General features: G+C 36.3%; 6 protein-coding genes and 1 long non-coding RNA gene across 16 annotated transcripts; 5 read left to right on the top strand and 2 right to left on the bottom strand.

Moving 5' to 3' along the window:
* Window positions 1–33,903: 33,903 nt before the first annotated feature.
* LOC126976326 (bromodomain-containing protein 7-like) lies at window positions 33,904–62,374 on the bottom strand. 4 transcript variants are annotated; one of them, XM_050824609.1, is made up of 13 exons: window positions 62,229–62,374; window positions 62,038–62,144; window positions 61,784–61,900; window positions 60,086–60,292; window positions 56,579–56,779; window positions 54,491–54,644; window positions 51,786–51,923; window positions 49,070–49,210; window positions 47,993–48,141; window positions 46,380–46,564; window positions 37,830–38,008; window positions 35,344–35,461; window positions 34,423–34,986 (listed from the first exon to the last, which is right to left on the bottom strand). In XM_050824609.1, exons 1-12 carry the CDS (start codon window positions 62,254–62,256, stop codon window positions 35,358–35,360), a joined length of 1,710 nt encoding a protein of 569 aa, XP_050680566.1. In that variant the 5' UTR covers window positions 62,257–62,374; the 3' UTR covers window positions 34,423–34,986; window positions 35,344–35,357. The 4 variants fall into 4 exon arrangements, with proteins under 4 accessions (XP_050680569.1, XP_050680568.1, XP_050680565.1 ...); XM_050824611.1 differs by having other exon boundaries at window positions 33,908–35,461; window positions 61,784–61,894; XM_050824608.1 differs by having other exon boundaries at window positions 34,113–35,461.
* A 2,434-nt stretch (window positions 62,375–64,808) lies between these two features.
* Window positions 64,809–70,616, top strand: LOC126976328 (uncharacterized). 4 transcript variants are annotated; one of them, XM_050824618.1, is made up of 7 exons: window positions 64,809–65,769; window positions 66,086–66,279; window positions 67,736–67,868; window positions 68,027–68,149; window positions 68,277–68,408; window positions 68,499–68,562; window positions 68,602–70,616. In XM_050824618.1, the coding sequence occupies exons 1-7, from the start codon at window positions 65,221–65,223 to the stop codon at window positions 68,655–68,657; spliced, it is 1,251 nt and encodes a 416-aa protein (XP_050680575.1). In that variant the 5' UTR covers window positions 64,809–65,220; the 3' UTR covers window positions 68,658–70,616. The 4 variants fall into 4 exon arrangements, with proteins under 4 accessions (XP_050680575.1, XP_050680574.1, XP_050680573.1 ...); XM_050824617.1 differs by having other exon boundaries at window positions 64,809–65,745; window positions 68,499–70,616; XM_050824616.1 differs by having other exon boundaries at window positions 68,499–70,616.
* A 7,379-nt stretch (window positions 70,617–77,995) lies between these two features.
* LOC126976332 (uncharacterized) lies at window positions 77,996–82,299 on the top strand. The gene is made up of 4 exons (XM_050824625.1): window positions 77,996–78,021; window positions 78,370–79,858; window positions 79,946–80,046; window positions 81,513–82,299. Exons 2-4 carry the CDS (start codon window positions 79,642–79,644, stop codon window positions 81,951–81,953), a joined length of 759 nt encoding a protein of 252 aa, XP_050680582.1. The 5' UTR covers window positions 77,996–78,021; window positions 78,370–79,641; the 3' UTR covers window positions 81,954–82,299.
* Window positions 82,300–98,451: 16,152 nt separating this feature from the next.
* LOC126976320 (uncharacterized) lies at window positions 98,452–227,706 on the top strand. Of its 3 annotated transcripts, XM_050824602.1 has the most exons (21): window positions 98,452–98,598; window positions 128,407–128,457; window positions 178,612–178,717; window positions 180,974–181,117; window positions 183,815–183,929; window positions 184,026–184,150; window positions 184,356–185,407; window positions 185,488–185,702; window positions 185,831–186,004; window positions 186,176–186,333; window positions 187,247–187,405; window positions 190,584–190,865; window positions 191,146–191,276; window positions 192,065–192,209; window positions 216,103–216,245; window positions 216,955–217,072; window positions 218,270–218,389; window positions 218,478–218,646; window positions 223,466–223,631; window positions 224,706–224,761; window positions 225,586–227,706. In XM_050824602.1, exons 3-20 carry the CDS (start codon window positions 178,631–178,633, stop codon window positions 224,710–224,712), a joined length of 3,510 nt encoding a protein of 1,169 aa, XP_050680559.1. In that variant the 5' UTR covers window positions 98,452–98,598; window positions 128,407–128,457; window positions 178,612–178,630; the 3' UTR covers window positions 224,713–224,761; window positions 225,586–227,706. The 3 variants fall into 3 exon arrangements, with proteins under 3 accessions (XP_050680559.1, XP_050680558.1, XP_050680557.1); XM_050824601.1 differs by lacking the exon at window positions 224,706–224,761 and having other exon boundaries at window positions 190,620–190,865; XM_050824600.1 differs by lacking the exon at window positions 224,706–224,761.
* Window positions 227,707–230,355: 2,649 nt separating this feature from the next.
* Window positions 230,356–234,980, top strand: LOC126976338 (uncharacterized). The gene is made up of 3 exons (XR_007731885.1): window positions 230,356–230,553; window positions 230,667–230,998; window positions 234,855–234,980. It is a non-coding gene; the product is annotated as an uncharacterized LOC126976338 (long non-coding RNA).
* A 4,102-nt stretch (window positions 234,981–239,082) lies between these two features.
* On the top strand, window positions 239,083–259,307 carry LOC126976323 (mutS protein homolog 5-like). Of its 2 annotated transcripts, XM_050824605.1 has the most exons (17): window positions 239,083–239,237; window positions 240,066–240,117; window positions 241,529–241,597; window positions 242,387–242,591; window positions 244,309–244,537; window positions 245,260–245,430; window positions 246,252–246,390; window positions 247,503–247,565; window positions 247,648–247,752; window positions 248,222–248,318; window positions 249,642–249,832; window positions 250,038–250,083; window positions 250,419–250,557; window positions 252,420–252,640; window positions 256,159–256,304; window positions 258,484–258,639; window positions 259,160–259,307. In XM_050824605.1, exons 1-17 carry the CDS (start codon window positions 239,128–239,130, stop codon window positions 259,253–259,255), a joined length of 2,235 nt encoding a protein of 744 aa, XP_050680562.1. In that variant the 5' UTR covers window positions 239,083–239,127; the 3' UTR covers window positions 259,256–259,307. The 2 variants fall into 2 exon arrangements, with proteins under 2 accessions (XP_050680562.1, XP_050680563.1); XM_050824606.1 differs by lacking the exons at window positions 250,419–250,557; window positions 252,420–252,640; window positions 256,159–256,304; window positions 258,484–258,639; window positions 259,160–259,307 and having other exon boundaries at window positions 250,038–250,235.
* LOC126976329 (ubiquitin-like modifier-activating enzyme 5) lies at window positions 259,232–267,834 on the bottom strand. The gene is made up of 9 exons (XM_050824621.1): window positions 267,578–267,834; window positions 267,191–267,326; window positions 266,332–266,528; window positions 265,913–266,099; window positions 265,579–265,690; window positions 265,064–265,161; window positions 264,366–264,492; window positions 262,560–262,630; window positions 259,232–260,947 (listed from the first exon to the last, which is right to left on the bottom strand). The coding sequence occupies exons 1-9, from the start codon at window positions 267,712–267,714 to the stop codon at window positions 260,837–260,839; spliced, it is 1,176 nt and encodes a 391-aa protein (XP_050680578.1). The 5' UTR covers window positions 267,715–267,834; the 3' UTR covers window positions 259,232–260,836.
* Window positions 267,835–271,388: the final 3,554 nt, after the last annotated feature.

The following is a 271,388-nucleotide window of genomic DNA, read 5'->3' as shown; positions in this document are numbered from 1 at the left end:
AAGCGCATCATATCTTTTAAAGATATTGACCTAGTTGTTCAATAAAGCCAAGAGAAAATAAATGATAATCACTAGGCGGAAAAAATTCGCAACGAAAAAAACGCACCCAAAACACAATATATAAGTTGATAAGATGATTTTTTTCTTTACATCTAAGCATAATTCTATTTTAATTGTAATATACTTGGAAATTATTGGAAATATCGGGTAAAAATTAACGATAGTGTCAATCTTTAGCAACAAAAACTAGTTTAAATCTGTAATATCTTCGACAATATTCATTTAAATTACATGCTGTAAAGGACCATATTGATTTATATTAAATCCACAATGTACTTAAGGTGCATAATTGGTTACGGATTGATGTTGTATTGCTTAAAATAGCTTCCTAAATAAGCCATTATTTCTAGTAAAAAGTAAAGAATGATAAATGATTATAGTGGTTTATCCCTAAGATGTAAACATATACCACCGCGGACGTTTTTGTAGACCTTTTAAAGGTGTACAATGATGTTTCACATTATTTTCATCTATCCCGTAAAAATGTGTTTATCAACGAAATCACATTAGAAACCACAAAAATTATCAGTGTTCTCTTCAATATTATGCATGTATTAAACATATGAAGCATTCTCTTTAATAACTCTTATCTATTAAAATAAACCGTGTAGGTAAGTGGTTTAAAAAAACGAAACATATACAGGGACAGACAGCGGGAAGTGACTATTTTTATACTAATTAGCGATACTAAGTTGGTTCAATGGTTGTGTTTCGTTTTTCGTACTTAGACCAAGAGCCGATATTTAAAAAGTTGTTTGTTATTGTTAATGACCTGAGATAGAGGACGTATGCAGGTCTGTATACAATATCAATTAATACAAATGTCTAATACCTAACTTGTAACGTAGCATTATAGATCGTAGAAATAGTAATCGTGCATAATAACTGTAATAAGCGTATGCCGAAAGATTCGTTCTGACAAGAACATTTTATTTTATATAACGTAATATAAGCTTTGTTAAGAAATATTTCATAATGCTGTACAACAACTCATAGAATCATACAGATCACCAGTAGTCATCACAGTGAAGTTTCAAGCATCGTACTTTCTCTCGACGATCGCAGACATACTCACGTGATCAGTCATATGCTCTGCGTTACACAAACCGCACAGCAAGGCCGAGCGGACTCGACTGACGAATGACGCGTCGGGAGTCGGGACTCGGGCGTCGATCGCTATTCATGCAATTTTTATCAATGAGCAATAGCGTAGGTGCGGAATGCTCATTGACATCGTATGATCGAGGTTCGACGCGAGTTTACACAAACTGCGATAGCATTAGTTTTAGAGCGTGATAGAACACATAATATTATTCTCAAATCTTATTGAATTAAACGTTTTACTATTGGTTAAAATGTAAGCTCTAGTATTGGTGTGTATTTTCTGAACTTGTAAATATTTTTTAAGTAACGATTGTAATTGGGTAACTAGTTTTAAGGATTTTGTATATATATCGTGTAACTTTTTAATAAATCATATCTTCCATATATATTCCACATATTCCTCACAGTCAAGCAGTTGTTTTATTTAATCGCCAAACGCTCAGTCTCTAAAGGTCTAACTCACGTCATCGCGGCATTCAAGCTCGTATGTAAGTACATATTTAAATAGTTCCTACTATTTGAAGGAAAAATGAACTATGTTGACTATGTCGTGGTCTTCCAACACTACATACATCTGCAACAAATATGGTTTGACAACTAAAGACTATTTTACGTTTAATACCTATTTATAATACAGACAAAACACGTCAGTCGTCTTCAGAAGAGGTAAGAGTCACGCGATAGAAAGAGAAGCAAATTCAAGGTGAAAAAAAATGTGGGTTATTTTTGTGTGGTTATTATTGCACCTTATTTTATGACCACAAGAGTCCCTATTTCTTTAAATGATTTTGCGGAGTGAGCCTCTCTGTACTTAATTGTTAACTAGTCATAGACGAAATGAACAATCGTCGTATTATTGGAATGAAAGAACTACATTGTTATGTAGATACGGAAACAGATTTAGATGGGGATCATTTATCAGAAGCGAAGCATTGGTTCTTCAGTTACTGCTATTGATTTAAACTTTGAAATTACCGGCTTACAACGAGCTGAACTAATTGAACAATCCTTGGAAATGAGTCAACCGCTGTCATAAAAATAGTAGCACTAAAATGCAGCAAATGTTATGACACAATTGGACTGTTCTTTTTTTAACGGGTAATAACTATAACATTTGAGCACCCTTTCACCAAAAATCTTATTGTTGCTATATTTACATGACCTGAGCCATACCTTATTAGTATCTACCTATTAAAAAACTAATTTGAAAATTGAAAAAATTGACAAAGATGCTTACAAAATCTCGTGGCATTGTTTAGTAGATTTAAAGAGCTTTCAGCAAACAGGAAACTTATCATTAAACAAATAAAATAAAAGATCGACACATAAAAAAAAAACGAAAGCATGCTGTTCCCATGTTGCAGTTGTTGCAGGGTTATTTTTCTAACTCCGATCGTCTCTTTGCTTTAGTTGTGGAAGATGTGTTTATAAAAATAAACTGCTTTTATTACCAGTACTGTTATCAGTTTTCTTTACTATATTGTTATATAAAATGAAGAAGATATTTAGGGATTTACATATTTATTCTATATACCATTACTTTGTAGCGTTATAACTTACATGTTTTAATAATCGCGTAGCTAGTCTGCTAATCTGATCACTTCGCGGAACTGGTTTCCCGCGGGGAGAGACGCGCGGCGCACGGGGTTTTCTTCGATTGAAGACCGTCGCTCGCGGTCCGCCCAGAGACAAAGGCATCGTCGTGCGAGGCACACGAGACATCGACTCATACGCCGCGGCTAGACCCTAAACTGTTTCGCGTCTCGCTGTACGAGCGCTTTGTGAGTTTGTTTAAACCCCGTGTATCGGGTAAGTGTTGATCATTCCTTGCAATTTATAATCTTTATATTGTATAGGTAAATTATGCAAGCTTGTCGGCCATGGCGCTAAATAACGTTTGTGTTCTTTGTTCTCCACGGACCACGTGTCACTCATGCACGGATCATTTCGCATAATCATTTATCAATCTTAATTTCATTCTGTAACGTTTATTCTTAGTATATTGTTTTGCTTATTAATTAATTTTCTATTTTTAATTAGTTAAATTTTATTAAAGTAGTTTCTTCATTTATTTTTACATATAAGTTGATTGCCTAGAACCTTATGCTTATTGCTATTTAATAATAATTGTAATTAGATTACTTCATTTTAATGCTTTCTTTTAATTATAAATGTAAACTCCGTCTGATTGTAACTTATGCATCCGCCATCTTGTGCAGTGCTTTTTGCTGGCTTGACCGCGTGATTGCAATCAGAGGAGAAGAAGCGGAATAACTTTTATAACACGCTGGATGTAAATTCCAGGGTCCGAGGTTGCACCTACAACCTGTCCTTGCTGCATGTATAGCAGGCCGGTCTTACTTCCTGTACGGAGTCTCCGTGGTTGTACCTCCTATCGGCACCTACACGACTGCAAGGCCGACGCGTGTCTCCGTCTACTTCATTTGGGGCCTGCAGCCATCGGCTACAAGCCAGGGCAGTACTCGCCCACTACAGATTTTGGGTGGCAAATTATTTGACGGGCCTTTTATCCACGACCTTGAACTTCCACTACTGAAGAATAAATTCTTTGTGCTGACCCGTGGCTTTAATTTTCTCTTCTATTACCACGAAACCCACAACGCCACAACTTTATATTTAGGATATCAAATACGGGAGTTCTATCGCTTACTAGCCTCGGCAGTCTTTCCCTGTCTAGTGTTGCCACTGTCAATTATCGATTAATAACATAATAAATATATATGTATGCACTAGCTGACCTGACAGACGTTGTTCTGTACACAATAAATAAAATACTGTTTTTAATATGTCAATAATATTTCATAATTCAAGAATTATTTCGTAAAATATGCCTGTTGTTAAACTTAATGAAATTGTTTCACTGCAGAACTGTCAAACCGTGCGTCAATAAATTCTCTGATAGAAAATAGGTCAATACAAAACAAATATTGGAAACAAAATTAATGATGGGTCCCAAATCAAAAGAAAAACTATCATATCTCTCAAGTTGGACTAAACATGCACTTTATGAAGTAATCCCCATTAAAACCCTTTCATTAGTTTAGGAGTTGAGACACTTGATTTATATAACATTACTAGTTGAACCAGCAAACGTTGTATTGGCATATAAAGTAATAAAAAAAAAATATTAAAATTTTTGGGGTACAAACAAAATTAACCATAAACCAACTTCAAAAACACTACTCCAAAACAATAGATATAATATGCATGCACCAAAAATTATAAAAATAATTGCATATTTTTATACAATCTCATTAATTAATCTAATAATTCTAGTAACGATTATTGTTATCTTTGGAATTGGTGTCCTCCCGCCGCAGCCCCGCTCTCGCCTCCTCATGTCGCACGTACGACTCATTCACATCTCACCTTGCATAGAATAATAACGCTCAGAACGATAGTTTCATTCATAGTTCCTGTTAATATAGAAGTAACATTATAATTAATGTGTGCGTGAGCGTCACGTTCTTACATTCACCAATATAATACACAGACAGCCAAATAATGTTGCAAGTGAATAGGCAAATGCCTTAGGATTTCCCTAAATCAGTAAATTGTAAGAAATACTAGGTTATATGTAAATAAGAAAGAAGAAATAAAATATAAATTAAGAATTTAATAAAAACAGGACGTATTTAAATAGTGTTGGAACAATTTTTTAAGTGCAAGTAAAGGAGTTCTTTAGAATCGTTGTTTTTTGAAACTCGAAGAAACGAAAAAACGAGACGTTAGAGGCGCCTTTCCCAGCTATATCCGAGGTTCTCGAGGGTTCAGGGAACGAATGAAGGATAATTTTTGAAATCCAAGATGGCCGCCGAGCAAAATTACGATTTTAACAATATGGATATCGTATCCGAGGTTCTCGAGGGTGCAGAGAATGAATTTAGGATCATTTTTTAATCATAATTTTAAATATCATAATTTTACACGGCGGCCATCTTGGATTTCAAAAATGATCCCAAATTCGTTCTCTGCACCCTCGAGACCCTTGGATACGATACCCATATTGTTAAAATCATAATTTTGCAGCGCGGCCATCTTGGATTTCAAAAATGATCCCAAATTCGTTCTCTGCGCCCTCGAGAACCTCGGATACGATATCCATATTGTTGAAATCATAATTTTGCACGGCGGCCATCTTGGATTAAAAAAACAAAATGGCGCGTAACCGAAAATCGTGACGTTTTGCTATAAAATTTCTCTCATACGTCGATAAAGAAGTTTCACCGACGTTTTGAGAACCTCCTCCTTTTTTGAAGTCGGTTAAAAAGAGTGGCCGTTAATGTTCTCACGAGCTCAACTTTTTCCAATCATATGGTAAATTCAGTTATTCAAAAGAAATATTTATAGTGACTATTCAAAGCGCTTAGTTTAACCCTAATTGAATTAAGATTATTTGACTTTGACTTTGAATACTTATAACATCATGTGGCGTCGTACATTATAGCCTCCAACCAATATCTACCAATACACACAAAAAGCTATCCCAGCGAAGGAACTCGGGGTATATAGTACTTTCATATCTGGCAACATATCTTTTTAATGGCGCCTGTTTTATTTACAAAATATTTTACTGTTTTGATGAACGAATTAGCTTAAATTAAAAGTTGTGGAATAGTATTTAGGTGTGAAATGTGATATTCTTATCATAATTTTTATTATAAGACGCTTTATGACACCCTTTCACTGCACAGTAAGTCATTTTTCAATTAAATTTCGCACACTGATTGTTCCTGACATTGGCAGAATGACACTGACGCGGCGGGAAACGTATGTGGTCATACACGACCACATTGAAACTGCTTCATTTCGCTTGGTCCTACTCACGTTCTAAGCGTTATTATTCTATGCCAATAACTATGTACGTAGTTACAAACATACATTAGCTGACACCGATTAAGTGTAGTTCTACTAAATTTTGCAATGCAGCAATGAACGTAAGCGCATTACAATTTGATTACAGACAGTTCAGAGTTCAGCCACAGATCGCACCCTTACTGTAAGTCGTTAAGGAGTTCCATTGATCATTGTATTTGACTACGATAATTACTTGACCACAACGACGTGACGGTAGGTGACTCAAATATCCGGATAGCATATAAAAGATAAGGCCTAGTATCGTTACTCTTTTCATGGATCCCATAATCAGAACCTAACCAAACTCTCACCAAAGTACCTTTGAAGTATATCCTTTCCGATAAAAAAAGAATTATCGAAATCGGTTGGCGCGATATTGAGTTATTCGTAAAATATTTGTCGCGCACATAGTTACTTAGAGCAAATTTAAGATTTTTATGGTTTTCTCAGATCTGGACCAAATTGCAATGGGATACGAGAAACACCAGCTTCCAAATAAAAAAAGGATCATCAAAACCGTCATTGTGAACCTCCTCCTTTTAAGAAGTCGGTTAAAAATAGATGATAACCGATTTTCAGACCTACGAAATATATCGTACATAAAATTTATCGTTCTACAATAATCATTATATTCGATTGCCAAATTGCAACTCTATTGCGTATTTATGAATGGAATAGAATAGTATTAAATTCGCGATACAAAAATAGGTGTTGATAGTAGTCACATCAATTCATAATATTTATTTAACATGGGGAGATGAGATAGGAAGCATAAAACAATATTTTGGTACCAGGCCATCATAGTTAAAGAAGAGATTGTCTTAAGTTGGCGCGAGTATACCTTAATATATTCTGACTCCAATCGCACGACGTATTACTACATAGACACCTGAGGGCCTACCATCAACTTTTAATAAGCGATGCGAATCCGATGCAGTTCAGTTTAGGTACCTAAACTGAATCACTAAAATTCGTACCATGAAGTGCCTTTTACTGAATGGCGTTTGGATCGCTTTTTAATTCGTTCTTGCGAATAGGCTATAGCCCGGGCCCTTACTGCCTCGTCTTTAGTATTTTCATTTTTGGTATTTATTTTCAGTATTTTGTTTTACGAAAAAGACCAATAAAGTATTCTCATCTCATCTTTAATCAATAAAAATTTTCTTTTCTATGTTTTCACTATTTTTTAAAAGTTATTAACAAATCGATTCACTTTCCTCCAAGGAAGTAGCAACTTTTTTCGAATCGGTCACTTTGACAAATTAGCTATCCAGTTTCGGTTGAATAACACCTCTTGGTACGAAAGAATGAACGAACTAAATCAGTTTGCGATTCAGTTGATATCATTTTTGACATTCAATTGACATCATTGCGATTTAATCAGTTGATTTGACGTCAACCTAAATTAGATATCTCTAATCACGTCGTGGTACGAAATAGCAATGCAGTTCATTTTAGGTTGTCAATTGAATCGCAATAAGAGTTCATTGTAGGCCCGCAGGAGAACATATTATTAAATATATATTAGTGGTGGTAGGAATGTCTTTCGTAGCGGTTGAAATCATGTGTCATCCTAACAACACGTACCAGGAATTCATTTGCAATTTAGAGGTTCATGCACCATGCAGGTTTCACTTCTGACATGTGTATTTTGTACGCACGCAATGTTTTTTTGTTTAAGTAGTAAACAGATAATAATTATAAACAAAGGAGAAATAAACAATAACATTTTTTTAATGTCTTACTTGATACGTAATACAAAGCAATTTAATTTTTAAAAACCATACCAACTTACCCGTTGCTACGCAGGTTTTTTTTAAACGGACAAATGGGCGTACGGGACCCCTAATGTTAATTGATCACCGCCGTTCACATTCTCTTAGAACACCAAAGGAATCACAGGAGCGTTGCCGGGCTTTTAGAAAGGTACCGGCTAATTTTAAAGATATTCATGTAAGGGAAGAAAGTTCTTTGAAAAAGGCACTGTAAGGGAACGCCTGACATCCTGAAACTCGTGCGAAAGTGGAATTCGGCGGCAGGGATCAGGGTCAAGCAATTGTTCGTAAAACTCCCAGCGACGCCAAGTGATCTAGCCGTTCACAGAGCACTGAATCCTCGACAATTCGAGCAGCTATGCGTTGCACGCGGTCTATAGGTTCTAGCTGATGCCTGATACTGGGGTGTGTCTGACCAGAGATGACAGCAATACGGGCAGTAGGTATGTGGTGTTCCTGCGCTTTTGGAGAGCGCTAGAATATAGGTCAGCTTGAAGTATTACCCTGATCTATTAATGACCCCCAGCTTCTTTGAAGCCAATTTGGCTTCCTTGACACCTTCCAGATGACCTGACGCGGTCCTCAAAATCTACTCGCAGCCAAAGAGTAGGTACACCCTACCCTCGAAATTGCCGAAACGTTGACAGCAGATATGGAGAATATCAACGAACACATACCCATATTATTATTCACGCCGGTTTTTTGTGCGAGTGAGGAACTTAATCCGAACGAATCTGGCCCAATCGTACTGTCGTCATAAGACGACAGCATTACTCTGCCACATCAAAATCCCTTGTAGAGTTTTAGAGACTGAGCGTTTGGAGATTAAATAAAACAACTGCTTGACTGTGAGGAATATGTGGAAGATGATGATTTATTTCAGTTACATGATATATATACAAAATCCTTAAAACTAGTTAACCAATTACAATTGTTACACACCAATACTAAAGCTTACATTTTGACCAATAGTTAAACGTTTCATTCAATAAGAATTGAGAATAATATTGTGTTCTATCTCGCTCTAAAACGAATGGTATCGCAGTAAACCGGCCAGCGAGCGCGCGCTTGTGTAAACTCGCGTCGAACCTCGATCATCCGATGTCAATGAGCATTTAGCACATACTCTGTCACTCATTGATTAAAATTGCATGAATGACGCCCCGACGCTTCAGTCGAGTACGCTCGGCCTTGCTGTGCGGTTGTGTAACGCGGAGCATATGACTGATTACGTGAGTATATCTGCGGTCGTCGAGAGAACGTGACGATGCTTGTACTTCGATGAGGTGACTACTGGTGATCTGTATGATTATATGACTTGATGTACAGCATTATGAAATGGTTCTTATCAGAGCTAATATTACGGTTTATAAAATAAAATGTTCTTTTCAGAACGAATCTTTCAGCAAACGCTTATTACAGTTAATATGCACGATTAATATTTCTACGATCTATAATGCTACGAAGGTATTACGTTACAAGTTAGATATTAGACATTTGTATTAATTGATATTATTGGTTGTAGGTACAGCTACAGGAGTCCCCATCAAGTGAAACGCACCGGCAACTTGATGTGTCGGCCTGTCCTTGACATTTTGATAGGCTGGGACGTCAAGTTGTTCGTAGGGTCTGGTAACTTGTTAACTTGGTAACTTGTACAGGTAAAGGTAATGCATATAATGTATTGTTTTCTTCGGTTTCATTTAATAAATATGCAGGTTTTCAACGGTAGATCGATATGTTTGTTTGTCGACCTGGTAACTGAATGGTATAAACTTTACCGCTTCGTTTGATTGTAGATGATATCTGCAATTGTCTCGGCTGTAATATTGTCGCTAGGGATTGCCTCAGGTCAACCAGTAAGTCTGTCGATCATTGTTATCACATAACGATGTCCTTGAGCAGAGGTAGGTAGAGGTCCAACAATATCTATGTGTATATGCTGAAAACGATCGCTTGCGTCAAAACATTGAATTTTGCTGACTGTGTGTTTGCTGGTTGTATTTTACTTTTCTGACAATTTATACAAGTTTTACTCCACTTCCCGATGTCGATATTCATTGAAGGCCAAAAGAATTTTTGAGATATTAATTTACGTGATGTTCGTATTCCTTGGTGAGTAATATTATGTACACTATTAAAAATTTGTTTGCGGAATTCCGTAGGTATGTAAGGACGTACGTGACTTGTCGACGTTTCGCAATATAATTCCAAGTTCGTGTTAGGTACATTTATTTTCTTGAAGGTTAAGTTTGGTTGTTGAATGAGTTGTGTTATGCTGCTGTCTCGCTCTTGTGCGTTTGCAATCTCGCTGTAGTCGATCGTAGGTGATACTGTTATTGTTTCTATGCGGCTTAATGCGTCGGCAATAACATTGTTTTTTCCACTGATGTGTCGAATATCGGTTGTGAATTCACTGATGAATTGGCGCGTTCGGCGTGGCGTTTCGTTTGCAGTGTGTGTTTTATTCATAGCGAATGTGAGGGGTTTGTGGTCTGTGAATATAATTAATTCACGTCCTTCAAATATATTACGGTAATGTTTCACTGACTTATAGACGACTGAGAGTTCTCTGTCATACGCTGAGTATTTCTTCTCCGCCTCTGAGAATTTCTTTGAGAAGTAACCGAGTGGTTGCCAATTATTTTCGATGTATGTAGGACGGCACCGACTGCATTGTCAGACGCAGCGCAGAATATTGCGATAAGGTAGCTTTGGATATACTATTCTTGCACTCTTCGAATGCTTGTGATGCTTCGTCGGTCCATTCAATTATTGTTTTATCACTTTTCTTGACATGGTGTAGGTAAGCGTTTAGCGGAGCTTGTATTGATGCAACATTCGGTATGTGGTCACGATAGAAATTTAACATGCCTAGAAATCGTCTTAAACCTTCTATAGTTATCGGTTTTGAATATTCGGTAATGGCTTTAATCTTCTCTTCTGGTGGCTGTATACCGTTTTTTGATACGATGTGTCCAATAAATTTTACTTGAGTTTGGCCTAAGTTACACTTCGCGGGGTTCATAGTGATACCGATTTCTTCCAATCTTCTAAGAACTGTCCTTAGGTGATCAAGATGCTCAGTCGCGTTTGCTGAGGCTATGAGAAAATCGTCGATGAATGGGAAAACGTAGCCCAATCCACGGAGCACTTCATGGATAAATCGCTGAAATGTTTGTCCCGCATTCTTCAGACCAGGACACATGCGAGGAAATTCGAATAAACCCATTGGTGTGATGATAGCTGTTTTCTCTATGTGTTCCCTGGTCTTCAATTGTTGGTAAGCGCGGATGAGGTCGATTGTGGAGAATATTGTTTTGCCAGACAGATGATGGGTGAAGTCCTTGACTCTCGGCACTGGATAACGATCGGGTTTACGGGATACTCGTATATCGCCATTCTTCTTAGGTACTATATGGAGTGGTGAAGACCGTGAACTTTTACTCGGTCTGAAGAGTCCTTGTTGCATCATGTTTTCAAATTCTTTCTTCACTATTTCATAACGATGAGGTGGAATTGGAAGAGCACGGCAATGTAATGGAGGTCCTTGTGTTTCAATATAATGTTCCACGTTAATTTTAGGCGATAATTGCATCGAAGTTAATCTCGTGGTACCGGGGAATTCGGCGAGTATCGCGTGGTACGGGGCCTGTATATCGATACCTCGTACTTTGGGTAAGGTCGTCGACATTACTGGCGCGTTGATTTTAAGATTTGTGACGGCATCAATTAATCTTCGATTTTTGAAATCTACGATGAGTTGATGGTGGTTGAGAAAATCGGCACCTAATATTGGTTTCGTGACGTCAGCTACAATGAACTTCCACTTGTATAGTCGACGGAAGTTGAGATCGAGTTCTAATGTTTTTTCACCATAAGTTGTTGTGTTCTTTGCAGCGTACAATTTAAATGGTAGAGGCGTTGCTTTTAGGCCTAGTTTTCTTGGTAGGACGGATATATTAGCATCGGTATCTACTAAGAATGACATCTGTTTTTTCTTGTCTGTGACAAAAAGGCGGTAGAATGTGTGAAGGACGCCGGGTTCCGCCGCAGCTAACGTTCGTTCTAGTTTCCCGATGGCTCTTTCTTGAAGTTGCAGGGCGTATATTGTTTGTCTCTCGGTATGTTAAATAGGATGTCGGAGATTTGTTCGATGTCAGCCTTTTCTAATTTGACGAGCACCATCTGTGTCAGCTGGGCTTGACTCCTCTTGAGGTCATCGGTGGCGGCTTCAAAGCTATGATACCACAATCGCGGATTTTCCCGCTAAAATGGTGGTATGCACATCGACAGTGAAATGCTGGAGATTTATGTCGCGGTGGGCGCTGGGAGTGGCTGAGCCTGGTTTGTGTCTTCCATTTCTTTGTCGGGTAGATATTCCTCGAGCAGAGATTCAATGAACAGAGATTCGTCGTTTCGGAGAGCTGGTGAAGCTGATCTTCGATGTGTAGCCGGGCAGAGGTTCGGTGTTCTTCTGTTCAGGCTTCCTTCCGTCGGCGTTCTTGTTCGGGCTTCCTTCCGTCGGTGTTCTTGTTCGGGTTCCTTCCATCGGTGTTCTTGTTCGGGCTTCCTTCCGTCGCTGTTCTTGTTCGGGGTCACCACTTTGGAGACTGAGCGTTTGGAGATTAAATAAAACAACTGCTTGACTGTGAGGAATATGTGGAAGATGATGATTTTTTTTTTGAGAGGAGAAAATACTGTTATGTATTTACGCCCCGGAACGGGGCGTAATATGTCGGACTCGCGTAAGCGGACACCCCATACCGACTAAAACCTCCTCTATGCTGTTAGCCCTGGCTTTTACAGCGAAGTAGGACGTGGGCCGTGGAGGCCGCAAAGACTACGCAACAACAGTCGCGGGGCGTCTCCTAAGGAGACTCGAACCTCGGACCGGCTGTGTGCTTGTGGTAAGGAGAGAGAATGAAGATGAAGATGAGAAGTACACACTCGCCAGCGAGTGTGGTGATGTTTTGTGTAATGTATGTAAGTGTGTATGTATGTGTTTATGATTGTATGTATGTATTTTTGTATGTATGTAAGTAATGTAAGTGTTTGTGTGCATGTATGTTTGTGTGTTTGTGTCTGTTTGTGGAGTGAGTTTGTGGTGTATGTCAGTCCGTCAGTCAATCCGTGTGTGAGTGAGTGTAGTGAAACGATTACAGGACGAGGACTAACGTCTCGTCGGGTATCAAAACAATGTGTGGTGTATCTAGGGTGCGGGCCGCTGGCCATCGTCAGAGTGGCGAGTGCCGAGTGGCGGTTGACCGTGCCTACGCCTGCGAAGGCGGTGTGTGCGTGTCTGTGTCGGTGTTTGTGTGGGTGTCGCGTTCGCGATGGTGATGTCGTCATCCGGATCTACCGTGACGTGCCTGGGACGTCTTATTGAGTTGAAACTATGGTGAAGGGGGGTGTACCCACATGCCTTCCTAACCAAGATGTAGGGATGGTTAGGCGCCTTGTCAAAGAAGCATCGCGAGATCTCTTTAAAGTGTTGAGCTATCGTCGGAAGCTCTAGGTCGCGGTGAAGGTCTACGTTTCGGATGAACCACGGGGCTCCGGTTGCCATGCGCGTGAATGTATTTTGAACTACTTGCAAACGACGTAAGAAGCTCGGTCGGGTGTGCGCGAAAACGACGCTTGCGTATGACAGTATGGGCCGTACGATGGTTTTGTACACCGCCACTTTGTGTTAGAGCGGAAGTTTGCTTCGCCCGCACACAAGTGGATAAAGGTGACTGAGGACAAATCGGGCTCTATTGCATACCGTATCAATATATTTCTTGAAGTTCATATTGCTGTTGAACGTGACTCCTAAGTATTTGTAATCCTTCACCCACTGTATGGGTGTTGCCTAGTTCATCGACGGCGGCTTGAAGCACTTTAATGTTCTTGCTCAAGGTTGAGCGGTTGGAGCCAAAGTAGAGTGCCGTGTCGTCAGCGTACTGAGCGAGCTGGACACTCGGAAACTTGGGAATCTCGCTCGTGAAGAGCGAGAAAACAGTGGGAGATAGGACTGATCCCTGTGGCACGCCAGGCCTGATGGGTCTGAGTGAGGATAGGGTGCCCTCTACTCGATATCGGAAGGATCGATCAGTAAGGTAGGCTCGTATGACGCGCACGAGCCTGTCTGGCACTCCCAGTTGATACAGCTTGAATACTAAGCCGTTGTGCCATACCTTGTCGAAGGCCTTCGCGACATCGAAAAACACGGCTGCCGTGGTAGCGTGAAATTGACGACGTATGAGAATGTACTCGGTGAGTCGGTGAGCCTGCTGGGGACACGAGTGAACGGTTCTGAATCCGAACTGTATGTTGGGTATCAGATTAAGCTCCGCGATGTAATGATTAAGACGCGCGAGAATAAATCTTCCGTAAAGTTTCCCACTTGAGTTAATTAAGCTAATAGGCCTATAGCTACTCGGATTAGCTTTAGGTTTATTGGGTTTTGGGATACCGATAACAATGGAATCCTTCCATTGTTCGGGGAACGCGCTATTAGACAACAGAATATTAAAAATGTTAACCAATAAAGGAATAAGAGTCGAGGGTAGGATTTTAAGAACCTTTATTGTTTATAGTGTCGGGCCCCGGGGCCTTCTTGGAGTGAAGCTCCTTAATAATTAGCTTCATCTCTTCGTAAGAGGTGGGTTTTATTACATCGCCTGAAGGGCTCAGAGCGGAGCGACGTTCAACTTCACGATCGACTTCGTCAAGGTGTGTCGGGTCGGCTGCTGCATTTGGAGAGCACTGATTCCCGAGACTATCGGCTAGGCATTCAGCCTTCTCATCGTCATCGAGCGCCGGCTGCACTCCCGGTCTAGGAAGATGATGATTTATTTCAGTTACATGATATATATACAAAATCCTTAAAACTAGTTAACCAATTACAATTGTTACTTAAAAAATATTTACAAGTTTAGAAAATACACACCAATACTAAAGCTTACATTTTGACCAATAGTTAAACATTTCATTCAATAAGAATTGAGAATAATATTATGTGTTCTATCTCGCTCTAAAACGAATGTTATCGCAGTAAACCGGCCAGCGAGCGCGCGCTTGTATAAACTCGCGTCGAACCTCGATCATCCGATGTCAATGAGCATTTAGCACCTACTCTGTCGCTCATTGATTAAAATTGCATGAATAACGCCCCGACGCTTCAGTCGAGTACGCTCGGCCTTGCTGTGCGGTTGTGTAACGCGGAGCATATGACTGATCACGTGAGTATATCTGCGGTCGTCGAGAGAACGTGACGATGCTTGTACTTCGATGAGGTGACTACTGGTGATCTGTATGATTGGTTCTTATCAGAGCTAATATTACGGTTTATAAAATAAAAGTGGTAATTACAATAATACATTTATAATATTGTTTATTATAGATAAGTCATACAGTAGATAAAGTTAATTTAATCAAAACAAATCTTATAACAATATTTACAATACTACGACTACATAAAATTAAAACTATCATTACGTGGAAGCGTACCAAGAATACTGGCAGCATTACCGCGTTGGATAGCAAGGCTGATCCGTTGACCGAAATAGCTGCCAGCGCTTGGGTTTCCAGTAGCCTTATTGAGGCGCGAAGATAGTATTTTGAACATTCTCCGCGCCTCTGGGCCCCACGGGCCAAGTGTCTCGACACCAAACGGCACAAAGATGTATGACTCACTGAGACCAACATATTTGCGACGCTTGCTGTCTTCGGCAGTCGAAGCAGCAGCCCCAGCACCAACTGACGTAACTTGGACATGAGAAGGAGCCAGAGTGTCGACGCAAGTAGCGTCCCACACCAGCGCCCTTCCCCGTGCCCAAGCCACCAGCGTCATTCCATCAGGACGCTTGCCATCGCGGCGGGTAATACCATTTGGCTCTAAAACAGCTGGTATATTAAGAGCGGCAAATGCCCTGCGGATGACTTCATTAATGCTGGCGTGACGACTGATACGGCCTGCCGATTTTAGGCAGGATAACCCGTGGCGTCCAAGAGCATCTACCTGAACGCCACATCTACATTGATGTGGTTCATTCAGTTTTATACCTAGCCGGAGTGATACGCATATTGACAATGTCATATTGTCAAGTAGCGTTCCAATCGGCGCAGAAGGCAAGGCTTGTAACCAAAATCCCGACTCATTTTCTGTCACAGCCAAAAGACGAGCACGCTCTGTTATGTCAGTAGATGAGATCAAAAGATCATCAAAGGCTGACTTACAAAGAAGTGCGTCCCATGCTTTTTGACACTTTAAATCGTCTGGAAAATTTTGAATTTTTGCAATATTTAGCCAAGCATTGTTAGCTTCGTTCAAATACACAATCTCTGAGTTACCTGGTACATGATTTACAATTCTAGTAACCAAAGGCTGCGCACTATGAACTGAAGATAGAAATGCTGGTAAGGCAACGCCCGAAACTTTGCGAGTACCCAAACCACCAAACCGTATCGGTAAAGAGGCTTGAGACCATGCACGATCTGTAAACGCGCAATTCAAAACGGTTTCTAAAATATTTTTAAGTGAAATATCAATCACATCAAGCAAATTTGGAAATTTCCATAACGGGCTAGACCTTAAGAGGTACGTAAATTTTGGAACAAATAAACAAGACCGAATAATAGTTAAGGCCATATGAGAATTAATTTTCAATAATCTGTCCGAAACGTTATTAAATTTTTTAATGTGATCGTTTAAGATCGTTGGAATTGAAACAGGAAATAATGGATCTCCAAGAAGGTGAAGTGAATTCTTATCCAAAACTTTAATATTGGGGGCCAGAACATTAAATTTATTGGTAATATCAACCCGGTCTGAAATTTGGAAATTTTCGCCGATAAAAAGCTCGCATTTTGAAAAATTTAACTCAAGGCCGATTGAGCTAAAACTTTCTATTACAACTTTCAAATCATCTAAAACAGAGTCCACTTCACCACTCAAAGTACCATCATCCAAGTACCAAACATTAAATTTTGATTTTAGTTTCGTTATGGCGGAATGAATGGCAAGGCTAAATATTGCTGGACCAAGAGGTCAAAAATAAAATGTTCTTTTCAGAACGATACTTTCGGCATACGCTTATTACAGTTGCCCTGTTGCTGCTGTTTGCCCTGTGCTGCCCCGGGGCGTAAAAAGAATAGGGTAGTCCCAGGTCCAAGGGTGTCGTAAGAGGCGACTATGGGCTTTTTGAAAGTGGGAGAGTCACGCTGCTGTCTCATGACGTCAGCACAATCGGGCCAGACTCGTCCGGGTAACTTACCACACTCGCACAGAATACCGGCGTGAAGTAGCGGCCTAGTGCCGCTATGTTTCGCATAGGATAGTGTCGAGGACCGGAGGCCATTCCCCCCCGTCCTCCCCCCCCCCCCAACAAAATATGAGAGCATTGGTATTTAAAAAGAAATTACCCCAGGAGGGTACCGGCTCTTGTAGAGCCAGAGAATCCCTCCCCGAGCATTCGCGCTCGGGCTGCCCTTCGTATTCTGGGGAGGGCACAGTACCGTGTATGTCACAGGACAAACAGGGCAGCAACACCACGGCACCCCGCTCCACGCTTAATGTGGACTTTTGTAACATCCGGGGAATTCACTCCAACTTAAACGCCGTCCACCACCACCTTGAGACGTCGCAGCCGGCCTTGTGTTTCCTTACGGAGACGCAGATATCTCGTCCTAGCGATACGTCTTATTTAACGTACCCCGGGTACAAAATTGAGCATAATTGCATGCCTCATGCCGGGGTATGTGTGTACGTTAGGGAGGATATCTGCTGTCGCCGTCTCGGCAATTTTGAGGGTATGAGGGCCTGTCTACTCTCTGGCTCCGCGTAGATTTAGAGGACCGCGTCCGCATCTATGCGTGTGTCTACAGGTCCCATAGTGGTAACGCAGAAACGGATCACCTCATGGGCTGCGTTCAAGCGGCATTTGATGACGTGCTTGCTCAGATCCCCTCCGCTGAAATCGTAGTCTTGGGTGATTTCAACGGGCATAATGCCGAATGGCTTGGATCACGTACCACAGACTACGCAGGGCGATCTGTGCATAATTTTGCATTGGCGTATGGTCTGTCCCAATTGGTTGAGTCGCCGACGCGGCTCCCGGATGTGGATAGCCACATGCCGTCCTTATTAGATCTTCTGCTGACTACACATCCCGATGGTTACCAGGTCTCTGTCGACGCCCCTCTCGGAACGTCCGACCATTGCCTGGTCAGGAGTGTAGTGCCTATCCGACGCCAACGTCGCAGACCACCAGCGACCCGCCGCGTTTGGCACTACAAGTCAGCAGATTGGGATAGGATGCGTTCCTTTTTTGCATCCTACCCTTGGGGCAGGGTTTGTTTCCCTTCGGATGATCCTAGTGCCTGCGCTGTTGCAGTAGCCGATGTGATACTGCAGGGCATGGATATTTTTATACCAAGCTCTGTAGTACCGATCGGTGGCAGATCACAGCCCTGGTTCGATGCGTCAGTTAAAGCAGCATCTGACTGCAAAAAACAGGCGTATCGAACTTGGGTTGCGGCGCTGGGCTCAAAGGATCCGAACTGCAAAGTTCTGAAAAGGAAATATAACCGTGCCTCCAGATTTTTTAAGCGGCAAATCGCCCGTGCGAAATCGAAGCACGTCGTCAAAATTGGCGAGCAGCTTTCCAGTTACCCGACCGGAACACGCAAGTTCTGGTCGTTGTCGAAAGCTGCTGTTGGTAACTTCAACCAGCCGTCCATGCCGCCGTTGCACATGAGGAATGACACCCTGGCCCATACGGCAAAAGAGAAAGCCGATCTCCTGTGCACTCTTTTTGCCTCCAACTCGACTCTTGACGACAACGGAAAACACCGCCGACCATCCCGCGGTGTCAGAGCTCCATGCCTGAAGTACAGTTCCGACAGAAAACTGTTAGGCGAGCTCTGTTTTCGTTGGACGTCAGGAAGTCGAGCGGGCCGGATGGCATTTCTCCAATCGTGCTTAGAACGTGTGCCCCTGAGTTGACACCGGTGCTAACGCGTTTATTCCGGCACTCTTATTCAAAAGGCGTAGTCCCTGATTCATGGAAGTCAGCCCTTGTCCATCCGATCCCAAAAAAAGGAGACAGTTCGGATCCGGCAAACTACAGGCCTATTGCGATTACCTCCCTACTCTCCAAAATCATGGAGAGCATAATTAACCGCCAGCTCTTGGTATACCTTGAGGGTCACCAGTTGATCAACGACCGGCAGTACGGCTTTCGCAATGGTCGGTCGACTGGCGATCTTCTGGTATACCTAACACATAGATGGGCGGCGGCTATTGAAAGCAAGGGGGAAGGCCTGGCAGTTGGTCTGGATATAGCGAAGGCCTTTGATCGTGTATGGCACAAGGCGCTCCTCGCAAAACTTCCATCATTTGGGCTTCCCGAGAGCTTATGCAAGTGGACCTCCAGCTTCCTCACTGGGCGCAGCATACAGGTCGTTATTGACGGTTATTGCTCGAATCCCAAGCCCGTGAACGCTGGAGTTCCCCAAGGCTGTGTGCTATCTCCCACGCTGTTTCTTCTGCATATCAATGATATGTTGGACGCCGCCAACATGCATTGCTATGCAGACGACAGCACTGGTGATGCCGTATACACGGGCCATGCAGGTCTCTCTCGGGAAAACGTCGACCAGTGCCGGGAGAAACTTGTGTCTTCTATCGAGTCCTCTCTCGAGAAGGTCGCGGAATGGGGTCAGTTGAACCTTGTCCAATTTAACCCCCAGAAGACTCAAGTTTGCGCGTTTACCACTAAAAAAACCCCATTTGCCGTATCACCGCTCTTCGAGAACACTTCCCTTAAAGCCTCGCCTAGTATCGGAATACTGGGTCTCGAAATCTCGAGCAATTGCCAATTCCGTGGCCATCTGGAGGGCAAAGCCAAACTGGCTTCAAAGAAACTGGGCGTCATAAATAGAGCACGGCAATACTTCAAGCCGGCCCACATTCTAGCGCTCTACAAAGCGCAGGTCCGGCCTCACATGGAGTATTGCTGTCATCTCTGGTCTGGCGCACCCCAGTATCAGCTCGATCCATTTGTCCTCCTATTCCATAAAAAAAAAACAGTTAATATGCACGATTAATATTTCTACGATCTATAATGCTACGAAGGTATTACGTTACAAGTTAGATATCAGACATTTGTATTAATTGATATTTAATTTTCATAGGCGCCGTCTTGGATTTCGATTTTGACCAAATATTCGTTATTGTTGACCCCGAAAATCATGAAAATGACACCCATGAAGAGAAGTTGGTAAAATTCATAGGCGCCATCTTGAATTTCGACTTTGACCCGATATTCGTTATTTTTGTCCCCGAAAACCATGAAAACGACACCCATGAAGAAAAGTTGGTAAAATTCAAAGGCGCCATCTTGAATTTCGATTTTGACCCGATTTTTTTTTTTATTATTAATATTTGGGAGACTTCCAGCTAGCGTGCAATTATAACTTATGTAATAATTAAAACTAATGAAGGCTACTTAAAAGTTTAAACATTTATGTACAACTATTGATATTATTTAATTTTACGCTTTAAAACTATATTAATACAATTATTTAAATCGGAAGAACTTGTTAGTTAAAGTTATTTTTAATTTAGTACTAGATATAGAAAATAAGTCTAGATCTACGTCATTTGACAAGTCGTTATAACTTCTGCAGGATCTAGTAATGATGCTATTTGCACGATAGTTACACCTCGCCATGGGAGTATGTAAAAGGCTAGGGTTACGAATTGGAAAGGCATGCGCTACTAGTCCAAGCATGCTAAGTAACTCTGGACAGTCGATCTTACTGTTCGCTATATTGCATAAATACGCCAAATCTGCTGTACGACGCCTCTGCTGAAGCGGTAGCAAATGAAATTTTTTACACCTATCAAAGTAGGTATGTGAAAACGATACGGCTCAGTGTTGAAGGAATTTCACAAACTTTTTTTGTATTCTTTCAATACGGTTAATGCAGACGTTATATTGGGGATTCTATACTTGTGAACCGTATTCGAGGTGGCTCCGTACATATGCACAGTTCAGAATTTTAATGGCTTTAAGAGAACTGAACTTCGATGACGTTCTGAGTATGAAACCTAACGCCTTCGATGCTTTTTCTTATATTAGAATCCACATGTTCATAAAAAAGTAATTTTGAGTCGAAGATAATACCTAAGTCTCTGATGCTCTGAACCCTGCTTAGGTATAAGTTTTTTAATAGGTAATTGTGGATGATAGGGGAATTTTTAGCAGACAAGGCATTTGGAAATATCAGCATAAAGTAGGATTCTAGAGAATTTGAAACACTGAGATATGTCATTAATAAAGATAACGAAAAGAAGAGGCCCTAAGAGAGATCCCTGAGGAACACCTGATGGGGTTGACATTGGAGCAGAGGTAAAATCATTGAGAACAACCGTTTGCCATCTGTTATGTACATACGACGAAAACCACCTGAACAAGTTCCCACGAATACCAGCTCGGCTTAGTTTTTGAAGTAAGAGGTGGTGGTCAATTTTGTCAAAAAATTTGCTGTAGTCAGTATAAATAACGTCAACCTGCGCTGGCTCCGACATGTGTTTTGATAAAAACTCACTACGCACTAGCAGGTTGGACGTGGTAGACCTACCCTTTAGAAAACCGTGTTGTTCATCGCAGAAAGTATGTTTAAGCGAGTAATATAATTGGTCACAAACAATTTTTTCTAAAATTTTTGCAAAGACGCATAGCTTAGAAATAGGTCTGTAGTTTTCTATTTTGTCTTTGGAATTTTTGTGGATTGGGGTAATGAGCGTTGCTTTCCATTGAGTAGGTACTACCCTCTCTTTCAATGATCGCTAATACAGCATGGTTAAAGGTAACTTAAGACTGTCAGCACATTTGTAAATTAAAATAGGGGGCACGATGTCTGGGCCAGCTGATTTCGTTAAATCCACAGATTTAAGATGCTTAAGCACATCTTTTTCTGTTATTTCAATAGATGCGACGTCGCATGTTGTATCAGTTAGCTCTGGATCATAATATGTGATTGAATGATGGGATGGTTCTGTAAAGTTGGACTGAAAATATTGTGCGAACATATCACATATTACATCACCTTCTCCGGATGATTGGTTACCCAGCTTGAGAATGGACGGGTATGAGTTCGATTGTCTCTTAAGTTTAATATATGACCAAACAGATTTAGGGTTCTTGTTAATGTTCGTTTCGATATTGGATATAAATTTGGAGTTAATGTATTTCTTTTTTTAGAAGCTTAAACCGTTCGTAAGTATATTGAAAGAGTTTAAATCAGCTAGATTATGATATCTTTTGAATTTCGAGCGATATTTGTTTCTTTCGTTTAAGAGTTTGATCAGAGAATTCTGATACCATGGCATCCGCCATGGTATCAGAATTTGCGATTGGGATTAATAATTTTACATCTTATGTATTTACTACGAAGATAAGATTAGAAGTGGGAGAGTCACGCTGCCGTCTTATGACGTCAGCACAATCGGGCCAGACTCGTCCTTGTTAATTACCACACTCGCACGTTAGTGTCACAATGCCGAATGGCTTGGATCACGGACCTCAGACTACGCAGGGCGATCTGTGCATAATTTTGCATTGGCGTATGGTCTGTCCCAATTGGTTGAGTCGCCAACGCGGCTCCCGGATGTGGATAGCCACATGCCGTCCTTATTAGATCTTCTGCTGACTACACATCCCGATTGTTACCAGGTCTTTGTCGACACCCCTCTCGGAACGTCCGACCATTGCCTGGTCAGGAGTGTAGTGCCTATCCGACGCCAACGTCGCAGACCACCAGCGACCCGCCACGTTTGGCACTACAAGTCAGCAGATTGGGATAGGATGCGTTCCTTTTTTGCATCCGTTCCTACCCTTGAGGCAAGGTTTGTTTCCCTTCGGATGATCCTAGTGCCTGCGCCGTTGGAGTAGCCGATGTGATACTGCAGTGCATATTTTTATACCAAGCTCTGTAGTACCGATCGGTGGCAGATCACAGCCCTGGTTCGATCAGTTAAAGCAGCATCTGACTGCAAAAAACAGGCGTATCGAACTTGGGTTGCTGCTCTTGGTAACTTCAACCAGCCGTCCATGTCGCCGTTGCACATGAGGAATGACACCCTGGCCCATACGGCAAAAGAGAAAGCCGAGCTCCTGTGCGCTCTTTTCGCCTCCAACTCGACTCTTGACGACAACGGAAAAACACCACCGACCATCCCGCGGTGTCAGAGCTCTATGCCTGCCTCTATGCTTGTGCAAGTGGACCTCCAGCTTCCTCACTGGGCGCAGCATACAGGTCATTGTCGACGGACATTGCTCGAACCCGAAGCCCGTGAATGCTGGAGTGCCCCAAGGCTGTGTGCTATCTCCTAAGCTGTTTCTTCTGCATATCAATGATATGTTGGACACCTCCAACATGCATTGCTATGCAGATGACAGCACTGGTGATGCCGTATACACGGGCCATGCAGGTCTCTCTCGGGAAATCGTCGACCAGTGCCGGGAGAAACTTGTGTCTTCTATCGAGTCCTCTCTCGAGAAGGTCGCGGAATGGGGTAAATTGAACCTTGTCCAATTTAACCCCCAGAAGACTCACGTTTGCGCGTTTACCACTAAGAAAACCCTATTTGTCGTATCACCGCTCTTCGAGAACACTTCTCTTAAAGCCGCGCCTAGTATCGGAATACTGGGTCTCGAAATCTCGAGCGATTGCCAATTCCGTGGCCATCTGGAGGGCAAAGCCAAATTGGCTTCGAAGAAGCTGGGCGTCATCAATAGAGCACGGCAATACTTCAAGCCGGCCCACATTCTAGCGCTCTACAAAGCGCAGGTCCGGCCACACATGGAGTATTGCTGTCATCTCTGGACTGGTGCACCCCAGTATCTGCTCGATCCATTTGACCGCGTGCAACGTAGAGCAGCTCGAATTGTCGGGGACTCAGTGCTCTGTGAACGGCTGGATCTCTTGGCGTTGCGTAGAGACGTATCTTCATTGTGTGTCTTCTACCGCATTTATCACGGGGAGTATTCCGAAGAGCTGTTTAACCTGATTCTAGGATCTAGGATAGGACCAAATCTAGGATTCTGTTATTGATGTTAGAGATAAAATTATATTGTGCCAAGTTACATAGAGAGAAATTGTCCAGTAATTCAAATTGATGCACCTTGTATGTTCGATGGTTCAAGAGAACACCCGTCGTCAGCCTGATTCCATACAATATTCGGCAAATTAAAATCTCCAGCAATAAGAAATTTATCCGTTGGATGGCTTAAAACTAAATCAGCCAGTTTATTAGAAAAGTTTGCTATTTGTAAAGAAAGAGTGTTACCTAAGTTTTGATTACAGAGGTAAACTGTACAAATGTGTAGCTTAAAAGTACCTATCTGTCTGATCCGAGTAAGCGAGAGCGTAACCCTCAAATCCTCTGCTGAGGAGCACCAGTGAGGGTGATCCTGTGCTGCAAGCTCACGCCGTACAGCGATAAGCACTCCACCTCCGAGGGCTTGCGCTCGAGCCTCGTAGTCGCTATCTTGTCGCCACACAAGGTACCGGTCGTCGAATATCTCGCTGCTACTAATCCCTTCAATTAGCCATGTCTTAGTGAGGCATATAACATCGTAGTTACTTTGACAAATGTTTCTGTAGAATTCTACAGTTTTTGTTCGAAGACCACGCACATTTTTATAAAATATATTTAACGAGCCCATCACGGAATGAAAATCTGTAATATATAAAGTCTTAAATAACTATAATAGTCGATTAAGCGAAACTGCAGGGCATATAAAAGTATATAATATAATATCGGCATGGTCAGCAGTTAAGATCTAACGTATATTTACGTGCAGTAATTAGCAATCTTGTAATATTTCTTGAATTAGTAGTGGCAGGAATGTGCAGTAAATATTTGATAAATATTTGTAAGTAATAATAGTGTGGGCGTTGCTTTGCAGTGTAAGAATTTATCTGGGAGTCAAAATAATAACCTAAATAGAGGTTACTTATAGCGCGTGCGAGAACAAAGAGATTTAGATTTAACGTATAAATATACAGTAAGAGTAATTGTAGCTAGATAGCGCAGTAAATAAATACTAAGGAAATAGCAGCGTAACCTTTGCAATTGAAGCAAACAAGTGTCAATCAGCTCTTCAAAGCGTAAGCAAACTGGTTTGGTGTAACTACGTGCGTATAGCAACAGATGTTCTAATTTACGATCAGGCGTTGTCAACCCGCGTAAGCCATATTTACTATCGATAATTGTGTGTTCATGTAAAAAAGCAAGCAAATGTAAAAATCATACAAGCACAAGTAATATAGTTTCGAGTTGTAAACACGTATAAGTTATTACTTACTGTATTAAAATTTGAGTTCATGTAAATAAAAGCTATGTTAACAAAAGATTTACCATATGAAACTATTAGAATTAGAATAAGAGAAGCACTATTTACAAATTTGATATTTTTTTTAGATCCTCCTCCTATTTGATGTGTATGATCGGTGAAGTTGAGTTTTTTCTTGTAAATATCTTGCACCCCTTCACCCAAGTAAAAGCAAAATTTTTTTCTTTTGCCAATTGTTTGGTTTTGTTGAGGAGCACTTTGTTATTAAGTGTAAGGTGATCATTGATATATATACGATTTGTTCCTCTCAAGTCTAGATCCAGAGGTGTAATATTCCTGATTTTCGCAGCAGCGACAAAATCGTCTTTTAAATACCTATTCTGCAGTGACACAATTATAGGCTTATTTACTTTGTCGTTTCGCATGGGGACTCGAGCGATATAATTAATCTGATCTTTTTTCACCTTGTAATTAATTGTTTCACTAATTTTGTCGATAAGGGAATACAAGTTTTCGTTTTTAGTCATAGGAATACCTTTGATTTCTATGTTGTTATGTCTTGCCCTCTGTTCCTGTTCTCTTAATGTTTGTTCAAGACGGTCGAATTTCTGCTGAAGCAGCGTGACGTCTTCCTTTGTTTTTTTGAGACGCTGGACTTCACGATCGACATCTGTGATTTTGTTTGTTAGAGATTCCACTGATAGGTGTAAAAAATCCATGGAATTTTTTAAATCAGAGACGTCGGTCTTGATCGCTTTAAGGTCCGCAATGTCCGTTTGAATACATTTAATACTTTTAATAAGTTCCTGTAATGTGGCCGTTTCCTCTGTCAGGAGTTTAATTTCAGAGGCGAGGGAAGCCATTTCTACTAGACTAGGTGATGATTGCGGTCGCGGACAGGGTAACGACACCGACTTACATGCAGGACATTTCCAGGTATTTCTTCTCTCTCCAAGCTTACGGTAACCCGTTTCTGTAATTCCTGCGCATGGAAAGTCTAGGTGACCTTGACAATTGGAGCACTGCACACCATCTCTAAATTCGATGTAAACGTACAACGTATACATTTGAACATTTTAAACCACAAAATTAGTTATTGAAGGTAAACACAAAACGCGTGAAGTCGCGGGACACTGAGAGTAACGAGCGTACTAAAGCGTATATTCGTTATTGTTGACTCCGAAAACCATGCAAATGACACCCATGAAAAGAAGTTGGTAAAATTCATAGGCGCCATCTTGGATTTCGATTTTGACCCGATATTCGTTATTGTTGTCCCCAAAAACCATGAAAATGACACCCATGAAGAGAAGTTGGTAAAATTCATAGGCGCCATCTTGTATTTCGATTTTGACCCGATATTCGTTATTGTTGACCCCGAAAACCATGAAAATTACACCCATGAAGAGAAGTTGGTAAATTTCATTGGCGCCACCGCCTTGGATGTCGATTTAATATAGACCTTATATTTAGAGATGAACTTATAAATAACAAACCCCCTTTTTCATAGTGGTCCGCTAACTTTAAACAGCCGCTATGGAGTGTTTTTTCTCATTCTGTCTTAGGTCATTAGAAGAAGACAGAGTGAGAATTAGCAATGCTTTAAGTTAGCAGACTATTATGAATATGGGGGTAATTCTTCAAAAAATACAGAAGTATAATTTTTTGAAAATCTGACTGCGTACAAAATATGTAAAGTATCAAAGACAGTATTGTAGAGCTTATAAAAAATATTCATGTTTGTACAGCGATCTTTCCGAGTACAAGCTGCTGCTTACAACCGACACAGTGTCTACCCACGACGGCGGCCGAGCGCGGACCACAGAGTACATTATATAATATAGGTATATTCAAATTCAAATATTTTTATTCAAAATAGGATGTGACATCACTTATTGAAAGTCAAAAACTACCACCCATTCCAAAATGAATGCCTCAGACCTGAGAAGAATGGGCGCAACAAACTCAGCGGGCTTTTTTTTTCATCGAATAAATATGTTTACAAAGTAATATTGTACAATGCTATACTACTATGCGAATGAAGCCCTATCATTGAACAGGAAAAATCTATGCATACTCACTAGGATGCTAACCGGGCACTGTCGCCTAAACAAGCACCTCAGTGTGGTCGGCATCAGAAGCGACAAGGCTTGCAGGTTCTGCCTTGAGGATGATGAAACACCTATTCATCTACTCTGCGACTGCGGCCCACTAATGCATAAGCGTAACACAATCTTTGGCCACTACTTCGTACCACCAGATAGTGTTTGCAACACTCGCGTCAAGGAACTACTGCGGTTCGTAAAGGCGGTAGGGCTTGACGATGAGCTTTAGTATGAGTGGCGAACACAATAGTCCAATTCTGGACGCGGTGTTACTAGGAACCTTTTAGGACCAGGAAATAGCCACCCTCTTCAAATAATAATAATAATAATATTGTACAATTAAACTTATTATTTAATAGCCTGAGGGCGGTCACTCCAATCTCAATCTGTGGTATCATTAAGAAAGTCATTTATGTTATAGTAACCTTTACCACACAAACGTTTTTTAACAATTCTTTTGAATAACGTTATACTTTTGTTTTGAACATTTTCTGGGATCTTGTTGTAAAAGCATATACATCGCCCCACAAAAGACTTACTTACTTACTCGACTTAGCCGAGTAGTAGGCATCATAAGTTTATGTCTGTTCCTGGTGTTAACATTGTGTGACGTGTTTGCACAGATCCCCTCCGCTGAAATCGTAGTCTTGGGTGATTTCAACGGGCACAATGCCGAATGGCTTGGATCACGTACCACAGACTACGTAGGGCGATCTGTGCATAGTTTTGCATTGGCGTATGGTCTGTCCCAATTGGTTGAGTCGCCAACGCGGCTCCCGGATGTGGATAGCCACATACCGTCATTATTGGATCTTCTACTGACTACACATCCCGATAGTTACCAGGTCTCTGTCAACGCCCCTCTCGGAACGTCCGACCATTGCCTGGTCAGGAGTGTAGTGCCCATCAGACGCCAACGTCACAGACCACCAGCGACCCGGCACTACAAGTCAGGAGATTGGGATAGGATGCGTTTCTTTTTTGCATCCTACCCTTGGGGCAAGGTTTGTTTCCCTTCGGATGATCCTAGTGCCTGCGCCGTTGCAGTAGCCGATGTGATACTGCAGTGCATGGATATTTTTATACCAAGCCCTGTAGTACCGATCGGTGGCAGATCACAGCCCTGGTTCGATGCGTCAGTTAAAGCAGCATCTGACTGCAAAAAACAGGCGTATCGAACTTGGGTTGCGGCGCTGGGCACAAAGGGTCCGAACTGCAAAGTTCTTAAGAGGAAATATAACTGTGCCTCCAGATTTTTCAAGCGGCAAATCGCCCGTGCGAAGTCTAAGCACGTCGTCAAAATCGGCGAGCAGTTTCCAATTACCCGACCGGAACACGCAAGTTCTGGTCGTTGTCGAAAGCTGCTCTTGGTAACTTCAGCCAGCCGTCTATGCCGCCGTTCCACATGAGGAATGACACCGTGGCCCATACGGCAAAAGAGAAAGCCGATCTCTTGTGCGCTCTTTTCGCCTCCAACTCGACTCTTGACGACAACGGAAAAACACCGCCGACCATCAGTACAGTTCAGATAGAAAACTGTTAGACGAGCTCTGTTTTCGTTGGACGTCAGGAAGTGAAGTTCCATAGACGGTCGGCAGGTGATCTTCTGGTGTACCTAACACATAGATGGGCGGCGGCTATTGAAAGCAAGGGGGAAGGCCTGGCAGTTAGTCTGAATATAGCGAAGGCCTTTGATCGTATATGGCACAAGGCGCTCCTCTCAAAACTTCCATCATTTGGGCTTCCCGAGAGCTTATGCAAGTGGACCTCCAGCTTACTCACTGGGCACAGCATACAGGTCGCTCTCGACGGTATTTGCTCGAATCTTAAGCTCGTGAACGCTGGAATGCCCCAATCTATTTGTGGCAATTTTTAGTTTTGTCAGATTTAGTTTCATTTCATCACAAACTCTACCGAAAAATATCTTATTTTTGTCGGATTCGTAAACGCGTCCTTAAATCCAAACAACTTAAATCCTTTAGTGATGAAATACAAATATGCTTATTTGGTTTGTAAATTTCGTCATATCTCTATCTTGCTACCAACTGGCGCCAATTCTCTTTCATTATCTCGTGTACAGGAAAGCTGAAGAATATTAGCTTTTACATATTTGCGACGTTAATAAGTATCAAATATCACTGGGTAACGATACTTCCGTTTACGTTCTTATAAGCCGCTCACATTCCACAAAATACAATATTGCTAATCATAGCTCACTAGGCCTTAAAAAAAATTTAACATAAAATTTAAATAAAAGAATCCGCCTAAGTAGTATCGTTAATTTGCTCTTAAGAATTGCAGAGTTCCGTTACTTTGTCATGGATCCCACAATCGGAACCCAACCAAAATCTCACCAAACTATTTTTAATGTATATTCTTTGCAATAAAAAAAAATTTATCGAAATCAGTTGGCGCAATATTGAGTAATTCTCAAGTCGCGTACATTCTTATAGCAAATTTAAGACTTTCATGGTTTTCTCATGGTTGCCATTATCAGATCTGAATCAAATTGCAATGGAATCACACGAGAAGCACCAGCTTTAAAAAAATTATCAATTATCAAAATCGGTTCACCCAGTCGAAAGTTCTGAGGTAACAAAAAAACATACCGACGAATTAAGACCCACCTCCTTTTTTGAAGTCGGTTAAAAAGAGTTTAGAGACTGAGCGTTTGGATATATGATTTATTTGAAAGTTACATGATGTATATACAAAATCCTTAAAACTAGTTACCCAATTACAATCGTTACTTAAAAAATGACATGGTGTAGGTAAGCGTTTAGCGGAGCTTGTATTGATGCAGTATTCGGTATGTGGTCACGATAGAAATTTAACATGCCTAGAAATCGTCTTAAACCTTCTATAGTTTTCGGTTTTGAATATTCGGTAATGGCTTTAATCTTCTCTTCTGGTGGCTGTATACCGTTTTTTGATACGATGTATCCAATTAATTTTACTTGTGTTTGGCCTAAGTTACACTTCGCGGGGTTGATAGTGATACCGTTTTCTTCCAATCTTCTAAGAACTGTTCTTAGGTGATCGCGATGCTCAGTCTCGTTTGCTGAGGCTATGAGCAAATCGTCGATGAATGGGATAACGTAGTCTAATCCACGGAGCACTTCGTGAATAAATCGCTGAAATGTTTGTCCCGCATTCTTCAGACCAGGACACATAGGAGGAAATTCGAATAAACCCATTGGTGTGATGATAGCTGTTTTCTCTATGCCCTGTTCCCTGGTCTTCAAGTGTTGGTAAGCGCGGTTGAGGTCGATTGTGGAGAATATTGTTTTGCCAGACAGATGATGGGTGAAGTCCTTGACTCTCGGCACTGGATAACGATCGGGTTTGGTTATGCTGTTCAATCGTCTATAATCACCGCATACCCGTATATCTCCATTCTTCTTAGGTACTATATGGAGTGGTGAAGACCATGGACTCTTACTCGGTCTGCAGAGTCCTTGTTGCATCATATTTTTCAAATTCTTTCTTCACTATTTCATAACGATGAGGTGGAATGGGACGAGCACGGCAATGTAATGGAGGTCCTTGTGTTTCAATATAATGTTCCACGTTAATTTTTGGCGATAATTGCATCGATGTTAATCTCGTGGTACAGGGAATTCGGCGAGTATCGCGTGGTACGGGGCCTGTATATCGATACTTCGTATTGTGGGTGAGGTCGTTGACATTATTGGCGCGTTAATTTTAAGATTTGTGACGGCGTCAATTAATCTTCGATTTTTTAAGTCTACGATAAGTTGATTGTGGTTGAGAAAATCGGCACCTTATATTGGTTTCGTGACGTCAGTTACAATAAACTTCCACTTCCACTCGACCATACGGTCGACGCAGGTTGAGATCGAGTTCTAATGTTTTCTCACCATAAGTTGAAATTGTTGTGTTGTTTGCAGCGTAAAATTTAAATGGTAGAGGCGTTGCTTTCAGGCCTATTTTTCTTGGTAGGACGGATATATTAGCACCGGTATCTACTAAGAATGACATCTATGTTTTCTTGTCTGTGACAAAAAGGCGGTATGAAGTGTGAAGGACGCCGGGTTCCGCCGCAGCTAACGTCCGTTCTAGTTTCCCGATGGCTCTTTCTTAAAGCTGCAGGGCGTAGTACAACGTCGTGCTTCACTACCAAATCGGAGATGGTAATAGCAGTAAAGTGTTGGTGAGCTATTGAGTGTGCGGGAACGGTGTTGTGACGAAGTTCTATTGCGAGATGACGAGCGAAATCGGTGGCGATGATAGTGTTGAGATGGCCTTGACTTGAGTTCGGCGACTTCTAGTGATAGTTTTCGTATCTCGTTAATAAGGAATTGTGTGTGATCTACCTGATTTGACGTCGATGATTCTGGACCTGGTGCTGGTGGCTGGCTGGAGACGGCTGGAGGCAGGCTGGAGACGGCTGGTGGCTGGCTGGAGACGGCTGCTACCTCCTGGATTTGCTCCATCATCGTGTCAGCAAGCAACGCTAGTTCCTCCAGCGTGGACTTCGCGCTGAATGACTCGCTGACGGCGAGCACGGAGCAGACGTGGGCTGGCAGCAGCTTACTCCACATCATGCGGAGGGTGGAGTCGGTAACATTGTCCCTTGCAAGGTTACGCATGCGTCGCAGTAGCTGTGAAGGCTTCTGGTCTCCAAGCTCCATCTCGGCGAGTAGCTTCTGGAACTTGCGGCTGTCGGATTCTTCATACGAGACGTTCCTTGATTGCTGAATATTGTTTGTCTCTCGGTATGTTAAATAGGATGTCGGAGATTTGATCGATGTCAGCCTTTTCTAATTGGACGAGCACCATCTGTGTCAGCTGGGCTTGACTGCTCTTGAGATCATCGGTGGCGGCTTCAAAGCTGTGATACCACAGTCGCGGATTTTCCCGCCAAAATGGTGGTATGCGCATCGACAGTGAAATTCTGGAGATTTCTGTCGCGGTGGGCGCTGGGAGTGGCTGAGCCTGGTTTGTGTCTTCTATTTCTTCGTCGGGTTGATATTCCTCGAGCAGAGATTCGTCGAAAAGGAATTCGTCGTTTCGGCGAGCTGGTGAAGCTGTTCTTCGATGTGTAGCCTGGCAGAGGTTCGGTGTATTCTGTTCTGGCTTCCTTCCGTCGGCGTTCTAGTTCGGGTTCCTTCCGTCGGTGTTCTTGTTCGGGTTCCTTCCGTCGGTGTTCTTGTTCGGGTTCCTTCCGTCGGTGTTCTTGTTCGGGTTCCTTCCGTCGGCGTTCTAGTTCGGGTTCCTTCCGTCGGTGTTCTTGTTCGGGTTCCTTCCGTCGGTGTTCTTGTTCGGGTTCCTTCCGTCGGTGTTCTAGTTCGGGTTCCTTCCGTCGGTGTTCTTGTTCGGGTTCCTTCCGTCGGTGTTCTTGTTCGGGGTCACTACTTTAGAGACTGAGCGTTTGGCAATTAAATAAAAGAACTGCTTGACTGTGAGGAATATGTGGAAGACATATGATTTATTTGTAAGTTACATGATATATATACAAAATCCTTAAAACTAGTTACCCAATTACAATCGTTACTTAAAAAATATTTACAAAATCCTTAAAACTAGTTACCCAATTACAATCGTTACTTAAAAAATATTTACAAGTTCAGAAAATACACACCAATACTAAAGCTTACATTTTAACCAATAGTAAAACGTTTCATTCAATAAGAATTGAGAATAATATTATGTGTTCTATCTCGCTCTAAAACTAATGCTATCGCAGTTTGTGTAAACTCGCGTCGAACCTCGATCATACGATGTCAATGAGCATTCCGCACCTACTCTGTTGCTCATTGATTAGAATTGCATGAATAGCGATCGACGCCCGAGTCCCGACGCGTCATTCGAGGACGCTCGGCCTTGCTGTGCGGTTGTGTAACGCGGAGCATATGACTGATCACGTGAGTATATCTGCGGTCGTCGAGAGAAAGTACGATGCTTGAAACTCCACTGAGATGACTACTCGTGATCTGTATGATTCTATGAGTTGATGTACAGCATTATGAAATGGTTCTTATCAGAGCTAATATTACGTTATATAAAATAAAATGTTCTGTTCAGAACGAATCTTTCGGCATACGCTTATTACAGTTATTATGCACGATTACTATTTCTACGATCTATAAAGCTACGTTACAAGTTAGATATTAGACATTTGTATTTATTGATATTATTGGTTGTAGGTGTATTGTTTTCATTTCTGACTGTGTCCTTTCATCTGTCTCATTCTGACAAGCGGATCTTGTCTGGGTCATTTTCTGCGGAATTGTCAATAATTGTACCATATTTAATGGAAAATTATTAATTTTATTAAATTACTTACGCTTTTTTCATATCCATCTTATATAAATAAAATTACCTTACCGATGATAAGTCACACCATCTTTTTTAGAGTCGTTAATGAATTATTTAAGCACTTTTTATAGCACGCTTAGGCTTGTTGATTGACACACGACTAAGGAGAAAAGTGTGCTTACATTGTCTTTAAGCACACTTATGCCGTTCCACTGTCAGACTGCGAATGATATGTCCATATGTATAGAACGTCATTGACGGTAATAAATAAGTGTAAACAAGTATTGATAAAATATAATAGTGAAATATTCGCTAACAAAGACTTATTTTTTCGTTATTTGAATGTTCACCACTTAAGTAAGCCATCACTCATGAGTGACCAGTGTATTTGTGACTTGCGTTTGCCTTTCGAAGGAATCAAACATCAATGAAATGGATACTTACTAGTTTATGTACATGTGTAAATTGTGTTTTTAAGTTCGATAAGTAATTGTTATTGCTTTTTACGGTTAATTAGACATTTATTTTGTCTTTGACGTTTGCGTATAGGAGTTTTTTTTGAAGGTAAAACAAGATGCACAATATTGAATTTAAAGTTCAGTTCAGTTATACCAAAATAACAAGTGTTCGTAAGAATGAACATAGTGAATTTTTATTTCGTCGCAAATAAACAAATCAAATGTGAAGCCGATAATCCAGAGGTCAATGTACGGTGTCTGTACAGTACTGTTCACCGTTAGTACATTTATTTAAATATTTATTTTGTTTGAATGTTTCGCTTTTTTGCGATAGTTCTGTGGAAGTAGTATTACTTATATTTTTATTTATTTCATAGGTATGCAGTCCATACTGTATATATAAGATATATATCGATTAATAAAACGCATTATTTTCTTCAATTTTATATTTACAATTCTTAAACACTGTATACCTACTTAAATCTATATACACTAGAATCATTAGAACGTGATTCGTTTTATACAAAATTAATTACTTTTAAAGGAGAATAATAATAAAAACCTTACTTTATCTATCTTTAATCATAATAGAGCAGGTAATATTATGTTCTATGGACAGAGTAGAGAGAACAATTTCGTTGATTTAAAATAAAGCGCTTTTACGCTAACGTGGTCACAGAACTGTGTTATACCTATACACTAGGTACGTTGCATCGACCGTCTCGAGATTTTTTTTCTTAAATGTGCCCTACTGTTTGGTCGAGAGATGCGTTTCCGGCCTTTAAGGTGGAAGTATGCTATATTATTTTAGGTCCTTAAGTCGTATCGGTTCAGGAAAACTGCAGCCGGTAATTGATTCCACAATTCGGGTGGTGGAATCCGGCTGCTGATAGCAACCCTAATAACTCCTTTGAGTCTACTCTACGTGATACATGCGATAGAAGATGCAGAGGGATGAATTATTGGCTTAAATCTGAAAGAAAAATATCTTGTTAAGTGGGAGACTATCATTGTATTGTACAATATTTTATGCTCTCGCCAGAGATAATAAGTTTTTTCTCCTTTATAATTCGGAACCAGAATTCTCCACTAAACCAAACATTAAATTATGAATTTAAAATTCTGACACAAGGAGTTGACCGCATCGAGTAGTAATCCATAATATTATGAGCAGTTCACCAAGATCTTGCTATGATTTATTTAATATACGGGGACGGAATTCTGTGTCCCTTACAGGTTATTTTGCAAAAATTATAAGCATAAATTAAAAGAGAACATTAATGAATATAACAAAACGCTTGCGTTTTGTTATGTATGGTGAAGGAGTCACCGGTCGACAGCCGATCACTTGTCGTATCGTCTTGAGTCGTGGCTGGAGCGTGACTCTAGGTCGGAGGTGTCTCGCTCGTGCATCTCTATCTCGAAGTCGTCCACGGCCATGGGGGTGTCTGGAGCAAACAGTTAATATTATAGAGTTTATAATACAATTTTGTACATTCTTCCCGTGAAGATATGTCTGTAGGCGATTTCATGGGACTACTGTGTTTTATTTGATTTTGATTTATGAGGCGGTCTTTTAATCGGTATTGGTCCTTGAACCAAGTCTGAAATATGGAACCTTGCCCCATGATACTTCAGAGGCCACAATATGCCCTCAATTAAACGAGTTTTTAAAACATCCTTTAAAAATGGTTGAAACAAAGCATATCGGCACTCGAATGTATGTTCACACATCAACGCCTGCTGGACGCGATGTAGTGCATCGTAAATATTTTTAATAAAGTGACGAGACGAGCAAGATGTTCACATGACGACAAGTGACCCGAACATTACAATGTAGTGGCGTTTAGGATTCTCGAAAGACACTAAATATTTGAGAATTGTACTATTGTACTTTGAAACTTAATTTAAAAGATTTAAACAGTCGTTTACAAAGCGCACAATATGCGAGTGACGGCTGAGACGTTATTTTTTTTAATGAAGGAGGTAGGGTCCTCATAGCAGTCCACAAAAAACATGCCCCCGTTAGGAAATTGAAGTGGGTACTAATGAGATCCTATGGATTGCGATTAAATTTGGCCAGGGTAACTCAAAAGTGGAATTATGTATTTGTACTTTATGCCTTCCTCCCCCCGTTAAGTATGATTCTTTAGAAAATTTAATGAATAATGTAACAAATGTATACAACACAAAATGTCAAAAGAATCTATAGTTCTTTAAGTATGTGATTTCAATAGGCCGTACCTTCACTGGTGTCTCTGTACAGACCTAAACTTATGCTCTCTGATCCCTAGCTCTCCTACGGATAAAACAGACGCCTTGCTAATCGATTCTCTGTATTTCACCGAACTCCACCAAATGTGTACAATTCCAAACTTAAATGGCAGGTTCTTAGATCTAGTTATTTCAAACTCAGCTCAGGGGTTCCACAGGGCTCCCATTTAGGGCCCCTTTTTTCTTGGTCTTTGTGAACGATCTAGCGACTAAATTAAAATCCAAATTTCAAATGTCTGCAGACGACTTAAAAATTAATCGTTAAATTAAATCTACAGAAGATACGATCATATTAAAAAGTGATCTTGATACGAACTGCGATTGGTGTGTTAGTAATAGGATGGTTTTAAATTCCTCAAAATGTTTTTACTTAAACTTTTCTCGAAAACGAAATTCTTCACTACTTATTTACTTCATAAATGTGTGTACACTAACAGAAGTTTGTAGATGCGAGATTTAGGCGTCATGGTTGACACAAGATTTTAAAGAGCACATTGACTGCATTTCCAAAAAGGCATTTCGTCTTTCAGGTTTTGTGATAAGACAAACTAAATTTTTCAAAGACCTTGATGTGTCAAAGATACTTTTTAACAGCTACGTACGTAGTCTTTTAGAGTATTGCAGTTCGGTGTAGAACCTTTCTTATAAAGTTCATATTAAGAGGATACAACAGGTACAGTCGAAATTTTTATATCATCTTTCATATTCAAGTAATCTTTGTCGTCGGTTAGACTGCTACTCTAGACTTGTGCATTTTGGCATGACGTCTCTTAGCAAAGTTTCAGACCTTGTCTTTTTACACAAACTGATCCATGGCCACATAGACAGTCCTCTATTATTAAGTAAAATATACTTGGCTGTTCCACGGCATTGCAGCCGTATTATTAATAGGAAAACGTTCAGTCTACCCTCAACACGCACAAATTATGGTCAACATTCTAGTTTATATCGCATTTGTTCTCTGTATAATGAAGTCTGTCAGAAGGTAGATATATTCAATCCGTCAGTCCCTAAGTTCAGAAGACTTTTGCTAGAAAAAGCGGATTATTGGCTTGGGGACTGTGGGGTTGAATTGTGTTAATCTATAGCTTAAGTTATTGTTTTTACTTTTATACAAAATCTAGAATACATTTAAAAGCATGCTCTGTTCACTTCCAGAAAGACGCACTCGCCCCTACATGTTAACGTATTTTTCTGTTTTATACAATGTTAAGAGTGTATCCCGTTTAGTGAACCTAAAAAAAAAACGGACGAGACGAGCAGGACGTTCAGCTGATGGTAATTGATACGCCCTACCCATTACAATGCAGTGCCGCTCAGGATTCTTGAAAAATCAAAAAATTCTGAGCAGGCCTACAGTTGCGTTTGTCACCTTGAGACATAAGATGTTTAGTGTCATTTGCCCAGTAATTTTACTAGCAACGGCGCCCTTCAGACCGAAACACAGTAATGCTGCACCAACTTACGTAATGCTGACACATTACTGCTTCACGGCAGAAATAGGCGACATTGTGGTACACATTGTCTGGTCGAGTGGCTCACCCAGGTGGTCGAGCGTGACGCCCATGGCGCGGCGCAGCGCGGGCAGCGGCGCCACGTGTCGCGGCGGCACCCGCTGCAGCATGGCGCGCAGGCAGTTGGCGGCCAGGCGCGCCGACTCGCGCTCCGCCCCGCCCGCGCGCGGCGCCAGCGACAGGTGCCACGGCGGGGTGGCCGACAGCCTGCCACAGGGACAGGCAGGGGTTTATGGAATAGGATGATAACCAAGCGCAAAAAAAATACTGGGAGAGTTTCTTGCGCCATTTCTTCTCTCTCAGAGGTGACGTTAAAAATAATTCCAAATGAATCAATTTTCAGAAAATAAATGCCTTTATGCTTTTACGGGTCACATGATGTTGAGTGATCACCGCCGCACACATACTAATGCAACACCAGAGAAATCTTCCGCCAATTCCTCTGTGTTCAACTTAATCAAAAAAGAGCAAAATAGAATTCGAAAAAAATTTGGTAATCCGCTTGATGAAATCGAGTTCAAGTTGCTGAGATTTAGGTGTGAGATACTTATAAATTCTTGCTATAAAAGTGACACCGACAGAGTAGAAGCTAGTGTAAAGTCAAACACTAAATATTTCTGGACATACCTTAAGCAACGACGTAATAATAAGTGTGAATTTCCTGCATCTAAGGTTTACAATAATGAAACTTATACGGATGCTGTATATATGGGATCAATTTGTGAATCATTCCACCAGTGTATATAGCATGTCTATTTCAGATGTTTCATCCTTTTCTGACCAGATATCAGACAGCATGCATAATTTTAATAAAGTTTCTGTTGTGGATAATTTAACTTTCTCTGTCAAAGATGCTAAAAAAAATGATGCTAAATATTGACATAAATAAAGGTGTCGGAGCAGATCAAGTTCCACCAGTCTTTATCAAAAACTGTGCTAAGAGTCCAGCGTTTCCCCCTACTATCATATTTAATAGATCGCTATTTTTGGGGGTTTTCCCTACGATATGGAAAAGTTAGTCTTATCGTACCTGTTTTTAAAGATGGTGATAGAAGGGATGTCACAAAATATCAACCGATTTCTAAGCTGCCTATACTGGCAAAAATATTTAAGTAACTTGTTTGCCCTCATATTAACTGGCATATGGAGTCTATTTTAACCATGAGGTAGCATGGCTTCTATAAAAAAAGATCCACTTCGTCGAATCTAGTCACTTATGTTGAATATTCATCATCTCAAGTTGATAGAAACATACAAGTAGATGGACTATACACGGACTTCTCTAAAGCGTCCGACCTAGTCGACCACAATATTCTTATTGAGAAGCTAAAGTATTATGGTTTCGTCGAAAATTTTGTTAACTGATTTGCCTCTTACCTAAGAGACAGACATTTTTTTTGATATGACAGTAGTTTTGTGTGGTTTAGAATCTTCTATCTCGTATACAACGCGCTATGGAGTGCCCCAGGGATCCATTTTTGGTCCAATGCTTTTTAACTTATTTATCAATGACATAGTAAATTGTTTTGTCAGTTCAGAAGTTTTGCTTTACGCCGATGACCTGATAATCGACCAATTTGTGCGATCAACTCTTTAAATGACTCCTACTTGTTGCAGGATGATCTAATTGTTTAAGTCGCTGGTGTATTGCTAATAAAAATGGTAATGAATCATAATAAATGCTACTGTATTTCGTTTCATAGAAAAGTTTGTCCGACTCAATAATTCGTGTATAGTATAAATGGCCGTAATGTTCAAAATGTAAATTATTTTAGAGACCTAGGTATCTAGGTTATAGATCATAATCTAAGCTTTATTGCTCATATTGATGATATATGTAAGAAAGCAACAAAGCTCACTGGGTTCATTAAGCGTAGCTCCAAAGGCTTTCAGAATTCGATCACTAAATTATTATTGTTTAACGCTCTTACCAGGAGTAAGTATCCTTGAGTATGCTTCAGTTGCCTGGAATCCTCACTACAATACACATTCTATGAGAATTGAACGAATCCATAAGCGCTTCCTTCACCATGTAAGTTTTGGCGATAAGTTATGTAATATTAATTGTAGCTACTATTCTAGACTCCGACACTATAACTTATTAACTCTGTCGGATCGTAGAAAACTATTAGACGTGTGTTTTTTACATAGACTTTTCAATGAAGCCTTAGATGCGTCTGACTTACTTTATAAAATATCTGTAAGAATTCCACAGCCGTATAGTCATGTAAAAAACTATATGCCTTTTAAAGCTGGCGTCTCAAAAACAAACCTAGGGCTCTCAGCACCTATCAATAGGATATTAACTTTATTTAATAGTATAAATAAAGTTCTCGACATGGATATAGTAGGTGATAGTTTTCCTAAATTAAAAAAGAAGCTAACGGACCACTTTCTATCACAATACAGTGACGAAATAGTTTAGTATCTTTTTAGTATTGTATATTATTTTATTCGTATTTGCGTTTTTGAAAATTTTATTATTAGGTTTTTTTTTATTTATTTTTTAAGTAAGCTCTAATTGTGTATTGATGTGCCTCCGGAAAACATACAGCATTGTATATGAAGAAGCAGTGTATACTTGCCATCTAATTACGGTCTATGTTCTCTGTGGAGTATGTTATCTAAGCTCTCATGTGTCAAAATGTCATCGAATGTCAATCCAGCTAGGACACGAGTAACCGTTGTCACTTTGAATATCATAGCGTTGTGTACTTTCGCCGCGTACGGTCGTAATCCATAAATATTATAATAATCCGTTAATATTTTTGAAAAATCATTTTACAAAGTGTTAGCATAACTTATATTGCATTAATACATATCTATATTACTGTATTTGTGCGTGTTCTTATACCGGAAATCTACCGTAATGAATCACGCGCCTAGCGAGGTCGATGAAGCCATCGAGGCAAACCGACCCATCGTTTCTAATTCACTGACGATCGAGAGGGGACAAGGGAAGGAGGACTCCTCGTGCTCCAGCAGTTCGTAAAGTGCGTCGGACGAAGAGGAACCTCCACGCAAGAGATCAAAACTAAATGCTCAGGTAACCGTCGATCCCCGGATCGACGCGTTATACGAACAGGTCAGTTTCCTTACAAATTTAATTATGCATCAACAATGTCAATCAACATCAAATACAAATATCAATGCGAAACCCACAGACGTGATTGAGCAACCTGAACATCATAATGATAATTTTTTGACCAATCCTTGCACGATTACACCAAAGTCATTAGATTTAGGTATTTGTAAAACTGATTTTGATGAGAAAAAAGTTCTTAAACCTGCCGATGAACAACGTTTAAAGCAGTTAGTAAAATTACAACATTTTAATTCATCTACGAGGGGAGGTCAAAAAGTTCGCGGAATGACTGGGAAAAAAGATGAAATGATACATTATGTTATTTTTCCTTTTCAATATATTCCCCCTTAACACGAATACATTTTTGGGATCTGGCATATAACTTATTAATACCGTCGAAAAAATAGGTTTTGTCTTGGGCGTCAAAATACGCCGAAATCGCCGACTTGACTTCATCATCGTCTCTAAATTTTTTTCCACGCAGCTCTTTCTTCATCTTTGGGAATAAATAAAAATCGCTAGGGGCCAGGTCTGGACTGTAGGGTGGATGGCGTAGTTGTTCAAAACCGCATCGATGAATGGCAGCCGTCGCAACATGACTCGTGTGAACGGGCGCGTTGTCGTGCAAAAGGAGTACACCTTTTGTCAGTTTTCCTCTTCTTTTTTCTTTAATAGCTTCTTTTAATCGGTCCAATAGGGAAGCGTAGTACTCTCCCGTTATAGAAACACCACGTTCTTTATAATCGATCAAAAGAATACCTTCAGTATCCCAAAAAATAGTCGCCATGATCTTTCCGGCCGATTGCGACACTTTAAATTTTTTTGGGGGTGGTGTGCCTTTTTTGTGCCACTGCATCGACTCCTGCTTTGACTCAGGCTCATAGTGGTGAACCCAAGTTTCATCACCGGTTACAATTCGGGCCATAATTTCTTCCCTAACTTCTCCACAGCGGTCCAAATACTCGCGGGAACAGTTGACGCGCTCACGTTTTTGCAGCGGCGTGAGCATTCTCGGGACCCACCTTGAACACACTTTACTCATGCCAAGATGTTGATGAAGAATATTTAAAATTGTGGTTTCTGATACTCCAACTGATGCTGCAAGTTGTTTCTTCTTCAACCTTCCGTCTTCCAATACAAGTTTTTCAACTTTTTCAATGATTTCCGGCGTAGTGGCCTCAATGGGCCGTCCAGGTCGAGGATCATCTTCAATTGACTCCCTTCCTTGCTTGAAAAGGCCGTGCCATTTGTAAATCATGGTTTTACCAGGAGCAGAGTCTCCGTAAACAGCTAACATCTCTTGCAAAATAGTTTGAGGCGTTTTTCCTTGTTTGGTGAGGAACTTTACGACGGCGCGATGTTCAATTTTCTCCATAGTGGCTAGTTTGTTCCCGATTTACTTGTTCACTCGTTTGTAACTCGAAAGCTAATGACCCAATTAGGCTAGAAATTGGCATATATAGTAATTATGAGTTACTCAAGTAGCGGCTACCTGGAGGAGCGACCTCACCCCCGCCAACCCCGCCATTCCGCGAACTTTTTGACCGCCCCTCGTACCTGGCAACACATTCGGTATAAAAAAGCACTGACAGACATGCTTGCGTTCACAGGTTTTTGTAACTTAAAAATCAATGACGAAATATGCTGCTTAAATAAGGGGAAAGATTTCCTGGCTTCAACTGAGGAAATAATGGCTGCAATTACCAATGCCTTATTATACCAAAGACAATTACTACAGTCAGGTTTACAAGAAATTGTTAATTGGTCGCATATTAATCCTACAGAATTAACTTCTAATAACCTTTTTAATAAAATAAGCGACATGTTCGGTAATTCGTCGCCATCTTATAAATTATCTGAACAAACACTACAAATCGTGTGCGGGAAACGAGCGGAGTGCATAGAAACTAGGCGCAAAAGATTAATAAGCGAAATTTCTGATAAAAGCATTCAATCTGCTCTCGTTAACATACCTCCTAGCGAGGAATTTCTATTTGAAAAAACAAAATTAATGTCGCTTGTACAATCCCTTGGAGGACCTCATTATTGGTTATCACCCCCACAAACCAAGAATCACTTCCATACACATCCAGATCCAGAACACAGGAAAAAAATTATTTTCAAAGCACCCACAAAAAATCTAAACAAACCTATAAAGGAAAGACTGACGCTTACAAACAACAGGGAAACCCGTCCTTTCGAAATAAAAACAAGAAAAAATGACTATCCGACACAATTCGGCTAAAATCGCTCAAAAATCGTTGGCAGGCGCTTGGCGTGAACAAATTTATAATATCTGCAACAACTGGGTTTCGAATACCGTTTTACAAGAAACCTCCTCTAATAATGCCAACAAGACTCATTGTGAATCGATTTGCAACCAAATCGTCACCGGCAATGACTCAAATAGTGCAAGACCTCTTGGATCAAAGAATACTGCAGCCTGTTACAAAAGAAACGCCCAGTTTTATCTCCAAGCTATATTTCTGCGGAAGAAAAGCGACGGGTCGATGGGACCCATTTTCGATCTACGAGAATTAAACAAATTCGAAAGGATAAAGCATTTTCGCCTTATCTCTCACAGTTCAGTGCCAGATTTTCTCCAACCGGGAGACTGGATGATAAAATTAGACATTTCTCAGGCATACTTCCATGTGGCTGCAGCAAAATCTCATTACCCTTTCCTTCGAATCAGTTACCTAGGTCAGCTGTACGAGATGACATGTCTGCCTTTTGGCCTGGCCTCAGCACCACATCTTTTCTCTTCCATAACATGCTGGGTCGGGGAGACCCTGCGTGCGAAGGGATGTCGAGTACTAGTATACCTCGACGATTACCTTCTGGTCAACCAAGACCAGTCCAAGTTATGTCTTCAGGCCTCGGCGGCCGTGAGGCACTTGGAATACCTGGGCTGGAGCCTAAATTATCAAAAATCGATCTTTACTCCGACTCAAGACTTAGAATATCTGGGTATCCGCTGGCAAACCGCGAGGAACAGAATGTCATTGCCAGAAAAGAGGATACAGAGTCTCAAAGAAACCATAGATCGATCGTTATTAAGAAGCCAGATCACGCTTCGCGACCTACAAAGTTTACTTGGACAGCTAAACTTCGCCAGCTTTGTCATACCCCGAGGCAGGTTACACTGTCGGAAAGTACAAATATTTCTTCGGCATTTCAACAAGAGGCAACAACGACAGAAACAACTAATTCCCGACGAGGTGTATCAAGAGATGAGGTAGTGGCTCGGCGCCACACGTCACACTTCGGTAATACACAAAAAGCCTGCCACTCATTTCCTAGCGACGGACGCTTCGGATTTGGGTTGGGGTGCTCATCTAAATGGTCGTCTAATGTTGGGGACGTGGTCTCCTCGGCAACGAAGATGGCACAGCAACAAAAAAGAGCTGTATGCAGTAATAGCAGCGATCAGAACAAACGCTGCAGCGCTAAGCAAATCCCACGTACTCATCCAATCGGACAATCGAACTTTAATAGCATATATTCGAAAAGAGGGCGGAACAAGATCGTTGACTCTATTAAGTTTGACCTACCAACTTCTAACCCTTACAGACCAATTCAAAATAACTCTATCGGCTTTTTATCTACCAGGGAGGTACAACACAATTGCAGACAGACTGTCACGAGGGAAAGAACTTGCGGAATGGCATCTCTTACCGCAAGCAACTGTAGAAGTATTTCGGAAATGGGTTCGTATGGAAATTGATCTGTTTGCTTCCCAACGAAGTGCTGAAGTAAGAAACTACGTATCAATAGATTGCAGAGATCGATCAGCAAGCTATATAGATGCCTTCAGCAGACCATGGCAACACCAACTGGCGTGGGTATTCCCCCCGCCGAGCCTATTACCCAGAGTTCTGACACACCTAAACAGCGCGACGGGTACTTATTTAATTGTGGCACCGGAGTGGCCTCAAGTTTTCTGGTTGCAAGATCTGAAGTCCAGAGCGTTGGGTCACCCACACGAGATTCAGAACTTATCGGAAACAATGATCGATATGACAACATCACAGCCACCTCCACAAGTACATCTATTAACCTTGAAAGTTTGGAAAATTGGGGGTGGGGTTCCCAAATAAAAGAGTGGTCTACACAAGAGAAAGAGCTGCTGAGAAAAAGCTGGCGAAAGTCTACTTTAACAACATATCTACCTGCAATTAAGAGATGGTTGAAATGGTGTAACAGTACTCAAGTAAATCCAAAAGCACCTAACCCCGCTGACATTGCTAAATTCTTAATCAATCTTTTCCTTGAGGAAAACTTATCTTATAGCACTATTCTCGTTCATAAGTCGGCTGTATTAACTTTCTGTGGACCTTATGTAGAACAACAAACATTTACAAACTTCATCTTAAAACATGTTCTTAAAGCAATTGGGGTAGCTAAACCAAAACCAAAACCAAAACTATCTTGATAACGGACAAAACATCTATTTAATACCAGCATTTGGGTCAAAGACTGACAAACATGACTGCCGCCAATCTGCTTGGAAGCTGACTGAACACCCTGACAAGAACATCTGCCCAGTTAGTTTAGTTAGGCGTTTAATAGAGAAAACCAAACAAAGAAGGTCTGATATTACAGACTTAGACAACCTCTTCATTACAATTTGTAATAAGGTAAAAAGTGCTTCCCGCACTGTAATAGGCAATTGGGTTCGCACAGTTCTTAAAGACAGTGGCATTGATGCTTCCCCAGGGAGTTGTAGGTCAGCTGTAGCTTCTCTGGGGTGGCTAGATAATCAACCCTTAGATAATATATTAGAACGGGGTAACTGGAAATCATCCAGTACATTTTTTAATTATTACTGTAAAGTAATTAAAGTATCTTAAAATGATCATAATTCTTTTTTCAATACATTCACATCAGTATGAATTTTTGATTTAAATAAGTATTAATAATTAAGTGATTTGTAGTAATTAAAAATAAAAAGTTTTAACAATTATATATGACATTAAATTTTATTATTCACATTTAACTATTCATCATAGCGTTGTGTTTATATACATATATATACACCTACATATTTCACCAGCAGATAACAAACACGTCTTCATATACAATGCTGTATGTTTTCCCTCTCGGCACATTATATCGGTTTTATTTTTTGTGTAAATCCGTTATATTATTTGTTCATTGTACTAGAAGCAGCTAGTTGACTGTTACAGCTTGTTGGATCTTATTATATCTTGTCCCTCTACTTTTTCGTTTTTTCTGCTTCTGACTAGTATCTCTTTTGCAATCTCTAAGTGGGTCTACAATTTAACAATAATATGTAAGTACGTCATATTGTTTAGTTTAATAATGAGTAATTGTAACCCGTTGATTGTCCTTAAATAAATAAATAATCAATAAGTCAGCTCAGATAATATTACTTAAATTATTAACGTGTGGTAGTGAAGAATTGTAACTTGAAAATTCCAGCCATCCGGAACATAGCGAGGATTAAAACCAAGTGTTGTGTGAGGTTACCTGTCCCTCTGGTCGCGGTGCAGCTTCTCGATGAGGTCCCGCGTGTGTCGCAGCGCGGCGCTGATGCCGAAGTCCTTCTGCGCGAACTGCAACTCCTCCTGCATTTCGCTCAGGAACTCTACGTCGATTCCCAGCGACGACAGCGTGCGCAGCTCCTCCACGTCAATCTTCACCTTCATAAGTTCCTGATACACGTGGTGACAATATGATCAAAGTGTGTAACAACGACGCCAATTTAGGGTATTCGAACTGAAACTGTACCTACCCCACAACTACAATTGAGATTTAAGATTGCGTACACTACACCGAATTCAAATTCAAATATTTTTATTCAAAATAGGATTTAAAATCACTTATTGAACGTCAAAAACTACCACCCATTCAAAAGACTGCCTCAGACCTGAGAAGAATGGGCGCAAGAAACTCAGCGGATTTTTTTTTTAAATATAAAATATGGATTACAATGTAATATCGTACAATAAACATTTATAATTAAAGAGCCTGAGGGTGTTCGCTTTATTCGCAGTCCGTGGTGTCATTAAGAAAATCGTTTATGCTATAATAACCTTTCCCACACAAACGTTTTTTAACAATTCTTTTAAATTTTGTAACACATTTGTTTTGTACATTTTCTGGGATCATATTGTAGAAGCATATACATCGCCCAACAGACTTCCTAACTCGACCCAAGTAGAGTAGTAGGCATAACAAGTTTATGTTTGTTCCTCGTGTTAACATTATGAATGTCACAGTTTCTAGAAAATTCCTCAATGTGCTTATGAACATACAGAACATTATCAAAAATGTATTGACAAGCAACAGTCAAAATGTTTATATATAATTTATAATTTGAATAGTGAAAATTGTGCCGCATTATTATTCTATAGTTAAAATACAACTATCTTACATTATTATTGTATAACAACCTTTTAATAATTTTTCATTAATGAATAAAGTTTTTTAAAAGGTCTCCTTAAAATGATTTTTTTATTCATTTTTTCCGCAAACTATCTTAAGTTAATACCCTAAGCCTTAGGGTCTAAGGACTGTTGAGACGTTCCCTTTTTTCAGAGCGAATCTTAGCCATATATCTTACATAAACTTAAAAGGCCTCGACGCGGACGTACGACAATAAGCACAGTAACTCTCACGTCTAGTGTTGATATTATAGACGTAATCCTTCAGTTACCTAGATATGGTCGGAGATAGAAGTGAAATATTTGTGTGAGTGAAAGCACATTAGCCGCCAAATGTTTACGGAAATCGCATCTATATGTCTAATTGAAATTAATCATATTAATTGATTTGTTTTTCACGACCAATAAAGCTTAAATAAGAGAACTGAATTGATTTGTGATTTGGATGATGATTGGTCTGCGAGCAATTAATTGGTTGCGACTGAGTCGAGTGGATTGACTCCGGTAGGACGGTGATGTAGTTAAAGGTAACGTAAATCTTCTTTTAAGTGTATCTTGAATAAATTTTTCTCCCCCAAATATATACCCGTGTATAAAATACCAAATGGTTTGAACCGATTCCAATATAAGTACGCAAAGCATATAATATGTATCACATGTAGTTAAAATATATTAGATAATATGATGTATAGTTACGTTATCGTCGGAGCCCGGCAGTTCGGTCGCCTGCCGACGGTCGACGGGAGGCGTGGCGGGGAACATGGCCTCCATGTCGTAGATGGCGCTCCACGGAGAGTCCGCGGCGAACCGCAGCAGCTCCTCGTTGCCTCGCCCCGTCTCCCGCGCTACCCGCACACACACACACACACACACTGTTACTTGCGGTTGGTACACACGGGCTTAGGGCGTTTGTCCATCTCCACCGTAACCGAGAACTTGATTATTTCTTGCCTTATTCGAGATCGCGTGACGGCGATTGTATGTCCACCGTGACGATCTTATAAAATATGGAAATACCCTACAAAACACGTACTGCAAGGCATACCACCAACTAAAATGTTGGTTGAAACGTTGAGGTTTCAGAAGGTACTATCCCACCGCAACGAAGATATCAACTAACTGTACGGTGGAGTATATCGTAATGATTATTGAGGTGATCGGCATTACCACCACAATCTCAATGAGAGTCCTAACGGTCGCGCCAATACTGCTGTCTTCAGCGGACTGGACAGCTCGGGTGACGATTGTGCAAAATGCAAACGGTCAAAATAAATGCATTATGCACTTCAGCACTGTTATCCTGTTCTTGGTGGTGTTTCGGTGACGGTGAAGAAAAGGATTTACGCAAGTTGCATAAGTCACACAAATTTAAAAACCGAAACATCAATTTCTTAGTTAGTCGTAATATTAAGGATTATTGTTATATATATATGATACATAGGATGATTGTAATAACGTCTGTTTCAATATATAAAAACAAAAAACAAAATATCACTAAGCAACCCCATGCATTACAATATATTACGAGTATGTTGCAATATTTACGGATTTTAGAAAAGCTTTCGACCTCATTAAACACGAATTAATGTTGCAGAGTATTTTAGCTATTGGCTATCAAGGTTTATTATACAGGTAGTGCGAATCCTTACTTTGAAGATAGAACTCAACTTATTAAAATACAAATCAATATATCGAGAGGTCAGTCGATACCGATAGGGGTACCACTAGTATTACACTTCGGTCCACTACATTTATCATATTTACAGTACTCACGCAGAGTGTGGTAGAGCAGGTGTGACTCGGCGGGCGTGAGCGTGGCGAACGTGGAGTCATATGAGGGTGCATACGAGCTGAACGCTCCGTAGTGAAGCGGCTTAACACACCGCGCTACGTTGCGCCGGTCCTCGCGCGTCGCTACACCGCGGACAGACAAACACATATTCATTATATACGTAAATATGTGACAGATCGATCGGTCGTCCTACTTACACAAGTTTTTACGTAAAGTGGATATTCACTCAGTCCATGGCTGTAACAATATGATAAAAGTCATCACACATGATAAGTGTCAAACCCTGGAACAAACATACTTGCACTTATATATTATGCGCGTCTATTTTGCAGCACAGTCCCGGACACTGATACACCTGATTACACATAATAAGCACTAGTAGCATGGAATGTATACACACATTTAAACAGTTTTGTGATTTACATAAAATTTATTTTTTAGCCTACTCAAATAAGTCGAAACTGTTGAGTAATTTCGCTGCATAACTTGGCCATAGATTGTTCATTGTATTTATTTGAAATATTTTCTAAACAAAATTTTCCGAAGTGGTGGTGAACATAGTAGTTGTTTACTTCTGATAATCATAAGTATAATTTTCGACTTGAAATAAATTTGGAAACTATATTGGAAGGAACAAATTGTTGGACTTTTTGTGCAATACCTTCGATACTAAATCGACGTTTGTGACGTCATTAACACTAAACACGTGTCGATTTGTTTAAAGACAAAAATATTGGCGGAATAAACACTAAAGAAAACTCAAATCATTTGGACAATTATGGATTTCCGCAAAGTAACGCCTACTTCAATAAATTTTCTAAAAGAGGGTTCTCAACCAGGACTTCACTAAATACGAGACAGGCAATTGCCATTTCCCGCCGAGGCATATATAGCGATTTTATTAAAATAATGCAGGAAAATATAACACACTTTTTAATAAAAAGAAGATAAATTCCCATAATTTTTCAAGTTTATGGCGTTATTAACATGAACTGCACATTTCAGCATGGAATAAATTGCCCATAATGTTTTTGGCTTATTGATGGCTTTTTAGTTTTAGAAATATTATTAAAATACGCCAAAAATACTGTTTCAGAGTAAATCTTAACTTTTTTCTCGTTTATCCAACTCAAAAAATTTTCATGTATTTTTCTTTTGACTTCTCTGGAAGCAGGTTTTTCATTGCAAATTTGGCTTCTGATCTTAAATCTTGTGGAGTAAAATCAATCTCCATTTCACCCTCTGAACTGTTGTAACTCATTTTAATTATTATTAAATTTATGTTTATGAAGTAGGTAAGTATATAACAAATCAAGACAAATTTTCAGCTTTGCCGCCAATTTTTTTTTATCCTCTGTGCCGACAGGCAAACGCAAAGAGACTAAAGTATGCCAAGAATAACAAAAGAGATCCGATCAAAGAGTATTTAATAACCCCAGCACGCCGTTTCATACAACAGACGTCGCTTCATTGTGTGTCTTCTACCGCATTTATCACGGGGAGTGTTCCGAAGAGCTGTTTAACCTGATTCCTGCCGCCGAATTCCACCTTCGCACGACACGCCACAAGTTAGGATATCATACTCACCATCTGGATGTGTGGCGGGGTGTTTCCGGGACGATACGACATGGGTACCTTCAAAAAAAAGTCCGTACACCTTCCTTAAAGGCCGGCAACGTTCCTGTGATTCCTCTGGTGTTGCAAGTGATTGTGGGCGGCGGTGATCACTTAACAACAGGTGACCCGTACGCTCGTTTGTCCTCCTATTCCATAAAAAAAAAACATTGCAGGAGCGTTGTAATGTTCCAAATTCAATACGATACTTCGCGTATTCTTTCTTCGAAAATAATGACAATATTTCCGTGCACGTTTGAGAAAATAATAATTATTGCTTTACAACATTTACACTCAGTTACGCGGCAGCTCGCGTATGCATCGGATGTGCAAATGTTGCGCTCGCTACGGTTGCGTGATTTTTTACGTTAAATATAGTGTTAGTTAGTTAATTTTTGTGTGTCGTGTACAAGAATGAAGAGTATTTTAACATGCTCATGTGTCTAGGGCGCAATAATTGTAACTATGCCGTAGTTCGTAGGGATTATGAATAAAGTTAAGCACTTGGTATTGCCGCTCGGTTTGGAGTTGCCGTCTCGCACTCAAGCCGCTCAATATTTAACCTTTGGGGACAAGTGAAAGAATAAGTGTTCCGAAAAATTTGTGACACTGAGGTCGAAATAAGAGGATCGTTACAATATTCGATTTGATTAAGACTGACACGACGGTGTTACAACAACGTCGTGAAACATTGTACTAAATGTATCGGAGTCAGCGGCGGTCACGTCAAGCAGAACCTGCGGTTGAGAGACGCTGAGCAAGAGGATATAGTAATAAATTAAGTATTTAATAATACAAAATTTTCGTGTTTGGCGCCCCCGCCCGCAAGCCGCGCGCCCTTCGCACATACCATGAATGAAATAGGTGTGTGGGTGGGGAAAAATGAAAATGGCTGCAGGCAGAGGTGTCAAAACTTTTATAATTGGGTACGTTATTTCTCTTTTTTTTTTAAGTGATTATTTCCAGAAAATCGATATTTATATGTACTCATTACTTAATACCAACATACGCATTAAGATATAGTACATGATTATTTAACAACCTGTATAAAAAGGTATAAGATATAATAATAATCTAAATTACTGTGCAGTGAGCCGGTGCCCTGAGACAGCTTCCCGACGTATTGTCCCAGCGTGACGGGCTTATCCTCCCCGTGCTGGTCCGCGGTGCTGGTCACCAGGCATAGGGTCGTTTTGCCGTCAGCGTCCATTCGCGGAAACGCTGTAAAAACATACGAAGTTATGAGTTAAAGGCATTATTATTACTTTACAATACGATGGCTGCATGGATGGTCCATACGTCATCTCGTAAACGAATGCTGCTTGTGGTGTCAGGTCGACCTGTTATAGTTAAAATGCAGTGTATTTGATAGACACAATTACTAATAATGAAGGTAGTCACGACCACCATGTTCACGATGCATCCTTGCTAAACACACACAATGAACTTAAGCTCTAAAGGCTGATGCATCCAATATACGAAAATTTGTATTTATTCAGTTTATTCTTTACTACTTTTTATAAAATATTTGGTATTAAATACGCTTTTAACTAACCCAATTCATATGTTGGACGCAGCACCTTACAAACTAATTTGTTTTGTATATTACAGCCATTGTAAAATAGAGTATTTTACAATGTAAAATAGGGTAAAACAACCAGTAGTCAGCCTTTTAGTAACGACTAAAAGTTGATAATATTAAGCGCTCTGAATAAAAACATCCACTATTCTTCCGAAAGATTGTTTATTCAATATACTAAGACTTTTTTAAGTAATGGAAAAAAGGTTATTTTCGAAAGGACACCATTAACATTTTCAGGTTGAGTTATCCATTCGTACAATGTATTTTTCCATTTTGCCTTCAAAGGGTTACAGGTGTACTCTTACATCAGCAGGCTGATGAAATGTGTCACATTTTGTGAAAGTTCATATTGGATAATACCATAGTCATATTACCAAAAACGAGAACTAGTTTTTTTTTATGTTTTGTTCTTCAAACCTTTTACAATATAATATTTAAATATATCGGATTTCATCCAACCAGTTGCTGACTTTCTTGTCAACCATCCAGCTGGTATAGTGGCAGACATACATACATCTTTTGGTAGTCTTACATGTTGTATTTGCGTAGTTTAAAAGGAGGCAGAAGGTTTACAAGGTTTTCCAGAAGCCGATATAAATACAAGGACAGTAACAGCTTCTTTATCCTTTACAATTTTGGAGACGTTTTTTTATCCTCGGGATACAAATTTCCATTCTTTGAACATACGTAAATTTGATTTTTTCACCATAAAATATTTGGTCTGGGTTAGTTAAATATCACTTGCATTCATTTCTTCTAAATGGCTTATTAGTTCAGCAAACCACTTCCGAAAACTTTTGTTGGTTACAGCGGCTCGATTCTTAGATATATTTTCGGGTGAATTCGGGATTTCGTCGTAAAAATTATTAGTACCATTATTTCCCCAGCCTATTATTTACAAATGGGTTTATGTCCTTCAGAAATAAATATTGTGGACGGGATTAAGGATATCATCACATTTAAAAGCGAAACCACATTTTGCTAACAATGCGCCAGTCGTTCAAGGCAGTTTCTTCTTTATTAGACATTACCAATTCTGGTCCCATTTTATGGGGTATTTCTGGAACCCTTAATTGAAATCGATTTTGTAGCGTCCCTCACGGAACACTAAAAAGTTCACTGGCTTCTCTAATCTTCATCCCATCTTTAATCGCCATCATAGCTTGTGTTAATTGCTCTTCTTTGTATTGGTGGATTGGTGTTTTTGACATGATGGAATTATAAAACAGATGCTTTTCATGCTAAAATGTTGGTGCGTAAATTTAATCCTAATTTAAAAGGCTTTAAGGTGCTATTTTGTGCAACAGGACTACCGGCTGACTACTGGTTTTGTAGACCCATTGGTCAGCCCCTGACGTGTTTGATATTTGTACGCGGCTGACTACTGGTAAAATACAATTTTCGTCTTATAAGAGATAAGTCTAAAGTAATGAGCATACTTGGGACTATTCGCTCCGTTGATTTCAAGTTCATATAAGAAAATCACGAGAAAACCAGTAGTCAGCCGTCCATGACTGAGTATTTGATGTACCCCAAAAATTCTAAACCTAGTCAGCCACCTAAATTACAACGTATTAAACAAATAAAATGCGTTTTAAAGTTAATAAAATACAAAATAAACATTATATCGTAACTCAGTATAACGATTTACCACAAATTACAGCTAATACATACAAAAATTAACTGGAACCTCGAACACGATTCCTTAAGAAAAAAATTGTAACAGCGACGCGTCTAGTCATGTCTTTGACAACAGTGCAAATCAAGGAGTGTAGCTTGTCAACCTGACGTGCTATTGGTTTCAAAGTGTGCGTGTTAGGCAGTAAGGAGACGAGGATTCGATTAAAAATTATTTTAAATGTGTAAATAAATTTCAACACTATTTATATGGAAATAATGTCTCAAAAGGCTGACTACTGGTGCCGGGCTGATTACTGCTTTACCCTACTCTATTTTACAATGGTTTGATTGAAAAGAGTGGCCGTTGATTTTCTTGAATGTTTTTCCCACGAGCTCTACTTTTCCGAACATATGGTAGATTCAGTAATTTAAAAGAAATATTTATAGTGACAATTCAAAAGCGCTTAGTTTAAGCCTAATTGAATGAAGTTTATTTAACTTTGATAAAATTAAAAATAATAGTATTTTTTGAGATTAAATAATACAAAACTTTAGTTAATTTGGCAAATAATGTAACAAACGGTACCTTTTTTAGCAAGTCGTCTCCGGTGCTGCTCCCTCGCTGCTTCCATCTGTATCTTCACACTGTCCCCGGAGTCCTGTCGCTCCGCCCCGTCCGATACAACCTCCGCTTCCGAACCTCCGCTTTTGATAGGGCTGCTTCGCTTAAGTACTTTGTGCTGCCAAATTTGAACTTGTGTTTACAAATACGAATAATCTATTACAAATTAGCGCCAGTAATGGAATGATTTATTGTAGTTTTATCAAATTATTGTTCAATAAGCTTTATTAAAATCACATCTTAGGCTGCAATCCCAATATATAGAAATTAGAAATATCATTTTGAACAACAGATCTTCCCAATCAAAGTAATAATTCGCACAGAAAGTCTAGCCTATCCTACACAGATGTCAGTTAGTGTACAATATATTTATAAGCAAATATTATTATTAGACTTTTTATATATTACAGTAAAATTTTAACTTAATGTAGGATAGGCTTTAAAAAAAACAAAGCTTGTATATGTGGCTAAATTCACTTAACTAATAATTTGCACTGATTGAATAACTGACCGACATCCACGATATATGGTTACAAATAAAATACTAATCACCACATACTATTTACGTCATAATCGTCTCTTTGTACCTATATTGCTATATAGCTACACCTTGTAAAATTCATATTTTTTTAGATATTATAGGCATTTATTATAAGATTTGAAATAACAAAGGTTTAATATAATAGATAGATATTGTACTTCTGGGTTTCAGTGTTTTACTTGTAATATGCATAATTTAGTAACAAGCTATTGCCATGTTAGACTGAATTGAGCCACAGACAGGCCGATGCAGAGTAGACCAGCTCGACCGCAACACAGAGACCGGCGCATGCAAAAGTTCGCACTATAATTAAGACGTATTCACACACATGACACAACCGAGTAGATCTTGTAAGCGCATCTCATCTAGTACTAAGTGCATACACTACGTAATATAATTATATTGCAAACCTTTCGACCATACGTCCGTAACGGCTGCAGTGAAACATTGGCTGTATCAACAATCAACATATACAGTACATACAATGACCTACACACACTAACAACTGTCTTATATAATCATAGCCACTCATCATTTACGTATTGCACTATTCTTTGTTAAGACTCAAACTATAACAAAATAATAACCTTGTAACACTTCTGAAGATCAAGAATATCAGTTTGCCTTCAAATACCAACATTTACGTGTTTTTCACGACATATTTAAGACACATTATCATAAATTACAATAATATTACCCTATCAGAACAATTCTAAACAGAACTCTAGACATCTTTCATGATTCCTTTAAATGTTTCACTGTCTAAAATTGATAAATACAATCAAATTTAAGTTTATTAGTCTAGACTCAAGAGCAATAATTAATCAACCATGCATCCATATTAACAATCAATATTATATTATTATCAATGCTGTGTGTGTAATTGTTACACATACCAGAACAATACAGAAAAACTGCAACGATAGCAATGTAAAGTACATGTTAATTATTATAAAATACTATTTAATACGATGAGCTGCAACAAGAATGACCTAAAAAAATATAATATGTCTTTTGATACTATTCTATTATTCAGATATTCTGTTACTATGCATGTAGCTAGCCTTAGAGACGGTTTACACGGAGTCGACTTTAGTCGTGCGGTAAGTCACCCGTTGCATCGCTTATAAAAATCGAATCGCCACCCCATTTACACCGGTTGCCAAAAACAGCATGCGACTTGTTCATTTTCAAATAAAACGATGAATAGAGCGGGTGTTTTACGTAACGTAGCGGTACAACACAACGCAAAACACACCTCAAGCGGCGAGCGATCTCCTACAGCTGACCATTTACACGTCCGATTTTAGTCACCGTCGGCATGTGGCTCAAAACTGTACGGCATAAGCTTAAGTCGGATGGCACCCGGATGGGTCTTCCGATTTCAGTCATTTGACAGACGGCACGGCTAGGCCGCACGGCGAAAATCGACCCGTGTAAACCCCTTATTAAGGCATCACCTTCAAATCCACATGTAATCCAACTAAACACCAACACTTTACAATACTCACCACATCCATCTTCCCGATATCGAAGCCAAGCTCTCTGATTGGTATCTCATACATATACGTTAGCATGTCTCCGAGTGGCCTCAGCTTCTGTGGTGTGAGCTGCTTCAGGCCGGAGTGCAGGAGCCGCCGAGCCGCCTTGTGGTACACTGTGCCTGGCTTGTTGTACTTCATTGCATTGTTACACATCAACTTGAAGTCACTCTGAAAACACCAATACAACTGGTATCAAAATTTGATATCACAAAGTGCCTTAATAATAAATACAGAACAAAATTTTAATGAAGTGAAAACTTATTTAGCATGATTGTGGTTTTAAAGTCAATGAAACGAAAAAGCGACATAAAAAGTGACAAACACATAAATTCATAAGATTTAACGTAAGAATATGAGATAGGAAGCATTTTACAGTGTTTTGGTACCAGGCGATCATAGTTGAAGAAGAGATTGTGGGCAAACGGGCAAGAGGCTCACGGGATGGGGAGAGGTGAGGCAACCGCCCATGGACATCCGCAACAACAGGTGTGCCAAGAAATGCGTTGCCGGCCTTTAAGGTGGGAGTATGCTTTTTTCTTGAAGGTCCCTAAGTCGTATCTGTTCGGGAAGACCGCTGCCGGTAGTTGATTCAACAAAGTGGCTGTGCGAGGCAAGAAATTTCGAACTAAACGCGCGGTTGTGGAATGCCAGACGTCTACGTGATGCGGACGGTACTTTGCACGTAATGTCCGATGGTGGAATTCGGCCGCTGGAATCAACCCGAACAGCTCCTCTGAGTACTCCCCGTGATAAATGCGGTAGAAGATGCAGAGAGAACCCACATCTCTACGCAATGCTAGAGAATCAAGCCGATCGGAGATGACTTGATCGTCGATGATTCGAGCCGCTCTTCGTTGTATGCGGTCAAATGGAAGAAGCTGGTACTGGGGAGCACCCGCCCAGAGGTGGGAACAGTACTCCATGTGAGGCCGAATTTGAGCCTTAATAAAGTTGCAGGCGGTGGCTTTTAGTGAAGTACTGTCTCGCCTTACTGAGTACACCAAGCTTTTTAGAGGCCAGTTTGGCCTTCTCTTTCAAGTGACCACGGAACTGAATGTCGCTCGATATATCGACGCCAAGTATGCCAATACAGGCTGTGGCAGTTAGAGGAGTGATCTCGAATCGAGGGGATACGACAAAGGGAGACTTTTTAGTGGTGATCGCACAAACTTGTGTCTTCTTGGGGTTGAATTGGACTAAATTATGTCGGCCCCATTCCGAGACTTTGCAAAGCATAGTCTCGATTTCAGACACAAGTTTGTTCCGGTTCTCGTCGACGCTATCCCGGGACATGTTGGCACGGCCTGTGTAGGAAGCATACCCTGTGCTGTCGTCTGCATAGCAATGAATATTTGCAGCATATCATTGACATGCAGAAGAAACAGCGCAGGGGATAGCACGCAGCCTTGCGAGACACCAGCGTTTATGGGTTTTAAGTCGGAGCATGCACCGTTGATAACAACCTTGATGCTCCGATCAGCCAAAAAGCTAGTGACCCATTTGCACAACTTCTCGGGAAGCCCATAGGATTGCAGTTTCGTTATAAGCGCTTTATGCCACACCCGATCGAAGGCCTTCGCTATGTCCAAACTCACCGTCAACGCCTCTCCCTTCGACTCAACCGCTTGCGCCCATTTATGGGTGAGGTATGCAAGAAGATCACCAGCTGAGCGACCCTGACGGAAACCGTACTGGCAGTCGCTGATCAGCTGGTGCCCCTCTAGGTATCCCAAGAGCTGGCGGTTGATGATCGACTCCATTACTTTGGAGAAAATGGAGGTAATGGCAATGGGGCGGTAGTTGGACGGATCTGAGCGTACACCTTTCTTAGGGATCGGGTGCACTAAAGCCGCCTTCCATAATTTCGGGACTACGCCTGATGAGTAGGAGAGCCGGAAAAGACGGGTAAGGACCGGCTCCAGTTCCGGAGCACATGTCCGCAGCACTATCGGGGAATGTCATCGGGCCCGCTCGATTTGTGAATGTCCAAGGTGAGAAGCGCCTTATGTATGGAACGAGTATACCTTAATATATTCTGACGTGTATTACTTACTACATAGACACTCTTCCCGAAATCTTACAATCGTCTCATTATCTGAATTTTGAATTATGAAGCCAAAATTTTTTAAGGTTTCACTTCTACCACGTGTGAATTACCACAAAATGGTGTGTAGTGTTATTTCTGTTTGTTTATAATCATAAAAGACATACTTGAAATGTTTCTAAAGTTCTCAAAGGCTAATGTGTTTTCACCATTAACTTATTATATATTAATAGCGTAATAGACGAACGCTGTGTGAGAGTGAGATAACTATACTTACACAAAAACATAAGTTTATAAAATATACGGAATAGATGGACCGTAAACCGTTTTTAAACAATTTAGTGTCCATTAGTCTCCTGCCGAATTGGACCGCATATTAATTTTAGTGTTTGTATCGTAATTGTTCTGTATTTTATTAATTAAAAAATATAATGGTGTCGTGTTCTGTGTTAGATTGTGTTGTTATATACAGCAACGACCAAATAAAGAACATTTTACAGGTAAATACTATTCTCTACTGCTTTCGTGGTGCTTATTTTCGTTGAACATATTTACTAAAATATTTTCTATAAAATTTAATATATACAGTAAATACTCTATTTTCCAAAGATTATATTAATTAAAAAAAATGAAAAAAAGATATTGTTTCGTGAATACGACGCCGTTTATCAATATTTGTCATAGGGATTGACCAAAAGCAAAATACTACACACTTCACTAACACATCTGTAAAACTAAGTACACAATATGAACATTATAAATTTAGTTTATACTTTTCACAGCCAATTTCTATACTAATCCAAAATTCGAATTCCAATATTGTTATTATAATTCATTTTCATAAACAAAAAATCTGTTTTTCGCATTTCATTCACAGTTTTATGGATCATTTTGGTGATCTATTTTTTATATCTATCTTTGGGAGCACAGATGTGCGGTCTCTCTGTCACCTTCATATATCATGAGTACAGCACTCAATGAGTTGTTCAGGTAAATTCCACTCTGCAACCACACATTTTCCGAGATACATATTGCCTAGCACACCCACTTAGTCCAATAATTTACCAGCGGCAGTTTTCCCTAACCAATATGCCATTCAGACCTTTAAGCTTAGATCATACTCCCAGCTTAAAGGCTGGCAACACATCTCTTGACCTTTGGTGAACAAAAACAACTGCCCATAGACATCAGTCTATGGGCGGTTGTTTCACCACTTCCCATCCCGTGAGCCTCTTGCCACATATTTACAAAAAATACACTTTAATGTCTTATGTGCTAAAGAAATAACAGAGTACTAAATGGTAGTCTCATGCCGTTACCATATGGCAACAGCAGCAGACAGGAGGATAATTAATAAGTCTCATGCATAAAGATTTAGTTTCTTCAATACCTGTTATCTCTACAAAATATTGTTATTTAAAATTACATACAATAAAACAGTTGAGGGATTTGTAGCCATTCTCATCAATCTTCTGTTTGATAGTTGAGAAGTCCATTGGTCTCTTGATGATGTTTGAGTAGTTAGGAGCAAAGTTATCATTTACAGGCCAGGCGAAAAACTGGTGGTGATCTCTTTTTTCAAGGTTACGTAGGAGTTGCTCTAAGAGGCGAGAGAGTGGACGTCGTTTTTGACTTGCCTGTAACAACATTTTCAATTCAAGTATTTATATTTATTTTGAGGCAAATAACTGAATAAAATCAGTTGTATTTACTCTATTGTCTGAAAAATGGGTTATAATAGTACTAATTATAGCCAAGACCAAGCAGTCTTAACAATAAGCAATAATAAAAACTAGAGATCTACGATTAATTGTTGGAGTGACATCTAAGGTCGTACTTTGGTTATGTACCAGTTTTACCAGTTTAGATTATGGGTTCCAGAACAGTGCCTATTTCTGCCATGAAATAGTAATGTTTAAGCATGTGTTTCAGTCTGACGGGTGCCATAGCTAGTAAAATTACTGGGCAAATGAGACTTAATATCTTATATGTCAAAAGGTGACGAGCACAATTGTGATGCCTCTCAGAATTTTTTTGGGTTTTTCAAGAATCCGGAGTGGCACTGCATTATAATGGACGAGGCTTGTTCTTACTGTCATTAAAAAAACCAAGTCTGGCAACTCAGTTCTTCTACCATAATAAGCTGTGAGATTCATGTAATACCAAGTCAGTCAATATCCCTACTTAACTCATCAAGTCCCTACTTAAGGGTCCTTCTGTCTAAGTTTAATCAATACCAATTAATTATATGGTATTACAAAGTTATTTATGCAGTTGATCTATCTAGAAAACTGGGCCAAGATTGCAAAATATCATGGTTTTTCTTTGATTTATACACTAAACACTAATTGTAATGTATATTAGAAGCTTCTATGTGAGAAGTGCCTTAGTTTTGATGATCAGTCAGACAGTGAATGAGTCAGTGAGTGACAAAATTAAGAAACTTTGACTAGTTATAATTGTCACTACAGGATCAAATTGAATGAAATTCCAAATATACTGTGTTTATACAATGCCTGCTTGGTTACTGAAAATTCAGCCTTCAAGTTTTATCCACAACAAAGTTATAGGGAAAATTTATTGAAGTAGGCGTTACTTTGAGGTAATCCATAATTATACAAATGATTTAAGTTTTCTTTAGTGTTAATTCCGCCAATATTTGTTTTTAAACAATTTCGACACGTGTTTCGCCGCTACACGAGGCATCCTCAGGATGTGTTGTCTCGTCAAAATCTGGCACGAGACTGATACGACTGAACTGTAGAGGCGAAACATGTGTCGAAATTTTTTTAAAACAAATATTGGCGGAATTAACACTAAAGAAAACTTAAATCATTTGTATAAAGTTATAGTGGTCGAAAATGGCCTGAACAGCTTCAAGAAAAGGATGGCACTGCAGTGCCCCAGGATGCTATAATATCCAATTGTTATAATATAATGATATACTTATACCCCCAGCTTTATACTTGCCATTTGTACATCATGAATAATAAATTCAGGTAAGCTAGCTGAGGTAGTGAAACTGGCTGAGGGATGTTAGGCACTCTTAAGAAAATAGCCACTCTGGTTGCTTTTTGTGAGTGGTTGGAAATTTGAGTGACAAAATGACATCTTAAGCTAGTACACACCTTAAGAACACATGTCCGAGGTTCTCTGTGTGCTGAGGAATTTGGTTCTGGACTCAGCATGCGAATTTTCTTACCACCACTATCATCATCACTTTCATCATCATCTGACAACTTAATCTAAAAACAGTTAAAGCATCAATTTCAGTTAACTAGGACCAGCAATAAGAACAAAACAATTTTGTTCTTATCGGTGATCATACGTGAACTGGGAGATTATGAGAGAGAATTTTAGGTATTGCTAAGAGCTAAAATACCATGTCAATTTCCCGGCGTCTTCGTTTTCTTTTTTTAGGTTTCTCTTCCACTTCCTTATGATCATCCGTCGCTGAATTCTCGACATCACTTAAATAGAGCTCTTCCTCTAATAAAATCGAAATAAAGTTTTAAATTCAATAATCATATTAAACAATCGATGCCAAGATACTTCTTAAGAAAAAACACTTACTGCAACTTAGTTTTTCAACATCATCCATTTTAATTTTTTTAAATAATTAAAAGTAAACTCAAAGATTTATGCCAATGTTTGTTATTTTATTTAAATTATGTGTATCTAAATTCAGTTTTTATTTATGTGAAATGCGAGTTATTTAGAATTTATATTTTTTTTTTTTTATGGCCTGGTAACGAGACCTTTAAGCCTTGTCTTTTTTCCGTCACTTTCGCTTTGAGGCGCTTCACGACTGTTCACTAACTTTTAAGCGGCGGTGGGCGGGAAGAAAGATCATAATCATTGACTTCACTCAACTCACTTGCAAGCACTAATCTGTCAATTAAAAAGCTTTGACAATCGAAAATCAGGTGTTTCATGTCTGCGTTGCTACATCCACATTGCAATAATGCCAATTCTTGCTAGGTGTGACGATGCAGTATTATGGCCAAAACGCAATCTATTAATGGTGGTGATGTAATCACGACTGGCTTCAGGAAGTTTGTTGTACCAAGCAGTGGCGGATTAACGCATAGGCCCGTGAGGCCCGGGCCTAGGGAGGTACGATTTGGGGGGCGGCAAAATTTTCAGAACGTTAATACTTAAGTATTAGAGCCGAAGAATTATACCAAAAATTTATTTTTAAATTGGCTCTGTTTTTTTTTTAATTTATTTAAAAAAGATCCATGGACTATAACATAATTCTTTTTTTTATTGACTTTTCAATTTGAGGGTGCATTATTAATATTTTCATGGAATCAACTATAGTCTAATAAGTGTAAGACTAATCTCATCAAATATACAAAAGTGAAAAGTTATTTAGTAATTAGAAAAGAAGCTTATCAATTTGATTATTTCCTTTTAATAACCTTTTTCGATAAATTACATATAAAGCATTTAAAATTACTTATTAGTTTTTAATTTCCCGCTTTTTCTTTGAAAATCGAAGAATTTCAAAACAAAAATAGGGATATTATAGTTTTCATCTCGACTTTCAAAAATATTGTTCTCATCGGATCTTCACATTTTAGAGGTCCTAGGAAGCTTTTCTGGGTAGTGTCAGCATGACATCCCGCCGTTTGTATGTGTGTGTAAACAAATTTTTTATCGTACGTATCTCAAGAATGAATCAACCGATTGATACCCGCGACACGGCGTTCGAAAGACTTAGATCTGATTAGTTTTTGTTGAGTCAATCGATCGAACGGTTTCAAAGATATTCAAAAAATAAAAATTAAAAAACAAATATATTTTTCCGTTTTCTTGAAATAACTTTACAATTTCGCAACCAATCGATTTCAAACTTTACATATGTTTAAATGTTAAAAATTGCACCACAATTTAAAGTTCTTCGGTTAAGGCCCAAGTTTTTGAGCTCGAAGAGCTCAAAATTTACAATTATAATCCGAGCACAACGAGTTCGGAAAATAAAAATGTTGAGCTCCAAGAGCTTAAAAAACAGGAAAGTCGTCCTAGTGAGCTTGAAGAGCCCAATAACTTTGAGGGATATTTTCGAGCGCTTTATTTCAAAATAAAGTAATGCAACAAATTTCTAAAGAAGTGCAATCTGCTAAGTATTTTGGTGTGATTGTGGATTCTAGGCGTGACATTGCACATGTTGATCAGCTTACGATTATTATTGGATATGTACGTGATAACGGTAAAATTGTAGAGATTTTTTGAATTTTTACCAAATACGGCCAGTATAAGGCTAACGAGATTGAAGATGGTTTATTAAAATCTCTTGAGAACGGTGGTATAGACATAATGAACTGTCGTGGTCAATGTTATGATAACGCAAGCATTATGTCAACATTCAGGAGTGCAGTCAAGAATCAAAACGATTAACCATTATCAGAATATGTTCCTTGTTCTGTCCATTCCATCTGTAACCGAAGCAGCAGTCACCTTTTTTGAGGGACAAACAATACTCTGAATATGAAAAATTCACGCAGATGAGTCACGGGTGAATGAAACAATACCTTCATCTGCGGGCCTACCATGAACTCTTATTGCGATTCAATTGACAACCTAAAATGAAATGCTTTGCTATTTCGTACCACGACGTGATTAGAGCTATCTAATTTAGGTTGACGTCAAATCAACTGATTAAATCTCAATGATGTCAATTTAATGTCAAAAATGATATCAACTGAATCGCAAATTGATTTAGTTCGTTCATTCATTCGTACCATAAGGTAATATTTCAAGCTAAACTGGATAGCTTATGTGTCAAAGTGAGCGATTCGAAAAAAGTTCCTATTTCCTTAAAGAAAAGTGAATCGTGTTGTTAATAACTTTTAAAAATAGTGAAAACATACAGAAAAGGAAAATTTTATTGATGAAAGATGAGGTGAGAATACTTTATCAGACTTTTTTGTAAAACAAAATACTGAAAATAAATACCAAAAATGAAAGTACTAAAGACGAGGCAGTAAGGGCCGGCCTATAGCCTGTTCGCAAAAGAACGAATTAAAAAAAATGTACTCTGTGGTCCTGTCAAGTGTCAACTCAAACATCAATGGATGTGCGTTCTTATCTCGTTATTTTTACGAAAACACCTAAGCAAACATTTAATTTCTAATTCAAAGAACTATATTTATTTATATTAATATTATTTAACAAGTACAAAAAAAGTCTCAATGGTTCATAATTTGACGCTATAAAGCGCAATTTTAAGTGATCTTTCAATATAAAATAAAAATATTTTTATCCGCAAATATTAAAATCTCTTCATTCAATCTAAAAAATTTAACTAAAAAAATGAAAAATAAACAATAGGTTTAAAAAAAACTAAAAAACACGCTTTTTATAGAAAACCGAACTAAAAAATAGAAAATAAATTTAAATTAAGAATAGTGTTTAACATTTCAATAAATATAATAGTGTGAATAAAAAAAAAATATTTAAAAAAAAGCGTGGGCTGTATGGTGTCAATAGTTATAATTATTTTATTGACATATATGAGTAGAGTGATTTAAAAAAATATGTAACCTTGATAACAAGCCTAATGATAAATAAAGATATTTTTGAAAGTAAGAAGAAGGTTCTCAGTAACCAGTCCATTGCTCGTGGGAACATCATGGAAAGAAAAAACATACAAAAATATAATAAAACACAGAGAAAAAGGACATTAGAGAAAAGAAGACAACAGTCAATAAAACGAACATCAAAACTATCAAGCGAGGAATTAGAAGAGAGAAAGAAGAAAAGAACACTTTATATGAGAAATTACAGAGCAGAACAGTCAGAGGAAGCCAGAGCAGCTCGTTTGCAGCAAGTGCGTGATTCCATGGCTGCGATCCGAGCCTCAGAATCAGATCAAGCTAGAGAGGTCCGCTTGCAGCAAATGCGTAATTCCATTGCTGAGATCCGAGCCTCTGAATCAGACCAAGCTAGAGAGGTCCGCTGGCAGCAAATGAGTTCGAAGAAATATATGGCACCATCTAAAGCTTCTTCACATTTGAGTTTGAAGAAAAATATGGCACCATCTAAAGCTTATTGGAATAATTTGGATCCCCGCTCTATTCCAGAGGTGATTGCGGAGTTATTTAAATTGGTAATGTATCATTCTGTAAAGTGTAAACTGAATTAGACTATCTTACAAACAAGTGTTTATATAGTATGGTGAAGTATTATTAATATGCAAATAATATTTCTCTCTAGTATATATAAGTATAGTAATAAAAACGGAAGTTTGTGATAATGTAATGGAGGGAATTGAAGAATACAAAGTCACTGAGCAACCTGAAGATGCTGTTGTTAGAGTAGGAGAAAAGATAAATGTAATTTTATTTTACTTTAATATTTTGCTATGGTTATAAACATAATTGACAGTGTTGGATTAATAAACATTTTGTCAATTTTTTTCCCAGAAAAAAGAGTATCAGCAGTTGCCCAATAAAGAAGTAATAATAAATAAGGAAATAAAAGAAGAAGTTACTGAGCTCTCTGAAGACTACATTGCTAAAATAAAAGATGAGGTAGATGTCAAGGAAGAAGTGCTTCATAAAGAGTACTTTACACAATATACTAATAATTGTAATGCTGCAAACGATTTTGTAGACAGGTTAGTTATATTTGTTGTATTATTATTGCCATTTTCATTTTAAGGCGCTATGGAATGAGCTAGGGCATTGGAATTGAGAACGAGCGTAGTTTAGCTCGTTTGATTGTGTATTATTATTTTCTTGATTAATGGCATAGGAAAATATAAAAAAGGTTTTTTTTTAAAGTTAGAAATGAGCCACTCTGTACAATGGGGTCGAAACAGTGGCTAGGCCTTAAATACTCAGTGGCTTGGGGTAGTACACAGTGGATAATTTAATAGGATCATTAGGAATAAAACTATTTTATACAAAATCGATCAGTCTATTTGTTACATTAGTCAAATCTTAGATGCTTATGCATATACAATCACTAGGACTTATGAGATCAGGTAATCATTTACCAAAACTACTTAATAAATTAAAGGTAAAACAATTGACAACTTAGTTGACACTAACAAAAAAACATTCTTTAAACAAAGAAACAAAACAGATTCATTCTAGAACAAAATAAACTACCTAACAAAATAAGGTGAACACAAATTATTGACCTGAATGTGAAAACTTAACTGCATAATATAGGTATAGCTATGGCAAAACCCCTTAGGTAAGTGAGACAGTTTACTTACTACATAAAACTTTAATGCACATTCAACTGGGACAAGTCCGTTGGGATATAGTAGTAAGACTGTTGTCGTGTGCTGCTACCACCTAAAGTAGGTTTTGGCAATATGTAATTAATGTCATGTTCTTTGACACTTGATAGATCCGGAACCATGGTCATATTAAATTTATTGTGAGCTTTCTTCCTAAGAAAGCTGATGAAGTATTCCAGGTTCTCATTTCTTTTTTTCTAGGACTTTGCCAGTATAATATTTTTTTTGCCTTTTGGTTGCAAACTCGACCAGCACAAATTCACCCTCCATTGAAGGCCGAAGTAAAGGTTCTTTGAGATCATTTTCAGTTAAACCAACTGTTTCTTTTTCATCTGTTGTCATCTGATTCTTGATATTGAACATTCACTTCTGGGTTTTCTTCGTCTGAGTCACTTATTAGCAACTTCTTCACTATTTTCTTTTCCACCACCACTTACAGTTGTCTAATCAATGTAGGTGTGATCCTAACGTCAATGAATCAATTTGCACTTTATTACCTCTATGCAAAGTTCAAATTCAATCATATCTATCAAAAGAGTGTGCTTGTGTGAAAACCCATGTTTCTCACATGGTCAATTGTATGTTGCCTGTTCCCGTGTGGGAAAGCCATTTGATTTGTTTGTCTATGCGCCAGGTAATCATGTGTGTGTATATTTTTTTTTATATATATTTAAATAGAATAAATATAACAATGGTGCTGCTTGTAAGTTAATTTGTCTTCCTAAAGACAAAGATATCAATTTTGTATGTGTTGCGCTTCTTCTGAATATATGTTTTTGAATTCATTGAAATAGTGTTGTTTCATGTGTCTATTTTATTTTAGTTTAATAAAAAATGAAAAACTAAACAGTAAATGGATGAACAACACTGTAGGGTTGGACTCAACTCCAGACAGATTATGCTCAAAACAAATTGATTCTCACTCAAATCCAAATCAATTTGCTAACTGTCCAGTGGTAAGTTATTTTATTTTACTATTGAAATTGTATGAGTATTTTTTTTATTCTGAAAAAAATTAAGTAATTCAATTAGCTGTATTGTGTAAATTAACTTTGAATTGCAATATTATTAGTAAAGTTGGTTTATGCCACATAATCCTCAATTTTTTTCCCAGAATGAAGAAGATCGGCACACAGTTGTAAAAGGAATAATAACTGAAATTTTTAGTGATGAAGAGGAGGAAATAAATCATGAATGCCCACAAGATGTTATAGTAAAAAAAGAAGGGAAGATAAATGTAAGAATGCGATAAAATATTTTTGTAAAATCATTGTTGAATTTTATTGCTTCATAATGATAGTAAACTTAATGTTTTATTCATTGAATAATTTGTAATATAACACATATATTAAAATAATTCACAGGAAGGAGACTGTCATTTGTTAGAAAAAGTAATAAAAACGGAAGTTTGTGATAATGTAATGGAGGGAAATGAAGAATACAAAGTCACTGAGCAACCTGAAGATGCTATTGTTAGAGTAGGAGAAAAGATAAATGTAATTTTATTTTACTATAATATTTTGCTATGGTTATAAACATAATTGACAGTGTTGGATTAATAAACATTTTGTAAATTTTTTTCCCAGCAAAAAGAGTATCAGCAGTTGCCCAATAAAGAAGTAATAATAAAGAAGGAAATAAAAGAAGAAGTTACTGAGCTCTCTGAAGACTACATTGCTAAAATAAAAGATGAGGTAGATGTCAAGGAAGAAGTGCTTCATAAAGAGTACTTATATGGAATATAGGTATAGCTATGACAAAACCCTTGCGAAGTACTCATATTCGAGATGGAATTATTGTAGCTGCATCATAGTTTAATAAGCAATCATCCAATGATAAAATAAACTCAAGTCACTTAGGATACGGTGGAAACAAAGTACCTATCTATGTTGCAGAGCACTTATCGCCCTTTTACAAGTCACTTCATGCTAAAACTCGTGCAATAGCCAAAGAAAAGGGTATTTGTGTGGGTCAGAAATGGAAAAATATATACTCGCAAAGACGAACACTCTTCACCAATTCTCATGAAAAACAATGAATCACTTAACAAATTATGAAACTGCAAGTGACGTGATCTTCAAAATATTACAGATTAATAGCAAAAAAAAAATTCAATATTTACTACCAAATTTTTCGAGGTATGAAAACGAAATTAGAAAACATAAGGTTCGAGTCTCTTGCAAGTAAATACGATATTATTGTGGGAACAGAAACATGGCTTGATAATTCGATATACGACGGTGAACTTATTAATGAACAGTATTTTATACCCAGAAGAGATAGAGAATCCACCGACTCCCAAAAAAAGGTGGGAGGTGGTGTGATCGTGGCAGTTGCTAAATCTATTAATAGTACGCGTATCGAGAGTCCTACCGAGGACTTATGGCTTTCTATTAAGTGTACATCTAATGGTAATACTTAAGACATTCTTCTATGTGCTGTTTATGTCCCCACTCCAGTGTGTAGCGTTGTCCCGGAAATCATTTTGGAAAATATAAGTACGGTTGTGCAATCACACTCAAATGAAGTACTAGTAGTTGGGGATTTTAGTTAAGGATTCATAGATTGGAAATTAGATGACAATAAGTTATTACAACCTTTTAACTACAACAATAAATTAGGCTTTTCAATGGTAGATTTTATGTCTCAAAACAACTTTCATCAATATAATAATGTTCGGAATAGTAATAACCGCATTTTAGATCTCGTTCTTGGTCGAGAATGTATTGTTAAAGTCACGGAAGCAAGTGCCCCCTTATCAAAATTTGATACTCATCATCCAGCAATCATAATCAACGTAGAATTAAACACATGTAAATATACCATACATACCTTAAATGTAGAACCTTTGTTAATCACGACTTTTATAAAGCGGATTATGATGTAATAAATAAACTGAGCGAACTCGATTGGGAACAGACACTTCTAACCAGTGAAGGATGAATGAAGAATAAATGGTATTCTAACGTTGCAACACCGATTTCGTATATTCTATTTTTTATCTATAACTATGAAATTACATTTGTTACTGAAATGTACTTACTTTGACCACAGCTGAGTTCTTTTACTTCGGGGCCGGCAACTGTCAATTATGGCTTGATAATGTTATCATAACTCCTCGTTTACCCCAAGGTATTATACATGTATTTGACAAGTTTCATGCAAATTACAAATACAAGTTGTATACAATGTTTTCAAAATACAAATGCATAAAACTTGTCGTAGACAATATTTGTATGAAACTTGTCTGATGAAATTGTTTGTCACCTATTAGTTGTCTACATGTATACGAGTATAATCTCATGTTTTATACTTGATGTAGGTCTGTAGCCAAACTTGTTTAAGACATGTCAGTGCAGAAGATAATTAATTTGACAACACAATTGGCTACTGGTACCACGGAACAGAAAAAACTAGCGGAAGTGGCATGGGGGCGTTACCCTGTCGCCACTATTGTGTACAAATGTACAACTTGAGGGTCAAGTGAGACCAGTCGTTTAAGGTCAAGTGAAGCATAATTATCCCTTTAAAAAAATACAAATATGTCTTATTGTGCCATTTTTGACTGTAGAAATCATAGCCGCAATAAATATATGTCTAACAAAGGGATTTCCTATCATCGGTAATCATAATTTTCCGATTCACTTTCAATTAATATTTTTTATGAGTTGTGAAAAATATACAATTAAAAATGAACCATAATATTATGACGTATGATTCATTTACCTTTACGTTTAATCGATGTAACTTATGTTAGAGTAATTAATGTAAACAAATAAAAAAATCTTGCTACGCAACAAGTGCATGTACATATCGATATAATTTTATCGAAATAAATTTTAGTTTTATAAATTGTATTCAAGGTTTGCTCTTTTCCATGCATCATGCGATAAGGGTGTAAGTAAGCATTATTGTTGTGGTAATTGTGTACAAGAGAGACTACGATGAAGTCGAATTAATAGTTTTAATTGTCTCTTAGGCACAGCTAATAATTATTTAACAAATATGTGTAAGATTCCAGTTAAACTAAATAAGTGTTAATTATTAAATATCGACAATTTTTTTTTTTAAATCAACTTTAATATTTGGCATATATTGATATTACAACGATAAGGTTGAGTCGAGGTGGAGTAGAAGAAAACCTCATCACATTTCTTTTAAATTAAAATAAGGGACGAGACGAGGAGGACGTTCAGCTGATGGTAATTGATATGCCCTGTCCATTACAATGCAGTGCCGCTTATGATTGTTGAAAACCCCAAAAAATCTAAGCAGCACTACAACTGCGCTCGTCACCATAAGATGTCAAGTCTCATTTGCCCAGTAATTGTTCAGAACGAAACACAGTAATGTTTACACATTACTCCTTCACGGCAGAAATAGGCGCCGTTGTGGTACCCACAATCTAGCCGGCATCCGGTGCAATGGAGCCTAATTATAGAATTAACTAATTAGAAACATAGATCGAAAACTATGAATACTGGGAATGTTTGCCATCATTGTAGCTTATGTACATCATATTATAAAATATCATAAGACTAAAACTCTTTTTATTAATCATTCGTTACTGCTTGTTTTGGAAATTTTCTTTCCGCACGAAGCATGGATTATAAAATCACATGTTCTACTGGCCCCTTGGGTTTAAAAAACCTATGTTTTATGCGTGTTTAGCTTCCCATGTAAATATAATATTGATTAATGATTATGTAACTTTCCTAGACTTTTCGTGTATGCTGTCTTGATTTTATTTGAATTGAGCTAAATATTGTCCTTCCATTTAAATAAAACTATACCTAAGAAAAAATATTGGCCTGTTATTATTTTAGCTTACGACGTACTTTATCGGTATAATATTTTATCAACCCTGATTGATCATTGCTAGTTTTCACTAACCTATCGATATGTTTATTCACTTTTGTACACGACTAGGTATTTTGGCAAAAGTCAAATCTATGGTTATAGAGTTCCTATTACTTCAAGTTTTTATATGTTATTTTTCTCAATTTAAGAAAAGTTCTGAGGTTGTCACAATCACTTTAAGAATATGAGATTAATAATTAAGTGTGTGTATTACATATTTAATAGATTAATGTGTGAGTTTGGCGACATCGGTTTCCATAGTAAAATGACATGATGTCACTTCTACAGTCAGACAATAGAAAGTGAAGGTACTGCGAAACTTTGTTTCATGAGTGCAGTATCTATACTTGTACATCATACAGAATGAAGGAAATTCAATAAAACCATCCAAGTACTGGTCGCGATCATTTTTGAGGAGACGACAGCAAGAAGGGGTCTATCGTTCCTTATTGAATGATTTAAGAATAGAAGATAATAATGCTTCACTTGACATCAAACGACTGGTCTCACTTGAGCCTCGAGTTGTACATTTGTACACAATAGTGGCGACAGAGTAACGCCCCCATGCCACTTCAACTAGTTTTTTCTGTTCTGTGGTACCAGTAGTCAATTGTGTTGTCAAATTAATTAACTTCTGCACTGACATGTCTTAAACAAGTTTAGCTACAGACCTACATCAAGTATAAAACATGAGATTATACTCTTATACATGTAGACAACTAATAGGTGACAAACAATTTCATCAGACAAGTTTCATACAAATATTGTCTACGACAAGTTTTATGCATTTGTATTTTGAAAACATTGCATATAACTTGTATTTGTAATTTGCATGAAACTTGTCAAATACGTGTATAATACCTTGGTGTAAACGAGGAGTTATGATAACATTATCAAGCCATAATTGACAGTTGCCGGCCCCGAAGTAAAAGTACTCTGTGGTCAGAGTAAGTAAATTTCAGTAACAAATATCATTTTAATAGTTAGATAAAAAATAGAATGAACGAAATCGGTGTTGCAACGTTAGAATACCATTTATTCCTCATTCATCCCTGTTAAACGGCAACATCGGTTTTTCTACGCGACAAGGCCTAGTCTTCGATGAGAGTTTTGTCACTCGTAGTGTGCATGTTAGGGTAAACAAGAAATTAACCGATGTCGACGACTTTTGTCTCCTTCGTCGCGACATATGTCGCGTTGCGCATCTTAGCCCGGCTGACTTCTTTTTTTTTCTCAGAGACTTTGGCTAGTTCAATTTCTTTTTTCTCCGGAGTAACGGTAGCAATCATGCTTCTTCCTAATTTTCTAGGTTTTCGAATCGATTTTCTGGGTCCAGCCTTAATTTGATCTCTGAATTCAAATGGAGTCAGAAATTTCACATTTCTATTTATAGATTGAAGTGGACTGATATTGCTTTCAGTTGGCTGTTGCGTTGGAAGTGAAAAATGCAGAAGGACTGTCGATAATTGCGAGGTCTCAGAGTAATAATCTCTCCATTAATGTGTGTTTAGCAAGTGTACGCGTCATAACTTTAATAAATTTAAAAGCAAATTATATTTTAATATAACAATATCAGAACGAATGTGTTTGGCAAGCCGTGCGTGTTCTAACCTATACGCTGTTGTGTTTACGAAGTCGAGAGAGAGTATATATATATACACATTCTGTTGTGTTTACAAAGTCCCGCGCATCTATGACGTGTATGAAAGATGTGTGTGTATGTATATGTACAATTTTTTTGCTTTTTTTATTTCAATAGAGAATCAACTAAAGCATCGACTACTGAGGTACAAAGGCACAAAGATGTAGAGAATATCGTGAGAGAAAGAAATTATAAAATACAATGGTACAAAATATAACTGCAGAGAGATCAAATGAATGTAGTGAGACTGATCAAGTACCAGCTAAAAACCCTAAAACTAATGCAGAAAGAAGAAAAAAACATCATGAAGCAAAGAAATTAAAGAAAAAAGAAAGTAAAAAAATACAATTAAACAAAAAAATAAAGAATATTACGAAAGGAAAAAAAAATTCAGGCTTTAAACACTTTAAATCATCATTGAGATGCGTAAGTTAAGATTTTTTTAACTTTATAAGGTATATTTTTTGGAGTAAAATATGATGTATTTTTAAACAATATTTTTTGATTGGTTAATTTTAGATCACGTGATAATTGCAGTGCAAAAAAAAAATGTAAACATCCAGAAGAAATACGTAATAACGCAGAAGAAACGCAGCAAAATAATTCATTTCACGTTCCATATCAACAGTTTAGAAACTGCCAGCACAAGGAATTTATTACCAAGATGTCAACATTCCTCCAGATGGAAATTGTTTCTTTTTTTCTATAAAAAAATTATGAATCTCTCAATGTCGCCTTTACGCATAAGGCAACAACTACTTGCTTCGCCCTTCGTTAACTCATGCATCAATCCAAATGGTGCAAGGTCAATTCTCACCAGTGGAACAGAGTATGCAGAAATGGATTGTATAAAAATATTTGCTAAAGTGTATAATCAGAATGTTTGTGTACATAATTACTATGTTAACACTAGAACTAACATAGAAGAAAGACAATTCCTTCATTTCAGAGTCAATGACTTGCAAAGTTTCATACATTTACATCTTCGAGTCGTACATTTCACACCATTAATTCATGTTGAAGAAATGAATATTAATAATAGAGCAGAAAATCAAAGTACTGAGAAAATATCTTCCCAAATATCCTCCGATGATGAACTTAGTGGAGATGATAACGATGAATATGATGCTGATATTGCTACTTTCAACGTAGGAATGAACGTCATTAATGATACAGTTCCAAAATATACAAAATATTATGAAGAAATCCATAGTCATCTGCAATTTTATAATATATTTAAAAAAAAAAGTATTTTGGTTATTCTTGCGCTGTTTGCGATAGACTTTGGTGGAAAAATGACTTGAAAAGTACTACTGGTGTACATGATGATATTCTAAAGTTGATATTGCTGGTAATATAATTAGTTTATACAAGATTTAATATATTTTAACAATGTGCAACATTGCTTAATTGACTATTATTACGTAATACGTTTTCTGCACCTTCAAAAAGCTCGGATACGATTCCCATATTGTTGAAATCATAATTGTGCAACGCCGCCATCGTGGATTTAAAAAATTACCCCAAATTCTTTCTCTGCGCCCTCGAGAACCTTGGATACGATACCCATATTGTTGAACTCATAATTTTGCGCGGCAGCCATCTTGGATTTCAAAAATGATCTCAAATTCGTTCTCTGCACCCTCGGATACGATACCCATATAACATACAAGATACACGTAATATAACATTTCTCTTTTACGTCGATAAACAAGTTTCACTTCAAAAATGCATAAAAAATATCACAGTATTTCGTACTCTTGCGCAACCGTAAGTTTTAAAAAATATTACGCGGTCCTTCCGGAGTGGGGGGTCGTTGACCCGCGTTGCTCGGTTCGTGTCTCAGCCGTGCCCGTGTCTATGCGTACCTATCGAATCTTATAGATATAATTATGTTCGAGCGATTTTTGCCTTAAGTGTTGGGAATACCTCGCCTTAAAGTTTCAGACCAATTTTTATGATTTTGTATGAATTTTATCTTTATAATGATTTCTTATCCGACTATCTTTATAATGCAACATACTTATTAATCTTAAGTAGAAATAAGAGCATCAAGGTAAACAGATTGTTAATTTTAAGTGGCATTCCTCACTTCTGGGGATTAAAAATATAAATTTATTTTGTACCAAAATTTTTGGATGATTCGGGACTCAATCCCACGCCTTTCGGGTTACCTACCGCTCTTACCGTCAGTCAGTTGACTGAACCGTCCGAGTAACGCATCGATCGTAAATCTTGGTATGTCTTCTTTAACTCTCAGGTTCTGGCTTCATGTACGTAAAATAATTAAATTATTGTCATTGAGTTGCGCTGTCAAAATACAACTGAACTAAAACTCTGCCTATAAGACTTGGCAGAGTTTTGATTCAGACAATTTTTTAGCATGATTATGTGTTTAGTTGTTTCTTGTACGTCAATATATTAAATGCATACATTAATTATAATATGTTACGAGGGCGGCACTGAAAATTTAGGGAATCAAGGTAGTGACACTACATTACTATTTAAAAATGTAATTATTGCTTTTATTCGTTTTATTAGTATTTTTTATTTTATTAGTATTCTCTGCGAAATTTGACACATTTTTCCATACGATGGAACCAATCATTGAAGCAACCATTCCATTCGGAAGTTGGGGTCTCCAAAATGGCCGTTTTGTAGGCGTCCACAGCTACTTCAGGTGATGACAATCTCTGCCCACGCAATTAATTCTTTATTTTAGGGAAAGTATAGAAATCATTAGGGCTTAGGTCGGGGCTGTACGGCGGATGGTCTAATAATTCTATGTTTTCTAGCTCTAAAAACTCTTTTCTCCTGTGCGCGGTGTGAGAACTCGCATTGTCGACGTGTGGCAAACAAATGCTAGCATACCATTCTGCATTAACCGTTCTTTGTCCCTCAAGAGGAATAGTCGCAATATGGCTGGTTTTGGAGACAAACGTGGCCATCATTTTTTTTAACACTCCGTAAACGAACAATTTTTGTTGGCTTTAACTCCTTTTCGAACACCCAAACTCGTGACTGGTTTTTTGTTTCGGGTTCGTACGCATATATCCAGGATTCTTTCGAGGACTAACCAAGTTTGACAAGACCTTGTGACAAGACCGAGAATCTTTTTTTAAATAAATAAATGGTATTTGATTTTTAAAACCAAGGAGTTTTCAATTAAAAAGATTTTAATAAGACAGGATCAGTGGTAATATTCCATTCCTGATACTTTTAGTCTTAGCCTATGTAAAATAGCATGCACGCGAGAATTCTCCTCAAAATAGACCACGCAAAAACGATACCAAGTGCGCAAAACCGATGATATTGAGAAAAGTTTGTAAGGTTTTAAATAAACTATAAAAACAGTTAAAAATTTTAGTCTCGTGCCAGATTTTGGCGAGACAACACGTCCTGAGGATGCCTCGTGTAGAGGCGAAACACGTGTCGAATTGTTTACAGACAAATATTGGCGGAATTAATACTAAAGAAAATTCAAATCATTTGTATAAGACAATAATTTTATACAGTGTTTTGGTACCAGGCCATCATAGCTGAAGAAGAGATTATCTTATGTATTACGGGAGTAGGTATAGCTCAATTCTGACGTCATTCGCACGAAGTATTATTACATAGACACCAGAAGAACATAAATATGGTAGAGGTGCTAGTAATGTACGTAAATAATCATCCCTACTCTGTGGTACTTAATATTTTTCATTGCGGTTGAAATCATGTGTCATCTTAGTAACAATGTACCAGGACTTCATATGCAGTTTAGAGGTTCATGCATAATGCACATCTTAAAATTATTATACAAGTGCTAACCCGTTGTTAAGCTGTTGCATAGCTTCTATCGTGGGCCTTGAGCGTGGAGACCGAATCCAGAAATTCCGTAACAAAAATAACCTAACACCGCTGTGCCGATCGGAGTGCCCCCCACTCCGGTGATACTTTTTAGTTTTGCCATCTATCCATGAATAGCAGAACTTTTGATGACTTTTTTGAAATATCACGCTTGTGTCTTTAGTTCAGCAACTCGCCTTTAGGTGGCATTGGTTGTATCGGCGTTACTGCGCATGCGTAATCCCCCTCTTCACCCCGCAATCGTGGTAGCCCACATGCTCATATTTTTCTTTGGTTGGACAATGTTCCTGTATAATTTGTGTACAAAGTGTTTTAAATATGAATAGACAAAGTGCATTTATTAATGAAGAAAGTCCGAAAAAATAGTGAAAGAAAATGAGTGAGTACTCTATATACGAGTACATACATTTTATTATTATTATCACAAATGCAGTATTATTTTTTGTTCTGTTAATTTATATATAATAATGCTATAAAGATAACCAAAATTTTTGATACTAAAATGAGCGATATTAAAATTAGCTCTCTTTTATACACACACACACACGTTTAGTTTAAATTCTCAATTTAGATTCTCAATTTGTGTATATATATGTGTAAATTCATTCTTCATTATGTATGTAACAGAAACCATTACACCAAGCACGTGTACTATTTAGTACCTTTGTTTTTTATGTAAAGGTAATTAATTACCTTTACATAAAACACACATTAATCCGGCGCAGAGAAAGTATATACGATATTATAGGCATTTAGTAAGTATTGCATAATATGTAGATGAACTTGAATTGTTTTGTTATTCGGTAGATTTCTCGTGGCAGGTATCGTCATGCTCGCTTAAATGCCTCTGCTTGTGGCGGCGACGTGGGGCGGGTCGTTCCCTTCCCTAAAATATGGTCGAGGGAGGCGATGGCTGGTCCATGCGTCATGCTCGTGAACGGGTGCTACTCGTGGGGGCTGGATGATCTTGTTACCGGGAGGTCTGCTTGATGTGTTTTTTTATTATTATTATTTCCTTTAAAGTTAAAGTTATTATATATTTTATTTTATGAAAATATAAAACTACGATAAATAAATTTATCAATTTCTTTTCACTTTTTTAGATCACTTAGTGTATCCAAAAAATAATCCGAGCAAAGCTCGGTTGCCCAGCTAGTTTTTTGAATGAATAATTGTATTGGTGTGTAATTACACTATAAATACCAAATTATTTATACCTAGATATTTTCTTTTTATAGAGAAGAAAAGCATAAAGAGCCAAAAAAAGAGCTTAAAAAAAAAGAAATTGTGAATATCAAAGGGCATTTTATCAGCGTCAAAAAGATTTGAAGAAAAAAAAATAAAAAAAGCACCAAAAACAAATGCTGAACGTCAAATCGTACGTGGATATGTAATTTGATTTAATAATATTTAAAAACAAATTGTAATATATGCCTCAGTATTATTTGACTTTACGATTTCCTCATTTTTTTCACACGAAAAGACGAAAATTGTGCAGTAATGAAGAGAATGTCGTGCAAGGTAGGGCTGTAACGCTACAGGAAATGGTGCTGTTGGGAAATTGGTACATCTAGAATTTGATGAAAGTAACACATTAATTAGAGTTTGGCTGGAATTTCTGTGGTTCAGATAAAGTGGGTAGAAAATGGGCAATCGGAAATAGGCAATCTCGCTGTTCCCATTGAATTACAAACAGCAAATATTTCATATTAACATCGGATGGAAAATGTATAGCCAAACGCAAACATTTTCCATTAACTTCAGCTCTTGCTCTAACTATACATAAGTCGCAAGGTGGAACTTTTGACGAAATATTATATGAGTATAGAAAGCACATTCTCAGGAACTCGTTTATGTTGCGCTCTCTCGGGTGACTACTATTGATAAATTGTATATCACGACAAAAAACTATTATTATACATTCAAGTTTTATCATAATCGAAAGCAAGCTGCGTCGACTGCATCTTTGTTGCAAGAATTCAAAAGACTGTCTTTAAAATATAGTGTTAAGACGATAGCTCAAAGTGTATTAGATTTCATTAGCTATAGAAATGGCATTTCAATAATGACTTTCAACTGCCAAAGTCTAAATAGTCACAAATACGATTTACAAAGCCCTATCCACACACTTGACAAACAATGGCAAACAGCAAACACGGACGTGTGGATGGGTGTTTGTGGTTGTTTGCCTGTTTGTGTTTGTGATGGGCAGTGTTCGGCATCGGTGTCGGTTTTTCTTGCCAGATTAAAGGATGTTTGGCAAACAGTTTGCGACGTATCCACATGTTTGGCAGCGTTCAGTAATGCGCGCGAGCTTGCGGGAGGCGGACGTATTTTCTTGCTACACTTTTTCGTTGGCGCGCAAAGCGTAAAAAATGTCTGATTGGTCAGCAACTACGATTCTGACATTTTTGGAGGCTTATCAAAATGAGCCATGTCTCTGGAATCCCAAAGATGCCGATCACAAAGCCTCTCGCCTCAGCATTATAATGAATAAAAGTGTCAAGGAATTGAAGACCAAAAAAGAAATACTGATGGCTACGTTCCGCAGACATTTGAAGAAAAAAAAAGATTCTATTCGGTCCGGTGCAGGTAAGTTTAAATAATCAATAAATATTTGTCTAAACACCCCTGCAATGTTCCTTGCGAATAAATTTTATTTTAATTTTATTTTTTCAGGATCCGATGATGTTTATACACCGGTCTGGTTTGCTTATGACCTGATGGAGTCATTTTTAAGACCGGTATATACCTGCTCAAATAACGTAAATTCAGAGGAAGTAAGTAAAACGACTTTTTTTCATTATGGTTTATTCATTCTTAATGAAATTTAAACTATCATTTATATAAAGATTTAATCAGATAAAGTTTTGATTATCTATTTGCAAGAATGGTAGCACTCTAGAAGACGTGACGTCGATTTAGAAGCTGATATTTTTTTCTGTATAGAGCTCGACATGTAGAACGATTTACTAAAATATTACATTGCGAAGCCTCATAATTTTCGAGAAAAAAAAATCCTAAAGTTACGAAAAAAATACGATTGGCTTAAGTGTTGTTTGACAGGCGGAAGGGGCTATAAGTGGTTAAATCTGGTAGAGGGTGGGGCCCCGATTATAATGTTACCACTCTTATTAGAAGGTAATGGATATTTTATCAGAAATTTCCAAAAAATGTTTCTAACCTCAAATCAGATAAAAAGCGTAATAAGTCTTCTGTCTGAGCCGCAAGAATATAGCTATACAGTCTGTATAAAAAAGGTGCAGTAAAACTTAAAAAGGTTAATTTAATATTTGAATGACCTTTTGGCACCTTTTTGTTACATCCTGTGACCTTACTTATCCTTTTTATATTACTTACTACTTACTTAATGCTACTACTACTTACTTATCCTAGTACTTACTAATTACCTATCCTTTCTATGTTGAGGGATAATTTTTAAATAATGCAGAATGCTAAGTAAATCTATTACAAAAATATAACGTAAATTCTTCCCTTATCTGTTTGGCATGCATAGGTGATCTACGGGGTACATTTGGCATGTTCTGAATTGCATTATATTCCTCTTCGTATTTTCGCCAAGATCCACGTGTTATTATTTCACCATTTCTGTCAATCGTATCAAACGTTCCTGGGGGGGTATATCTCTCTGGAGAGTTTTTTCGAAGGAAGTTATGTAGTAGTACACAGGTCATTGTTATTTCTGATACAGTAATGGGGTCTAAATAAATTGGACGACGGTAAATACGAAACTAGATAGACATTGATTGAATATTCTTTTTGGTGAACCGATGTTATGCTGTCCTGGGTAGGGTTTCATAACATGCATGCTCAATGCAAAAGCACCATCTCCTATGAAAACGTATGGAACGTTAACGTCCGATCCAGGAAGTGGGCATGGTATAGGAAAATCAATTTCATTTTTACATATATTTTTCCACAGTAATGAATTATTAAAGACGCCACCATCGCTAATCCTCCCTTGGCATCCTATGTAAACAAATATAAATTTGTAGTGGGCATCAACTAATGCCAATAGAACGATGCTGAACGTTTTCTTATAATTTAAATATTCAGTTCCGCTATGAGGTGGACTTTCTATATTAATATGCTTGCCATCTATGGAACCAAGACAGTGTGGAAATTTTCTTCTAAACCCTCTTTCTATATTCATCCAAGCATCAGCCGTTGATGGCATCTGAAAACAATCAAAATGAAGTAAATAAAAATTAATTATTTATTTCAGAGAGCATTGCCAGAAGAAAATGAAACTGCAGCTATAGAGGACGTAGAAGTTGTTGAAAATAGAGATTTAGAACAGCCTCTCCCTACACCAAAACCAGTGCGCCGTCGTCCAGCTACCGACACAGCGGAACGGCAAATGTCGTCTGCATTTGGACAGTTGACCAATATTTTAAGCAAAAGACAGAGGGAATATCCACCACCACCACCAAAAGAAGACGACGACTGCGAACTTTATGGAAAATTACTAGCGAAAAAACTGCGTGAACTTTCACCGGATGAGAGGAAACTATTTATGTATAATATAGACACATTGTTTATAAATAGAATTAAAGACAGGCTATTTAAGCGACAAACCCCATCTCCCCAATCAGCCCCTTATCAGGCATATTCTGTGCCATTACCAAAAACTTCACCAATTCCAATACGACCATCAACTTCCTAAACATCATATTCCGAACCTTTGCCAAATAATTCACCATCGGCTCCATATCGACCGTCATCTTCCGAAACCTCGTATTCTGAACCTTTGCCAAATACTTTAGTTTTAGGTTCAAACCAGCTATCAACCGCCCAAACGTCACAGTATTTACCATTGGTAATCAATTCACCCCAACCATTCACTTCTCAAAATCACGTTTATTTCAACCAATCGGGCTCATCAAATTCTACTCCTACCATTCAAATAATATCCAATGAGTTGATTTCCCAAAGAACAGAAACAAACCGTGTAAATGAAGCTTTAATTAAAGCTTATGAAGACTTTGATCGTGAAAATTGAGATAGTTTAATCGGCTTAATTTTTCATGAATTCATTTTTCATTTCAAATTATTGATAATAAAAATAAAAATTTATAAAAAACAACTCACCTTTATTTCATTTCTTAGAACATCATTAATTGCTTTGCAGACTTCAGGTATATTTTTTAATATTGCTTGGGGAGACACTTTGAATAAATAGTGTAAACTTTTATAACTGTCACCACTTGCGATAAACCTTAGTGTTATTGCTAGACGATATTTCGCTGGTATAGCTTCCCTGAAGTCCGTATCTTGTTTCGAAATCGAATAAAAATTTTTAAGTAAAATTAAATAACACGGCAAATTAAAGCCCAAATAATAGGTCTAAGCAGTACCTTGTACGATTTCTATGTATTTTAATCATCCACCATCGTCTTTGCTTTCTTCTTTTTTTCTTTTTTCTCTCTCTTGCTTTAATTTAAAATACAAATATGTCAATCCGAAAGTAATAGCTGCCACAAGCTCGTCGTCCGTCATGTTTGCCTATTCGCAATGTTATGAACGTTCGCCAAGCATGTGGATGGCTGTTTGTGTTGGGTGATTGTGGTTGGTGTTTGGGACTTTGTTTGCTGTTTGCGGTGTTTGTGACAAACAGCCAGCGTGTGGATCCGGCGTAAGATTTTGTTAGGAGACAAACAAATGTGTTGTTTCTTACCGAAACTTGCATGACGCCTGATAATCCGATTGAAATACCTAATTTCAATTGTATTGTTCAATTCAAACGAGATACTGTTCCGAAAGGTGGAGTAGCTATTTGCCAAAATAATAATAATTTTACTAATGTTATGACTCCGAATATTGAAATAAATACGAGTATTGCACACGTTAGCGATGTTAATGTTAGGAGCTAATTTGTTGGAGATATTTGTGTTTATGCAAACTTAGAAATAGCCTACACATAGTCATGGTAGCAATTTACATTTCTCCGAATCCAAAATTGGACGTGGAAGAGCATTCTATGCATCGCACTTTACTGGATTACACTGAAGAAGGGTCGAAATTATTTGGTACAAATGGTAATAAATTTCCACTTATTTTGGCTGGCGATTTCAACATCAACTTCGCTGATAAAAAATCAGAGCGGTTGACAACTTTTCTTTAGAAAATATAGAATTTGAAAATGAATAATGATCCACAAGAATCCACAACAAAATATGGGACCACCATTGACGCAGTATTTTCCAGATATTTAGAAGATATCAAGTCTGAAATTTATGTTTCTTATTTCAGCTACCATAAACCTATAGTTTCAATGATAAATATTCGTGAATAACTTACATGTATTGTAACACAATAAAAATATTTTGAACAATATTAACTTCTCATTTATTTAATAAAAAAAAAATTGTTTTCTTGTCGGTCACCATGCTCAAAAAGTGTAACTTGAATTAATATCAAAGAACAAAAAACAAAGGAAAAAAAATACTGCATAAATAAATTAAATAAATAATTACAATTGCATAAGTTGATAAAAAATGCTATGCAATAGCTTTACCGCGGCAGTCCCCGAGTGCCACACGTCTTTTTTTGTTTAATATACAATTAACACGTTTTGGTTGGATCACCCTTTACTATGATCACAATAATTGTTAAGGACGTAATTCAGCGTTAGATAAAGCTTGCGGTGCTCACTTCAGGGTTACTGCATCCTTCCGTGTGGCCAGCTAATTAAATGTTGCCAGGATAGCCCGCCGACTAATGGAATATCGCGCCCAATAAATCTCTAACTTTGCTGCATAACCATAGAATAAACTAAAGCACAGACATGGTATTTACTAAAATTTAATTAATAAATTTATAAACAATTTAATTGTAAATTTTAAAATAAATAAAAATGAACAAATAAAAAGAAAGAGAAAAACGTTGCAATATTTAAATATTATTTTATTATAATAATTGTAGCAAGTAAACAAATATTGTAAAAATGCATGAATATGAGAAGTAAGAAATATAAGAAATGGCTTACTTAATTTTATTATTTTTTTTAATGAAAGCTCGTCCAGTACTTTTTAATGTACATTGAATGAGACTGAACTACCACGCTCTGCTGTGCTAACGCTCTTTCACGTTTAAAGTTTACTTGAGTCGACTAACAGCCGTTCCAAATATTCACTCTCTCTCTTACTTCAGATAAAAATCGTAACTATCGTCGACTTTTCTGTCCCAATAAACTTATCGATGGTAACTCACCTTATCCGTACACGCTGTTTGTCAATGGGACGACGTAGAGCTTACCAGCAATAGAAATTGCAATTCACGGGTCCCAATATAAGGCGATAAGAATGACTTATCGGGTATATTGGGACAGCTTCAGATTATTGACAGCTAATTACTGATAGTAGAAGGTAGTAATTTATCTCTATCTGTAGATAGTATATTGGGAACGGCCTTAAGGCAGCGCGATCAACCAGAGAAAAAAATACCAGATTGATAGAATATTACACATTAGTAAATGTTAAGTATTTTGTTGAAATGATACCTAACCTACGAAACGGGCAAGACTCGATTATGGCAGCACTCGCACGGATAATGGGTAGATTTAAGTATACGCACAGGTTAGTGCCTAGAACCAGTGCCTATAATAAGAACGTTATTTATTTCCACAAAATTGATTCAGTTAAAATTAATTTGTAGCTTCTCGACTTTAGTTGAACAACATGAACCACACCCGGCCCCGCGGAAACAATTGGCACTCTGATAGAAAAGCCATTACGACTTGTTATACATTACCTACCTAGTCCTAATATATTTTCATTGAGCTTATATGCCTACATAAATATATAATAAATATGTTTGTGCTCCTGGCACTCTTACGCACATTACGTAGGTACTTACAGAATTCGAAAAATTCATAACGATTAAAATACCTCTCTAACAAATGTTCTTGGTTAGATATTTGTGAGATGTGTTGAGCGAGGGCAGTTCATTTTATTTGCTTTCATCGAACATGAAATATCGATGTTATTTCTAATAACACGAACTGGATTCGTTTAATGAGATAAATAACAACGGCACAGCCAACTCCGATGAAGATTGTAAGTACTTGTAAATACGAGAAATAATAGTTTATTGTACATTTAACAAACACGAACTACATTCCGTGCCTTGTGTGTTATTAGTACCTTCGTACAACTGATTTTTTTTAAATACTTAAAGATATCTAAGAACTAGAAAGATATAATATCACGTCACATTCATATCACGTCAAAGTCTGGTTAAGGTTCACCAAGTTTCTTGTCTCTGAGTAGATACTCAGGTAGAGAGAAAGCAGTAGTGATCTTAAGATTAAAAGACCTGACAAAAAGACATAAACTTAACATCTTATGTATCAAGGTGACGAGTCAGTTGTAATGCCGCTCAGCATTTTTGGACAGGGTGTATCAATTACTAACAGCTGAACGTCCTGCTCGTCTCGTCCCTTATTATCATTAAAAAGCAATCGTTTTTTTTAATGGAATAGGAGGACAAACGAGCGTACGGGTCACCCGTTGTTAAGTGATCACCGCTGCCCACAATCTCTTGCAGAACACCAGAGGAATCACAGGAGCGTTGCCGGCCTTTAAGGAAGGTATACGCGCTTTTTTTGAAGGTACCCATGTCGTATCGTCCCGGAAACACCGCACAAGGAAGTTCATTCCACAGCTTAGTAGTACGTGGAAGAAAGCTCCTTGTAAACCGCACTATGGAGGACCGCCACACATCCAGATGGTGGGGATGATATCCTAGCATGTGGCGTGTCGTGCGAAGGTGGTATTCGGCGGCAGGAAAAAGGTTGAACAGCTCTCGGAACACTCCCCGTGATAAATGCGGTAGAAGACACACAATGAAGCGACGTCTACGCAACGCCAAGTGATCCAGCCGTTCACAGAGCACTGGGTCCCCGACAATTCGAGCTGCTCTGCGTTGCACGTGGTCAAATGGATCGAGCTGATACTGGGGTGCACCAGACCAGAAATGACATCAATACTCCATGTGTGGCCGGACCTGCGCTTTGTACAGCGCTAGAATGTGGGCCGGCTTGAAGTATTGCCGTGCTTTATTAATGACGCCCAGTATCTTTGAAGCCAATTTGTCTTTGCCCTCCAGATAGCCACGAAATTGGCAATCGCTCGAGATTTCGAGACCCAGTATTCCGATACTAGGCGAGGCTTTTAGGGAAGTGTTGTCGAACAGCGGTGATACGACAAATGGGGTTTTTAAGTGGTAAACGCGCAAACTTGAGTCTTCTGGGGGTTAAATTGGACAAGGTTCAATTTACCCCATTCCGCGACCTTCTCAAGAGAGGACTCGATAGAAGACACAAGTTTCTCCCGGCACTGGTCGACGATTTCCCGAGAGAGACCTGCATGGCCCGTGTATACGGCATCACCAGTGCTGTCGTCTGCATAGCAATGAATGTTGGAGGTGTCCAACATATCATTGATATGCAGAAGAAACAGCGTAGGAGATAGCAAACAGCCTTGGGGCACTCCAGCATTCACGGGCTTCGGGTGCGAGCAATGTCCGTCGACAACGACCTGTATGCTGCGCCCAGTGAGGAAGCTGGAGGTCCACTTGCACAAGCTCTCGGGAAGCCCAAATGATGGAAGTTTGGAGAGGAGCGCCTTGTGCCTTACACGATCAAAGGACTTCGCTATATCCAGGCTAACTGCCAGGCCTTCCCCCTTGCTTTCAATAGCCGCAGCCCATCTATGTGTTAGGTATACCAGAAGATCGCCTGCCGACCGACCATGGCGAAAGCCGTATTGTCGGTCGTTGATCAACTGGTGACCCTCTAGGTATACCAAGAGCTGACGGCTAATTATGCTCTTCATGATTTTGGAGAGGAGTGAGGTAATAGCAATAGGCCTGTAGTTTGCCGGATCCGAACTGTCTCCTTTTGTTTAGATCGGATGGACAAGGGCTGACTTCCATGAGTCAGGGACTACGCCTTTGGAATAAGAGTGCCGGAATAAACGCGTTAGCACCGGCGTGAACTCAGGGGCACACGTTCTAAGCACGATTGGAGAAATGCCATCCGGCCCGCTCGACTTCCTGAAGTCCAACGAAAACAGAGCTCGCCTAACAGTTTTCTGTCTGAACTGTACTTCAGGCATAGAGCTCTGTCACCGCGGGACGGTCGGCGGTGTTTTTCCGTTGTCGTTAAGAGTCGAGTTGGAGGCGAAAAGAGCGCACAAGAGCCTCTCATCGGCCTTCTCTTTTGCCGTATGGGCCAGGGTGTCATTCCTCATGTGCAACGGCGGCATGGACGGCTGGCTGAAGTTACCAAGAGCAGCTTTTGACAACGACCAGAACTTGCGTGTTCCGGTCGGGTAACTGGAAAGCTGCTCGCTGATTTTGACGACGTGTTTTGAATTTGTACGGGCGATTTGCCGCTTAAAAAATCTGGAGGCACAGTTATATTTCCTCTTAAGAACTTTGCAGTTCGGATCCTTTGTGCCCAGTGCCGCAACCCAAGTTCGATACGCCTGTTTTTTGCAGTCAGATGCTGCTTTAACTGACGCATCGAACCAGGGCTGTGATCTGCCACCGATCGGTACTACAGAGCTTGGTATAAAAATACCCATGCCCTGCAGTATCACATCGGCTACTGCAACGGCGCAGGCACTAGGATCATCCGAAGGGAAACAAACCCTGCCCCAAGGGTAGGATGCAAAAAAGGAACGCATCCTATCCCAATCTGCTGACTTGTAGTGCCAAACGCGGCGAGACGCTGGTGGTCTGCGACGTGGGCGTCGGATAGGCACTACACTCCTGACCAGGCAATGGTCGGACGTTCCGAGAGGAGCGTCAACAAAGACCTGGTAACCATCGGGATGTGTAGCCAGCAGAAGATCTAATAAGGACGGCATGTGGCTATCCACATCCGCGAGCCGCGTTGGCGACTCGACCAACTGGGACAGACCATACGCCAATGTAAAATGTGATCCAAGCCATTCGGCATTGTGCCCGTTGAAACCACCCAAGACTACGATTTCAGCGGAGGGGATCTGTGCAAGCACGTCGTCAATTGCCGCTTGAACGCAGCCCATGAGATGATCGGTTTCTGCGTTACCACTATGGGACCTGTAGACACACGCATAGATGCGGACGCGGTCCTCTAAATCTATGCGGAGCCAGAGAGTAGACAGGTCCCTACCCTCAAAATTGCCGAAACGGCGACAGCAAATATCCTACCTAACGTACACACATACCCCGGCATGAGGCCAAAAATTGTGCTCAATTTTGTACCCGGGGTACGTTAAATATGACGTATCGCTAGGTCGAGATATCTGCGTCTCCGTAAGGAAACACAAGGCCGGCTTCGCCGTCTCAAGGTGGTGGTGGACGGCGTTTAAGTTGGAGTGAATTCCCCTGATATTGCAAAAGTCCACGTTGAGTGTGGAGCGGGGTGCCGTGGTGCTGCTGCCTCGTTTGTCCTTGTACATGCGAAAGACCGAACGAATAATATTATTTATTTTGTGTCCGACAGAAAGGATATACCAAAATCTTAATGTACCATGTTTATTATATATTATTATTTACTTTATTAAGACCAACAAACAGTAACACAATAACAATTTACCATAGCTTATAATTATAAATATAAACCTTAATTAATTGTGAAACCAACTACATTAGCCACAGATAAAATATACAAGAGATATAAAATCGTACTTCTTTTAAACAACAATCAAATATTTGTGTTTGGTAACTGTTAAGTAGGAAAGTATTGTGAAGCTTATGATTGTTGTGTTATATTACATTTGATGTACGTTACATGATATTATATGTGCATCAGTTATTCGCTTCAGTTCAGTTCATTAGTTATTTAATTTTTATAATTACTATACAAAAATATAAGTATAAAAAATATAAAAGATGATCTACTATTTTTCTAAAGGTGGAAACACGATCAGTGAAAATATCTATGTCTATTATGTACTCATTATAATTTTTAAATTGTCTAATTAACGGTGCACGAAATCCAGCATTTGTGCGGATCTATTATTTGCAAATAAGCATTTCTTTTTTGCGGCACGCATATGTGGGCGAACCGGCGCTAAGTAGCGTATTTTATAAAATTATAAATGATGTCAATATAATCAAAACGATTGTGACAAATGTCTTCTAGATCTTAGATCCAATATTTTTTACCAGTTTATCATAAGAGATGAGACAGTTATGGCATTTATACTGCACATATTTTTAAAACTTTTTCTGTTTATGTTCTGCGCTATGAATATACTTTCATAAAAAGGATTCCATAATAATTATCGAGTCTGCGTATACAAGCTGAGACCTTACTAACGTTTTATATAGATAAAGATAAGTACGTGGGTTTTTAATTCCTTACTCGATCTAATGGGGAAACCATACATCTTAAAAGCTTTGTTACAAACAATATTAATATGATTATTTAGGGTCAATTTACAGTTCAGATGTAGATGCAGATCTTTAACAATGTCTACTTTCTTCAGAACAGAAGCATTGAGTTTGTAACAAAAGCTTAACATGATGATTTTTCTGGTGAAGACATTAATACGGTGACATTTGTTTATGTTCAAGTTTATTTAATTCAAAATAGGTAGTAAGATGATCAAGATCTTCTTGTAAATGTTGGTGATATTCAAAGCTATCAATAATTTTGTATATTTTCAGGTCGTCAGCATATAATAGAAATTTAATGTACTTTTTTGTGTAAAACACGTGTGAATATAAATGATATGAATAGGATGAGTGGGTCCAGAATTGAGCCCCGGGGTACACCAGAGGTAACAATAATAAATTTAAACTCATAGCCTTGTAACACCTTTTGCATTATGTTACTAATGTAAATCATGAACTAACTTATTGAATTATTGTATGTTGAAACGGATAAATTGAGTTGTATTCTAGTTTCTCGAAAGCTTAGACAAAGTAGAAAAAATTCAAAAAGGGCTATAATTTTCTACGACTTTTACAGCGACGTTGACAATATAGCCTGCAGTATTTTGTGACATTCGGTTTTAATATCTATTAATATCATTCATTTTCTTAAATAAATTTTCCTTAGTTATTCCTGGTAACATTCTTCAACTACCCTTTTGGGCGATTAGCTGAAACAAACAGACAGAATGATAAAACTGTAATAAAATATAGGTATATTTTGAAATGATATGCTGTGAACTGTTTGTGCTGTAAACATTTTAATTTATAACTGTAGGAAGATGTACCCATAGAAATATAGGCTCTTAGGAAAATAGTACCTAACTAAGATTTGAGGAATATTTCACTTTAAATTTTACAAGATGAAATGACTTAAAATTTAAAACAGTTTGTTTCACTTCGATAGTTCTGTATTCAGAGACTGGGTGTGGCCTTATATGAGGTGCGCGGGCGCAGAAAATATTACGGAATGTGTCCGGAAATAAAACTTGACGTAATATTCGTGATATCTATGAGTATAATCTGTATTTTGTGCAAAGCTGTTTCACCTACTTGCTAGCAACTCAGTTCAACTAGTGTAGCAAAATTGGGTTCAATCAAGAGTCGTCAGCTACACTGCATTATAGTGATCAGGAAATATCTGAAAACTGTAAACTCCCATGATGTCGGACCCTCATAATACCTGTTTAAGGGAGAGAGTTCAATAAATACTTTCTTAGGGTGAGATTTATAGAACGTACTTAGACGTTGCTCAGACATTACCTAAGTAAAACTTAGCGAAGTGTAAATTCTTTGTCCGAGGTAGCTGCCAGCTCTTCAGTCTCCTGTGACGTTGACTAACCTTATTGCTATTTCCTTAAAATGCATTATAGCGCTAGGACCCCACGGACCAAGGGTCTCGACATCGAATGGGACAAAGTCTTATTCGGAGGCCCTCTATTTGCATGTAAAAAAATTGGCATTTGTAAAATATATTAGAACTACTGTAATTGACGGCTGAAGAAAAAGGTGAGGTAATTTTTGTCTAAATATGGTAAAAAAAAAGAGAAGGAAAGTATTATCAATGGACCGCTTATATCAGAAAGAGACCAATTTCGTTGTGAATTCTGTTTGATAATCACCATCCTCTATATCCTTCTGGTTCGAATTAGGCACATTCTTCGAAAAAATAACAAGAGAGTTTGGGATACGATTGATAGTTCAATTCCATAAGAGATTGTATCTCTAACAAAACTATACAGATATAGAAAGTAAAAGCTTCGGAAATCACGTTCAGTGACGTCATGCACGAGGTGAAAACACCAACTTCCCTGAGCAGGGTTCCGAGTGGTGACCAGTACTGGTGGAGAGTGGGACAGGATGTAGTTTCTCGTTATCTCCGCGTGTTTAGTATTCCACTGTCAAGGTTGCGACGTGGATGGACTGATTAAACACATGGAACTTTGCCGACGAGCCGCTGTTTAAACGACATTTGTAAGCAGCTGAGAAATTTGAGTGTGTAAGTTCTAAGTATGGTAAATAATAGAAAATACTTTGAATATCTAAATATAGCATGTCTATGGCTCCTGTTGAGATGAAGCAGATTCCAATGCTTTCTTTATTAATACCTTTGCATTTATCAGTGGGAGGCTCCTTTGCACCGGATGCCGGCTAGATTATGGGTACCACAACGGCGCCTATTTCTGTCATGAAGCAATAATGTGTAAGCATTACTGTGTTTCGATCTGAAGGGCGCCGTAGATAGTGAAATTACTGGGCAAATGAGATTGGCATCTTGTGTCAAGGTGACGAGCGCAGTTGTAGTGCCGCTCAGAATTTTTGGGTTTTTCAATAACCTTAGCGGCACTGCGTTGTATTGAGCAGGGCGTATCAATTACCATCAGCTGAACGTCCTGCTGGTCTTGTCCCTAATTTTCATAAAAAAATACATGCATAAATGTTTGCGCATTTAGAACTAAGATTTAAATTAAATATTATTATTTTATCACTATTACTATATTATACAAAATGCTTACATTACCTTTTTTTTATGGACGGGTCGACCTGGTTTTAGGTGATCACCGTCGCCCACATTCTCTTGCAACACCAGAGGAATTACAAGAGCGTTGCAGGCCTTTAAGGAAGGTGTACGCGCTTTTTTTGAAGGCATCCATGTCGTATCGTCCCGGAAACACCGCACAAGGAAGACCTTATCTATAGACATAATAAATATACTTAACATTTGCCGCGTTTTACTGCCGCAAAGAAGTAGTGTGCAGGCGTTATACGGCATACGGGTCACCTAGTGTAAGTGATCACCCCCGCCCACAATCTCACTTCATCAGAGCAATTACAGTAGCGTTGCTGGCCTTGTAGAATAGTGTACGGGTGTATTAAGTAGTCCTGTAAACACCGCACAAGGAAGCTCATTCCACAGCTTGGCTGTACGTGGAAGAAAGTTCCGCGAAAACCACACTGCAGGACCAGCACACATCCAGATGGTGGGGATGATATCCTAATTTGTGGTGTATCGTGCGAAAGTGGAATTCGGCGGCAGGAATTACGCCAAACTGCGGTAGAAGACACACAATGAAGCGACTTCTCCACGAAACTCTAAGTAATCCCGCCGTTCACAGACTCATCAAGAATCCTGAGCGACACTGCATTCTAATAAACAGAGCATATCACTGACCATTCGGTGAATGACTTCCTCGACTAGTAACATTTTCTTAAAAAATCTTTGTGTCAACCGAAAGTAGGCACCCTTGACATAATGTGTCAAAAAAAGTGTTGTTTATATTGTAACGTCTCACAACTCACAAGGCGCTCCACTTTTACCACGAGGTTATTGGTGTAAAGGATATTTAAATCACGATACAAAAATATCGCGAACTTGTTGTTATATGCACCCACTAACTCATTACCCATTATGCATTATGAAGACCTGATCTTATGTTATGTTAGGTTCAACTTCAATATATTTTCTTTAAAATATCAAAAGGCATTTATTTTCTCAAAATTGATGCCTTTAGAATTCTTTTTGATGTCATTTCTAATATACTAGATACTACTACCGCTTCGGAAACAAATGGCACTCTGAGAGAGTAGAAGCGGCGCAAGAAACTCTCCCCAGCTTTCTTTTTCTGCGCTCTTTTTAATAAAAATATACAATATTGTACTGTCATTGCTATTGCTATAAAATAATCATAATCTAGTCCCAGGCTGTCTGGTCACTTAGATATTCAGCTGTGGAGGTAATAGGATTTACAAACCCTGCTAATTAAGCTTTGAAGTACTGTATAACGCTACACGTTCAGTAGAAGTAATGTAACATTGTAAGTAACATGAGTGAATTTGAACTCTATTTTACACTAGACATAATTATAGATTCAGCAAGAGTGGCAGATGACTTTAGGGCCTTGGTGGTGGAAACTGGAATATCAGCAAAAAATCTTTTAAAAGCATCCGCAACATCTTGGTCTGAATTCAAGATTTTATCATTTATTATTAAACTAAAATTTAAGTTGCGAGGATTGTTTCTTCCAGTCTCACTGTTTATTACTTGCCATATTGATTTTATTTTATCTGAACTATTTTTAATTTTATTACTTATATACATTGATTTTGCTAAGGTACATAAGCGTTTAAATATCTTTGAATATTTTTTTACATAGTTAGCAATATACAATTTTTCCTCACAAAGTGAGCATAATTATAATATATATATATATATATAATACTAGCTGACCCGACAGACGTTGTTCTGTACATAATAAACTGTTTTTATGAATTCGTCAATAATATTTAGAAACATCAAGAATTATTTCCTAAAATATGGTTGCTGTTGTTAAAACGAAATTTTATCACATCAGAACTGCCAAACCGTGCGTCAAAAACTTCTCTTATAGAAAATATGTCCATACAAAACAAATATTGCAAATAAAAATGATTATGGGTCCCAAATCGAAATCAAAACTATCCTATCTCTCAAGTTGGACCAAACTGCACTCCATGAAGTAATCCCAATTAAAATCCGTTCATTAATTTAGGAGTCCATCGCGGACAAACAACGTTTCACGTAATTTATATATATTAAGAAGATATTATAAGATAAGATATATGTTTCAACTTACTCGTGCAACTCATGACGCTTAGCTATATTTGTTGCATTACTTTATATAGATTGTTATTAAAATAAATTGTAAAACGATAAAGCCTTAAATGTTTAAAATGGTGGCAGCGAGTTTCTTGCCACTTCTTCTCGTTGAGCTCAACTTTTTCAAAGTGGTCATTATAACTTTTGACTCGCCTCTCGGGTTACTTTCCAACGCTCTACCAACTAAGCCAACCGTCCGCATCCCGCATAACCCTAAAATCTCATGTTTGTCTAAATCATATGTTTCTGTTCAACTCTCAAGTTGGCTCCATCTACAGGATCTACTTTACAGTTGTTTACGTGCTAAACCCCAATAATTGCATATTAGGAAATTGAATTGAGATGTCGCTCTTTCAAATCTAAACAATTTATGAGAGCCTGTTGTTTTATAAAAATATAGCTGACCCAGCAAACGTTGTGTTGTGTATGTATTTTTAATGCTGACTCATAACCAAACAAATTTCAAAAAAATAAAAAAAAAATCGTGTGCACCACCCTTAACATTTAGGGGGATGAAAAATAGATGTTGTCCGATTCTCAGACCTACGCAAAATGCACTGAAAATTTCATGAGAAACGGTCAAGCCGTTTCGGAGGAGTTCGGTCCCGCACACCGTGACACGAGAATTTTATATATTAGATATAATAATTTGAGATAACTGTGTATCAGATAAGACCTCGCTTCTTTTTGTAGTTAATACATTCAAATTCATATATTTTATTTAAAATTGGATTTAAAATCCTTTTATTTCTATTTATTGATCAAATAGCCTGTGGGTGGTCGCTCTATTCGGAATCAGTGGTATCTTTAAGAAAGTCATTTAAGTTAATTATATAATAACCTTACCACACGAAAACTTTATCGAAGAATTATTTTAAATTTCGTACCACATTTTGTTGGAAATTATCTGAAAATATGTTGTGAAAGCATTTATTAGATATATAGATCGCTCAACAAAAGACTTACTAACTCAATTTAACCGTGTATAGAGCATAACAAGTTTGTTTGTTCCCTCTATTAATTATTCCTGTAAGTAAACATTTTGGAACTTCTTCGTCTTGAACCTCTATATTTCTTCACATTTAATGATCGAACCATTGGGGACTATTAGAGTGTTGCTCTAATATATTTTGTATTGGATGTTTCTCTTATGTTTCCCGTCGGAATTTTATTGATTATAATTAAATCGTTTATATTCCTACCGACCCCTTACAGTTCTTCTCATCGTAGCCGCTCAATCTGAATAAAGTAAAACCAACATCACTTTATTTATGTAGGTCTAGGACCCTAAGATAGGAATGTCAAAAGTTTTATTTTTACACTAGCTGACCCGGCAAACGTTGTTTTGCCATATAAAGTATAATTCACGCGATAGTTTTATAAGTAACAAAATATTGCCTATATTATAGCCTGTACATCATTTTGTTCTATTGTCAATAGGTTTTGCAGCGCACGCAAAAATAGGTTTTTGATTTTACACCTTGTGTTACAAAATAGCAATTTTATTACGGATCCCGAATTTTGAAAAAAAACATAGCCTATAGCCTTCCTCGATAAATGGACTACCCAACACTGAAAGAATCATTCAAATCGGACCAGTAGTACCAGAGATTAGCGCGTTCAAACAAACAAACAAACAAACACTGCAGCTTTATAATATTAGTATAGATTTACCATCACATAAATATAATTATGTGTATCCCTAGCACCTAAGACTTGTTTAATGTTAATGTATCACATGTAATTCTGTTGGTAGTTCATAACTAAATAAATAAATCACTCCTGAAAAGGTTGAGTTTAAATGACAAGAAGTGGCAAGAAACTCATTGCCAATCTTTTAAATCAACAGTTTCATCGGTTTATAAATCATTTCAATTACAATATACTTAATATTAAAAGTGATGCAACAAAGTCTCAAACGTCAAATAATCAATGCCTTACACTAGTAAGTCAAATAGAGAGCGTATACCTACCGCGTCGTAAATGTAAATTACAAAGTAAAAAAAAGAGTTATTGAGTACAGTATATGCATCAATCTACAGACAACGTAACTAAATAAAGGTATCATGTGAGCATTTTATTAGCTACTAGTTGACCCGACAGACGTTGTTCTGTATATAATAAATAAAATAATGTTTTTATATGAATTTGTCAATAATATATCATAACATGAAAAATTACTTCGTAAGATATGCACCCTGCTATCGTAATGAAATTGTTTCACTGCAGAACCGTGCGTCAATAAATTCTCTCATAGAAATTATGTATGGACACATCAAAGGAAAAACAAATTTGTTGTTTTTATTTAATTTAGCACCATTTTCCTATTTATTCACTTTTTAAACCTTCTCTGGACTTCCACAAATAATTCAAGACCTAAATTTGCCAAATCGGTCCACCCGTTCTCGAGTTTTAGCGAGACTAACGAACAGCAATTCATTTATATATATATAGATTATAAAAAATATTACTTTAACTTTAATTAGGTCTATACCAGAAATTCTGCTTCATGTTCCTATGAACATGAAGCAGAATTTCTGGTAACAGGATCATCCAGCCACTACCACACGATTAGTGAACAATAATATTACAAGTAGTGTTACATTGTTTTGTAAATTTGATAATCACTTAAGTACTTATTTCTATAATCCTTCACTATCCAAATGATTTGAGTGTTCTTTAGAAACGTGTCGAATTGTTTAAAGACAAATATTGGCGGAATTAACACTAAAGAAAACTCAAATCATTTGGATAATAATTATGGATTTCCGCAAAGAAATTTTCATAATCCTTCACTACATTTCTATATTCCCCATGATCGAATATCACCAACAATATTTCGCCACGTTGAGTCGCCATCACACACTACGCCTTTTTTGTTGCTTCTATTAAGAACTGGCCTCAACGTTTATTTTTTAATTTTAATTTTATTTATTTGAAGAAAAAAACACACCTATGATAGTACATACAGAAATATCTCACTAAGATTTAAAGTTTCTAATGTGAGAAGGACTTTCTTTAATGTTGTAAAATGATTGGTACACTAGAGACACTAGTGAATAAACAATATTACCAATACGGCCCGAGCAAGTTAGCTAAGTATCATAGCAGGTGACACCCTGTCACGGTGCCGGAGGTCGCGCTCGTCCACTTTCCCTTCCATTGAAAGCTCGATAACATCATGCCGTCTTCATTGATAGCATGTAGGTACAAGTCAAAGATTAGTCGTATAATTAAACAGAACTGCATGTGATCTATAGAACGTATACTTACATCAATATACACAAATCTGTTGGCTCCATCTGTATGTCCCCTATAATATGATATACATAACTGGAGAACGGTCTGACTGATGTAAATGAAAATTTGTATATTATATTTAATTATATATTTGTGATACTCTAAGTGTAGGTACTTTTTTGATTCAAAATCTTTACTTATTACAAAGGAGTGTGATATTATGAATTAGACGCGGAAAGTCAGGAGCAGATGCTAATAATTAGTAGTAATATTACAAATTTGTATGTGAGTTTGTTTGATAGATGGTTATAGACGTTAACTGCACAATTAATGATGACAAGTTGCACATATTTTGTACCTACGCTGTCAGGGGTACAAGAAAGTTTTGTACTTTCCTGAGTTACTTAGGGTTACGAATTAAATCCCGACGCACTTAATGATTAATAAGTTATTAATCTTATATTTTTAATGGAGCTATTCTTGTATATAATATTTTTGTATCGTACATAAATTGTAAAATCATATAATTATTCCTTACTCCAAAGTTTCGTTACTCTCGTAAATATTTCTAAAATAGGAAATATTCACACATCGCAACACTAACAAGTTATCTATGGGATGTAAAGTATCTCACTACGATTAAGATAGTTAATAAATTACAACGCATTAAAGATTTGATATGAGATATTTAATAAAATGTAGTAAGTGTGTCTGTCAGCGGTAATGAAGATGTTGCACCATCTGTGGCAGCTTCCATATAATTATAATCTTTGCTTGTGGACGCAAGCGCAGTACTCCAAGCATCGACTTCAGCGGCCACGGTGCGCTGAGCATTGCGCTATTTGCGAATCGACTGCGCAAGCGCATCGCGGTCGCGCATAACGGGTCAGCACTCGATCGCGAGAACACGTCCCTGTCGCGCTACGCTGCCGGCCGCGTGTGTTTGTGTCTCATAGTTGCGTGTGTTGTGAAGTTGAATATAAAGTGATCACTCTCGGAGCCACAGGTAAATATTTACACGAGTTTCTCCTCTATTTACATGTAACTCACACGCATTTATTTATATTTCGTTTTAATGCATATGAAATCTTTATATCTTACGATCTAAACTCTCACTTAGTTATAAGCAAGTTGAAAACTTAATTAGCCATGTTAATTTTAATGTAGTAGAGCAGTTTTCAAGCTAACTTGGTCAATATTTTCTAATAATATAATAAATTATACTAATGTGTTTTTGAATGTTAAAATCTCAGCGTAAAAGTACTTAAATAAATAGTTTTTGATGGGAAAGTAGGTATTACTATTCGTAATTATTGCTGACTTAATATATTTCAACATCGCCAGTTTTGGTAAAGTTACTATAGCTGTGCTTGTTCAGTTTGAGATCTGTCATTAGCAGTAAAGTAATACGTAAAAAAGGGAATTAAAAATATTAGTGACAAGTTTATTTACTACTTCGAAATGAGTAAAACAATATAAAGAAAAGTTTAGCAAAACCGGTGAAGGTTTTCATATACAGAAGCTATCCGAATGATTGAGGTAGTGCTTGCAATATTCATCATCACAATATAAGGTATCAAATTAGATCAACAGCTTTTGTAGATAATTCATCTGATGGTGTAAAGGTGCATGGATGGTGGTAATTAATTACTATCGTTATCATGTCTTTATCTTTCATAAATAATTGTAGGATATTCTCAGGTTAATATGAGAACAATAATATTACTGTTAAATATAATTACATATTAAGTTTTGAGAGTAAACTATATCGTGACCTTTGTATACAATTTATTTGCAATTACCCTCATTTAGAAATGACGTCGATGTCAACGACCGTACTGCCGCTCATAATGGGCTATTAACTGCGGAAAAATTCGTTTACTCGCTTCAACTATTATAAAATTAAAGTGAATTGTTTTGGATGGAAGAAATACTATATAGGTAAGTTCCTACCAGCTCTACTAACTCTTTATCAGATGTAAAATAAATATCGATCGCACAACTCTTAGGTCGCTTTCTATATGTAGTTATATATATTAGTAGTAACGTACTTAAAGACCAATATAAAAAATTTCATACATATTATGGCTATTTTATAACATATTCAAGTGTGGATAAGATATGTCGCTAATAGCTAACACACTGTTGGATTGCACGTTGCTTATGATAACTGTGATATAAGATAATGATTATAATTATTTTTTGATCTGTTTGGAAAATTTGTTTCGACTTATTTCTGACACAGTATAACATATTTAGAAGAGAATATCTCATGGCATAGCTCACGGAGTAACTCGTTATTGTTAGCAACATGAATTAGAGTTGATTGTAACAATAAAACTAATGATTTCGTGAAAAAACTTGATTTCATTGCACGTAATCGGAAACTAGGCGGAAGCTATTTTATCATGCCAATTTTAAAAAATAGTTATCCATATCAGGTGCCGATGTGTCAGCAAAAACAATATTTCGAATAAAATTGAAACTGAAGGCTCTATAATACATGTGATACCTAATACCAACATAAATATCTGGTATTGTTGTAACCATCGCCCGCGCCATAACACCTGTACCAACACATCATATTTGATGTGGGCCTACAAATATTTATTTTCTAGTATAATTAGGTGACAGTTTAATACCAATATTCGGTTTTGTATATTAAATACCTCCATCTTCATAATTGGAATCCCGATTATTATTTTATTGGTTATTGTAATTATTAAGAAGGTTCATTACGATTTAAATGTCAGGCTTGTTTGTTTCGAAATTAACAAGAAAGCTAATTGAGATACAAAATAGAGTTGAATATATATATTGGTAACACGACGGTGATTACATTCTTAATTCCAATGTATTATATATTTGTAACCGATAAAAAAAAATTATACATATCATCTACAACATTTTGAAGTTGTAATGATGAATAAATACACTAGGTTGAAAATTGTTGTAGTGAGTAGTTTTCCAAAAGTAAAACGTTCTTTTACCGAGATATTTTTTATTTTACACCTTTGAATTTCAAATACGGGTAACTAAGTACGGCAATATGAAAATAGTTTATTTATGACGAAAGATTTATCATGAATTCATGACTGTAATAGCTCTTACACGGCTAGGCTATATTGTTTCTTAAGAAGCTACAATTTCCTGATTGATTTAATTTTTAATTTATGAAAATCCTGATTTTTTATGGATGAGTAGGAGAAACGAACGTAATTGTAGAGTAGATTTTGATCACAGGAGCGTTGCCGGATTGTTTTAGTCATGGAAGAAAGGAAGCTCTATCCACAGTTTAGTTGTACGTGGCAGAAAGTAATATATTATATGCTTTTACAACAAGATTCCAGAAAATGTTCAATACAAAAGTATGGCGATATTCAAAATAATTATTAAAAAAAACGTTTGTGTGGTAAAAGTTACTATAATAATATATATTATGACGTTCGTAATGATTCCACAGATTGGGCATTCCCAATCCCGCGCTGTTGCGCGACCGCCCTCAGGCTATTAAATAATAAGTTAATATTAAATATTAATAGTTTATTATTATTTATTATTATTATAAATATTAATATTACTTTGTAAACATATAGTTTGATGAAAAAAAAGCTCGCTGAGTTTGTTGCGCCCATTTTTCTCAGGGGCCGTTCATAAAATACGTCACACTAAAATCAGCTTTTTTTTACCCCCTCCCCCCTATTGTCACGCTGTGTCACACTCTCTGTAACCCCCCTAGAGATATTTCGTCACAAAAATTAAGACCCCCTCCCCCCTCTGCTGAGTATGATAAATTCTAAATTTTGAAAATTATACATATTTATTTAGTTATGATAATAAAATTTTAATAAATTATTATTATTATTTTAAATTGATAACGAACATATAAATAATAAATAATATTTATATTAATCAGAAGTCCAAAAATTTTCTAAAGGGGCCGTAATATCTACAATCGGTATTGCACCATCTACTTCTTCATCTTCAAAACTACCGTCCACTTCATCGTCATCTAACCACTCTGCATCTTCCGTACCATCGTTTTCATCTCCTATTATTCATAACAGCTCTCGAGCTCGCCGAGCTGCGATACGAGTTGGTTGTTCGCGTCTTCGCGCCTACTTCAACCTTTTTTTTTTGTTTTGGATGTAAATTTTTTAAATGCTGTAGTAAGGTTTTATTAGGTGTGTGATATAGGCCACATTCTTAACATGTTCTACTCGCCAATTCGTCATGGACTGACGGCCAAAACTGATCGCAACTCCGCTAGAGTCGCGCCACAGAGCTAGCGCTCATGTCAAAAAATAATAAACGGCGAACGTCACGTTGCCGTATACCCCCCGTCCCCCCCATGTCACATCTTGTCACACTCTGCCGGACCCCCCCCCCTTGTTTGCGAACGTATTTTATGAACGGCACCTCAGGTCTGAGGCATTATTGTTGGAATGGGTGGTTAGTTTTTGACTTTATAAGTGATGTCACAACCTATTTTGAATAAAAATATTTGTGTATTATACGAGTTTGTGGTGTCTCGTGTGAAGGTGGAAATCGGCGGCGGGAATCAGGTATAACATTCGGAACGGTCTCCGTCATAAATCATAATCATTATTTCTTATTCTTCTTCTTCTTATTCGACTTCAATAGTTGGACCGCTGGTAGCGGCTGTGACGGGCGCTGTCTGTTGTCTCCACTCTCCACTACTGGATCTGAACTAGCTCTTTGATATTATGAAACAGTAACAGACACTGCTCGCTCTACATCTATATTGTTATAATTTCCGTCTCTCATCTTACGCTTATCTAAAATGCGTGCCTTCTGATGTTGATACAGAAGAAGTCAGCAAAATGTGAACTTTCATTTGTCATTGGAATTTGATACTGATGGACAATTTTACATTTTATGTAAGTAAGTATATTTAAAGTGATAACCCTCACTTTGAGGATTAATACATAAAAAAAATTGTTTTCAAATTAAAATTGTATGATTGTATGATTTAATTAAAGAACACATAATAAATGGGGTTTAAAAGGATAGTGTTCCAAATTGTGATTGCTTTTCTGCTTTCAATCATCCGTACACATAAACCCCCTTATTCATAATGGTCCGCCAACTTTAAACAGCCGCTTAGGAGTGTTTTTTCTCATTCTGACTTAGGTCAATAGAAGAAGACAGAGTGAGAATTAGCAATGCTTTAAGTTAGCAGACTATTATGAATAAGGGGGTAAATGTATTGCTAATTTTCCTAATATTCAGCATCTAACGACATCTGTTTCTCACAAATGACTTGTTGGTTTTCGTAAACTAATAAATCACTAATCTTTTCAATAAAAACTATCTCAGTTTCTAATAATTATTATACAAATTTTGTTTTACAAACCATCATTTATTTGAACTTATATTCCAACTTGAGTATAATGTTATTAGGTTTCTAACTAAATTAAATAACTAAAATACATTCAAGAACAAAAACTCGCAAATTCTCCAAGAATAAATATTTCACAGCAAGGTATGCAATGTGCGAGGTATGCGCAAATTGGTTGCAAAATGAACTCAAATATTTGATTAGCCAAGGGATATGTGTTTACTCGGACATGGAATTTTTTACTCCGAATATTCCTGCTTGGATATGCAAACGAGATTGCATGGGAAACTACTCCTCTCAATATTCTTATTTTACTCGCTTACTTAAAATACACTTATTTCTTACCTGTAGTTAATGTACTTTATAGTTTTTAGCATCTTGGAATATAAAAAAAGGGTCTCGCATTTCGATTTAGACCTCAGCTAGTTACTCATTATCATGGTTAAACTTTTTCTGCATGTGGTAGCTTTGCTTTTTGCTTACATTGGATTACACCAGTGGAAGGCTCCTTTGCACAGGAAGCCTGCTAGATTATGGGTACCACAACGGTGCCTATTTCTGCCGTGAAGCAGTAATGTGAAAACATTACTGTGTTTCACTTGCCACTCAGAATTTCAGGGCTTTTCAAGAATTCTGAGCGGCACTACATTGTAATGGGTAGGGCGTATCAATTACCATCAGCTGAACGTCCTGCTCGTCCCGTCCCTTATTTTCATATAAAAAAAACATTTAAAGTACGTGTTACATATTATGGCTCAAACTGAAGAAAGATTCTTCAGCTGACCATTCGATTGAGTGCTACGTACGTACTTTCTTGTAGGTACGTGATGTAGCAAAACTACAGCTAAGATATCAGATATGGGCTTTATCTAAGGCATAAAGTATAAACAAAGCTACATAGCTAGGGTATCTGGCCTCTAATAAAACTCTGGAATTCCAAAACACAAAAAAGGTTACACAAGACTTATAAATAGCTAAATGCAGTAAAACATACTAAGGTATACGTATTGTTCGTATTAATTAGGTCACGCCGCCGTTTGTGACACAGACTGCTGTGTTTTTGTGAAGTTCACACGTTCCGATATCTGTTGCGTCAACCTGTGAGTCGTACGCAATCCGTGTGTATGTGCGACCGTGTACCTGTGCTGTGCGTTTTGTGGGAATAGCCTTTGAATCTAAAGCACTTACAAACTAAAGCAGAATGCGAATTTCAATTATCTAAAGAATTGTGTTTGCTCCAGTAAATAGTGGAGAGAAGTAGGATATGGACTTAACCCCAACTTAATGCTTTCATTATAGATTTTTACAAATATTTCTTAAAATAAGAGGCAGTTATCGCAAGATACGTGATCACCGCTGCCTTGAAACACCAGAGTTGATAGGCTGTACGACAGGTTCAATCACATGGCTTCATCTCGATATCTGTTACGTTATGGTGGCTAGTAAGATACATGAGTACCAATACTTTGTTATTTGGTATGAAGATATCAATTCAAATGAGACGGGTCATAACAGATGAGTTTCAACTGAGTCTTGATGCGTTCCAGACCAGACGCGGCGTACGCACGCAGGTACTATCGATCTCAAGCGGGACATACAGCCATACACAGTGTGTGCGTCACTTTGTAAACTAACTGTGTGTGCAGTGTAAGCTCAAGACAGCAATGCCAAATCACTAGGTTTTGCCGCAAAAAAGTTGAAGTTCGAAGGTTTCCGGAGTAATTAAAGGCACATAAAACACTCAACTTTTAAAGACCAGGGAGTTGATACTCTTAATTAAAATCATAAATGTAAGATCATAAAATTCAGTCAACAAAGGTGAAGTAACCAACCCAAGGGTTACAGTTGGTATGCTGTCGTAACTTAGAAAAGTCGATATAGATTTACAAAGCTTGCGATAAAATTAAACGAACTTATAAGGGAAGAATTTTAACATCGCACAGCATTGTTTCGCTTACTAATTAGGGCGTGAAGGAAGATACACCAGGTGTCCCCACACGGTCGCCCTGCCTCGTGCTAAACACAGACGACATATCGACAATATACAGTGACGAAACAAACCGTGACTCAAAGTAAAATATTCTTTGATTGCGGCAAATGGAATTAACTTTCGCTTATAGGTTTGGGGCTATAGACCACGGCTTACAATTCCGTAACCGCGACTTAGATTTGTCAAGCAGCTTAGTATATGAGACGATCTTCAACCGACTTAAAAAATAGGAGAGTTTTCAGTTCGATTATATCTATAGACCAGAACCTTTGAAAATGATAAAAAGTGAAAAAATAATAATAGTAGGATGCAACCCATTGGAAAGGGAAGGGAATATAAAAGGAAAAATAAATTACGGGCGATCTGAAGTCGGGAAGTGACACATAAATTATAATTTGTGTCGTACTATCACTAAATCGATATATAAATATACAATTCCGACGGGACAGTAAACTTTCATTTATGTGTTTTCTTCTCAAAAAGCCCTGCCTGCTGTTAAGAAAAGACTATAATCGAGCATCACCGGCACACTGATAATATAATTAGTCTGTGTACCACTATAGAGTAACATGATCATACAAAACGATTGTCAAAATATTTTATATGAAACAAAGTGATTTTTGATGTATTGGTATCTGGTGATCATCTACTATCAAAGCGACACTCGACTGCCTCTCGATAGCAAATTTAAAAAAGAATAAACAAAGCAACGCCATTGAGTAAGACGGCCATGTTTACTGCACACCACGAGGTCAGCATAAACAGTATCTTCAGAATCACAATGGCTTGTAAGCTGTTAGTGGCGGGCGGCTCTCCTTAGAGCTGCGATATCCTCTCTCCGACGAACAATACCTGACCGCTATGTTCCCACCACTTAATGTCGGAGTAATTAGTGGACTACAATGAAATGAATATGGCCAAAAATGTTGAATAGTTAACAACAACATAAAAACTAATAAAAATATGGTAAACAGTAAGTAATACTTTAATGTAAAGACAAATATTATTAACCAAACGAATTGCTTTATTTCTCGACGATCCTGGGCTATCATTCTGAGTGTCTGCAAAAAGCAGTATCAATTCCGCATCGCGTTAAGTCATAAATGTTTTTACATTGTTAATTGCTCATTCGGCATTTATAGCTGAAACGAATTTTCAAATCGCCGTAACGGGTTGCGAGGTTGAATCGAGTTATCGAAACGACAATAGAATGTAATAATATCGCACGCAGTGTGTGTCCTAACTGTTAGCGGCCAATAGCGGGATCGGCCGCGGCCGTAAAGCTTTTGACCGCTGCGCTGGGTGCATACTATATCATCGCGTGCGTTCGTTGCGTAACATCACACGCCTATGTACGCTTTCAGACATACGCTGTAGCGCTTATTGCATCTTTAATTACTTTTAAATCACCTCTTTCACTTTTATGGTACCTATCTATCTAAAGCAAAAGACTTCCAGGTTTCATCATCCCACCTTCCTAGCTACTAATGCGGCAATCTAATAGATATTTTACAATCGCAACACAACTGCTACTACAATTTTGAACATATTTATGGGGTATCTCTGATTTTGTCAAGCGTTAAATTTTAATATAATATTCTATGTTGGATGCATCTTGTGCCTAAAGTGAGATTTTAGTACAATCGATTTCGTGATTAGACTATTTTTTTTTGATGAAATTAAAATTTAACATTTACTTACATTAACATTGTGATAATCTAAATGTTTTTAAACGTTTAATTTATTATTAAATTTTAATTTTTCATGTGAGTGACAATACATCTTAATGGGAATTAAGTTTATCCAAACTAAAAAATAGTTAGGGTTTGGAAATTTGATGCATTTCACTCGAGCTGGATATTAATTATTCACTTTAGGAATACTTATTACTAAAGTACAACCAATATCTGATTTATGTGTATTCGGCGAAAAGGCTAAAAAGTTTGAATCTTCGACTACTTAGTTAACGTCAAATGTTTATCCTGTATATTAAATTATGTTTCGAACAGTTGTTTCCGCTGAAAATAATACATTCAAACTACATATAATCGCTCACACCGCACACCCACGTATTGCCCACGGACGTAAGCGGCGAGCGGGAGCGAGTAACGCTTTGGACCACACGTTCTGATATCTCCTCAATTAACAAAGTTTTCGTAATATGTCTGCTGACGCCGCGGCGATGTGCACATTACTAATAATCAACTCCACTTGTACAGCTATTGTACAATACGAATAAAATATCACTTTAATACGACTATTGCCTGCTTTATATTTATAATATTTTTAACGCCTACAGTTACTATTTAGGAAATTGATAAAAATAGATCAGGAAGAGCATTATCAGAAAAAAAATATTAGGCTTGTATTAATTACTAACCGTAATCAGTATTGACCCAAGTGGTCTCAATCCCCGGGTCTTCTGTCCACCATCTCTCGGGCCAGCGCCCACGTGTTATCACTTCCGCGATAGCTCCGATCCTAATCTGATAGCAGCCTTCACATTATCTCGCCTCTAACAGATTTAGCGTGGACGATTGTGGAATAATAAATAGCCATTACTGGCCATTACTATTTGTTAAGATAACGAGAACGACTAACGGTTACGTAGCTTTAAAAAAATCAATTCGTTGTTTATCATTGATAATGAATATTTTTAAATTAGAATGCCGTTCAATATTGGGTTCGGCGCCAGATTGTAATAGCAAAGAATATGTAATAGTACCAGTAGTGGCCCTAGTATGGGCCGGTGTATCAGCTCTCAAACCTCTGGGTAGGTCTTGTCTTCTCATTTTCTATTATAAAATAGTATGCGACGAAGGACCAACACGTACGATCAAATAAAATGTAAAATGTTCAGGTTAGTGAAAACGTAAACACTTTTCTTCTGAAATCCAGACGAATTGTCTACACGCTCGGATCAAACAAATATTTCTACATGTAACTGAATGCTTGAGTCTTAGAATATTTACATTAATATTTGTAGAGTCGTTGAATTTGTGTGGGAGCACCGCCTGAATCAATCTACCTTCATCTAAAGCCGTTCCTCGAATGTGTACTGCTGTTGAATGAAATTTAAGTCATGTAACTTACAGTAATGTTGATAGAGTAGATAATGGGACTTGGAACTAATATTAATGTTATGGCCTTTTATACTATTATTAAACTAAATGACTTAAAAATTCAGCTTAATGTCGATCATGCAAATTAACTAAATTATCGAAAATTTTTTAAATTCACTGATCTTGGTTAAATTTTGTAAGGCCTGCTCCATATAAGCACTCCTAGGATATGCTCTGTGTTGTCCAAATTTAAATTACAATTACTTTAAAAAAAAGTGTGTGTCTCGGGACGCCCTTCAGAAGTGACTTAAACTAATCCAAGTTGAACTATTTAATATTGAAATTGATTAACTTGGGAAAAGCTTAGGTCATTGCTTAAATTTTATTTAAATTAATATGATAATGTATAACCTTTCCCAGGTTATTTATTAATGAAATCTTTTATTGATTATAAAATATATTTTATTCTTAGTTACAATTCCTCAATTAGAATAAAAAAAATATCTTCAAAAATTAACATTAGTCAGTGTGTGACAGGAGGAGCCTGCCTACCGCTGCGTATGCGTGAGTGAAAGAGAAGCCAGACGGAATGGCGCTGTAATGCGTTACGTTACGAAGCGGTTTACCATAAGAAGTTACCACTTCAATGTTTTCTGAATCTTTTGAGTGATTTTGTATTCATTATGAATCTAACTGGAAAATTATTCTCACTCGCCCTTTTATATCTGAAAGTTATTTGTTAAATCTTTAAGAGCAATTGTCACCCAATGATTCAGGAGGCTCTACATCTCGTCTGATATTTCCGTTAAAAGTAATTTGATTTATCCAATCTTTATAAATCATATCTCCTCATTTGTACTTTTAACCAGCAGATTAACTAACCACACCTGTTGTTTCCGCAAAACAGCAGCGCCCTCGTAGCTGTTGTGTTCTGATTTGAAGGGTGTACGTGCCAGAGTGGTTACAGCGACATGATTGAATACAGGTTCTAATGAAAAGGCTCAGCGTGTCCGCATCGCATTACGCACCTAGATTCACATAAAAATATATTCTTTCCCTTGGGTGCCTTTGACTAACTATTGGGGTGCACTGGTTAGCTTAGTTTCGTCAATAAAACATTGCACCTCGATCTAACACAGCAATGTTACATAACTTAAGCACGGTATTATAAATATATTATGCGTTATAATAATTTGTTTGTTATCAGCACTGGTTGCGGGTACTCGGGGCGAAATGTGATCGGTCACCGCAAACCTCGCCGGGCGTTACGTAACACCGAATACTGCGTTACATCAATATTCATTACTTTCTATTTATACATACCGGTTGACAGGCCGCCGGCCGCGGGACTCACTTACGACGCGCTGCAATTATCGTTTACTTTCAATGAGGTTTTCGATGTTTATGTAACATGACCTTTATCGTCAATAACAGGTTTGACAATTTGTGTCCTAAAAGAAACGTACTTGCCGCCAAGGGTTTTTGTATAGAATTGAATGCATACTATGTACGGAGGTGTACGATCTATAAGATATGAATTTGATGTTGTGATTTGAATCATAACTGTTGATAAGGGAGAAAATATTGAACATGTTCGATATTTTTGGTAATAATGACTCTTGATGACGACGGAAAGACACCGCCGACCGTACCGCGGTGTCAGAGCAATATGTCTGAAGTACAGTTCAGACAGAAAACAGCTGTTCCATGAACTCTGTTTTCCTTGGACGTAAAGAAGTCAAGCAGGCCGGATGGCATTTCTCCAATCGTGCTCAGAACGTGTGCCTCTGAGTAGACGCTGGTACTAACGCATTTATTCCAGCACTCATATTTAAAAGGCGTAGTCCCGGACTAATAGAAGTAGCCTATGTTCTTCCGATCAAAATCACCAGCATCTTCACTAGGCACAGCATACAGGTCGTAGTCAACGGTTATTGCTTGTAGTACCGTGAACGCTGGAGTTCCCCAAGGCTGTGTGCTATGTCCTACACAGTCTTAGATTTCTCCAGAACATGCGATTCCATTAATTTCGATCTTCTTAGATAAATTACGATATTACGGCTTAGAAGAAAGAATTTGGCGGTAGTTTTCGAGCTACTTAGATAGACCCATTAATTCGTTGAAATTACAAACCAAGAGAGAATTGTAATCACTTCGCAGCCTTATCCAATTCAAAAAGGGGCCCGTCAGGTGTCTATCTTAGAACCCTTATTATTTACTCTGTACTCAGCGGACGTGGTTCAACATATTAAATATTGTAAATTTCATATTTATGCTGATGACTTACAAATTTACCTGTATTTCAAGCCGCATGATTTCGAATTACCTCAAACCTTAATCGTATCTTTCACTGGTCAAAATCCAATGGATTGCTATTAAATTTAAAAAAAAATAGCAATTAGAGAGGGTCACCGAGGCCCGAAATCTTGGCTTGTTCATAGACGAAAACTTACGCTTCGAAAAATATATACTTCAGATAGTTTGTAGTTGCTTTTAAAGACTAACGGCCGTTCCCAATATACTATCTACAGATAGAGATAAATTACTACCTTCTACTGTCAGTAATTAGCTGTCAATAAACTGAAGCTGTCGCAATATACCCGATATGTCATTCTTATCGCCTTATATTGGGACGCGTGAATTGCAATTTCTATACAAACTTCTATCGCTGGTAAGCTATACGTCCTCCCATTGACAGACAGCGTGGACGGATAAGGTGAGTTAACGTCGATAAGTTTATTGGGACAGAAAAGTCAACGATACTTACGATTTTTATCTCAAGTAGGCCACAACCGGAGATAGACTGAATATTGGGAACGGTCGTAAAAGTACTAAAACTAAACGACTACATAACTAAAAAACTACTAGTGCGGGATATTCGTAAATGCGTGTGTTTTCCATTATGAGTTTTGTTGAAAACAGGATAAGATAAATATTTAGATATTATAATTATTTTTTCACCTATTACCCACTTACATTTTTGGGGAATGATTTATATTTTTTATATGTACAAATTGTTTATGGGCAATATACATCCCATCAGTTACACAAATACTTGAACAATATCGACTAATATTATAATCATTACTATCGGGGCTATTGTTCACACAATTGCCTTCAAACAATCTAGTCCATGTTCGTCATTAATATCAAATGTATCATAATGTAGATGTTCAATCAGACGATGTGTTGCAAAAACGCACACAATGGTTCCCGATGATCGCACCGTGATCTGCCGCGGCCGGGTGCCAAGTGGATCACCTACTTTCCACCAGCTACCTACTGGTTGCGCACAACGGAACATCGCTGATACAAGCCAGTGATTAAAAGGAAACGCGCCCGTTACCTCAGTAAGTTGTAGCAACTGCCTGGTGTACAGTTTACACAATGATTACAACTTCAAATAGAAATTATGTTGGCGAGCGAACGGTGCTTGTCTGTAGAAACTATATCGCCTTTATCATAGTTAGGAAAAAGATTCTGACCTCTACAAGACGTATTGTTTTGTCATTCCTAAGTAGTCGTACCGTATGTACTCTATATTTATTAAAAAAAACATTGCCGACACGTCATTTTTACGTGTTTATCTTTCTTGTTATGTTTGTAGGTTTGATTCATCGTTTTGAATGTGGTAGGTATAGATTATATCGTAAGCAACCTGCACCTACTGGCTGTTCAGGATAATATGGTGTCGATGGCCATACATTTAGTACATAGTTTAAAAAGATTTTCTCTCTTTGTTTTATCGTATGAAGTCATATTGTTTTCAAATTGTTTTTATAAAAGTATGTTGCACAATAATTTTTCGGTTATCTTTAACAGACTCAAATGAACTTGAAATTTTGAGTTAGTGTAGTGAAAACTGAAAAGCTAGTGTAATATAGTGCAGTGAAAATTGAAACTCACCTGTACTAAATATAAAGAACACAACAACATACCCAACGTCTTTCCCTCAATAGAGACAGTTAGAATAAGTGCTAATGGACACTTTTTTAGTTTGACTCGTCTCAGTAAATTATGATAAAATTAAATTGCTTATTAGCCTGAGGCTAGATTATAATCAAAATGATAAAACTTAGGTTTTTATATTTATAAAAAGGTATTTATAAATAGAAAAAAAAATCTGTAACAGAAATTTTCTTCGAAGATCAAACAAATATATGTATAAGTAGCGAATGTACCTGTGGTTGAAACAACTTCAATAAAACTTGTTCTACTTTTTGTTATTACATACAAGATTGAAGTAGTCCCAGATGATATAAAAATGATATCAGATAGGATCACGTAAAGACGTTTATCGGTAGTGGCAGTGCGGCCGACAGAGTCCGCAGACAGATGATGATGATATGATTACCTTAGAACTACGAGTACATAGACGGAAACAAACCGAGGGAATAGACAAAATCCTTGTTCTTGTGAAATTGACATTGACATGACATTCCCGCCAATTTTGTCGTTGTCACAAATATTTAAATAGTTTGGTTAATTCACAAGCGCACACTTCATAATCTCATTTTTAATCATAATAAAATTGACTATTTGTAAAAGTGTACATAAGTACGTATATAATATGCAATTATTCACATGTGTCTAAGTTCAAATATTCCCTGAAGAACTTAAGTATGTAGTACTTTGAATTGAAAATTTGGATAGAAAATTTATTGAAGTAGGCGTTACTTTACGGAAATTCATAATTATACAAATGATTTGAGCTTGCTTTAGTGTTAATTCCGCCAATATTTATCTTTAAACATTCGACGTGTCGAGCGGCACGAGGCTCTGTGTGTTGTGTCTCGTGCCCGATTTTGGCGAGACAACACGTCCTGAGGATGCCTCGTGTAGAGGCGAAACAGGTGTCGAATTGTTTAAAGACAAATATTGGCGGAATTAATAATAAAGAAAACTCAAATCATTTGGATAATTTGAATAGAGTTAGGAGGATCCATTTGACAGTAACCGTGTCATGATAAACAACATATATCTAAAATTGCAAAGTCCTTCATCACTAACTAACTGTCTCGTCTAAAAGCGACGAACGCAAATGTAACGCCGCTTACAATTTGAGTATTTCAATAATCCTGAGTGGCGCTGTATTGTAATGGGCAAGGCGTATCACTGAACGACTGAATGTCTCGATCGTGTCGTAATTTTTTTCTCATAATAACATAATATTAACATACTGTTACTTTCAAGAACTTTAGTGAGTTCGTTCTGTAAGGTATAAAGTGCATTTTTCGTAATTTTTATATACTATTAAACTGCGATTGCAATTAAATAAAATGATATCTAAGATCTCGCAAATTATTGTAATAAAATGTCTATAGAACTATTGTCTACTTCGAGTTACGAACCAATCAATGCTTATTCTGCATATTGAATGTTTAGTTTCTCAATTTCCTAATTCTCTAATATCGAGTTTCATACAAACATTAAATGGGTTGTGTATGCAGTCTATGTATATATATGTTTATTTATTTGTTTTATTTTTTATTAAATCATACAATATATTGTCCAACTGAGATTTGATATTTATAAGCAAAACAAAATTCATAAATTCTTAGATAACGTATCTGATATAAAACTAAATATAGCAGAGAGCGAAAAGTCTTATTAATAATCGCAATGTACTTACTTACTTACTTATGTAGTTACTTACTCCTAGTTTAAAACGAATTCTCACTCCTAGTTTAAAACGAATTCTCCCTATCATGTAAGTCTGTAGTGAAAAGATAAGATAAATACAAACGGCCTTACAAATAAAATTGGCATAAAGTTATAACTAATCATAAACCAAGAATATGTAAAATGTTTACAAATAGACATTTTGCTTACGAATGGTTTGTTCCCACGTATAACGTTTCCCGCGTTTATTTGCAAGGAAGCTTGTCATTCGGAAAACTTCAGAATTATGATTGTAATGACAATGTTGTCAACTATATACTGTATATAATTTAATTGTTAACATTTTGCACTTTCTTTGTTTATCGTCAGTTATAACTTTATACCAAGTTTATTTCTAATGCCGAAAAAGTTTTAAATTTGGAATAACTTTACTTCACGTTTATAATGACACAGATTACGTTTATTATAATTGAAGACTATTACTATAATAGTCTTCAAATGGCGACCACGTACCGGAAAACGTAGTGTTGATCTGGTCAAGATCGCCGGAATAGATTGGATGGCCGATCATGGCGTTTCTTTGGGGGAGGCCTTTATCCAGCAGTGGACGCCTTCCTGCTGAAATGTTGACGACGATGATGAGTGTGTGGATATGATTATGATGATAATTAAAAAGATGGCTGGATGGATGAATATGATTTTTTTTTCACGACAACATATTAATATCTTCTTTTTTATAAAGTAAATTTCCAATCTAAAAGTTGGAATTTAAACTTAAACCTATAGATATAATATATACGGAGGAAAGCATGATAAAATTTAACTAAATTGCCCCGATTTGTGAAGTAAGAAGTTTTAAAATCTTCGAAGTAATTCTAAATATGCAAGTGTTGTATGTAGCGAGTTAATAGAGCAAGACGCAGCATCCATCTGTCTCGGCTGGCTGAGCACACCGGCCACTGTGCGGCCCGCTGCCGCCCGCTCTCCATCACGATCGCTATCTCTATTCTCTTCACTCCCGGATTAGCCAACCAGCTAACGCAAGGATGGCGCGATCATCAGGATACTTTAAAGAGGATTGTTACTCCAAATATCATATAAATCATTTAGAATATTGGATATACCTAGTCTTGCCATAAATACTGAAACAAAGAAAAAAAAATCTATTGCAAATAACATTTCTTACCCTTACAGTATGTTAGTTTAATACATAAATATAAAATAATTTAAAATATAAAAAGCTTATTCGAAGTGGTCTTCTTTGGCTGCGATACAGTCCTTTAAACTTTGAGGCCAGTTATCAATAGAAGCAAGGAAAATTCTTTACTGCCATTCGTACGGATTGTTTTAGGGGCTAAAAATTATCATGCAGTTTAGAGAAAGCCGTACTCTCTAAAACTTACTATAAATCATAACCCAGCGGATTATGCTCGGGACTAGACGATGGCCGGTATTCAGCTCTGATGAAGTCAGAAACGTTCGTTTCCAACCAAGACTGCGTAGACCGAGCTTTATGACCCGGCGCCGAGTCTTGCTGGAAGGGCCATTCTTGGTTATTGAACATGGTGTTGTTAAAGGGCTGCACTACCTTCTCAAGAATGGTATCTTGATACACTTGTGCCGATGTTTTGATGCCTTTTTCACCAAAGTATGGCTCAGTCCCTCCTTCATATTAAATCCCCACCAAACCATCACTGAAGTCGGATAGTGCCCACGTTGCACTCTGTCGACTAATTGGGAAGCTTCTATAGAGCTCTGAGCATAAATGCGGTCGTTTTGTTTGTTAAAATGTTGCTCTTTTGTAAAAAAATCTCATCCGTAAACAAAGTTTCTCTGTGACCTCCCTTTGCGTACCGCTTCAGTTGTTGTTTCGATTTTACCACCCTATTCTAAGTTATCAGTTAAGAAATGACCAGCATGTCTCTTATAGGCTCCAAGTCCTAAGTCATCTTTTAAAATACGCGACATGGTTCTAGGTGCTATCTTCATCTCCCAAGATAAAATCTTTGGCTTTCGGATAGGATTTCTTCGAATTCTTTCCCTTACTGATTTGACACCCTTTTTCGTACGAACACTACGTGGACGGCCAGATCTTTTTCTGTCACAAACAGAGGAGGTCTCAATGTACCTTATATTAGCCCGGTACACAAACATTTTACTAATACCAAGCGTATGGAGAGTTTTAAAAATTGCATTGCACTTACTTTGTGTAATTCAATCACAGCGATTCGGTTCTCTTTATCACCCCACTCCATTTAAATATTCTCTAAATCAATGAACAATGTAATATTTTGTTAGTCTAATCCAGCCGGCCACCCTAAGTATACTGCGCATCGTACCAATTCTCGCTGATATATAATTTTTCCGTAACGCGCCAAAAGAAGTATAACATCAAATATAAATGTTCACTATAAACATATACATTTAATGATCCATACATACATATACGAGTATATAAGAAACTTTCATATACATTAGAGAAACATTAATATTTACGACTTCTCACTTAACGTGGCAGGAAAGTATATTTGTGGTATAGAAATCTTACCGCCGTGTTTTAATGTTGTATCTGCAGCTGCTGGTATATCTAATAGCTTGGACATTTCGCTTCATTCAAACGGCATCTTATAATGATTGTTAATAATAGCGTCTCCACAGACTCCGATGAGCTAGTTACTTTCAGGACAAATAAATCATGTCATGTTGTTTGCATTTCAAATGGTATAAAAGATTTAACAGAAGAACGGTCCATTCGTACCAATCTAAGTAGGAAAACGTTCATTTTACGTTGTTCCTTTCTTTTAAAATACTATGTTACTTAAGAAGAGTTCTTAGTTTTTGGCCATTCTTTCATCATAAAGATGCCAATCGACAGTAGGGGTGTATTTTTTTTTGCATTTAAGTCGGTTCGATTCCCAGACGAGGCAAGTAATTTTTAGTAAATCTTTGAATGCAGAAGTACTAACTTTTAAAAATTCGATATTTAAGGTACTTTCCCTTCATGTCCCATAACTTTGGGACAACCTGTATATCTTGTCTGCTTGTCTCCGCAGCTACTTTGCTTAAATCTAGGCATGGCAAAATTACGTTTTTTTTATGGAAGTAGAGGGCAAACGAACACACGCCTAACCTGATGGTCATTTTTTTAACACCAGAGAAATCACAAAAACTTTGCCCACCTTATAAAACGTTGAATAAACTTATATGTAAATTATAAAACCGAAAATGTAGGTACGTCGCGGATGAGGATCGAACCGACTCTGTGGTCGAAGGATCGAAATGTTTGGAGTTTTTCTTTAGTGTTAATTCCGCCAATATTTGTCTTTAAAACAATTCGACACGTGTTTCGCCCCTATACGAGGCATCCTCAGGACATATTGACTCGCCAAAATCTGGCACGAGACACGTCTCGAATTGTTTAATAGACAAATATTCGCGGAAATAACACTAAAGAAAACCTCAAAATATTTGGATAATTATGGATTTCCGCAAAATAACGCCTACTTCAATAATTTTTTAATTTTAAAGGAGATAATATTTAGATGTAGGAGATAAGGTAATAAGGGCGTTGTTTGTTGATGTGAAGAATTTTTTTCATTAAACACATTTTTAACTACCACATTCAATGAGCTATGTTAGAGCATAGAAAATTACCAGTTACACTTGATTAGCGCAAAATCGATGCGACCACTATGTCTAGTGTAGAACGTTCGATCACAAAGACTATGCAATCTGTACATTAAAATAAAATTGTTTCAAAACAAATAAAATGATTGTAGAACTTCGATCGTCTTGAGCTTGAATCAATACACGAAGCGTTTTATGTGATTGTAAATTATTTAAGTCTTGATATATCGAAAGGATCTTTGTTTCACCAGTGGAATGCTCCTTTGCACAGGATGCCAGCTAGATTATGGGTACCACAACGGCGCCGTAGTTGTGAAATTACTGGGCAAATGAGCTGAGGGCAAATTACCATCAGTTGAACTACTACTCGTCTTGTCCCATGTCTGGTTTAAATTAAATAGATTTCAGAATCTGTTTGCGACTACAGAAGGCATATATCTCCCCGGCTGGGAATCTACAGGATTGCGTCCATTGATTCAATTTTTTTATCACAGTACTTGTTCACAAGAAGAAATAGACAGTCTCAAATAACAGTAAAAAATTCAACCAATATTTAAACTGTCAGTGCTTTTATATTATGTATGCATACGCAGTTCTCATCTCCTCATCAGAAAACAATAATAGTTCCAATATGAGAGACAGGGAAGCGACATATTGAATGCACCAGGTACTGTCACACTTCCGACACGTGTAAACATAGTTTTTACCCGATCTGTCTGTCGATGAATGATGACAAACCACAGATCCCACGGTATCTAAAAACTAAAGCGGCTGAAAGTGAAACTGTATGCTAATACACTTATGTCAGATACCCGAGCCGGCACATGTCGAGACCGCTTTCGTTTTCCTATATGACTAATATACGGAAAAATAGTTTTAATTTATTCGGTAATTAGTGTATTTTAATCGCTTACGTGATAAGATGATTATTTAAGGAGAAAATTTATAAATAAGCCACATTCTTATATAATTACTGCTTATGTAAAATATTTGATTTGCGATAGCCTAACTGATATTTGAAGAGATTATTCTCTGCACGGTGTTTCTTTTTGTTTCAAAATTAAATATTTTATGATGAAAAAGCTCATGGTTGCTCAGAGGGCAATGGAGAGGGCTGTTCGGAGTTTCCCTGCGAGATCGAATCAGAAATGAAGAGATGCGTAGGAGAACCAAAGTCACCGACAAAGCCCAAATGATTGCGAAACTGAAGTGGCAGTCGGTAGGGCACATAGTTCGACGGACAGATGGCCGTTTGGGCAGAAAAGTTCGAATAGCGCAGGAAAAATAGGAAGACGCAGTGTTGGTAAGCTCCTCACAAGATGGACTGACGATCTGGTCAATGTCGCCGGAATACGTTGGATGAGGGCAGCGCTGGACCGACCATCATGGAAATCTTTGGGGGAGGCCTTTGTCCAGCAGTAGACGTCTTCCGGCTGATGATGATGATGATTCTCTTCAAGGTTCAATATTTTTAAGGTTTATAATCAGCTGTGTTACGTGGCTGTCCAATAAACGTCCATACATTACAGCTGGGATTATAATTATTATGGTCACTATTTTGGGCAGAATATAGATGAAAAATATAGTACTCGACATCCTACTGGTATCCAGGCATGTACGTAGATTAAGTAAATAGGTGTGTTATTGATTTAAGCTGAGCACAGTTCACACTCACAGTACTTGACTTGTGTTAACATAAACGTCCCGAGCTCAAAATAAAATACAGTCGCATTTGTTATGGCACAAGTTCGTTTTCCAAGTTCTGTGTTCCAACCACGTCAGTTACAAAACATTTCGCCATTCGTTGTTGAACGTTGCAAGCTGCCATTACGATATGAGCCGCGGCCGCACCGCAAATTACTAACACTAATAACGAGAACTCGCTATGGTGGACTCAAGCTTGCCGATAATAATATACAAACCTCCCCATTTGATACAATTGCGAGTTTCAATTCCTTTCGATCGCACATTAATACAATTTAAAGTTATTGGTTAACGACGAGAACCCTGACACTAATCTCGGCTGTCCGTCTGTTTGTCTGTTAGCGGGCTGTGTCTCATAAACCGAAATAGTTATATACCTAGTTGATTGATATTGTTGCTAATATCGCCAAGATCGCGAGTTTAAAAAGGGTCGCATTGTAAATAAAAAAATATACTTTAGATACTTTTAAAAAGTACGCATTGTTCTATTTTATACTGTGGTTAATGTAGGCACGCTGCGTGTCTTCGATTTCAGGTACAGAATCTCTGTAAAGTTGTAATCAAGACAAAAGTTTTATTACAAACGAAATTTATGTAACTTAACTCAGTGTGATATAACGCGAACTTAACTTTTGTACTGGGCTATCTTAGCTTAAGCTCAGAATACTTAGCTCACACTCAGCTAAGTTTTACGCAAGCAAAGTCTGAGCAAAGTCTAAGTACGATCCATAAGATCTCAAAGTCAGACTTAATTTCATCTAAGGTCGCGGAACATCAACAATCCCGACACCGTCTTTTCCTAAGCCAAGCCACCAGTCGTAAACATTAGTCATAAAGCAAGTTGTGAGTGTGAAAGTGATCCCGGAGTTGAGAAAGTGAGTTATAAGCAATATGGCGGCCGCTCCCATCGCGGTCTCGATGTGTTACTGATATAATATATTATATACCGACATAAGATCTGATATGATGTTCTCAGCGGAACCTTAGTGACGCAACACAAGTTGGGCGGTGTCATGTAATTACAAGCCCTGTGGACAAGTGTAGGTGCGACTTGATATCTTATAATCAAAATATCCTTTGTACACTCATAAACATAAACTCGTGTTGGTGTTAGCTTTGATTCTCAAAACTGAATGTATTTCTTGTGCATGAAGAGGCTTTGACGTAAAATAATATTTAGGATAATTTTTATAAACATATCGAAGGAATAAGACGATATATAACAAATATATATGTAATAACCGTATAAATATTGAAGGCTTAGCTTTTCTATTAAATTTATCAGATAAATAGAACAAATCTAAACATTAGAGTGAAGTGGTTATCGTGCGCCGTATTCAATCTTTATACTTCGTTCTTCGTTGAGACTTGTGTCCGACCGTGAAAGCTCGCCGACAGTATTAGTAGGCGCAATCGAAACTTGTACGAGTCGTTAAGAAATCGTGATCAAATAATATCGAAATGTTTGATCATAAACAGAGCGGAGGTCGCCGGAGTCAAGGTTCCGTGACGGCCTTTTCCGATCGATGAGCCGCCAGAGGTTGAGCAACAGACACCTACACTGCCTTCCTACTTCCTCTCTTACCACTTCCAGCTGCCATCTAGGATATACTGTTTCAAATAAATTTAAAATTAAGTTATTAATTTTACATAATATATTCTAATACGACTTAAACAACGAATACTCTTTAAATCCGGCGGGTGTTGCAGAGTCTGGGTTGACCAACACGATAATATATAAAAACCACAATTAAATCTTTTTAGTGTATTGTAGGTTTAAAGATATTTATTTTCTCATTTAAAATATAACGTCGCTTACTTGAACATTATAAGATGTAATCATTTATTTGCCGTTCTATACGTAATAAGTTAAATAATGTTGCAGTTCATATATATTATCTACTTTGAATAGTCTTCTTCACATAATACATATTATACGCTTATGTACACTTATTTTCGTAATTTCAAAATCGTTGACGTTAAGTTTCGATCCTTACCAAAATTCTTTTTAACCGACTTCAAAAAGGGGGAGGTTATCAATTCGATCGGTATTTTTTTTTATGTATGTACACCGATTACTCCGAGATTTATGATCCAATTTACGTTATTCTTCTTTTGTTTGATGCTAAATAGATGTCATTTAGACCCATAAAATTTTTACATAGTTTGGCCCAGTAGTTATTATTTTATGAAAAATTTTTATGAATATCTTTGTTTACGTGGATGATGTTAATATAGTTTGTGTACTGCTTTTTTAGTAGTTTTCATTTAGTTTGATTATATTATATTATTATTATAAACCCGTTTGCCGATAAGTGGGTCTTAGTCTACCTGTCATTCATACCTAACAAACGTTCTTCACGATATGTCAGTGTATCGCAAGAACGTGAACTAGGGGATCTATATTGTTTTAGGCACGTGGAAACTTTCGTAGGTACTGTTTAATATATGACAATAAATAACAACAAAATATTATAGTTTACCTGATTAATGACTATAAAAAGAAAAATTTAAAAAAAACCTACGTTTAAAAAAACCGACTTCAAAAGCTCAACAGTATAAAATAACTTAATAGAGATTTAATTTAATACATCTCTTATGCGAATCTTTTTACTTTAATATGAATAAAATACTATACAAATAAAAGTTATTTTAGTTTGTTGTACTAATAGTTTAAGTTAGTATATATGTAGTTTGATTTCTTTTTATATTCTAAACTCAACCAAACGTCAAAATACCTACTCATCTCCCATCAATTGACGTTCGATATTGTTACGAGACTACGCATCATATGATTTCCCTAAATCGAAACGTAACTGTTGTTGTCACTACTGTCGTATTACAAACTGATTCAAAAAGCTTGAAATAATGTAATCTGATGTTTAAATGTTTTAATCGACTCAATCTTTTTAAGAGATGAAGGTAAACTGTTATAAAGTTGTACGCCCTTATAAACAAACATACGCTTACCATAATTTGTTAGTATTGTTTGGTATCGTGTTCAATTAATTCGAAATAAATAGATATTATTGAATGTTGCGAAGTAATTGGCGATTTATCGAAAAGAGTACGTGCTAATAACGGGTAATAACAATAACTGTGACAGATCACGAACCGTCAGGTGACCTTGACGTTGACAATCGTTCGCGACGCGCGGCCGCCGCGGGAGCTATTCATGTTGAGCTATTGACTATAATTCCAGTTCAGTTCATGAAAAGGTCGCCTGGCCAGCCACGCTTGCCGGCGGCCTTTGAACTGGTTGTATCATCGGTTGCATGACATGGATCATTTTGTTATACATCACCGATCACCGGACTCCAGAGCAACTTGAATTACAACTTATATATACTCGATGCTACTGATATACGTAAATTCGATAATGGTTACTTAAACAGCAGTGAAACATTTGTCTGAAGTTCCAAGCATGGGTGGCGATGACAACTTACAATAATTATCAAGTGGCCCGCATTCATGTTGTAAAGAAGTAAAAAGATGATCCATCCTACCTACGACAATACCGTGCTGCACAGGATTCTTGAATACCCAAAACTATCGACGCCGCGATGATAAGTCTGAATAGCACAATAATTTTATTAGCTACAGCAAACAATACAGAAATCTATAGACTGAAATACAAATAGTGCTTGGAGGCACAAACAGCCAATAAATCAATTATTGGCTGCAGCTTTCCTAACCGATACAATTTACGCATCTTATAGCGTACTCCCAAGTCCCAAGTCTAAACTTAAGGCTGTTAACGCATCTCTTAATCCCTGGTGTTGCAGAAGTTTACTGGCCTCTTGCCCGTTTGCCCCCTATTATATGAAACGAGCCGCTGAGGTATCTTGTCGGCATCCTATATCCTCCTACCGTCAGTGTAGTAATCTTGCCAGTTCAGGTCGGCCGTTTGTTTCTAGTACCGACTATACTTCTTGGCTAATTTATAAACATATCGTTTTTGCTTACGATTACCTATATGTGAAAAGCGTGTTGATGTATTTGGCAGAACACGTACATAGTCAGTGATATAGGACCTACCCGTCCATGACCGAATCCAAATTGGCTGCAACGAGCAGTGTAAGGCCGACTACACGTAAATGACTTACGAAGAAATATTATAAATTGAAAGTGGCTACAAGATTTACAAATGTTACTATTATTGCGGGTCTCCTAATAATCGAGTGTACATATAATTTTACATTCTTTGTTATCTTCATCATTTAAAATTTTTGTAGTACTTAGGGCTTTTGATAACGTTAATATGATTGGAGTCATATGATGTTTTATAAATGATCTACATCCACAATAAGCCAAATATATGTGACCCATCGTTGATTACATTTCATTCAAGTACAAAAATTCGTATATTTTTTAATTTCCCGCCATAATGAGTCTTCTAGATCTCTTTACGGATCAATAGTTGTAGAATGTTCAGATCAGTTACAGTAATATTAAAAGTATTTCAGAAGGCTACGTGCTAAATGGATGTACAAAGTATCTGATACGGCTATCAGAGTTTAATTTAAGTTAGCATTAGCAAAAAGCGAAACAATCTGCTAAATTATCCTTAATTCGTAAAAACTTGTGCAGATCGAGGCCAAGCCAATGGACATTCACAGCATCGCCATATCGGTCTCACGCCGCGCCTAAATAACTCAACTGAATCGCCATAATGTTCTGATAAATTAATTCTAAATAGAGGCCCGATGTCAAACATTTGAATCGTTGCCATGTTAATTGAGATACCGAATGTTAACTGGGTTATGTTACAACTTGCGCAACGTTCGCTTGTATGAACCTAATGATCATATTAATTACTTAAATGCTAATGGACAAACAAGGTGCGACACAAGTTGGAATCACTGTAAGAATTGATTGAATTATTTTTATTTATTATTATATATAAAATACGAATAAAATTCATAAAAACAGATAAACGTAAATAATAATAAAAGCAATATAAAAAAAACACGGCGATTATTTAAGGATTTAATGTAGAGAAAATTCTCATTTATATAATTGAATGTAAGCAACTCTATGATCTTCATATTCATGAGATCCACAGGACTACAATAATGTAAAGCCATTGTAAAGCCCAGGTAGAATATATTTGTTTAGTAGACTATAATGTGAATTTGGTTTTATATTATAAATAAAAGTAATAAAAGTAAGACTATTACTAGAAGCATCTATGAAACGAATAGCCCTGATAGATTGTATGATTAATTTCCAAGTACAGTTTGAACCAGCTGCATGGACCTTGATAAGCACCACGTCAAAGCCGTCACTCTGTTGGCCGGTGCACCGGATCATGTGACCTATCCTGCAGCATCATGGAGTGTCAATCTGATCACGAGGTTCATTAACAGCTCGTCTCGGGCCGCAGATCTCTCCAGATTTACAAATTAAAATGCCTCTCGTAGCTATTTGATGTGTATCAACATTTATTTATTACTCCTGTTTCCGTTTACTTTAAGCCAATTACTATAATTGAGTTCTGGTCATGTCTCTGTTACATTGCAATTAGAAAATAAATCCACGCTGTGCACTTAACATTAATATACTTACTATCGCGGACTTCTCTGTGTCATCATCTACCTCTAACCATGTAGGGATACGCTTTGCAAACCCCTATTTGGTGGAATTTAATTGTTTTTTCTAATGATCCTCAAATGAATTAATTATTTGACACAGTATCATAATTTGCTCGACTCTCGAAGGACGTGTATACGTGATTTTTGCTACATAAAACCGTTCTTACACTCATGCTGAAGATAATTTTTTTTTTAAATATTTATAATGGTATTGAATTTCAAAATTAGTATTTAGTTTATTCAATTAGTTTTGGAAGGATTCTCGAAAATTCAAAAAATTCTGAGCGGCACTACAACGATTCGTCTCCTTGAGACATATTCAAATTCAAATATTTTTATTCAAAATAGGATTTAAAATCACTTATTGAACGTCAAAAACTACCAAGATACAAGATGTAAAGTCTCATTTGCCCAGTAATTTTACTAGCTACGGCGCCCTTCAGACCAAAACATTATAATACTTACACATGACTGTTTCACGGCAGAAATAGGCGCCGTTGTGGTATCCATAGCCGGTATCCTGTGGAAAGGAGCCACTGGTGAAATACACTATTACAGACTTTGAGCGTTAACTTGGAACAAAATATATTGCTTGATAGAATCGTATTTACCTGTCTAAATACCTAATACAGATGTCATAATAATTGAGCTCGCTTGAGCGGTTACGATAATCATTTAGTTATTAGCGATCATGGACGTAGCGACTAACGACGACGTACCGGGGAACCGACGAACCGAGCCCGTCGACCGACGCTCAGGCGATTTCACAATTAGTTTTAAACACGAGACCCGTTTATTATGTAATATGAGAAAGATTGATTGGCTTTGTGCACTTAACAAGCAATTTGAAATGTTTTACTATCAATAATTAGCTGTATACACAAAAATAAGAGCTGGAATTGTTAGTGAAGTGGAATTGTTGTTGGTTTACGATGTGGAGGGATGTTTAATACAAGTATCAAATAGAAGATGATTCTTTAAGGCTCGTTAATACCAGAGATAACTTATCGACAAATATAAGTCCAGCAATTTTATGTCAAAGCAATTGAGTCTTGAAGGCATTCATTCACTCTGTATGACAAAAGTGGAAACCTATGAATAAACGCCAAATATTCCTGTTCCGATTCTAGTTTGCGAATGCACCAGATACAAAATGTTCAAATCAAATCAAAATCACTTTATTCATGTAGTTCAAGGAATTACTATGAATGTCAAAATTTTTCATTTCTTTTAACATTTCCACCACCATTTCAACCACCACTTCGAAAAAGGTTGAGGCGTAATGAGAAGAAGTGGCAAGAAACTATTGCCACACTCTTATATCAACATTCACAGCTTCATCGTTTTAACAATTAGTTATATGTAAAGCTATGCGAGCATCATCATCAGCCGGAAGACGTACACGTCTAGACAAGGCCTACCCCAAAAATCTACACGATGTGCGCTGCGCTCATCCGACGTATTCCGGCGATCTTGACCAGATCGTCCAACCGGATCCATCTTACTAACACTTCGTCTTCCGATACGTGGTCGCCATTCGACGACTTTATGCGAGCATATTATAAGCGATATAAAAATATTTATAAAACTATAAATATGGAAAATTATACTGAATTTAAATAAATAGGTAAGGCGTGGCACAGGAAATAACAATATGAAAAATATAAAAACATAATAATAATATGATAACATACTATTTGTAACCATTTTGACAAACATTGATTATTGATATACACATTGTTTTTGTATTGTGGACATGAATCATGATTTACAGGTTATGTTATCAGCAGTCACTGACCGATCAGCTGACGTGCCTCGTTTTCACTTTAGATCGCATGTAGGGTTGCCACAATGCGAATATTGCCGTCAACTTTATGTATTAAATTTGGCCTTTATACTATATATTTATTGGCGTTTTGTACACATATAAGGACATATCATTCTTTCTTAAAGTGCTTTAAGACAATGTAACCACACTTTTCTCTTTAGTTGTGTGTCGACTGTGATTGTGCGAATCAAATCTGTACTAAATGAATGTATTACATTGCTGAATATTGATCAAAAATATTTTAAACAACTGGAGTAAATGCGGCAATGTATAGATAGTGCGGCAGTGTAATTTTTAGCATGTTCCATATTTCGGTTGACATATACGACGTCACTTCTATATAGACAAGTAGCTGACCCGACAGACGTTGTCGGATAATCCTGCCCGGCTGACCTCTACTCGACGAGGAGTATTCCTACCAAATTTCAAGTCTCTACGCCTTATGGTTCCAGAGATATCGTGATGAGTGACTATGTACGTGGAAATCTCTTATATATATACATATACATATAGAAGATTGTATAATTTGTCATTCAATTGAAATAAAGGTACATTTTCTAGAACTCAATCAATAATGAATGAAATACATTTCTAACTATAAGAGATATATTTATTACGATTGATATAATTTATAAGATGATGCTCAATTAGATATAACGTTTAATACGTTAGAATCCGTTAAATTATTTATATACATATTAAATAACTTTAACTACCTACTAATGGTCTTTGATAGCGTTTTAAAAATCTTGCTTCGCCGGTATAATTTAAGAGCATTAAGAAGATAGGCGGCCAGATGTGTTCCTGCGCAGGAATGTTGTTAATTTATACGATATTTATTCAATATTTGCTTTCTAGTCGAGATGAAAGTTTTAATTATTATTTTAGCTGTTTATTAAATGTAATATGTATATATCTAAGCACTCGGCTGTGTGGTGTATATGCTTTATTTAATGTAAGGTAGAGCTACCAGGTAAACAGCATTGTGTAAGTTTCAGTTTTAGATTTTTAAATTGTTCTTATTGAAAGTGGACCTAGTCACATTCATAAGTATGAAATTTGTGATGACTCCGGACTCAAGGAGTGGAACCACGGAATAGTTGGAATCCTACTACGACTTTTACTCTTCTAATCCTTTGTCGCTTTTAGTGTTTTGGTATTTTGCTGAAAATTTCATTCTCACAATTGGACGCAGTTCCTGAAAAACGTTCCAAGCCACAAACATCACATTTTAAGGAATTATTAGATTGTTTGCCCTCAACGCGTATTTTCTTTTCAGTTTTAGATGTTTTATACTTAGATTAAGAATTGATCTCCGCTACGCTCCAACTAGATACCGCAATACCTAAGAACAATAGCTTTTTCATTACGGCAACTATTAGATGCTTGTGTGCGTGGCATCTTGACAGTCAAAGCGTCTTTCAAATTTTGTAACATACGCTTCGTGTTATTTTATATTGAAATTAATAAAATACAAAATACTTACTGATGATATGTGATCCCAGTGTCTTTCTTATTTCCTGTAGTATTATTTTTACAAAGTTTTACTTCGCGACCAGCGATTTTAGTTTCAATTATTAGCAAAGTTTAACAGAACATGTGGCAAGTCACACATTGTTCGAGACTGCCTCGAGTACGCCCCACTTAGGCGTAGTATTCGTTGCCGCAGTTTGCGACTACGCCTGAGGTATCTAGTTGGAGCGCAGTGGAGAGAAAACCTTAATGTTATTTCTTAACTTATCAAATCGTTTGCCCTCAACGAGTTTTTTCTTTTGCTTCGATGGATTAATGGCAATATCAAATATGTAATTATTATTAACCAACAAAAATTTATTACTATCTATTAGCGAGATACACACAGAGAAAATGTTGGTTGTTCTTGTATGATGCATCTATAAGTTTAATATTTATTTTATTCAAATTAAAAATAATTTCTTGTTAATCAAACTTAAGAAAAAATAACTGTTTGAATTAGTGTTATCAAACACCAGTCTATTATTTAATATAAAATATCTTCTTTTACAGGTCCGGTGTTGAAACACATCGTCATTAGATATCACACACGCTTCACACAAGGTATGTATTCGTTGAGTTTAAATAATTATAGTATTCTCACACTTTTATACAAACTATTTTGTCCCGAAACTACTTGTAGTACGGGTACGGGTCCCTGTATTACGGGTGCAAGTTAAGTATATACATACTTGAACATACATAATTAAAAAAAAAAATCATAAAATATATTATGCATTTGTACCTACTGGGAATCAAACCCAAGACCTATTGATACATTGACACACTGTAACACAAATTATCTTGTCATTTAACACATAGATCAGTGTTTATCAGATGGAAGCTTTAAATATTTTTTTTTAAAGCAAGCTTATATTCAATATTTTTCAAAGTAACTGGATAGTAATGTTTTTAGTTGTCTACCTTTATTATAGAATCCATTAAGTAAATGTTATGAGTGTGTATTAACTATTAATACCGCTAAGAACTATAAGGCTACATGCAGAATGCACTCAAAGCCCAACCACATGGCGTGGAATCAGGGATTATATAATCTGAATCTCGGAAACGGCTTCAACGATTTTAATGAAATTTAGTATACAGGTAGTTTCGGGGGCGAGAAATCGACCTAATTAAGTTTCAATTTTAAAAAATGTATTTTTATCCGTGTTTCAATGAGAAATAGCTACAATAACATTAGAATACAAAGGTAAATTTCGCCACTATATACAAGACTATAATAGCTCAGATGGGACATTGGGTGATCCGGAAAGCAGAAGAACCCGGTTCAAATCCAGATGTCCTTTTAGTTTTTTTTGGTCAAATTTTGTACCTTCTTAAAAATCCGTGCAAGGCTCGCTCGTCCAGGTACTATATATATTATATATATAATCGGCCCGTGCAGAACCGTCGAGCTGTCAAAATGTCATTTAAATGTCTTGTTTATTTAAGAATGAAAGATCAATAAGAATTATAATAAAAAAATTGAAGAAAATGGTTTTGCTGTCAATTTAGTTGACATGGTGATAATATTGCATTATATTTCATAAAAATTGGGACTAACTTAAGTACTAAGTGAAAACAGACTAATAATTTCGAGTTAATTTAAGTTAACAATTTTAATGACTATATAATTGTATTTATACCAACCAAATGTTGAACTGTCAAGTATTTGTGTAAAAAATAGTTATGAAAGTTACAGTCACTAACATCAGGCAGTTTCGATTAAAAATAATTACACACCGAACTCGCTAAAAATGCGAAAGCTCGCAAAAACACATGGCAAAAAAAGGCAAGTTTCAGCCTGATTACGCTGAGAGAGTACGTAAGCCACACATTCTTCAGATCAGTTCATATCTTACATAATCACTACATATAAAATCTGTGAAAAGTTTTTGATTATAGTTACGATGTTAATTTCCTCGCGGTAGTCACATTGGTTTCGTGGGAGCGTGCTTCTGCAATTATTGTGTAATGTATTGTTACATGTGTACAGGCTGTCTTATTGAAACAATTAGATTGTACGGAAAAACGCAGATACTGAAGTTAAATAACGTGGCTCGTATAAGAGTTGTATAAGGCAGATTTAACGAGGCAGCCTTCACTTTATATGGCGTTAAATGTTATATCACACTCATCTATGAGCTTTAACTCTATTTTAAATTAAACTATTTATTTAAATCCATCACGCGGAACCCCCTTTTTCAAATTCTTCATTCAATAGTTATATTACGTTGAAACTTTCGATTTCTGGCTTAGTTAGAGAACTAACATGATAGAAGAGCAAAAAATTTAATTTAAAATTATCTAATATTTAATTAATTCATTCAAATTTTAATATTTATCTTTTTTGTTTACTAGTGTGTGGAAATTTAAATAAATTATTCCTTAACAAACCTATTGGTTTAATAATCATACTTTTATTTTATATTACTTGTGAAGGATACAATTATAGTTTCATTTATTTTTTTTATTGCTATACATTTAAGTAATTCAAACTTAGAATATCTAGACAAAATACTGTTGTTTATGAAAATTTATTGAATTATTTTGCGGAAATTAAAAATAATTTCTTGAGTTTAATTCCGCTAAGATCTGACCTTTTTATATTTTATTTTTTTCCTTCGAATTGGTTCAAGACCACGAAGTTACGAGCAGTTTGTGTTCTATCAGTTTTTACTTAACCTATATATAATATTCTGAGCAGATTAAATTGAATAAATATACAATTTGAATTTGCAGTGTTCAAGATTAATGTGTCATTAATTGTAATCAAACCATTCCATACATGAGTAATATAAAGACAGGAAAACATATTTCAACGAATTGCTCTGAAGTGGGAAGTAGCCTCACACAGTCACAAGCATTTCTGGCCTGCCGTGCCCTTAGGGTCGGGCATCTCGTGCCCGTGGAAACATTCCTCAGCGTGTCGCAATCGACATGAAATTAAATAAAACCTCGGCCCAGCGGCCATTTATCAAACGCCATAATACCTTTCACACCGTTACACGCTTCTCGAAAATCGATCTTTAAAATAATACTTAAAGTTTGATTTACACTGCCGTTTATAATAAGGAACTTGGTTCGATATTAAAAGCCTATAATTTGAAGCGTTACTGCTTCATCTTCGGACAGGTACCGCATTAGTTATTATATTAAAAACATATATTAAGTTTTGGTCTTTGTGAGATCGTCGCACGGTAGCTAACGACAGATGTTATTTAAGATCAGTGTGTATTTATTACATTACTTTAAATTTTTCTAAGTAAACCGAATTACATTCATGACGATTTTAATATATCGTTACCTCGATTACGTAATGATTTGAAATACCTTTTCTAAATAGATAGCTACATGGTTTTCTACATTTTTTCTTATAAAAATAAGGGACGAGACGAGCAGGATGTTCAGCTGATGGTTATTGATACGTCCTAACCATTACAATGCAGTGCCGCTCAGGATTCTTGAAAAACCCTATAGTTCTGAGCGGCACTACAATTGCGCTCGTCACTTTGAGACACGATGTTAAGTCGCATTTGCCCTGTAATTTCACTATCTACAGCGCCCTTCAGACTGAAATAAAGTAATGCTTACACATTACTGCTTCACCATAAAAATTGGCGCCGTAGTGGTGCAAAGGAGCCTCCCACTGGTTATGTACATGTTTTATTTTCGGGTTTAGAAGTAAACGTATTCGCTGCTTGTATTCAGATATATATACCGCGGATGTTACACAGAACCTTTACCGGGACATTTAAATTAAATGTGTAACAATATATTATAACACAATGTTTTTCCCCTTTTTAACCTACTTCAAAAAGGAGGAGGTTATCAATTCAATCGGATGCGGGGCTCGGACCCTCGCGATGCGATTATAAGTTGACATAAATAAAAAAATAATAATTTTCATTTAAAATTTTAGGAGGAAGATGCTCTTGTACCCCATACAGCCTCTTTCGGTTTAATCCTTGTCTTCATAAGATTATCAAGTTAACTACCTAAGTAAAAAGTATGTATATATAGGTTGAAGTATCGCGATACCTCAGGGGAATGCTCAGCTTATGTCAAGAGTAATACAGATGTAAGCATAACATAGATGAACTTGTAGGACGATAAATACATCCAGTTTAAATCAACATAATTAATCTCCTTGGGAACATCTCGAATTCCTTAGAAAAATACCCACGCGAAATAAATACAAAAATCGAACGTCTAGTCTAGATAAAATATTGATCGTAAATAGTGATATAGTTGTGAATGCTTGCGCGCAGGTGTCGCGGGTAAAGTGGGGGTGGGGGGATAGGGGGAGCCACATTCGTGTATTTTTTGCATGTAAGTGCGTATCTCGTGTTATCACATTGATCTGGCTGCGACTGATTGGCCTGGACTCACTGACCGGGACGTTTATGACACGGTACAAGTGTCAAGAGATAGCGAGTTGTAGTCCTTCCGAAAAAGGAAAAAAAAAATTGCACTTGTAGAGACTGCTGATAGAAGTAAAAACTTAGAACTTGTAGTATTTAAATTAGAAATTTTTAAATGCTTTAAAACAATAAAATTATAGATATCAATTTATTTTTAAATAAATTCGTATATTAATCAAACGTTATTTCAACAAGCACAGTATACATTGAACTTTTCACTACACAACACTAATATTGCACAATATGGCAGCTATATAGCTACAGATATACAGCTATAAGCATTTCGGTAACTCACGAGATTTTACCCATCCAAGATGTCTAACTATATATATTTATATTTTGAATTATTTATTTATTACGTGTGCCAGTCATGACGCGAACCTTATTTTCCCCTATCAAAAAGTGCCCAACGCTGCTAAAGAACTTTTCACTTCAACAATAAGTAACCAAGATTACCCGTACGAGCTTCATTATGCACAATGTCCATGAAGAATATCCTCAATGGGTCAGGTTTTCTACCATCTTTTTTTTATGAAGATTTGGCCATAACATGGGCTCGAGAAAGTAGTATAGGAAGTGAGGCATGTTTTACATGAACTTATATTAATATTCCTGAGTAATGAATGAGTGTTATTCCCAGAATGGTGAGGATAGGTATAAAATCCAAGCGGCATCTAGGCATGATAGATTGATGATGCGTCGTAAAAATCGTATCGTAATAAGCTATTAAATTCTTACAACTTTCGTGAGTCATTATTAAATTATTTATTAATACGGCGATAACGTCCCACCTCTTACATGGAACCCACGTTATGGTCCGAAACTAGTCGGTACCGACACCGAAAAAAACGTGAGTAAAGCCAAGCCGTATTAATAAATAAATAACGTAATAAGCTAATTGATATATTGTATTGCAACTGATGCAATTAGATTTGTATGTAATATTCATTTAAAAAACAAGCCCGCTGACTTTTTTACCCCCGTTTTATATCAGGTCAACTCAAAAATTACAATAATCGTAACTAGAATTAGATTAATTAATTAGATTGTATAAAAATACGCAATTATTTTTATACTTTTTAGTGCACATTATATCTATTGTTTTGGAATAGTGTTTTTGAAGTCGGTTGTTTTTTTGGTATTTTTTTTTATTTTATGATTTTTAGTGAATTTGAAGTACACTTACTAACAATTTGTCTAAATATGTGTAGATATACTAAATTTTTCAATGCAGCAATGAACGTAAGTGCTTTGCAATTTGATTACAGACAGAAATTATGCCACAGATCGCACCCTTACTGTAAGTCGTTAAGGAGTCCCATTGATCATCATATTCGACTACGACAATTACTTGACCATAACTATGTTATGGTATATGACTTAAATATCCGGATAGCATAAAAAATATTCGGCCGAGTATAGTTAATTTGCTCCTGAGAATTTAAGAGTTCCGTTACTTTGTCATGGATTCCGTAATCAGAACCTAACCAAACTCTCACCAAACTATCTTTGAAGTATATCCTTTACAATAAAAAAATAATCATCGAATTCGGTTGGTGCGATATTGAGTTATTCGTAAATTTATCATCCACTTAGCTATACGTATGTAAAGCAAATTTAAGATTTTTATGGTTTTCTCATGGATGCCATTGTCAGATCTGGACCAAGTTACAATGGGACCACACGGGAAGCACCAGCTTTCAAATAAAAAGAGAATTATGAAATTCGGTTGACCCAGTCGAAAGATTTGAGGTAACAAACATAAAAATAAAAAACATACCGACGAATTAAGAACCTCCTCCATTTTTGAAGTCGGTTAATAAAGTAATGATCGCTGTCGCTTGTGAGTTGTGGCCGGTGGCCGCAGTGTGTGTAGCGCGGGTTGCAGAGCCGGCGGGGCTGCGCACGCGCTGCTATCTCCAGCTCGGATCGTCGTTAATTGATCAGGCACGCCCTGGCCGCTCCATGGCCGCTGACCGCTCACAACCTTCACTGAACATTAGGTACTGATCGACACAATTTTTCTTTGACACGGTTTTCTAAATATCAATGTAATGATGTGTTGCGGTTTGTAGGATGTGGATGAAGGTCGTATCGCATTACACTACGCCTTATGCCTTTTTATGATGTGCTATAACCCTTATCATATTGTCAATGTAATGAGCGCCACACTCACCTCGATATACACAAATTATTCAAAGTTAAAAATATTTCGAGTAAATAGGTAATCGACCAGCACCTTACTATGGAGAGACCGTTGATAATTAATGCTTCCGGCATTAGTTATCAAAGAACCGAAAGGATGGATAATAATAATTATTTGACTTTAATGATAATTTACTTTATTTTGAAGTAAGCGGACGGCCTTATGCATAAGGCGCACTTCTACGTCATAACCATAACAGTTACCGGTTCATTTATATAAATAATACGTGTATCTTAACCAAAATACTTCCACCTAATATTTGTCTTGAGATACAGATTTGAACGAGTTCAGATTTGTTCTGACAGTTTGAATGCAAGAATGAGTCTTTTTAAATATAGATATACATAATAGACATATAAATCTCCACCGAAAGAGGTTGCTTTGACACGTGATGCCCAAAATATGACGTCATTTGAATACTTGACGCACAAAATATATTCTTCCACCGAAAAATATTTTTAATAGTTATTTTTTAAGTAATGGCTCTACCACAAAGAACGCCCTGAGTAAGGTCATAATACTTGTCACAGCGTTGTATCTTACTTACGGCCGTTTTAATAACGTATCTCTAGTTGCACATTGCTGTCACTGTTTAGATCTTATCTATCCATAGTTATGTCCAATATAGTTAAAGTCCAATGCTTTATGTCGACAGGTTATTGAAATGTAAGCGTAAAAGAATAGATTTGTCTATATCTAGTAAGTTAAACTAAGGATAGATAGATTATTGAAAACGGCCGTTAATGAAGACCAGTACGGTCGTCAGTCTAATTTGCTGACAAGTGTAACACGAGACGTTCAGTATTGTCGGTAACTGTGGCTCACTGCTCACAGTAACTAGAGATAATCAGTTCAGTTAACTATACCAATGAGCGCCTACCATTACAATAATGTACACTATGTTGACTTCCTAATTGAAGCGAAGTTTTATTCCGACCTTTTGGCCGCTGGCTGCCCGGGCTCTCCATCCGTCCTAAGCGTCAGATTATAGCGTTACACGAGAGCGTCAGATTTCGTACCGTTATTAAGTAAAAATTGTACCTCGTTCTTTGTACCTCGAATCGTACGATTGCCTTCTATTTTTGTAAGGTTTGTAATGCCTATCATGATTCTGTTACTTGCACTTACCGAATTAAAATCAAACGCATTGTACACCACTATGTTCCGACCTTTTTATATTTATAAAGATTATAAATTATACCTGGGCTGAGATTAGTGATCACTTTGTTAAGTTGATTGAAGCACAGGAATGGAGTAGTCGAGAAATATCGTGGATGTCCCATTGGCGATAGCTTGGGTCAAAGTTGTCGGGTATGCTCAACTAGAGAATAAGAAGCCATAAATATTGTAACAACTTTAAAAATCTATCTTTTTTGGATTCAAATTTGGAACGCGTTTATCATGTTAGAAACTTCGATAATTTCCCGCCATTTCATATTTTTTCGAACTATCATCATATGTAACAGTCATATAAAGTCGCCTTGAGTTATTTGTACACACTTATACTTAATTGAGGCAGCTATTTATTAAACTAAGGCCAAGGAGACGAGACAAATAATGTAAACAAACGGACCGTCATAAATACAGCTGGTTCAGACTCTTCCGATGAATCATCTTTGCCTTATACAGACGACAGCGATTAGAATAGGGAATCCATAATTTGTATCACATTTATTCAAACAAAAATGTTTCGAACCGCTGAAACTTTGTTTACATTCTTTATCTCCTCTTGTTGGCATTACTATATTTGAATATAAAACGAAATATGTATTTATTATTACTATTTTAATGTTAAAAATCTCTATTAAAAATGTCGCCTTGTTGAAGTTTTAATTGTAATGATTTCTGGTGATCTCCCGGTGAGTCTGTCGGGCCGGCACATCACAGACATCAATTGTGCAACGTTTCAATATAATATGTACTGTGCTGTGGGCATCACACATGCCCGAGCGTGCGTTTCGAGCACCAACAATGCACAATAGGCGAGTAACGCCGCGGGCTGACTCTCTACAATAATACTACGCATTAGTTATCAAGCAACAAACATAACTAAGTGTTGCTAGCCGTTAGATACTTCTATAGGTATTGTAGAAAAACACTGCATATACTCTTAGATAATTTATACGTCTACATAGTCTCTTGCTGTTAGACAATCAAAAAGCTTACGGTACACAAAATAATAAAACGGCCTCCAATTCTAAATGAATAGGAACAAAGGTCTTGACAGCTTTCCGACAACACATTTAAGTATTTCTTAATAATTTGAGTTTAAATGTGCACAGTTTTGCTGACGATTAAGTTCACGAAATTGTTTGTGACATTGAAGTGTGAGTTGCTTTACGTGCTCTCACACATATCGCAAATAACTTCTATGTGCACATTCCTGGAATTTTTACATCTATCAACATATACAAAATACATACCATAAACAGGGAAGTGTTATAGGAAATTATAGGGGTTTATTAGGATTAGGTCATTATTGAATACAATTTACAACAAGCTTTATTAACTAACACCAAAACTATAACGTAAATGGTCATACTAACCGATAAACAAAGAAATGTTGCCACTTATATTGCTGAAAAAGATCTAAGTCTAGGCTGATGAAGTAGCCTAGCTAGTATTAACTTCATCCAAGAGCCGGAAGATGTCCGCTGCTAAAAAAAGATCTTCACAACGATCGGTCTCATCCAACCTATCACGGCGTACGTATCCTCCCGTGGGCGGTCGTAACAGACGACTAACGGATACAAAGAACGGATGATGGACAACAGCACCTTTTCGAGTGAGCAAAACTTCCCAAAAAAAACATGACTGACAGCTAAAATTATATATAAGCTTAATGACGCTTAATGAAGTATTTAATATGAACTTAAACGGTTGATTGGAGGGAAAGTGTCTGCTAATAATTATAATAAATATGCGATTGAAAAAGTTTTATTAATTAAAGATAATGAATGACTTACCACTAAAGTACAGCTTAAATAATGCAGATCTATTATAGTTTAACAGAGGATAGTTAACGAGGCCGAGTATGCCTCTAATTATTGGACTTTCTGATTGCAAAATAGAGAAGTAAAGATATTGGAATAGGCATATTGTTACAGAGTCCATTAGATTCGCGTGAACAATGCCTAGATGTTAGATAGGCAGCATTGTGTTGCGAGGGTCCGGCCGCTGGCGACCGCCATGGGACCTCACGCGTTCGCTATTCATACCATGCTTGGTCGTGATTAAAAAAATAAGAATAAATCTATCATGAACTCCCCGATTTCTGAAATATGTTTGTTATTCAGTTTCGTTATTAATCTTTTGAATGTCGTTGTCTTCCGAATCGGGGAGGCAGATTCGAAACTCGCCGCATATCAATGTGTCCGAAATCATATTATGTAGATACGTTTATTTGACGCTCATACTTTGAAAGAGAATATTGTGTTTCACACACCTGTGATGAGGTTCAAATCTTGTATGTGTAGTAGCCCAGCTGGTACTGGGCTCAAGTCAAAGTGTATACTATTATATGTTATACTAGCTGACCCGGAAAACGTTGTTTTGCCATATAAATTATTTTTAGATTTAGAACGTTTCTTGGACATTGCAACACTACTTTATTTTTATAAATATAATATATTTTATTTTTTGCTAAAATAAACGAAGCCATAAGTTACTCCTTATTACATCAGCTACCTGCCAATAAAAGTTCCGTCAAAATCGGTCCAGCCAAAAATGGTAAAAAATGTAGTTTTGGTGTACCGTATATATATTTATATACATGTTGTACAAAACGGTTATTTCAATATTACAAACAGACACTCCAATATTATTTATATGTATAGATTAAAGAAAGTATTGTTACATTTGCGAGTGTGTTTGTCCGCATAAAAATCTTTTATTTAATTTCAATTTCCAGTGGGCGCGGTTCAGATATCCCGTAGCAAGTTGTTTTTTTAGTATAATAACTTCCCCTTAATAGAAACATTTAGAAACATGTTAATGGCCACATTCTTAGTTTAATCTATGTAGTAGTTTTAGTTGAAGTAGAATTACAAATTGTTATTAGCCTAATTTAAGGCTAGAATGTAATGCAAGTGGGGCAACATTATAATAACTGTAATATTACGTTCCCTAGAGGATAAAAATAATAATTATTTTCTACTTTCATAAAACAGGCTTCCTAAGCATTAATGAAAAATTATTAAATTAAATTTATGCTTTTTTAATTTCTTAATATTCTTCTCAATCGTTCACTCTTGTCAGAGTGGTCGTGGTTGCCAAGATGACACAACATTAGACGCCGTTGGTCTCCACAGTTATGGGTCTCACTGCCTCCCTCCTCCACTTTTGACGGTTTGCAGCATTGCGGGAGCACTCCACAACAGGGGTCACTGTTTTGATAAGGTCCGTCCATTGCGTGGGTGAGCGTTCTCTCGCTCTTTTCCCCTCCACCTTGCCCTGCACTATTAACCGCTCAATCGATCCTTCATTTCTGGAGATGTGACCAAAGAACTTCAGAATTCGTAGTTGCAAAGTCGACGATAGCCTTTCTTTTATCTTCAGTTCTTTTAAGATGGAATTGAAAGCCGTCCAAGGGATCTTCAGGAGTCGTCTCCAACACCACATAAATTAATTAATATTATTATAGTGTTATTCACTAAGAAGTAGAGAGACGCATTATATATAAATAACGATTTATAAATGGTTCTGCGTAGTTTCAAATAACTAAGTATGACTAATAAATAGCAAATGAAGGATTGTTTTTATTTACCTACTAGGTATGAATCTTTAAATATCACTATAAATTCCACGTATTATTATAGTGTATTAATTAGATATATCTTTTGTAGTTTTATTGTAGCTACATGATAATGGCATTCCCTGCAGCGCTGCTATTAAATAAGTGCCGAAGCTTTGTTGATTAAGAAGGAAATGTCTCGTCATTGTGCTTTATACGATAGAGATAATAGCCGAGCCGTACGCGTCGATACAGAGGATGCACTATTTATAATTGATGGTACTCTTTAAGACCACTTTCTAGATAATCTAGACCATTTTTAATCTACCCATGCCCCATCTGCGCCATCTCAATGCCCCCTAATTTTCTTTGGGTCTTCTACTGCCCCCCCGAAAGTCTCAAACGCCCTCAAGGGGGCGTTATCGCCACGTTGAGAACCTATGATCTAGACCAAACCATTCTTGATTAGATAATGTATATATGTGAGTGTTGTATGTTTGTTGTTGATGTTAGGTAGGCTCACCTTAAAAAAAAATATTTATTTTCTATTTTATATCATGTGGTTTGATGATGCAACGATATCAATCGGTAGATTCAATAAGAAAAAAATTTTTTTTGACGTTCAGAAGTGTCATTTCCGTGACCTACGTGAATAAACTGATTTTGATTTGATTTGATTTGATGATATTATTAGATAGAAATATATCATTTTTTACTGTATTACTAGAAGAAGGGCCTATGCACGATTAAAATTGATATTTTCTACCAAGAAACCAGATAAAAGTTAAAATTAAGTTTTATAAACTTATGTAGGTAGTTTACTAAAACTAAAATATTTTTTATTAAAATTTTTGTATATTTATCACTCTGTTTCCGCTTATCTCCCAAATGCCTGGACTGATTTTGACGGAGATACCAAAAGAGGTTTTAGTCATTTGAGAATATTACTGGCACATTTATGAATTGTTGTGTTGCAATAAAAGTTTATTCTAAATTCTAATAGATAGTCGGACTTTACCAAAAATCGCTGTTATTTGCGTATCGTGGCGGGATTCTTGATAGATCGTATTAAATCAAAATCATTTTTGAGTCTTTTTTTAAGTCTTGATACCATTATTTAGTGGTCTCTAAAATGGCTGATAGAACAATAACAGCGAGCAAAATTATAGCGCTATTTAAGGAAGGGTGTAGTCAATATTGTGTGTCCCAGAGACTAAATGTGAGTCGTTCGACTGTCCAGAGGACTTGGCAACGATATCAAGAGACTGGTTCCATCAGTAGGACGTAAGGGTCTGGAAGAAAACCATGCACAGAAGCTCGAGATTACCGCTTTCTGGTGAACCAGGCATTGATAAATCGCAAATCTTCTTATAATAATAATATAAAAAATATTGTCACACTTGTTACACAAATTATCTTGCCCCAAGTTAAGCATATATAGCCTGTGTTATGGGTTACAAGACAGCGATATATTTAATACAATATACTTACTTAAACATACACAAATTCATATAAGCATACATAAATACATTTAAACATCCATGACTCGGAAACAAACATCCATATTCATCATATAAATGCTTGCACCTACCGGGATTCGAACCCGGGACCTCTAGCTCTTCTCTTATGTCGACCTCAAAGGACTCTACAGACAGTGAGAGGTGTGCAAACCAGCTTATGGACTGTCAGGAGGAGGAGACTTCTCGCTGCCAATACGTGCAGTCGCCGTCCAGCCCGTGTCCCTAAATTACCACAGAGGCCACAAGGCTTAAATTAAATTTAACGTAAACAGTAACGCTGAATTTAAAATAGACTGCAGAATGTGTTGCACATCGTACCCCTTGGCATAGTAAAAGTTAAAGTTAAAAAGTGAAATATTAATCAATATCGAATATTTATTTGAGAGGAAAAAGAAAAGAAGTGTAGTACATCACGGAAACTTATTAATAATTGAAGAACATAACTAAATTAAGAAAAAAGCAAATCGTAAGTAAGTCTAAAAAAGTGGGAGATAAAAGATATACCTACCTAAAAGTAAAATATAACCTAAAATTATTAATCAATATCTTCCCCCTTATTCATAATGGTCCGCTAACTTTAAACAGCCGCTTAGGAGTGTTTTTTTTATTCTGACTTAGGTCAATAGAAGAAGACAGAGTGAGAATTAGCAATGATTTAAGTTAGCAGACTATTATGAATAAGGGGGCTAGTGTTCAATCAATAATCTGTATCTATGCCTAATTACTGTCTGCTAGAAGATAATAGGTATAATATATATATGTAGAAGATTGGCCAGCTGCTAATAATTGCGGATTCACAATTCATTATTTTTTCAAGAAGGTATCGAATCTTTTTTAAAGACCTACTAAATCAGTAGTATCAAAAAACGATAATAATCTTGTTGAATCTTACTTTGAATTACTGATTTATTTTTTAATAAACTATTATTATTTATTTCTTTTGACTCCCATATCCTATCGATAATTTTTGTATAAACATCATATAAACTTAAGTTTACAATTAATATAACCTTGTACTTGTACGATGCTTCCTTAATTTTTAAATTATCTGGATCCATTCTCGCCATCCTCCTTTGTGACAGGTCGCGTTTTAGCTATTTAACACTAACCAGCGAAGTTTAGACGGTTACATTTAACAGTTAGAGTTATGACGCCATCTTAAAAATTGTCAAAAGGTGCATCACAGTTTATGCTTAACCGGTACATTAATGTTAAGTTTTTTGTTGGTGCAACCCAGCCTAAATGATACTTTTTTTTAAGTGACAGTTAAAACAAAGCGGTACTTGCATGTTGCGTGACCTATCTAATAAAAATACGAATATCTCTGCCGCTGGAAAGACGGTAATTATTGTCGATTTCGTCAGCGGCATCGTCGTCGTAATGACAGTAACACGTCGGAATGCACGCCTCAACAGACCGCTCATTGATTACGAAACATTTTCGTATGAATGTTCTCATAAATTTTCGGAAAACATTTTGTGTTTATCATTATTTTGCAGTTTTGTACCATTTTAAGTTATAATGAGGGTTACGTAATTATATTGGGTCAGCGATTTACGTGAGCATCGCTTGAAGTTAACGACATAATATAAGACAGTATTATGTTATACAGATAATATTATTGAAGTGGCAGCTTCTTTGGGCGTGCTGAACACTTTATTTTGTGGGCATTGAATGAAAGTGAGCCGTCACGCTCGCCTAATTAACACTCGTTCTCGTACAGTCGGCTCTAGTCGACTAAAGGAGCACGATTAAAGTAAAAAAAATACAGAACGTTGTATTTCCTATTTTTAGCCCCACTTTAATGAATTTTTCTCTTCCGAAGTATGATCATAATAACACACCGCTTATTACTATTTAATAACATTATTAATGATAATGAACAATCAAATCAATCACTAAACCAGTACAGTCAAACAGTCAAAAAGAAATGGTTAAAACAGTCACTAACTCGACGATCAGGTAAACAGAAATAGTTCAAATGTTGTGAGTTATCTTGTGTGTAAATTCCGGTAAGATTAATGTTTAAAAATTACCCCTGATTCAGTAAGTTTTCTTCACTCAGAAATGACTTAGAATCTAAGCCATTCTGAGCCATTCTAGATGTATAAATGATCTAAGCCTAAGATCATTTATATATGCTACACTATGATTACATTACCACAGTATCAAATGTGCCTATGAATCTACATTACATTAGGGCAACTGTCAAAATGTTAATTTCTTTAACCTAAGTTATATAAAAGCTTCAATTCTATGTAATACACGTTCATAATGTATCGAAAGTTACGTAATGTATATATACTGTATTTTTTATATTTAATACGTTTGTTTCAAAGTAAATACACAAGATCTATGTATCTATCTTGCTTCGCCGTAGTCAGGAAAGTAAAATATTTAATGTAAGCTTTATTTTCTTAGTAAAGTGCTCAAAGTTCTGCTTCTACTGCTTACACAAGATATAGATGCAATCTGCGTGTTGAATTATAGGAAAAAGTGTGAAAATATTAGCTGTTCGTCGTGATAGAACCGTAAGCTAGTTATTTCCTTGTAATGCTGTCGCATTATTGTAAATAGCGCACGTAGGACACGCGCTCAGGAGTCAGATCGGACTTGGTTCTCACAAGATGGCCGCGATGGTCGGTGTCAACATCACTGGACTCGGGAGTCTCCCGTTGTTAACTGCCCACTCGGCAGGTTTTTACAGTCAATGGTACAATGAGATTATATCTTTTAAAGTAGCTTGAAAACCGTAAAAAACATGACTTAATATATTGAGTACAAGTAAACTTCTTTCAGCAACTAATTATGCGTATGAATGTTCTCATAAATTTTAATTGTATCTAATTGTGTAAATATTGTTTGGTGCTTTTATATTTTGATAACTGGCATTTATTATCTATAGAAATAGTATTATAACACGGTCATAATTAGACGATACAGCCCTATGGTTAGTGACCCTACCTAGTCGGGTAGAAGTCCCATTATATTATGATCAATATAATGTGTGGATGTTTGTTTCTGAGTCGTGGATGTTTAAGTTTATGGCGACAGATATAGCTGTATGGTTAGTGACCCTGACTACTAAGCTTAGAGGTCTCAGGTAAGAATCCCGGTAGGTGCAATCATTTATATGATGAATATAGATGTTTGTTTCCGAGTCATGGATGTTTATATGTATTTATGTATGTTTAAGTAAGTATATTGTAATAAATATATTGTTGTCTTGTACCCATAGTACAGGCTATGCCTAGTTTGGGGCAAGATAATTTAAGTAAGAGAGTGTCAATATTATTATTATTATTATAAGTATGTATATCGCGTTCAATATATTATTATTATCTTAGTCTAATACAGCTTTAATATAGTTTGGGTCAAGATGTGTAGTTTGTATAAAACTGTTAATTTGATGTGTGTTAAAACTACCCTGATACTTAAATGACCAAGGAAACATGCCGTTGGTCAACACCTAATGTACAAATAATTTAAGTTTTCTTTAGTGTTAATTCCGCCAATATTTGTTTTAAAACAATTCGACACGTGTTTCGCCTCTTCACGAGGCATCCTTAGGACGTCTTGTCTCGCCAAAATCTGGCACGACACTCTTTTGGATAATTATGGATTTCCGCAAAGTAACGCCTTCTTCAATAAATATTTCCACAATGCTGTTTACCTGGTAGCCTTACCTTACATAAAATATATAATATACAGCCGAGAGCTTAGATATATACATATTACATATAATAAACAGCTAAAATAATAATTAAAACTTTCATTTCGACTAGAAAGCAAATATTGAATAAATATCGTATAAATTAACAACATTCCTGCGCAGGAACACATCTGGCCGCCTATCTTCTTAATGCTATTAAATTAAAATTAAAGTATAATTATGTATTGTATAATTATGGATTTCCGCAAAGTAACGCCTACTTCAATAAATTTTCAACACCTAACGCTCGATATTACAATAAAGAAAGCAAAACTTTGTCTCCTTAGGTAATTGTTTACAATTAGAATAACTTATTCAGATAATATATTCAAGTAGGCTAAGCTAGCTAAATAATCTAATGAAACAGTTACTATTTTGTTCGGTAGATGACGAACAAACAAGTAACTCAGCGGCGACTTGTAATTTCAAGAAATAATTTGTTATAATTTTAGAATATCTTCATACAATGGATAAGTCAGTAAGGTGCTTCATCCAATAAACCATAGTTCTTATTTAATGTTTAAAGAAGCTTAAATATCAAATATTTTTTGGAAAAAGTAAAATTAATAATCGTATATTGCCAGGGCAAGCATCAACCAAGCAGTCTTAATGTAATTAATAAATTTTAATTATTAATAAATCAGATAAAATAAAAAATATAGTTATTTTACTAATTAATTATTAATTAATTAATTAGTTAAAGTGTATGTTTTAAGATGCCTTGTAAACATGACTCGTGATTACTGTTTTAAAATGAGTAATATTAATAACATAAATAAATCACAAAAATTTAAGTTACTTTGTGAATAGAACATAACTGAATGGTCATATTGCCAACGAAAAAGTCTCAACCGCCATCGCGGGTAGCAGGTCATAATGAAAGTGAGGTGTCAATGTCACTATCTGATTATCTGATCAGCCACAATGGCTGCTGCGGCCGGTTCAGGTCGGAGCGAGCGACCGCACCTGCGGAGAAAGTGATGAGTCGCGTGTCGTCACCTGACGGCCAAGTGACAGCCGCGCGTGACCTTACACCTCTTTACGGCTTACATCTCCGCAGGGCTGACAAGTGTACTCGAATAATTATATATGATTTAGAAAGTATCAAGTAGGTTTGAGCTGTTAAACTATAATTTTGATTCGGTTGGATGTTGGTGCTAGAATTAAAACTTTATTATTCAAATATAATATTTTGTTCAATCAAAATAAAATAAATAAACATACATCTTTAACTTTAATTAGCTTAATCGCCTTTTTGTTACTTTTTTTTAATAATACAACCATAATCGCCTGTTGTACCAACAGAGCTGTTCATTAGTTTTATTTTTTAATTTTGCTTAGTTTTGAATTGCTTGCTGGTGTGTCTGTAATAAATAAATCACTCAAATAAATTCGATTGAGAATAACAGATATTATGTTAAGGAAAATAAACCGTAAAATTATTATTAAAAATATCCATTTCCTTCCATTTTCTGTTTGATGAAATAAAAATTATTTAAGTCAACAATTGTCAACCCTATGTCTGTCTACACTCGCCGATGCGACTTGTTCTGACTATCTCATCCATCGGAAACTTGTTGGAAAGCGGAGTTTGAATAAAAAAAAATAGTATTGCAAATGCCTCCCCCAAATATCTCCACCCCGATCGGTCCTGGGCTTCCATCATCCAACCATTCTGACGATCTTCAGACCAGATCATGGGTCCATCTTGTGGTACCAACACTGCCTTTTCCATATAATGGAATGCGATAAGAAAAAAAAGCAAATAATTTATACATAATATACTTTTCTTATTCATATTATTATAGGTTATCTGAAAATAACCATTTCAATGCTGATCACAACATATTAGTTGTCCGCGAGTAGAAAATATCTGACATTTAAATAATGAGCAATGATTTATCCGATACTGAAACGAAAGCGCAGAGTATTTTCACGGTTACGGATCTGATTCGGATCGGACAAAGTACGAACGTGCTCTTAGAAATAGTTCTATGACTACACCGGACCGTATTTTCACGGGTACGGATCGGATTCGGATCGGACGTAGTGCGAAAAAAACTCTAACTCTACTTACATTCTGTTCTGCAAAAACGATTCACTCGCGATTGAAACGTGTCCATTACGGATCAAGTACCTCTCTGGTGACAATGTTTACACAAACAGTGAATTGAAACTCACATATTGCTCCTACGTCCTACTCAGCTATAAAGTCCTTGGAATTATGATACTTGTCACTTGTGTACGGTTGTTACCTACCTGTGTGCATCTCATTTGTTGATTTAATGTAGTTGTAAGTTTCTTGTTTGTTTTTCTCACAGGTGCTAACTCTTTAGTGTTCGCTTCCACTGGTAGGACTTCGACTGTCCGTGCGTACGTTCTCGTATCTGTTAGCGGGCTCAAAAACCTTGACAGTTTTACAACTGAAATTTTAGTAGTGTATAATTGAGGATGATCTAAACAATTTGTTATATTTTTAAAGTGATAACCCTCACTTCTAGGATTAATACACAAATAAAAAAATCTATTTAAACAAATTTGCTTAGATTTACAAGAGCGACATCTCAAGTTAATTTTCTAATATGCAAATATTGGGGTTGAGCAGGTTATCAACTGTAAAGTAGATCCTGTAGATGAAGCCACAACCTAAGCGTTGAACAAAGCATACAAGATTTTATAACGATACGGCACTCGAACGGGTAGCTCAGTTGGTGAGAGCACCGGCACGGAACGCCGGAGGTCGTGGGTTCCAGTCCCGCATCGTTCATAAAATTTTGTTTTTCAAATATTTTCGCGTCTCTCTGAGACCCCATACCCTCTACTACTAACGTATGTTTAATTTCTTTAATATTTGATAGTTAAAATTTGGTTCGATATCTACCTAATTAGAAATTAATTCTATTAAGTACCTAGATTTTAGAACAATATAATACCTAAATTGCTTACGTAGATTAGTTTTTGACGCTTTTGCGCACTTGTGTTTGTAATGCAAACATATTCTGACTATTTACAAATACTTTTATATGTTTTTTTTTAATATTGTTTTTGAAGTGAAACTTCTTTAGGCGCATGAGGGTAAATTTTTACGAATGAAACGAAATAGAGCGTTACGAAAATGTGGGACGATTTTGTTCAAGGGAGAGAGCGATTGACACCGATTGAGGAAGAGTACTTCTTACTCTCGGACTTCCCCTATTAGCCTTGTATCGTTTAGGGCGCGGCCACTATAAAGTAGAACATCTTCCCTACTAGCTTTCTAGCGTGCAGGTTGATTTCATTTTAGTATGCATACTATAGCATCAGCTGTTATATCAATAACAATAATAAAGAACAGATTAAGTTCCAATTTTCCATGAACAAGAAGTAAAAACATAATAAAAGCTACATATTATTACGCTACAGATATACCCCCTTAGTCATAATGGTCCGCTAACTTTAAACAGCCGCTTAGTAGTGTTTTTTCTCATTCTGACTTAGGTCAATAGAAGAAGACAGAGTGAGAATTAGCAATGCTTTAAGTTAGCAGACTATTATGAATAAGGGGGATAGTATGTTTGCTGTGTATTGCGTCCTAACGAACGACGTCGTGGGCAGCAGCTAGTAAGCAATAAAAACTGAACGTCTCAAGGCTTCGTAAATGTCAACTAGAATCAACAAACTCTGCGTTATAATATGTGTATATTGCTGGGCACATAACTCACAAGGTTAACGCGAGATAAGGGCATTAAAGGTTAGTTGGGCAGCCTTCGTGCATTATTTATACCTGGAGATGTGGTAATTACAAATTTAATCAAAAATAATATATTATAAATATATGCTATTAAACAGAAGTCATTCAACTGTTGTAATTTATGAGGTAAGTATACGATCCAATACAGAAATTAGAGTACATACATTTATATTATTACTAGCTGTACCAGCAAACGTTGTATTGCCATATAAAGTAATAAAAAAATCAATAATTAAAATTTTTGGGGTATAAAAATGGATGACAACCGATTCTCTGCAGCGATATTACTGAAGAACAAACATTGGACTCAACGCACCCATCGTCAGGCTTTGTAGATTATACAACGAAGTAAATTAAAAAAAATTCAGAAATCGATATTTTCAACGATAATTCAAAAAAGTTTGTAAAAATCCTCGCACATCAAGCTAACCTGTGAATTTTTTTTTTCCAAGTAGTATGTACCTATATCCTCTTCATTATAAAACCATATAAATTATATCCTTACTTTATATACATTTTTGTACTTAGACATTTTTGACTGTATAAATCACACTGTTCACTGTTACCATTGAATGATGTGTTCATCTTTAATTGTTACATATATCAGAATAATTGTACCTAGCATAAGTTTATATAAATGTGTAATATATGTAATGTTGATGATCCAAATAAATAAAAAATAAAAAGATTCTCAGACCTACCAAATATATCGTACTACAATAATTATTATATTCGATTGCCATCTTGTAACCCTATTGCGGATCTGTAGCTGGAACAGAATAATATAAAAATCGCGATACAAAAATAGTTGTAGATCGTAGAAGGGCGAAAATGTGAAGTTGTATGTATTTTTCAATGCTGAATCATAATAAAAAATATATATATTTAGGGGTATGAAAAATAGATGCTGGCTGATTCTCAGACCTACAAGATATGAACACAAAATTTCATACAAATCGGTTCAGCCGTTTCGGTGAAGTTTGGTAACAAACACCGGGACACGAGAATTTTATATATAAGATTTACTAGCCTCACAAGTTGCCTACACAATTCTGTAATAACATAAATTCAGCTGAACTCAATATTTTGTTGGCGCCATCGGTTGACTCTGACACGAATTCCCTTTAGGTATCTTCAGGATACATTAATCCTCTCCTTTTTATCATCATTTTGGTAAAAACATAAAGTCTTAGTACGTTGAAATGTTAGAATTATATAGCTCTATTCCAAAAAACACATATTCAGGGTTCAGAGGCATAAAAATAATAATAATCAGAAAATAACAGCTTCAATAAATAAATAAAATATCCTATTTAATAAAAATAAAAAATCATTTAAAACTCATTAGAATTCAATCTTTTTAGTTTCTTCTCTTCTACTATTTTTAGACGGTCACTTTTAAGACCTTTAACAAAAGGAACCGTGTTATCTACGGCGGCTGTCAACAGGTCGACTTGGTAGGCACCTACTGAAAATCAGTGTTGGAATTGGGGTGATCCTTATTTCAATTCCAAAAATTTCATGATATCCTATTTTTAATTTGTTAATCTTATTATGTTTGTGTTGTCATGAATAAATGCATAATTCACTTTACTTACTTTACTTTATTCGTAATAATCTAGTGCACTAAGCAGTTATATAAACAGTGCGGCGTTGCGGCGTATCAGACGGTGACCAGGCGCGGGCGGTCAAAGTATCAATGTTCATATTTACTCATATCATAACTCGAAGATATCTCAATGCTCGTGTCCGCGCAAATGGCGTGACATTTCTTTGATATGCCGACTGCTAGTCCTGGAAGCTTAGGCCGCGTACACACCCACTGATAAACGACAAATTGCATTTCTTAACAGATCAACAAACTACGTTTAAGAGTGGGGGAAAGTAAGTAATCAACTGAACATATTTATAATGTTAACCAATAATAATGTGATTAATTTTATTGGTACATTGATATTAAATATACATATTATCTAGGTAACGGATGGTTCGCTTGGGGCAACACCCGTTGGGTTAAAGCTTTGGAGACGTAGTAATGGAAGTCATTACAAAAAACAACAAATTTTTCACAGATTATTACATATCAAAGTTTTGTCGAGGAACAATGATGCGATAAATATTTTTTTTGTATTTAACGCGCAAACTTGAATCGTCTGGTGGTTAAATTAAACAAAGTTCAGTTTAAAATATACCGCAACCTGCACAAGAGTGGTCTTTAGCAAATACCAGTTCAAATACGTTTTTCCGACAGACACCGACATAGCTGGTGTTTACGGCATCTCCCATACTATTTATTGCGCGCACAAAATTGTATGTTTCACTGATATGTAGGAGAAATAGTGCAGAAGATGGCGCACTAACTTGGAGAGCTCCAGCGATGACGGGCTTGGGTTCGAATAATAATCGCCTGCAACTTGGCCCACTGAGGAAAATAAGAATGAGGCTGATAAGTCCCTTAAAAGAACTCGCGAGATGCCGAAAGAAGTCTTGAGCTTTCGAAAGTAGTACGTATATTGTGCCATACTCCATTTAATGCCCTTGCTTTATCCAAACCAAACAGGCAGGCCCTTGCTATAGACGACCACCATCCTTCCGTGTGATCACCAGATTGGTCGTATCTGTGGCTGAAATCTCGGTCCTTAAATTACTGGTGATCCTCTAGATATGCCAACGCCTTTTGGGAGCAGGGTTGTTTTACTAATACCACATCCATAGGCCCGTGTCAGGGTCACAAGAAATAGTTTGTGTAGTTTGGCTTACGATACACACATTCACAGTGTGTTCGCAGCTTTAAGTGTTTTACGCATATTAAAAGGTGCTATCTTTTTGCGCAGCTTTACAATTTTATTTTTATCTAGATTGGTATCAGTTGTGCAATTTGTAAGTGTTGCAATGTTTTTGCGAGAGTCATCTTCATTCTGTATCTGCAAATCGCTCGCCGTGCCTCTGTCCATAATGGTTTGCTTTTACGACCATCAGCGCGCCGATTCGGTAGTTATTTTGCTTTTTTATTGGCTTTATTTTATTTTTCCTGTTCCAAGCTCGGGGATGAGTTGTTATTATGTTTGTTTGTATGTTCAAGAATATATAATTAGCTTTTTAACATAAAAACTTCTTATCACACCTACAAATCCTATAAAGATATGGGTGGTATGTAAAGTTTATTATTACTTATTATAGACATATGTATATTTAGACAAGTATAGTACGAAGAATAAATTGTCAATCTGTTCTTTTAAAGACAGTTTTTAAGAGAACAGTTTCGTTCTCGAGGTTTCGAGGTTCCTGCAAAATTGTTTTCTACGTGACAGTTTAATTTTTCTGTTATATATTTGGACTGACTACGTATCAAATGGTATTTCGTAAGAACTTTTGCTAAAATTGCACTTTTGACAGAAAAATGCTAATGACTAGTGTGTATGCGAGATTATCAATTGAGAGGAAGTGACTAAGTTTAGTGCAGCGTGTTAAACAGAGAGAAAGAGTTGATGTGCAACATTTATAAATGGCAGTTATTGACAGACTGGTAAACGTTCTATGAAAATCACGAGATGTGTCTATGCGGTAGGAGTGTCTGTTTTTTTGCCACTAACGTTGAACGATCGGAGCGTAGCTTTGATCCTCGTGAGAAGAAATTCAACATGTATATTTCTTGCCTTTATATATATTTCCTTATTTGTGTAAAATCCGTCGGACGCATGTGCATGGTTTTTTTAAATGCTTCTTATAGCGTCATAGATTTAAATAACGTATTCAATTTATGGCCACTGCTTGTAATTGAAGATTTAGAGCGGAAAATAAATATTACCCTCCGTTGTGGATAACAGATCGTTGACATTTATTGATTCAATCCGTATCAAATGTCAATGTCTGTTTTTGATTCATTGCTTTCAAGCTAATCAATTGAGGTAAAGAACCCATAGAAATCTTAATGAGCTTTCTTCTGCCTCAAACTTCTATGGCGTAACTAATGACGGCTGTTATATTTGTGCTAATACATATCATCCAAGTGTATGTTTATCATTTGTCGATTTAAATATATACTAAATCTTAAAAAAAGTAACAGCTATGTTGACTGGATTGCGTTTACTTAAGTAAACGCAATCCAGGCTAAATAAAATTATTCATATATATTATAAAATATTAATTCGAAAAAAAACACTATTAAAATATATCAAGTACTTCACGCTTTAAAATATTAATAAGTAAGCTTTCTTTTCCTGGTGGTGAATATTCTTTTACCACAGGGAAATAATACGCATTTATCATGGGGAGTGTTCCGAAGAGCTTTTTCACCTGATTCCTGCTGCCGAATTCCACCTTCCCAAGACACGCCCCAAATTAGGATATCATCCCCACCATCTGGATGAGTGACGGTTCTCCACAGTGCGGTTTACAAGGAGCTTTCTTCCATGTCCTACAAAGCCGTGGAATGAGCTTCCTTGTGCTGTTTCCGGGACCATACGACACGGGTACCGCAAAAAAAGCGCGTATACCTTTCTTAAACGCCGGCAACGCTCCTGTGATTCTCTGGTGTTAGAAGAGAATGTGGGCGGCGGTGATCACTTAACACCAAGTGTCCCGTACGCTCGTTAGTCCTACTCTTTCATAAAAAAATGCATGTAATCTTGCCTGTAGTCCTGAGTCTTACAATAGGTACTAGTACACCTACCTACTGTCTGTCCAATTGCCCGGTCAATAAAAAAGAAAGTGAAAGTTGTGAACGGTTTACAACTGCTTCCGAAGCGCGGTCTATAATTTATGTATATCTATGTGATAAATCTTACATAATTGTTATTCTAAATAAGATTAAAGTTCTGTTATGTTATTAATTATAACTGAATTCTTAATTATCATAATATTTGAAGTGACGCCGGTTGCTTTTGAAATTGAAATGTGTTATATAACATCGAGTTAGAAAGTTATCTCGCATTATGATTCTAAAATTACAATAATTATAAATGTGTGTGTGATTTTGGAGGTGTAATATATATTGAATGTTAATTAATGCTTAAAGTATTATATTATGTCATAAAAGTTTTTTATTAATTTAAGGAGTGAAGAGTTAGCAAGACGTTGATGGTAAGAAATACACCTTGTTATGCTCAAAAAAATGATTTATAAATGGATGGAAATTTAAATCTTGATATAAAAGAGTGACAATGAGTTTCTTGCTAATTCTTCTCATTAGCTAACCCTTTACGAAGTAGCGGTACATTCAATAAGAAAAATATTTTTTTGACATTCATAAGTGTGCCCTACATGAATAAAGTGATTTTGATTTGATTTACGATGCTCTTGAAACAGAATCACTTGCTTTGCTTGCACATAACTGCTTCAAGAAGGCGCCGCTACCTTCTTGCCGACACCTTTGCAAACAAGTCCCTCTGATATTTCTCGATTACAATAAAAAAGAACCTAAATTAGTTTATTAAAAGGACTTTCTTTTTCCGAATATTTTATCCTGATTTTGAGTTATATATAGCCCCATAATTTGTAATATTACATTGGCAGTTAATTAGTCGTCTTTGCCAGTGATTTCGTGAATGACGTATATGAATTTACAAAAGTAATCTTATACATTATATAATATCTTTGTGACTATATAAGAATGTACTCCAGACAGCGACACATAATATTTGTAATAAATATTTAAGTACGGCTACTGAATTGTATCAAATATTATCTTTTCGAAGGACGCGGTACCTGTGGGTGACCATAGAGCAGTGACCACTCCCTCGTAACCTAGTTGTGAGCCGGTTCGAGTTTCGTAACTCAACCACTGTTTCTTAAATTTTTGCTAGTACTGGTGTCATATCTTGTATCGATGGTTTTACGTTTAATTAGGTGCATTTACTTGTAATATATACACAAAAAAAGTTTTGCCATAAGTATAAAAACAAATCAATTTGATGTGTATTGTTATATATTTATAATTAAAACTGCTTTATTCACCCCACCTTTCAGAAACCAGGCCCAATTTTTATAAATATTCTTATACGACAACTAATTACTTACCGTTACTAAACGTACAAAGATATATATTAGATATACTATTTAATATTATGGTATAAGTACTCCTGAAAAGTTGTGGATGAAAAATTCATTTAAATTTCGGGTAAAGACATTGGAGAAGCTGGCAAAATATAAATTGAAGTGTTATTAGTCCAGTCAATTTAGACATTCGAAGTTACATAAAGTCCCAACAATCTGAAAATCAGTGAAATTGTTCAAAACATAATTATAAACAATGTTCAAAAGTTCCCCATAATTCCCGTGTATGGATTTTTTTTTATTCAAGGTCAAAGTTCAAAAAAATTAATTTTTCGCGTTTTTCAGCAAAACGGTAAGTTTTATCATAAAAGTACGTATGACGAAAATTGTAGATCATAAAATTATCTATAAAAAATGTGTGGATACTTTTTTTCTTAGGAGCCAGCGTTTCTGAGATATAACGATTTAATAAGTTATAAAAGTTGTTATCGTCATAATATGCACACGTTTCCACGCGACCAGGTAGTGTACTTAGCGCGTTTTTTTATAACTTTTTGAATCGTTATATCTCAGAAACGGTGGCTCGTAAGAAAAAAAGTATTGATACATTTTTATAGATAATTTTATGATCTACAATTTTTGTATGAGGTACTTTTATGATAAAACTTACCGTTTTGCTGAAAATCGCGAAAAACTATTTTTTTTTTACCTTTGACCTTGAATAAATTTTGTTCCATACACGGGAATGCTGGAGAACTTTTAAACATTGTTTATAATTATGTTTTGAACAATTTCACTGATTTTCAGCTTGTTGGGACTTTATGTAACTTCACTCTCATTTTTTGGTCTAAATTGACCGGACTATGTCATTTGCATCCGCGTCAGAACATCCATAAGATTGTGAGAATTATTATTTAGCGGATATCAAACCTAACACCTTACTCGCAAACCAGACTGTAGGTTATATCAATCAGAGAGTCGGTCAAATTTAGTTAATTATATTTTATAGACTTGTAATATAGTCACACCCTGGTCTATGTTACGATTTGCTCACGAGATAACGATCGCACGAAACTTAGTACAGTCAGATATAAAATATTACAAATATAAATATATTTATTTACCATAGGGAGTGATAATAACATAACATAATGCAACAACACTTGGTAATCGTCACAAAGCCACATCAGTGTAAAGTGTACAGGGGCTTTGACATGGGGAGAAGAACTAAAACTCCCAGCCCATCATTGACCTTCATACTTAATTATTTTGGTGAAACTGATAGAAGAAATACTTGTCTGTTTATTTTTAACATCTTAATTCGTGATTGTAGCATAATACTTATGGAATAATACAGTAATGGTAATTTTATATATAGTTTCTATATTTTAATGTTGTACTGAAACACAGGTTAGATGCAAAACCGAGACGAAAGTTTAGTTAGTAAAAGAAAAGTAAGTGACAATCGTAGATCCTGTGATGTACAACGCTTATTACTTGTTTGGCAAGAAACATTTTATGTTCTAATTATTTTATTATGTTTTCTTTGTGCAGTTTATTTTATAAAATGTTAAAAAAATGAGTAATAGTGATAACGGGTTAATAAAATTGTATTTATAACAAAAATATAATGTGTTCTTATTAATATGACTAATATAAATATATCATTTATTCTACACTTACTCTGGTCATAGAGGTGAACACTTTGTCTACTGGGAAGATTTATCGCCCTCTTTTATTTAGGCAAGTTATATAAACGCACAATTTTGACCATCTTGCTGTTAGATTGCATAATAATGGATTTCCGCCAAATAAACACCTCATTCGATAAATTTTGTCTGAGATGTTTTTTCTTTTTATTAGATGTTTAATGTAGATAATGTAAATGTTAGCATAAATATTTTTAAAATATATTTCACGATCGTCATTTTTTTAGTAATTTTAAGTTTGTGCATTTTTTATGGAACTTATAATTTGCAAAAAAAAACTGATTGATTCCCTAAATAAATAAGATTTAGTGAAATTTTGTATTTATGTTGTTGAGTGTACCGTACTGGCTGTGTTTGTATCCGCTTGTTGAGGTGTTGTGGGAAAATACTTGAGCACAGATTGTAGTGCGTGCGCGGCCTTGCGTTCTTCTGTTGAGTGAGGACTAGCAGGTGGTAACTGGTCAGTGAGCAAATGGTACTTATCTTTACGGCTCTATTATAGCTCGATAAAGATAAAATTAAGAGAGTGTATTTATTACGTGATACGATTTTAATTTACCGACACCTAGATATTAATTTAGCATGAGACACCGTCAATACATAACAGCAGATAAAGATTGTAAGTAAGTAAGTGAGTAAGTAAGTATATCTTTATTTAGAACAAACACTACAAATACACGTGAACATTTACAAAATATAATAATAAATAATATGAAAAAACTTATCTAAAAAAATACTATAATATCCCTAACCTAATTAAAACTAACATACATTAAAAACTAAAGTAAGGTTTATTCTATATCAACATAATAAGGTGGTGTTTGCAGTGTTTTGTCCCAAAAAGGTTTGCTACTCAGCATATTACCCAACACTGATTTTCAGTAGCTACCTTCAATAAGGTGGCCGTCGCAATTACAGCCACAAGTGCTTCCATTATTAAATACAATTATTATGTAATAAATAAATGATAGTACTCAAAACATAAGGTAAAAAATAATATTATAGTAGACGGCTAGGTCGTAACAGTTAGTAATTAGATATATATTGATTATGTAATATATAAAATTCTCGTGTCCCGGTGTTTGCGACCAAATTCCTCCGAAACAGCTGCACCAATTTGTTTGAAATTTTGTGTGCATACCGGTTTTTTATTGTAACTAAGACCTCAGCATCCTACCATATATTTAAAAAATGCAAATAGTGGGACAGTCCTTTTTACTGTCGCTAAGTATCTAAAATGATGTCTCGACATCTAGTCGTTAAAAGTATGCAAGGCTTGTCAAAATTCATACTGTAAGATATTGCTGTAATCAATTACATATTTACATAGTATGTACTCATAGTTAAATTATAAAAAGTATTATTAAAGTAAAATAAATCACTTTAAGTAGCAAAATCGTGGCGTGGCATGAGAGCACAAAAACACGTGCAACTGATTGCGTCTAGGTCATAAAAAAAAAAAAAAAATCTATAGTTGTTAATAAGATATATACAAAAATTACTTATAATATACTTATTAAAGCAATTTACAATTAAGCCTTATATATGTAGGTATCAGAAAACTTATTTCTACAACCCTATCTACGTGTTGAGGGATAAAACTTTATTATGCTTAAAAAACTAATACATATGGTTTGTGGGGGAAAATCCAGGAAACTGGGAAAACCTGGCTATTTACTATCACTTAACCTAACTTAAGACTAACGACTAGATCTTAAAACTAACATAAAACTAAGGTAAATAAATACATAGATATGTATACATAGATATATAATATTATATAAATATAAGAGGGGTTTGGGGGGGGGGGGGTCTTGGGGAAGGAAAGGAGGGAGTGTGGGGTAGGGGGGGGGATCTCTAGGTCAGAAGAGACATGCCCAAGTATAAGTATCGCGATGTAATACAGAGAACCCGTTATGTTGAAGACGCTCTCTTTATACCGCACCCCGTTGATTGCGTTATCTAGTGTGACGTTGACTCACTATCTATGGTTATGTAGAGATCTAAACACAAAATAGTTTCAATTTCTTATTCTGCGGCCACATTGTTGCAATAAGGTGAAGAATTGTATACTCGCGATAAACACGTCTGGAGATGTTAAAGAATTGTTTTGGATGAACTTTGTTTTGCGTTCCCAAATAATTATAACTTGTTACGTTCGTACATAATATTATCCAACATATGGAATACTGACCTCTAGTGATTGTTATTTATATCAATTCTTTAAAATCAGATGACTTTATATTCAACCAGCTCGCAGATGCTAAGAGCCATACATTTTACTGAATTAATACATATAAAAGTACATCTCTTTACCAGTATTATTTAGTGAGAATTCGTAATTCCGTGACTTTCATTTTTGCACCAATCAATTTCAAAGGCTTCTATCTCCAGCTGAACATAGCCTTAAGCAAGAATTGTTGTAATTATCGTAAACTGTATTATGGAGGGTCGGAGCCCAACCCCCGTTCCTCCGTCAGAAAATGTCAGCGTACTAAAAGAAAGGGCCCTCAACGCTCATGATTCCTCTGATGTTACAAGAGAATGTGGGCGGCGGTGATCACTTAACACCAGGAGACCCGTACGCTCGTCTCTTCCATAAAAAAAACTACCCGAAAAAGTGCTGCCGCGGCATCTGATGTGATTGATATTTCTTCATGAATAATTTATTTTCTAAAAACATCATCTTTGGGCTCGTAAATATATATCAATGTGCACCCAGGGGAGGTCCCGCCGTTAATTTTAAATTGTACAACTGGATTGATTGTGGTTTGGATTGTTTCAGGTAAATACAGTGCGGCCACACCTGTCGCCGCCCGGTGATATAAACAATAGGGATACAATCTGTGTGACGATCAGGCTGTTATTAATATTAAGTTCGGTGCTGATTTTATATTATTTATGTTTGAAGTAGCTCGACGGGTGGCGCCCTGGTCATAACGGAAATACTGACTCCTTAGCCCTTACACCTTTTTTATGACAATAAGGGACGAGATGACCAGGACGTTCAGCTGATGGTAATTGATACGCCCTGCCCATTACAATGCAGTGCCGCTCAGAATTTATGAAAAAAATAATTCAAAAATTCTGAGTGCTTTTTTTTTATGGAATAGGACAAACGAGCGTACGGGTCACCTGGTGTTAAGTGATCACCGCCGCCCACATTCTCTTGCAACACCAGAGGAATCACAAGAGCGTTGCCGGCCTTTAAGGAAGGTGTACGCGCTTTTTTTGAAGGTACCCATGTCGTATCGTCCGGGAAACACCGCACAAGGAAGCTCATTCCACAGCTTTGTAGTACGAGCGAGAAAGCTTCTTGAAGACCGCACTGTGGAGATTCGCCACACATCCAGATGGTGGGGATGATATCCTAAGTTGTGGCGTGTCGTGCGAAGGTGAAATTCGGCGGTAGGAATCAGGTTAAACAGCTCTTCGGAACACTCCCCGTGATAAATGCGGTAGAAGACACACAATGAAGCGACGCCTCTACGCAACGCCAAGTGATCCAGCCGTTCACAGAGCACTGAGTCCCCCACAATTCGAGCTGCTCTACGTTGCACGCGGCGCAAATGGATCGAGCAGATACTGGGGTGCACCAGACCAGAGATGACAGCAATACTCCATGTGTGGCCGGACCTGCGCTTTGTAGAGCGCTAGAATGTGGGCCGGCCTGAAGTATTGCCGTGCTCTATTGATGACGCCCAGCTTCTTCGAAGCCAATTTGGCTTTGCCCTCCAGATGGCCACGGAATTGGCAATCGCTCGAGATTTCGAGATCCAGTATTCCGATACTAGGCGCGGCTTTAAGAGAAGTGTTGTCGAAGAGCGGTGATACGACAAATGGGGTTTTTTTAGTGGTAAACGCGCAAACTTGAGTCTTCTGGGGGTTAAATTGGACAAGGTTCAATTTACCCCATTCCGCGACCTTCTCGAGAGAGGACTCGATAGAAGACACAAGTTTCTCCCGGCACTGGTCGACGATTTCCCGAGAGAGACCTGCATGGCCCGTGTATACGGCATCACCAGTCACACTACAATGGCGCTTGTCGCCTTGAGACATGAGATGTTAAATTTCATTTGTCCAGTAATAACACTCGCTATGGCGGCGGCGCCCTTCAGACCGAAACACAATAATGCTTACACATACTGCTTCACGGCAGAAAAAGGCGCTGTTGTAGTTCCCATAATCTAGCCGGCAGCCTTTGCAATAAAGCTTCTCACTGGTAAAAACCCTAGGTCGCCTTAACTCCAACCTAAACTAACTAAATTTATCGATGAGCGATGACAATTTTTAATTAATATGATAAAATTATTCCATTTTTCAATTTGCAAAATAAGATTTTTGTTAATTTATATAATTTTTTCTACTGTCGTCGGCAGGAATTGATGTTCATTTTAAATTTCAACCATTATCTTTTCAACCAAAGCGTGGTTTTTAGTTTCTTAAACTATTTTTATTATTATTTATCTTTAACTCTTGTCCGAGTCTAAGTAAAACGATATATTCTTATAAAGCTACTAGATAGAAATGATTAAAAGCAAGTTCTAGTGCGGTATAATTGCTGTGTTGTTTGAGTGGAGGATGTGAAATCTAAACGTCTTTCACAAACTCCACAGATGGAAACTTGTCAATTGAGAATATACTTATAAGAAAATGTACACGTTTCATATATATACTTTTGTGTGTAATTATACCTAAGACAAGTAACAATCGTTTCTTACTGGTACAGTGTTATTATTGGCGAATAAGATTTTAAAGTTCAACCGTTCTAATAACTAGATGACAGTAAACGTAGTTAATATAATACTTGAATTTTCGTGAAGAACTAAACAACTCCAAATTTAGATAATGCATAAGTATAAGAACCTGAACGACCGAGTCCTGCTCGGATTTTTAAGAAGGTACACAACTTGAACATAAAAAAAAAACCTAATAGGACATCTGGATTCGAACCGGGGTCTTCTGCTTCCCGGATCATCCAATGTCCCATCTGAGCTATTATAGTCTTGTATATAGTGGCGAATCTCGTGGGTTCGAGCCCCGCATCGCTCATAAAATGTTGTTTTCAAATTTGATTTGTGTTTAATACACATGTTATTACGAGCCTCAATAAATACGTTATCTGTATACATCATGACACCATTCGGCCACTTCATCCTCGACATCACCGCGTCCATACTCCATACCTATCATCACATTGTTTGTTCACAGTTTCTATTTGTCAAACACAAACTTTTGACCATTGATATGTTTGACCTTCGTTTATTTAGTGTAAACAATCTCGAGACAAGATGGTTTGACTGGGTTTGTTTAACGTATTATAATAAGCCGTTTTGAATCGTCAATTATCCATAGAAATATTATTTAAACTCTATATATCTGTGGAATAAGAGGGTAAGCTATAGCGAGACACCAGATAGGAAAAAATCATTGTTTATACTTCCTTGCAACAGTCGGAGAGGAATTGAATTAAAATGAGCTACGCCAATACTTTGGATATTATTTCTTAAATCAACAAATCATAAGGGGAAATAGGTTTGATTTGACAGATTGCTTTGTAATTTGTAAGGGCAGATCCAGCTTTCAAGAAAGGGGACTGACTTTCTTTTAAGACATTTAACCTAGCTTACTTATTGTAATCTAAATATTCGCTAAAGCCTTTTCTTCTCTTGAAACGACATGTTCAATTAATGACTTAATTTAAATATAATATTACATTTTTTGTATTCATTTATAATTTGGTATTTTAAATATATTAAGTTTACTATTGACAATTAATTATCAATTATTATTGTTAAGAAGTATGTTACTACGATCCATGAAAATAAGTAAATTTCTCTGTGGATCTCTGTTAGAGTTGCATTGACACTACTTACGGCCGTTTTCAATAACGTATCTCTAGTTACGGATATATTGCTATCACCGTTTAGTGACAAGATCTTATCTATCCATAGTTATGTCCAATATAGTTATACGGCCGTTTTCAATAACTTATCTATCCTTAGTTTAACTTACTAGAGGTAGACAAATCTATCCTTTTACGCTTGCTTACATTTCAATAACCTATCGATATAAAGAATTGGACAGATAAGATCTTTCCATTAAACGGTGACAGCAATGTATCCGTAACTAGAAATACGTTATTGAAAACGGCCGATAGTCCAATGCTATCTGTCGATAGGTTATTGAAATGTAGGTAAGCGTAAGTTAAACTAATGATAAAAAGGTTATTGAAAACGGCCGTTACTGTGTTCAGTTTGTCGATATAGCCCGCTCCTCCAGCGCGCGTGTGTACAATGTACACACTCAATAGAAATGCGACTTTTAAGAACAGCCTGCGCGTTTGTGATAACGTTGTTATCGGTTTGTGTGTCAGAAGGGCACGGCCCGCCCGCTAATGGGACTGGTTCTACTTCAAATATTTATTTATTGAACAAAATCAGTTTAACGTGAATCGGCATTTATACCTACAACGTATTTTTATTTTCTTAATAAAAATAACTGTATGTAGGCCCGTTTGATCTCGTATATAAAAACGAGTTCCCAAAAGCCTTTTCCTTTTGGCATCATCATAAAGGCATTTATTTTCTCAAAATTGATTCCTTTATATTATATAAAGATATTACTACCGCTTAGCGCTATGAGAGAGAAGAAGCGGCGCAAGAATCTCTCCCAGCATTCTTTTTTGCTCACTTTTTAATAAAATATACAATATTGTACTGTCATTACTATTGCTATAAAATAATCATAATCTAGTCCCAGGCTGTCGGTTGACTTATATATTCAGCTGTGGAGTAGTAGGATTTAGTTAGAGCCCTTTTTTTTATAAAACGTTTAAATTTATTTATATATAATGCCTGAACAGTGGCTGGGATTTTATTATTAAAGTGAATACATTTACCCTTAAAACTAATAATATGTATCTTATGAAGCATATAATTTTAGTTACAAGCAATCCCTTATTTCTAGTATTATAATAATGAAAATCACTATTAAGAGCAAAAAGGTGACGATTTTTGTGAACGTATATTAACTTTTCATAAATGTACTGACATAACATCTGCCCAATTCGACTACACTGGTAGTTATTTGAACCTCACTCAAACACCAGGTATGACGAAGAGTGCGATTTTATTGCTTAACAAAATCGCATAAAGAAAATGAATATTGTATACCAACTCTCAGAATAACAACTAAAACTCATACCGCAGGTTTGCACGAAGCACAAATAATGTTAAAGCGTTATTATTCAAAACATTCTGCCAGTCTTTTTACTCGAGCGGCTTGTGGGTGTCATATTCGCGCGGGGCTTATAGCGTTCTACGTGTCACATATAATAATGCGTTTAGGAGGCTGTTAGGGCTACCATGGCGTTGTAGAGCTTCTGGAATATTTTCATGTTGCATCTGTGGATGGTTGACATGCCATAATGCGCAAAAAAGCTGTCTCCATGTTGCAGCGCCTCCGTGGAAGCAGTAACAACAGCCTAAAGATGATTGCTTCCAGAGCTGACTGTTCCTTCCAGAAACACTGGATACAGTTAGGTCTAGGTTTATAAATATAATTTACTAATAATACTAACATAGTTCATAAGAAATATTGTTAATAATACACTTACTAATATATATGGAGATCTCTCTGAATTAAATAATTAAATAAAAAATACCAGATACACGAAATGCTGTATTAACAAGACAGTTAACAGAATGCATTTCCGCCGAGTTCTTTACGTGTGCAAACTTTACCGAGAACATCAACAAAACACAAGTTTGTAGTGCAGTGTGTCACTCACAGTTTCCCTCTAATATTTACACAATAATGTAGTGGGATTCCACTAATGAAAGTTCGCGCACTGATTACTGTACTTGATAATATCTAGCAGCCTCGAAACACGTGGACCATGATAACGTTATAATTCAAATAGATTACACATTATAATAATAAATTAGATACACAAATAAAATTTGAACTAGAATTTTGACTAGAAGTGAGAGTTATCACTTTAAAAACATTACAAATGGAATAAATTACATTAAAAAAATGATGAACAACAATTTAAAACATTTCTACTTTCGCAAGAGCCGCATTAGCTTTATATTATCGAAGTAAACATGTTTAAGATAGACCAGGGCCAATATAAAAATATCATAATAATATGTTTTTAAAATTAAAGTTAATATTTTTTTATTATCGCTCATAAAATGCTCGCATAATATCTTTATTTATTTATTTACGTTGTCTATGGATGGTTGCATCTACTGTATTCAATAGCTTTTGTTTTTACTTAATTATTTACTTTTTTTTTTACTTACTCGTGCAAGGCGTTGTGTACTTGACGTTTGAGTATTTTTGTAGCATCACTTTACATAATATATTGTAATTGAATTATAAAACATTGAAGCTGTTAACTGCTATAAAAGATGACAATGAGTTTCTTGCCACTCCTTCACATTTTATCTCAACCTTTTCCGAAGTGATCGGACACTTAACTTGACCTATATCATCAATTTGATCGTGTGTATTTTCATATATAAATCATCGTAAGCTTCGTCGCGAGTCAATGTGCCAAATATTATATTATGTAATACAATGAAACTACGTAAGCCAGGGCTTGATGTACTGTTACTTAGATGTTCACCAAGACTTACAATAATATCATCATTTATGGCCTCTGATAATCTTTTTATGATCATCCTCTTTACACGTACATTACATACACTAATCTTTTATATATACAACCAAGGTTTGAACACGAACCTTCTACGACATTGTTTTCAGATTGATGGGCTGGGATAAGTTACCACAATATAACCCATAAAAATGTTTTCCCTCATATTATACTAATAAACACTATTTCACGTTCTTGTGAGACACTGAAATATCGTGAAGAACGTTTGTTAGCTATGAATTAGAGGTAGCCTAAAACCCAACTTATCGGGGCATGGATAAGACTTCAAATGAAATGAAAATGAAAACTCCTAAAAAACCTGTACACAAACTAAAATTATATCATCCACGTAAACAAAAATATTCATAAAAAAACTACGTTTATAAAACCGACTTCAACAACTGAAAAGTATCAAATAACTAAAAATTTAATTTAATACACCTTTACCTTTAATATTAATAAAATGCTATTATTTATATGTGCTACCTATTGATAGGTTTTAAGTCGGTCTTTATTTTAAATTATATAACTTAATCGACATTTCAAATTCAAATTTTTCAATTGAAATATATCGAAAGTCAAAACCTTTTTTTTATAAAATTTCTATAGAATCAAATTTATAATTTTAATAGCCTGTCCGGCGGTCACTCCATTCTCAATATCAGGTATCATTAAGAAAGTCAATTATATAATAACCTTAGTAACAATAGTAACCTTTATCATATAAACGTCTTGTAATATTTCGTAATATATTACTTTTGGACATTTTCTGGGATCGTGTTGCAAAACCATATATCGCCCCACTTACTAATTCGACTTAACCAAGTAGTAGGCATAACAAGTTTATATTTTTTGTTTCTGGTGTTAACATTATGATTATGACAGTTCTCTAGAAAATTCGCTAATATGCCTATGTACACACATAACATAATCAAGAATATATTGAGCGGCAACAGGTGAAATGAAACATGACATAAAACATTTTTTCTAAATGATTCGATAATCCTTCTAATATTATATAATGAATAATTTAACAATGGCACTGCGATACGTATTGGAATACTGGGTCTCGAAATCTCAGGCGATTGGCAATTTCCTGGTCAATCTGGAAGGCAAACCCAAATTGACTTCGAATAAGCTAGGCTTCATTAATAGAGCACGGCAATACTTCAAGCCGGCCCATATTGTAGCTCTCTAAAAAGCGCAGGTTTGGCAACATAAGGGGTATTGCTGTCATCTCTGATCTGACGCACCCCTGTATTAGCTAGATCCATTTGACCGCATGGAACGCAAAGCAGCTTGAATTATCGGGGACCCAGTGCCCCAGTGAGTATTCCGAAGAGCTGTTTGACCTAATCCCGGCCACCGAATTTGATCTTGGGTCGATACGTCTCAAATACACCAAACATACATCTGGATATCTAGTGTTCTTCCACAATGTGGTTTTCAAGGAACTTTCAGGTACTTACAGTCAAATTGTTGAATGAGCTTTCTTGGACGGTGCTTCTAGGACAATAAGACATTGATACCTTCAAAAAAGCGAGCACATCTTCCTAAAAGTCCGTTCCTGTCATTTCTCTGGTGTTGCAGCGGTGATCATTTACATCAGGTCATCCATTTGCTCGTTTTTCCTCATATTTCAAAAGATTTTGCTTATAACATTGTGTAGTCCTCATATAAGATCTCTGTTATTCAGTTTATCACAGCGCGGATCGCTCCACGCCCGTCCGGTAGCTCTCGTAACAGTACTCTCCCGTGGTAATCAGCTAATCACTCGGAGAATCACTTGCCGCTCGTCTCATGGGACTTTCCCACCTTAACAACGACAATGCCGCGACACAATTGGGGCCTTTCTTTGAACATTTAGTTTAAAGACGAGCAATTATGCTGCAAATATAATAACGCGATTACCTCTGAACTCAATGTTCTTTGACCAGGCGTTCACAGGCTTGGTCGCTTTGTCTGTTGGTGTCGTTCCTTCGATTAAAAGATAACATTATAATGACAGTTGCTAGAAGAATATATACAATTTGACCACGGCCACTCATTGGCATTTGCAAATAAGTTAGAAATGCATAAACAAGATTTATATACCAGATAACCATTACTGATATCAACAGATGTCACCATTCATTAGCTGATGCTGTGATGCTGTCGTGAATCAATTATTTGTTGTAAATTGAATCACTAGGTACCACAGCACCGAACAATAAGACACTCTGATATCTGAGAGAGAAGAAACGGCACAAGAAACTCTTATAAACACTCTTTTTCAAAATAATACCATGAATGTAATGTTGTGTACAAGTAATTGCTGATGATAGACATAATCTGCTCCCCAGGCCACCTCATCGTAAAGATAATCTTCTTTTTTTATAAGACTTTTAAATTTATTTCTTCATGAATCATTAGTACTGACTTCTTTATAAAAGTTATTTAAAATGATTAGGATTAATATCGTATTTGTGAAAACTAAGCAGCTTTTACATTACCGCTTATAGTACCGATATAGTATGTATCCTTAAAACTTTTCTGTATGCCTATATAAGATACAATTCCGCCATACATTATTTTGTTATATATCTCAAAGTATTTGGACAGCGTTTTCATTGAAGGCTCCCAAACGGCTCAATTTCTGTGACTCCTCCAACAAATATCGTTAATATATACAAAAATATATGCAAAACCCTAACAAATTATATACTAAAACCTCCCTCGAGAACTACCCTATCTATTGGTGAAAACAGCATGAAAATCGGTGCAGTAGTTTTTGAGTTTATCGCGAATAGAAAGACGTACAGGTGCGGCGGAGGACTTAGTTATATAATATATAACTACACCTTGTGACGTACTCAACTATTGCGTAATACAATTATTATTAACTAAAATTATAAATATCATTTATATGTCAATATTATTAGTAAATAGATGGTTCCTTACTGCAAATTTATTGTTATTAGAGGTATACATTACATACGATTTCTTGTTATTTGGTTCAGTTCTCGCGGCAGACTACGGCATAGGCATGCCGCATAGCATGCTACATTGCTACTGCTTGTGACGGCGTCGTAGAGCGAGTCAGCGATGGCAGGTCCACGCATTGTGTTCTGGATGCTAGATGCTAATGACATTATCCACTCTGTTTTGTTATTAAGTTTAATGCTTTATTTTTTCTATTAATTCAACTATTTATATGTTTATATAAAGGTGTGTGAATTAATACAACCACTGAACTCAAATACGTATCTCAACTCAAGAGGTATCTCTTGTGGTTTTTTATGATCTTTTTATATTTTTATTTTTTCACTAAGTAGAAATGTTTGACTATTTTCTTGCATCAGTTTGCATGGATTGTATTCAAAATATAATAATAATGATAATATAGCCATTATTCAGATCTTAACTAACATAGATAACTAACAATACTCTAAAGCAAACATAAAACATTAGAAACAAAATAACTTATTCTAGTATTTGTATTTTTTTTTATTTTTTGTGGATCTGTTTGCCAATCGGCAAAGGCCGTTTGGCATGACTCCTCCAACCGTTTCCATTCGTGTCTTTCTTGAGCCACTCTGTTCCAAGTTACTCCTGCCACTTCCCTGATATCGTCCTCCCATCTTTTCTGGGGTCTACCTCTTTCCTTTTCCTTTCCCTGGGATACCATCTTGTCACTTTCTTGCTCCTTATTTGAGTCTTCTAATTTTGGATTTGACATCGATGTCTTTTGTTTTACTTCTGATGACGCGGTTTTTTAGTCTGTCTGATCTTTTCACGTTCAGAATACTTCTCTCCATAGCATATTGGTAAGTTGCGAGTTTGGTAAACATTTCACGAGTTTAAGTCCATGATTGGCAGCCATACATCGTATTCAAAATATAAAGTTTTTAATATTGATTTAATAGTGGCAATAAGCTTTTCGCCACTTCTTCTCATTAAAGCTTTTCCGAAATTGTGATATAAGGTTAAATATTCAACTTTGACATTCATAAGTGCTATTATTTTTATCTAAGTGTATTAAAATAAATTATTCCAACGTTAGTTGAATCACAATTACTGCAAATATCAAATCGAACCGAATCTTGTATTTTATATCTATAAGTCGTTTAGATTTTCGTTTTCCATATCTAAAATTATACATATTAAGTTGATTTACACTCTATTGGCAGTCAACTACACTAACTTAGACATTATTTAATCAGACATTATTTATATTAATATTAGAGGAATGTTTGAAGGCTATATTATAAGGCTAACTTTTTTGTAAGATTATACATATAACAATGTGAATATAATATGTGAGGCCGTATCCAAATATAACGAACGAAAGAAAAGTGATGGATGAAAGCAAAATAGTGTATAGTTCACCAATGGGAGGCTCCTTTACACAGGATGCCGGCTAGATAATGGGTACCACAACGGCGCCTATATCTGCCGTGAAGCAGTAATGTATAAACATTACTGTGTTTCGGTCTGAAGGGTGCCGTAGCTAGTGAAATTGCTGGGCAAATGAGACTTAACATCTTATGTCTCAAGGTGACGAGCGCAATTATATTGCCGCTCAGAATTTATGGGGTTTTTCAAGAATCCTGAGCGGCATTTTGTTGTAATGAATAGGGCGTATCAATCAACAACTGAACGTCTTGTTCGTCTTGTCTCTTATTTTCATAAAAAAGTGTGTGCGAACGGTTCATCGAACGTAAGTCAAGGATAATTGGTACAGGTGATGAAAATAATGGTCAGCATAGAATAAGTTTAAGGTTTAAGTCTTTTGAAATGAACCTGAAAGGACTTGTATACAATAGCTTCAACAGAATCGTATACTTGTTTCTGTAAACGAAACAAGATAGGTTTCGAAACAATTGATCATATGACACAGGTTACGGTGAGAAATACAGTTTACAGTTTAATTTAATAGTAATAAATATAATTGTTTTAATCTTCAAGTACCAAAATGCGTTATTCATGCTATTATAGTTAATCTGTGACATTACTTATTACAAGTTCTATTATTGCTATATTTTACAGCTAGTCTTAACAAAAATAAAACCTCTAAGTGACCAATCGTCATCCAAGTAGGTAGTGGAAAATATTCGTAGTTTTCTTTTATATCGGATGACGCGTTATGGAACGAATCAGTAATTAGACGAGCAAGAAGTGCTATTAACAATCCGATCCGATATTGATGAAGATCATTGTCCAATAAGCAACATTACCTATAAATGTATAGACGGAGCGGATTTATATTTCCAAATCAAATCAATCAAATTCACTTTATTCATGTAGATCAAAGAAATGACACTCATGAATGTCATAAGTTTTCTTTTCTTTTTAGATTTACCGCCACTTCGAATAAGTTTAGTGCTATAGCTTTAATGAGAAGAAGTATCAAGAAGCTCATTGCCACTCTTTTAAATCAACATTTACAGCTACATCTCTTTACAAATAATTTCAATTACAATATATATAAAGTGAAAAATATATAAAGTGATGCAACAAAAAAATACTCAAACGTCAAATCCTCAATGCCTTACACGAGTAAGTAAAAAAAGTTAATGTAAAATAATTTATGTAAAAGCTAGAGTCAAGGACTACCTCTGTCAAAGGATAAGTTTGGCTTTACAAAGAGGTAACGTTGCCAGCTTCATGGGCACCTTACCTGCCGATAGCGATCTTAATGATATTTTCTATTTGTAATTAATTAGTTTTGTTAGATTATTTAAGTTTTATTTTATTATTATTTATATAAATAGCGTTATTAATTATTAAGTCATATGTAAATAATTTGAAATATAACGGTTACCTTTCTATGTTTGCTTATCTTTTGAGACTGCAGTAAAATTCAATATACTAACAATCAGATATTATATTATGTAATAACCAAACTGAAAATGTATTTGAATTTAAATTTCCCTTAGCGATAAAACTAGAGTTATTGATTAGAGTAGATAGAGCATCAATCCACACATACCATTTCAAAAAGAATATAATAACTTTAATTTTAAAAACAGGAAGCAGAGTTTCTGGCTCATGAGCCAAGAACCGCCATGCATATTATGTTGCGAAGGAATACGTGGAAAATTATGTTATCTTTACTGTGTCAAGTTAATTTGTAAAGGTTAAATTGTCGAACGACTGTTTGGCTTTTACATGACACAAAATTTAATAATAACAAGATTTGACTTACAAATATGTTGGTCGTTAAAAAATATTAAATTAATAAGCTTGTAGTGAATTGTTTGAGACGATTAATCCCCAATAAGTTTTTTAATAATTAGAAATATTTGGCAGGAAAGTATGCAACTCTATCTATATGTTGTTAGATTCATGACAACACCATAATGGGGCCACAGGCGAGAGCGGGAGAGATTACGGAAGCGTTGAACGAATAATTTTCCGCGTCCATGGACTCGGGTAACTGTGAACGATTTGCAATGTGGCCACTGCTGCAGCGATTTATAAATTATTGTTTATATATTAAAATATGTTTTAACACTTCTATAGATCCCGTATAATAATACTGTGATGATGTTTTGGGTCAATATGAATCAGAATTGAACAAATTGAAAAAAAAAAAGAATAAAATGCGTGCATTATATTAAAAGACTGCAAATTAATACGTAAGTAGACTCATTATTACCAACACTATTTTAAGCGTAGTTGGTGAGAAATATTCGCTGACTCGCCAAGGAGATTATTTTTCAGAGCATAGCATTTCAAATGCACATCAATGCAAATCACATACAAAAAACTTTACTGTAATTAAGATATTTTAATACACCATATTCAACATATTTCGGAGTATATAGATATCAAGAATACAAGCTTATTACCGCAGTTTTGGTGGCCCCGCTATTAATGAGGAGAGTTCGCGGCAGGCGTCGACTAAGACACACCACACAGGCCTCCGCCCGATACCGGCGGTATCGAGCTGTTCCGCTTTGTCGAACATCGGACCAGAGCTATCGAGCACTAAACACTATTGTTCTTGTTATAAACCTATCTTAACGGACTTAATCCCGGCTTGCTTGCTGACAGACTGTTAGTAACTTAGTAACGTAACACCGCTCTGTATCCGAGGAGAAAAGTGACGAGAACAGAACGCGGTTTGAAGTCGGAGCTGCAGGTGTCCTTATCCCACTGACGATTGTGTCGGCCACGAGACACGCGACAGTTTGTGGTTTTAGAAATCTTAAATCTAAAAAGGTCTCAAGCTAACGCTTCGTCTTAGGCTCTTAATGGATGTAGAAGAATAATTTCTTTGTGAAACTTGTGAAAAACGGCAAAATGTGTGATTGGTTGCGTGTTTGAAGTACCGAGTCACCTAGCGAGCGTTCTTGTATTTGTGACAACCAGTTAAATATAATACCACATGAAAAGATAACTATATACCTATGCCGCACTGAATTCAAAGACTTTTGTAGATGTACATAAAAGTATTTGTATGTATCTGTACTTGTACGCCACATCAATGTAGATGTGGCGTTCAGGTAGATGCACTTTGGCGTCACGGGTTATCCTGCCTAAAATCGGCAAGCCGGATCAGTCGTCACGCCAGCATTAATGAAGTCATTCGCAGGGCATTTGGCGCTCTTAATATACCAGCTGTTTTAGAGCCAAATGGTATTACCGGCCGCTATGGCAAGCGTCCTGATGGAATGACGCTGGTAGCTTGGGCACGGGGAAGGACGCTGGTGTGGGACGCGACTTCCGTCGACACTCTGGCTCCTTCTCATGTCCAAGTTACGTCAGTTTGTGCTGGGGCTGCTGCTTCGACTGCCGAAGACAACAAGCGTCGCAAATATGTTGGTCTCTGTGATTCATACGTCTTTGTACCATTTGGTGTCGACACACTTGGCCCGTGGGGCCCAGAGGCGCGGAGAATGTACAAAATACTATCTCCGCGCCTCAATGAGGCTACTGGAAACCCAAGCGCTGGCAGCTATCTCGGTCAACGGATCAGCCTAGCTATCCAACGCAGAAATGCTGCCAGTATTCTTGGTACGCTTCCACGTAATGGTAGTTTTAATTTTATGTTGTCATAGTATTGTAAATATAGTTATAAGATATGTTTTGTTTGAATAATAAATATTTCATGTAAATACTTTTATTCAAAATCGTATTGAAAAATCACCTTTTGAATGTCATATTATATCACCAATTCGGTAGAGAAATGCCTCACACCGGAGGAAACGAAAGAAACTCAAGCTTACTTTTAATTAATTAAATTATTGTACAAGTCGGTCGATGTATTCTGTATACTTTCTAGAATCAGATTATTATTATTTAGATTTCTTTAATACGATATCTATATTTTTTTATGGAAGAGAAGAGGACAAACGAGCGTATGGGTCACGTGGTGTTAAGTGATCACCGCCGCCCAAATTCTCTTGTAAAACCAGAGGAATCACAGGAGCATTGCCGGCCTTCAAGGAAGTCGTACGCGCTTTTTTTAAAGGTACCCATGTTTTATCGCCCCGAAAACACCGCAAATGGAAGCTCCCCGTAATAAATGCTTCCTAAGCAGCGCCAAGTGATCTATCCGTGACCTATATTATAAATTTTAGATGGAGTCGTAGTGTCTACAAGCGTCAATTCGAATCCTGCATCAGCCGTAAAATGTTAGTACCAACAAAGTACGTTTTTTTTTACTCAATAACTGATATAGACTCTGAAATTTAAAGTCCTAACATTAAATGACCTGCTAAGTGTCAATCTGACTTACATCGAATACACCTTAACAACATCTGGAAAGAGTTTTAAATTAAAAATTTCAAATTAGTGTCAAACATACGTAGCATTAGAGCACAAACAAATAATACTATATATAGATCCTGAATTAATTCGATAACCATAACAAGTATTTTGATGTATAATAGGAATCTTTTAGAACGACTATGTGAGAAATGTACTGCAGCAACTATGAATGATGTAGTCTGACCATGTTCGTACATAAGGAAAGGCTTATAATATTTAAATACTGCACTGGCATTAGCAATGTATGCACATAAATAAGTAATAACGGAATTTGCATCGTATAGAAATACAAAGACTTTACTTAGAGCAGCGTGCAGAAAGCACAGTAACCTAGTCTGACACAGGTATGCACCGTATATACATGTGATTGAAGTGAAACTGCCCGTTATTATATCCGCAGCAGTGGACGACTACCAACTATCAATACTAATTACAATTGATAATGAAACGTTCCATGTTACAAATAACAGTTAAAGTATGGAAGAAATTGGTATAACATGAGATTTGTTACAACTTCTTTATAGTAATAAGGTTAAACGAAGTAGTTCTCCTTCCCCATTTCCTTCTAATGTGGAGTCGATGTGACGAGTTATGTCTATTGTATTAGTGTTGTGTCTTCATCTCTTTAGTTTTCCTTCAACCATTATTTCGTCCATTCTTTTAATTTGGTGGATTTTTTTCTATATGTGATGAACTTTGTTTATTTGTTTCAGCCTCATTTTTTATGACTATATGGAACGAGCCAATTGCAAGTCAGTGCCGCTCATGATTATATATTATTGTTGAGACATGAGATGTTAAATCTCATTTGCCCAGTAATTTCACTAGCTACCGCGTCCTTCAAACCCAAACACAGTAATGTTTACACATCTACTTCACGGCAAAGATAGGAGCCGTATCTTCACATTTATATTATCATCGCATCGAATTAATTAGGATTCGAAAACCGTTACGGAGATCTTGATGTCAATTTGTAGGAATATAAACGTATTACTAAATGGCCAAATGAGAGGAATAAAAGTGTTTAAATAACCTCATTTACCATTAAATACAATATTTAAAGCAATAAAATCAAATGAATATTGTGTTCAAATCACATATTTACAATACTAACAATTGAATACATCTAACATTAAATGAGCTCCTATAATTAATTATATGACACTAATTTCCGAGGGACGAAGGTCATTAATACTTAAAAGAGTTTCCATCGATTGTTCTGTGATAATAATTACCTAATAATATATACACTACAGAAAGTTATTATTAAACTTTATTGTTAATGTTTACTTGTATTGATTTCAACTTGAAAAATTAATTCTGCCTAAGCCAAAGAGATGGGCAAATTACTTTTAATTACAAGTTCGTTCTATGACAAGTGGAAATTACTTGAAAAACCTAGACATATTTTCTACCGTTAACATGATCCATTTAAACGGTTACAAGATAACTCCATTTATTGGACTATTAAGTATAGGACTCAAAAATCGTGTTGATGATAAAAATTGGATCTATAATTTTTCAAATTCAAATATTTTTTATTCAAAATATGTAATGATATCATTTTATTGTTAGTCAAAAACTACCACTCATTCGAAAAAGAATGCCTCAGACCTGAAAAGAACGGGCGCAAGAAATTCAGCGGTCTTCTTGTTTTTCATAAAAATATGAATATTATGTAATATCGTACAATAAAATTTATTGTAATAGCCTGAGGTCGGTCGCTCCATTCCCAATCTGTGGTATCGTTAAGAAACTCACTTCTGTTATTTTTACCTTAATTAACCTTTACCACACTAACGTTTTTTACCATTCTTTTGAATTTTGTAATACATTTGTTTTGAACATTTTCTGGGATCATGTTGTAAAAGCATTAACATTAAACCCACAAAAGACTTACTAACTTGACTTAGCCGAGTAGTAGGCATTTTTTTATATCCGTTCCTGGTGTTAACATTATGGTTTCGACAGTTTCTAGCAAATTTACTTATGTGCCTATATACATACTTAACATTATCAAGTATATATAATATATTTATCGATCAACTCCAGTATTGAGAAATATTCTGGACTGGCTGTTTATATATATATTATGATGGAAGATGGACAGTTCACAGTCTGCATAGCAACACCTTCATATGAAAACTAGTCTATTTAAATACCAGTAATAATTGATGTACTACGTAGGTGGCCAACTCGTCCCAGACTACTTATAACTCGGGAATCCTGCTCACGAACGGGGCTGGGTCTGTGAGTGGGTGGTGGGTTGTTCTCAGTGGGTTTAACGTGTTGTAAACTATCACCAGATGACACCGAGCTCGCCGGATCTGACACATTAGCATCTGATGATTAAGTGTATCTCTATGTTTCACTTGCAATACTATTATTACATTTGAGTCGCCCGCGCCGCTCAGAACCGATATTATTCTCTTTTCTTTCGCGCCATTACAATTATATTTTTATGTCAATGAGGGACAAGACGAACAGGACGTTCAGCTGATGGTAAATGATGCCCATTACAATTCAGTGCTGCTCAGGATTCTTGAAATCCCAAACATTCTGAGCGGCACTATAATTGCGCTAGTCACCTTGAGACAAGATGTTAAGCCACATTTGCCCAGTAATTCCACTAGCTACACATTACTGTTTCACGGCAGAAAAAGGCGCCGTTGTGGTACCAGTAATCTCACTAGAATTCTCGTTAGTCACTCATAGTCTAGTCTAAACTTAGGTCGACCTGTGATTCGACAAATGAGGAAATGCCGCGGATGTTCATAGTAGTTTGGTGCTCCTCTAATAGAGTTATTTATAATATGCGACCAAGAGACTCGCTTCGGGAAACTTTCAAGTTAATAAACATCCTAACCCTTCCCTCATCATATATGTATATTAATATAATTTATGTCCGAAAATATATTACCGAATTCAAGAAAAAATGTGATTTGAATTCATTCAATTCAATAAGAAAGAATAAACTGTACGTGCCGTTTAATAAGTTAGCTAGAATTAAGGACACCATCATATTCAATTTTACAATACAACACCAGAAAGTATATTTAGTACTCATCATCAGCCGGAAGACGTCCACTGCTGGACAAAGGCCTCCCCAAAGATTTCCACGACGATCAGTCCTGCGCTGCCCTCAACGTATTCTCACGATCTTGACCAGACCGTCGGTCCATCTTGTGGGGAGCCTACCAATACTGCGTCCTCCGGTATCATTATTATTATATTTAGTACTCAATCAGCACAAATTCAAGAAATATAATGATTATTCTTTGACAAAGAAGGTAAAGTAGGTTATATAGAGGATAATGATGCCATAGACAAGAACTATTCTTGTCTGGTTCTGGGCAGGCCACCTAAAATTTTATAAGGTTATATTAAATAGGCTGAGCAATTGTGTTATCTTATTAAAGATGGGCTGGTAGTTTCTTATCAGTTCTTCTCCCCATGTCAAAGCCCCATTACGAACAGATATTAAAGTAAGTAATTAATTATAAATAAACAAACTAAACAGAATACAAAAATAATAGTTAATAAATACAAAGCTTACTGTAAATAACTAACAATTAATATACATCAAAGTACCGTTCATCCATTCCTCTCACTAAATTGTTCTTCCAATATGATATGTTATGGTCACTCCCATTGGTAAATAAATATATTTATATTCTATTCCTACCAATATAGTACCGTTTAGATTTATAAATGTAATCTCAGTAGCGGGGTAAATTACTTAAAATATCAAAATGTCAAAATTCATGTTTATTATTTTTGTTACCCATAAAACTACCTACATGGTTAACTCTAAATTTAGATCAAACATTTCAACGTTGTAGAGAAGTCTACAACAAAACAATTATTGACTGTACGTTGTAGTATATATATATATATATATATACAGTTCGTAAAGAAATGGAGTCGCGATTGTTATTAGCGTGCGGCGTGCACGCGTCGACCTTGAACCGGCGACCCTCGCGGCAGTTCAACGGTACTCTGTGCTCTCGGCCTACTGATTACTAAACAGTATCGTCAGTATCGTGGTTCGTGACGACAACATAGTCTTCTGTCACAGCTTCCTCCAGAGGTTATGACTTTTTTATTAAACAATACGTTATGTTGTATTATATTATAAACGCTATAGCGGGACTCGAAGGATCGGAAATTAGGTAAAATAAATATAACCAGTGAGGCTCTTTTGCACAGGATACCGGTTAGATTATGGCGCCTATTTCTGCTGTGAAGCAGTAATGTGTACACATTATTATGTTTCAGTCTGAAGGGCGCCGCAGCTGGTGAAATTACTGGGCAAATGAGAGTTGAGACTTAACATCAAAGTGACGAGCGCAGTTTTAGTGACGCTCAGAATTTTTGGGTTTTTTGAAGAATCCTATCAATAATAATATAATGATCAAAAATATATGAAAGTGACAGCCACGCGACTTACATCACATTGTCTATGACATGACATGTAATTCCTGTGTTGTAACAGACTTTACATCAGGTGAACCACTGTTTGTCCTTCGCTTCCATTACAATAGATCGCACAAATTTATCTTAAACATTGTTTTTTTTAATTAAATGGCTTTAATGATGAAAAGGATAATAAAGATGTTGATAATACACTGTACAATAAATCAAATTAAAAGAAATTAAAATCACTTTTGGACACTTATGAATGTCAAGTTTCTTTTCTTTTGACATTTACCGCCACTTTGCTAAAAGTTGAGCTTTAATGATAAGAAGTGGAAAGAAACTCTTTGCTCTTGGACAAAATAGATGTCCCGAAACCTCAACGGACAAAGTTTAAAAACAGATATTTTAAAGTTTCTCGTCAATATTTTAAATAAAATATATCAAAATAATAAAAAAAAGATTTCCAAAAAGATTATTCCAAAGAAAAACATTAAATAAAATGTTGTTTAAAAATATTTAAAAAAAACTACCTATTGCACTTCCGTTAAATATTTTTGGTACGGTTTTAGTCTCACATTTTTTTCGCAGTTTGATCGCACAGCAAAAATCCCTATCTACTCCAAGCCTGCCTGGCTTATATATTCTAAATATATTTTTAAGGAACTTCGTTCCAAAAACAGAAGAAGTCCACTGACTTTCATGCGTCCGTTCTTATTTATTTATTTAATATGGAAGCTTGAGGCAAAATTTGTCCAATGTGTGGTTTTTGACGTTCAATAAGTGATTTCATATACTATTCTGAATAAAAATATTAGAATTTAGCACTACAAGTGACGTTTATTTCCAGATGAGGAGTGCGGAGTAGCATGGGGCAGGCCGGCAGCCAGCCGGGCGCCGAGCTCGTCCGTCGTGTGCACACCCTCCCGCACGAGCCGCCGCGGCACGCGCCCAAGGTACACGATATGGCGGAATATTATATTATATTTATGATAAAGTGTCTGGCACAGCAATTCAATAATGAAAAGCATTACCTTTGAATTTGGAGCGAATGAGTGAAGAAAAAATGACTTATAAAATATATAAGGTAGTAATCGTAGTAGTAAGTCGTAAAACGTCGATTTGGACGAATTGAATTGACTTGAATTGGGGACGTTTTGAGAAACGGAAGGTCCGAAGCACCCGCAACCCGCGAGAATTTATGAAAAGAGTTATGAATGTAGAGGAAGTGCTCGAGGTTTGTAAGTATAGAAGCAAGTGGCGTTTAATTGTCTCTACTACTACTACCTCGACGGGAAACAGGCGTGAGTATGTGTGTGTATGTGTTTGTGTGTGTATTAATTCGGAACCTTCGTATATTGTGAATGTTCAGTTTGATTCATAAACTGCTAGCGTAATAGACAAACACTCCTCATTACGGCGAGACTAAATTTAAAATGTTCTTGTGTGATAGTTTTACAGATGTGTTAGTGAGTTAGTGAAGTGTGTTAGTATAGTATTTTGCTTTTGCTCAATCCCTATGACAAATATTAATAAACGGAGTCATATTCACGTATACAATATTTTATTATCTAACATATTTTTTCTTAAATGATTATAATCTTAAGAAAATAGAGTGCTTACTACGTATATTATAAAATGTAATATTTAGTATTTTAGTGTATATTATGTTCTACGAATATAAACATTCAAGGAAGTAGTATTGAAGAGTCAGTGAAATGTTTCTTTTGTTGGATTTTTGCAACACGACACCAATATATTTTTTAATTAATATCCGTTAAAATACAGATCAATAACTATAAAAACACTAAAATAAAACGCGTTGCAATTTGAAATGAGACCAATGGACACTAAATTGTTACAAAACGGTGCATGCACTTTATCTATTCCGTCTCTTTCTCACAGGTAGGTTTTTATATAAGGATAGTTATCTCACTTTCACACAGGGTTCGTCTATTACGGTAGTAGGTATACTAAGTTTATGGTTTGACTTATTCTGCGCCAGTCTGTGAAAAATATTCTTATGATATTCATATTTGTATTATAAAGGCAACAGAATTGCAATGATTTAAGATTTGGAGCTCATAGATACGCTTAATTTTATAATGAAGTCATTATTTAACCAATAATAATTTGAAAATGAACAGGGTAGTAAAATCAATACTTATAAAGGAAAGAAAAGGAAGGTTGTTTTATGGAGGAGGAGTACAAACGAGTATACGGGTCACCTGATGGTATGTGATCACCTGCAGCCCATATTCTATTGTAACATCAGAAAAGAAAGATTCTGAGCAGCATAACGCACTACGATTGCGTTTATCACTTGACACATACGGAGTTAGATCGCAACAACCCATTAATATCCTCAGTTATGATGATCTCCGAGGCCACGCCCACATATAACAAATATCCGCGAAAAAAGCTCTGTGTCTGACGTTATGGACAAGGCCTAAGCCAAAACATAAATAATGCTGAGTCACACTAATTATTATGAAAATTCGGTAATCTGTCGCACTCTATGCAGCTATAATAAGCAATTCAACAGTACTGAACTATTTAATAACAGTAAAGGCTGCTTTAAAAGGAGTGTTAGTAAAAATCTAAAGGAAGGTTAAATTTAGAGTTAATTCACAAACACACACACACACACACACACACACACACACACACACACACACACACACACGCACGCACTCTCACCAAACCACACACGCACAAATATCAAGTCTTATTATAAATATTGTAAATCCGTTATTAGATGTAAGTTCTACAAAATAGTATTATTATAACCTAATTTAAGTTCTGTGGATTTTGTGATGTTTTAAATAAATAATTAAATAAATGCTTGTACCTTGCCCTTTGTTCACTAAGATCCATTGATGGATCTTTTTCCACTTTTATGTCCACTTTGATCCATTAAACACGACTGTTGAACATAGTGGATTTTTATGCATAAATCAGTGTCAAATATCATGGCATCCAATGCAATAGATGAATGGCTGGGAGGCACCTGTCCGTCATCCTTCTATATAATGTAGTCAAATGCAGTAAGATTTTTTATGACAACAATTTTTGCCTTCATGAGATGGCAAAGCTAATCGCGTTTTGGATTTGAATACAACTTTAATGTCTATATTTTTACCTAATGAACTATTAATCCTCGTCGGCCAGTTTGATTGTTAATCCTAGAAACCCTTGCCTTGATGTTCCAGGTGCTTCCATCACTGCCCGAGTCGCCACGACTGCGCACTACCGACAACGGCGCCATCTTGCTCTCGGGAGGAACGCTCAGCGGCAGAAGACCCACCTCTGTAGGCCCCGGGCCTGACGTGACGAGAACCCCACATGGTCATGTAGTAAGTTAATATCATGTTATTTAAAATACTATTCAAGAAGTAAATGTAAGGGCCGTGAAGTTAGGATTATTCGTTAAGAGCTGCAAGTTAAAATCAGCTAAATTAGCGGCGAATCACTACTGTAATGGGCGAGAGTCGTCACCTACCATAAAGTTAGTCCAAATCCATCCGTCAGATGACTTAAGGTCCGTTAGGTGGGTTTTGGGTGCGATATGATGTTTGTTAAACAGAGCGGCGGTAAAACCGGTGGAATCTATATGCTATATATCTTGATTCCAAATTACAATGGGAAAGTCCAATTCAATTGGGACTGATTAGATTTTTGGGTCTTTCAATAACCTTTTCAACATACTTTCTCGTAAAGTCTTATTAAAAAGCCTTATTACATCGTTCTTAGCGCCATCAACTATAACTAGTGGATAATAGAATTATCCTTACAAAGTTAAGTTAGTGCCTATCGGTAAATTATGTGAGAGCAAACAGACAATTTTCAATTTAACCGGGTAATACAGTATTTTTTATTTGTAACAACAAGGAGGTTTTATGCGGCCTAAAATAAATTTACATTTTTGGAATAAATAAATGTATCCCTAATAAAGCCAAAAAAACATTTATTGTTATCAAATTATTTATAATTCACACTAATTTGTTATAAAATATATGCATAAATCTAATATATCATTAAAATTATAATTTTGAAGAAGCTGTATGGGTCTTGTATGTAATTAGTCACCTTACATTTGTCGCGTGCAAAAAAAAACGTGCGCGCCATTTCCCTACTCATATTATTTTATTTCTATTACATTTTCTGCCATGTGGTTAATATTTGTAAAAATATCAAGTTTTTGTACAAAAGGTGAACAATTGGTAGATCTAAACCCGCCAGAAATACTAAATGCAGCACAAACTGTGAAATTGCCACCAAAAACAATCAAATGTCGTTTTGAAAATTGTACATTCAGCATCGTTTTAATAGACACTCTGCTGATTTACGCCTATTTTCGCCCTCGCCTGTGGCTTGGACTGCCACCAACCACCTCGTGTATAATGAGCAACTTAGCTCACTTGTATCATAATATACTATTATTGCACTGCATTGGAAAGGGAGTAAGGGTCGTACTTACCATCAGGTGAACGTCTTACTTGTCTCACCCTTTTTCTCATAAAGAAGTTGTTTTGAAGAATTCGATCGCATGAAACCGTAAATAAATTAGATTATCACGAATGAATCCTGAGGCTTGATGAATGATACAAAGACTTACTTAATGTGTTTGAGATGAACAAATATCTTAAAGTGCTGCACTGGTAACACACAGCTTCCGCGGTTATGTTTACTGAGATGGCATTACCCTGCGTGCCATTACTCACAAAATATTAGCTTGGGACACTGTAAACAGTTCGTTGTATATTCGTGTTTGACGGATGATCTTCTAGAAATATGGTGTTATGCTAATCATTTAAGCAGAAATATTTAATCTTCTGTCTATATTTTTTGGAATGAAATTTATAACCCCCTCCTACCGTTTGATAGTTATCCGATATGATTCTATTAACATCTTCAAAGTTGAAAAAAGGCACAAGTTTTTTTTGTCCACAATACTAATATTAATACCTGTATAGTATAATTATAATAATGCGATAATAGGATGTAAAATAACTTCATCCTAAAAGTGGGGGGTTGCAATTGGACCATAAATCTGAATGTATTGCCACTGTAAACTGCTAAAAAATATTGTGATGCACATTAATTTTTTTTCAATAAAAATGTAATGCAGTCCGTTTATGAATCTTTGCATTTAATTATATATATGAATAGTCCATATAATTATAAAAAAAAAAACAAAAAGCAGAAATCTATTCCGCCGCAACAGCTGACAGCTTTAGAAACGTTGTACAACCAGGCCGGTCTCACTCCCCGTAGGTATCGAAATCGTTAGTACGTGCGGCGGCCTCTACACAGTAGGCCAACCAGTAGGGACTCACGTAAGTCTTCTTCACAGATCCGACCGATATTTAAAAAAAACATAAATAAAGCGAAGCATAAATGCCATAATGCAATAAAGGTCTTTGCGATCAAAGTTTAATTTTTTTGGTGACCTGACGCTGAAACAATCTAATTTAAAATGATTATTATAATGAAAGTGCAACAAATGTATTAAGATTATTGATTTAAAATTACGATTACACACCTAACTATTTATATTATAAAAAAGGTAAAGAAGTCAATCCTAATGTCGTCAGAAGAGGAGTCACGCGATAGAAAGAGAGGCAACTTCTAGGTGAATAAAAATGTAGGTTAGTAGCGCTGTAAGATCCGAATTACACCTTATTGTATGACCGCAAGAGTCCCTATTTCTTTAATTAATTTTGTGGAGTGAGACTTCTGCATTTTTACTATGATATATTCTTTGGTACAAGTTATATCGACCCTTATTATGTATTGCATTGCAATGCTCGCTAAAAAGTTTACAATAAACTTTGAATTTTTTTTTCTTCAACTACAGAACTTCCTTGCTAAATGACCAGTAGCTATGATTCTGTAATAGGGAACTCTACGGATACCTTCCGTATTAGGAGGTTGTCTGGTTTACACCCGGCATACACAGATACGTTAACTGAAAATTAATAATATAAAATGATAATATTGTTCCTCATCATAGATTATATCTGTGTTACCTTATGAATTTATTTTTCCAGCATTCCAACGTGCTAAGATCTCGTTCTGCTGGTAGTACTGGAGAGCTAGAGTTCCGGTCCAGAGAGAGAGATCCTTTGCATCGTTCTCATACCAACTTCGAGATTAGACTAAATGGTATGCATTAAAACATTTAATAATAGTTAGTCATGCTACATATCTAGTTTCATAGTAAAGATCAACGCAAAAATAAAAATATATTTTTATTGATAGGAAACATAAATAAGCGGTTTGGATCAGAACCTGACTTGCGAATAGAAGAAGAACAACAGAAATCTAAATGTAACGGCAAAAATTTCCGCAAGAAATACAGAGCACCGCAACCACCTGCAACAGATGTAAGTATTTTTTCCACTGAAATAATAAAATACAATAATGTTAGATTCATTGAAGTTCGCTACAATGACCATCTTCCGTCTTCCGCATCATGGTCTCTTGTGTTTTGCACTCCTTTGTAGATTATTTGTGGTGTGGTGCTGCGCATATCCTCATTTCTTCGATTCCGTAAATACTGTTAATTTAACTAAACTGTTCACATTTTAGTACCGTGATGGTTCGTCACCAGAATCCATTGATGCAAATACAAGGTTAGAGCCCCAGAAAAAACTAAGGCTCTTTCGAACTCGAAATGAAACGAAGAAGTTAAATCCACCAAAACTAGAAACTAAAGCACGGTATAGAAGCACTTATACCGACTTTAAATCTCTAGATTTCACTGACCAATCATATGAGAGGCGTTATACGTCCCAATGCAAAGAAGATGACACTAAAATGTCTAATACTAATGATATGGTCCAAACAACAACATCACTTAAACGAGAGGAGCAACTACTTATAGGAAGAACGGAATATAGAAATAGAATTGATCGAATGAGTGGATGCAAAGCTAAAACATCTAAACCAAATGATAATAATGAAGCTTGGAAAACACCTCTCCTTGATAGAAATTTTAGACACTCTGAGAGATTTAGAAAAGATTTAGTAGATATACCTTGTTTAAGAAGAGAAAAAACTTTTGACAATACTTTAAACGTGAGTGATAGAAGTGAATCACCTAAACATATAAATAAAAGTAAACCAAAAGTTAAAGGAGAGCATTTAATATCAAATAAGCTGTCTACAATTGAGGATACTAACAAGCCTTTGAGAAAATCTCTTCCTTCGTTACTACATAAAGGTAACGAAGAAAAGGATGAATTTCAAGCTGAGCTCAAAAAGGCAACGAGTAGGATAAGAAACGAATTAGGTCATAGAAATAAGTTTAATAACAAAACTAGTCAGAACGATAGTGTAAAAGGCGATAAAATCAACCCAACGAAACCTGCAAAAAAAGTCATAGAAACTAGTCTCAAAACAAATAATAAACAAAATTCTGTACTGCCAACTAATGTAAGACGGCCCTTAAACCGTCCGACTGAAATCAAATCTAAAGTCACACAGCAAAGTAAGCAACCGAAAGATGATGGGAAACAAAAAAACAATCATAAAGAAAATGTTAAAACTTTGCCGGAGAGAGGACAAGCATCGGGAAAAGAATCAACACCGGAACATTCTCCCATCCGAAGAAAAGAGCCTCTAGCAAATCTAAAAGAAAAGTAAGTGATAATAGACACAAAGATATACCTAACAATCATATGCAGTAATTGTTTTATTTTCTCCTTACGTTATTTTTCAGACAAAAAACACCATCAAAACAATTCTATTTTGGCATGATAGAAAACAAACAAAAAGTACCACAGGATCATTTAAAAGATTTTCCGGGTCTTGGCAGTCCTATTATTGAAGAGTTCACGAATTTCCACCTTATCGAAAAGAAACTATTAGGATACCATGAAGAAGATGAAATAAATAAATTCAACGAGATGTTAAAAGAGACTTGTAAAAGAAACTGTGAGTATTTATTGAGACTTTTATTCTTAACAATAATAATTTATATATTTACTGTTTGGCTTTACATCAGCAAAATAAATAAAATTATAATGTTTTGATAATTTATTAACTTTCTTGAACTGTTTTAGTATCATCAGAATCTGCCTTATCATCGGAAGGATCTGAAGGGGAGGGTTCTGACGGATCGTTGGGTATAGCCCTGCGGCTACGACCTACACTACCCAAGAAAAAAGTGAATCCTTCAAAATTTTCTCCATCTGAGGCATGGAAACAATTAGCCAGCCTGGACGCGCGTCTTGCTCGTAAGTTTTTATTAATAATATGCGCTGCTCCAGTAGGTATTGGTGGTTTTTAGTTGCGTACTAATGTGTGCATCCCATAAACCGGGAGCATAGTAATGCTTTTTTAGTAGACGTAGTCGTTACTTTGGTTTGTCCTTGATAATTTATCAGTTTTCTTGTTCAATTCCTCAGAAATACAGCCTCTTGCCGTAGAAATAAAATTGTCTGGTGATATATCGTCGGAATCATCTCCGCGCTCCGAACAGTCTGCAGTCAAGTCTGGCGACTCCGGTATATCTGGAGATCACGGACACAGCGATCACCGGATTGACTCACCGGCGCGACAACATGTAAATTAAATCTAAATTACTATATATAATCTGAACAGTCTACACATACAATTTTTTTGTGTAAATTTGAAGTCTCACTGATACAAATTCAGTGATTTTAGAAATTTATGTTTATACTTCAATGGCTTAACTTGATTTTAGTTTGGGTATTGTAATAACATTTGATTGCGCCAATGATATGCTATATATAGATAAAAGATGTTGGTCTTTCTGCACCTTATTTTTTTAATTCATAAATGGCTTGAATGATCTTGATGAAAATTGGTGTGTAGTAAAAACTAGTGACTGTTGACAGACTATATAAAATGATTCAGGCACACCTGTTTGTTTAAGTAATTTAAATAAAATTATTTCTATTGTAGCATGCAGTAAGTGTTATCATCCAATCCGTCATGTCCAAATAACAAATTCCAAAACAATGCGATGGTGTAAATTTTCATACTAAGGGACATAATAGATACATATTATAAAAAGACATATTGCGCATAACAGAATAAGATTGATTTACGTGCTTTTTTTGATAGCAAAATGTCTTTGCGCTTTAAAAATGATTTCATTTACTCAATGTTGTTTGACATACCTACCTATTGCTGATACATGAGAACAATGTGAACTAATCCTATTAATATTATAAATGTGAAAGTTTGTATGTCTGGGTGTATGTTTGAACTACTTTAACGCAAAAACTACTGATTGGATTTTGATGAAACTTTACAATAATATAGCTTACACAGCAGAATAACACATAGGACATTTATTATTTATAAAACTATCGCGTGAATTATACTTTATATGGCAAAACAACGTTTGCCGGGTCAGCTAGTAAGTAATATTTTCCGAGGAATACCAGTATCTATTTCATTTATGCCATAATATGTCACTTACCAAAATGATTTACGCCTCTTTCTACCAGGTACCCCCTAATGCAGCCACATGGACTCCTCAACAAGACCTCGGCGACAGTGGTTCCGAGGGTAATCGAGCTGCAGTAACGTCTGACCACCCCACTTTAGCCACCTTTACACCAGGGCAACCGTTCAGCCTTTCATTACCAAGAGACCAGCAAGATAAAGTGAGACAAATTGAAGTTTATGGTGCGCGGGACGTTAGGATATTATGTCTGACATGAAACTGTAAATTTCATTATGTATTGTAATCAGTTTAAGGGTACAGTAGTTCCGTGAAAGAGTAATCTAGAAAAACTTATGTGTGCGATATGCCAATTCTTCTCATATATAAAATTGTCTTAATTTTTACTATTTAAGATTAATTTATAAGTTTTAAATTATTTGATAAAATTAGTTTCATTTCAGACTTATTGTTATCATAATATTAGTATTTGTCAAGTAGTGACTAACCCCACTAATCTCCTAACCTCCCGTGTACCGGCTGAAGAGGAATAACGGTAAATTGTCCTCTCACTTGGCAAACTAATTCTGCAGCGATACCTACATGCTTAACTAACAATAATGCTTCGCTTTTCATCAATTTGCGAATAGAAATTATATTTTTCACTTACCTTTACATTACATCCAGTGTGTTTTACTGTATAGCTATATTCTTGCGAATAATATTATTGTAATTCCTCTGGAGTGACATAATTGACAGAGCCATTTGCTTTAAGGACGCGTTTACGAATCCGACAAAAATAAGATATTTTTCGGTAGAGTTTGTGATGAAATTAAACTAAGTCTAACAAAACTAAAAATTGCTACTAATAGATTACTTCTTTATCTCTAATTAGCGGGAAATGTTTGCTTTGAAATTTTGATATTTTATGTCGTAAAAACGATTATCCGTTACCTCTTCACACAAAATTGACGAAATGGGGCTTCATTCAGGATCAGTTTTCTGCTACCAGTTACACAATTTTGGCTCTTAAAAATTATGTAAGGAAAGCAGATATAATATTTTCAAAAACACGGGAAATAAATTAATCAATATCTAATAAATAATCTCAGAAAAAAATAAAAAATAATCGTCTAAAATTCATATATATTTCTGATAAGCATGATCTTTAAAGTGTGGTATTAAGGGTTATTTTATTTTGTCACTCCGTACGCATTGCACAGAAAGATCTATCGAAATAACCTCAGTCCGCGCTCGGCCGCCGTCGTGGGTAGACAGTGTGTCGGTTGTAAGCAGCAGCTCGTACTCGGAAAGATCGCTGTACGAACATGAATATTTTTTATAAGCTATACAATACTGTCTTTGATACTTTACATATTTTGTATGCAGTCAGATTGTCAATAAATTATGTGTATTTTTTGAAGAATTAGTGATTTATAAGTTCATCTCTAAATATAAGGTCTAATCGAAATCAAAGATGGCGCTTATAAAATTGGCAACTTTTCTTCATGGTTTTCGGGGTCAACAATAACGAATATCGGGTCAAAATCGAAATCCAAGATGGCGCCTATGAATTTTACCAACTTCTCTTCATGGGTGTCATTTTCATGGTTATCGGGGTTAACAATAACGAATATCGGGTCAAAATCGAAATCCAAGATGGCGCCTATGAAATTTACCAACTTCTCTTCATGGGTGTCATTTCCATGGTTTTCGGGGTCAATAATAACGAATATCGAGTCAAAATCGAAATCCAAGATGGCGCCGATGAAATTTACCAACTTCTCTTCATGGGTGTCATTTTCATGGTTTTTGGGGACAACAATAACGAATATCGGGTCAAAATCGAAATCCAAGATGGCGCCGATGAAATTTACCAACTTCTCTTCATGGGTGTCATTTTCATGGTTTTCGGGGTCAACAATAACGAATATCGGGTCAAAATCGAAATCCAAGATGTCGCCGATGAAATTTACCAACTTCTCTTCATGGGTGTCATTTTCATGGTTTTCGGGGTCAACAATAACGAATATCGGGTCAAAATCGAAATCCAAGATGGCGCCGATGAAATTTACCAACTTCTCTTCATGGGTGTCATTTTCATGGTTTTTGGGGACAACAATAACGAATATCGGGTCAAAATCGAAATCCAAGATGGCGCCGATGAAATTTACCAACTTCTCTTCATGGGTGTCATTTTCATGGTTTTCGGGGTCAACAATAACGAATATCGGGTCAAAATCTTAATCCAACATGGCGCCGATGAAATTTACCAACATCTCTTCATGGGTGTCATTTTCATGGTTTTCGGGGTCAACAATAACGAATATCGGGTCAAAATCGAAATCCAAGATGGCGCCTGTGAAATTTACCAACTTCTTATCATGGGTGTCATTTTCATGGATTTTGGGGTCAACAATAACGAATAGCGGGCCTAAATCGAAATCCATGATGGCGCCTATGAAATCTACAAAATTTTCTTCATGGGTGTCATTTATATCGTCAAAATTAGAATTCATTCATAAACTTAAATTATCTTATAAAAGGCCTGTCTAACAATATTCCACATGCTAAATTAATTCTTCATTCCCTAAATATAGAAATATTAACGTTTCGACTTTTCACTCACAATATGTACAAAACACATTCCGTTACCAATCTAATTAAAAAATCTCAAAATTTGATTTTGAAAGACCTATCTTATTGTTCTCTGCACCCTCGATAACCTCGGATACGATACCCATATTGTTGAAATCATAATTTTTCGCGGCGGCCATCTAGGATTAAAAAAAACTGCGTTTACTGCACACGACGTTATGCGACAGAATTGCCATCTAAAATTCTAATATTTAACTACTAAACGAATACATCAACCAATTATCAAAAATACAAAGGTATTAAAAAAATAAAATTCAAACTTGCTAAAGTATCAAATTCATTTGATTCCCGCAATTAACTTTAAGTACGTGTATGTGTTTGAGCGGTGTCAGTGTAGTAGTGCGATTCGATACCTCTCTGTTTTGAGAACGCGTCCTTAAAGTCACTGCATGGTATAGGACATACGCACTTATAGATCATAAACGTGGTCTTCATGATGTTGGAAAATGGAGTTGGTGTGCGCGAGATCCGTGTATAATTCAATCTCATAATTATTTCACATACAATTCTCAAGAAACATCACTTCAAGAACTCCACGTATTATTTTTGAGACGGTCTAGTCAGATAAATTCTAACTTTTTTCGTATTTTCTTCAAACTTTTACGTTGATAGAATTCCTGAATTTTCTCAACTTACTTTCTTTGCTTTTTTATTGATTTCTGTAATTGTATATTTATGCTTGGAGTCAGTTTATACTATTCCTCGTCAGTCTATTCGAATAGAACAAGCCCAACCCCACAAAGTTTAAAAGCATGTTGTGCTTCTACGATTGCTTCCAGGGCAAGCAGTTGCAGCAGGGGTTCAATAGTCTCCAGAAGCTGAAGAAGTCTGTGTCGGGCGCGCTGGGGGCAGCCTTAGGATCGAGAAGGTTTGATCTGGAACACGACCCGATGTTACACGAACCAGAGCAAAACTGGTTCTTGACCAAGTCGGCTCCCAACTCCTTGAGCAATCCAATGTTGTTCCAGCAATTAAGAGCTAAAAATGATGGAGATATCAAAGAGGAGACGAAAGAAACAGAAAAGGTACTATTTAGTTGAAGGAACAAACTTACATATAAATTTACCTATTGTGTTTTATTTATTCAATTTACTGTGATGTATATTGAAAATATATACAAAATATACCAAGTACAGATTTTATCCAATAATAAGTATTTATACCAAAATAATATTGCTACATCACTTGATTTTGGGGTATTTACATAAGTACCGGGTAAGTTGGTTAAGTTCCGAGTACCTATCTGGCCCGGTGTGAATGATGTTGCCAACAACATAATCGTAAAATAACTCCATATGGTTGTAGGATACCCTGAGTCCATGGCGAAACCATTCATCGGGTCTGTCGTGGGGGGGCCACGTGATGTACCTGCCCCCCGCGCCGCCTGGTCTGGAGCAGCCGCTCTCCATCCTCACTCCGCTGGACCGGCCTGTCAGGTACTCCTTATCTATGGCGAAGGTTTAATTGTTTACAAAAAATGTCGCTTTTCCCTCAAAGTGATTATTATAATTACAACATGAGTAACAGTGAAGTGCTTCTTACAAACTCGAGGAGGTTCTATAAAATACATAGTTTTATATTAAAGCCTCAGTCTGTATTAATTAAATCTCCTTTTTGTCTTCAATTCTTACAACGAAAATACTTTGTATCGGCTTGTTGTCGTTCGCCCGTCCAGGGTGGCCGAATATACGAACACTTACTTTTAGGTATGGTTCATGGTTTTCGCTTGTTAAATAGATCCAGAGGATTATATATTAGAATAAAGCATTAAAAAGCTCTCTATTAGCGTCCCAGGTTTAACCCATATCAAAACCCTACAAGATCCAGTCCAATCCTTTAATAGAAAGACCGCTCGTAATACAATAGGGTCAAATAAGGAAAACTTACGCATCATAAACTGGACCATTAAGGGGCACTGCAGATTTAATAAACACCTTTCGTTCCTGGACCTCAAGGAGTCTAGAGTGTATAAATATTGTAACATTGCAGATTAAATCTAGATAAACATTTTATGCGATTGTGGTTGTTTGATCCGTAAACGTGACATTTGTTTGAAAATACCAGTAATTGAACCATTTAAGATTGGTCACCTCACGGGGGAATTACTGAATCTTAGCAATGATTAATAATAATAGTGGCTATCACAATAAACCATACCATTGTGTATCGCTCAATACCTTTAAGCTTTCTGTGTTCCTATTAAACCTCGTATTGATGTCGTCAGGAGTAAGTCAAGCGGGTGTCTGGAGGTGGCAGCGCGCGCGGCACGAGCGGCAGCCCTAGCGGGAGAGATGCGCGAGCGAGAACGATCAGCGTCGCCCGAGGGCCGCGTCGCCAGGGCTGTGCCCGCTAGGGTTGAACCTGTCACTGTAAGTTGCATAACATTTATTTATATATTATTGGGATACAGATAATCCCGATTGAAAACTTGATAATTCACGTGTTGATTTAATGAAGCGAGATTACATTTTATAGTACAAAGGAATTTCCATTAGGTGGTCATGCAAATATATATATATATATATATATATGTTTTTTTTATTAACAGCAAGCTACTTAATTGTAAAAATCCAAATATTATCAAAACATTATTACTAAATTCAAATGTTTATATGTATATAGCTATGACTACAATGTTTATTATTTCTCAAGCACATAATATATTAAATCGAAGACATACCTACTATACATTTCTTACATACTATACATTTTTTTGTAAAGTTAATATTTGGATTGGCTTTATGGGCTTAAAACCTTTGCTTGTTCAATTAATAGATTGATTTCTTTTAACTGTTCTGTTGATATTAGCTTGGTAGTAGTTTTTCCCCACAGGTACGTAGATTTCCGCACGCTCGTTTGTCCTCCTTTTTCCATAAAAAAAAGGTATTGGCTGGCGCCGATATTTGCTCAGTCATATAAACTTACCCGAAAAGATAAGAAGTTCCCACGCGAGACCTACCATTGAATAAGATATAATCCTTCCGGTATGTTTTTATATGCACGAGATGAATGTGAACATAAAATATAATTTGTTAACGCCGAACGCACCAAGGACGCGACCATTTGTTCATGTTGCGTTGTGACAATGAGTTATATTAATGTTTTTGTTGCAACACTCGTTGTGAATAATACTTACAACATGCTAATATTAAAAGCAAAAACAAAAGTCTTAAAACAATCAATATTAACGTAACTTATTTTGCCGCGATTTTAACAGCAGGGTTAAAATTATATTATACTTATATTTAATTTATTATGAAGTTGTAATTTTTTTAATATATTTAATTTATAATATAGTTATAGTTGTAATGAGCCGATGCATCTCAAGCGAATGAGATAGTGATAAAATATTTAAGATACCTAGGTATTGTATAAATAAGCGAAATTCTTTTGAAACTTAACTTACAAATAAAACTTTTTTCAACTTTAAAAAAGTCAACATGTCTATCAACTAAGGTTGTGACGAACCAATCACAAGTTTTTGGCACTTCGTTTTCATTTCAAGACTACTGCTTGATTATTGTCAAAACAATAACTTTTTTAATATCATCCCTAAGCAGTGAATACCATATTCTATGAATAGTTCAATATATTTTAGTATTAGTTTTTTTTTATTGAAAACTGTTAATAATAATGATATTGACACACTTTTACACAAATTATCTTGCCCCAAATTAAGCATATAGCCTGTGTTTAGGGTTCAAGACAACGATATATTCAATACAATATACTTACTGAAACATACATAAATATTTAAATAAAACACTTTTAAAGGATTCAAACGCGTGTAATTGTAACGGTTTTACATTAGATTTTTGCGTAAAAGTTACATTTTTATTTTAGTTAACCCGACGTTTCAAAGAAAATACTTTACATAAATACATATAAACACCCATGACTCGGAAACAAACATCAATATTCATCATATAAATGCTTGCACCTACCGGGATTCGAACGCGGGAATTCGAATTTATAGATCGTTATAAAATTTTATTTCTTTATTTTAGACAAAATATAACGTATAAGTTGTAAAACAAAAAAACACTCTTCCAATGATTAAAAATAGACATAGCTGATTTTGAACTATCAAATACCTTAAATTAAATTTGTAACCAAATTTATGAACGATGCGGGTCTCCAATCCGCGACCTCTCGGGTTCCCTGCGAGCACTCTTCCAACTTAGCCAACTAAGTGACGAATGGTTCGTAAATTTTAGTAAGTCTTGTTCAAATTTCAGTAGCGTACCTAATACACCTTATGGAGACGCATCGGAGTCAACTGCCCATAATAGTGATGTTGGCTTTTAGAATATTTATAAACTTTGCTTTAGAGAAGAAGTTACTAGTCTAGCAAAGAGTTTACCTGGTGGTAAATGTTAAATCCTGTCCAACTTATTATTTTCTACAATTCAACAAACATATTTTTCGACAAAGAATAAAATTGTTTGTTGATTGTTGAGTTTCAAGTAATGTTCGAAGTTAAGTCGCTAGATTGCAAATTACAATCAAATTAATAACCCTCCTCACATCGAACTTGTCAGTACAGAAAACACAGAATTCCAAACAAACAGAGAAGTCACGATTTTGTAATGTACTGACATTACAAAATTAAGTATTCCATGTACGTTGGACTCAATATGAATGATAATTACTGAGACCCACTTATAAATTAAGTTATTTTTAAAACAAAAACAAAAAATTACAACCCGGCTTCTAGGAAGACCACGCTATTACAACTTTTTAATATTCAACTTAATTTATTCAAATGTGATCAGTTTTGTTCTGTGTTAATTCCTCTAACATGTCCTTAACCAATTCGACACGTGTTTCGTCTCTACTCGAGGCATCCTCAGGAGATGTTTACTCGCTAAATTCTGGCACGAGACTTAATTTTACACTTACACTGGGTCTGATATTAAATGCGTTTTTACAATTGTTGGGATTTTTTTAAACATTATTAATATGTGGCTGGAATTCCGCAAAATGTATAAATAAGTGTAGTTCAAAAGAAAGCGAAATAATAATTAAAATTTGGCTGGTCATATTTAGCTCTTTGTGTATCAGTACCTGAACCCGGCAGATGAGGTCTTTCCGGCTAGGCAAATACATTCTCCGCGTTCTAATATAACACAATACCAATGTTTGTAGTGACCGGTCAATCGATAAAGAAGTTGGTACGCTGCATCACCACCTAGGCAATTGCTATAATATATTATGTAATAATAAAGAAAAGACATAACCCACAAAATATTCATTTCCATGCCAATTTTCAATTTGACAGCACTTACCACAGACTAAAATGTCCCGGAACAGTATAGAGCAAGCAATGATTGATATTGTATTCACAGCGCGCATCACTAGGGTGTCAGTAGCCGTGCGGTGCTCCACATGTAAATATCTGATTATGAGATTCAGGGATGCATACAGATGAACGTGTTGAGATCTTAGGAGAAGATTATATTTCAAAAGCATCCATTATAACAACATAAACGATGAACTACGCAAGAAATAACAATTGTATCGAGAATTTATGATGTTACTCCGTCAATCATAAAAAAAATTCATAACTAAGTTTGTACTTCAATTAATATATCTGGACCACCAAGCCTTGCACGAATTTTTAAGAATATTCAAAACTTAAAGAACAAAAAAAACTTGTAGGACACCTGGATTTGAACCGGGGTCTTCTGCTTTTCGGATCACCCGATGTCTCATATGAGCTACTATAGTATATATAGTGGCGAAATTTACCTTTGTATTAATATTGTATTACTGTTTCTCATAAAACACGGATAAAAATACACTTTTGAAAATTGAAACTAGATCGATTTCTCGCCCCCGAAACTACCTGTATACTAAATTTCATTAAAATCGTTGGAGCCGTTTCCGAGATTTAGATTATATATATATTTATATACAAGAATTGCTTGTTTAAAGTTATAATACATATTTATACAATTGAATGTCAGATATTTAATGAGTTTAATAACATAGGTACTAACTTGACATTCTTCTGATGATTACAAAAAACGTGGTAAAAAACGAAGTATCACTGCTAATGCAGATTGGTTTTAGTGTAAATTTTTAATGACAATGTTAAGGATTTAATAACAATGAACATCTCAGTATTATATAATGCATAACATATTAATTTTATTTTTTGTGATTTTAAGTCTAAATTTTTATTGAGTACAGCTTTTGTTTATTAAAACAATGTTATTAACCAAATGTCATCTTCTAAATTACCATGGTTTTACAATTTGTAAAACACTACATTATCAGTATTTTTTATAACATATTTAGAGGACAATTTTACGAAAATGGTAAGATAGTATATATAATATGTCTAAATGTCTGCGAGTGTATAATAATAATAATATATAATATTGTCAAACTTGTTACACAAATTATCTTGCCCCAAGTTAAGCATATATAGCCTGTGTTATGGGTTACAAGACAATGATATATTTAATACAATATACTAACTCAAAACAAATCTTATAACTATATTTAAAATACTATCTTCGCGCCTCAATAAGGCTACTGGAAACCCAAGCGCTGGCAGCTATTTCGGTCAACGGATCAGCCTAGCTATACAACGCGGTAATGCTGCCAGTATTCTTGGTAAGCTTCCACGTAATGATAGTTTTAATTTTAGGTAGTCGCAGTATTGTAAATATACTTACTTAAACATACATAAATTTATATAAACATACATAAATACATTTAAACATCCATGATTCGGAAACAAACATCCATATTCATCATATAAATGCATGCACCTACCGGGATTCGAATCCGGGACCTCTAGCTTAGTAGGTAGGATCGCTAACCACTCGGCTATACTGGTAGTCATAAGTCGTATGGACGAGTTAATTGTTTTAATTTTAAAGAACAATATTTGAAAATTAAAACAATGTTAATTAAAATGTAAACAAACGTAAAGAAATGAGTCGTGAGAATATATCGGTTCATTTGTGTATGGGTTTGTTTACATGGCACACAGCGATGGTAAGTGCAAGTTACTAGTAAGTTACAAGTTTATATTATAATTATTAAATGTCTCAGGCCTGTTAGAGCTTGCTTGGTGACGAGGATGCTTTACAAGCTGTATTGCAATACTGTTTGTATGTGTACTATGTGTACTGTCAGTAATCACTAAATAATTTTGTTTAAATTTTTCCAATTATAGAAATTCTAGTTCACGTAATATTATCAAATTAAAAATAAATAATAAAAAACAATAAGAGACGAGGCGAGCACGACGTTCAGCTGAAGGTAATTGATACGATTCTTGAACGACCCAAAAATTCTGAGCGGCACTACAATTGCGCTCGTCAGCTTAATAACAATATGTTAAGTCTTACTTGCCCAGTAATTTCACTAGCTATGGCGCCATATAATAAAAATTCAAATGGATAATATACGTATTAAAGGCAACCTAAATATAGATTGTAACCAACTCTTCTCCAAGATCTAGTAAGTAGCGATCAAAACGTATTGTGGATCGCATTTCTCAAAGGCTTAGCCTGTTTATTGCTGTTTACCTGATCATCCTTCCATCTCTTATCTTGTGGGCACAGCGGTTACAGCGTCGACCGCGGTGGCTACACGGTGTGTTGACTGCGAGCTCGTAACGCGCATTCGTAGCGTCCACACCGGCGCGTGCGCACCACTCCGTTGTATTTTGTGTTTGTGTCAATTGCAATAGTTTCGAAGGCTTCACTGCCGGTATGTTGCTCTTTATTTAATTGTTGTTTCTTTTAAGTCTTCTAGTTTCTTGCAATAATCAAAGTATTCATAATGGATAAGTATTAATTATGTTTTTGTTAAATATTTACATATTTTTGACAAAAAATATTCAAGATTACTTAAATATTCCATTGAAATTTACAAATGAAATCTTATGTAAATATTTTTTTTTTTAAATATACGCTGTTTTAACAATTTTCATTATCAGACAAAGTTTGAATATTCTTTTTAGAATTTATAGTGTTACCTTTTAAATAACTACTACAATTTATTATTATTAACTACAAAAATGACAAATTTAATATATTTTAGCTAAATACTTAACATATTATGATTGATCATTATTTCAAATAATTTTAATGGATTCTGCAGGTTTAAAATCACTTTTTCGCTACTACTTCTGTTTTTTTGCTTTATATTATTATATTGTTTTGTTCTACAAATAAACATTTAATTAAATCGTCTGTATTATATCGATATATGAGAATACAGAAACCGGTAACAACCTGCATCATATTTACCTGAGCAGGTATCAAAAGATCACTCATTCTTATAACACTTTGAATTACAACTTTTTGTTTAAGCATCATAAATTACGTGTCGACATCGATATTAATCGAATATTTTTAGTTCAGTTTTACCTTAGTTTTAAATATAGTAGTATTACTTAGTAACACGAATATCTCGTAAATAAGTTCTGCAAAAAGGACGAACAGACTATTAAGTTATATTGTTAAAAAAAAGTAAATTAATCAAAATTAATTTTTTCCTTCTTCTTCAATTATTCGAAATAATTATTTTTCATACAGCTTTTTTTCGTAATCGAATTCGTAACACATAATGCACCAGAGTGTTGGGTTTGAATTGTTAAGCCAATTTCTCAAACCTATCCTAATACCATTTACCCTCAAAGGATGATAAGTATAAGGTTAAAAATAATTTCAATTGACAATAGTTAGGTCATTTATAATACTTGTTCATTTTGCTCCTCGAAAAAGAATCTTTTTGCTCTGAGCAAGAAGCGCTTTTGACCCATTTATTTTACATACTGAGGGTTACGTACAGCTCTTATGTATAATATTGACACACTTTTTACACAAATTATCTTGCCCCAAGTTAGGCATATATAGCCTGTGTTATGGGTTACAAGACAATGATATATTTAATACAATATACTTACTTAAACATACATTAAGTCATATAGACATACATAAATACATTTAAACATCCATGACTCGGAAACAAACATCCATATTCATCATATAAATGCTTGCACCTAAAGGGATTCGAACCCGGGACCTCTAGCTTAGTAGGTAGGATCGCTAACTGCTCGGCTATACAGGTCGCCAAAAATGTATGCATGCAGCAAATTCAATATAACAAATTCAAATATTTTTATTCAAAAGAGGATTTGAAATAACTCATTGATTTATGCCTCCAACGTAAAAAGAATAGACTCAATGCGCTAGCAGACTTTAGATAATTTAAGTTGTATCCGCTACTTCGTACGATCAAATATGTACCATGCCTTTGTTTGTCTATTAATAAAGCCACTGTTTTGGTTTGATTTCATTTAACCTGTTGTAGACTGGATTTGATAATGATCAGCGTAAAACCGCAACCAAGTGTACCTCTTTAATCTCAAATAACACTTTACTGTATATCAAAAAAGTAGTCCCTTTTCGAGTTAAGTGCACGAAAATCTTGTCTTAGGCTAATCTAATCTTATTCTTAATATTATACTTTTTTTCTGTGATTATTTTTACATTATCGCTTAGCTTTTTATTAATTATTTTATATTGTAGTGTCTCTTAGATATGGCTTTATGTTGGCCAACTTGAATGTAGTAGTAATTATTGATTTATGTTAGTTATAATAATAATTGTAAAACGAAAACACTAGAATATATGCATGTCTGTCAAGATATAATATGTGCTTACTCTTAAATTTATAACAACCTCACCTGTAAATGTTTCTAGCAAATAAAGAACTTTTACTTTGAAAAGCAACTCACACTTAAAACTACGGCTGTAACAGAAACAGTTTATCCTTCTGCATTAATATGGTGATTACGTAACATAAGCTCACGAAAACTATGCACGTTTTAAAATTAAATGGGACATTAATAGGAATTAGATAAATTCAAGGTATCCTATCCGGTATGCTGCAAACTTTGCAGATCTCTGTTCCAATTTAATTCTGACTTTCAATTAAATACCGCTATATAGTTTTGGGTAACTACTCTGCTAAAAGTAGTAATTTTTCAAAATTACTGTAACAGTTTGTACCCGAAAAGTTTTTTGACTTTAGTTAGTAGAAAAAACGTCGCTTAATTCATTATTTTATCTTTAAAAAATTACTATACATATATTATAAAAAACAGGCTTACATAACCTGGATCGATGAAAACTTCGACGACATTGGGACTCGAAACCTTGAATGAGTGCCGACGTAACCCAAAAGAAAAGATTCGAAATTAATGTAAATTCAGCCATTTACGTAATTCTAAATAAGCAATAATCATACAAACCTAATCTACTATAAAAATCTACTGCCATGTTGGCAGTAGAAAACAGAACTCAGAATATTAAAATGATTATGTAAGTTTATTAATTGTTTGTTATTTGACGGTTACACAGATAAACATACACACACCTTAGGCATTTGAGACATAGGGTAATTTTATACTGAATTTTTTTAAAGTTCTCGAGGATGCGCGATTACAAATTTAATGCGGACGTAGGGGAAAATAAAGTCATCATATAGGGTATCAAATATGCAATAATATGTATAGTACATAAAAAATTTCATCATAATAGTTAAAGCTGTTCTTGAGTAAGAGAAGAATAGTCAGATAAAAATTTCAATAATCGTGGAATTAGTATCAGTCAGAATAAATCACATATTTATATCAAAAATGTATGTTATGCAGAGCCTATTTATAAAATAGTATGCATTGTAATCCCTTCTCAAAGCCTTCTCTCCGGTGCGGTGTTATAGAATTGCGGAAACTGCTCAAATGCGCTGTGATGTGAGACCGCGTCATACATAATAGTTATGTAAAACGCACAGACAAGTCACATAATTAATGATATATAAACGTTTATTAGCCGTGAAGATTTCTGATAATTATTTAAATCTGCTTATGAAATCGCCATTATTGTAAGATTAATTGTTAAATACATACACCTGTAGGTACTGTTACCGCATTAGTCTAGGTAAGCATGCACTAATTGTTGCATGCACGAAGAGTAACTGTCATAGGTAGTAGGACAATGGGGCTAGGTTGTCACCTGGTGGTAAGATATTACCACACAGACATGGGTCAAAAAGATGACTAAAAGAGGAGCAATCCTCTTCCTTTGACGCTTTTATTTTATTTTTTATTATGATTTATAATAGATTGCCGATTTTAGTTAAAAGCAATACCGACTATTGATGTACTGTAAACGTCAACTAATGATGAGGTGAGTGGCTAAACGTTAGGCTCGATGCACTGGCATTTATAACGACGTCACAGTAGTTACAAAAAGAAGGGCACGCTTGGTTTTCATACAGACGGAGGGATTTGTGTTATCTACTTGGATCTATGTCTGTGTATTACCACCACCTAGCTCTCTTAAAGCTCTAGAGAAATCAAAAGATGACGCGTAAATAGTTGAGCGTAACGCGTAGATAATATTAACAACTGATGTATAGGTATTTTATTATAAAAAAATATCATATCATAATGCTAAGGCGGCTGTCATTACATCCAATTAATTAAAAAACACATTTTAAAAGTACAGATAATTCCGATCCACAAATTATTTCACGTTGTTAGTTTGAAGCTAATTCTACTACTAATTTACCAGTGGGAGGCTTCTTTGCACAGGATGCCGGCTAGATTATGGATACTACAACGGCGCCTATTTCTGCCATGAAGCAGTAATGTGTAAACATTACTGTGTTTCAGTATGAAGGGCGCCGTAGCTAGTGAAATTACTGGGCAAATGAGACTTAACATCTTATGTGTCAAGGTGACGAGCACAATTGTAGTGCAGCTCAGAATTTTTGAGTTTTTCAAGAAGCCCAAGCGGCACTGCATTGTAATGGGCAGGGCGTATCAATTACCATCAGCTGAACGTCCTGCTCGTCTCGTCCCTTATTTTCATAAGGAAAAAAATTCCCGATAAAATTGTATGATTGTACCTACACGTAATATAAGTATATCATGTTTAATAATGAAACAGTATGAAAGCATGTGGATAAGTACTTGATATCGGCGCGCATGTTTTCTTCGTTTCCGAACCGTTATCTTGTCGATGAATATATTTGATAAAAATTCCAACTGACAAACTAACATTTTCATTTCGACTCTGATATAAAAGTAATTTAATATCTCTAATATGGCTTCTATGCATCAAAGTGGCGAAGTGCCAGTCGATTTTTTACATTTGATAAATTTAATGAACTTGTGTCGAGTTGACATCATCGACATACTTATCAGTAGTACCAACTGGCAAAAAAGTTTGAAGTGAAAATTTTAGAAGCACCGGGCAATTTTTTTTAATAGTTTCACCTGATACCTGCCGCCGAATTCCACCTTCGCAAGACACGCCACAAGTTAGGATATCATCCCCACCATCTGGATATGTGGCGGTCCTGCACAGTGCGGTTTTCAAGGAGCTTTCTTCCACGTACTATAAAGCTGTGGAATGAACTTTTTTGTGCGGTGTTTCCGGGGCGATACGACATGTGAACCTTCAAAAAAAGCGCGTACACATTCCTTAAAGGCCGGCTACCCTCCTGTGATTCCTCTGGTGTTGCAAGAGAATCACTCAACACCAGGTGACCCGTACGCTCGTTTGTCCTCCGTTTCCATAAAAAAATATTTGTTAGTATTGAATAAGACTGAACTGACAAGCCTGGCTATGTAACGCTCGTTGGCCCAATTCGATCAATGGAGCAGTCGGAGAATAATTTATTAGAGTAATTTTTATATGATTATTATAATAATAGTAGTGTTAGCTTGTGTCGTTTTAATTACCATACGTTGTTTCGATCTCGAGTTCCGTACTCGAAGAGTAACCAACGGGAATCTTATTACTAGGACTCTGTTATTTGTCCGTCTGTCTGTCAGCGGCCTGTACCTCTATCGCTATAGTTAGACAGCTGAAATATTGACACAATAAAAACCAAGAAAGAATTTAATAAGAACATATTGTTATAAGTTATGTGATGAGACGGTTCATTTGTGAGTGCGATTTACTCACGAGCGGCTTTAACTTTCATACATTTAACAGTAAATGGTCCAACATAACGACAACGTGTAATTGTCTCCAAATCAGTGGTTTCTGTGCCCCAGATGCCGGCTAGATTATGGGTACCACAACGGCGCCTATTTCTATGGTGAAGCAGTAATGTGTAAACATTATGGTGTTTCGGTCTGAAGGGCGCCGTAGCTAGTGAAATTACTGGGCAAATGAGCTTTATCATCAACTGTCTCAAGGTGACGAACACAATTGTAGGGTCGCTCATTGCATCGTTCTGGGCAGGACGTGCCTATCAATTACCATCGGCTTAACGTCGTGCTCGTCTCGTCCCTTATTGTCATAAAAAAAATTACATAAAATTATTTTTATATAGTTTTATGCTCTATGAGAAGATTTTTATGACTCGAAAAATTAAGTTATCCGCTACATTGTTCTACATACATCTAAAATAAGTGAGCTTACTTAATTGAATTTTATGAATGATACTTAGTGACTTGTATCATCTACGGATCACCATGGCATGTTTACTTTTGACAAGATCTCAGTACGTACCTATATATATATAATATAAAATATATGTATGTGTGTCGTATGTCTTGAGCAGATGACATCATAAGGCACGTCGCAACTTGCAAGGTCACACCGCCACCGTGTTATGGTACACGATTATTATGTTGTACAAATGTCGCTTAACTACCTGATGTTTGTTGAAAACTAGTCATGTCCGCTGTCTTCGAATATTACGATTATATAATATTGATTTTTGATAAGAAAATATTTCACTCTGTGTGTAATTAAGTATGATTGACCTGTCACGCTAGTAGACCATGAAAGCGCGATCGATTAGAGTAATAATTTATACACAATTATAATAATAAAATAAATACTGAAGTATTGTTAGAATATGCTATAAGTATTGTTATTTGAATTATGAATATAGAACAAAAAACCGAAATGAAAGGTTATTCAAGGCGTGGATAATGAGATTCAAATATTTTTATTCAAAATAGTATTTATTGAACGCCAAAAACTACCACCCATTCGAAAAAGTATGCCTCAGATCTGAGAACAACGGACGCAAGAAACTCGGCGATTTTTTTTAAATACAAAAATACATAAAAAAGGTATTTATTTTCTCAAAATTGATTCCTTTAGAATTATTTTTGTTGTCATTTCTAACGCTGCTACCGCTTAACGGCGCTCTGGGACAGAAGAAGCTTACAATACAACATCGTATAATAAAATTTACCATTAAATATCCTGAGGGCAGTCGATCTGTTCCCAATCTTTGGCATCATTAAGAAAATCATTCACTAAATACAACTGTTTTCATAGTCTGCTATTTAACTATTTGCTCTTGTTATAAGAGTAACTTGGGCTGTTCATATTTTGGAAACAGAATGGGGTAAACGTGCCTAAACTTAAATTAAAACTGTGAAATAAATCCATTGTCACGTAAATTATATCATCGAAGGCAAATGGTCGTCGAACAATCGTAACACTAATGTTAATCTTTAACAAATATAATATCTAGATTGCACATTAATTGTTCATAGGCAGAGATTCAATGGCTTGTAACAAAGCTACCACATTCCACGCACCCACCGTACCATTGATGACAACTGGTATTAACAATTATGGTATCAAGATATTGTGAACTCTAATTAACGACAGTAAAGGCTAAGGCTGCAAGATTGCTCAGTAGCAAAAGGCCATTAAAATAAACATTGATTATATCTGCATTGAATTCTGGTAAAGAGAGAGAGATTTATATCATCATCATCAGCCGGAAGACGTCCACTTCTGGATATCTTTATTATCAAAAGAAGAGAAAGAAGTTCTGTCAATGCGGCGCTGCATTCAAAGAATTTCTTGGCTTGACTTCTTGGCTGGGTATATCACGGAACGTCTTGCTTATCACGTCACTTCTTAAAATAAAAAATAAAAAACTGTCAGTCGTCAGACTGTACGTCAGAAGTAAAACCTTTTTGGCTTCACTTGTGAAGATTATTTTTATAAATACCTTATAATAGTTATAAAATATTATTTGTTTTGCTGTGAAACATATAATTCAACGATTATTATTTATCGAACAAATTAAAATTACGTAGATTTTACAAAATTTGAACAATTCTAATTTCAATATACCTAATTATAATCATTTTTTTTATCAATAATTACGATTCTCACATTATATCTAATGAAATCCAATTCAAAATTAAACTCGGATATTTTTATGTAGAAGAAGATTTTAAAATCTATAATTGAACTTCAAGATACTACCACCGAGGCGACGCTTTAAACTTAAGGCGAAGAGTAAGCAGAAAACACGCAAACATGGTGTTTTTAGACAAGTTTTGTGGTGAAAGTATAGCATTTCGAGCTATGAACACTACTTAATCCTGTTACACATATCCTTAAGTCTTACTTGTAGGTTGCCAATGCTCGCTGTTGGTTATAGTGCTGAGCCTTTTTGAACTACCACTTTTAAGTTAAACAAGTTTTTTGGCATGGCGTGACGCATTTTTTTGGTACTTCTCCCAGAAAAGTTATTCTTATAGCTTGTACTTTTTTGTGTAGGTTAATTTATTCAGATTAGTAGTGAATAACGAGGATTGTAGGCATATAAACTGGTTTCCACGCAAGAATTTTGAAAATATTGACTTTGTTACATAGATGGCGGGCCGGAAGCCGTGAACTCATATCGCTCAAGGTCGCTGGCATTTAGTGTCGCCTTAACTATCATCCTTATTATCCAAGTGTGCCGCGTGGCTATAGTGCGGTTTTCAAGGAACTTTTTGCCACTGATGGAATTTACCTCTTCGAGTAGCCTTCTAGGACCATATGGCATATATCTTCAAGGATTCGATACCTTCCTCAAATCCGGAAACGCTCCTGTGATTCCACTGTTGTTGCAAAGAATGTGGGCTTCACCTTCACTGTCTTTATCGAGCAGCAGTCCCAATTACTATTTACAAACCGATAAAGACGCTGTCACCCAGGCTCAGCTCTTGAAATATAATAAAATTAGATACTCTATATCGCCAAGTAGCGTAGCTCAGTCGCTGTATCTGATTAGTCGTTCCATCATTCATACATACATAATTAGTTCAAAAATTATTGTATTACATATTATGTTTTGGTAAGGCATTGACCAGCGAGAAGTAAATAGTGCTGTACTGGTTTTCTAATTGTCTTTCGGCTGATTTTCCTAATGTCTCTCGATTGAAAAAGGCACAGACAACGGGTTCATAAAAATCTATTGAAGTAAGCGTTACTTTGCGGAAATCCATAATCATCAAAATAATTTGAGTTTATCTTTAGTGGTAATTCTGCCAATATATGTGTTGTCTCGCCAAAATCTTTGATCAAGGTTTTGGCGAGTAAACACGTCGTGAGGATGCCTCGTGTAGAGGCGAAACACGTGTCGAATTGTTTTAAGACATATATTGGCGGAATTAATACTAAAGAAAAACTCAAATCATTTTGATAGCTCATAAAAAGTTTTTCCACCGAAATGAGATCCTTTACTATTACATTATTATTTTGTATTGAAGTATTTTTTATGGAGTATTCGTTAATGTCAGTTAAGTTCATAAAATTATTGTATACTTATAATTTTCGTAATAATTAACTGACTTGTGTGTTTTGTATATTCAATAATAATTATGGTAATTGTATGGAATGTAAATTCATATTACCAAAAGCCTAAAGTTAAAATAAAAACGTATTCATAAGTACAGTCGTTGACACAATTACGAAAACGAGTTTAAATAAATATTCATATTTTGTTTGTATTGAATACAGATGAGTTTATGTAATGAGATGTTTAAATGTTAGTATTATGTAAATAGCCATTAGTATAAGAGAAAAGGTACTTGAAACCGTTGGCGAGCGTGAAACTGATAAGATTTGACAGGCGTGTGATTTTGTTTCCGTTAAACAGTATGGACAGAGAATTTCAATAGTTTATGGCATGCGATGAACGTGAGGAATTCGCGGTTTAAATATTTAAAATAATAATAACATGTGAATGAAAATCGAATGTTAGTCAGAATTTCGTATGAAAGTTGCTAAAATATGTTATCAAATATGACGACAAAAATAGAATCTTCATTTAACGCTGCACACTTTTGTTGAATGTTAGCAAACAAAATTACCTAAGAATATTTTAATGAGAGTAAAATTTTATGACAAAAGATAGTTTGAATAATATTATGGTTAGTAATGATAATAAATATGTTGTTTCTAAAGTCTTTATAGTTTAACTCAGTCTAGTTAAATATAAACGCATAGTACAGGCATCAAGTTCAACTAACTGTTACAGTTATTAAAACATTACACGGTGAATAACTTTAATTGTTTCTAATTGACATTGTTACGTAACTGTACTGGCTGTCGCCTGTGTTTTGTGTTACGCTGCGAGGATACTCACAAGAGACGGATGAATGTAGTAATGAATGTAAACAGATTATTTACTAACAATTTTTTTACTTTTAAGTTTTGTTTTACTAATATCTAAGATACAGCAACATATATCCGCTTAAACAAATGTATAACAGACGACACTTCCCTTTAGTGCTTTAACAGTAATATAATATAATAAACAACAGGACGATTTAAATTATTATAAATGAAGGTAGAAAAAAATCAAGAAATTACTGTTCCCGTAACGCTAGCGTTTGTAACGCTCTCGTTACGCATTCACCAGCTTACTGCCCAAGCGTGCCTAAAGAAGTATTACTTCAATAAATGTTCCTTAAACCCAGCCGTATATTAAGCCGTTAATGGTTGCTAACAAAATTGCTCATATTAAATTACACAAAAGAAGTACCCGTGGCACGTGTACGTACTTATTTATTAAATTTCTCACGAAGCAGTTGATAAGAGTAGTAGTTAGGAGTGGTTATTCATTCCAGTTACGTCAGCCTTATGAAGATTATCTTTACGTCCTTGCTTTATCAACATTACGAGAGTTTAAAGCCCGCATTAAGTGGCATTTACTTGACTATTTCTGTACCTAATTCGTAACATGTTTTTCAGTTATGTTATTCACTATCAGTGAATTAGTCTTTTCACGTGTACAGTCACGGCCGGCAGCGCTCCTGTTTTCTCTGGTGTTGCAAGAGATTGTGGGCGGCGGTGATCACTTAACAACAGGTGACCCGTACGCTCGTTTGTCCTGCTATTCCATAAACACAAAAGTCACACAAACACCTAAACAAAATATGCGGATTTTCTCATGTATTACAACTATTTGATATTGTACAACTTTAACTTATTGTCTAGTACTTACGTATAAAGTTAAAAATATTGTTGTATGATGAAGAATAAAGCGACAGCCTTATGGACAACTTATAAACTCTTAGACAAACTTAGAAAGAAATATCTCAGGCTTTTTTTTCGAATTTTTTTTAAATATTGAACGGTTAATTGGTCTTACCGTCACTCGCTTAATTTAACCAGGATATAAGTCGCATGTGTATATTTAACGATTATTTTATTCTAAAGAAATATCTATGAAGTAGAAGCTCGATTAGTAATCGAGAGGTCAGTAAAAAGTAACCTTGATTACAGTTTCTGTTGTCTATTCTTAGCTGGCCAGGTTTTTAATATTCCGGCCCTCTTTCAAACGTCATAGTAAAGCTTTTTATAAGTATAAATCTCGTAAAATCATAACACATACCTGTGTTATATGTCAACAGGCCGTTGTCAAAGTCTGCTATTTCCTCTTTTTAAGTGTGTAATTTATAATCAGCCTAGCGAAACTCGAAAAAAGCGATTCACTCGATTATATGAAACGTGCAAAACACGTCATTGATACATTATCAGATGACGGCTATAATCTTGTAAATAACGAAGATAATCGAATTTTTAAACAAATGTTATTAGAAAAAAAAACAGATGTGTGGCACTCGAGGACTGCCGCGGTAAAGCTATTGCATAGCATTTTTTATCAACTTATGCAATTATAATTATTAATTTATTTTATTTATGCAGTATTTTTTTTTGATAAAATTAATTTTAAAAAAAGCAAACGGGATGTGAGTAAAATTTAACTTGCAAGATTTGATTACAGACAACCGTACAGGTGAAACTAAATAAAAATGCTTGTCATAATAATAAAAATTAAATAAACGTGATAAAAAAAAGAAATTAAAAAAATCAAGACGTACCCCAGGCTCGAACCTGGGATCTTTTGCACAAAAAGCATACGTGATAACCGCTGTTCCACGGCAACGGTAATGACCGTGGCGAAATATCTATATACATCTAGTAAGTAAGTGTTAGGTTATTTTCGTGACGGAATTTCTGGATTCAGTCAGCACGCTCAAGGGCCGCGATAGAAGCTATGCAATAGCTTAAAATTTGTTTTTGACATTTATAAGTGTCATTTCCGTGACCTACATGCACAAAGTGATTTTGATTTGATTTGTTCGCTTTCAAAGTTATCCGCATTATACATCGTACTCTAATTACTACTACTTTAATCTTATGCCAAATCACTTCACGTTTCATACTAAAGTGAATTTAAATTTTTACGTAGGCAGTCATGCCTCTTATTACGTAGTAGTTGCATCCTCTTTGTTTATGATGAAAATGATATGTAGCTGGTTGGTTTATGACGTATTTTTAATGAAGCAATAACGTAAGTAAATAGTCTTGTACCGTCTTCGGCCGGCACGTGAGGTCGGCGTTGTTTAAACAATAATTATTTGCAGACATCTCCGGGACACAACTCGCCGTCCTACTTAATGTGTTTCGTAATTAAATATTTTAGCGCGTAAGATAAGCGTATATTGGACAATAATAATAATAGTTGTAGGGTATCTGTATAATGGTTAACGAAACAATGGTAGATGTAGATATTAAATCGATGTGTGCCAATTTCTTCAACATTCCATTTCATTCAATAGAAATAAATATTTATTTATTTAGGCACAAGAAATACAATAAATTGTGAATGAAATAATATACTTTACAATATATAGCATAAACATAAAAACCAAAAATAATAAACTGTACATAAACGATTTAAAAGATTACAATAATATGTTAATGAACCAATTCCAACTAAATTTTGACTAAATATGTCTAGATTTTTATTCTTCTCAAATAATTCATTATAATATCTACACATACGTACAAGGGGATTATAATACGAGGAATAATTTTACACACACAGAGAAAATGTCCTTTGTGATCTGGAATTGTGAAAAGTGTTAAAATTAAGCGATTAAACGAGATAGAGCGAATCAATGTTCGAAATTATTATTTTGTAAATAGTCAATAAGTCTATAGCCCTCCAAAGATAAAGTTTTGTACTTAGCCAGTCTGTCGGGATAGTTATGAATAAGCCTCTCTGTATGATAATATTTTTAAACACTTATTTTAAACACTTTCAAGTCTATCAAGATCAAAATGTCTCTACCCAGATATAATTACTATTGATGGATAATAGTTGTCCGAAATTTTTTTTTTTATTATTTTTATTATTTACTATAAGGATTAGTCAACTATATATACGTGGGGAGTACTGAGAGAGGTGTATAGAGAATAATAAAAAACTAATATGTTCGGTCAAAATTGAATTCATCATTTCTCAAAATATTCTAAGGGTTAAATATACGTAAAAATTAATGCACTTTTTCATTCGAATGATCGAAAACAAATATGCCACTCCTCCTGCTGACGTTACAAACATGATTTTCCAGACGTTTTCACAAAAGCTTATGGCGATGAATATCTAAACAATATGTTATGTTTTTTTTAAAGTGATAACCCTCACTCTAGGATTAATACACAAATAAAATTTGAAAAACAAAATTTTATGAACGATGCGGGATTCGAACCCACGACCTCCGGCGTTAAAACAACATATTGTTTAGATTTACAAGAGCGACATCTCAAGTCAATTTCCTAATATGCAAAATATTGGGGTTGAGCAGGTTATCAACTGTAAAGTAGTTCCTGTAGATGAAGCCACAACCTGAGAGTTGAACAAAGCAAACAGAATTTTATAACGAGGCGGTACTCGAACGGTTAGCTCAGTTGGTTAGAGCACCGGCACGGAACGCCGGAACGGAAGGTCGTGGGTTCGAATCCCGCATCGTTCATAAAATTTTGTTTTTCAAAATTTATTTGCGATGAATATCGTTGTGTGCCCACATATACTTTAATATTCATTTATATAGTAGGAGTTGTCCCAGTGAATATATGTAATTTTAAGACGGTAGCCTAATTATGTGTCTCTAATTTTCCCGAGTAGTTTTTTTTTATTAAACCTAGAATAAGCAACGACGGTCCTTTGATAATAATACAATAATATATTTTATTCACGTTATATATGTGCACGGTAGACGATGAATCAATATAAGTAAGGACAAAGTCGCACCATAGAAGGTCGTCCATTATCACACAACAGTAGGTCGAGCGCGGGCATGCCCTGAATGCTGGCTATTGTCCACTGAATTATCACTGACATACTGTTTATACATTTATGGAGCATGATTAGATTCATACATGCGGTTCACTTTATGATGGACATTATGTATCGCGGCTATTATTAATAAGTATAGCATTACAAACATCAATACAGTTGAATACGTTTGCTCATTTCTTCTTTCTGTCAAATAAAAGTCGCAGAAAGAAGAAATCGCAGAATGCGATCGGTGTGTTTTGTGACCTCTCAAAAGCATTTGACTGTGTTTGCTACGACACACTTTTATTAAAACTACGCCTATATGGTATAAATAGTGTCCCGCTTGAAGTGTTATTCAGTTCACACAGTCAGTTCAGTGCGTTGATATAGGTAGAGTGAAATCAAATGATTTACCGCTTCAATTAGACGTACCACAAAGATCCGTACTCGGTCCTTTTTTATACTTGGTGTATATCCACACATTCAATACAAGACACAAACATAAATTGTGTTCTGATTATCATCGTCTTCAAAGACTACATTCTTCTTTTGTGGGAATGGGTGTTTGCATTTATAATAAAATGCCAATTTGCCTGCAAGAATTACCGCTTAATAGATTTAAATCCACAATCAAGAATATTTCAATAAAAAAGTCTTTTTACACTGTGAATGATGTCCTAAATGACAAAAGCGCGTGTTTACTTAGCACAGGGCAAGGAGAGATGCAAACTGTCACAATGACATAATAAGTAATTTAATTTAGATTTAAATTTGTTTATAATTTTTGACAAGTGCAATTGTATGTAAATACCCAATTGCTGAATAAATATCATTGTTTCGTTTCATTGTTTCATGAAAAGAACATCCTGTCATGATGTGTCTCTAGTCCTAGTAATATCTTGGTTACATCAATAAGAAATATAATAATTTGTAATATCAAAATAAACAATAGTAGTAGTGAAGCACAATTCACAATCAATTTGGCACCTCACAAATAATACGAAGCTATACCTATTACCTATTGTTCGTTATTGAACGTCAATATCGTAGTGTGCGCAACGGCCACGGCCCAATACAACACCATATTTCTATCGACTGAGTAAGTAACAGGTCGATGTTAGTCGGTTCAGTTATTGTATGCGTACATACACCTGTGCAAACCACATGTGTATATGAAACAGAACCTAATATTATGTGCATATTAAAACGTAACCGTTTCAAAATGCCAGTGTGGCTTATCATTGTTGTACAATTCGATTTTAAATTACAATTTGGAAAGTCAAAAGAGAAGTATAGACTAAACAGAAGTAAAACTAATTTTAATAAAATGCCAAGTCATTGCGTTTTGTCTAGCTATTTAGTACAAACTGCATCTGTTCTTTTGGACAAAGTGTATTGTACTAAGCGCAGAACCGATGGTCGTGCAGATCTTTGGGGGAGGTCTTTGTCCAGCAGTGGATGTCTAACGGCTCAAATGATGATGATGATGACCACAGTTCAATTTATATTTTTATTTATGTAATATTTGCTTATCACCCTCATCTGTCACGAACTACACAAATATATCATCGAAGGCAATTCTACGAAATACCAAAATTTTAATTTTCTTTTCCTGTTTTATTTTAAATAGTCATGTCATTTAAGCAAAATGAATGAATGAAACCATTAAGGGACTTTAAAAAAATAAGAAATCATTAAAAGATTGTCAAGATAAAGCACATCACATTAGTAACTCTAGTATGGGACTCTATCTGATCCATATATTGCATCAAGTGAACGCATGCCAAAAGCAAATAATTTGAGTGTTAATATTTAGGACTTATTCCAAATAAATACTAAGTACACCACTGTGATCACCATGTTAGATGGTATTTTCGCTTAGCTCAAATAAATGCTAAAAGGTACTTAAGTTACAAAGTTTGTACGAAGCTGAGGGCAGCACTGCGACATTAATTTTATGAGCAACCACGTATTTTGGTTCATACTTGCGTCACAACGGTGATAGGATGTGCCTGATCTTTGGGGGAAGAAAGGTTTTATATTTGTATGAAAATTTATTCCATTATACAACTTATTCTGGAAGCCTTATTGGCTCTGCGACAATTTTAATACGGTTATCACCGTTAAATATAAATTCAATAATGCTAGATAATGTGCTCGTAAATCTAATATAAAAAATTCTCGTGTCATGGTGTTAAACATTGAACTCCTCCGAAACGGCTTGATTGAATCTCATGAAATTTTGAGTGCATATCGGGTAGGTCTGAGAATCGGACAACATCTATTTTTCATCCCCCTAAATTTTAAGGGTGGTCCACACGACATTTTTTTTTAAATTTGATCGTTTCGATCGTTTGATTATGAGTCAGCATTAAAAAATACATACAACTTCAAGTATTCACCCACCTACGATCAACAGTTACTTTTGTATCGCGGTTTTAATATCGGCAATACAACGTTTGCTGCGTCAGCTAATAATGTTATAAATATGAATCGCGCGAATAATTAATATCGCTACGGGCGGGCGTGACGTAAACAATAACCCTTTTGACTTTGTATCAAACAATAACAAACTAAATCTAGTTGAAAGTAGTTAACAAGTTTTAGTCAATACACAGTTCCTTGCACACACTCCTGTCCTCCATCATGGTTTAATTTGAAAATGTTCACATAATAATAAGCTATTGTCTTTTGATATACATTATCTGAATGCATTTCTAAATTCGTTCCACATTGTAACATATTATGCATCAGACACAGTCACATATTATTTCCTCTATTGCGAAGTTCTCACTTCCATTGCTAATTATTCTTTGTTGTTTAACTGGCTTAGGTAATGAGTGATTTTCGTGTGAAGTTGAAATGGAAACGTAATCTCTTGTTTCTACACTTCTCGGTAATGTAACCAAGTAACGAAAAGCAAAGTATGTTTATTGTCGTGCCCGACATTTATACTATTTCTGTTAAGACTAATGTAATTAAAAACTGAAGAAGTTTACAAATTTAGAGAAGGCATGCGTGTAAGAATATAATATTGCAATACAATAAAATGGCAATTAGATAGTAAAGCAATTAACTAGCTTTAAACAATAACACGCGTGCAAAACAAATGAGGCCACTTACGTAAAGAGGATGCTACTGATCTTTATCTGATCTACACAGTGGAAGTTTCACTTTTGGTCAAGGAACGCCTGTTTTTTTATTTTCAATTTATTAAAAAATTGAAGATCAGCATTAAGTTTTAAATTTTGCCAATTGGCCTGGGCCTGAACAGCACAAACTTTTTGATATCAACTGCTCTGTTTGAAATGACTAGTTTGTACATTGATGTAAATATTTTTTAAATTTGTAATCGTATTCGATCTTACATTTGTAAGAAAGATATAAGTGTATAAGATCGGAAAAGGAAATTCGTTCAAAATGTAAAGGCTGCATTGCACAAGATATTTCACTGAATCAATCTATCAGAAATATTGATGCGATTATATAATTTGGTGATAACACAGTTAATGTAAGGGACAAGAAGTTCTTGCAAAAAGACATCTTCACTTCAAAAATGCTCCTATTATTTATGCTTACCTTTACTGTCATCATTATAAAAAGAATATTGGGAATATCCATCAAAGTATATTCCATATCAAAATAATAGTAAGGGATTTAACACATTACCTTGGAGAACACCTGTGATTAATCGCTTGTTGCACTAGTAACAAAAAGAATACTTAGTTATTTCTCGCTCGTCTTATACTTATTTTACCTTTCAGGAAGCTCTTGTCATTCAAACTAACTCTCCTCGTGACCTTACCTTACTTTCTATACACACTAATCGATAAGTGAGGCTTACCAGAACAAATTGATAAATTCAAACTGCACATTAAAACGTTACAGACGCTGTTTTGAAAGAAGGCTACAGCCCCGATCTGACACGGTGTGCCTAATTATTTATGTTCTAAATAAGTTCTGCTCAAGTTATAGCTATGTGATCGCCAAGCGAGTGAGCGGCTCGTTTTCCACGCTCCAGATAGTGTTCGCTAAATGTGCGGTCACCAACAATAGAGCAAACACCTTTACTTTCGTTAATTCTTTGAGACATCTTCTGTGCGTTGAAAGCTTTTTTAATATTGTGGAGTATTCATTATAACGGATATATTCACGAACGACACACAACACTTAAGATGTATGCCACATAGAAGAAAAGAAGCTAATGTTCGAGATGTCTTATGTATTATTATTTTACAAAACCTTCCGTATTTGAAGGCAAATATTTTTAAAGCAATAGTAACAAAAAGTTAACCGCCATCACTTCGTGCTCGCAAAGCTTTTCTTATGCATGTCAATTGAAGAAGTAAAGTCGGATAAGTATCTCCTTGTGTTTTCTGTCATAGATACTTGACTCTTTATAATATATTCAGGGGCTCTTCGGAGTTTCTGACAGTCGTGTATGATTTGTGAGTTATACACATACAGATACATTGTTTTAAAATGTAATACAAACTGCCACACTATTCATTATTCCATGGATAACGTGTTTTTGCAAACGTGGGATACCGTTAACGATATAATACGGGAGTACGATGGAAACGATACCTTACGAATATAAATTAGAAATGCCTTCGGAATTTGTATAAGCTTTATAAGATGATCACATTCCATCTGTAATCAAAACTAAAGTTACATATTTCTTAAACCTATCGATTATACGAGGGAAAAGTTTCTCTTTAATACATTTTAGAAATACTATTTTTAAATAAGAGTGCATTGCATATAATGAATTTACTAATGTATCTGACATGATAGTCGAGTACTATATTAAAACGTGGACTTTTGTTACAGAAGATCAGTCAGGGCAAAAACAAGCGGTTCACGTTCCAGTCGACCGTCCGACAACTGGAGAGACGAAGACTTGCTGAGAAACTGTCCAAGGAGGCTGACCTGAAAGAGCAGCAGAGGAAAACCGAGCTAGAAGCCATGAGGAGGTATACCTACTCGGATACAGATTATTTATCAATACTTTAGTACTTGTCGAGTAAATTAGGAAAATTGCATCTCCCGAAATCTATAAACACTGATCGCTAAGTCAGTCACTTTCTAACACACTACAAATCTCAGATTCGGCCAAATTTGGAGGTTTGCAAATGTCTGGTCTGGTGCACCCTAGTGTCAACTCAAATTTGATCCCATGCAAGGAGACGCTGGCATTATCGGTGTCAAGTTGAAAAAAAAAATGATAATATTGAAAAATATTTATTTCATTAACAATAATTGTACAGACATATTATAGTGGATGAGACCTTTCATATCACAATTAAAATCGATAAAAATATTATAGGAACAGGAACATTGAGGCACTACTTATTGTTTTATTTTCACTTATACTTTTAAGTAAGTAGAACCAGTACTGTGTGAATGGCTTTAGATCGCTTAATCGAGTGTCTTCTATCCCGGTAATTGTGACGACGAGTGTTCCGAAAAGTTGCTATTTGATGCAAGCGTCACACCGCAGGCTACAAATTAACATATTATTATCACAATATTGGTGTGTGGCGCACCGTGGAATGAGCTTACCCAAGAGGCTGCCAGTGTTCTTGTGGTTCCTCTGGTGTTGCAAGAGTTCACGTGACCCATAGGCTCGTGTTCATTTAAATAACTTTACAAATAATAATTTAATTTTTCATACAATTCTAGAGTTGAAGAAGAGTTTCAACGCAAGCGTGCGAGGGAGAAAGCCAATATCAGGCAGCAGCTGCGGTTGGTTACCAGTGGTGCCAACTGCAGTGACCCAATCAAAAGCCAGCACAACAAAGTAAGACATTGTATTCCAATATTTTGTTTGTAACGTGAGAATCATACGAATAATTACGTTTAAAATAAGTAAAAACCCGAGGAATAATAACTTAACTTTAAATTTCATTATTTGGTAACAATAACATTACATGTTTCACATCTGTTGGGCGGTTCGTCTGCTTTAAGGGTTCCCGAGGTACGTAATTTAATGCAGATGAAGTCGCGGGAAAAAATGATGTTGATCTATGAGTTACATTATAAACAGCTTACTCGACTTAGCCGAGGAGTAGGCATTATAAGTTTGTCGGTTCCTTTGTCGGTGTTGATATTATGGTCATCAGTTTAGCAGATTCACTTATGTGCTTATGTACATGCATTACACTATCAAGAATATATTGAAAAGTAACAGTCAAGATGTTAATTACTTTAAATTTTTCTCATAGTGATTCTTTAGGACCTAGGTAGGCAGCACAAAGATTGTATTAATATCGGCAGCGTTGCTCCATAGCAATATACCATAGGACATAATATTATGGAAATAACTAATATAAACTAGTCGCGCTGAATCTATGTCAGATAATTATCTAATATTTTTTACCGTGTATGCTGCAGAGCTATGTCTGTTCGCAAATCCTTCAATATGGGAGCCCCGTTATAATTCGGAATACAAGTAATGCCAAGAAATATAGTAGATTCTACCGGTTTTATCACCCCTCTCACATTTTATATATTTTGTTTCCTTGCTATATAATATTAGGTTATTAGCGCCAAACCAGTACAACGCTTAATAACTTTTGTTAGTCATAAAACCAAATATATTAAATTTACCGCGCCAAATGTGAAAAATATAGATGCAAATATTTTATTAAACGGAGAGGTGGTAAAACCAGTGGAATCTGCTATATTTCTTGGCATTACTTTTGATTTGCACAAAATTGCAATGGGGCTCCCTTATTGAAGGATTGGCGAATAGGCTAAGTTCTGCATCAGGCAGAATATCGTTTACTTCGTCAAGTTACGTACTTGGTTTCTTTTCACTTTGAATATCAGTGAAGTGTCATCTGCAAACAATACTACCTTATGTTTTTTTTCTATAAGATTAAGGAGATCATTTATATATATAAGGAAGAGGAACGGTCCAAGAATAGAACCTTGTGGTACCCCCATACTGAGAGGAGTATAAAATATTGAACATTACGTTAATTAATAATTGCAGTCGCGTGATGACCCAGATGGGTCGTGTCGGGAGTCCCCAGCGCTCGAGCGTACCAGAGACAAGCAGAGACACAGCAACGCTTCATCCGAGATCAGCGGACGAAGCAAGAGCTCTACACCGGTACGATGCTGATGTTTAGTACCTGATGTTTGATTTGATAATGACATTCGTATTTCGTTTTTAAATATATTATTATTATGCATTTCAGATTCGCAGTGTGGAACTGAGCGAATGGCGCGTGGAAAATAGCACGCGCGTGTACCGCGACTGGACGGGCACGAGCGGAGCGGTGAGCGGAGCGGGCGGGGCAGCGGGAGCGGGCAAGCAGCACCCTGCCGCCTGCGCGAGGATGCCGATGTCGACCAGCATGCAATACGGTAGGACCCGTGTGATAAATATTAATGTTTATTCAATGTTTTTTTTGCGCCCAGACATTGGGAAAGGGCTAGATCCCTCCGAGATAACGACGGAATGGAGGTGGTGAATGCTCATTCTATAACAACGCAGCCTATATCTGAGTTGGATATGTGGGACTCACGTAAAAAACTACGTGCCTACCTACTAAACACCACCTGAAGTTGGCTTTGGGCAATGTGCCCTCTAAGCCTTCATCGGAAGCGACCATCTCTTGAGGAACAGAGCCGCAAATTTATTCAATGTTAATATTACGACAGCACTCATCTATTAGAACTGAAATCTAGTTAAAGTGAGTTAAAAACTCCGCTTTTAATGAAATACCACTTTATAGGAAAGTAAGTAGATAGCAATAGAAAAATATATTTGGTAAATATTATTATTTTGGCTCTTATTTACGTGAACTGGATGTTAAGTTTTAAAATAAGTCATGATTGCAAAAACTTGAATAACAACATTTAAGTACAGCATTTTCACTTAATTATGTTCTACAAACAATACATTTTCATAAATACTTTTACACTAAAAAAATAATAACATTAAGAATTGAATTAATTAAATTTGGAACCTGTCATTCTAGTATTACCTAAGTAACACTGAAAATGTTTAGAAAATGGAAAACGGCTTAATGTAGAAAGTTTTCAATACTTTTATTGTTTTTCGAAGTAATCTCCGTTCCTCTCTACACATCATCGCATTCGCAGTGGGCCCATTCTTCCTTAGGGGTCTCTTTCTTTCTCTCTATGGCATTTTCGTTCGCTTTCACCGAATCTTCAGGGCTCGTAAAGCGAATACCTCAAATTTTATCTTTAGTTCTTGGGAATAAATAAAAGTCGCAGGGTGCCAGGTCAGGACTGTATGGCGGATGACTCATTATCTCGACACCTGCCATAGTCAAATATTCAACAGTCCGTTTTGCGGAGTGCGCTGAAGGATTGTCGTAGTGAAGGAGGATCCTGCTTCGAGGGCGCTGCTGTCGAATTTTTTCCAAGACAACAGGCAAACAGCGATTGACATACCAGTCTGCATTAACTGTCCTTCCATCTTCTAGCACAACTGTCGCGAAATGACCTTTCCAACTAAAGAATGAGTCATTCATCTGTTTTACTTGACTTCTTCCTTTCTTTACTTTAGTTGGCCGATCCTCGAAAGGAAACACTCACTGAGCTGATTTTCTTTTGGTTTCGGGTTCGTAGCAATATATCCAACTTTCATCACCTGTGACGATGTCAAATATAGCATTTAAGACACCGCCGTTGAATTTATCTAACATTTGGCGACACCAGTCCATGTGAGGGTGTTTCTGGTCGTCGGTTAATGTATGGGGAATCAATCTGGTACAAAGATTCCTGACGCCTAAATGTTCGTGTAATAGTTTTTGAACTTGACTCATACCAATGCTCGTCATAGGTCACTCTCTTATCTTCCTCTATCATGCGTACAGCACTGATGTTATCTTCAGTAGTCGCTGTTAAAGGACGCTTAAACTCATTAAACCAATTGTAAATAGTGGCACGAGATGGGGCTTCATTAAGAAATGCTAATCGCAGCCTATCATAGCTTTGTTGTTGAGTAAGCCCACAGCGAAAGCCATTATAAATCATTGACCAAATATTTTCTCTCGTCAGGTTTATTTTCACGGGTAACATGAGTTTTAGGTTTGCCGCCAATTCACAAAAACAAATGACAAATGAATGCAATATACTACATTAGGTTACCACAAGGTTCTAAAATTGAAATTCATAAAAAGTTTTCATTAGCAATGTTTCTAACTGGCCAGTTCAAAACATTTTCAGTGTGACCCACGTATGAATATTCAGTTTAATTCCTCATCACTGATGGTTAGGCGTTAACTATCAAGTAGGACTCAGTCCTACTTTTGTGTAAAAGGTGTTAAAATATCGGCACACGAGTATCGGGACGCGATTCTTGAGAAGGTTGTTGAGCCTCTTAATAACACCGTTTTAATAATAACCATAATTATAAACCTTAACTATCTGTTATCAGCAAATAAATTAAATTTTATTCATCTTATTACAAATACAATAAAAAATACATTTTCGCATCAAATGGTGGTAATTTCATGTCGATACGATCAGTGGTTTAGGCGTGATTGAGCCTCAAATAAAGACTATTTTCATTATATATATATATATATAGATAACCAAGAATGGTCATTTCAGCGCCGGGCTATAGATGTTGATCCAGAAAAGCGTCGTTGTAAAATATCGTATGAATATATATGACATGAATTGATTTTGAATATGAATTTCCTAAAGCAATCGATACGATTTAAACAGTTTGTTATGTTTAAAGTGATATCCCTCGCTTCTGGGATTTATAATTATACAAATAAAATTTGTAAGCAAAATTTATGAACCATGCGGGACTCGAACTCGCGACCTCTCGGGCTCCGTCCGAGCGCTCTTTCTATACGAATAACAATGAAGTATTTTTCTATAGAAAGAGTACATATTTCAATTGATAACTGGCCTCGCAACGTCCTTACGAAATCAGTTAACGAGCTTCATATTTTTAATGCTGTAATAATAAACTAATATTAATGTATAACCCTAAGTTAATTTATAGATACCTCTTACTGCTAGAGAACCGATGAAAACAGGCCAGGTTTATTACTTGAGTGTGCGTGACAGCTACGTCTTACACTCGCGATTTGTTAGTCACTTTGTTTTAGTGTGCGTGCGTTGCTGAGGTTAACAGCTCGCCGCTATTTTTTCAACGTGTTCACAGCAGTCACAATCTGTAGAAATAAACTAACGGATTATGTAAATCCAAACCTTCTCGGAAAGTACCTGTGTATGGACGTGACAACTGGGCCGAAAGTGCGTCATTTGTTACGTACAAATATTTCGGCGGATAAGCTGCATTTAAATCAATTTCTAGCGCGTTTTTCATTTATTTTTTGTTTGTGTATTGAATATTTTAACGGATACGCCACTAGTTACAATATACTTACAAAGGTTCAAACCATGTGTCAGCTAGTGTCAGACTTAATCATTTTTAAATTTCTATGAAATAGGCTTCAAATAACTCTCTGCGTTTAATTCATGTTATCATAATTAGTACATACTTGAAACTTATTCGCTAAAATCAAAATAATTTGTTTGTATTTGGGTGCATTGTGGCATTTGACTTCAGCTCGTGTCTGCAAATTGTATCCTTGTTAGGAATCGCTAATTTTGTATCTTGTAACAATATGTCTAGCAAAACTACGTACATAAGTATACCGTTGACTGGTACTCGTAGTATAGAGCATAGTCTTACAATAAACAAGTGTATAGACGAGATACAGCAAGATAGAAAAGGAAAGCGAATCTGTTTTAATTGACACGTTGTGAACATTTAGCCACGCTTTAGACAAATTAAAATTATTCACGCATACTCGGGCTATCAGTTCTTCAGTACGCTATTATATTCTAGGTCTATGAAATAGAGTGTGCCTGCTTTATATCTGGATAATTTATCTGAAAAAGCGTCGATTGTTATTTTTATAGAAAATAATATCGAACATATATGCAGAGAGATACAACTCCATATCTTACCTTGCATTTTTTATTCATCAAGACGCTCTTTTGTGTTCAATTATAATTGTTAAATAAAGCGATAGTATATGTTATATCAATCATAATAATAAGTATATCGTATACGGACGCTCATTGAATGTCTGATGAACGGAAGCCGCCAGCCGTCCACTGACAACACCGCGACCTTGTCACACCCACTGACACGGTTCACCTATATCTGTATTATGTGACTTGTATTGCTATTCACTGATTAACCTTATTTCAATACAAAATTAATTAAATACGACATTTCAAAAGCCTATTGTACCATCTATATATATAAGGAAGTAGGTATGCTTATTATAGTTGTGTTATTATCAACAATTGGTTTTACCCGCAACTTTGATTTATAATAGCAATTTAAAATTTTCGTGAAAGCATAGAAAACAAACAATTTCAAATTTGAATTTATTATAATACTTATTCTTCTTCCAATAATTAATATTGTAACAACTTTGACAAATAGATCTAATTCTATTAGATATTGACTTGTAACAGTTTGGCGGTGGCTCTGGAAAATATATCTATAAGATTTATTTATATAATGTCCCAAATTCAAATTCAAATATTTTTATTCAAAATAGGATTCAAAATCACTTATTGAACGTCAAAAACTACCACCCATTCAAAAGAGACTGCCTCAGACCTAAGAAGAATGTATACTATAAGCAGATGCTATAAGGGAATGAGACGTGCAGGGGCCCTTTTCCAGCGAGAAGGACTCTTTCATTTAGGTTTTTGAGACAAAGATTTCTAAACGAGATCTATATTTTTCTCGAGTTGCCGCATTTTCTTGCTTGACCAGTGAAATCTTTGTGTACTGGTGGACCTCATCGTTGGTTATAAACCATGGTGCTTTTACATTACTTTTCAGGAATGCGTTTTGAGACCTTTGGAGTATCTCAATATTGGAGTGGCTTACTGTACCCTAAAACTGGATACCATAAGTCCAGATAGGCTTGATGGCTACTTTGTATACTAGGAGTTTGTTCTCCAGAGATACTGGGGAGTTTCTACCAATAAGCCAGTACAAGCTTCTGAATTTGAAACTCATTTCGTCTCGCTTAGGTGTAATTTCCTTGCTTTACAAGATTAATAATTATTAAACTGTGTGATAAACATCCTTATCCGTCGACTGGCATGTACCTGGTATAACTGTTATAATTCGTTACTAATATATTGTTGGTCTCCTCCACAGGTGTTGAGGGGTCCTTCAGCGGCAGCCCTCGCTCAGACAACTACCGGCTGGAGTTCGTCCGCGGCCGTTCACCCCGCACACCGCGGCCGCCGCGTCTCCTCACCGCCACCAGGTCCCCTTCATCATCAGGCTCCGAGCTCTCGCTGCGGCAACCGATCAAGATCAGGTATACACCTACCTTGTCTAACTGAAACTTGTAAAGCTGTTTAGTTTGGACCTTAAACTGGATAGATGACTTTTGCCAATGAATGATACCAACGTATTTGTATTCAAAATATGATTTAATAGTAGTTTTAGTGACTGTATATAATGAAGGGCATTAAACATGAGTGTGGGTTTATAATAATATCAGACGAGTGTTTAATGCCTAATTATGAACAGTTACATACACTACTTTATATTCCCATATATCTTAAGCCCCCATGTTGAGTCCCATATTATGACCACCATAACCACCAATTTTAACCGGTAGTGGCGGTAATGAAAAGTTTTCTGACAGCTATCATAGATTTTTTAATTTAGAGACAAACTAGAGTCGGTCCCAACTATCATATCGTTCGATATCTTACTTTCGTGCAACATTTGTGTCAAATTTGTTTGCAAACTGACATTTCATTTCGAACTAAACGTCATCTCGACTGATATTAGAATAGATGTCGAATCAAATTTCTTTGTTTTTCAGAAATGTTCAATAGTATCGAAATCGATGTAATTATTTAGTAAAAATAACATTATTACAAATAAGAAATTTGTTTCTATTTTTATGAATTATGAATATGATATTATGAATAATGTGCGGTTCTTGAACGCATTATGGTGGGTTATGTTATTTGAGTACCTATACAACATATAAAATACCCCATTGAACGTCAAAAACTAATTATGTCACCTATCCTAAAGGTTACATATAGCTAGTAGCATTCTCAGTCTGTGTATTTGAGCCTTGGCAGCTCTGAGTTATCCTCCTAAATATGGCTGTATAGTTTAATCTAGGATAATCTTAATTAAAATGTTATCTTTCTTTAATCAAAGTGCCATATATCGAATAGTGTCATCTATCAGGCTCTTTAAAATTAGCTTCAATGAAATTAATAACTTACTGATAATTAAACAAAATCTTTTCAAATATTAATACATTATTTGCTTTGAGTGATAGCTAAGATGCATGCAGATTGAAAATGATTGTACATAAAATAGATTATACAATAAGTTATTAACAATTAATGCTTGTTTCCCGAAGGTGGTGATTGTAACGTGTAGTGGCTTAATAACTAACTGCCTTTGCCCAATTGACAGGTGAGTGCTTCACAGATAATCAAATAGGTATTAGTCCTAGAATTCTAGAACGTTAGATAATTTAAACGTCTAGATAGAGTATCTTGCTGCTTGACAACCGATAAAAACAGGCCAGGTTTAATACTTTAGTGTGCGTAACAAGCTACGTCTTACACTCGCGATTTGTATGTCACTATGTGTTAGTGTGCGTGCATTGCTCAAAATGGAGGCAAACTGTCAACCTCACTTCGACTTTTTAGACGTTTTCAAAGCAGACACAGTCTATCGTATCAGACGTATAAATGATCTAAGCCTAGAATCATTCTTAAATTATAAAACTAAATCCCTTGAATAAGATGTTAATCATGATTTTGGATGGTCTGAAAAGGAATATGGGATACTGCTATCAAATGTAAAATCTTAATGAGGTTATTTTTAGTTCGAGAGTGCATGGCATTTGCTTTTAATATAACAGAATCGTCGTGTTTCTTGGTTGTTTAATTATTTTGATTAAAGAGTAGTTTTACAATTGTTAAAATTATCGACAAGCATTATGAAAGGGCTTCCCTTCTATTGATAATAAAATGTAATCGGCATCTATTTAATGAATTTGTATCTATAAATAGATACCTTTACAATGAAATTCAATGTTACTTATATAATTTGTTCTTTCTGTGAGGTGTAATAGCGGTACAAGTGTTGGCAAATACAAAATTAAAGAACGTGTATTTATTTATTAAAAATTACTTTAAAAGTATTTTCTATTCATAGATATTTCAACTGAAAACGTTAAGAGAAGTGAGATGAAATGCTTATTGTGTCTAATAAAATATTTTCATTTAAAGTGAAACGATGAAAGAGGAAGTTGAAGAGGCTGCGATAGTCCCCACGCTGCGACCCTCCAGACCAGCTCGTTCTTCAGTCGCCATACGATGATCACCCCATCATTCCACATCTTCATTTGAACTCATATATTTTCCAGCTGTGCCTGTACACTTTTTCTCACAACACCACAACAATACCGCGAAAATACTAACAGTAATACTAATAGCCAAAATATTATAAATTATTGACAGTCGCAACAGTATACAAGAATATCTAGGGTTGTTGAATTCAAGTTTCATGTAAAAGAATGACAGGGACAGCCCTGAAAACAAATCAGATAGTTTGGTTTCTTAGTTTATTATAAATTGTAGCATATAATAGGTACAGTGTATTCTAAAAAGTTACATGGCATCATCATATAGGTACTTAAAGATAACTGTAAAAAAAATCTTTTGAATATTCTCTACACTGTAACAACCCACAGTGACAAATAAGACACGACCTAATGAGGAGGTGCTGTCTCTTTATAATATGGTATTTCTTAGGGTCTGGTACCCTACTACGGAAACAATATTTGCTGCAAACATTTTGATGTAATAAAAATATAATCTGCTTTTAATTATTGTTATATATTATATTTCTTTCATGTAAGTAGGCCAACAGATGTCGTTAGTGTATGTATGTAAAACAAGTTTTAAAAGCATCGTTTTCAAATGTAATTGGGCAAACACTCAATGCAATATAACTGTATTCCATTCAAATAAAGCTTTAACATTAGATCTACTTATCAAAGGTGCTAAGAATATATTTAAAAATAAGATTTTTTTGTAAATTATCAGATTAAATATAGGATTACTTATGAGTTAAGCTTTTTCTGTTGATAACATTCTTCTACGTATGAGATTGAAACAATTTAAAATAAAAGCGTCCTTTCGAAAGACGTATTAATGAATTTAAATATTAAATGTATTTTTGGGGAACAACCCTGCTAGGTTAAGATTAACATCATACCCTAAACATATTCACAACTTAAACAAAATATATTTTATAACCAATTTGAATGTGGTAAAGAGATAACTATTTTTAGAGATTATTTTAAGGTTGTTGGTATATATTATATACAAGCATAATAAGTCTGTACGACTTAGCATATTGAAAATTAAAATAACTTATGTAGAAATAAATTCATAGTTAAAAACTTCCAAATATAATTGCAAGAATTCGATAAATAAATTGAAATAAATATCTTGTTTCTGTATAGTTCATTATAATCATATACAATCTTAATAGCTACAAATTTATAGCTCACCTTGTGTCAATACATTTAATTTGCTGACAATACTAACCTTTTTCAAATTAACAACATAACTTTTTTAGACAGCTGATTTAATAGGAGCCATATTATATATGGGGGTGAAATAACAATCATATATTAATCTTAATTAGTACCTAATATATTGAGATGTGTCTACCGATAGTTTCGGTAGTAGTGTGTGTTGTAAAATTAAAATGTCTTCAGGGCATGCCTAGTATGTCGTCAGTCAGTAACTGGGTTACCAGTGCACTGACCACGCGAGCCAATTATACTAATCAATATTACTTAACAAACACACTTCATACTATTCTAGTTCTCATATTCTGTTGACATTTAATGATCACATCATTTGGCATATTATTTGGCTAACTACAAACTACTTCTATATTTAAATTATGTCTTCCTTTAGTTATCGTAACTGTAAATATATTTTTTAACTCTATTTCCTTATAAAAATATGAGTGTTTTTATATGTCTTCGAAGTAGCTATTCTAAAGTTATTCATATATTTATTACTTCGATTCATTGTCAATAAAGAGAATTTAGTACAGTTGTTAATTACTTAAGAATATAAAAATATATTGCATTAAAATTTACAAAACAAAATATTATACTTTATCGATAATGCTCCGGTACCAATTTCTTTAAGACTGTGTGTTTAGATATTAAGTTGTACACCATTTTATACCAACTAATATAATATGTAAAGCTCAAGATCTAAGTATATTATAAGTTAACCGTAGTAGTTAAGTTAATCTTGTGAATAGAAATGGCTTGTATATAGCTGTATAAGAAAATTTATCAGAAATATATACTTATTTACATAGTTGTTTTTTATTTTGCCATCTTCATCATCTCTACGTGACCAAGCAGTCTTATGGAGACGATAGAAGGAAATTGATCGACTGAAATAACTTATAGAACTGATGTGGATGGACTTAGGAAAGATCGAGCTAGGCGTACATTCCATGTTAATATGTCATGACCATGGCTGATGCAAGTATGTAATCTTAACCCAATCGGAATGTGTACTCCCTGGCATAGTTAAAGTTAAAAAGTGAAATATATCATTTATATCAGACGATTAATTATACTGTAATATTCTACAGGTAATTGTGGCTTATTGTTTACAGGCAACCTATCGCCTACATAATACATTGCATACTCCCTAAATGTTCATTTAAAACTACACAAAAAAAAATTGAAAAACAAAATTTTATGAACGATGCGAGACTCGCACCTCCGGCGTTACATTTTAAACTAGTTTTATAAAAAAACCAGATACCTGCAGAATTGAGCAGTGGGATCTTGTGGTAGTCTCAAGTCAATATCGAATATTTATTTGAAACTTTTTACAGGTCGCTATTTAACATTAACTATTGTTAATGCTTTATCTGGCGAAGATTTGTCGGTAACGGTTAACAGTTAAAGGTATGACGTCATCTAAAAATTGTCAAATGGTACAACACATTTTTGCTTTAACGGTACTTTAACATGTTTGTTATTGCTAAAATTAAAACCCAGCTCAATGTTAAATAAAACACTTTTATAAGATTAATATTTTTATATTCAATGGCAACCCCAAATAAGGGAGACGAACATTTAACGATTTTGCTATTTCTTAACCTCTCTCTCTGATATAAAATATCATTGATCTCTTTTTATAATTTTTTTGGTATGACGTATGATTCTAAATAAGCCATTTGTTTACCATAATATTGTGTTAATTTGTACAACAATATTAATAATGTAATATTTATGTGTTTTAATGTTATTCGCGTCCAATTAGAAACTATATAGTCGTAATCTTACTCGTGTCTCGTAGGCAATCTCGGGATTGAACAACACTCTGGGGATTGTTTTGAACAAGATATTGAAATAAACCAAAAGTAGGTACTTGTTTATGTATTCAATGACTTCATACACTATTTTCTTAGGTCTGGCTTTCATATAGAATGCTATTTTTCCTTGTCTGAAAAATATAATATCAAATTCCCGAAAAGAGTAAGTAATTAAAAAATATCTTGTGAATAAAACATTATAAGTCGAATAATATCAATATGTAAATGAGTAAGAAAAACAACAAAGAAAGTTATTACAGTGCTAGCATGTCTAAGCATGCGCCTCAACACCAGCTATAATAAGGACATCCCACACTACTAGCGAGGCGATGAACCAGAAGCGAGCGATCTATTCGGCAAACCGACTCGTGGCTCCCATCTAAGGTAGCTCTTAAAGGTGTATACATATAAATAGTATCAGTCTCGTAGCTTGTAGCTAGGTATTGTAAATTATATATGCTTAGTATGCGCAGTAAAGTGATTAATAACAAAAACTGCATTTAATATCGCAGAAACAAATCTACAATAATTACTGAAAAAAAGAGTTCCGCTCATCGAATATACGGTGTTGATAAGTTTCTACAAGTTATGTCCAAAAGAAAAACCTAGAAGGTAAAGTTAAATTAAATTGTCTTCAAACAATAGTTTACGCTGTCTCATAGGCTATGTTGCTCTCATCTTTATTTTGGTGCAGCCCACACATAGCCAATTGTCTGATCCATTAACCACCATTAAGTTTTGTGGCAATGTCCCAACTATCTGAACTGATTCTTGCCGACAAGTTCTAGCACGCACCAAACGCTACAAGCTCTACCCCCGCTATCATATTATGGGTGTATAGTGGTCATCTAAACTCTAGTATTCTCCAGGAAAATTCTACATACAGCCAATAGGATACAATACAGGAAGAGGAATGATATCTTATCGCAGTATAACTTTTAAAACTATCATGGTTTTAAATACCTTAGCTTAGTGTTAGCAGAGTGAAAGTGAAGATAGATCGATTATTATCTGCCAATAATTATCAACTCCGTAATAATTTTGTTTCACTTGATTTTGGTCCTATTTTATAGAAAATATTAACATCCGTGAGTAAGACGTTCTGAAATATCCGGTAGGTATACTAAACAGAGCATCCTCCGTCCACCCAACACCAAAAGAACATTCGAAAAGTTATTTACGTTCCATTAGCTTATGTAAGCTAAATAAAGATTTCGTCAAAACAAAGTTATTGAAAAGTATAGCTTTTAGTGTACACATGTTCTCAAAGCAAAGGGTTTGGTGAAAACTTTCAGTAGTAATACCTCTGTGTTCAGGGGCAGTGCTAACAGGCTGTAATCAAAGTTTATCGTTTTGAAAAATTTAAGTAAACTTGTTGTTTTAGATCGGGAAAAAGACTTGAATATTTATTTTATTTCGCCATAGTAATAGTTTTAAAAACGGTTTCTTATAAAAAATTTGTTAATTGAGAAAAATATATTAGATTTTTAAAAGTCGTTACTATTTAAAACAATCGTATCTAAGTATTTGGGCTGTTTATTAATGCTTGTATATGCAATCTATTTTACTTACACTATAGTTAATGGTTTAACTATTATACTGCAGACCGTTACGTATAGTGTAAAGTACCTCCTCGCTGTAACTGAAAAAAAGTTGTGAAATTCCATAGCGTAGTAAAACTTCAAAGCGTGCAGTAATTATTAAATTTAATTAGTAAAGCTCTTTCTCAACACTCATGGAAACATATTTTAATTAAATGGACATGCACGCGAATATTTTTTTATTTAAACCAATGTTGTTTTATTGAATTAATTAGGTACTTAGTTAAAAAGGTATCTAGCTTATTATCAATGATTTGATAATTGCAAGATAGAATAAGAGACACTTTAAAAATTGAGAATGACAATAATTTAAGAATATAATATAGCTTTTTATTTCAATGCAGGAATCAAACACATGATACGCGCTAGTGGTAATATTATATAGCTTCAGTGGGGGTCAGGCAAATATCAACATTATCAGCCTTGGGATAACAATGTAAAGGAGAGTATTCAATAGTACATGTTGAACACGTTACTCGCGATATTTGCAACGTTTCCCGCCATTAAGGATCTCCTACACGCCAAACTGTTATTCGAGGTGCCCGAGCCGGTGTCCGCACCACCGGTCTTAGTATCAGAAACTGTATTCAGGGAAGTTAAGATGTCGAAACCAAATAGTGCCATCCAGGAGACCCTAGAAGACAGAGATCCAAATAATCTTAACAAACATGTACAGGTAAGGTTTATTATCTAATTTACATTTAAAGTTCAAACGAAAGTGAGGAGGAGCGTACGGGTCACCTGATGTTAAGCGGTCACCGCCGCCCATATTCTCTTGCAACACCAGAGGAATCACACGAGCGTTGCCGGCCTTTGAGGAAGGTGTACACGCTTTTTAGAATATCATTACCATCACCATTGATGTGTACCTTTCCTCCACAACAAGCAACTTTTTTGCACGTATGAACCAACCTGTCAACCGGACAGTGGAAAGAGCTTCCTTGCACGGCGCTTCCAGCTTGACACCACCTTCGAAAAAGCTCCAAAAAAAGCCTCAAGTGTCAGCATTGCTTCTGTGATTCCTGACGTGTTACCCGTTCGTTTTATTTTCCTCTTCCATAAAAAGTCTATTAATAATTTAACTTCAAACACGAAAGACTATGTAATCATTTCGTTATATTTAATCACGCTTAAATACATAACGCATAATTAAAATCGTGATAAAATATTTATAAATTAATTATATTTAGTATATTACATTCTGTTCAAATCACATAAACATCATCGAAACTCCATATTCGTTTGATAAGTTCACCTAATATGTTAGAACAATTTAATGTTAATTTCTCTGGAAAAACACCGCAATGACGGATGCCATTTCCGTTCGTAATAGCGTGCTTTAATGACGCAGCTTACAGCACTTGCTGTAAAATGAAGTAACTAATGTTTATGGTTCTGGGCGACTACTGTAATATAGTTTATTATTAATATTAATTTCATATATTTCCACATCAGTCAACAAAGTCAAATATATTATGTCAAAATAAGATTGTTTCTTTATTTAAATAAACATAGAATATTATTTACATCAAAATTTACTTACCACCACTTCAAAAGACGTACATGTGATGAAAAATTGAGAAGAACTGGCGCAATTTTATGTTCGTTCCTTTGCATAAATACTTTGATCTTTAATCACCTTTTTCAATAACTATAATAATTTTTATTAATATTTATTATAAATTAATTGAAGTCAAACTGAGAGTTTTCATCTGACGGAAGTAACCCTCAGTACTTCCAGCAAAACTGGTCAATGAAACAATTTTTTATCGTTATAATTTAATGGCTTAAAAAAATTGTTTCAAATTGCTCAGTAATATTATTTATCTACACCCTTGCTTTAAATCCCCTACTAAAGATTCTGAAACAGTAAGCTTATTGCCAACATTAAAATATCCAATGTCCTAATAACCATTACATCATCTAAACGAGTGTTGTAATGTTGTACTGAATTTCATAACAACACTCATTTTTTTTCATCCCTTCATGAGTTCCAACAGACAGAAACATTCTTATTGCTCGATGCGTATCTTCAAATGCGATAATCAAAAAAAGAACATTTTCGTTTACGCGCGTTCCACACTACCAGAACGTCGCGCGCCATAAAAAAAGTAGGTAATTCGAATCCCCGCCACTCTTCTTTGATATTTTTATTGTTTTGTTTAGAAAAAATGAGCTATTCAAGTTTTGATAGCACACCACCAGATATTTTAAACGCTGCAAAATACCATAATATTCAAGTGAATTTTAATGATTGCACTATAGGAACAAAATGTAAATTACTGTTAAAATAAATAATTCTTTCATTAATACTTAGTTTATTTGTATTTAACCAGTATTGGATGATATTAGGTTACTACTAGGACTGGCTGTTTTAATGTTAGCAGTAAGCTTACTGTTTCAGAATCTTTTAGAGGATTCATATTCTGGGTGTATATTATAAAGTTTTGTATGTAACTATTGATAATTAGGTATTAAAACACTCATGTGATTCTATTATCATACTCGGCTTCGCCTCGTTTGATAAACCCACATTCGTGTTTTAATAGCCCTTATTACACAATAGTTGCATAAATAAGTATTGAAAATCTCCAATTTTATTTGTTTATAATACTACTTTTATAATAAATAAAAGGTTCTTTATTGTAGGCACTGCTTTAATAAAAGTTCTCAGTTTGACGTTTACGACACTTGTTATTTTTTTTTTTTTGGTTTCTTCGTTCGGACAGGCAAAGGGTTCGAGGCCACACAGTAATTTTCGTTAATATTCAATAACAACGTTGCTTAAAAATAATTTAACCTTAAATTTCTGATTATTCTTATTCAATTATTTATTGGCAGCACGACTTTAAATAATGTATATATTTAATGATATATACATTACTTCTTCTAGTCTTTAATTTTTTTTAAGAATATATGTTATATATATAACAGACATATTATATATGTATAGCAAAGGTAGGCAATTTACCGTTCACACACCCCGAACTAGGAATCATCCTAAAGTTAATTATTATTGAGTTTTACTTAAATCATGCGTAAAGATTGTATTGTAAATTTATATCTACTTATATATTTGTATAATATGTAAGTATAGATCATTATAAAAATTAAAATATGTAATTTAAAGAGAATTATAATGTTTAAAAGTAGTAGTAAATTCAGGTGAAAACCTGTGATAAATAATGTAACAAGAAAATAATGGTCACGCAAACTTGGCAGCACTCACAGGTAAACGTGACTCGCCAGTCGCGTGACACGACGGGACGTAGGCCGGCTCGGTTCGGGGTGTGTGAACGGTAAATTGCCTACCTTTGCTCTAATTGTATTTTCTTGCCCGAATTCGTCTTAGAAATGGACTTGGAAATGAAGGGTCATTTATCATAGAGGTTACTTTATTTAACTTAGCTTTTCTTTTGTTGAAACTTGACGCCTAATAAATTTATTAAAGGTCTCATAACTCTTTAATTACCTATAGAATCAACTATTATTATATCTATTATATTAAATATAACAGAATATAAAACATTCTATTCAAACACTATTCAAGAGCATAGAGTTAAAAAACCGAAGAATTAACCGTCAATCTCGACTTGTATGTTCTGCCCAGAGAGAAAGCTGGTGATTCACGTTGCCATACATTTTGGAGAAGTCCATAAGATATAGGAATGAAAGAAGCATCTTGTGCCATTCTTAATCAAAGGTCTTCGCTATATCAAGATCTTCCCTTTAGATGCAAGAGCTGGTGGTTCAAATTACTTTCCATGATTTTCAATGAAAACAGGAAGGACTGTTCTTGGACGGACCCGAACCATTACCATATTTATGGATCCGATGGACAAGATCTTATTCATGTCTGGAACAACGTCTTCCGTTAGTCAGAAAAACTCGAAACAGACGCTTTAGCATTGGTGTTAATTCAGAAGCACACGTTGGAACCATAGTGCAAGATTTACCACACCATACCATTACCATTTAAAGCGTCCAAGGCAAACAAAGCTCGACGCTCAGTTTTTTCACTGATCAATGTGTGAAGCGTTGAGTTATGACACCGCGGCATTGGTGTCTTTTTATGATCGTCAACACTCTGTGTGCACCAAAAATACTCGTAAATATTTGGAATAGCTATGTAAAAATGCTTCTACTTGGTTGAGTCGAGTTATTAAGTCTTTTATTGGGCAATGGATATGCTTTAACAACATGATCCCAGAAAATAAAGGTACAAAACAAAAGTTAAAAGAGTTGTTAAAAAACGTTTGTGTGGGAAAGGTATAATATTAATGATTTTCTTAATTATACCACAGTCTGGGAATGGAGTGAACACCCTTAGGATATTAAATTATAAATGTTTATTGTACTATATTACATTTTAATCGATTTAAAAAAATAAAGCCCGCTGATATTCTTGCGCCTTTCTTCTTACGTCAGTGATCAGTGATTTTAAATCCTATTTTGATTAAGAATATTTTAATATTAATTTATATTAGCGAACACAATCCGTTGTAGTTGGGTTATGATGTTCATGTGCACAGATAGTATGGGACGACGTGATCGGCGAGCCAGAGGGCGCCCGCAGCCCGGAGTGTGCCTGGAGCCTCAGCCACGCCTGCTTCCGACACTCCCGGAACTGGTGCTACACCTTCTTATCAGTCCTGATAGCACCACCCTGCGCACTTATGTTGGGCTGCTGCTTTGCTTGCCAGGCCTTTGAAGTAAGTGTATAAAACACTTAGGGACATACATAGAACTTAGAAACTTTAGAGTTTGACTTCAAATCACTATCTTTATTTTGAGAGCAATCGTTCCGGTTGCTCAGTTTTTCTTTTAATTTATCCATCTCTGCATATTTGGATAACCCCAAAAGATAAATTCATTGTGCTAAAATGAATCCATTTGGATAAAATAAATTGACAGCCGACGACATGACTACCTATGTATTTTGTTCTCATGACAATGCTACTACTATTGATTTTCATACACTACTGATGATATCATACTACTACTGATTTTCATACACGAAATTAAGCACTTTGTTATTAACAGCAAATTTGGTGTACAACTCCATGCCTGAGGTGTTTCAAAATATACTTCGCGTCTCTTCGGACGATGGTGCAGTCTTGCTTGGCCGCGACAGTGGTGCCGACCTGTGAAGCCGTAGGTCACGTGTGTCGAAACGTGCGCGTCAATATGCGGAGTGACGCGCCCGATGAGAAGGACCTCTTAATTATTTAGAATTAATACTATTTTAATAGCACACTAAGAATAAACATTATTGTGTTTAATGTCTAATATACCTATTAAGTAATTTTATTTAAGTAATTACTAATAAAAATTCAAAACTGCAAATATGGTTTTTTTAATAAACTTAACACAAACTTTTTTTTTATGGATTAGGAGGACAAACGAGCGTACGGGTCACCTGTTGTTAAGTGATCACCGCCGCCCACAATCTCTTGCAACACCAGAGGAATCACAGGAGCGTTGCCGGCCTTTAAGGAAGTTGTACGCGCTTTTTTTGAAGGTACCCATGTGGTATCGTCCCTGAAACACCGCACAAGGAAGCTCATTCCACAGCTTTGTAGTACGTGGAAGAAAGCTTCTTGAAAACCACACTGTGGAGGACCACCACACATCCAGATGGTGAGGATGATATCCTAACTTGTGGCGTGTCGTGCGAAGGTGGAATTCGGCGGCAGGAATCAGGTTAAACAGCTCTTCGGAACACTCCCCGTGATAAATGCGGTAGAAGACACACAATGAAGCGACGTCTCTACGCAACGCCAAGTGATCCAGCCGTTCACAGAGCACTGGGTCCCCGACAATTCGAGCTGCTCTGCGTTGCATGCGGTCAAATGGATCGAGCTTATACTGGGGTGCGCCAGACCAGAGATGACAGCAATAGTCCATGTGTGGCCGGACCTGCGCTTTGTAGAGCGCTAGAATGTGGGCCGGCTTGAAGTATTGCCGTGCTCTATTGATGACGCCCAGCTTCTTCGAAGCCAATTTGGCTTTGCCCTCCAGATGGCCACGGAATTGGCAATCGCTCGAGATTTCGAGACCCAGTATTCCGATACTAGGCGCGGCTTTAAGAGAAGTATTCTCGAAGAGCGGTGATACGACAAATGGGGTTTTTTTAGTGGTAAACGCGCAAACTTGAGTCTTCTGGGGGTTAAATTGGACAAGGTTCAATTTACCCCATTCCGCGACCTTCTCAAGAGGACTCGATAGAAGACACAAGTTTCTCCCGGCACTTTTCGACGATTTCCCGAGAGAGACCTGCATGGCCCGTGTATACGGCATCACCAGTGCTGTCGTCTGCATAGCAGTGAATGTTGGAGGTGTCCAACATATCATTGATATGCAGAAGAAACAGCATGGGAGACAGCACACAGCCTTGGGGCACTCCAGAATTCACGGGCTTCGGGTTCGAGCAATATCCGTCGACAACGACCTGTATGCTACGCCCAGCGAGGAAGCTGGAGGTCCACTTGCACAAGCTCTCGGGAAGCCCAAATGATGGAAGTTTGGAGAGGAGCGCCTTGTGCCATACACGATCAAAGGCCTTCGCTATATCCAGGCTAACTGCCAGGCCTTCCCCCTTGCTTTCAATAGCCGCAGCCCATCTATGTGTCAGGTATACCAGAAGATCACCTGCCGACCGACCATGGCGAAACCCGTATTGTCGGTCGTTGATCAACTGGTGACCCTCTAGGTATACCAAGAGCTGACAGCTAATTATGCTCTTCAATATTTTGGCGATTAGGTAGGTAATAGCAATAGGCCTGTAGTTTGCCGGATCCGAACTATCTCCTTTTTTTGGATCGGATGGACAAGGGCATGAGTCAGGGACTACGCCTTTAGAATAAGAGTGCCGGAATAAACGCGTTAGCACCGGCGTCAACTCAGGGGCACACGTTCTAAGCACGATTGGAGAAATGCCATCCGGCCCGCTCGACTTGCTGACGTCCAACGAAAACAGAGCTCGCCTAACATTTTTCTGTCTGAACTGTACTTCAGGCATAGAGCTCTAACACCGCGGGATGGTCGGCGGTGTTTTTCCGTTGTCGTCAAGAGTCGAGTTGGAGGCGAAAAGAGTGCACAAGAGATCGGCTTTCTCTTTTGCCGTATGGGCCAGGGTGTAATTCCTCATGTGCAACGGCGGCATGGACGGCTGGCTGAAGTTACCAAGAGCAGCTTTCGACAACGACCAGAACTTGCGTGTTCCGGTCGGGAAACTGGAAAGCTGCTCGCCGATTTTGACGACGTGTTTTGACTTTGCACGGGCGATTTGCCGCTTAAAAAATCTGGAGGCACGGTTGTATTTCCTCTTAAGAACTGTGCAGTTCAGATCCTTTGTGCCCAGCGCCGCAACCCAAGTTCGATACGCCTGTTTTTTGCAGTCAGTTGCTGCTTTAACTGACGCATCGAACCAGGGCTGTGATCTGCCACCGATGGAAAAATAGTGAGTGAGGGTACTACAAACTTTGGTATAAAAATATCCATACCCTGTAGTATCACATCGGCTACTGCAACGGCGCAGGCACTAGGATCATCCGAAGGGAAACAAACCCTGCCCCAAGGGTAGGATGCAAAAAAGGAACGCATCCTATCCCAATCTGCTGACTTGTAGTGCCAAACGCGGCGGGTCGCTGGTGGTCTGCGACGTTGGCGTCGGATAGGCACTACATTCCTGACCAGGCAATGGTCGGACGTTCCGAAAGGGGCGTCGACAAAGACCTGGTAACCATCGGGATGTGTAGTCAGCAGAAGATCCAATAAGGACGGCATGTGGCTATCCACATCCGGGAGCCGCGTTGGCGACTCAACCAATTGGGGCAGACCATACGCCAATGCACAGTTAAATTATGCACAGATCGCCCTGCGTAGTCTGTGGTACGTGATCCAAGCCATTCGGCATTGTGCCCGTTGAAATCACCCAAGACTACGATTTCAGCGGAGGGGATCTGTGCAAGTACGTCGTCAATTGCCGCTTGAACGCAGCCCATGAGATGATCGGTTTCTGCGTTACCACTATGGGACCTGTAGACACACGCATAGATGCGGACGCGGTCCTCTAAATCTACGTGGAGCCAGAGAGTGGACAGGTCCCTACCCTCAAAATTGCCGAGACGGCGACAGCAGATATCCTCCCTAACGTACACACATACCCCGGCATGAGGCAAAAAATTGTGCTCAATTTTGTACCCGGGGTACGTTAAATATGACGTATCGCTAGGTCAAAATATCTGCGTCTCAGTAAGGAAACACAAGGCCGGCTGCGCCGTCTCAAGGTGGTGGTGGAACTATTTACTGCGTCCTGTCCACAACATCTAAACTGATAAACCCAACAGAAAGCTTAGTCGAATTCTGCCTCGTATCTTCGAATTGTCAATTTGCTAAGCCTCGTATACTCACAATTTCCAATATTTTTAAATTTTACCGGAGTGAAAATGCAGGTAAGATCGTAAAAAGCCAAAGTCAATCAGCTAAACTTCTGTAAAAATAGCGCCATAGTACTTTTTAGTATAACTTTATATGCTAATATTTCCACGCTTCCAGTAGATAATCGTAATAGTAAGATAATCGACGGTAGCGATGATTATTTAATCATGTCACTATCGACCTTCGGATCAATCTTTTAACAATAAATAATAATCTTCATAAGAACTCATGGCTGTATGGCTCTATGGCCTTTACCTCTCTTATTAAGAAACCAGTTAACAAATTTAGCGGTATATTCAGTTTGGCGGGAAACGCAAGACAACAGAACATTTTTTAATTAAAATTTGAGTCGTCTTCAACAAAATGCAAGAGTCGGAAAATACATCAAAATCTGCAAAAATTGGAAGTACCAACATTGAATTATTAGACGGAGGACGAACATCTGACCATATTGTTATCACAACGTGTCAAAGGTAAAGTTACTTCTAGTTAAAAAAAATCTTTTAAATGTTAATTTAAAATAAATAATAACATTGACACACTTTTACACAAATTTATGTTGCCCCATACTAGTCATAGCCTGTACTATGGGTACAAGCTAACGATATATCTTATACAATATACTTACAAAGACATACATGTACATAAATACCTATATACATACATGACTCGGAAACAATCAACCATATTCATCATATAACTGTTTCCATCTACCGGAATTCGAACCCGGGACCTCTAGCTCAGTGGGCAGGGTCACCAACCACTGGTCTTTATGGGTCGTCGAAAGGGTTTCATACTGTACTTCAGCATTTTATTTCATATATCGTATGGATAGATCACGGACTAGTAAAAAAAGAAGGACTCCGCGCCGTGATATTAGCAAGTGTAGCACCTTTATGTGTGTGCGGTTACGGGGTATACCAGGTACACAATTTTTTCTCCCTTAAATAATCATATATCCACAAATGCTTTAATAGTATTGTTTTTACACTTTATCACAACGCACGACGGCATTTTTAAATATTTTATTGCGACGCAAACTGATCACTGTCACAGACGATGACCAATCTCATAATGGCCGCCGATCGGTTTGTATTAGTGTAAGTGTATGCGTGGGGCTATGTATTTACACGTTTATCGGCTTGTTTTGGTACCTCACTGTTAAGTAAGGTGACACGGAGTCCTTATTTTACTCGTCCGTGGGATAGATATGTAAATAATAATTTATATATTTGCTATAAGAAATTATTGGTTCGTCACGTTGTTCTTTCCATGATAATGTAAACATACGCATGTTTTAGAAATGAAGGAGCAGAGAAGCAAGAGTCAAGCGATGAAACTGACATAGAAGACGTAAGTACCTTCTTATTATGAATATAATGTAATATCTACTCAAACCTGTTCCACCTGATTCCTGCTGCCGAATTCCACCTTCACACGACACGCCACAAATTAGTATATCATCCCAATCATCTGAATATGTTTTCCTCCACAGTGCAGTTATCAAGGAGCTTCCTTCCACGTACTACAAAGCTTTCCAGGACGATACGACATGATTACCTTCAAAAAAAGCGAGTGCACCTTCCTTAAGGGCCGGCAACGCTCCTGTGATTCCTCTGGTGTTGCAAGAGAATGTGGATGGCAGTGATCACTTAACAGTAGGTGACCTGCACGTTCGATTGTCCTTCTTTTACATAAAAAAAAACCTATCCGCAAAATAGGCTAGATTTTACTATGTGAATCATTTACTAAATAGTCAGTTAAAAGACTACAGACATGGGTACCGTGTTTTTTTTATTCAATTTTATTTTATTGCGCAATCTATGTGTATTTTAGGCCTCACTTGTTAGTGTGGAAGATAAAAACATTGAGAAACACATCTTACTCATACAGGGCACTTTTATTTATGAAAATAAGGGGAGAGACGAGCATGACGTTCAGCTGGTGGTAATTGATACGCCCTGCCCATTACAATGCAGTGCCACTCAGGATTATTGAAAAAAAGATACTGAGCGTCACTACAACTGCGCTTGTCACTTTGAGACATAACATGTTAAGTCTCATTTGCCCAGTAATTTCACTAGCTGCGGCGCCCTTCAGACCGAAACACAATAACGCTTACACATTACTGTACCGTTGTGGTACCCATAATCTAGCCGGCATCCTGTGTAAAAGAGCCTCCCACTGGTAGAGAAAGTTCATAAAGAAAAGACATGTCATCGGTAGTATTAAGGGAAAACAAATAGGAATTAGATGTCAAGTAAATATGTGACCTGGTCATTGTAGAACCTGACCTTGAAATGAATTATAAATACATGTCAACTGAACCAATTGTGGTGTAGATTTATATTGTTTATTGATTAACTGTCGTTTTAAATCACCTTGAACTCAGTACAGTTATGTCCATTTTCAATATACTTATTTACGTATGCCCATCGTAGATAGACCTATAATATAACTATTCTACAACAAAAGCTGTTATTAGCATAGAATTGCGTAAAGCCAAAATCCTTTTCAGGGCTTTTATTCTGTGAAGGGGTAATGCGGTAGTACTCATTACTTCGTCTCCTACATGCGACAGTATTATTTTCAGTGCCTTAATAAATACTTGTTTTTTTTATTTAATTTAATAAACATTCGTTGTGACCTCAGGCTCTCAATCGTTTACCAAATCATAATATATATTTTTAGCAAGGCAAAACTTATTTAGTTTTGTACTCCGCTCAAGGGCATATTATGTTAACTCTTGTACACTGCCCCGCAGCGTCTTCTCTCTGCGATCTGCAAGGGAGGCAGACTCGGCGCCGCGTGCTACACCTTGCAAACTGGAGAGGTATCTACTAATGTGATAATCACTGCTCTGAGACGTAGTAGTTCAGTGGGCTGCATCAGTATATAAATGAGTTTTTATTAAAAATGTACTAGAGACACAGTACCTAGGAACTGTGCATCAAAATTCTGCTAAAAATCGATCCCTACCAGTGAAGGAATATAAAACAGCGTTCACATGAACAGTATAAGAAAGGAATGCTATTTTTCGCTATAAATAATATAAATCCTCACCATTATCAATTCGCCAACAACTGGTAACAAGAATGCCACTGTGCCACTATTCTACGTATTTTACACAATATAATGAGTAACAAGTAATTTCCGGGACGATACGACATGGGTACCTTCAAAAAAAGCGCGTACACCTTCCTTAAAGGCCGGCAACGCTCTTGTGATTCCTCTGGTGTTGCAAGACAATGTGGGCGGCGGTGATCACTTAACACCAGGTGACCCGTACGCTCGTTTGTCCTCCTAATCCATAAAAAGAAAATAACAACTTTAAGAACTACTTCAACAATTAAACGTCATAAAAAGTGCTGCATATTATGTTAAAACATAATAATGTTATATATATCACAAATTTACATAGAATTAATAGAATATCATAGAAATGTATTTATTCACCATAGGGCACTCCCTATGTTACATTGTCACTACAATGTCATAACTTATTACAATAACACTTGGTACACGTTCATCATCAAGCTACATTAGTTATAGGAGCTTTGGCATGGGGAGAATGATTACAGTACAATTTAAAATTGTCTTCCTCTTTTGATTTTTATTTTAGTTGCAAGTGTTGGAGGAAATAATGGACAGCGGGCCCGAACATCAAATATTCCAGTCATTATATCGCCAAACCGAACCTGTCAGAGTTATTCTGGACAGTAAAAGCCAGAACACGTTTATAGACGTCGTGAAAAATGCCGTGTTCCACAACGGAGAGATGACAGACGCAAGATGTAAACTGTTCTTTGTGTCTTCGAAGGATTACAGTGAGTCGATAAGGATCTTGGCTTGTTACTATCAGCAGACTAGTTTAACGTACACTGACATGAAAAGTAATCGAAAGTTTTCGATCTTTGTCACAGAAAATAACAGTAGGTCTTCGGGCGGAAGACGGTCTTTTTAATGATAAGAGGAACCATAATTACGAGTTTCACTCTACTAATATTACAACAGTACCAACGTAACACTGAAAATTTTTAGAAAATGAAAAACGGCTTTATGTAGAAAGTTGCCAAAACTTTTGTTTTTCGATGTAATCTCCGTTCCTCTCTACACATCACATTAGGTATTATTAGGCATACTACAATAGGTTACCAAAGAAATTCAAAAAAAGTTTTCATTAGCAATAATGTTTCTAACTGGCCAGTTCTAAACATTTTCAGTGTTACCCACGTACATCAGATTTACTTAAAAAATATATACCAACACAGTGGACAGTTAATCTGTGTGTGGAATCGTCAAAGAAGCATATGTACATCATAAATATATTACTGGTGAAATGTACGTGTAGAACTCTATCAAACTTTTTAATGTTAGTCATCAAAGAACGTGCGTGGGGTTATACATGGTAGGTGATCCCTTCCGCTTATTATGTCATTTAATAACGTGCCGATTAAGTTCTTAAAGTAAAATAAACGTTGGTAGAAAGGTATTAAGAAGGAATCGTGGAAGTTGTATTTTACTTTTATTGATTATTGCTTCTTAAGTGAGTATTTTACATTGATCCTACCGTCCGGAATACACTCGATAACAATGGTTGTAAAAATGCTACGTTTCCTGCGATATCCTAACTTATACCTTGTTGATCCATTGGCAGACACCGAAAGCTACTAGGCACGCGGATGGGTATATAAATGACGTCGTCTCTATTTATATTTAAATGTCATAACAATTCGAAGGCGCTTAGTTTAAGCCTTTTTTTAGTGAAGAACTACTTGTAACTTATTCAAGTAGGCTTCATAACATGAATAATAGCCTTAAGGGTAAATGTTTACACTTTTATAATAAAGTCTCAGCCAGTGTCAATAAAAAAATGGCTCCGCCGGAAATCCTACTACTCCACAGCTGAATATCTAAGTGATCCGACAGCCTGGGACTAGATTATGATTATTTTATAGCAATAGTAATGACAGTAGAACATTGTATATTTCATTAAAAAGAGCGCAAAAAAAAAGAATGCCGGGAGAGTTCCCTGCGCTTCTTCTATCTCAGAGCGCCATTTGTTTCCCAAACGGTTGTATTAGTGTAGTAGAAATGACATCAAAAAGAATTCTAAAGGAATCCATTTTGAGAAAATATACGCCTTTTTAGATAATATATATTGACACACTTTTCACACAAATTATCTTGCCCCAAGTTAAGCATATATAGCCTGTGTTATGGGTTACAAGACAATGATATATTTAATACAATATACTTACTTAAACATATACAAATACATATAAACATACATAAATACATTTAAACATCCATGACTCGGAAACAAACATCCATATTCATCATATAAATGCTTGCACCTACCGGGATTCGAACCCGGGACCTCTAGCTTAGTAGGTAGGATCGCTAACCACTCGGCTTAGATGAGTTTACTTTGCGCTCACACTGTCGATGGGACAGGACCAGCGGGCCAATGTTTAGTATCACTCTATATCTGAACGAAACCCAATGAAATGATAACGCCCAGTGTTATTTCAACATTCGTAGACTACGAAGCCTGCAAGCGCCGCATCTACTCGCTGGCTCTCCCAGGTGAGCCCTCGGCCTGCAGCGAGGAGCAGCGCGCCATCTTCCTTCGTACTGTGCTGGACTTCTCGCAGACCATGAGCGTGCATGCACTGGGGGCGCTGTTACGGTACCTGGATCTTAACTGGTCTAACCTCAACATGGACTTGCACACCAAACCGCACTTCATGACCTTGAAAAGGATTTCGCTGTGAGTCGCGTAACTCAAAACTCAAATATTTATGTTAAAAATAAGATTTTCAGATCAGTTATTGAAGGTCAAAATCTAGCAGGCTTCAGACCTAGGCGTTATAAACTCCGCGGGCTTCTTTTTTCTAAATTTATCTATATATCTAAGCATACAAATCATTTAAGTTTTCTGGCACGAGACTAGCGAGATTTTGGCGAGACAACACGTCCTGAGGATGCCTCGTGTAGAGGCGAAACACGTGTCGAATTGTTTTAAAAACAAATATCGGCCGAATTAACACTAAAGAAAACTTAAATCATTTTTATAATTATGGATTTCCGCAAAGTAACGCCTTATTCAATAAATTTTCTTATACATCTAAATCAATTCAATAAATAGCCTGGCATAGATCGCTCCGTTCCTATGGTTGGATATCTTTTAGACAGTAATTATGTTATAGTCGCCTTTTAACACTCAAGTGTTTTTACCATTTTTTTAATTTCGTTGAAAAAGTCCATCAAAGCATAGTTATACTTAGGTACTTTCACTTTTACATAGTAAATTCATATTTGTTGAATGGTTACTGGAACTGGTCACTGGGACTCAACACCTCCTGTCTCAAGGAGACGGGTGCAGTATCAGTCCTAGGAATTGCGCTGGGTTCAAGAATCTTAAGCGGCACTTTATTTTTTCGTCCTCTTTATATCAACAAAGTACCCAAGTACGTGACCGGTGACCGGTAGGTTGGACATCGTTCTCATGGACGAGGACACGTACCGCGGCCTGCAGATCTTCAACACGCAGGCGCACCCCAGCGGCTTCAAGCGCGGCGTGCAGGGCTCTAACAAGGAGGGCCTCAGTTTGTTCCATCTCTTCAGCAAATGCTACTCCAAGGTGGGACAAGCGCGGCTGAGGTACGGACTTTACGACGCCATATTGCTCAGTAATCAGTAATTCAGTTTTAGAGCAGATTGGTCAGGTAGGTATTATATATATAGTATGTCACAAATTACTGGGCAAATGAGACTTAACATCTTTATTTCTCAAGGTGACCAACGCAATTGTATTGTCGCTCAGAATTTTTCGGATTTTTAAGAATTCTGAGCGGCACTGCATTGTTACGGGCAGGGCGTATCAATTGCCATCAACTGACCATACTGCTTGTCTAATCCCTTATTTCATTAAAAAAAAGTAATAGTGTTCTGTGATACTAGCCCGGCTGTCCCGATAAATGAAGAGATATTAAGGTTTATTTAAGAAGTTAAGATTTAGTTAAAACTGTTAAAAGGGTATTTTAGTACCTGTATGAATGGATTTCATTTTAATTTACTATACTATCTCTTCTATAGTACCTACTTTTATAACAGTGTTTCAGAATAAATATCAGGTGAACTTTTAGTGTTCCCAAGGGTAATTAACACTATTTAAATCACATAAAATGCTTTCTTGAAACAGTTTGAAAAAAATTTAGTTGAAAAAGTATTGCATAATTGAACCAATGCCACTGTCTCTGCGCAATAATAACAAATAGGTACCCATCTTGTTATTTTGTACCAAACATTTCTCACTACCTTACAATCTCAAGGACAAATATTCACAACATCGGTCACTCACATGAAGACAAAATATATTTAAAGTCAAGGTTCTTTTTTCTGTTTATTTTTCACGAGTAGGTGCAACAAAAAATTGTTAGATTCTGCTATCGTTCTTTCCTATGTATGTTTCCCTTGAACAGGCTACTTCTTCGTCACCCAACAACAGATATAGAGACGCTAAGACAACGACAAGATGTGATAGAGTTCTTCATGAAGCCTCAGAGCGACTCCATCATGAGAAATATTTGTTCCTCTCTACGCTACATCAAAAATGTTAATGTAAGTATACTACGTCACTTTCTTTGCCTATCGTTGAGTCAGACAAAGCATGAACTGTTACGTGTATAAATATATATATATATATATATATATATATATATATATATATATATATATATATATATATATATATAAGCAGATATATATATATATATATATATATATATACATAATAGTTATTTATGCAACTGTTGTGTAATAAGGGGTATTAAAACATTTATGAATCCTCTAAAAGATTCTGGAACAGTTAGCTTACTGCTAACATTAAAACACCAGTCCTAGTAGTAACCTAATATCATTAATTACTGATTATTACAAATAAACTAAGTATTAATTAAACAATTATTTATTTTAGTAGTAATTTACATTTTGTATAGTGCAATAATTAAAATTCACTCGAATATAATGTTCTTTTGCCTCGTTTAAAATGAATCGCTCATTTTTTGTAAGCAAAACAATAAAAATATCGAAGGAAAATGGCGGGGATTCGAATAACCTACTTTTTTTTACGGCGCGCGACGTTCTGGGAGTGTGGAGCGCGCGTAAACGAAAATGTTCTTTTTGTGAAATTCATACAGATACCACGCATCGAGCAATAAGAATGTGGTTGTATGTTGAAACTCTTTGCGCGTGAAGGGATAAAAAAAAACATAGGAGTGTTGTTATGAAATTCAGTACAACATTACAACACTATTTTGGATGATGTAATGGTTATTAGAACATTGGGTGTTTTAATGTTGGCAATAAGCTAACTGTTTCAGAATCTTTAATAGAGGATTTAAAGCATGGGTTTAGATAAAGATACTTACCGTTCACCGTCACGTAAATAAGGAAGCTACATTAATAGTTATATATCATAGAAGGCTATTAAAACACGAATGTGGGTAATGAATGTTGGTTTATCACTCACAAATTTTGAATGAATGCGTGCACGAGAATGTCCTTTTTTGAAATTTATAGATACATTAATACTACACATTGAGCGTTACTAGAATAAGAAAAGCAGTTCGATAAGTAGATCCCTGAAAGGATTTAGATTATTAATTAAAGAAAATACTACGGATCTGATCAAATTTAGGAATTATGAATTCATAGGGTATTTCTAATTGCAGGGAATATTAGCAAAAATAAAAGCATTATCAGCCAAAGCTTTCGTTTGGAAATCTCTTTACAATGTAAGTATTACTCCGTGAAATACTGTGATATTCTAATTCTTCTAACTACAACGATAATATAATAGAATGTTAACAACTTCAGACATTATACAACGCAGTGGTGATCAGCGAGATATGTGAGAACGCCAGACGAGCCAGCCAATATCTGGACAAGATCGCTTCCTTCGATACCAACAAGTTGTATGAGGTGCGAAGATTTCTTCACTGTCTATTTTATTGTTTTTTATTATAATTTTTTTATTTTAGGACAATCAAAAGGTCACAATTAATCATTACGAAGCTAAACAAAATGCGGAACGTATTATGTTAAATTGTAGACCAACTTAGAGATTGCCACAGCTTACAAAAGAGATACTAGTTAGAAGCAGAAAAAACGAAAAAGGTTGTTCATTAATTAAGGGCAATTTTAATTAAAATATGTATCAAATTTTTAATCACTCGACATTAATCAATCCATTTATGATAACTGTAACCGTAAGTACAATAGTAAAATAATAAATCTAGTTATGCATTATTGAGATGCGTTTTTACACTTCAGAATTCTGCATAAGATTTATTAGTTACGTACAGACAAACAAATCGTAGCATCAGTACTACTATCAATGTCGTTTTACAATTCAATTAAAAAAGCATAATAAATTCTAATCTCGTTTCAGATGGCGCTTTACATGAACAGAATAATAGATTTTGATCTGTCCAAGTCTGAGGGAAAGTTTACTGTGAAAGTAGGAGTGGACGCTGATTTGGATATGAGTAAGTGTCCAACGTTATACGGGCAGTTAATTCTAATTATTGTACTGCACAATGGGAAAAGTATTTGGGACTAGTAATACCCGACCATGGTTCTATATATAGAACTGCCCATTTGTACCTACTGCCACTAATCCACAATTTTAGCGGTAAAATTTTGTAAATATATAAAATTGTTCACTTGTAACCGGAATGTCAACTACAAACGGCTAGCCGCTAGAGTACCGTTTGGCGATTGATAAAACATTAAACAGTATAAAATAAGTGGGTCCAAGAGATTGTATGAGGGACTTCGTAGACGCAATTAAGTGACGGACTATTACTATAGTGTAGTAGCAGGTGGTCCTTATAATTTAAGTAATTTCCTCTCTTCCTGACTTGTGGAGTGTCGAAGCGTGTAAGCTCTCCTTGCCACCATCGCGATCGTTCCATCGTTCCCCAACTGTGTCCCATGTCTCAATCTCTTGTGTACTTTATTCTTGAAAGATACAAAAATTACAAATATATTAATTAGAAATTTTACAATCATTACTGAAGCTGCCGATCTTTACACCCTTCTCGATACTGTAGTACCCTGAAAAGGCTTTATTTTTTATCCTATCCAATCCTCTTTCTTGTAAAGAAAACTAAACAACGATTTTAACTTCTAAATAGCCTTTGTAACAATTAAGTGGACGGTATCCTATAACAGTAAAACACAAAACAATAGTTGTTAAGACAACATATATTCTAAACTTAGATAATTTTTACGTTTAGATGAGTCTCTTGGTGTCAACCCAACTCTTGGTGAAAACCGATAAAATCAGGCCATGTTTAATACTTTAGTGTGCGTGACAAGCTACGTCTTACACTCGCGATTTGTCACTTTGTGTTAGTGTACGTGAATTGTTCAAAATATGAGGTACAATTATGTCGTGTCGAGTATATCGCGTACATTTTTTTTATCAAAATAAGGGACGAGACGAGCAGTACGTTCAGCTGATGGTAATTGATACGCCCTGCTCATCACAACGCAGTGCCGCTCAGAATTCTTGAAAAACCCCAAATATTCTGAGCGGCACTACAACTGCGCTCGTCACCTTCTGACATAAGATGTTAAGTCTAATTTGTACAGTAATTTCACTAGCTACGGCGCCCTTCAGACCGAACACAGTTATGCATACACATTACTGCTTCACGGCAGAAATAGTCAGCACTGTGGTTCCCATAATCTAGCCGGCATCCTGTGCAAAGGAGCCTCCCACTGGTAAAATAATAATATCTAAGGATAGGATTCAACTTAGGAAAAATTTCTCGGACTAATGAAGGTTCCAATTGAATAATCAGAAAAACAAACAATGGCAAGTCTCCACGGGTTGATGTCAGAGACAGCTAAGGTGGAGATGGAGCGACTGCCCAGCTTCATCGAGGAATGCACCATGCTGTATATGCCGCACCTGGGGTACCTGCTGGGTGTGCGCGCCTGGAGTGATCACCTCACACTCGAACAGAAGGAGCTGCCTGACATGAAGTTTATGGTGAGGCTCTCGAATTATCAGTTTCAAAAGTAGTGAACGAAATAAATAAGATGTAACAGGGACATGCCTTTCAATATCATTCTCCACACTTATCATTATTAGATGAAAATATTTCCTTGTTATCACTGTCATGTGTAAACCTGCTCTTTTACAAATCTTTGCGTATTACTCGCTCAACCATTGAGTTATTTGTCATCTGTTACAGTTTCAAAACAATGACTACATCCATTACAAGAGCAAGGGCTGTGAAGGTAATTATGTAAATTAAATTTGTAACCAAAATTTATGAACGATGCGGGACTCGAATCCGCGACCTTTTGGGTTCCGTGCGAGTAGGTATTCCAACTGAGCAAACCGTTCGAGTGACGTACGGTTCGTAAGTCTTGGTATGCTTTGTTCAACTCTCAGGTTGTGGCTTCATCTTAGTTTCATTTCTTTGATTTATAATATTTTAATAATTATTCTTTTAAGTAGACCGTATGTTTTGCGACTCGAGCAACTTATCGCTACAATCCGTCAATATCTATAAATATATTTGTTATTAAAAACTATAAAATAGCTTGAACGATACTCATATTTAAAACAGAGCTGGACATGATAATAGGCGATACGTACCCGGAGATCGTGGCCCACGAGGCCAGGATCATGATGCGTCTCACCACCATCATACTGGACAACCTGGCCACGCTGGCGACGCTCATCGATATGTGTGCTGAGCTGGACTGGTGAGTACTATCATTATCCATCTGGACATGGTAATAGGAGACACGTACCCGGAGATCGTGGCCCACGAGGCCAGGATCATGATGCGTCTCACCACCATCATACTGGACAACCTGGCCACGCTGGTGACGCTCATCGATATGTGTGCTGAGCTGGACTGGTGAGTACTATCATTATACATCTGGACATGATAATAGGAGACACGTACCCGGAGATCGTGGCCCACGAGGCCAGGATCATGATGCGTCTCACCACCATCATACTGGACAACCTGGCCACGCTGGTGACGCTCATCGATATGTGTGCTGAGCTGGACTGGTGAGTACTATCATTATACATCTGGACATGATAATAGGAGACACGTACCCGGAGATCGTGGCCCACGAGGCCAGGATCATGATGCGTCTCACCACCATCATACTGGACAACCTGGCCACGCTGGCGACGCTCATCGATATGTGTGCTGAGCTGGACTGGTGAGTACTATCATTATACATCTGGACATGATAATAGGAGACACGTACCCGGAGATCGTGGCCCACGAGGCCAGGATCATGATGCGTCTCACCACCATCATACTGGACAACCTGGCCACGCTGGCGACGCTCATCGATATGTGTGCTGAGCTGGACTGGTGAGTACTATCATTATACATCTGGACATGAAAATAGGAGACACGTACCCGGAGATCGTGGCCCACCAGGCCAGGATCATGATGCGACTCCCCACCATCATACTGGACAACCTGGCCACGCTCATCGATATGTGTGCTGAGCTGGACTGGTGAGTACTACCATAATACATCTGGCATGATAATAGGAGACACGTACCCGGAGATCGTGGCCCACGAGGCCAGGATCATGATGCGTCTCACCACCATCATACTGGACAACCTGGCCACGCTGGCGACGCTCATCGATATGTGTGCTGAGCTGGACTGGTGAGTACTATCATTATACATCTGGACATGATAATAGGAGACACGTACCCGGAGATCGTGGCCCACGAGGCCAGGATCATGATGCGTCTCACCACCATCATACTGGACAACCTGGCCACGCTGGCGACGCTCATCGATATGTGTGCTGAGCTGGACTGGTGAGTACTATCATTATACATCTGGACATGAAAATAGGAGACACGTACCCGGAGATCGAGGCCCACGAGGCCAGGATCATGATGCGTCTCACCACCATCATACTGGACAACCTGGCCACGCTGGCGACGCTCATCGATATGTGTGCTGAGCTGGACTGGTGAGTACTATCATAATACATCTGGACATGATAATAGGCGATACGTTCCCGGAGATCGTGGCCCACGAGGCCAGGATCATGATGCGTCTCACCACCATCATACTGGACAACCTGGCCACGCTGGCGACGCTCATCGATATGTGTGCTGAGCTGGACTGGTGAGTACTATCATTATACATCTGGACATGAAAATAGGAGACACGTACCCGGAGATCGTGGCCCACGAGGCCAGGATCATGATGCGTCTCCCCACCATCATACTGGACAACCTGGCCACGCTCATCGATATGTGTGCTGAGCTGGACTGGTGAGTACTACCATAATACATCTGGTATGATAATAGGAGACACGTACCCGGAGATCGTGGCCCACGAGGCCAGGATCATGATGCGACTCGCCATCATCATCATGGACAACCTGGACCTATTATATTATTATTTCTATTTAAATGTTCTAAAAATAAATAAACCCTGGTATTCGAAGCTATTATTACCTATTTTCCTTAAGCGTGTCATGTAAATGCTAAAAATGATAAAATAACTAGTTATATATTATTATTGAATTTCCAAGTAACAAATAAGCGAGTACCGTCTCCTCTTCCCTAATAGCTTAATAGCAATATCGAAAGTCTGCAAAGAGTACAACTTCGTCCGGCCGACCTTAAGTACAGAGAAGGTCATACAGATAAAGCAGGGTCGACACCCGCTGTACTTGCTCACCTGCGACAACTTCGTGGCCAACGACGCCGAGAGCAGTCGCGAGGCGGGCTTCGTGAAGATCCTGACAGGGCCCAACGCGAGCGGCAAGTCTGTCTATATGAAGCAGATAGGTAAGTAATCAACAGTGCGAGATTTCTTTTTTTTTTAATAACGGACGAGAGATTTATGAACGATGCGGGACTCGAATCCGCATCTCTCGGGTTCCGTCCGAGCTATCTTACTAACAGACAACCGTTCGAGTGACGCATGGATCTTGGAATGTCTAGTTCAATACAAGGCAAGACACAAACTAACAAATTATTTAAATTTGGTTTTGTGCCATAGCGAATGACTTAAGATGCCCTATTTACGATGATCAAGCATTCCTTACACATCCTAATGTTGTCTCTAGACATAGAGTTGATGTGCGGACGCTGAGTGCGCCGCGAGGCTCACACCAAGGGGTGCGTTTAGGAATCGATCAGGGGCCCCATTTGCTAGAACCTCCTGCTTGATCCATTGCTGGGCTTTATCGTCAGTCGACAACGTAGTGCTCGTCTTCTCAGGCTGCTGTCCGTTGACTATATATAAAACCAAGGGCATATTGATCACAGAGAAGCTGAAACAACAACTATTAAACTAAAACACCACATTTTTAAAACTTGAAACAGTAAAAAATATCTTCCCCCGGCAAAATACGACTACAACTATTAATTTTGAAAATGCACTTAAATACCTACTTGATAAAAACATAATCTGAGCTTCTTTTTTTTTGACGACCCAAACCTAGTAACCGACTGTTTGATTTCCAAACTGATAGAGTCAATAAAAGAAAATAGCACTACCAAAAATATTCCAAAAAGCAAACGTATCATTAAACCTTGGATTACTACAGGTACATTAAGGTGTATAAAAAATCGGAACAACCTTCAAAAACAAGTTCAACTAGACCCTCACAACGAAATAAAAAGAATTACATATACCCGTTATAGAAATTATTGTAATAAAATAATCAAGAAACTTAAAAGGGAATATGATAGAAAACTACTTAAAAACTCAATTACAAATAAAAAGTTACTTTGGAAGAATATAAAAAACATTACTTTCACCAGTAAAGCTAATCAATTAAATCCCAAACTGACAAATATTAAACCTAATCCTATTGAATCATCAAACTACATAAATTACTATTTCGCTAGCATAGGGCAGAAACTTGCAAAGGAAATAATATTAGGCCCATCAAATATTGAACTAAATCAATTTATAAATAATATTCCTAGACAACTTCAATCATTTGTTTTACTTGATACTGATAGTGATGAAGTGAACAATACCATAACCAACTTAAAATCAAACAGTGCCGCAGGGTGGGACAATATTTCAACCAAGTATATAAAATATGTGAAACTCGTTATTACCCCAATTAAAGTGCACTTAGCTAATCTGTGTTTTAAGACCGGTATTTTACCTGATTTATTAAAGAAAGCTATGATTACTCCTGTGTACAAGGGTGGGGACAGAGACAATATAACAAATTATAGACCCATATCGGTATTACCTGTTTTATCAAAAAACTTAGAAAAAATGCTAAACAAAAGACTTTTAATTTACCTAGAAAAATTTAACATAATATCCTCATCTCAATTTGGCTTTAGGAAGAACTTATCAACGGAAGATGCAGTAATATTCTTAACTTCGCTAATTACAGATCACCTTGACAAAAGAAAAAAGTGCCTATCAGTATTTATTGACCTGAAAAAGGCATTTGACACTGTATCTTTACCCATCTTTGTGCAAAAACTGGAATCAATTGGGATAAGAGGCACACAACTTGCTATTTTTAAAAATTATTTATGTAATAGGAAGCAAAAGGTTTAACTGGGCCAGTGGTCAAGTCAGGATGTTAACGTATCATGTGTTGTTCCACAAGGAAGCGTGTTAGGCCCTACTTTATTTTTAATTTATATCAATGATCTCTGTAATTTACAAATTAATAACGCCAAAATCTTCTCGTATGCCGATGATACGGCGATTGTCTTCGCAGAAGACACCTGGCAAGAAACAAAATGCGCCGCTGAACAAGGGATGGCACTAGTTGAAATACTATTTACTCACAATTAATACAGCTAAAACAAACTACATTTGCCATACCATCTACAAAAACAATCAACCCACAAATGATTTTGAAATTAAAATACACAATTGTGAAGACACTGCTAGTACTAACTGTAACTGTCCCAAGATTAGCAAAGTGCATGTCACGAAATGCCTGGGTGTTATGGTTACCCAACGGCTTTCCTGGTTTCTTCAAATTGAATATGTTAGCGCCAGGATTAGAAAATTTATCTGGATATTTAAGTCTCTTAGGTACATAGCTCCCAAGTATTCACATAAAAATAAGGCCCCTCAGAAATACTTACTGCATGACATATATATAGCTCTAGTTCAATCTGTTACTGTATATTGTATCGCAGTATGGGGTGGTGCTGTTAAATCAAGATTACTGGAAGTGGAAAGAGCCCAAAGAGCACTTTTAAAGGTTATGCACTTTAAGCGACAACGTTTTTCTACAGAACGCTTGTATCAGCTTTGTAACCTATTAACTGTCAGAAAGTTATATATTGTACAATGTGTTCTAAAATTGCATAAAACAATAACATACGATCCTAATATTGAACACAAACGAAGAAAAGACAAAGTTGCCTTTGTTACACCATTTAGGACGGAGTTCTATAGCATGCAGTATAAATGTCGTGCGGCATTTCTTTATAATAAAATAAACAAACAGTTACATATATATAAAAGAAACGCCCATGAATGTAAAATTGCATTGACCGCCTGGATACTACCACTAAATTATGATGATACTGAGTTGCTCTTACGAGACATACGCTAAAACACACATACACACACAAACACATACTTACACACACACACACGCACGCACGCACACGCACATTTAAAATATTATTGTTCTCTAAGTATGTTATTTTAAGGCTAAGAAAGAGCGGAGCCTCCTGGCACAAGCATTCTTTATATGCTTAAAATGAGGTTCTTGCCACTATTTATTATGGAGAATTTGTTAAAACTAATAAAGAATTTTATTTTTACTAATTTTTTTTAAACAACAGTACACTATAGACGGCGTAGGCATAAAGTTGGTCACTGAAACCAGAATGCTGGGTCTGATTATTGACCACAGGTTGCCCTTTAAACAATATGTCGCTGACTTTCCTGAACGGCACCAGCAATTTAAAGCCTACTGTCAATTACGGATAAGACAACCTGGAATCTGAAGCAAGAAGTGGTTAAGACCATCTACATCGCTACTATTTTAACCTTTTCTTTTTATTTCCCTCAGTCGTTAAATTGCCATAATTTACTATACTCGAGCTTCTGTTAGTTCTAATAATCGAATAATATTTGATATTTTCTATAATAATATTTGAATTTATGAACTATACGGAACTCAAATCCGTGATCTCTTGGGTTCCGTCTGAGCGCTCTTAACACTGGGCCAACCGTTCGTCCGTTCGATTACTACACCTTTCATAAATTTTGGTTAAGAGAAATTTTTCTTTGAGATATATTGAACTCATGTACTATATATTTTTAACTTCCTGTATATAATGTACTTATTTTGTTGTAGGTCTAATCGTATATCTTTCACATATTGGTAGTTTCGTGCCGGCTGACTCGGCTACCATCGGCATAGTCTCCCATATTTACTCCAGAATTGAATCAACAGAATGTATAGCGGCTCATATGTCTGCCTTCCTCATAGATTTAAAGCAGGTAATTATAGTAATTTCACAAAACTTTTATTTCTTCATAAAACACTAGCTTCATTCAACATTCATAACAGGTATTCAGTTGAGAAAGAAAAAATCTTTGAAAAAAAAATTACCGCATATTGTCTCGTGTTGCTGTGCTGTGTGTCGTGTCCACACGTACTAATGTTCATTTAGAAAAAGCAAGCAATTTAAACCACTAGCAATGACGACCAGATAGGTAATGTCTCTTTGTGTTGCTGTTCATAAATCGTTTAAAACCAATCGTAAGAATCCAGAAGCGTTTTCTTTATCACTTGGCTTTCTCAATTGGGAAATCTAGATCACTCGCAACATACCTACACTGAAAGACTTACTTACATATTTTAATATACTAACTCTGGAACAACGTAGGGACATATTCGATTTACTTATACAAAAGTATTAATAACGTTTATCACAACTCTTTTCTTGTGTCTAGGTTTAATTTAGAGTGCCTAGATGCCCACGTACACCTGTGAACTTATTTGAAACACCATCTCGCAGAATTATTTTAGGGACCAATTCACGTGTGTCGCGATTATGCAAAATTATAAACGATTATAAATGCTTAGACCCATTCAGAGATTCGTTGACAAGGTTTCACAAAAACGTAAAAAAATATATTGTAAATAAATAATTAATGTGTATCCTTGATTTGTTTAGTACCTACATCTTGACTAGTTTGGTAGATTTTGTTAATTTCCTAATTTCACTACACCATAGAATAGTTGGCAATACATACTGTCCACTTCAATAAAAAAACAAGCAATTGATGTAAACCACTGACAATGACTACCACATAGTGCCTCAACAGTTGCTGCTCCGCGTATAAGGCTGCCCGCACATATACGTAGGTAGGTACATATGTACCTACATTATCCACTGTTAAAACTAAACTCAAACTCAGATGTCACTCGCACTGCAAGAGTCCACTAGCAACTCACTGTTGCTGGTGGACGAGTTCGGCAAGGGCACCTCGGAGACGGATGGTCTAGCCCTGCTGGCCGCGTGTCTCAACACGTTGCTGTTCCGCGCAGAAGAATGCCCGCACATACTGCTCTCCACTCACTTTTTGAACATCAAACAGTATATTGTAGATACATCCATTGTTCGATTTATGGTGAGTTATATTTGTATGTTATAAAAATATAATAATATACTTAATTTTCCTGGTCTATGTGGCAAATGATTAATATCTACCTTTAGTCAACATATCCCCAAATATGAAATCGTACTCCGTAAAAAGACCAGAGGCATCAACATATAGGGGCTCTCTGAGCCTGCTGCTTTCTGTATAAAACACTTTGTTCAATACTGAGCGCAGCAGCTTTTGACTGTGGCAAGAGACATGATTTCTCATGAGAATTCAGAAAAACTTCACCGAAATAGAAGTATTTTTGTGTGGAATTTGAGGGCAATCTACTTCACGGGTCGGTACAGTCGCTGCTACAGTATTTTCTTTTCTCAACCGACATTTCACGGGGACCGTCCGTTTAGTTGAGCGCCACCATTAATTACTATAGCGCTGAATGGTGTCTCTTTCCCACCTCATTGGATGCAACACATTGAGTAGTTTATTTTAATATTTTTATCGTTTGTAAATTGCATACGATGGATAACTTCGACAAGGAAAGGTTTATTATTGAAATTCAAAGTAAAAAATTTGGGATAGTTCCACATCAGAATATTCCGATATAGAATTTAAAATAAATGGTGGGAGGAAGTTGTAGATATGTTTAGAGAACAGGAGCATACCGTTGAGTAAAGAAGGAGCTCTTTTCTTACGTACAACAGTAGTATTGCTCTCTCTTCGAGGTCCATTACAGTCTCAGTGTGGTGTGGCGACTCTGGTGCCTAGTTTGGTAGCTTATGGACACCACGGTGGCGCAACCAGGTGTCCCGGTGAAAATAGCCCGAAAGAATGAAGCTTTATTTCACTACATTATCACTTAACATTTTGTTAATTATTGTAATTGTATATTGTAGGGTCTTTTATTTAATAATGTAGCAGTTATCATCGATTGTGTTACATCATAATTGCATGTCTCTCAAGACGAAACATGTGCCTACTGTTAAATTGTAACAACTTTACTTGCGAAAGTTTCTGGCAAATACAGAACTTTGACTTTAGTAATGTGTATCTATATATATATCTACGGCAGAGTTTGGAGCACATGGTAGTGAATGGTGCACCGGTGTACCTGTATCGCGCGGTACCCGGCTCGGTGGAGAGCAGCTTCGCGGGGCAACTAGCGGCCGCCAGCGGGGTTCACCGCACGGTGGTGGACAGAGCCGCGAGGGTCAGACAAGCCATCGCGGTATGTCATCTAAGCGGCAATCATAGATCATTTATACGTCTACATACACTGTGACAGCTGTGAACTCGTCGAAAATAATAACGGCGAACTGTTTACCTCTGTTGCAGCAACTCACACACACTACAACAAAGTGACATCCATATCGCGAGTGTAAGACGTAGCTTGTCACGCACACTAAAGTTTTTTTTTATTAAACTAAGGGACGAGACGAGCATGAGGTTCAGTTGATGGTTATTGATAAACCCTGCCCATTACAATGTAGTGTCGCTCAGAATTCTTGAAAAACCCAAAAATTCTATCAATTACCATCAGCTGATTGTCTTGTTCATCTCGTCCCTTATTGTCATAAAAATAATTAAATAATTAATTAATGATTAAAATAATTGTGTGCTCGTATGCATCAACCATCAATTGTTTTTTCTAAGCACTGTGATATTATATAACAATTTTAACGGCGTTCCGACGTACTTTAAGAATTTTGTAAAAGTATGTTTTGAATGCTATCTATTTCTACTTCCAGAACAACAAACTCCCCGAAGCAAACCCTAGAAAGGCGAGGCTGTACAACATGATCCAGCGAATGAAACACGAATTATTACAAACGAAGTATAATTAAATATCTGAGATACTTAGCAACGAATTATTAATAAAATTTTATATAAAAAAAACAATTTAAATAGCCATAATATATAGTCTCCAGCACGGATCTTGAGCGGTGTCAACAAACATAGGGAGGGGTATCAGCTGATCGCACGCAAATTGTGTGCGTCTGTCGGTTTACCTGCTCACTGATGTCGCTGACCGCTCAAGGTTCGTACCGGTGTCTCCTTCATTTAATAAATATGGAATGATTCGCTATTAACATAATATAGTATTAAATATTAATAAATTATATTTACATAATAATTACATACTATATTTAAATAGAGAGAATATAAAAAATACATCGAAATGCTAATCACTTGTACTCTAACAAATAAAGTAATATCTTCACCTACACTTATACTTTATCCAAATTATTTGAGTTTTCTTTATTGTTAATTCCGCCAATATTTGCCTTTCAACAATTCGACACGTGTTTCGCCTCTACACGAGGCATCCTCAGGACATTGAGTAGACTGGAGTCTATAGGCAGTCTCGTGCCAGATTTTGGCGACTCAACATGTCCTGGGGATGCCTCGTGTAGAGGCGAAACACGTGTCGAATTGTTTAAAGACAAATATTGGCGGAATTAAAACACTAAGGAAAACTCAAATCATTTGGATAATTATGGATTTCAGCAAAGTAACGCCTACTTCAATAAAATTACTTATACTTTAGATATTACAAATATTAAACACACATACATGAATTACAAATTGTGACAAGACAACACTGAATATAGGATATGTCAAAATAAGCCAACTTTACAATTTTTAGGCCAATATATATTTTTATTCAACTCTTTATAGCAAAAACAGAATCCCTTGTGAGTATAAGGGGATTTTATGAAGCAATTCTAAAGACCAATAGACGCATTCTAGCATCGTCAGAGTAAACGTAACTTATACGAGATAAATGCCTGGAGCCGAGTCCATTTTTAAGGAATATAAATAATGGATCCATGATTTTCCATGTTTTATCAAATCACTTTTGACTATATTGCCGTGTTGATTGACTAACAATTATGTTATTAGATATATTTGTATAAACAGCGTGGTGCTACAATGGCTATATTAAAAAAACACACGGGTAGAACTACTTAACCGTTATCATAAAAACATTCATATTAATTCACCAAAATAAACCTATTTTCCATAAAATCATTTCGGAAAAACCTATAAGAAATCTAGTAGCCGCGACCTAGCATAGGCACTCACATCTACTTCATGCCGTCTTATGTGACCACTTAAGGATGATTAAAATTTTGTTTCCTAAACATATAAATTGTTTGTTTCAAAATTTAAAAATTTCAATTATTTACCTTAAATTTTCGAATTATTTTTTTATATAACCGTAATATTTAAGATCTCTACCCGTACGTTCATTTATAATGTCGCCATTATAGCACCATCCTGTATATCGTTAAAAGGCTGGTATATTGTTACATAGCAACGATGATCATTTTCGTGGTTTTATTAAATTGAAAGTTGTGGCCGATATGGTAATCATACACATTAGTGAGAGTGGACTTCTGGCCAGCTCACCAGAGGTCGTCTCACATGGTCTTCATCTGCTGCATGAGGTCCTCGAGGGACAGCTCCGAGGCAGCCACAGCACCGCCCGTACTGGACTCCGGTGTGCTTTCTACAGGCACGCTGTACGCCACCTGCCAATCACGGGTTTACATTACACATAGAAAATAATCACTTGCACGAAATTATTTGTTAAACGCGCTTACCTTTACCCCCGACTGCACCCACGTTTTTTCCCAAGAGTGGTTAAAAGGCATTTATTTTCTCAAAATTTATTCCTTTAGAATTCTTTTTGATGTCATTTCTAATATACTAGACACTACTACCGCTCTAAATGGCGCTCTGAGAGGGAAGAAGCGGCGCAAGAAACTCTCCCAGCACTTAAGTGCTGTTAAGTGCGGTTAACCGCGAAACTGCTTGGGACTCAGAAACCACGATTATAAACCGCGAAATCACCCACGATTTTCACATTTTGAATATGCATTTCACATGAACAATGTATTGTTGCATTGAAACAAACAAACAAAAATATTTCTATTTTGTAGGTAAATTGCATTACACTTCAAATAAATAGTAATTTTTTCATACAGGAAGGCAGATATCCTTTGAGAAAAACGAGCAAGAAACTCTAAGGTTGCTTTTTTCAAAACAGAATGGTATTACAGATTCTTATTTTCAATTTAATTTTACTATTATTACAATTGACGCTAAGAATCACAAAATAAAAGACGTCAACTAAAATTTTACAAATATTGGGTCCATCCACTAACTAGCCGCAACTTGGAATTTTTTTTCGTAAGAGAGATGAGAACATCCAGACAAATTTTTCAATTACTATTGGATGTCAGTAGCCAGCTTCTATAAAATTTTGCACAATGTGCAACCATATCACCTTGAGAGATACAAAATTAGGATTCTAGAATAAACTTTCGTAGATTGACCACATTTGAATGGCGCGACAACACGACAATTCTTCGCGACGGTCCGCCAAATACTAGTCGAAAAGCAGCCCTCGGTTACACATTTTTTTTTATTAAAATAAGGGTCGAGACGATCAGGACGTTCAGCTGATGGTAATTGATGAATTGATAGTGCCGCTCAGGATTCTTGAAATGCCCAAAAATTCTGAGCGACACTACAACTGCGCTCGTCACCTTCAGATATAAGATTTCAAGTCTCATTTGCCCAGTAATTTCACTAGTTACGGCGCCCTTCAGACCGAAACACAAGAATGCTTACACATTACTGCTTCTCGGCTGAAATAGGCACTGTTGTGGTACCCATAATCTAGCCGGCATTCTGTGCAAATAAGCCTCCCACATTGTTTACCCATTAAATTCTATGAATTACAAATTTATGGCGGTTTTTTTGTCACGACAATTTGGTAACATTTCACGGTTTTATAATCAGTCGAGTGAAAAAACCACAAGTGCGGCCGCTTGTATTCGTTTTACCGCAGCGGTTTAATCATAGTGCTTAAAAGAATAATATCAAACTGTGTGTGAAACATATCAACGACTATTCAAATTTATAAATAGTTTAAACCAAAAACTAGAAAGAAATAATAAGTAAAAATAAAAACAAAAATTAATTGATCAAATGCCAAAAATTATCCCTGGAAAGCATGTTACCATTTGTGATAATTATTAATCTATTAGCATTAAAAGTAATCAGTAGTTAGCGATATTACATATTATTTTACACTAAAAGGTTGGCACAATTAGCAAATAAAGTTGAACAGCTCACCTGGACACCGTCCACCAAGCTCAATGTGCTGGTCTCTTCATCGGGAGAGTTCTCGTCTACCAAGCTGATACCTGCATGTTTTCAAAATACCATTTAAGAATATATAACAATAGTGTAAGCGACATGCTCATCGGCCCGCGTCATTCTTAATTTGAAGCTCCGCGTATATATGTCGCAGGTATATTGTCAAAGCCGTGATATTATAATTCCACTAGTGATATTATAATTAAACGGTACATTGTCAATCGACTTCATTTCCTACAATTTAACGGCCTTTTATCTAAAATTCAAAGTTTGCCAGTAATAAAATAATAGACTCACAAAGAAAGCTTCGACCTATATCTAAAAACCTTCTAACTGTTGTATATCAATCATGTCAAGAGATTCATGTGCTCCGCGACTCTTGAATCATTTACTGGGGCGTGTATTGTAAACACTCCTCCAAAAAAATACTTCATAAGATTATTGTGAAACAATCAAAAACCTCTTCACAACGTCTCTAAAATTAGAAGCCATGCTGCATAAGTGCAGAAGATTAAAACGCAAGATTTAAATAGCAAAAATTTAAAAAGTTAAGTTTGTGAAAAAAAAAGTTGCCGATCTTATAAATTCGAAAACATTTTTTTTTGTCATTCTATTTCAGTTTTAACTTTTTTAATTTTTTTTTTATGGCGGCGAGCAGTCGGAATCTTTTCTTTAGCAATAAACCGTCTTCAATTTCAATTTTTTTCTATCTATTTAGAGGTTTAAGATCTTATGTTTAGTTTGAAGTCGTTGTTAAGCACTTTATAGTTTAAATGTAAAAATATCCGGACGACCGAGCCTTGCTCGGATTTTTAAGAATGTACAAAACTTGAACAAAAAAAAACTAATAGGACATCTGGATTCGAACCGGGGTCTTCTGCTTTCCGGATCACCCAATGTCCCATCTGAGCTATAATAGTCTTGTATATAGTGGCGAAATTTACCTTTGTATTCTAATGTTATTGTAGCTGTTTCTCATTCAAACATGGATAAAACCATTTTTTTTAAATTGAAACCTAGCTAGATCGATTTATCACCCCCGAAATCCCCTGCATACTTAATTTTATGAAAATCGTTGGAGCCGTTTCCGAGATTCAGATTATATTTATATATATACAAGAATTGCTCGTATAAAGATATAAGATATGTAATATTATGTAAAGAGTTTATTAATACATAACATTATACCTAATACTGTAGCATATAAGTGTAAAAAAAGTTCATATAATTTAAATTTCATATTAAAATAGAAATTTATTTATTGTATCAAGATCAAGAGCGACATTAATTGAACCCAACAGTGGGTTTCTTCATTTTTGATGTTCACACATTTTTATTTATCGATATTTTATCGATATTATAGTGGCAAGCACAACCTTACTGGAATAAAAAAACGGCTGCATACGGATTTGAATTGAAGTTGACAGCCGCATGTCGTCTCTTTCTATCACACTCCTAGGTGTGTTTGATGAAGGAGTGCAATTAATTAGAAAGTATATTGAATGAACATTACTCCGAGAACATTGTAGTGACAGTTAAAATATAACAACAAAATATAGCAAATTGTACTCAGTAGGTATGTAGGATACAACTATAACTGAGTGGACTCCAGTTTTGGAAGACCACAGCCACATTAAGTTTTGCTTTTTTTCTTTTGTATTAAGTAAGTTAAGTATTTAGATTAAGCATATATATTTTGTTCTCATTAACTTTTTTTGTGTGCATGTGTCAGTTTTTCTTCCAAAATAAATTCATTTACAACAAGTACTACAACAAGCTCACCCCACTGGTTTTCGTGGTGCACGGGCCCCGCGTCCTCCGTGACCTCGGTAGCCAGCTCCACGCGGGGCCTGCCCTGGGCCTCCGTCTGCCGCAGCCGGCAGTACGCTTCCTCACACTGTGGGTTGGGCTGCACACACACACACACACAAAACTTACCCACTATATTAATGTATACTTGTATTTTTCATCGTCATCGTGGAGCTGACGATACTATTTCTTATATATATTATGTTTGTGAATGAAATGTTTCGTTGATTCTGTTCTGTTTCGTCATCTCACCCTCTGTTATGTAATTGCTAATATTCTCCAGATTATCGCTTGTTTTTCTTACATCACTTTGTATATTATAACATAGTACTTTATTTACCAACGAAAGAATAATAGCTATTCCTACGTGAGCTTCAAGTTTTTTATAGATGGTGCATGCTCCGACTTAAAAATATATATGATTTACTCTTTTTCTTCTGCATATCAATTATAATATGCTACAAATTGGCGGCATTCGTTGCTATATTATAGACAACAGCACGAGCCATGCCAACATTGGTATCTAAAATCGTGCCATGCACTTTCCATCCTGTCCTTGTGTCCATCATGGTCACTTGCCCATCTAATAAAATTGATACATTAATTATACAAGCATTCGGATGTCATTGATGATTTGTGTGAATTATAGCACTAAATAATAAGTCTAGTACCTTGAGAGTCATTGTGGGGAAGAAGTCGGTGAGAGCACTGTAGCCCAGGTAGTAACTCACGTTTCCGAACCCCAGCAGGTGCTTTAGTGTGTTTTGTACTGCAAACATCACATCATCTTCATTCATTATGCCATGTATTCATGTGGTATTTTACCAATTGATAACCATCAAAATCAAGAAGGATACCTTTACTGATACTAAGGTATTTTGACTTTACTTTAACTTCAGAGATACTAAGGTATTGGTTTATCATAAATGAAACATACTTTTAAAATAGGGAGGGTGTCCACACTAAGTCTATCAATCATTGGTGAGGCAGTAGAATACGAGGCTAAACCAATTATTAAATTTAAAGACTAAAAGGCATGTATTTTCTCAAAATCGATTTCTTTAGAATTCTTTTTGATGTCATTTCTAATATAATAGATACTACTACCGCTTCGGAAACAAATGGTGCTCTGAGAGATAGGAAGCGATATTCCTTACTTCTGGAATTAATTATACATATTCATTACCTAAGAAACCGGCAACAATTCCCATAGTCGTGGGGAGACTGGCTGCACACACTCCATCTTTTTTCAATGTCTTCTCATCTATCTTAGATGCAACTACCAGAGGTGGGGCACACTAAAACATAAATATTTAAGTCTGTTTACTCAAAAAAAAAATATGCTGTAAGAATAAAACATTTATTATATTTAGTTATGTGACTTGAAGTGAATTTGACTTTTTATTAAGTGCAAAATCATAATCATAAAATTAACATATAGAACTTTTTTAGGTTACTTAAAAAGTTACCTTTATATCTTTGTATGCATTAGCAACAATAAGGATCATGATCAAACTCACCGCAAAACAAGCAGTTTCTCCAGGCACAATAAACTGTATGTGTCCAGAGACAGCATTTTCACTCACTCCAGACTCAAACCAACGCTGATTTAATTCATTGCATGCTGTGTTGATGGCCATGCGAGCCTCAAAGTTGTCAACACAACTCAGCACTAAGTCAACAGGCCCACCAATAAGGCTACCCTTGCTAAAAATTTAACAGTTTTTAATCATACTATTTGCCTACCTTGCTACTAATAATTTTCAATGGCAAGAATTCTTATTTATCCAAAAATAATGCGGGGAAATTTCTTGAGGCCCTTCTTCTCTCTCAGAGTGTATCCGTTATTTTCAAAGTGGTGGCAGTATTAGAAATTACTTTAAAAATAATTCTAAAGGAATCAAGTTTGAGAATATAAATGCCTTTTATGCCTTTTTACCTGACAGAATCACAGAACTTTTGAAAGTTGTCAACAGTTGTTATGTTATAGTTGTGTGCCTCTATTGCAACATCCGGGTTAATAGCCTGGAGGGTGGCGGCAGCAGCATCTACCTTGCTCAGACCAGCCTGATGTGGCTGGAAGAACAGCCGGTTCATATTGGCTAGCTCCACTTTGTCATAATCAAATAAAATCAACTGAAAAATAAAAATTAAATAATGAATTAATGTATATACTACAGATACATATTGATGATTAGCTGAACAATGATCTCTTTGACAATTATTTCATTTAAACAGAAACCAGTTTCCAGAAATTTACCAGTGGGAAGTGCATGGCAGCTAGTGAAATTACTGGGCAAATGAGACTTAACATCTTATGTCTCAAGGTGATGAGCACAATTGTAGTGCCACACAGAATTTTTGCTATTTGCAAGAACCCTGAGTGGTATTGCATTGTTATGGGCAGGGCATAACAATTATATCAGCTGAACATCCTGCTTGTCTCATCCCCTACTGTCATAAAAAAAAATAAAAAAAAAAACTGTCAAATTATTTATGGTTACACTATGTAACATTCACACATATGATCATCTTAGAACTCAAGACAACTCAGTTCTGCTGAATATGGATGTAAGAAAAATTGGAAAAAAACAAATGATGCTTCATATATTTCCGGAATTTTCATTGATATAAATAAAAATAGTTTATTCCATATTATTTGTTACCTGCATAAAATATAACTTGCTTATAGACAGTCAAGTCAGAAAGTCTATTAAAAATGCAATTTGTTAAAGCTCTGTTATTTGTATCGTAATAATAAATTAAACACATATTCTGCACAAAGATTTCTCAGTTACCTTGCCAATGCCACACCTGGTGAGCATCTCAGCTGTTACACTACCAACTCCCCCCACACCCACCACTGCTACTGACAATTCTCTGATCTTCTCATAGTTGTCCACTATACCCATTCGCTTCAGAGCCATTAACCGGCTGCAATGTTCAAACATTAGACATAATTAAAACTTTATTGTAGTATACAGTATTATTTCAGATGATTCAACTCATGAAATCCTCTTTTAATTAAAAATGTTTTCCTACTAACTAGTCCTACCATATTGTAGAGATTTAAATTAGTAATAAGCAAAATACAAACACCAAGCCATTGTTACTTTATAGGTAAGATTCTTTAGTTACCATTTTAAGCGTTCTTATTAAAAATATCATTGCAAAACAAAAAATACCTGTAAGGGTTCGAGTCCACGACTTCAGAGGACATAACTTGAATCTTTTCACGAGCAGGCACTGCATTTTTCTGTGCAGCAGCTAACTTTGCCTCCAACTCACTCACTTTTTTCTGCAGTTCCTCTACACTTGCCATTTTAAATAAGTTTTAACTTTTAGTAGTAGTAAGAAGTAAGAACTTTGAAAATTGAGTATTTGAGTAGCCAATATCAATAAGAGTCAATATTCAGTAGGTGACCAATAGAAAACCTCAAGTCAATAACTAAATGACAGTTAACACAACAGAAAGACTGTCAGACCGCAGACGTGTCATTTTCGTCAGCATTGTCATTGTCAATTTAAAACCTAAATTGCTAGTTTAAAAAAGACACCGAATCGCTCGTCATGGAATTTTATAAAAATGGTACCTTAGGTGCAAACATAGATCCCACAGCTCAGTCCGCTTAGGGTCATTTAAGTTCATATTACTAGTTTCGTTAGACTTTATTAATTTTATTTATGGCTTTACTCACGGTTCAGCGGTATTCAACCAATGAATATATTTACTCTAACGAACTATTTCTTTATGGAGCTTGTAGTCGTAATGCACGGCTTAAAAAGGAGCGCGGGGTGCGCGGTAGCACTAAATTTTTTGCGTCACTATTGGCGTTGACGGGTGGACAAAATGTACTTATAGTAATCATCGGCACTATGGGTCTTACTCCGAGATGCGTTACGCTGGTAGACAGTGATACCAGCACTAATAAAAACTAAAAAGGTAAACCACAATCCAACATCTCGTGTAACTTCCAAATTGAACAAGTTCCTATCCTCGTTGTCAGATGAAGAAAGAAAGCGCAAAAAAATGCACTTTGAACCCCATGAAACCAACACTCCGAAAAATTAGTGGTCTGCAAAAATACAAAATCAGTTGTAGCCATTGCCCTACAACACTTGCCGCACGTGTGTCAATTCTGACTCAAGAAATTGAGAAACGCACAAACGGAGTTCGTGTGGTAGGTAAAAACGACAGGTGCTACGTACGGTGATGGGAATCTGCTTTTAGGCCAGATCGGTAGCCTGGTGCTTCACCTGTACCTTCATCCAAAAAAGGGGCGTGATCCCTCTCTTTAATTCTCTATTGTAAAGAGTACCTTCGGGTGTTGTTTTTCAAACAAGATATGTAACTTTTATTTTGATATTTTTAATAAAGCCAACTAGTAGTTGTACTTGCATATAAAAAATAAAAATATAACATAATCCAACACGTATAAGATTATTAACATATTAATTTACTAAGCAACACAGGTATGTTTTAAAGATTATTAAAATAATACATCTCGCACTCTCATCGCCAGTTACATGCAAGCTAAATAACCGGACAAGTACGAGTCGGATTCGCCCACTGAGGGTTCCGTCTATATTATTATTAGTACCTGCCTATACTTAAGTTTTACGTTTTTAGTAAACGTAACATGATTTACAATTTTTTTTCTATTCCCTTGAAAGTGTCGAAACACTTATACGTTTTTTGTGGCATAAACTAAATAAATTTTGCTCTCAATGATTCTTATTAACGTTAATGTTATTCACAGCTAAATTGTTTTAACAATTGGGCTTTTATTGAACTTATAGCATAGTAAAACACATCTATTTTATACGTGTCACAAGGTTGATAGTATGACGTTTGATGAGCTTTTAAAATAAAATGTCAAAGAATTTCTTCTGTAGTTCGTGCGACAGAGTGGTTCAGAGGGTACAGCAAAGATAGGCTTTTGTCTAGTATAGTATAGGGGCTGCCAGAGAGAATATGGTAATATATTTAAATAAAATCTTTTAAAGGATTAAAACGCGTGTAATTGTAACTGTTTCTACATTAGATTTTTGTGTAAAACTTACATTTTTATTTTAGTTAACCGGACGTTTCAAGACCTTTCATCTCAATTTGTAACACTCGCTTTAATCAAAGAAATTACTGTAGTAATATAGAACACTCAATCATACTTCTTACTATTTTAATTATTAAGATTACATTGGAGATGTCTGTACGAGCTTTGAATATGGAAGCGCTTGTAGCGTTTTTCGTTACGTATTTTAAATACGTATAAACTTCCGCAAAATCCTTTTAATTCAATTAATGTGTTCAGCATACAATGAGTATCAAATTTGTGAACCACATGATAGTTATCATATGCTTCGGACGCTTTATTGATTACCTGATGCACATGCGGTACGAAAGCAATTTTGCTGTTGTCGGCAACGCCCACGTCTCTTGTTTTGTTAACCGCATATTATAGCGCCAATGACAAAAAAATCCCGCCTTTTTTTAAATATTACCTTTTTTCTTTTTTATAGCCTTTTTACTATTATTAAATGTGTATTATTTTACGTAATGGAACCATGGACTAGTAAAAAAAGAAGGACTCCGCGCCGTGATATTAGCAAGTGAAGCACCTTTATGCTAGTGTTTGTGCCGTTACGGGGTATACCAGATACATTTTTTCTCCCTTAAATAATCATATATCCACAAATACTTTTATAGTATTGTTTTTACGTATTTTCACAACACACGACGGCATTTTTAAAATTTAATATTATTTTATTGCGACGCAAACTGATCTGTCACAGACGATGGCAAATCTCATAATGGCGGCCGATCGGCGTGTATTAGTGTAAGTGTTTGCGTGGGGCTATGTATTTACACGTTGCGCTCGTACCGCTCTTCAATTGTGAAAAAATTTTCATGTGGATATTTATACAGGTGCATGTCTCTTGAACAGCAGGGCTTGATTGAGGGCATATCCTGTATGTCCCCCAAATATCTGCTACGGGAACGATGGATGGTCCATGCGTCAACTCGTGAATAGGTGCTGCTTGTGGTGCCCTCTATCTGTTACACTGATATCAGCTCTAAGGGTTGATGCATCCTTACAAATTCTTATGTATATTACTAATACCATACTATCGCTAATACCTATATACTCATTGATTTAAAAGAGTCATTCTCACGAGCTTTACATTTTTATTTGATAGTTTCGGTAGTTTAAAAGAAATACTTAAGTACTTTTAATGACGATTCCAAAATGATTGACTCGAATAGAATTTGACTTTGAATAAGATCTCCTCGCTGTCCATACCTACCTACTACCAAGAATCGATTTTGTAAACCTCTACATCAATTCTATTATCCACTTAGTTTTTAGAGTTCCGTCGCCAAATGGCAAAAAACGGAACCCTTATAGATTTGTCTGGTGTCTGTCTGTCTGTCTGTCCGTTCGTAAGTCACAGCCACCTTGTTTTGAAACTATAAGAACTATACTATTGAAACTTGGAACTTAGACTGAATAGTTTGCGCCGTGAGAGACACTTCCAAAGTGGTAAAATTGTACCTCCCCCCCCGTAACTTCACGAAGGTAAGAGAATGATAAAATTAAAAAAATTGCACCGAAAATTGGTTTGAACGAGATGTAGTAAGTAGTTTTTTTTAATACGTCATAAATCATTACAACGAGTTACAAGAATTTTTATATTCTGTTACTTGCTGCTACGGAACCCTTCATGGGCGAGTCTGACTTGCACTTGACCGCTTTTTAATAGCTACATTTGATTATCCGTTAGATCACTACTATGATATTATATTAGGTATAAATAATTATCAACCCTCACAGGTTTATAAGAGGTACTTATTTATTTAAGAGGTTATTGAACCAAATGCAGGTCTTGTACAAAAAGAAGGGTAATGCATACCTCGGTACGAATACCTATATTTTCTAAAAATAGCAACGTAGCGGTATTTATAGTTTCCATTCGTGGGACTTGTATAGAAACTGG

The sequence above is a fragment of the Leptidea sinapis genome, chromosome 40, assembly GCF_905404315.1.
Source record: "Leptidea sinapis chromosome 40, ilLepSina1.1, whole genome shotgun sequence".
NCBI classification, from domain to species: Eukaryota; Metazoa; Arthropoda; class Insecta; order Lepidoptera; family Pieridae; genus Leptidea; species Leptidea sinapis.
This window is presented reverse-complemented; position numbering and strand designations above follow the sequence as displayed.

Bases quoted from the DNA above. Each gene is read 5' to 3' on its own strand.
- LOC126976323 (XM_050824605.1), top strand. From the start codon at position 239,128: ATGCAAGAGTCGGAAAATACATCAAAATCTGCAAAAATTGGAAGTACC. The intron at 241,598-242,386 runs GTATCTACTAAT...TTTTTATTTTAG, and splicing joins ACACCTTGCAAACTGGAGAG to TTGCAAGTGTTGGAGGAAAT. The intron at 242,592-244,308 runs GTGAGTCGATAA...CAACATTCGTAG, and splicing joins TGTGTCTTCGAAGGATTACA to ACTACGAAGCCTGCAAGCGC.
- LOC126976320 (XM_050824600.1), top strand. From the start codon at position 178,631: ATGGGGCAGGCCGGCAGCCAGCCGGGCGCCGAGCTCGTCCGTCGTGTG. The intron at 186,005-186,175 runs GTAAGTTTTTAT...TCAATTCCTCAG, and splicing joins CCTGGACGCGCGTCTTGCTC to AAATACAGCCTCTTGCCGTA. The intron at 192,210-216,102 runs GTAAGTTGCATA...CTTTTGTTACAG, and splicing joins CTAGGGTTGAACCTGTCACT to AAGATCAGTCAGGGCAAAAA.
- LOC126976332 (XM_050824625.1), top strand. From the start codon at position 79,642: ATGTCTGATTGGTCAGCAACTACGATTCTGACATTTTTGGAGGCTTAT. The intron at 79,859-79,945 runs GTAAGTTTAAAT...TTATTTTTTCAG, and splicing joins TTCTATTCGGTCCGGTGCAG to GATCCGATGATGTTTATACA. The intron at 80,047-81,512 runs GTAAGTAAAACG...TATTTATTTCAG, and splicing joins ATAACGTAAATTCAGAGGAA to AGAGCATTGCCAGAAGAAAA.
- LOC126976326 (XM_050824608.1), bottom strand. From the start codon at position 62,256: ATGGATGATGTTGAAAAACTAAGTTGCA. The intron at 54,645-56,578 runs GTGAGTATTGTA...CAAATTTGGCAG, and splicing joins ATATCGGGAAGATGGATGTG to CACAAAGTACTTAAGCGAAG. The intron at 38,009-46,379 runs GTAACCTCACAC...TCCCTGTGGCAG, and splicing joins CACCGCGACCAGAGGGACAG to GCTGTCGGCCACCCCGCCGT.
- LOC126976328 (XM_050824616.1), top strand. From the start codon at position 65,221: ATGATAAATAAAGATATTTTTGAAAGTAAGAAGAAGGTTCTCAGTAAC. The intron at 65,770-66,085 runs GTAATGTATCAT...TTTTTTTCCCAG, and splicing joins TTGCGGAGTTATTTAAATTG to AAAAAAGAGTATCAGCAGTT. The intron at 68,409-68,498 runs GTAATTTTATTT...TTTTTTTCCCAG, and splicing joins GAGTAGGAGAAAAGATAAAT to CAAAAAGAGTATCAGCAGTT.
- LOC126976329 (XM_050824621.1), bottom strand. From the start codon at position 267,714: ATGGCAAGTGTAGAGGAACTGCAGAAAAAAGTGAGTGAGTTGGAGGCA. The intron at 266,100-266,331 runs GTAAAAAGGCAT...TTAAATTTTTAG, and splicing joins AAGTTCTGTGATTCTGTCAG to CAAGGGTAGCCTTATTGGTG. The intron at 264,493-265,063 runs GTACTAGACTTA...GTGTGTGTGCAG, and splicing joins TCCCCACAATGACTCTCAAG to CCCAACCCACAGTGTGAGGA.